The 288,358-nt window shown below is 44.4% G+C and overlaps 1 protein-coding gene across 3 annotated transcripts; it reads left to right on the forward strand.

Annotated features, from left to right (window-relative positions):
• The first annotated feature begins 40,710 nt into the window (after positions 1-40,710).
• satb2 (SATB homeobox 2) lies at positions 40,711-227,667 on the forward strand. Of its 3 annotated transcripts, XM_078551815.1 has the most exons (13): positions 40,711-40,757; positions 41,795-42,034; positions 45,507-45,683; positions 91,244-91,370; positions 91,749-91,872; positions 106,138-106,240; positions 108,445-108,498; positions 110,204-110,670; positions 123,965-124,177; positions 124,919-125,074; positions 174,532-174,729; positions 209,895-210,002; positions 224,722-227,667. In XM_078551815.1, the coding sequence occupies exons 2-13, from the start codon at positions 41,857-41,859 to the stop codon at positions 225,178-225,180; spliced, it is 2,364 nt and encodes a 787-aa protein (XP_078407941.1). In that variant the 5' UTR covers positions 40,711-40,757; positions 41,795-41,856; the 3' UTR covers positions 225,181-227,667. The 3 variants fall into 3 exon arrangements, with proteins under 3 accessions (XP_078407941.1, XP_078407939.1, XP_078407940.1); XM_078551813.1 differs by lacking the exon at positions 40,711-40,757 and having other exon boundaries at positions 41,684-42,034; XM_078551814.1 differs by lacking the exon at positions 40,711-40,757 and having other exon boundaries at positions 41,684-41,947.
• The last annotated feature ends 60,691 nt before the right edge of the window (positions 227,668-288,358 follow it).

The raw sequence follows: 288,358 nt of genomic DNA on the forward strand, positions 1-288,358 counted from the left end.
TAATGGATAACAACCGCACTAATAATAGCAGAATTGGAACCAGACAGCCTGCAAACAAGCGACAATTCAGAAAAACCGAGTGTTTCTACTGTCATCGCAATGGGCACATTATGCAATATAGTAAAGAAAGATTGAGGCAAAATTTCAAGCAAAAAGACAGAAGTCGTGAAATTTATATGATGGAGGAACCAAAAGAAACAGAGTCAGATATTTACTTGCTACACAACTTAAAAATGGGTAAAATGGAGCCAATCTACATGACAGTAGAAGTCAACAGAAAACCCATTAGAATGGAAGTGGATACAGGCGCATCCATGACAGTTATGGGGGAACACAAGGTTTAAGTATCTGAATGGAGGAGGCCACTCAATAAAGCTGGAAAACTCAGATGCCAAATTAAAAATATATACTGGTGAAAACATATGAGTAAAAGGTGTATGCAAGGTTCCAGTACAATATAGAAGCCAGTCGGCTAATCTTCCCCTAATGGTGATAGAAGGCAGAGGACCGAGTTTCCTCGGAAGAAACTGGTTAAGAGAGATCAATCTTGAGAGATTACTGAGATCTCAATCAGAAGCAGGAAATGTTAGTGTTTGGAAAAAGGAGCATGTAAAGGCTCAACAAAAGGAACTCGTAGAGCTGCTGCTTCAGGACAGAGTTCGAGTTGAAGTCAGTAACCTCCAAGAAGAAAAAGAAAACCTGCTGAAGGACTTTCACATATTGCGAGATTCCCTCAGATTCCCAATTTGTACCACTAAAAAGGTCTGAGGAAGAACAGAAAGAAATCAGCATAACTCTGGCCAAGATGAAGAATCAGTTAGCCAAGAAAGCGCAACAATACTTAATTCTCTAGGAAACAACTCACATATATTTTTAAAAATGGAAGAACTGAAGAACCAGCTATGTGGAAGCCATTAAAAATAGAGACCCCTGACTTTTCAAAGGAGCTGACAGATGAGGAAATGCTGGAAGACTCAACCATACCTGAGCCTAGCCTGGCCAATAGGGAAGATGAAGAGGAAGCCTAGATTAAAGTCAGCGCTGCCAAGAAGAAAACCCATCAAAAGAAGACACATAGGAAGAGAAAACGAAACTACTAACAAGGCCCTTAAATTTTTTTTTTACACAACAGGAAGCTGATCATTTTGTGCTAAATTTAGCCTTGCCCAACAACCTGATTCTCAGGACCTTCCTGACAGTTGATCTTCATATTCTTGAACCTGGAGGGGAGCGGCAGCAGGAGTGCATGTGTTTGGGCCTGAAAGAGGATGCAAACATTCCCGTTGGAGTATACACCACAGGTAGAAGGAACTCCTCTTGCTTTGGAAGTACCTGTAGGACCTGTGGAGCCTGAGAGAGTCGAAGAGGCAAACTTACAGGTTCCTATTGGGGAGCCTAGTGGACAGGTAACTCCTGAGTTGGAGGCCTCAGATAAACTATCCGAAGTTGTAGAACTACAACAGTCGACATATTTGAAAAAGCCTCCTGAGAGAACGAATTTGTAAATAGTTTATTTATGTAAATAGTTAATATATTGTCTAGAGTAGGGTCTGGTTGGAGAAGCGCACATCATGTTAGTGCTCTGTTGTCTGTGTAAATAAATGGCATGTGCTTCATTTCATATTGCGTCTGCAGTATATTGTAATCAAGTCACCCGCTGACAGATAAGCGTGCAACCGGTTTGCGAGCAAAGCGACCCCATAGTAGAACATAACATTTCCGCTCCTAATCTACTACCTCTGTGAGATACTCCTTGGTGAGAGGAAGTACAGCGGTGGATGACTGGGTGGGTGTCCTCAGAGCCTTAGATCCTTGAGGTGATGATCATGAGAAGAAAGTAGATGTCCCAAAGGTGGTCAGTGTCCATAGCATTTCTCGTGCAGTTTTAAGGGATGCCATGTCCCTGTCTGAACTTCCCTCAGGTGTAGGATTTGGAGTGAGCTTTGAAGAAACAGGCTTGTTATCTATTGCTGGAAAGACAGTGACATCTATGATTACTCATATCAGCCACTGGTGCAGGGCATAAACTCTGATGTGCTACTGCTCAATCTATGACAGATCTAATAGTCCCAGTCTGGTCTTGGAAGCCCTGCAGGCAGGAGCTGTTCATGTTAACCCCCAATGCATTTATGGAAGCAATTATAACTGCCACTCCCAATGTCACCCATGTCCTTAGTATCTCTTCCTATGACTCCCAACATGGCCAACATCTTTAGTGTTTCTATCTGGCACTTTGAGGTTGAGGAAAACTTCTGAACTGTCACCAGGTTTTTCTGTATATTGTGAAAGTTCCTGCTAAATGTTGCAGATGTCTGTAATAGATCCTTCCACTTTACCATTATCTCAGTCATATGCATGAAAACCCTCTCCCCTGCACATCAGCTTGATACTCCCTCAACACTGTTCTTTTGAAGATTGGGTTCTGAGATCTGGGGTCTCCATGTTTCCTTAGCTCAGGACTGTTGCTTCTCCATTATGTATAGAGGAATGGCACTCTCCATCTCTTCCACTTTCAGGCTCTTGCTAATTCTCAGTCCTTCACCTAGTGAAACCTTTTCTAACTCTTCAAATACATCCTCCTGATTGGCTGTCTCTGGACTGGTACAGGAGTGGGTGATAAATCATGTTGGAGGTGAAGAGGATGTAGTAGATGTTATATATGTGCACAAGGCAGTAGCTGTGGACCTGGACGTCCATGGGTGTAATCTCATTGGCTGCCCTCTTCCTCCAAGACTCTCCCTATGATGGCAAAAGCAGAAAAGGTTTTTCAGCTGTGCACACGCTGACATTATCCCAGAAAGAAATAATGGTCATGTGTAAGGACGCTTCAATACTTACAGAAGACACACAAAGCTAGCATGCCCTGTGATGAGCCTTGCCAAGACCTTACCAACCTTCTTTAGCCACCTTGCTTCCAACCTTACCATCTCTCATAGGCTCTCCTGTCTGTCCACCTAGTATCTACTGCCCCTTCAGAGATTAAGAGCGATCCAGGTAGTCTCATTCTTCAACCATTCCTCACAGCCCTTTAATTTCATTTTTCAAAGTATTCCAATTCCCCATAATGGAATATGGACTCAAAAGAAAGGTCTCAAGTATCAATAGGAGTCATTAATGTTTAAATTAAAGTAGTCAATCCCCTGCAGGATCAGATATTTAGCACTGGCAAGGTCTGGGGCCTTTTCTTCGAGTAGCTTCTATCCACTTGACACAATGAGCTGTTGAAAGATTCATCATTGGCTCTCTCAACACAAAACAGTAGAACAAAAAGCCCAGGGTAGAATCCCAGCAAAGTCAGATACTCATTTCATCCTCCAGTTCCTTTCCAGGCAATTCTCCCAGGATCCGAACAGAATTTTGAGTCCTCAGTTTTCTTTCAAATGAGCAGGGTTACCTCACTACAGGCGAGCAACTTATCTGATTGCAACAGGAAGGAAGAATAGTTAGAGAAGTGCTACACAGGTAACTCCTGGAGTGTGATTTAAATATATTACCATGCTGCTTTGGTAATCAATGGGAAAGTGAAACAAACCATTAAAAAGCAAGAAAATCCAGGAACTTTGTGGGAAAGCTGGATGTTGTGTCAGAGGAGAGGAGTTTGGGAGCTGAGGTTCACAAGACATTTAAAGAAGCACCTCAAGTGGATAAGGTGACTAAAAATAAACCTAATGGAATACTGGGATTTAAGGCATAAAGTAAAGGTTATAGAAATTAAGATATACTGGTGAATCTACATAAAAACATAGTAAAATTACATTTAAAGTACTGTGTGCAGTTTAGGGCTCCACACAATAGGAAGTTTATTGCAGCAATGCAGAGAATATAGCATAAATTCACTAGGGTACTGTTTGGGTGTGAGTAAATGCAAATATGAAAAAGACTTGAAAAATCGGGGCTTTTATCGTTAGATTAGAAAAGATTTAAAGGTGACTTGGCAGACGTGTTTAAGATCATTAAGGTTTGGGACTCAGCAGGTAAAACATACTGTTTCCAGTGATTAAGGTGATAAAAGATTAAATGTAAGAATTTGGGACAGAAAGTAGGAGAATGTTTTTACACAGAGGGGTTTGTGAGGCTGTGGATAGCACTAGGTTATTCATTGAAGGAGAGATGATGTTAACATTTCGAATAGGTCACATAGGTGTTTGAAGAGTAGGGAAATAAGTGAAGATGGAAATAGGAAAGGCACATTGGTTTAGGGTTGCTGCTCACGTGGAGACCAACACAAACTGGGCAGGGGGGGGGTGATGAATGGTCTGTTTCTGTGTCATAACTTAGATGTAATTCTAAAATGAACCTTACAATGTTTGATAAATGATTTACCAGGTTTATGTGTAACACTCCTTCTAACACATTTCTTTATGAGTTTTTATATTCCTAACTTAACCAATTCTCATGTTCTTATCCTGGGTCACTGATGTTGACAGCTATTTCAGGCAGCAAAGCCTTCTGCTCTAAAAACCTGCTGCTCGGACTTAAGTGTGTGTCTGTGTGTGTCTATCTGTCACTGTGCATGTGTCAGTGTTTGTGTCTGTGTCAGTGTGTGTGTGTGTGTGTGTGTCTGTCTGTCTGTCAGTATGTGTGTGTGTGACTGTATATGTGTCCGTCTGTGTGTGTGTGTGTCTGTCAGTGTGTTTGTACGTGTGTGTCTGTCAGTGTGTGTGTCAGTGTGTTTGTGTGTGTGTCAGTGTATGTGTGTGTGTGTGTGTGTGTGGCAGTGTGTCAGTGTGTGTCAGTGTGTATGTGTCTGTGTGGCAGTGTATGTGGCAGTGTGTGTGTATCAGTGTATGTCTGTGTGTGTCTGTGTGTGTGTGTTTATGTGTCAGTGTGTGTGCTTGGGTGTGTGAGTGTTTGTCTGTGTGTGTTAGTGTGTGTGTATCTGTGTGTGTGTGTGTGTGCGTGTGTGTGTTTGTGTGAGAGAGAGACATAGGAACAGGAGTAGGCCATTCAGCCTCTCTTATTCCTGGCTGCAATTGAAGATGAAGAGACTAAAGAACAGAAGGAAAGGTGGAGAATGAGCTATACCAAAGTGTGTTCTTGTCCTTACTGTACCCAATTACCAGAAAGCACCAATATTGTCAGTGTTTCAGAAACCTTACCTAAGAGAAGTCTATAAAGAAGCTTTGCTTTACCTTTGGAAGCAACCCATATGTTACTCTTTAAACACAGCCCTACTTACTGATCTCGGACAATCCTACCCAGGGAAGGAATCATAAGCCGTGATTTTTTATTGCCTCAAGTTTATTCAGGCTGGCAAGGGGATGCTAGTAATGAGAACACATACTTTGTAGCAAATATTCACAAAAAACAAATCATAATTCCAGGTGTGAAATTGATTTAACCACTCTAATCACAGCACAGCACAACCACCAAATCACAGCATCTTTACAGTGCAGAAGGAGGTCATTCAGCCCATTGAATCTGCACTGACTCTCTGAAAGACCATTCCACCTAGTCCTACTCCCTTGCCTTATCCTTTTAACCTTGCGCATTCTCTCTTTTCAGGTAGCAATCCAATTCCCTTTTGAATATCTTGATCGAATCTGCCTCCACCACCCTTTCAGGAGGTTCGTTCCAGACTCCAACCATCCTCTGGGTGAAAAAATGTTTCTTCACATCACATTTACTCCTCCTGCCAATTATTTTGAAACTGTGCCCTCTAGTTCTTGATGTTTTCTTGAGTGGGTACAGTTTCTCACTATTTTCCCTGTCATACCCCTCAGGATCTTGAATAACTCTATCAAGTCTCCTCGCGGCCTTCTTTTCTCCAAAGAAAACAGCCCCAGCCTCTCCAATCTATCCTCATAGCGACAGTTCTTCATCCCGGGAACCATTCTTGTGAATCTCCTCTGTAATCTCTCCAATGTCTTCACAACCTTCCTCAAGTGTAGCGCCCAGAACTGGACACAGTACTCCAGATGAGGCCTAACTAGTGTCTTATACAAGTTCAACATGACCTCCTTACTTTTGTACACTTTGCCCCTATTAATGAAGTCTAAGATACTATATGCTCTATTAACTGCTCTCTCAACGTGCCCTGCCATCTTCAATGACTTATGTACATATACACCAAGGTCCCTCTGTTCCTGCACCTCTTTTAGAGTTTCTCCCTTTATTTTATACTGCCTCTGCATATTCTTCCTGCCAAAATGAATCACTTCACACTTCTCTGCACTGAACTTCATCTGCCACTTGTCTGCCCAATCCACCAACGTGTCTATGTTTTTTTGAAGTTTAAGACTATCCCCATCACAGTTGATAATATTTCGAATCTTCGTATCATCTGCAAATTTTGAAACCATGGCCTGCACACTACAGTCTAGGTCATTAATGTATACCAGGAAGAGCAAGGGTCCCAACACTGACACCTGGGGAACTCCACTACAGACCTTCCTCCAATTTGAAAAACAACCAAACTATTCTCTTTCCTGTCACTCAGCCAATTTCTTATCCAAGTGCCTACTTTCCCTTTTTATTCCATGACCTAGAATTTTGCTCACAAGTCTGTTGTGTGGCACTGTATCAAATGCCTTTTGAAAATCCATATAAACCACATCAACAGTGCTTCCTTTCTCAACCTTCTCTGTTACTTCCTCAAAAACTCCAGCAGGTTAGTTAAACATGATTCTCCCTTAATGAATCCATGCTGGCTTTCCTTAATTATCCTGCACTTGTCGAAGTGATTATTGATTTTATCCTGTATGATAGTTTCCAGAGGTTTCCCTACCACTGAGGTCAAACTGACTGGCCTGTACTTGCCAGCTTTTTCCTTGCACCCCTTTTTGAACAAGAGTGTAACATTTGTAATTTTCCAGTCCTCTCGCACCTCCCCTGTGTCTAAGGAAGGCTGGAAAATTATCACTAGTGCCTCTAGAATTTCCACTCTCACTTCCCTCAGTACCCTTGGATACATCTCATCCGGTCCTGGTACCTGATCTATTTTAAGTAAAGATAACCTTTCCAACACCTCCTTCCTCTCAAGTGTACGCTCTTCTAGTGAATCAGTTACCTCCTCTCTCACCTCAGCCTGGGTAGCATCTTCTTCCTAAAGACAGATGCAAAGTACTCATTCAACACCTCCGCCTTTTCTCCAGCCTCCACATGCAAATCCGCTTTTTTGTCCCTAATCAGCCCTACTCTTTCTTTTACCACCCTTTTAATATTTACATGCTTATTGAAGACATTGGGATTCCATTTTATGTTTGCTGCCAGCTTCTTTTCATGCTCTCTCCTTGCTTTTCTTATTAGTTTCTTCACTTACCCTTTGGTCCTTCTATATTCAGCCTGATTCTCCATTGTATTTTCTACCCAACATCTGTCATACGTGCACTTCTTCCTTTTCATCTTTGCCTCTATCTCTCTCATCATCCAGGGCACTCTGGATTTATTTGTCCTACCTTTCCCCTTCAAGGGAATATACCTTGACTTTGCCTGCAATGCTTTCTCTTTGCAGGTGGCCCATTGTTCAGCCACCATCTTTTCTGCCAACATTTGATTCCAACTCGCTCGACTCAGATGCATTCTCATCCCGTCAAAGTAGGCTTTCCCTGAATTAATTATCCCTGCTCTGGATTGTTCCCTGTCCTTTTCCATGGTTAACCTAAACCTTATGATACAATGGTCACTATCCCCTAGAGGCTCTCCCACTGATATCTGATCCACTTGGGCCAACTCATTCCCCAGAATCAGGTCCAAAAGTGCTTGTCCTCTCATTGGATTGGAAACATATTGCTGCAGAAAATTATCTTGAACACATTCCAGGAACTCTCGCCCCTCTTGTCCCTTTGTACTATTCCTATCCCAGTCTATATTTGGATAACTGAAGCCCCCCATTATGATTACTCTCTACTTCTTGCACCACTTTGTAATTTCTTTGCAAATTTGTTTCTCCACATTCCTTCCACTAGTTGGTGGTCGATATACTACACTAGTCAATGTTATTGCACCTTTTTCATTCCTTACCTCTAGCCAGAGAGATTCTGTCCTTGGCCCCTCTGGAACATCCTCTCCCTCCAGTACTGTAATACCATCTTTAATCAATACTGCCATTACCACCCCCTGCTTTTCTTCCTTTCCTGCCTCTCCTAAACACCTTGTACCCAGGAATATTTAATGCCCAGTCCTGCCCTTATTTGAGTCAGGTCTCTGTTACAGCAATAATTTAATAATTTCGTTTGTCTACCTGTGCCTGTAGTTCACCAATCTTATTAACCATACTCTGTGCATTCACATACATGCACATTAACCCTGATTTAGGTTTTTTTTTCCTTTCCCCCTTATTCTGATCACATATAATGACTTACTATTGCCTACTCTAATTCTATCAAACTCTCCAAGTATTCCATCTACCTTGATGCTACTCTCTGATATATCCTTGTTATCAGTTGATGCTTCACTACTTCCCAATGCCAGTTTTTCTCCTCTCCTCTCTGAATTACCCCCTAGGTTCCCATCCCCCTGCCAATCCAGTTTAAACCCTTCCCAGCAGCACTAGCAAACCTCCCCATGAGGACATTAGTACCAGTCCTGTTAAGGTGTAACCCATCCTTCTTGTACAGGTCCTACCTGCCGCAGCACCAGTCCCAATGCCTCAGAAATTTAAAGCCCTCCCTCCTACTCCATGGGCAGAATTTTACATTCGACGCACAGGCGCGCACCTGACACGCCGGAAGGTAAAATGACGCACAATGACGTTGGGCGTGCCGTCGTGATAGTTTGCTAGGCAGGCGCGCTATGAGAACGGAAGCGCGCCCGCCATTAATTAACGGGCCAGTTAAGGCCCTTGAGGCACCAATTGTCTGTGATTTAACACAGCCCCTGCGATTTTCAGGGCATCGCACGGGCGCAACGTGCAGGCGGCTAGGCCACGTTTTTAAAAACCTCATCCACGGGCAGGATAAGAGGGATGAGTGGGTTTGCTAATGCGAGTTGTTTGTACTTTAGATTATAAGTTGCTGCTGCTTGCTTGTGTGAACAGGACAACTTCATTTCGCTTCAGAGCTGCTTTGACAGAAATAAGAGGCTTCAGTTCAGGACTCCGGAGGAGTCATACCACTTGGGTCCTTCCAGGTATCAAACAGCCTTCCCTTACCATGGGGATTGTGGTCTCCACTAGAGGCACCTCATCTGAGGAGAAAGAGAGGGCCAGAAGGGGGAGGAGGCCAGGTGTCCCTTTTCAGCCTCCAGGGGAGCCACCTGTGGGAGGACAGGTGCAGGCACAAAGGGTGCAGGGCCAACAGGAAGTCCAAGGCGGAAGGGGCCGCAGAAGATGCCACTATCCTGCTGCCAGGGTTTACAGGTGGCAATGCAGCTACCCCAATATGACTGAGGTGCAATGCTGAAGGAGGCTCCGCCTCTCAAGGAAGACCGTGACCTCCATCTGTCAAATGATTAGGCCTGAGATCAGCTTCAACAATGTGGGTGGACACCTCATGCCAGTGGCACTGAAGGTCACAGTGGCCCTCAACTTCTATGCCTCCGGCTCTTTCCAGGGGTCGGTGGGTGATCTTTGTGGAGTCTCCAATCAGTTATCCACAGTTGTGTCAAGCTGGTGAGAGATGCTCTGTTCAGACATGCATTGACTTTCATTCATTACCGTACGGATGAGGCCAGCCAGACACAGTGAGCCAGAGGCTTCGCGGCCACTGCTGGCTTCCCCCGCGTCCAGGGTGCTATAGACTGTACACATGTGGCCATCAAGGCGCCAGCAGGTGAGCTGGGTGTCTTCGTCAACAGGAAGGGCTTCCACTCCATGAACATGCAGATAATGTGTGACCACAGGATGCTGATTCTACAAGTCTGTGCAAGGTACCCAGGCAGCTCCCATGACGCTTACATCCTGAGACACTCCCAGGTGCCGAGGCTCTTCAGAGCTCCAGCCCGACTGGATGGATGGCTGCTGGGTGACAAGGGCTATCCCCTCAAAAGGTGACTCATGACACCTCTTCACCATCCAAGAACAGAAGCTGAGCAGCAATACATTAGGAGCCACGCCTCCACAAGGGCGATGGTGGGGAGAGCCATCGGTCTTCTCAAGATGCGCTTCCGATGCCTGGACCATTCAGGGGGCACACGGCAACACCCCCCAGATCGTGTGTCACTGATAGTGGTTGCATGTTGCACTCTCCACAATCTGGTGCTGGAAAGTGGGGATGCAGTGGAGGAAGAAGATGTCGACGCAGCTACTCTGGTAGTTGACGATGAGTCCAGTAGTGAGTCCAAGGGCGAGCTCAGTCAGGAGAACGCTGAGGGGACAGACGCTGACCTGGGCAACCTCCAGGGAGGCAGGGACACCAGGGCCGCTTTGATCCAACGCTCCTTCAGCTAGCCTACCAAATAATAACCACCACCACATGCCAGGGCTGCAGGCTCCTTACTCAATACCTGACAGGACCATTCGCTTGGTGAACAACATGCACTATGTGCCATTTAGTAAAGTTCAATGACAAACAAGTGACTCATAACATCATGGGTTACCCCGCACCTGGAGAACTAATGAAGCACCCAGTGGCTTGTTGTACAAAAACACATTTAATGATGTGGTGCTTGGCATACATAATACAAATTAAATGGAAAGGTGTTCTCTATCACATCCACTAATAATTAACGTAAAAGTGGGGGGAAAAGATATCACCAGTGATAAGCCCAGGTTGTGCCTAAGGTGCTTTACGTTTTTGCTTGTGGGTGCTACGTCTAGGTGCTCCCCCCTCACTGGCACTGGCACTAGAGACAGCTTTCTCACTCTGCTGTCCTGTTGGCCTTGATGACCTTGGTGGGCATCCTTTAGCCCGTGGAGCCTGTGCTGGCCCCAACTGGGAGGGAGCGGCCAGTGCCATGGCTGGCATCTCCCCAGTCGCTGCAGCCTCATCGGATGCCATGGTCACTGGCAGACGGGTGGAGGATCTGCTGCCGTCATCCGGAGCACCCTGAGAGGAGCCCGCAGAGACAACAAGCAGCTCGTGCGCCATCGTCAGGTCGCTTTGGAGCTCCCTGCTCACCATTCATGGATGGGCACCTAGCTGGGATACTGGGTGTCCAATCCATTTCCCACACTGACGGTCACCACCTGAGGTCATTGCCGGTGTGAGGGCTGCAGGTCCGAACGCATCCCCAGGAAGCCCTGATTCAGCTCCTGGAGCAGCCTCTCCATATAGGAGGCAGTGTGTTCAACCATGAGGGTCATTGCATTGTTTATGCTCTGCATGGACTCCTCTGTTGTGGCACGCATTCCCTCATGTATCTCCGCCAGCTCCTCCCGCACACCCTGCTGGACTTCCAGCATCTGCTGCCTGAGGGACAACTCCAGAGGCCCATCATCAGCCACCAACTGATCATGTTCCTGGTCCCTAGCAGTCCTTCGACTGCCGGCGCCCTGGGCACTCTCTGCCTCCACCTGCACCTCAAGTGAGTGTGAGGTGCCCTCACTGCTGGGCACCGAGACACTATCCGATGATCTAATGCCCACCGAGGTGCTGGCATCTGCTCTGGTGCCTGCCTGGCTGAGAGGGTGTGATGCAGATGTATTTCTTTAGTTGCTGTCCTCTGGGGTCAGTGGTGGGCCTTTAGGCTCCTCACCCCGATGGGCTTCTGGTGAGCCTGAAAGGAAGAACAAGGACATGTCTTTAGTTGAAGTCATTGCACTGTTACTGTGCCTGGCACCCGGATCAGGGTGTCCTGTCTCACCGTTATCAATGGGGATTCCGTGTTCGAGGCTCACATCAGTATAGAGACTACAGTGGAATGCTGCTATTACAGACATTCTGACCTCAGTGCACTGCACTCTTACCTCCCTGTGGCATCCCAACCTCACCTACTCATACCTACTCAAGATTAGAAGGTGGGCCTGCCCTTCGCCAGTCCGCAACCTTTCAGCACTATCATGGGATGCCTTCTCCTGAAAGGACAGAGGAGCATTGATTAGTCCACCTTGTACCTGCATTGCCATTGCAGCCTGGTCAACCCCAGCTGAGGAACACCTCACAGGGCTCAACTGATTCGTGACCCTGGAGCCGCAAGACACTCATTCCAAGCAGCCAGGGCTCACACCCTTGGCCAGATGCTGCCTCATTGACAGTTACCACTCATGCTCTAACACCTCTCAGGTCCATGGGCGGGGGGGGGGGAGGGGGGGGGAAGCGGAGCTCTTAACTGCTGTGCTAAGTGACCCATGCCAACACAGAACTCACCCGTCCCGATCGCAGGAGATCATTGAAGCGCTTACAGCACTGCACCCATGTGCGCCTCACCACATCATGGGAGCTCACCCCGGATGCCACCTCCTCTCAGGCATTTTTGGTGAGGTGGGGGGGGCCTCCTCCCTCCGTCCCTGGAAACAAGTATATCTCTGCGTGCTGCCACCTCCTCCTGGAGGGCAGCAAGACACTCGATGGAAAAATGTGGGGCCGACTGCCTCGCTGACCTGCCCTCCCGCATGCCGTGTCCAGGACCGATGTTTCCATATGAGGTTCCTCCGAGTCACTGGCAGCCTTCGCATCTGCGCATCTGCTTTTGAATCGGCCGCCGGATCACCATTGGACCAGGCGGACATTGAGTTCCCGCCCCTGCCTGCCCCCTTCTTGCTGATGCTGCTGCCGTGTAGTATGCTGGGCGGGCCTTAATTGGCCCGCCCACGTAAAATGGCGGTGCAGAGCCAATCCAGGGTGGCGGTCGGGTTCCCGACCTCCCCCGTCCGCTCCCACTGAGCCCGTCCAACGAATGTAAAATCCTGGCCCATTTCTCCAGCCATGTGTTGAATTGCTCAATCTTCCTATTCTTATGCTCACTAGCATGTGGCACTGGGAGTAATCCTGAGATTATTGCTCAAGGTCCTGCTTTTTAATTCCCTTCCTAACTCCCTAAAATCTGCTTTCAGGACCTCATCCCTTTTCCTACTGATCTCATTGGTCCCAGTGTGGACAACGACCTCTGGCTGTTTACCTTCCCCCAAAAGAATATCCTGCAGCCATTCTGGGATATCCTTGATCCTGGCACTGGGGAGGCAAGACACCATCTTGGAGTCACGTTTATGGCCACAGAAACGCCTGTCTGCTCCGCTAACTATGGAATCCCCTACTACTATAGCACTTCCAGTCTTCTTCCTCCCTTCCTATGCAGCTGAGCCACGGACTTGGTTCTTGCTACAGTCCTCTGAGGAAGCATCTTGCTCACCAGTATCCAATGTGGAAAAGCGATTAGAGAGCGAGATAGCTTCAGGGGATCCCTGCACTACCTGCCTGTTTCTCTTAGATACTCTGGCAGTCACCTTTTCCTTCTCTGCCTGTGTACTTAGCTGTGGTGTGACCATCTCTCTAAGCGTGCTATTCACGTAATCCTCAGCCTTGTGGGTGCACCACAGTGACTCCGGTCACCACTCAAGCTCCGCAACTCGGAGCTTAAGTTTCTGCAGTTGGTGACACTTGGTAGTCATTGAGGGCACTTTGTGCCTGCACAATTTCCCACACCCCACAAGATACACATCCATATGGCCGAGCAGCACTGACATAACTTAAACTTTATGTAAAGTGTTTACTACTGTATTTATTTACTAAGTTATTTTAATTTACTAATTTGTTTTAATTATTTTCTTAATTCATTTAGATTAATTCTTATCAATAGTGCAATTTACTGTGTTTATTAAATACTAGTACCACCCACAAACACAGATAAAAGTTATATGTTTCTTAATTACACAGCTATGTGCTTTACGTGTTTATTTTAATTATTTTATTTGAACTATTTTATTTGGATTATTTTATGTTATATATTTTTTTATTTGAAAGTTTTACTTCTTGTTATTTATAGATATCTTAACTCCTGTGTCCTAACCTGGCTTTTTACACACTGTCCCTTACACCAAGTACTTACCGGCCAGTCAACTTACTGGTTTCCTGTGATGTCACAGTTGTTTTTTTCCCACTCAGTTTCTTCAGAAGCTGAAGTGCTCTCTGCTCCCGGCCTGCCTCTGCTCCACTCTGAGGTAGGAAAGGCCACGTTCCGATCCCTGGGCTCTATTTATGCTGTCCCCGGCTCCTGATCTGCCTCTGCTCCGGTCCCATCTCTTGTGGCTTCCCCACCAGCTTCCCCTAGTGTTTAGGGATGGCAAGGTTGTTGGTTGCCCAGCAGGATCATGTACCTCTCAGGTCTGAATTAGCCTGCCTCACCTATTACTTACATCTGACAATGAACCAGTTGCAAGCTGTATCTGCAGACCTTTGACCTGGGCAGCTTGATCCTGTCCTGGCTCATGGCATTGCCTCCATAAGGGCAATACAATGAGAGACTATAGTCACAATGATTTTTGAGACTTCAGTGAAGCCATGATTTAATTCTCAATTCTATTACCAACATCAAATAGGCCTGTGGAGAACCTACTTCACCTCATCACCCAACGTCTACATGACAGAATTAAGGTTTGCCACACAGCATCCTGCTCCTGACCCTTGAGCCTCTTGAATGGTAATATCTTCTGTAGGCATACTGGGAACAGCTATTTGATCGATGAATGCCTTCAGTACTCTGATTCCTTCCATTATGGTCAGACACATGTCAGCAAAGCACTCTGTTGTATGTTCAGTTCAGTAGGTCTTACAAAGAGGCTCTGAGTCTTGTATGGTTGAACATTAAGTGCTTATTAATAACACATAACTATGTATATTATATATATATAATATATATATATTTATTGTATACAGGGTACAGTCAAGCTATGAGCTAACTCCATGCTTGTTTCTACACAGGTCTCTGTTCAGTCCACTACTGACTCTAGTCTCAGGTCATCTGTCTCTTTAGATCAGGCTGTGGGTGGTACTGTTTCCCAGTCCCGCATTAAGTGTTGCTACAATAGATACACCTCCCTCAAGTCTTTACCCTATGTATTTACATTACAATCATGCTACCCCTTCTCCCCGCTCCACACACCCACCCCCCCCTCCCCAGCTCCCTGACTTTACAGATTCAGAGGGTCAGAAGACTTGATGATTCTTCCAGGTCTCACTCTGGTCACATTTGGAGAAGTGGTAGACTCTGTTGTTTTGGGCAATCTTTGTTGATTCGGAGTTTGAGTTGTAGTTTGTGTTTCTGGCACTTGGTTGTCCTCTTCTGATATACTTTTTCCACCCCTTGGAGTTGAACTTCCATATTAAGGGATATGGGGAAAAGGCAGGCATATGGAATTAACCTGCAGGTAAACCATTATTTCATTGAATGGCTGAATAGGTTCAAGGGATCTCAGCACCGTCATCAGTGACCTTCATATCGCAAAGGCTATTTTTGAACAGCTGCATAATTCCGAGGTGCAGAGGGATCTAGGAGTGACATGAAAGTTAGTATGCAGATACAGCAAGTAAATAAGAAGGCTAATGGAATGCTATTCTTTATTATGAGAGGGATTGAACACAAAAGTAAGGATGTTATGCTTCAGTTATACAGGGCATTGGTGAGACCAGATCTCGAATACTGTGTGCAGTTTTGGCCTCCTTATTTAAGGAAGGATGTAAATGCATTGGAGGTGGTTCAAAGGAGGTTTACTAGATTGATACCTGGAATGAGTGGGTTGTCTTATGAGGAAAGGTTGGACAGACTGTGCTTGTTTCCACTGGAGTTTAGAAGTGAGGGATGATTTGATTGAAATACACAAGATCCTGAACAGCCTTGACAAGGTGGACATCAGAAGGATGTTTCCTCTGGTGGGTGAGTCAGAACTAGGGGGCACTGTTTTAAAATTAGGGGTCACCCTTTTAGGACAGAGTGGAGGAGAATTTTTTTTTTCTCTCAGAGGGCTGTGCGACTTTGGAATTCTCTGCCTCAGAAGGTGGTGGAAGCGGGGTCATTGAATATTTTTAAGGCAAGGGAATCAAAGGTTATCGGGGGTAGATGGGAATGTGGAAATCTAAACACAAGAGGATCAGTCATGATCTTACTGAATGACGTAGCAGGCTCGAGGGGCCAAATAGTTTATTCCTCTTCCTATTTCTTATGTTCTTATGTTTTGTACTTAGAGATAATGTATACGCTGAACTCTAAGGAATGAATCAATGTACATTTGTTTGTTGTTTAGGATGGTTCAATTTAAAATAAAATCCCTTAGTTTTAAAGGTGGAAAAGATGTGTTCAATTGTTCGGTGTTTGATTATATGTGTCTGTTGACTGCACTTGGTGCTATTGGTGCAGTTATAGAGAAAGAGAAATTGAAAGACATGAAAAAACATTTGAAATAAAGCTCCTGTTCACACATAGAATATGGTTTGTCATCTTTGCATATCTCTAAGGCACAAAGCACAAGACTGTGGACCATCAGCAGCAGCAAATTTGTTTTCAAGCACAACCTGTAACCTAATGGCCCACAATATCCCCCACTCTACCATTACCATCAAGCCAAGGGATCAACCCTAATTCAATGAAGCGTGCAGGAGGGTATGTCAAGAGCAGCACCAGGCATACCTAAAAATAAGGTGTCAACCCAGCGAAGCTGTAACACAGGACTACTTGCGTGCCAAACAGCATAAGTAGCATACAATAGACAGGGATAAGCGGTCCCACAACCACTGCGTCAGATCTAAGCTCTGCAATCCTGCTACATCCAATCGTGAATGGTCGTGGACAATTAAGCATCTCACTGGAGGAGGATGCTCCACAAATATCCCCATCCTCAATGATGGCAGAGCTCAGCACATAAAAGCAAAAGACAAGGCTGAAGCATTTGCAACGATGTGTTGCCATCTTCAGCCAGAAGTGCCAAGTGGATGATCCATCCTGGCCTCCTCCAGAGGTCCCCAGCATCACTGATGCCAGTCTTCAGCCAATTCAATTCACTCTACGTGATATTAAGAGATGGCTGAAGGCACTGGATACCACAGGCTATGGGCCCTGACAATATTCCAGCAATAGTACTAAAGACTTGTTCTCCAGAACTAGCTGTGCCCTTAGCCAAGTTGTCTCAGTACAACTACAACACTGGCATCTACCCGACAATGTGGAAAGTTGGCCAGGTATGTCCTGTATACAAAAAGCAAGACAAATCCAAGCCAGTCAATTACCAGACCAAAAACAGAAAATGTTGGGAAAACTCAGCAGGTCTAACAATATTTGTGGATAGAAAGACAGAGTTAACTTTTCGAGTCCACATGACTCTTCTTCAGAGCATTACCGAACCATCAGCCTAATCTCAATCATGAGCAAAGTGATTAAAGGTGTTGTCGACAGTGCTATCAAGCTGCACTTACAAAGTAATCCTGATGTTCAGTTTGTGTTCTGCCAGGGTCACTTGGCTCCTGACCTCATTGGCAAAAGAGCTGAACTCCTTTTGGGGGGTTGGGGCTGGGCAGGGAGTGGGGAATGATGACAATGACTGCCCTTGACATCAAGGCAGTATTTGACCGAGTGTGGCATCAAGGAGCCCTAGAAAAATTGAAATCAATGGGAATCAGGGGGGAAACTCTCCACTGATTGAAGTCATACCTAACACAAAGGAAGATAGTTGTGGTTGTTGGAGGTCAATTATCTCAGTCCCAGGACATCACTGCAGGAGTTCCTCAGGGTAGTGTCCTAGGCCCAACCATCTTCAGCTGCTTCATCAATGACCTTCCCTCCATCATAAGGACAGAAGTGGGCATTTTCACTGATGATTGCACAATGTTTGGCACCATTCACAACTCCTCAGGTACTGGAGCAGTTTGTGTCCATATACAGAAAGTCCTTGACAACATTCAGTCTTGGGCTGACAAGTGGCAAGTAACATTCGGGCCACCAAGTGCCAAGCAATGGCCATCTCCAACAAGAGAGAATCTAACCATCGGCCCTTGACATTTAATAGCATTACCATTGCTGAATCCCCCACCGTCACATCCTGGAGATTATCATTGACCAGAAGCTGAATTAGGTCATCCATATAAATGGCTACAAGAGCAGGTCAGAGGCTGGGAATTCTGAGGTATGCAAGTCACCTCCTGACTCCCCAAAGCCTGTCCACCATCTACAAGGCACATGTCAGGAGTGTGGTGGAAAAATCTCCACTTGCCTGGATGAGTGCAGCTCCAACAACACTCATGAAGCTCGACACCATCCAGGACAAAGCAGCCTGCTTGATTGGCACCCCATCCATCAACTTAAACATTCACTCCCTCCACCACTAATGCACAGTGGCAGCAGTGTGTACTATATACAAGCTGCACAGTAGCAGCTCACTAAGGCTGCTTCAAAGGCAGCCACCAAACCCGTAAACATTATCACCTAGAAGGACAAGGGCAGCGGACACATGGGAACACCAGCACCTGGAAGTTTCCCTCCAAGCCACTCACCATCCTGACTTGGAAACATATTGCCGTTCCTTCACTGTCACTGGGTCAAAGTCCTGGAACTCCCTTCCTAACAGCACTGTGGGTGTACTTACACCACATGGACTCAGCGGTTCAAGAAGGCAGCTCACCACCAACTTCTCAAGGGGTGGGCAGCAAATGCTAACCTTGCCATCAATGCCCACATCCCATGAAAGAATAAAAGAAAGCCTCTAAGCCTAATATTTTCACGATGCCAATCTCCAGCAATCAACACGCCTAGCTGGTTATTTATTTTTAGGGCACAGTACACTTCCTATTTATCCTTCTTTGTTTACAGTGTTTAAACTGTAGGAAATGTTTAATTAATCATATCAACATGACACATTGCCACATTAGAAATGCTACTCCTTTCCCCTGAAGGAACTGTATACAATTTGAACAATCTGGAATTACTTTAGATTTTTATATAAAGATAGGCTCATACTTAATTCAGAACCTGCTGCTCCTTAGAAGGTTGGGGAGCTTCAAGTAGTTGCATGTACCAGCTCAATAAGGCCTTACAAAATGAAGTCCCTACTAGAAGTGTCAGAAATAATTGTTTTGGCAATCTAGCTTTAAATTGCACGAGAGTGCAGTGAGGAGTAGGAAACAACAAACTGATGACAATGTAATATTTAATAAGATTGATTGTGGTAAGTTACAAATGACTGATTTACTAGGTTCAGGAAATAAATGTCTTACGTTTTGGTCAGAATGTCTTTGGATCCAGCTTTCAGCATTGTACAGCTAACTTGGTAGGTTTAATGATTTCCAAAAACTTCCTTCATGTTACTGGATAAACATTTAAGGAAAATAAATCAACACAAGTGTTATTAGTTGCATTGTGAAACCCATCATTCCCCAATCGCTGAATTCTATTTGTGGAATGCCAAGTTTTTTGCAGTATCTTAATTTTTGAGTCAATTTTGCACCACACTTGGGTGTGCAGTTACTGCTAAGAGTGAACTATATGTATGCATCTTTGTGTTTTCACATTGAATATTTTGGCGCATTCAGAAATCATGGCCTGAATTTTGTGCTTGTTGGGAACGCGCAATTGGCGGGTCCGGAAGCAGACGCGAAATGCACTTCTGCCCGCGGTTGGCCCCCGACCATGATCTTATGCTGGCTGGCCAATTAACGGCCAGCCAGCGTGAAACAGGCCCGGAGAAAGGCTCAGCACTGCCATTGGGGCGAGAAGAGGGCGGGCGCTGATGTCATCGTGGGCGCGGATGAGCACTTCGAGAGAGCTCCCTGAAGGCAGACTGCTGCCCCAGGGAGCTGCAGACCTGCAAATAAGAAAGTAAAGCCCAAAAATTCTGCACAAAATGTCCATGCAGCACAATCAAGCGCCTGAAAGCATACATGATACAAAAAAAAGTTCCCAGATATTTCTTTTTATTTTAAATCCTAGCGGAGATCTCATCCCGCCCTTAGATGAGGTTTCATCAAAAATGTAAAGTCCGCCTGGCTGATTGGCCCATCCGCCAACTATAAGACTGGACTGGCCATGAAAAATCGCTGACAATTGGGATGTTAATGGGCTTAATTGCTCACTTAATTGTCGACAGGCACTCTTCCGACTTTTGCGTGCGCCCACCGAGCGACATATCGTGCAAGTGCGTGATAACGTTGGGACGCTCACCCGACGTCATCTCACACGATTTCACACCATTCAGGTCGGGCACGCACCCACCCGTGGGATGTAAAATTCTGGCCCATGTCTTTTCTTCTGTGATACAAGGCAGAAAACATAAGGTGCCAGCCCAAAGGACACGCATACTGTAGAAGTAACATTTTTCCAGAACTGATCATTTCCTAAACTGGAATTTAATTGAAGTTAGGAATGGTGGAAGTGGTTGTCTGATTGTTCATATAAATGAATATTTATGAGCCCAATATGATTGCCTTTCAGTTTGGCAGTATTTCATAATTTGATTAACTTTGATTATGCTGAGTAAAGGTCAAATAGCTGTGTCATTGTAATGTTACCGCTCAGTTTCTCTTTTCCGTTAAACTAGAATGCACCCCTGATGTATGCAGATCTCTGATGCATGCAAATCATCTCCTCTGTTGTAATATACGCTTTGCCTCTTAACAGGAAATCTGATTATATCTGTCATTTTAGTCCTGCAAACTAAAGCACATAACACAGGGCCACTATATATAACTCATTGCGTAAGAAGTGTCCCCACAAGAGGATGTTCCTTTCTGATAGTTTGGTTGCTGATGCTGCAAAATTGTGCTTGTCCATTGTAATTACATTTTCATTGTATCCACTGGGAGGCCAAAGCTTTTCAGCAAGCTTATCTTTTTGTAATAAAGTGATTAAGAAAGTAATTGCATTGTCTGATTGCTCACAGCATCATTATATCTGTATGTACATCTCTCAGTGTAGACCTTACTGTCGAATATTTGAACCACCAATACTAGCAAATTTCTTGTAGTGTTCCCCGCAGTACGCAAGTTATTTGCTATGTATAAAATGGTGACAGTGTTGGAAGCAAATCTTTAGAAACTTAGTCCACAGAGCCACTTTGTGGGCATGAGCTGTAACTACATTGTGATGGCTGATGTAAAAATACAAATGTAAAATGTTGACATAGCAATTTACAGCAATAAATGTTGACAAAAGTTGTGACCAAAAATCATAACAAGTAATAAAGTTTGTGGGCTGACACAAGCTGTTTAGTAGTATGTAGATTGTGCAGGTAAGGATATAGACTTATGGATTATTAAATAGAATGAGCAAGTTAGCATTGGAGCGATATACAATAGTGACCTTGTGTACTTAGGTTAAAACACACTTTAGAAATACTCACAGATGTACCAGACAAGATTTTGGCACTACAGGGTGTTGTGAATGTGGGATTTTATAAGACGGTTATGTTTTAAACTGTCTTCTTTTAATTTAGGGTAAAAAAAGAATGTTCAGAATGGGCGTTGGTGTAATGATACTAACTCTGCCTGGAGACAGCCCCGTGTGACCTGTAACCAAAACCTATAGAAAATCAGGTGTCCATTTTCACACCATGACACAAACACAGGCAGACAGATGCAGAGAAATTCAGAGGGAGATAGAAACGGCTGCTGCTGTGAAAAACAGAGGAAAATACTTTTCTTTTGTGTTAGCCACCATGCAGGATGCTAGTGAGAACAGGTTCTCTGTTCGAAGATACAGGATTGGGAAGAATTAAGGAACAAGAAGAAACAGAAGTGGGCCTCGCTGCTGGAAGATGGTTCTGGAATACTTAGAAGACTGAGTGGAGCAGCTTTAAAAAGGCACTTGAAGACTTGCCCTGACTTGACTGGAGGAAGAGAACCTACTGAAAAGCAGGGAGGAACTTGCTACTTAATCTTCAAGGCTACATATCTGCTATTTCCATCGTGTTAGTTAATGGGGAAGTAACTTTTCTTTAGTTTGGTGTATTAGTTGCCAGTTAACTAGTGTTTGATCTCTTTGATTTTAGCTTGTTTGTTACAGTAGAAGTTTGAAAATGTGAAATCTTGTTCTGCGTCAGCTGCTGGAAATTTCATCTCCTTTTTAAGTTCTTGGTCTCTATGGAAATTATAACCTCTTACTGAGGCTAGGATAAGTAGTCAAGATGACTTGCTTGCAACCTTCTGAAGGAGTTATTGTTTGTGAGCATAACTGTTACCTATATTTTACATACACTGCATTTAAGGGGTTGTGCATTATGATCTCAATGACTTAATTTAATAAAGAGTATTAACCAGACACAATAATGTTTCCTAATCTTTGAACTCATATCAGATGTAAAAAAACATATGACAATATCATACAATACCTCCATGTAAGGTCAATGGGGATATATGGAAATATCCTACATAATTCCAACAGTTCACAACAATAAAGGAGTTGCTGATTCATCAATTCCCACTGCAAATAACCTAATTTCAGTGAAAATATGTAAACTGTTTCTCAGTGGGGTGCCTTAATGGTTTATTTTGCATCGCTCTGAATCAAAGAGTTACTGCAAAATTGCTGATGTAACTCCAAAGCCCCTTTCTGATTCTGGAACCCATGTTGTATTCAGCTGAGTTTAAAAAGTGTTGAGAGTCTTGTTTACCTGGGGATATTCTAAATGGAAGGTGAAGGGTCTTTTTTAATGCTTTGAGGGTTTGGGAGCTCCTGCCCACATTAAATTTTCAGATTTAATTTCTGGCAATAGAGCTATAAATATATGTATAATCATGCCTGCCCACACAGCTCTCATGGCAGCAGGAATGTTGAGTTGTAGGCATGCACAGCCAACAGTAGAACTCCAATGGTCCCAGTTGCAACCATCAATATAGTAATTAATACAGTAAATATGTACTAAAACTGCTGTCAACGTCTCACTCTATGAAAGAGAATAGAATTCCTGGTGGTTAACTTTACAAAAGTCTTCCAGAGAGTTTGGGACTTGTGACTTCATTGGGAAAACATAGCTTCAGTATAATTTGCTTCAGTGACCAACCAATATGAGTGCCATTTTGATTGGTTGGTGTGATATTATTCACCGTCCCTCACATTCTGACATACATTGGATGATTTTAGAGAATGCATGTGTTTGCACCCATTTTGCAGTCTTCTGGATTCTTTGGAATACTTTAAAATTGATCTATAAACCAGAATGTAAATAATTCTAAGAGATTTGGACTGTGTGATGGTTAAATTGGTTTGGTAATGTGTCTTGTTCTTTCCTTCCTATAAAAGCTCGCTTCCATAGTAATATGTAATTAAACACAAAATAAGCAACTCTAAAAAAAGCCGGAATGAATAGAGGGAGCTATGGCTGTTATTTTTGAGCCATAGCGTTACAACAATGAAACAGGTCATTAAGTCTATTAAGCCTGTACAGTGTTTTGCTTTACATAAGCAGTTAGAGTGTATTCAACAATAACTTAAACCAGATCATTAATACAATGTAAACCGAGAATGTATGTCCAGATGACATTCATAGAAATGAATGAAAAATAAAATTCCAACAGATCACCTGGAAAAACTTCTTTACTCAAAGAATGATAAGAATGTGTTATGTTTTGCCAAACATAATTATTGAGGCAAATTGAGGTATTATTTAAAATATGACTGGTTATCATGTTGGGGATTTAATATACCAGAGGAATGGGCTAAATGACCTTTTTCATTCTTTGACTTCCTTACATTCTTAATGAAGCTAAGTTTCTGTACTTCACAAGGTTGTGTTCTTCAATACATTATTATGTATCAACTTACTTTTTTCAAAATTCTGAAACCCAGAGTTTAAAAACAAATGAAAGTTTATGTGAGGCACTAAATGGATCTTAGCATTAACTGGAAAAAATAATTTTCCCCTTATCAAGAATTTGCTTCAATGAATTCACCCAGGTGACAAGTCAATGCTGTTGAAGTAACACCTTCAAAAAACCTTCCAAATAATGTATCAGGGCCTCTCTGTTATAGAAATGCATGGGGAGTAATCCCAAGGAACTAGCATATCAGCTGCCCTTGCAAGTGAAAGTGTATCCGAATAATCCTAAAGGACAGGTTGGAATTGATTACAGGATTTCTTTCGTGTGGTGCTCCTTAAAGAATGCGTGCTGGTGGTGAGTGAGGTAATTAATGACGCAGGTGGATTTGGCAATGGATGATGCTACTTGATAGACTCCAGGTTTGGAGGCTCTTCTTCTTTATCCACATCTAACTTGCAGCATCTTTGCTCCTGCTCACTGCCCAACCTGGAGCACATGCTGCTCAGAAACTCACTTCATAATGCATGGCAAAACAACTGGTTTCAGTATGAAACTGATAAAAAGCTGGACTGGATCTCACCAATAAACCTCACAGAGATATCTGGTATCATAGGGAATTGTAATTATGAATATAAATATTTGCACATTAATTCATAATGTCACTATGGATAGTGATTGGGTCTTCATTCCCATTGTATGCATGATGTTCGAGCACTTTTTTAATCTCAACATTACAAGTAATTACTTGAAGACTGTCACCATGTTTGCATCATCAACATCACTGATCCCTGGTATCCAAAACAAAGACTCATAGATTGATAAATAGGAATAGGGGAGTCATCTTACCCTCTGGACAAATCCTCTGGGCCTGATGGCCTACATGCTAGGTTTTAAAAAAAGGTATCTACAATGATAGTAAGCAGATTGGTTTTGATCTTCCAGAATTCCCTAATTTTTATTAATGGTGCCCATGGATTGAAAATAAGCGAACAGAACTCCACTGTTCGGGAAAGGAGGGAGAGAGTAAACAAGAATCTATGGACCAATTCCCAATTGACCTAACATTAGTAGTGGGAGAAATGCTAGAATTATTAAAAATTAAGGACATGGTAACAGAGCACATAGAAAATCATAATATGATTGTGCAGAGGCAGCATGCATTTATGAAAAGGAAATCTGTATTTTGAGGTTGTAACTAACATGGTAGCTAAGGGGAAAACTAGGGGATGTAGTATATTTGGATTTTCAAAAAGCATTTGATAAGGTGACACACAACAGCTTATTACACAAAATTAGGGTTAAAGATAATGTGGTAACATGTTGGCATGGGTTAAGGATTGGTTAGTGGACAGAAAACAGAGAATAGGGATAAACAGGCCATTTTGGGGAGAGGAGGTGGAGGCGACAGGCTATACCTAGTGGAGTACCACAAGGATCATTTCTTGGACAGCTGACAGTATGGAACTAGGGGTCACAGGCTCAGAATATGAGGTTGGCCATTTAGGGCAGAGTTGAAGAGAAAGTTCTTCACTCAATGGGTCGTGAATCTTTAGAATCATTATTAATTACTTAAATGAGGTGACCAAGTGGAATGTATCCAAGTTTGCTGATGATACAAAGCTAGGTGGGAAAGAAAGCTGTAAGAGGGCACAACAAGGCTGCAGAGGATATAGACAGGTTAATTCAGTGAGCAGGAATGTGATAGATTGAATATATTGTGGAGAAATGTGAAATTTTCCACTTAGGAAGGAAAATAGAAAAATAGAACATTTTTTAAATGGCAAGAGACAGAAATATTGGTGTTCAGAGGGACCTTGATGTCCTTGGACACAAATTATGGGGAGTAATATTCAAGTACAGCAAGCAATTAAGAAAGCAATTATGTTAGCTTTTATTCCAAAGGGAGTGGACTATAAAGAAGATATACTGTGATTATATAAGGGTTTTATGAGACCTTGCCTACAGTACTGTGTATCGTTTTGGTCTCCTTATCTAAGGAAGGATATACTTTGCTTAGCGCAAGTGCAATGAAGATTCATTAGATGGATTCTTGGGTTGAGTGATTTTTCCTGTGAGGAGAGATTGTATAGGCTAAGCCCATATTCTGTAGAATTTAGAGGAATGAGAGATAACCTCACTAATATAAACACATTCCCTAAGGAGCTTGACAGAGTAGGCCCTGGGGTGGGGGATGTTTGCCCCCGCTGGTGAAGCTGGAACGGTGGGGGCAGGGGTCACAGTCTCAAAATAAAAGTTTGGCCATTTAGGACTGAGATGAAGAGACATTTCTTCAATCCGAGGGTTGTGAACCTTTGGAATTCTCCGCCCCAGGGGGGTATACATGCTCAGCAGCTGAGTATATTCAAAGCAGAGGTTGATAACATTTTTGGAGACTGGGGGATATGAGGAGAGTGTGGAAAGGTGGAGTTGAGGCAGAAGATAAGCCATGAAAGTATAGTGTCGGGGTGAACTGGATTGATCTACTCCAGCTCCTATTTCTGCTGCTCTTCTCTGACGTTTAGCAGTATTTAAACATTGCCTAGGTGCTTTGAAGCGGAAGGCCAGGTGGAAAGCGTTCCCCTCTTAATAGGTACCCTCTTCGCTTTTAAACATATTGTGGATTCCGTGCACATTCTTTCTGGTAGGGTCATTCAGGTTCTAGTTACCCTCTTCTAATCTCTTCCTTTGGTACGTTTGTTAATGATTTTAAATTGTTTTTTTTTACCTTGCTTCACCTCATACTTGAAGGTTATTCGAAGTGCTATAATGGCGGTTTTAATAAGAAAATTGCAATCCATTTAAATGAGGTGAGTGTGCCAGATGTTTGTGCGTTTTGCGCTCTCACAGCGCAAAACTCCTCTTGTTTTATTCTGGTCGTTTTCCCGTCACAGGTAGCTGCTTGCATCATTACTTATAAAAACATCGTCCCATCACACAAATTACAAAGAAGCCGATTGGAACACCATGAACTATCCATTCGGAGTGAATTGATGCAAAAGTATCTTCATCAAGGTGCGTCCCAATCAATTCCACTGCTAACCCCGGCTTCATGGTGTGTTTGGAGGTGGGGGGGGGGGAGGGGGTGGGGGGAGTGTAGCGAGTAAGTGGGAGCGATATTTACTTCCAATGTCTTTTTTCACGCTTTGTTTATTGGCTCAATTTAACCAGAAGGAACGCACGAAGCAGGGCAATTCCTTGTGGCAAAAATGGAAGAGTTACAGCTGATTGGAGCGTTTTCAGGTGGCCTGAGCTGTCACTGCTGGGACTGGGTGACAAATCGCAGAGATCTCACATCAGCAGTTCGCAACCCAGATTTATGTAAAATGTCCAGATTTTTGTAATGTCTAGGATTTATTCATGAAAACGATGCAATTACTTTGCATGCACAGTGTGAAACATCTTGAGTCATTATAAAGTAAGCAGCAATCGTTCAACAACTATCTGTCAATGGCAAGGGTTCTTACTGCGTGAAAATGAGTCACCGAGATTTTATAGCTTTTCAATTGTCTGTGAAATAATGAAACCAAATATTTGGTACACGAATATAGGGTTATATTCCATGAAGAATTCTATTTGCAAATGCATTATTAACAAGTGCATGCAAACAAAACCCAGTACAATGTGTGAAATAAAACAGACCAATGTTAAGGGTCAGATGACAAGTGTTAGGAACCCTTTCCAGCTGCTCTGAAAACTCGCTTGCCCCAGGGGCTGGCAGTGGCCGCTGGCCGAAGCTGCAGCGGACAGCCGAGTGCCTGGCTGCAGACATAGACACTGGGAACACTCACCAGCTGTTGGAAGGAAGGCGACACCGTTTCAGCCACTCATTCGGTCCTATTTTTGTGTTTGGTGTCGAATGAGTTAATTGTATTTTACTTTTGGAGAGAAGTATAGAAGTGGCTTCTGAGGCCGTCCGCAATCACGAGTCCATACGTATAATTATATATCGACCGGTTTATCCATAGAATAAAGTGAATTTCACACCGAAAGCAGGCCATTTGCCCCATCGGACGTATAGGGCTTTCTAAATGACTTGTCCACTTAGTCCGGCTACCATGACTTTCCTGCACACCCTGCCTCTTTTACTAATAGGTACCCTCTTCACTTTTAAAAATATTGTGGATTCCGTGTACATTCTTTCCGGCAGGGTCACCCAGGTTATAGTGACCCTCTTCTCCTAACCTTTGGCACGTTTGTTAATGATTTTAAATTGTTTTTATTTTCCTTTCAGTTTGCTGCTCGTCACCTGAGAAATTGTTCCCTTCATTTATTTTACCAAACCCTTGCCTGTGGATAGAAAGAAAACGCATTTACAAGTTAAGCTTAATAAATTGTGTGGCTGTATTGAAAACAAAAGCAGTGACCTGGACATGTCAATGGGCCAGTGTCAGAGGTCTTTCTCAGTCTCACTGACACCTCCTCACATTTCTCTCTGTGACATTGCAAAAAGACCCCTGGTAACTGGACCAAAAATTAAGGTTTTATTTGGAGAGAATTTGATATCAAAGCTTGGTTCAGCCAATAAACAAAGCGTGAAAAAAGACATTGAAAGTAAATATCGCCCCCACTTAGTCGCTTCACCCCCCCCAAACACACCATGAAGCCGGGGTTAGCAGTGGAATTGATTGGGACGCACTTTGATGAAGATACTTTTGCTTCAATTCATTCCGATCATGGTATTCCTATCTGTTTTTTTGTAATTTGTGTGAAGGGACGGTTTTTATAAATAAAGATGAAACAGAAACGTATCGATGAGCGAAATAGAATCTGGCGGGCTTCAGCTTGGTCACGATAACATTCTCCTTCTCCTGGTTAAAAGGAAGCCGCGACTTTAATTAGAGATTAATGAACAAGAGAAAAAACCCTCGAATGAATGGACGGCGGAGGTGCCGTTTGCACCTGGATAGTGAATGCAAACTCGGTCCGGCAGTGATCAGGATTCGATCCGAACCAGACTGGGGAACTAATCACCCTGCTTTTACTGACAGGCCGTTTTTATTTCAGATCTCCAACATCCGCAGTATTTTGCTTTCATTTCACACAGCTTTTACTCCAAGGGGGAGGGCGACACACCCGGGGCGAAAACTTTTAACATCTATGAAGCTGTTTGCCCATCTTTGAATGTGCTAGAAAGCATGTCCTGTGCTCTGGATACATCCCTCTACCTGAGAAGTCAAAGTGATGCCGTCTGGAATTGAGTAAATATTTCAAAAAGGGGTAAATATTTGAAATATTTGCAGCGCTATTGGGAAAGGGCTGTGGGACCAACCGGCTGATTCTTTCAAATAGCGAGATCAGGCAAGACGGCCAGAATTTGCACCTTGTGTAATGTATTATCGGATTCTATAACCCCGAGCACTGGACCCGATCCCACTTCATTGGGATCAAACCACGCATTTCTTGGTTGAAGACAGAAACAATCTCAGAACAGAGAGAGAAAAGAAAAGTTGCACTATTTCAGGACTTCCGCCACAATTGCGAACTTTCCAATTAGCACTGAGCGAATGGCTTGGTTATAATTGAAAACGAACGCAATGAAATTCTGACCTCCTCCACTCCACCCTACCCATTAGATGTGAAGGCTGCTCGAAATTTCAACGGTGGAGATTTTTTTTCACAGCCATACATTTCAGCACTGTACCCAGCATGGATTACTGACCGGGCCTCACTGTGCTGGACTCGGAGATTTACTCATGCTCGCCTATCACCACAGGGAATGCAGGAAAAGAGTTAAGATTCTTTCAAAGAAACACACACCTAAACCGGGCTTTAGCCAGTGTTAAAAGCAGATACTCAATCTCAACCCCACAGCAGAGTTAACAGCTCAAGACCCGACTGCTCGCTGACCAGGAGCCAGCGGAGGTGACCGGCAAATTGGTGCAAAATTCATAATTGTAGGTGTTTCACTCCCCAGCCAACAAGGCACAAATCATAAACAAAAAAAAACCTAGGTTGAATTAGTTATCGATTGGCCTCTATGTAATAGAGAAAACTTAAACGGTTCAGATCCGAGCAGCCGAAAAACTGTCATATTTCATAGAAAATTAACAATAAAGAATGTCGCTTTTTTAAACGTTCGGAGCTTTATTTTGATGCCACGCATGATTTCAAATCAAGAATTGAGGATCAGCTCGATGAGAGTGTAAAATGCGCCCTCTGCTTCCAGCCTAGCCCGGACAGGGAATCTTCTCTCGATTCCCTGCCTTGCTGGGGAATCACTCGATCGATACTCTTAAGAACAGACAAAGTTTGCAATGTTTGGCCCCGCCAGATATACGTTTCCAAGCGGCATTCGCGAGTTTTAATGATTTAAGCTGCTCTGACTTCTGCTCGGTGTGCTGTCTGACTTCAATTTTTCCCGAAATGTTGATTTCAAAAGAAGCACCTGAGATTTCAGGCTGCCGGGGAAAGGCTTGAAACACCAGTTTCTGTTCGGACTGACCTGAGCCCTGGTTCGAACCTAGATTGATCTTATTGCCAGCTTGTTACCTCGTGAATTTTAAGAACCATTTTCAAATTGTGGTTACATATAATTGTATATCTGGCGGGAGGGAGGGAGGGGGCGGGTGAGTAAAAAAAAAGCCTGGCCAGAGCAGGGGGCTGGGAGCAAATGGAATAAAGTTTCGCTAAATAAGCCCCAATCCTTTACCAGGCGCTTGTCCAATAACAGAACTCCAATCCTACATTCATCTTGTCTCTAGGTCGGCGATTATTTTTTGTAATAAAAGTCACTGAGACTCGTTAAGGCTGCAGAACAATTCGTTTTGAAAATATAACGCCATTAGAATGTGCTTTTGAATCAATCTGCTGAAAGTAGTGGCCGTGGTTTACAGAGTTAGTTAGTAGAAGTCGACTAGAAGAGTCACGTCAATGGGGTGGTGACGGTTTACAATGGGATTTACTGCAGTGTGGGGGCATGGGGAATATACATCAGCGTGAAAAAGGAATGTTGCTTTCGTTGTATCGATCCGATTGCTAAATGATTGAAATAGTTGCATGTGTGAAACCTCCAGGCCGCCTTTTCCCGTCGAGTTTTCTCTCAAAAGGTTGGTCGATTTGCCTGATTTGCAATGGGATTATCCCATCAAAGCGAATTGTTCTGAACGGGTCTAAAATGCTTCTATTTAATAAACATACTAAAATATGAAACCATTCTCATGAAACGTTATGACCGATGATAACAAGATCGTAATTATGCCAGAAACTCCGTGATTCCCAGCCTTCTCAAATGTAAATCAGATTACACTTGCCATTTTAAAGGCGTTCGTACATTTAAAAGTTTGTACTGGAAACGGCCATGTTACAGCTGCTTGCTGTGGATTTTACACCGTCTTCCTCAAACACACTGGATGTCCAGTTTCCCATTGCTGTTCATTTCCGTCCGGCACGGGGGTTCAAGCAGAGCCTTTGGCTACAATCTAAACTGCAAAGATCCTCAATCAGTCGGGAGTTTGGCATTTGCTATTTTGTATGAACGGTTATTTAACGCGGCGAATGCGCGATGCCATTAGATTTACAGGATTTGGTCCAACAAGCGGCGCATTTACAGCTATTCAATCAAACATTGCTTTTTCTAATGTGCCACAAGCGTTTATATATACTAAACAAGTGAAGAGGGTCAGATGATATATTCCATAAGGCTGCCTGTGTGTAGTGTAAAGGCCATTCACATGGAGAATCGGGCAGGAAACGAACGAGTTTCTTTTTCACGGCGCTACAGGTGTGCGGCTGTCAGAGAGCTCGCAAGACAGAAACTTTCGTTTCTAAATAATTAAAAGCGCCGAACTGAAAGCTTTCACATTGATCATTACACAAATGTCTTTCCTTAGACTAAAATGTTGTTAAGGGCGCATCTATATTTTCTTCGGGGGCGGGGGGTGGGGGGAGAGAATGGTGGAGGAACGAAATGTTCAGGATTCTTGCCGAATACTAATTCTCCCCTCCGGACACAAATAAGCCCATTGAAGCTTTCCTGTAAGCATTTATAAAAATAAGTACCAAGTCGGTTATATTTTATGGCCTATAATTAAATTTAAATACGGTGTAATTGGCCGTCTATATAAATATCCCCAGCCATTTCTTAAATAGCCGTGTGATTTATGAAAGTTACTGAACGATAATCGCTCATTGACTAAGCCTGGTGCAGTAAAAGTGACCTCTTCGCCATTTCTGTGCCTGACACAGTTTGCAGGATCATTACTATTTTAAATATCTCGTTCACTTAACGCGTTCCTTTCCCGGGACACATATTACCGTTTCGTAACTGAAAACACCAAAAGAAAGCGACTGGAAGACCAATGCAGGCGTCAGTTATTCGGTCATCGGGATAAAATGTTTTTCTCTCTCTCTCACACACACAGACACACAGACAGGAACACACAAACAGACACATGGGCACACACAGACACACATACACACATAGGCACACAGACTCACAGGCATACACATAGAAACACAGACACGCACACAGAAACAGACACACACAAACACAGAGACATACACACACACATACACACACATACAGACACAAACATACACACACACAGACATACACAATCACAGACACACAGACATACACACACATACACATACAGACACAAACATACACAAACACAGACATACACACAGACATACACACACAGAGACAGACACACACATACACACACATGCACACACACACAGACATACACACTCAGACACACACACACACATACACACATACTCTAGTTCCACTGATGGTTATGAAGCAAACATGTACATTCACTTGTCAAAAACATGTATGGGAATAACGATAAGCCCCTGGCATATCGACATCTTCGTGGTTTCGACAACAAAAAAAACTTCCAAACAGAAAGAGGGAGAAACAATTTGGTGTACAGACTCTGTGAATACCAACAGCTAATGACAAACGGTCCATCTGTAAATCGCGCAATTGAACGAGTCGCGGCGACTCCGAACCGACACTCGATTGGGAAATGGAGTTGAATTTGGGGCAGTAATGTGTGTATATATGTTCAGTATATGCTTGTGTGTGTGTGTGTGTGTGATCTGCCTGTGTAGACAGATAGAGAGGCAGACAGATGATAGATAGATAGACAGAAACACAGAGACAGTTAACTGGTAGATAGACAGATTATAGAAAGCATAGCAATGTTTGTGCCCGTCAATAAATGAGAAAAGGGTGACTCGGGGAAGCTTCCTTTTCTATTCATGGTTAAATGTTTGTGTTTTGTTTTGACATTCGGCAGATGTGTTGCTTCCTCCAAGAGTGTGGGTTAAGGCCTCAATTACAGTTTGATGGGCTTTGTTGTGGTATGATAGTGATTAAAGGGACAGTGTCCATTCTGTGCGCACTGCACAGCTCTGAGTTCCAAACGCCACACAACTCAGTCACCCCCTCCAATACACACAGTCCAGTATTTAACATCTCAAACCATGGCACTTGGAAACTAGTCGGTGAAAATGACAAGGAAACATTCACGTTGTTAATCATTTATTGTAGTAACATAAGAAAATTGTTGCGAAATTATCTGGCAATCATTTAATGGTTTTAAAGGAACGTGTTATGGAGCATTTTAATTAGTTGTATGTGTAACATACGAATGCATTAGGTTAATAGACTTCGGGGTTGTCACTAATTATGTGACGACTGACGAGTTTTGCACTGAATGAAGCGTTTTGTCTTTGAAGGTCGGATTTTAACATTGACGTAGGCAAGTAGAACGCCCTCATCTTCTATGTTCTAATTTCATGTGACATTTATAATGATATTGTGTGGCTTTAGAAAACATGCATTGAAGTGTAATATTTTGCGCAAAATATGGTTTCAAACTACCCGAACACCTTAAAAATCTTTTACAAACCTAGCCAGGTTTACTGACTGTTCAACCACACTTGGGAAGGCCACGCAAGATATGGGCGCCTATGTGGACTGAAGTGCATTCGTTACGTTGAATGGAATGATTTAAAATACCAGGATGGTTTCCCTTTCTGATTTGTGATTTGAAGTGTTTCTGACGTTACTCTTAAGGTGGTGTATTTACTGTACGGTCCACTGGATGGCGCTCTGAGCACTGCTTCGTCAGTGGAACCGAGCTGAACCGCCCAACTTTAAGAACTGCAGCATCATGACAGTTCTCCAGCCATTTGCAGAGCTCTTTAGAAGGAGGGAGATTAAACTGGGGAGTGGTGGGGGAGGGGGCAGAGGGAGAGGGGAATGTGGAGGAGTAGACAGTTTTGTATCCGGATTTCATAGATTTCTATGAAATGTATTAATTTTTTGTACAAGTGTATATTGCAAGTAGTTCAGTAGTTAATTATAATAGGTTCAGTGTTAGAACAAGTGTTCAACGAGGGGACACTCAGGATACAGACTTGCTTATGAAATGCTTAAAAGATCAGCATTGTCGTGTACAGTGCAAAACGTTATGGGTTAAAATGATCTTTCAACATTATCAGTTTCAGCAAGTGTTCTCTGGTCAGACTAACGCCAATGAATTTACCTTCATTACACTGCAGAAACCGATAAAGAGGAAGGCTGATAACGTCTGCGTTAAAGTACGTTTGGTCATTTAACACATGTTTTGAAGCAACCGAATTAAAGTTCAGGTGTATGAGGAAGGAGTTCTTCATTATAATTCGTATTCTACTAAGTGCAAACGCACAGGAAAAACAAGATGAAAGTGGGAAATGAAGCGTGCGCTGTCCCGATCGCCCTGATAGTTTGACCGTGTCTCTGCACGTTTTGTGGCTCGTGCCGCGGGTTTTGTTATGGCAGGTCCAGCAGCCAGAGCCAAGGCCACCGACTGAGATGGAGGGGTGGGGGGGGGGGGGTGGGGGGTGGAATCAGCCTTTTCGCAAGGACAGAAATGAACCTTGTCACAGAATCCTTTAAGAAACTCAGTGATGAATCCCTAAATTGCAGTGAATCGAGTTCACTGACAGTGTACTGTGCTTAATATCAACTCAACGAAAGGCATCAGCAAACGGTGTTGGGGGCAAATTTTCTATCCTCAAAATAAGTGAAAACTTATTTCTGGAGGCATTTACAATCACTTCAAGGGGGAAAAAATGAACAGGTTGTTAGCTTCATGAGCTAGGAGCGAAGGCATTATGTTGAGAAGTGTGCGCCTCCATGCATTCTGAAATAGATATTAAATAAACTGGCCACAGTGTCAGTTTAGCACATTTTAATGCAAAAGTTAATAAATAATGTTTATAGGCCATTTCTGCAGCTTTAAGTTCTATGCATGACCGCCTATTTAATTAAGCGTATTATTCAATACAGTTTTAACAAAATTCAGTGGAACCTGTTAATGTGAGAGGGTTCAAGGGGGATTAAATGATCGTCGGCGTGCCTGGAAATGCTAAGCCTTATTTATAAGGTATTTATAAGGTATTTCTTTAAATCAATCCCTCAGTCCAAAATATTATGACTGATGAAAAATATCGTTTATTTTACATGTTTTTGTAACTGAACTAAACCCCGAATATTCGCAGTTAATTCGGATGCTACAGTAGCGACTTTTAAATTCGCAATTAATGTCGGAATGTAGGTGTCTGGATTAAAGCAGCAGTGAAGTTTCTAGAGGTTATTAGAGCGGTGAGTATTCATTCACACGTATACACATATGGATACACATATAGGCAGATTTAAACATACCACATGCATGCACATATTGATGCAGATATTTATACATATGGATACAAATGTACATGCATTTAAGCAGGCACACGCAGATATAGACGCCTCTGATATACCACCAAGGCAAGCAATACATTCCCGAACGGATAGTCTGCCTGTTTGCTTTTTAATTAGAAGCAAAATGATTCGATTTCCCCCCTTTATATATTCTGATGTGGACACAATTCCAGGCAGTCATGGGCTTCGCAGCAAGTAAAAGTATAAGGGCTTCGTGCTGAATTTCAGATCTTCCTTACGGGTAGAAGTTGAGACGAATTTTACAGGAAATCGCACAGGCCGGTTTTGTGCTAAATGACTCTCGCTATTCGGGACAGCGAGTTTCCAACAAGCAAACAAGTCTCCGAGTGGCCTCTGATTGCTGTCCCACCTTTCCCCCGTTTACCTGCTTGACACCAAAAGCCACAGTCCGTGGGGAGGGGGTGGGGGGGGGGAGTGAAATACTTAACAAAATCTAAACTTCATAAACACAAACTCACATCCAGATTCATTATTCAAACTTTTATTGTTACGATGTCAACGATAAATGAATACATTTTAAACACTTAAATACCCCTTGTATCATGGGTGCGTTGAAACGAAACAGAAAGGAGATTCTGTATTACAGCATTAAAACACATGTTTTCCCTTTCCCGAGGCCTATTGAGATGCAAGCCCACTAAAAGGCACTTGTATAATGGTTTGGAAATTGTGACCACTTGTATGAAGTCAGTGTCGCCGGGAGAGGTTTGCTCCATTTCAGGGGGACTTGTCACACTCTCTGTCCCTTTCTCCGCCGCCGTCCTGGGCACCTGGGCGCCCATCGCGTGCTTCTGAATTTGTGAAATCGGCCTCAAGCTTCCAATCTGTTCTTGGGAAAAGAAATCTTGCCGCTTCTTCGCGCTCAGTGCAGTTACAACTTCGCCTTTCTCAATGTGTTTCCTCTCTGGAGTTGCCCGAAAGGATTTTGCTTTTTATCTTGGGTTTGTCACTTGACCTCAGCCAGATCTTGCCGCCAGCCGTGTGCAAGTTTTAAAATTTGATTGAAAATGGACAAGACTAGGGATACCTCCTCCGCTTTCTTGGCCATTGAAATAATTATTTGTAGATCTTTAGTGACACTCTTAAGAATTCTGAAATAAATGTACGAAATGGCAGCATCTTCTAACCTACTGTAGTGGGATTATCATTGTATAGCCAGTGTCATACATTGAAAGTATAGTTTGAATGGTTTCAATATTTTTTTAAGAGACAAATCACGAGCATGTGGGAAAAAAGCCCACGAGGCAGTGGGTGCACTTCACTCTTGCAGATTCTGGCCTGTACAAGGTTCTGACAAACTGCCGCATGATGCGACCTTCCCAGCTCCTGAGAGAAAGCGCGCTGTTCTGATCCTTTGCTTAAAGTCTCAGCTTTCCCTCTCTCCCATGAAAGGTCCAATTTCAAAACTGGTATCTCTCAAGTTTGCCACAGAACGTGAGCTCATGCTGCCTTAGAGAGAAACACTGTCCACTCCGACGCGACGCTCTCGAGTGGGTTGTAAAAATCGCCAGCGACTGATAGAGTGAAGTGTGTGATTAATACTAAAAAGAATAATCCTAACGATCTCTCAAACATCTTCCCCTAACTTTAGTAAATTGTATCGTTGCTTGCGGCAGCCTGACACGAGGAATGAAAGTGTTTACACGGCCGTCCCTTCCGTTTCGCTCGCGGGGTTGGAACAGACTCGCTTCTGAGAGTATTGTTGCTTTTCGGGCTTGGGGCAGTTTGTTTGTGCGCCTCAGACAATGGACAGGCAGAGAGATCTGCTCATTCTCTGTTAGTTAGCAGAGTCCGGCTTTGGGAAGAGGCAGTTCATACCAGTCGGGCGGGGGGCGAGGCTGCCATGGACTCCAGGAAAAATGATCCAATTTTCCATTCCAATCAGTTACATCTGCGGGCTTGTCAGTTCCAGGCACTTTTTTTGTGTTCCCCCACCCAACCACCCCCCGCCCCCCTCCCCAACTCCTCTGGATCGTCAAACTTCCGCCACTTAAAAAAAAACTTCTGTAATTAATTGTCGCCCCTTGAAGTCAGCCGTCATATTTTATGCATTAAGCAGTTAATACATGATACCACACAGGAGAGAAACACTCAGTCTTGCAGCACCGCTGTATAGAAAGATTGTGTAGGGGAAACATGCGGCCAACTGTGAGCTTCCATTGGAAACTCCTCAATATCCAGTCAATGTGCCGGCAGATGCCACCCGATGGGCATTAAGCTACAGATCTATAATTAAAACCAATTATAACGCAATGAATATCGAGCGAGACCGTATTGAACGCAAACACGCTTATCGTCCTGGTGATAGATATTATCAGGCTATTGATGTGTGCTTTCTGGGCGATTTTACTCACTGATTCTTCAGCGACTGCGGCCGGGTCATTTCGCACAACTCTCCAGCACTCCTGTGACATTCCTTTTGGAAGATTTACCCCTCCACCACCACCCCCGCCCTCCCCCCCCCCCCCCCCCCCCCACTCTCCACTACCCCACCCCCGCCAGGTCGCTTCCAAGTTTGATTTCTCATCCTCGTCCCTGCCTTTGGTTCCAGTCGAATCGTCTACCCCGAAAGGTAAGTGTTTGCTGTTTTCTGCCTGCGTGTGCACCCCCCCCCCACCCCCCCACCCCCTCCCCCGGTCCAAATCCCGATTGGCCCCTACTTGATTTTATTTTCGTGGTGATGAGGGCGGGTGACATGCGAGCGGGGTGGCCAAGGCAGGCCAGAGAGAGCAGGCAGGAGTTTCGAGTTGTGCGATCCGGTTACGCTGTGCTGCTGCATGGCACAGTGGCGCCACCGTAAGGGCGGCTCTCCCTCCCTAAATTTAAGGAGGAATTGTATTCAAGAGCTGGGGAGGGAACCAGCATTCTTAATAGTCACCTTTTACATTGTTTTTTTTCTCTAAATGCAGCGGTGAAGGCTCAAATATCAAATTAACAGCGGACTTACAAAAAAAAAATACAGCTTGAATTAAGCTGCTGGGGGTGGGGGGTGGGGGGGGATGTTATTATAATCTCCTCAATAGACATTTTGCAACCTTACCTAAACGCAGCTACAATCTTACAGTTTGCAGATGTACCAAAGTTAATAGATAACACATTTTGTCGGGTTTCTTTCCGTATGCAGAGTCATGGAGGTGCAAAAGAATGTGGCTGGCTATTTGAAAAGCCCCCAGTGTTGTAACTGGCTGCACGTTGCAGTTCAGGGAGGCAGAGAATCTGTCTTGTGGTTTCGGAGACCGAGTTAAATAACGATATTGATTTCTCTTTGGCTTTTAAAATATTGGTAATTAGTCTGGGGCTAAAAATCCTGCACAAACCCCAAGGTTAATTTTAAAGTTGGATGACTCCTTTAACCCTTTAAGTCCTGACCAGCACTTTTTTCACTATTTAGACCAGGAGTTAAATAATGTGATAATTGGAAATCGCAGCCGTGTACTTGCTAACGATCATTTTAATCTTTTTTTTTATTGCATTCTGAAATGGAGCAAAGTTGGTTTAAATGGATACCATCCACCTTAAACGGCGCTCTTTGACTGCCAAGAGCACAAGTCAACATAGCGCCAGCAAGTTTCTGTCATTGATCAGCGCGAGTGAGCTAAGCCCTTGTCGATGGGTCTGCTCAAATCTAAATGGCACAATTTGTAAAGCAGGGACCCTGATAAATCAAGGATCAGGAAAGCAAAGATGTTAAGAAATGTGTGCGTGTGCTTTCTCTCCGAAGGATAGATTCTGCATTGGGCTGAAGGGCAGAGGAGCCTGTGTCAAATTTGAAGAGGGAGAGCGAAAGGGGACATGAGGAGTATCTGCGCTCCCACTCTCCCAGCTACCGAGCCGGTTTGCAAAGCCCAGGAAATCCCGGTGCACTCGTTATCCAGTCTAACCCCCGCGACTCTCTCTCTCTCATACAGGGCTTAGTGGACATTTCTAGATATTCGGGTTTAATAGAGAAAGCAAACGGAAAGGGGAGGAGGGTGGGTGGGGGGAAGAAAAGAACTGTTGACTTTATTAAATATTCAACACAGGCTCCTAGACAAATTTACGTTGGCGCTCATAAATTATTAAAAGCCAAAAGCATCTGTCTATCAAGAATGCAGTTTATTATTAACTAATTTTACATGACAGTGCACTTGTTTTATTCATACAGCGCCCCTCGGAAAAATAAAAAAAGCAGGACAGTACTATCCGTTTGACTGTTGATGAACGCCCGTGGGGACAAACTGTGTGCGATCAACGCATCACAGGAAATTCCATGTGTGTACAATATATCACATTTACACCGGACTTCAGTCCGCTGGGTCTGCAAGGAGCGAGCAGTTTTGCAGAAATGCACTCCTGAGAGTCTGGATGGCTGAATGTGTGTGTGTGTTTGTATCGGTGTGACTGGCTGTGTGTGTGTGTGTTTGTATCGGTGTGACTGGCTGTGTGTGTGTTTGTATCGGTGTGACTGTGTGTGTATCGGTGTGACTGACTGTGTGTGTGTGTATCGGTGTGACTGTGTGTGTGTATCGATATGACTGACTGTGTGTGTCTGTGTGTTTGTATCGGTGTGACTGTGTGTGTTTGTATCGGTGTAACTAACTGTGTGTGTGTGTTTGTATTGGTGTGACTGTGTGTTTGTATCGGTGTGACTGACTGTGTGTGTGTTTGTGTCTGTGTGACTGTGTTTGTGTCTGTGTGACTGTGTGTTTGTATCGGTGTGACTGTGTGTTTGTATCGGTGTTACTGACTGTGTCTGTGTTTGTGTCTGTGTGACTGTCTGTGTTTGTGTCTGTGTGACTGTGTGTGTTTGTATCGGTGTGACTGTGTGTGTGTGCGTGTACAATGTTTGCTGTGTTGCGTGTATCTATTCAGAGGGTTCAGCCAGGCATCTAATGATCTGATCATGTGGTATTATTATCTGTAATAAATGCGAACCGTCTTACAGTAATCAAGCTGATTAAAAATTCTTGCGCGTCAAAGACGGGAAGGAGGGAGGAAGGGGGGGTCTGTTGTTTTTCTTTTAATCAAACTGAGCGCCGCCGTCCGAGCGACCCACACCAACAGCAGTACTCTGCTGCCCCCTCCCTCTCCCCGTCCCTCCTTCACCTTAGGGGCTCCATCACTCGTCCCGTTGAATGTTACACACACACACAAAAAAGAGTCTCTCTCGGACTAGGAACGGAAGCGAGCAGTGATATGCAGAAAGGACAACCCCGAGCAGTGCTGATGAGTCAACGCAACTAATAATTTCTCTCTCATTCTGTCGCTGTCAGTCCCAACGTCTCGGCTGTGGAGAGATATGATCAAAGTGACACAGGCTATCCTTCCCCCTCTTTCTGCACTGGATCGGCAGCTCCCCTGAAAGTTTGTCTTAATATATGGAATCTTCGAAGTGATTGCTTTCAATGTGTTTCTTGTTTTTTTTTACAAAAGACAGTATTTTTACTATTATTCATTTGAGACAAGGAGTGACCGCTTGAAGGAAAAGCCTCTGGAGTTGAGTCTATGTGAGTTCCACTTTCTTTCGCCCACCACCCCCCACCCCCCTCCACCCCCTCCATCCCCCCACCTTTCCCCCCCACACTCCCCCCCCGGAGAGATCGGACAGGAGCCGTCACAGCGGGAGATACAGAGAGGGTCTGAGTGGGTGACTGCAGACCCAGCTTGTTAAACTTCCACACCTGGATTCCCTGCTTCTCCCACATGGCCAGAGCCATATATCAGCACATCCAGCTTACAGGCACATCCTAGATAGTAAGTCACAGGGACACAGTGGGGAGAAATTCTTTTCAAACTGCTCGAGGGAGAGAGAGAGAGAGAGAAACGGCCGCGTCTCCAGCAAAGGAGCTACCTAAAAAGAAAACAGTTGTTAAAAGTTGGATTTGAACCAAGGGAGATGGTGACAGAAACATTAGATATAGCTACGATGTCATCTTAAATCACTTTAATCCTTCCCAGCGTGCTATTACCACCTTTTGATGCAGTTAAACGCCGGTATTCCCTCAAGTGTAGCAGGAAAAGTGCTCTTGTCAGAGTTAAAATGTCAAACAGCTGTTTGAAGCGTTATAAAGTGACAAGTTCGTTTAAGTGAAAGCTTTAATATAATGCATTTTGATGCCAAAATGTTCGTTTCCCGCAGCCAATTAAAAGGATTGAACGTCTGAATTGACAATGTCTTAACTTAGTGTCTCATTTACAATAATCTGAAATCATGAACTGCAGATTTCTTTAAAATGTGAGATTGTAGGAGCGGCTGTAAGTCGGATAAATCGATTTATAATTTAGAAGGTATGTTTAGATCTGAGACTCTGCGTGGCAGTATCTTCAATACAGCCTCCACTTTTACTACAGCTGATGTTCAGAAGAATCCATTCGACTTTATTTGAAGGTTACACTTCATAAGGGACATCACGACTATCTGTGCGTGTGTGATCTGTCCCAATGCATCCGGAGATACTGGCTTTTCGAGGTCGGGCAAGTCCGTGCACTGTAATCATAACAAACTTGACACATATTCTGTTCTTCCGACTGTCTTTCCTCACAGGTCTATGCAATCGGCACGGTGACCTGCCTTCGGGAGCTCTCACCACCAACTCGTGGCGGAGAATGGACATGAGAAGTGCCAGCCCCCGTCCCTACCCCCGAGACAGCCCAGAGCGAAAGAACAGCAGCCCCGAGGCGCAGGGTCCACCTCCCGGTAAGAAGGCCAGGCTGGAGCCGAATGGTAGCCCGACAGACGGAGGCAGAGGGAGATCCAATGGCTCCCCAGTCAAGGCGCTGGGAGGTAGGATGCACCAGTCTGTGAACTGACAGCAGGGCCACATTCACACTGGGTGTCAGGGTTCATGTTGATCAAACTTGGTGTGTGCTCGGTGTAGGATTACAGGAAGAAGCTCGGCAGATTTCCAGCTCATTGATGCCCTGCCCAGCATGAGCAGCACCTATCAGCCCCCTAGTCAGCACTCAGCAGAAAAACGCGAGGCTTCCCCCGGAGGGCGAACCTAATGGGCTCCTTGCCACTTGAGTGCTCTCCACGGCTGCCGCCGACAGCTTAATGTCCTAGCGGTCTCCTTCCGTCTTTTCGGGGAATATTAAACCATATTTTTTTACCAGCAGCGATTGGTTTAAAACGCCCTCATGTTGGGAGAGAGACTAGCAGGGCACCGGCTGAAAGGGAACTTTAGCACTTTCTGAGTGGCAGTGGGAGGGAGGGGGACGGTAATCTGGAGGTATTTGCAAGGTAGAGGTAGCATGTGTCCCAAGCTTGCACAAACCTCCCCATGTGTGAAGCTGTCTCACTGAAAGAAACACAGCTTGACCGACTGTGGCCCAAGCCGGCCAGTAAATTAGGGAGATTGACTGAATGTGAATATTAGTTACACTATCTAAGAATTGTGATGTGACTGTCTCTGTTATCACAACTTGTCTGCTAGTTCGTCTTCAGTCAGTCCCCTTTGTCGCGTACAAGCAGTTATTCAAAACATCTTGCAGCTGTAAAGGAGCTCTAGAAGCTACATTGGAACTGGACTGTAGAAAACAGCAGAGACCCTCTCCGTCCCCAGCTACGCTGCATGTCCAATGCTTTCTACTGGGGTTTCAGTATAGGTACTACCGGTGTATGTCTGTGTGAACATTGTTGATTTATTGGGTGTAACCGGTTTTTTGAAGGAGTTGGGAGGCCAGCAAAGCTCGGAAGAGTCGAAAAGCAGGATTATTAAAACCACTGCTTTGAACCATTCCTAGTGAAACTGACTTTTGTAAAACCAGAGCGAGAACAATGCTCAATAAAAGGTGAATATTAGTTTTGTCAGCCCTGTTCACTGACACATTGAATAATAATCTTACGGAAACCTCCGAATGTTGTCGGACAATGTAGGACAAAGGCGCGAGGTAGTATTATAATCTCCCCAAGAGCCCGTCTGCCCTGAAAAGCTGCCTAATATATTGTGCCTGTGAGTGTTATGTTGTCCTTTGTGAACGTGACCAAGGAAATGACTAATCTCCCATTTGCATTGGTTGTTATTAGGGTGTTTATTTGTTAATAGCTCTTTTCTATTTCAAATGTCCTTGATAATCCAGGATATTTAGATATCTGCTCTCACTGTGCGGTGTTTTTAGTTTAACTATAGTCCCTGTCAGAAGTCTGCACAAGTGAGATGTTGATTTGATCCCACAGTAGCGATTGGTTCAGGTCTAAAAGATTACAATCTTGTTACTCCGCTTAACATTACTCCAGTTAAAAAAAATAGGAAATAACCCCCATGCACATTTTTTAAGAGCCAAGGGGATTTCAGGAAAGAAAGTTAAATTCCAAGTGCCAATTTGGCAATCGCACTTGGTGAAGTCAACGTGTCTAAATTAAGAAGGATTACAGGTTAAAGAAGCTGTTATATAATGATGACTGCACCATTAAGCTTTTTAAACTGAGAAACCGGGAGTGAAAATATTGACACTATTGCATGCTGCCGAGTTGTGGTTATGCCTGATTGATTGTCCTTGCACTTGTTGAGAAGATGCACAAGCAGTTTTTTTTTTGCATTGTAGAGTGTTATGGATATATATATATATGTAAAAGAACTGGTAAAATCGGCAATAAACATTCAAGAGGAACAAAGTACATGTAAAACCGAGATTCAGTAATCAAACCCTATTTGTCACAAGTGTATGGTGCCACATACATAGGTCAATTTACATTATAACATGGCATAAAGTGTAAAATATGTTAAAGTATCAAGGCTGCCAGATTAGCAAATTATAAAGATTCTGCAATCAAATTTCAGGTTTAAAACTGTGAGGCTACAGGAAAGTGTGATTTAAATATGGATTTATATTTATAAGCTTTTTAACAATAAATATTATAGTGGGACCTACCTACAGAAGGCACTTATCATCTTCCAACTGGCAATAGTTGTCTGTTCCTTCCTTAGTGCCTCGAGAATGTATAAAAACCAAAGAATGAGAAAAGGTCTTTTAGTCTATTGAAGTTTATCCCCTTCTAGCACATTCACTCTCTAATCAAGGCATCTGTTTGTATTTTGAATCTCAATCAAGACTGTAATTTATAGAATGGGGCTGTTGAATGCTGAGAGTATTTGATGGAAAAGCAGTGCCATGTACAGTTGTTGGATTGAGTTCACTCTACAAACTTACCAGTGACTTTTCAGCATTAGATATTCTTGTTTCTGTTGATCACATTTGCTTTGCAATATATTCATTGAAGAAAGTGTAGACTGGCATGAATAGCAGCAGTATGGACTGGCCTGACTAGGGTTACCTATTGCCTTCTAGTCTGATTAGCCTTTATGTTTTCTGTAGCTGGCATCTTAATTGAATTGGTATTTAAAGACCACTATCACCATCAGGGCCCCCTTAAAAATCAGACTTATAAAGAATTGCAATCAACTTTAAAATTCATCCTTTTTGTCCCTTTGGTAATTTTTTGAACATTGTTTTTTGGATAGTGAATAACCTTTGAAGAATTTGTGCATACAAGTTAATGAGCCTGACACTGTGAGAGAGCTGAATTAACATTCGTAGGGATGCAGTTAGTAAGCCAGGTGACAGGAGCTTTAATATTTTGATTCAACTTCCTGTGTCTACCATTAAACTCAATAATGCTGAAAGTCAAAATCTACCTCCATGCCGCTGCCAAACTCCATTGCTTGAAATCAAGGCACAGGCTTCAAGTTAAACTGAGGGAGAATATTTTGCAGTGGTTTGATTTTTATTTAAATAAGGAAAAAAATCCTGATCACTTTCTGCTAGAAAAATGAAAACTCCTGTCGCTTAAACTTCTGGGAAGTGTAACAATTTTTTTTTTGCAGCTGAATCTCACAGCGAATGTTTTCTGTTTGTTCAGAGGACTTTGCCTTTCCAGGTCTGTTCTAACGTGCTTGTTGTGGACGTTATCAATGTTTCAGAGGAAATGAAGCAGTATTTTTTTTTTGGTCATACGAAAACTAAAACATCATTAAAGCAATGTCCCCAGTGACTTTTAGCGCTTTGCACAGGCTAGGGAAAGGACAGTGGCAGTAGTGCATAGAGCTGCGGCATTCAATAAAGACAGTCTCTGAGTTCTGAAACCTGGTCTGTTTACCAAAACCAACAGTGCACAGCTAGCATTAATAAACAAGTCAACGAGCAAAATCTACGTGCTGTCAAACAGCATTAACCAGTGACTGGGCTGTGATCAGGTCTGAGCGTTTTCGAAACAAAAGCCTGTGTGTTATTTGGATTTTCTTTTCCCCCACATTCAGGATCAACCCTGCCAGTGTTTTGTGTGGTGGAGCAGTCGGACAATCCTGTAGAATGCGAAGGGAAAGAAGAGCACGCTGAATTTGTGCTGATCCGTAAAGACGTGCTGTTCAATCAGCTCATCGAGACAGCCCTTTTATCCCTTGGATATTCCCACAGTTCTGCAGCGCAGGCTCAAGGTAGGACCCATTTTTCTTTACTTGGTTACTGTATTTGTGTTCTGATTTGAAGGGGGAGAAAAAAGTTATCATTAAATCTAGCATCAGAAACTTGCTGTAGAGTGAAGGAAAAAAAAACGCAGGGTTGCACAATTGGTTTTCATCGCAATGTGAAAATGTCTTAGCAATGAGAGGTTGGTCACTATTTCTGTGAAGTGTAACCTCACAATGGTAATATCCCACAGAATTCATATCAATAGGCCCTCAAGTGGTTTGGGGATGACACAGTATTGTAATCATTACAATACTATTATGTCTTATGGCATCAGAAATCATCTGTTAGTAATTTTATGTGGAAGAGTTCCTAATTTTATACTTCTTGGTTGGGAAATAAATGTGCAGAATCACGAACAGCAAGATATCATGACATTTGACTGAGGCATTGTAATTTCCCAAATGTTGTGACATTAAGCAATTTGTTTTGATGGTGGCACATGCAATGGACAGGAGAGTGCTGTTGATATGTCTGTGATACACCCTAATAACAACCCATGCAAATGAGAGATTAGTCATTTCCTTGGTCACGTTCACAAAGAACTATATTACACTTACAGGCAAAATACATTAGGCAGCTTTTGATAATTCGTGTTTTTGAAATAGTTGGAGAGTACTTTCTGAGAGGAGAAAAAAGCCCCAAGTGTGATGGCACTGCTGAACAGGTCAGACTGTTTGTAGAATTTGTTCTTATCCACCAACTCCACATACTCTAGAATTGTAGTGTCAGTGTTGTGGTCTGCAGTTATAAATGAGGCCCGAATCCAGGTTTAGAGCCTGACCCTAACACAGGAGAAAAGCTTTGCTCTGGAGTCATTTTGGGCCTTGAAAACCAATGTACATAGCACAAGTTTAGCAGCAGAAAGAAGCCAAAAATAGACTTTGTATCAATAGCCTAAACACATCTTAAGATGTATTGTATTATTCCATGCATTTTGTTTTTTTTAATCATCTGACTGAAAATCAAATTTTCCAATTCATTGTTATCAGGCCTTAACTACCATTAGTGTAAGAGTTTAATAGTTAGAATTCATTTAAATACATTAAGATGGGATCACGGGTGTCAGTCTACAAAGAGAAAGACATGCTTTGTTCCTTCACTTTGGTTTGTTTAAACTGGGCTGGACTGTGTGTGGGGTCACTCTATGTACAATTTATGCATTTTGATACTGATAGAGAACAACTAACTATGTCATGCATGGAAATTTGCATTAATAGATTAGATAACAAAAACACTCAAGACAATACCAAGAATTTTGTAATTGGGCCCTGCAGAATATTAAAGGGACTTCAGTGTATCTTGTCCCTAATAATGATGTACAGTAATCATTATAACCATAATAGGATTCTAGGTGGGTCCAGTAACTCCAACTGCGATATTTCCAGTAAGCTAGATGGATCTTTTACCTTATCATACTGCCTTTTGCTCGATAAAGCACTGACCTGTCATCCTAAGGGTCCAGGTTTGAATTCCAGTCTTGGCTCCCACTCTAATTTTGTTCATCACAATGAGAGAGTTTTTGGGCTTCCATCTGGATTTCCAGGTGGAGTTTTCAGCTGACGTCAGGGCCTACAGCTCGATAGGAGGAAACCTCAAGCGCGGTGACCCTCAGACTGCAGAAACACGTCTTCAGAAAATGCTGACACTGGCCATGTAGAAACCCATACCCTTATGATCAACAACAACAAACTGCATTCACGTAGCGCTTTAATGAAGCAAAATGTCCTAAGGCTCTTCAAGGGGATGTAATCGTTGAAAAAAATTAACACAGAACCAGGAAAGGAAACATTAAGACAAGGGATCGAAAGCTGGTTAAAGAAGTAGTTTGGGTGAGCCAAGAAACTGGCCAAGCTGTATAAAAGAAAAGGGGAGATAAATGGGGAAAAATTCTAACTATGGACCGTGTCCCAGATGTTTGTGAAAGAGATCCACTATCAAGGTTGGGCTCCAAGAAAAATCAATCCATTTCCAATCCCACTCCATTCCATCCCACAAATTAGAAGCAAATCTGTGGAATATCATGGAGAGGAAGCAGGTGGTTGTGGTCTTGGGGAATGAAGGGGTTTGCCTGGCAGGGGACGTTGTGCACAGGCTTAGCCTGGGGACTGGTCCTGCTCGGGATCTCTGACTTGCTTGGGTTGCACAGCCCTTACTCAGTCCTGACTTTGCCAATTGGGGTATGGTCCACATGGACCAGTTGCGTGGAGCCAGAGTATGTTAGGTTGAGAACTCGGCCTACCTGGACTGACTTATGCTTTCAGAAAGAGCTGGTTATGGCAAACGGATCCACTCAGGGCTCCTGACTAGCTCAGGGCCCCATCCAATTACACAAGTTTCACAGCATAAATGCCAACCCTGCAAACAGGATTAAAAACACAGAATGTGTGTAATCTCGAGTTGGAATATTTGATATATGGGAATAAGGTTGAGCTTCTGATTAGATTACAGCCTCAAACCTACTCCTTGATACCTGCCAGGTGACATATTAGCCTTGGGAGAGTGATGTCATCCTGATCCAGCTTTATTAAGTTATCTCTTGGATTTTATATTATGAGGTAGTTTTCCAACTTTTTTGGTGTAGACTGGGGTCACCTTTTCCTGTATCTGGGTGTGTACATCACATTTTCCCAGAATGTTGACTAATGGTTAGAGAATTGTGAATTGCGCATGCTCAAATTCACAGTATGTATTTTTATTGGATGGGCCTCTCAGGTCAGAGGCTAGCCCCTCACACACCCTCCTCTTTGCTTTATTAAGTGTGAGCTGCACTGCCTATGTGAAAGGACAGGCAGAGCCCAGTGCTACAGTCCTCCAGCTGGAGCTCTATAATAACTGATAGACATTCCACATGATTGACACAGATCAGCAATTGGAAAAACCAACATCATTGCCTTCTACATCTGCCACAGACTCTGTTGCCACTAACTCTAGCTTCCCTTCCTAGCTACTGTCTAAGTTTGAATCGGATGTTTGCAATCTCAGCAGTCTACTCAACCTGGAGCAGATCTTGCAATCACCTATCCTCTCGGTCACAAAGCATACATCTAACTTAGTTCATCTGTTGGAAACGCTCATTCATGCTTTTGTTACCTCCAAACTTGATCATTTTAATGTTGGGGCATTGTCCAAAATTCTGCTGCTTGCATCCTATCCAACATCAAGTCCCACTCACTCATCACTCCTATACTTTTTGACATATATTGGTGCTTGGTTCCCCGACATCTCAAACTTAAGTGTTTTATTCTCCTGTTTAAAATCTCTTTTTGCTCGTCCCCCCTAACGTCCTCCAATACCCCTCCAGAACACAGCATTTCTCTGCGTCTTCCCTCTTGTGCATCCCCCCTTCATTCATCCCAGCATTAGTGGTTGTGCTTTCAGTTACCTAGGCCTCATGTACTGGAATTTTCTCTCTAAAACTCTTTGCCTTCCACTCCCTTTCTATGAACCTCCTTAAAACCACCTCTTTGATTTACTTTTTTGGCACTCCTTCATATCTTTTTTTTGGCTTGGCATTCTTTTTTTAATTGTACTTCTGTGAAGCACTTTTCTACATTAAAGACACTATATAAAGACAACTTGTTTTTGAGAGTTGTGGTTATATTGTGGTGTATTACAATCCTTGTCTCATTTTCTAGGGGTATTCAAAATCAGACGTACCTCCCAATTAACTCCCCGCAACTTCAGCCAGAGGGGGTCAGGCTCAAAGACATGTAACTAGGTCCACTGAATCTAAACAGCCTCCACCCAAAGGAACAGAATCAGTCGAGATTATTACCTTCTTCATCATAGCTAAAAACTAATTAAAATAAGGCGAAGTTGTAATTCTCCTGGATATTATAAAGGTCCGGGTGAAACTCCTCAGTAAATATTCCTCAACAATAAACAATAGAAATTAGGTTCATTGAGTGTTTAATACAGAAGACTAAGTGAGACAATTTAAATTTTAAAACACACAAAAGTTTATTATAAAAATCAAGCATACAATTTGGTTTTCAGTGGTTATATGAGAAGCATAAATTGTGAAATAAGATAAATCCTGAGAAAGATTTATCTTATTTCTAATGGAGAATCCAAAATTTAAACTTTACTTGTTACAGAAATAGTACTTGCAAAAGGAAAGGCAGTTCAAATATTAAAATAAGGTTGCCTTAATCCCCAAGTGTGTGTGAGACTCATTGGGTTCGAAACAAATCTAAACTTATTCAAATTATGTTGAGCTATTTATAATGAATTTTTGGGGTTATGTAATTAATGGTTACATAGAAGACATTCATTTAATCAATAACAGACTACCGTTAATTAGTATGCCTTATTTGGTGAAAGGACCACCTATTATGAGGTTGTCCATTCAATTTCTACGAAATGTTGTTATTGAATTAATTCCTGAAACTGGACTTCAAGTAACAGTCATGTTGGTCAATTTTGCTTAGTCAAGGTATAGTGTCCAGCAAGATAACAAGACATGGGGCCTATTATTCTTCTATCTGATTGTGGTTTTAATTATCAGAGCTTGCATTGTATGCTTAAATGCTGGTGTAATAGCAAAAACCATAGAATACTGTTTTGTCGGTGTGTGAATTTCTTATCGGTGAGTTCACACTATTGAAGGGAGTTAACCATATTTTGTTCGCAAGCTAATTTTGCTCCTGTTAAAATGTGTTTCACTATGAGTTTACCCAAAGTAACTTTTAACCAGATATTCCTGTAACAATTCCATGTTATTTGACCCTTATTCCTTCACATTTTAGTGGTTGTACCTCTATGTAGTGCTTCACCTTGAATATATATGTTTAATAAGTTGCTAAGATGAAATTTTTAAAAAATATATTTTTTTACGAAGGAATTTTGGGGCTATTTGAAGCTTGGGCCAGAATTTTCTGGCCCTGTTGGCGGCAGGCATTGGGCATCATGGTGGGTTGGGGGAGGGGGGAGGGTGCAGAGACAATATGGTGAGATGGCTAAAAGATAGGTTTCATATGTCGTGAACCCAGCTTGCGATTGTCCGCACCACCCTTAAATTGGCATTTCCCACTGCCGCACGCCGGGAACCCAATTTCAATATTTTAGCCTCTCATTATAAGTCCTGCTTGCCAGAATCATCCCCCACATGCTGGATCATCTGGGCACATCAGCGTGTTTGCGTGCCGATATGTTTCACAACTGTACATAAGGGACGTGCACCTGGTGAGCTGCACTCCACTTGGGACTTTGAGGTTTGTTTGCCTACCTTGCTTCGGGTGGCACTCACATTCATCAGCGCCAGGCTTCACAGGCAGCACCACATCACTTTTAGGGGAACTCAAAGGCAGGTCTCTACCTATCAGACCCGATGTGAGGCAGGGGTGGCTTTTCAATAGCTGCAGGGCTAGGGCTTCCTTGGGGAAGGGGGAGAAGTGGCCTCAGGCAAGGGAAGAGGTTGCAGGGCGAAGGCTGTTCTGGGGAAGGGGGATATCCCAGGGTGTGTGTGGGGGCACATGTAAATCTGTGCAAGTGGCCTCAAGATGGTGAGGGCTGAGGAGGCAGTCTCCAGAGGAGATGAGGCCAGTTGGAGATGTGGGGCTATATGTGACAGAGTGAGTGGTGATGTCCCTTGAGCTGGCAGTGAGTGAGATGCCAGTGGATGTGTGATGGGCTTGTGAGTGGGTGAGTTTAGGGTGATGAGATGGTTGCCTTATCCTGATGCACAGATGAGACCATTCATCCTCTTTCTGCACTGGATGGCCAGCATTGGCATTGACCACCACTGCCACCGTCTCCCAAACCGGAGCGGTGAGACTGATGAGCCTCCCGCAGCCAGAGGAGGGGTAGAGGACATCGTGGAAGGCCTCCACCATGTCCAGATATCCCAGGGATGTGTCACTGAATCGGGGGGCTGCACTCTTCTTGGTTTTTGGGGCCATGTCTTCACTGGAGCAGCCCTGGGCTGCAAGCATTGCAAAGTGTGAGCGCGGCTCCAGTTTAAATATGGCACCGTATGAGGAAGCGGCGAGATAGTGGCGTGGTGGGCAAATTGGAAGCTGCTTGCCAGTGAGACAGCATGTTTCCTGTGGCTGCATAATTAATAGAGGTGGGAATGGGACGATACGATGTGAAAACTGCTATTGCAGCCGGCGGGTAAAACCACTTTTTTCCCGCCCGCTACCACACTTTGTGCAACTCTGGGATGATTGCAGCTGTTTTTTTTTAAAGCCTGGTTGAGCTATTGTGTTGCGATCCGGAAAATATCCTCCAGGTTAATTGGCCATCCTTGAACATTCCTGCTGTTGCACTTGTAGAAGAGTCAGGGTTTGGAAATAAAACAAGCGTTGGTGTTGGAGAGATGAGCAGTTTTGCTTACTTTCAATAATTAAATTCAGTAACTACATTCAGATTTGGAGGGAATATCTTACCCGTCTGCCTCAGTTACTGCTGCTTCCTAGGTTCCCAACCAGAAGACCACAGTCTGTGGAGGATTTTCGTAAAGTCTCAATTTCCCCTGGTGGAGTGAGAGGGCCTTGTTGATGTCTCCTCTCCCTCCACTTGGCCACAAACATTTAGCAGCTCAATATCTCGGTCTTGGTAGAGGCCTTTAGTCAAGCCTTCACTCTGAGCTTTGACGTGCCTCTGCTGCTCGCATCCTCTTTTGATGCTATAATCATATCCCCATTGGAGTATCATTGAGTTTTCTGGCATGTATCGGAAAGCTTCCTTTTCATGGCATGCACTCCAACCTAGGAAATTTGGTTGGGTAGGGGTGGATAAGGAGGGATGAACTGAAGTTCCATTCCGTTGGATCTCTGATCCAAAGAGGAAAATTGCAGAAAACTACGAATAATTTACAACACAGTAACAGTTCATTCACCCCAACAGATCAATGCCTGTCTTTATGCTCCACACAAGCCTTCTCCCACCCTACTTTATCTAATCTATTAGCACTTCCTTTTATTCCTTTCCCCCTCATGTACTTACCTAGCTTCCCCTTAAAGACATCTATGCTATTCATCTCAACTGTGATAGCAAGTTCCACATTATAACCATTCAAATTTCTCCCTTACACTCTATACTTAAGTGTGTGATTCTACTGAAGATTTACAATTAACAATATACCCGAGTCCCTCAGGGCAGTGTCCTTGGCCCAGCCATCAATGACCTTCCTTCCATCATAAGGTCAGAAGTGGGGATGTTCGCTGATGATTACACAATGTTCAGCACCATTCACAACTCCTCAGATACTGAAGCAGTACATATTCAAATGCAGCAAGACCTGGACAATTTACAGGCTTGGGCTGACAAGTGGCAAGTAATGTTCACGCCACACAAGTACCAGGCAATAACCATCTCCAACAAGAGAAAATACAACCATCGCCCCTTGAAATTCAATGGCATTACCATCATTGAATCCCCCATTATCAACATTCTGGGGGTTACCATTGACCAGAAACTGAACTGGACTAGCCATATAAATACTGAGGCTACAAGAGCTGGTCAGAGGCTGGGAATCCTGCAGCAAGTAACTCACCTCCTGACTCCCAAAGCCTGTCCACCATCTGCAAGGCACAAGTCGAGTGTGGTGGAATACTCTCCACTTGCCTGGATGAGTGCAGCTCCAACAACACTCAAGAAGCTCGACACCATCCAGGCCAAAGCAACCCATTTGATTGGCACCACATCCACCACCTTCCACATTTACTCCTTCCACCACCGACGCACAGTGGCAGCAGTGTGTAGCATCTACATGGAAACACCGGCACCTAGAAGTTCCCCTCCAAGCCACAACCATCCTGACTTGGAAATATATCGCTGTTCCTTCACTGTCACTGGGTTAAAATCCTGGAACTCCCTCCCTAACAGCACTGTTGGTGTACCTACACCACATGTACTGCAGCAGTTCAAGAAGGCAGCTCACCTCCACCTTCTCAAGGGCAATTAAGGATGGGCAATAAATGCTGGCCCAGCCAGCGAAGCCCACATCCCATGAAGGAATAAAAAGACCCAATAATTTTACACAGACTAATACCATTACTGCTCTATCAAGGCCTTCATCTTTCACTGTGCAAACTGTAGTTGTGTATTGTTTGTACTGTGGACTGGCTATTCTATAGAAACGCTCAGTACACTGATGATGCCAACAGGGTCACAGTCAATAATGCATCTGTCTTTACAGTCATCCTCAAACAATTACAACAAAGAAAAAAACTTCACAAGGAGCCAGTAACCTCTGGAGGCTCTTCAGCACTGTTGCACTTCAATGGATTGCTCCATGCAGGAATGGAACCTGAATTTTGTTTGGCTGGGTTAATTTTCCATATTGAGCCACACTGTGGAGCAGTCTGTATGTAGAGGTAACAGCCAGCTTTGGGTTTATGATTTCCCACATGGATCAGCTTCCTGATTTTAACCATGCTGCTGTAGAGAAAGAGGAATAAATACAATACAATCTCACCCGCCAAACATGATTTACCTTTGAATCAGCTGGTTACAGGTTGTCAGCATTGGAAACTCCAGATGGATAAAAAGGAAAAATGATCAATAATGAAGTGGGCTCTAAGAGGATCCTATTTTGGCTGACCAATAGGAATGACACTGGTTTACCCCAATGTCATCAGTAGGAAAACAAATTATTTAAGCACCCTCGCCTGAGGAGGCAGAGCTAACAGAATTATTATTACTATTAAGCCCAATTTAAACAAAAGGGAAAATTATAAACCAGAGTTATATCATCTGGGGCCACCACACTCTCTATTCATTGTGGTACCAGTGGACACCCCATGCTCCTTCTCCAGGATCACCCGCACAAACAAGACCACGGAGGGGATTCAGACAGTCAGAACCAACCTCCCAGTTGACCTGGATCTAGAAACTGCCATCTTTTCCAGGCACAGAAGCTACAAGAAGCTCCTCCAACCTGCTCACTCCACTTTGTACTGATCAGAAACGTAGAACTAGGGGATAAGCTTGCAACATAGCTCCCTGATTTAAAAAATCTGGATCTCATTTAAACGTTTTATTGGTACACAGGGAGCTGGTCCCTGGTCTGGTTGCATGTTTCTATGTGACAATATTTAATCCAATACTTTTCAAATTATTTGAGGAATAACACACAAAAGAGCTTCACGTTTTTTTTGCAATGCTTTGGTGGAAGGATGGAAATAGGGTTTAAGAGCATAGCCAGCCCAAGTGACTTATCAATGTGTACTCAGACTAGCAATATTAATGACCTATTCACTTACTTCTCCCACCAATGTTTGTTTGAGCTCCTCCTGAAATTGAAGCTTCTGATTAGACTTACGTGTATCTGGAACTGCAGCCAGTGTGGTTAGAAAATAAATAAATACCACTCTGGGACTCTGGCCTCATAATATCTGGGACTGCTATACACACATCAGTGAGGAATCTGTAAAGTAATTATGGCCAGTGATGATCTAGAAATGGTGAAGTCAAATCCATCTTTCTAACAATGCATACTTATTCCATGCATGAGTTGCAGAAATACTTTAACCAAAGCATGTTTCAGTTTTCCCCATGGTTTGCCAAACAGCTGGTTTTACTGGTGCAAATACGCTGAACACTTGCACGTACTCTTTGAAATTAAAAAAAAGTATATATTTATATATATATATATATATATATATATGTGTATATTTTCACAGCCTGCACTTTATGCTGGCTGCAAGGGTCAAAGTTTTTGAGTCAAACCAAGTAGCCAATGTATTCAATGTGTTGGTTTGGATATTGTGTGGAAAATTGTCTGGGTCCTTCACAGCGAGAGAGCTTTGGCAGTTTTGCTTGTTAACTTCATTTTATGGCAACTGGGACATCTTGGGCTGGCTTTCACCAATCTGAGCCCATAGGGTATAAATATGGGATATGAGCTGGATAAGTACATGAGAGAGCAAGTAATAGAAGGATATGTTGATAGGGTGAGGTGAATTAAGTAGAATGGGAGGAGGTCTATATGAGCATAAACACTGGGACAGACTGGTTGGTCTTAATGGTCTGTTTCTGTGTTGTACATTTTGTATAATTCTATGTAGTTCAGTAACAGACCACTAACCACCTGATAGAACATTTTATTTTTTTTCCTTATGGTAACTCTGAACTGGTAAAAGAAAAAAAAACATTTGTCCATTTTTGTCACAAATTCTTTGTGAAACTAAGCAGTTCACTTAACATTTTTGAATTCATAATAAGTTCACAGGCAGTTCTAGATAAGGAAGCTCTTATTTTTAGAAATGAGTGCCACTTCAAAGCAGCATCCGTGGTACTTCAGGCCAGAATTTTCCCGTTGGCGTGCAGGGGTGGGCCCCGCACGCTGACAAGTAACATGATGAGCGGTGACATTGGGCGAGCGTCCCGACATCACCACGTGCCATCGCGATGTTTAGGTGGGCGGGTGCATGCGTGATGTTCTCCAATGCACGCCCACCATTAATTAATCAGCTAGTTAAGGCCCTTGAGGCAGCAATTGTCTGCAATTCCGGTGCCTGTGCAATCTTCAGGACATCGCACGGGCGCAACGGGCAGGAGGGTAGGAGACATTTGTATAAAACTCATCCATGGGCGGGATAAGAGGGGTGAGTAGGGTCACGAGTGGTATCTGTTAGATATTTAATTGTGAAAGTTACTGCTGCTTGCCTGAGTGAGCAGGAATAATTCAAAACTCACACTAGCTGCTCGAACAGGTGTAACAGCCTTCAGGTTAGGACTCTATAATAAAGATCTTTTTTGGGGCCTGCAGGTTTCAGGAAGCCTTCCCTTAGCCTGGGAATGGGAGTTGTGCTTCCACTGGAGGCACCTCCTGAGGAAGAAGGCCAGGAGTCCACATTCAGCCTCCAGGGGAGCCACCTTTGGGAGGACAGGTGCAGGAACAAGGGGCGTAGGGCCAACAGGAAGTCCAAGGTGGAAGGGGCCGCAGAAGATGCCACTATCCTGCTGCCAGGGTTTACAGGCGGCGAAGCAGCTACCTCCATATGTCTGAGGTACAGTGCCGAAGGAGGCTCCGTCTCTCAAGGCAGACAGTGACCTCCATTTGTCAGAGGATCGGCCCTCAGATCAGCTCCAACTGTGTGGGTGGACACCCCATGCCAGTGGCGCTGAAGGTCACAGCTGCCCTCAACTTCTATGCCTCTGGCTCTTTCCAGAGGTCGGTGGGTGATCTTTGCGGAGTCTCCCAGTCAGCTGTCCACACCTGTGTCAAGCAGGCCACAGACGCTCTGTTCAGGCATGCATTGACTTTCATCCACTACCGCTGGGATGAGGCTAGCCAGATAGAGTGAGCCAGAGGCTTTGCGGACATTGCTGGCTTCCCCCGCGTCCAGGGTGCAATAGACTGCACACATGTGGCCATCAAGGCGCCTTTTGGTGAGCCGGGTGCCTTCGTCAACGTGCAGATAGTGTGTGACCACAGGATGCAGATTCTACAAGTCTGTACAAGGTACCCAGGCAGCTCTCATGACACATACATCCTCAGACACTCCCAGGTGCCAAGGCTCTTCAGTGCTCTTCTGAAAGCAAAGAAAAAAGGTGTTGCACATCACACCAAGTCTTAATGAATTAATAGTGAGACAACATAAAAGCACCAGTGAGAAACCCATGGTGTGCCTAATGTGCCTTAATGTGCTATGTCTGGGTGCTATCACCTCGCAGGCACTGGCATCTGAGACAGCCTGCCCACTGTGCTGTCCTGTTGGCCTCGATGACCTTGGCGGACATCCTCTGACTTGTGGAGCCTTTGCTGGCCCCGCCTGGGAGGGAGTGGCCAGTTCCATAGCTGGCATCTCCCCAGTCGTCACAGCCTCATCCGATGCCATGGTCACTGGCAGAGGGGCGGAGGAGCTGCTGCCCTCATCTGGAGCACCCTGAGAGGAGCCCGCAGAGATGACAGGCAGCTGCTGCGCTGACATGAGATCGTTTCGGACCTCCCTGCTCACCGTAGATGGATCGGCACCGAGCTGGGATACTTGGTGCCCAGACCATCTCCCGCACTGGCCAGCTGTGGTCAATGCCGCTGTGAGGGCTTGCAGGTCTGAGTGCAACCCCAGGAGGCCCTGATTGGTCCCCTGGAGGAGCCTCTCCATGAGAGTCGCCAATGTCTCCATGGAGCAAGCATGGCGCTGGGCCATGAGGCTCATTGCATCGGTGATGCTCCGCATGGATTCCTCCAGCACGGGCACCATGCCACGCATTGCCTCATGTATCTCCGCCAGATCCTCTTGCATACCCTGCTGCACTTCCAGCGTTTGCTTCCTCATGGACGACTCCAGAGGCACCTCATCAGCCACCGACCGAGCATGTGCCTGGTCCCCTGCAGTCCTCCAACTGCCGGCGCCATGGGCACTCTGTCTCGACCCGCGCCTCAAGCGAGTGTGAAGTGCCCTCACCACTGTGCCCTGGGACACTAGCCGATGATCTAATTCCCACTGAGGTGCTAGCATCTGCGCCGGTGCCTGCCTGGCAGAGATGGTGTGACGCTAGTGAGTTGAAATGTTCTGGGCCCTCAGGTGTGAGAGGTGGCCCCTCTGCCTCCTCCTCCTGGCCCTGCTCCGGTGATGCTGAAAGGAAGAAGAAGAACATTTGATTAGTTAACGTGGAGACAATGTCAATGTGCATCCCTGCCCTCTGGATCATTATGCGCTCATCCTTTCATAATCAGTGGTCAACCCATGTTACAAACTTCAATTACTGAGCATTCAGCAATGCCATGGCTGCTGGGACACACATGGTGACCTCAGTGCTCGCCAAACATGTCTCTCCGTGGCACCCCAGCCTTACTGCCAGCGGTGCACCTGGGCACATGGCGCTGCTCCAGATCCATGGCCAACTGGGCCTGGCCTCCGCCAGTCCACATCTGCTCTGCGGAATTGTGTGCAGTCTTCTCCTGAAAAGGAGGGAAGAGCATTGATTAGTCCAGCCCTGTACCTGGATTCCCATCGCATCCCTGCCACCCCAACCTCGATGGGCCGAAGGCCCTTTTTCAGTGCTGTAGATTTCTATGACTCTATGACAGAGTGGGGCATTGCAGGGCTCCAGTGCTTTTTCACCCTGCAGCTGCCACACACTCACACAAAGAAGCCAGGGCTGACCGCCCCTTGCCCAAATGCTGCCTCCATCACATTTGGCACCACACGGTCTAACCTTGCAAAGCAAGGAGGCACAAGCATGTGGAACTCAAAGGCCAGCAGATGGATTGGTGCCCTGCCACCTGGAAACTCCCCTCCCAGCAAGTCAGCACCCTGACTTTGACATGCTTCGCAGTTCCAGCTCTCTGCCTAGATACAGATCCTCAAGATTCCCCCCGATTCTATACTCTGGGTGTCAGTGTCACACATGCTGCGGGTGCAGAACCCATCTCAGCACTACCCTCTCAGGGTGAACTAGGCATGGGCAATATCTGCTGGCCCACGTAGTGAGGGCAACATGTCGTGAAGGATCCAATGCTGTAACTGCACTCAGAGTTGTTGGGGGGGTTGGGGTTTGGGGGTGGGGCGGGGGGGGAGGAAGGCTGATGGCTGCATTAAGCGACCTCGGCCAACATGGTACTCACCCTTCTTGAATGTAGGAGGTTGTTGAATCTTTTGCAGCACTGGACGCATGTGCGCTGCACCACATCATGGGAACTCACACACTCTCGGCCACCTCCTCCCAGGCACGTTTGGTCAGGTGGGGAGGCCTCCGCCTCTAGTCCCTCAGACCTCCCGCCGTGCTGTCACCTCCTCCAGGAGGGCAGCTAGGCATTCATCTGAAAACCGAGGGGCACACTGCCCTGCTGGCCTACCCTCCGGCCTGCCCTGCCCCGCTGGCCTACCCTCCGGCCTGGCCTGCCCCGATGGCCTACCCTCCAGGCCTGGCCTGCCCCGATGGCCTACCCTCTGGCCTGGCCTGCTCACCAGAAGCCCTCTGGCAAGCCCTTCTACCTGCCATTGTGAGCAGCCTTGCAAAGGCTGCCAGCGCTTCATTTAAACAGGCCGCCGGGTCGCCACTAGACCCAGCAGTCAGTGCACTCCCACCACCACCCGCCCACCCCCGCTATCCTTGGGAGCCGAGAAATACGCTGGGCGGGCTTTAATTGGCCCGCCCGCATAAAATGGCGGCGCAGACCCGATCACTGGTGGCGATCAGGTCTGCACCTTCTCCCACTCGGCCCACCCAACATGGGGAAAATTCTCCCCTTAGAGTTACTAGCAGGAGTAATGGCAGGAAAGGTGTACTCAGGAATTCTTCACATAGTGGAAGTGGGTGCCTGGCTTCCATGTGAACCTATTCCTGTTCTTTGAGATAATGCAGGAAAAGAAATGGGTACTGTGCCAAGGCAGTGGTATAGGCAGCTTTTTGTTGGCAAATGCCATGTTAAAATGAGGAGTGTTACTTATGGGGAAAGAAGCATCTTCCCATTTTGGGCACCTGATTATGCTCACGTTGCCAGTGCCCATTACGGAACTGCTTGATTTTCCGGTCCATTGATATCAATGGAAATGTGCCTAATGCACTGTCTAACATGGGCATCTGACTCACAATCCTGGTCTTTTATGCTGCAGCGGTAAATTGAAAATTATGGTCTCCGCACCCCTGACATCCCTTGTGCTGGCATTAAGTATGGTCGGGTGCAGTACTGGTTTCAAGACAGAGCAAATCCTCGGTTCAACCACAAATTCAAGGATGCTCAGGATACAGGATGGAACTATTTGGACATGAATCTGGTTAGGAAAAGGTGTTGTCCTTGCCCCCCCAGCCTCTCCCTCCCAGGAATCAGGACTCAGACCACGAGAGGAATGTAACCACAGCATTACAGTAATTAAACACAGTTGGCCTACTTTAAATTAGTTGTTACCAAAAATAAGGGGCAATGTAAAACCTGGTGACTGCCTTCCTACCTTTTCAAATGAAAATATTTATAGGTGTCGCCTCTCTGTTGAGCAATCCAGTCAGTCCCATTCCCCAGCTCTATCTCTGGAGCCCTGCACGTTTATTTCCCTCGAGTGCCCACCTGATTAACTGAACTTGCTGGGCAGGATCCCACAGGATCAGGAGGATCACAGGCTTTACACTCCATCCCCTGTCACTCTCCATTGACTGACCTGTGCAAGATGTAAAACCAGCCATAGCACCAGATCCTGAAGTTAGGCTAAAATTGTCCCCTTGATTTTTGTGAATGGAATAATGTCCCTGTCAGCTATTCCAATAAGAAATCTGACTTCGGAACAAAATCCTGGGACAGATTTGAAAAGTGTTTTGCTTTCTAGTCGTTATGGAAACAAACTTCCCTTCCTTTGTTTACTATCGGAGCCTCCTTAACCTTATGTACATGCTGTGGCAAAATTATTTTTCATTTTACACCAGTGCTATGTCACAGTAAGGGGACTGCCACTGCTGGAGATGATATGACAAACACATGACTCATCACTATGCAAACACTAAAAACAGGCTTAATTTAGAAGCTGGAATATTTAATATTTTAGTAATTGCATGGTAGATAAACAGACAGCTTCTCTCAGGTCTCAGTTCAGTACAGTGAATTGTAACTCTACCTAACATTAATCTGAGAATGAAGGCATTTAAATGGTGCTGGTGCCCTTAATGTCTGGATGTGACCAACACATACTGCTGGTGGAACACTGTGTTCTATAATGAGGAATAAGGCGGACAGTATTTAGTGCAATAAATGTCTCCGAGAAGCCACAGTCTTAAGTAGAAGTGGTGTCTTTGCTGTTTATAGAACAAAGTACAGCACAGCAAAAATAGAGGTCAACATTTCAGGGACTGGCTACAACTGACAGACAGAACACTTGGGAGGAGTACAAGGAGTACAATAATACATCATATGACCCTGTCCACAGATTATTATATAATTAGAATCATACAGCACAGAAGGAGGCCATTTGACCCATCATGCCTATGCCAGCTCTTTGAAAGCCATCCAGTTGTTCCGACACCCCTGCTCTTTCCCCATAGCCCTGCAAAAACTGTCCTTTTCAAGGGTACATCTGATTCTCTTTTCTAATCTGCTTCCACCACACTTTCAGGTAGTGCAATGCAGTTCCACTGCATAAAAAATAATGGAGATGCTACATTAATATAAGGGATCCTTTGCTGATATTCCAATGGGGACATTGTCTCAATAATCTTATTGCTTGAGCATGGTTTTATTTAGCCTTCAGGGTGTTTTTGATACAAAAAGAGTTGTTATCATTATCCTGTACTGTTAATTCCCACAATCAAAACAAAAACATTGCTGTGATTTCACAGTTTGCCCTGTAAGATTTGTTTCAAGACATTATGCTGTGTCCCAGGTTTGATCCTAGGCCTGTGCTGAGTTCACTAATCTTAGCCAGAGTGAGTGTCAGCAGGGGCACTAACTGTAGAGGGGGGTGGTGCACAACCACTGCGGGGAGCTCTTTTACCTGCTAAATCCATAGGATGAGTGCATTGAGACTCCATGTGAGCAAAAGCCCAACAGTTTTGGAGACCTCAGCTGGCTTACCAATTGGGGCTGCAGCCTTTGTTGTTTTCCATCTGTTTGATTGCTTGTTGCAGCTCTCCCATCGATGGTGGTTCACCCACAGATTCTACCACAGGGTAATGGGGGATAGTCTGGAGAGTATCAACTCCCGCTGTGGTTTCATGGATAAGGAGTTGTTGAAAATTTAATTCCAGCATTGGCAGATGGCATCGTCAGCCTTAAGAAGAGAAACACAATCCTGTGAGTGAAGGAGATTTTGTCTATTAGGCCCTAGCATTTTTGAAGCTACACTGGTGGGGTCCTTTAGCTTCTGGATGGGTCTTTGGGTGTCAGCCTCAAGCACTTGGAATGCTGCTTTCTTGACTTACAACCTTGGGCTGCTCTGCCAGGCAATGAAGGCTGCTCAATTTGTTCCAAGAGGTCACATATTTCAGCATTGTTTTCAATTGAACCGATCCTGGTGATGATGATGATGCTGAAATCCAGTTGTCTGGTACAGGATTCTAGTACAGCTGATTTCATTTGATCCCACTGTTCTGGAATTGAGTTGGAAGATTTTCCAGATTGGCTGTGAGCTGTGTCTGGAATTCCTCTCTTCAGTCAGGCTGCTTTAGGGCTGAGACATTGATCTTCTTCCTCTTGGAATTTTGTGATGTCTGGGTGCTCAGTGGATGTTCATCACCGATTGGACAAGTCTGTCCAGCAGGCATCAGTCCTCCGCATGGAGCAAATGATACAGACATCAGATCCTTGACCTGAAGAATGATATAATCCAGGACATTGATCTAGGATGCCCCCATGTGGCTTTGTATTTGTCCTGCTGGTGGAAGAGGGGTTTGTTATAATGAGGTCTTTCTGAGCTCTGTCAGCAGGAGAACACCATTTGCACTGGCTTTTCCCACTCCATTTTTCCCAATGATTCCGCTCTAGACATCGGAGTCACGGCCAACCCTGGCATTAAAGCCCTATCTTTTCTTCCTCTGACATGGTAGTGAGGATTTCATCAAGGTCAGAATAGAACTTTTCCTTAACACCTTCATTAGAGTCAAGGGTCTGGACATAAACACTGGTGACGATGGCGTATTGGTTATGGCTGAGCTGTAGGTGAAGTGTCATGAGCCTTTCATTTATACTGTTGGGGATTTCTGGCAGTGCATCCAAGATCCTATTCCTGATGGACAAACCAACTCCGTGGATACAAGGATCGCTGTCAGCCTTTCCTGCTTGTTCCTTCAGCTACCCCTCTCCAGGAAAGTGGGTCTCACAGACGGTGGTGGTGTCAGTTTGGAGTCTTGACAGCTCATGTGTTACGATTGCATTTCTTTTTTCTGGATGGCCACGCTTAAGGTTGTCCTTGAGTGTTCTAACATTCCACGTTGCAAAATGTAAATTTGTTTCTTTGACCGTAAGGTTGGCGATCCTGCAGAATGAGATTCCCCAGCCAGGAGACAGTGGGACAGCTTAAACTTAGGGCATCTTTTCTAGCCCCAGCCCCATTTGGGAGGAGCAGAGGGTATCCTGAAGAGGACTGTTCAGTTACAGATGCTGCTGTCCCAACACAGGTGTCCAATGACCTGTGGAAAGCTGGAATCAGATGTAACGGTATTACAGTTGAATAAATGCAACTACAGAGGCATGGGGGAGGAGCTGGCCAGAATTGACTGGGTGATGAGCCTAGCAGGAAAGACAGTGGAACAGCAATGGCAGGAGTTTCTGGGAGTAATTTGGGAGACACAGCAAAAATTCATCCCCAGGAAGAAGAAGCATGCTAAAGGGAGGACGAGGCAACCATGGCTGACAAGGGAAGTCAGGGACAGCATAAAAGCTAAAGAGAAAGCATACAATGCGGCGAAGAGCAGTGGGAAACCAGGGGATTGGGAAGCCGACAAAGACCAACAGAGGACAACTGAAAAAGAAATAAGGAGGGAGAAGATTAAATATGAGGGTAATATAAAAGAAGATTGCAAGAGTTTTTTTTTAGATATATAAAGGGTAAGAGAGAGGCAAATGTGGACATTGGGCCGCTGGAAAATGACGCTGGAGAAGTAGTAGTGGGGAACAAAGAAATGGCGGAGGAACTGAATAGGTACTTTGCGTCAGTCTTCATAGTGGAAGACACGAGTAACATCCCCAAACTTCAAAAGAATCGGGGGGCAGAGGTGAGTATGGTGGCCATTACCAAGGAGAAGGTGCTAGGAAAACTGAAAGGTCTGAAGGTGGATAAATCACCTGGGCCAGATGGATTACACCCCAGAGTTCTGAAGGAGATAGCTGAAGAGATAGTGGAGGCGTTAGTGGTGAGCTTTCAGGAATCACTGGAGTCTGGGAGGGTCCCAGGGGACTGGAAAATCGCTAATGTAACCCCCCTGTTTAAGAAGGGAGTGAGGCAAAAGACGGGAAATTACAGGCCGATTAGCCTGACCTCGGTCGTTGTTAAGATTTTAGAGTCCATTATTAAGGATGAGGTTTCAGAATACTTGGAAGTGCATGATAAAATAGGGCAAAGTCAGCATGGTTTCATCAAGGGGAGGTCATGCCTAACAAATCTGTTAGAATTCTTTGAGGAGGTAACGAGTAGGTTAGACAAAGGAGAGCCAATGGATGTTATCTACTTGGACTTCCAGAAGGCCTTTGACAAGGTGCCGCACAGGAGGCTGCTCATTAAGGTAAGAGCCCATGGTGTTAGAGGCAAGGTACTAGCATGGATAGAAGATTGGCTGTCTGGCAGGAGGCAGAGAGTGGGGATAAGGGGGTCCTTCTCAGGATGGCGGCGGGTGACTAGTGGAGTTCTGCAGGGGTCAGTGTTGGGACCACAACTTTTCACTTTATACATTAATGATCTAGATGAAGGAACTGAGGGCATCCTAGCTAAGTTTGCAGATGATACAAAGACAGGTGGAGGGACAGGTAGTATTGAGGAGGCGGGGAGGCTGCAGAAGGATTTGGACAGGTTAGGAGAATGGGTAAAGAAGTGGCATATAGAATACAACGTGGGCAAGTATGAGGTCATGCACTTTGGTAGGAAGAATAGAGGCATAGACTATTTTCTAAATGGGGATAGAATTCAGAAATCTGGAGTGCAAAGGGACTTGGGAGTCCTAGTCCAGGATTCTCTTAAGGTTAACTTGCAGGTTGAGTCAGTAGTTAGGAAGGCAAATGCAATGTTGGTATTTATTTCGAGAGGACTAGAATATAAAAGCAGGGATGTGCTGCTGAGGCTTTATAAGGCTCTGGTCAGACCACATTTAGAATACTGTGAGTAATTTTGGGCCCCGTATCTCAGGAAAGATGTGTTGGCCCTGGAGAGGGTCCAGAGGGGGTTCACGAGAACGACCCAGCAATGAAAGGCTTAACATATGAGGAACGTTTGAGGACTCTGGGTCTATACTCGATGGAGTTTAGAAGGATGAGGGGGGATCTGATTTAAACTTACAGAATACTGAAAGGCCTGGATAGAGTGGACGTGGGGAAGATGTTTCCATTAATAGGAGAGACTAGGACCCGAGCACACAGCCTCAGAGTAAAGGGAAGACCTTTTAGAACAGAGATGAGGAGAAACTTCTTTAGTTAGAGAGTGGTGAATCTATGGAATTCATTGCCACAGAAGGCTGTGGAGGCCAGGTCATTGAGTGTATTTAAGACTGAGATAGATAGGTTCTTGATTGGTAAGGGGATCAAAGGTTACGGGGAGAAGGCGGGAGAATGGGGTTGAGAAACTTATCAGCCATGATTAAATGGCGGAGCAGACTCAATGGGCCGAATGGCCTAATTTCTGCTCCTATGTCTTGTGGTCTTATGGCCCTTCATGACCTATCACCTGCGTACAGATTCTTGAGTAGGGACTGCCAGGTTCACAGCCCTGTCTCTGTCACCAATTCTCCATCGCCACTGGACTTGAAAAATGGACCCTTACAGACACCTATGCATGACTGTTTTATGTGGGGACCTTGGGGTGCCGTCAGTGACCTTGACGGACTGGTGGTCAGATTTCAGTGGTGACGTGTCGATCTACGATAACCGGGACTACCTTGCTGCTGCAGCCTTCTTCCGCCTGTGCAGCTGGTGAAACACATGGTCTTCCTTTCGCCTGTTCTGACCTTGAGAACTTTCGGACTTCCCTTTGTCTGGCACCTCCCCCAATCTGGCCGCAAAGAGCTCCCGATGGCATTACTCAAGGGATTGTCGGAGCACACATGCCTCTCCAGCATGTCAAGGTGGCGATCCATGGAGGGCCCACTATCTATGTTCAATATGTAGGATGATAGAGTAGGTTAAGTACTGGATAGCAGCGTCTCTGGTGGGACATCTCTCGTGAGGATCAGGGCCTTCAGAATAGGGAGCAAGAAAATGGATGTACTGAAGTGATTTTGACTGGAATTAACCTACATGGTATTTTGCTGGGGTACAACTGTTTTGGCTTACGGAGGGCCAGCCATGAACAAACACCGAGCTGTACAATAATCACAGTGCTTTCTGGCTAAATGTGATCATCAACTATTATCCTATTTAATCAGCAATGCCGCTTGGCTCCATTAGTTATCGTCCTTGCATTTTTTGAAAAGAACGAACATGCATTGCCATATCATCTTTCACAATTTTAGGACACCTCAAAGTACTTTACAACCAATTAAGCACTTGGAGTTTTGTAACGTAGGAAATTCAGCAACCAATCTGCACACAGGATGCTACAAACAGAGATTACGATCAGACATTCTGTTTTGGTGTTGGTTGAGAGATAAATATTGGCCAGGACACAAGGGACAACCTCTGGCCTTTCTTTGAAATGGTGTCACGGGATAATTTACATTCACTTGAGAGGACAGATGGCACCTCAGTTTAACATCTCATCCAGAAGAAAGTGCCTCCTTTAGTGGAATGCTCCCTCAATGCTACACTGAAGTATGAGCCTGGGTTATGTGCTCATCTCCCTGGATTGGGTCTTGAACCCATGACCGACTGATTCAGTGGCGTGAGTTTTATCATTGTTTACCCTCTTCACATCCAAAAAATGGTTGTCACAAGGTTTATATTCCTGTTAGGTTCAACACCCGATTCAGTGCAGTTAATGGTAACTAGCAGATGACCTGTTAGCTGTGATCCTGATCAAGTGCACCTGCTGAGGAACATCATGCTGATCAGCAACAAACACAACAGAATGTCTTTAAAATGGAAAAAACAGTCCAAGACAGTTGACAGGGATAGGACTGGTCAAAAACAGACAACAAACCAAAGAAGGAGACTCTTGGAGCAGGATGTGGCAAAGTCTAGGAATTTGGGAAGGTAATCTGGAACGTTGGACCTAGACAGCTGAAGGTACAACAATGAGGCAAATCAACAGAGGTCAGTTGAAGGAATGGAGAGTTCTGATGAAGTTATTGAATCATAGAATAGTAACACAGAAGGAGATTATTCAACACATTGTGTCGGCTCTTTGCAAGAGCAGTTTAGCTAGTCCCACTTCCTGACTCTTCCCACAGCCTGCAATTTTGTCCTCTTCGGGGGCTTACCCAATTCTCTTTTGAAAGCCACACTTGTATCTGCCACACTCTCAGGCAGTGCATTACAGATCCTGACCACTCGCTCTGTAAAAACATTTTTCGTCATGTCACCATTGCTTCCTTTGCCATTCACTGTAAATCAGTGTCTTCTGATTCTCGATCCTTCCACCAATGGGAGCAGTTTCTCTCTATCTACTCTGTCCAGCCCCTCATGATTTTGAATACCTCTATCAAATCTCCTCTCAATCTTCTCTTCTCCAAGGTAAACAGTCCCAGGTTCTTCAGTCTATTCGTGTAACTGAAGTCCCTCATCCCTGGAGTCATTTTTGTAAATCTTTTCTGCATTCTCTAAAAGCCTTCATATGCTTCCAAAAGTGTGGCACCCAGAATTGGGCATAACGGGTAGAATCACCTTGCAGTGGCGAGGTTGCCAGTGGTGGGACTGGAAGCGTGCAGCACTTCCACCCGTAGGTGGGATGGCTGGCCAGGTGCAACCAAGCGGCAGCCAGCCAATTAGATATTCACGCATGAGGAGCACGGCGAATCATGTGGCAGGGGCAGACAGGAAGTCGACTCCCCCGCTGCTACCTCATGGGGTCAAAAGTTCAGGTGCCCTATTTAAAGGCCAACCAGGCTTGCATTCATTCCTTTCAAGTCAGGAGCATTATTCTCACTGTCTGAGAGGAGGTTTTGGGAACTGCAACTTCTGCCACCCTCTCTCCACCTGCCACCTGCATCCATGGAGCTGCAGACACCCCCTCTCCACCTGTTGATCCTGGTGCTACTACCATCCCATACAAAAGCAGCAAATGCCTCAGTGAAGAGAAAGAGTGGCCTCACGGTTCAGCAGTGCCACTCTGTAGGTTCTCCTGCAGGCTGTCAGGGATTGGTGGGAGGTCATGTTTTCAGAGCTGGCAGCCGAAGACCCTCCCTCCTGTCCTGAGCACGAACCAATGGGGAGCCATGCACTTAGCATCAGCCACACACTGGTCTCTACACATCCCATCGTGGTCAACTCCATCCTCGAGGTTCTCCGCAGAGAAGTCTTCTTGTTGATACAGCCATGTCCATGGACACTTGTACAGTGACCCTGGAACTGGAAACCATCACCCTGCACCCTCCCTCAATCACCTTTGACCTTCTCTCCATCACTCTAAACCCTCACTCCATCACTCTTGGCCTGCCTTCAGTGGCTTTTGACCCACTCCCCATCACCCTTGACCAGCTATCATTTTCCCTCGATCTTCCCCCCTCCCCTGACTTAACGGAACTGCCTGCGTTACCCTCAACCTGCCATTCATCATCTTCAATCCTTCCTCCACCATTCTTGACTTTCCCACTGTTACTCTCAAGACTTCAACATTGACCTTCCCTGTATAGTCCAGCTCTCTCCCTCTGTCCCCATAAGACTTCATAGGGCTTCTGCTTCTCTCCCTCCCTCGGTCAGCCATACCATTCCTCTTTGACTGCTGCCACCCCATCTCAATCATCAATGCCTCCTCTCTAGTAGTTGAGCTCCCTTTACAAGAAAAAGCAGCTCCTACTCATACCAAATCCACCAGGAAGATAATCTCACCTGCTGCACGCCATGTTTATGCAGTCATGAATCTGAAGGCACGTGTTTCTCATTCGCTGATTACTTAATTAGAAAGCTGTACTTAATTCTGGCACGGTCACCTTTTAATGAGCATGCATGACGTACAAATGTACTAAAAATACGTCAGGAAGCTCGCTCTGCCGTCAATCCACCGCCAACTTGATTTTGGAGTTGCATCCCACCATCGGGAAGCTAACTTTTGGCCTCCCACACAATTAAGTGCCCCCGACCACCTCGTTCCCAGCTCCAGGGGGCTTCACAAGATTCCAGCCAACACCCCAGTAGAGGCCGAGTCTGTGTTTTATAAAGGTTCATCATAACTTCCTTGCTTTCATGCTCTATCCCTGGAGTTATAAAGCCCAGGCTCCCATAAGCCTTTTTAATCACTTTGTCACCTTCAACAACTTGTGCACATATACCCCAGGCTTCTCTGTTCCTGCACCCTCTTTAAAATTGTATGCTTTAGTTTATATTACCTCCTTGTTTTTCCTACCAAAATGTACCACTTCACATTTCTCCGTATTGAATTTTATGTGTCACTTGTCCATCTATTCCACCAGCCTGTCTATGTTCTCTTGAAGTCGATGACTATCCTCCTCAAAATTCACAACTCTCTCAAGTTTTGTGTCATCAGTAAATTTTAAAATTGTGTCTTGTACACCTGAGTCTAGGTTATTAACACATAAATAAAAGCAGTGGTCCTAGTACCATCTACTGTGGGACCCCATTGAATACCTTCCTCTGGTTTGAAAAACAACCATTCACCACTACTCTCTGCTTCGTGCCACTGACCCAACTTTGTATCCATGCTGCCAGCATCCCTTTAATTACCTGGGATAGAGAGAGAGGCTTGGGGCCTCCATCTGGGAGGTATTTTCTAGGTCAGTTTTAGGACTTGGCTATGAAGAGTTTTATGACCATTAAACTACATTACAAGACCCAAATACCTGTATGTCAAGCACACGCCCACATGAATACAGTAAACAAATCATTGATGAGGTACACTTACGAACAAGATGTCTGAAGGGATTCTAGAAGCATCACTCAGGCAGCCAGTACAGCCATGTGGGCAATAAACCAAATCCCTGAACCTGGATTTATAATTTGACTCCAAGCCAGAGCATGTGCATGTGATGCCGCCTTCTGACTTTCTTAAATCCACTGGGTCCTAATGTCCATTCATTTCTGACCTTCCCAACTCTTCTGGGCCGTAAAGGGATTTTAAACACAAGAGTGAGATTTTAAAATTTTAGGTGTGGATGGACTGAGAACCATTAAAGATCAGCGAGGAAGGAGTGATTGATAGGTAAGATGTGGTGCAGGATTGGGCACACGTGAGAGTTTTGGATGAGTTGAACTTTACAGAAGGTGAAGGATGAACATTGGAGCAGAAGCGTCCTGAGGTGAAAAAGGCATGGATGAGGGTTTCAGCAGTAGACAGCAGAGGTGGATGATGTTATAGAGATAAAAGTAATTGATCTTTGTAATGGAGAGGACATGGGTCAGTAAATGATAGGACAGCAGTGCCTGATTCTCTGTCCATTAAAATAGAGGAGATACAATCAGACAGTGTGGACCGGCAATTTGCCCACAAGCATTGTTCCTCACTGTAAACTCCCCACTGCGCATTCAGTTCTATAGTATTAAAACACAAGACACTTCTTCATATTTACTGCTTTCTATTAAAAGGTATGGAGTCATCTGGACAACGACTGTTGAAACTGTAGCCTGGATGCCACAAGCAGGCCCGGAGTCCAATGAATTTGACCTTCAACACGTAGGCAACTTGCGGCCTGCTTTTTAAACTTTGCCCCGCAACCTTGCGGGAATGGTGCTTGTGGGGTGTGGGTGAGAGGGGCCAAACTGGTGCTGGGTGTGTGTGTTTGTACCATGTTCCTGAGCTCCCTCCCACCACATAAGTGCAATGGCAGTAGCATAAACATGTCTGCTTATAGGCCCTTTCCCTAGTTGTGGGGATGGGCCATTCGAATGGTTTGGGGATGGGCTTTGAGCATCTGCAAGAGCTCTTGAGCTCCATCTGATCCACCCTGGAAAGGTAGAACAGTCTGTAGCTGCTCCATTATGGATTCCTTTAACTTTCTTCTGGGCTGAAGAAACATTTGGCTAATTGGATCTTCATCTGCAACAGGTGTTAGAATTCCTGTGAAGAAACAGTTAAAGGGCGGGTAGGGACACTCGGGACGAAGGAAGGAGTCTAACTTTATTGATGCTCAACATGTCTTTTACATAGGTGTTTAGAAATGATAGCAGCAATGAGAATGTAAGTGTACTAGAGGACGATCAGAAATAATCAATAGAGATAACTGTAGAAAACAAATTGATTTTCAAAAAATGAACAGAACTCAAGGTGGAAAAGCCAATTGGCCTGGATGATATGTGCCTGTGCTTGAAAGAAGTCAGAGAGGAGATAATTGACTATCAATTTTCCAAATCTCCTTAGACATGCAAATTATTCCAGTGTTCTGGTTAACATTCTTCCCACAACCTGCATGTTATCTAAAGCCAAACTGATCATATAATTCATGGCATTGTTAGTGCAGTGTTGGTGTGGAGGTCGATGGACAGCATATGCATTTTCAGAAGATGCACACAAGACAAGGAAAATTCAAGTGTGTGGTACAGGAAAAAATGTAACAGTGTGGATAGGAAATTAGTTGATAGACACAAAACAAGGAGTGAGGGTAAATTAGCGTTCTTAGACTGGGGAAGAGATGGAGATGGTATACATCAGGGATCATTGCTGGATTCATTTTATTTCTTGGTATTTATAGACAATTGGTAGCTGGGTGCAAAGGACAAAATCTCAAAATTGGCTGGCAACACAGTAGTAGGAAGTTTGGAAAACAATGAGCTAGACTCGAAAAGCTTAAAGGAAAACATAGCCCAATTAGTGAAATGGGCAGAATGGTGGAATATATCATTTAATGTGGATAATGTGAGGTAATACATTTTGAGAGTAAAAAGCAAAGGAATGTGAATTTACACTTAATCATAAGACATCCAAAGTGAATGGGTGAATTAAGAGATCTAAGTGTTTACATGTATAATTTCCTGGAAATGCAAGTTCAGGTAGACTAAGCCATTTAAAAAGGTCAATAGAATTCTGGGTTTTACAAACAGACTACAAGAGTAAAGAAGTAAAGATAAAATTAAATAAAACACTAATTAGGCCACTGTTAGAATTTTATGTACAGCTTTGAGCAACCCATTTTGGAACGGACGTTAAATCTAAAGAGTGCGTTTCATATTGATTCACCGGGGTGTGGCCAGGGATAGGAAACTATAGTTATAAAGAGAGACTTGAGCTAGCAGGACTATTTCAATTGGAGCAGAGGTGATTTAATAGAGATTTCAAAAAAAATTCAAGGTATTTGATAAAGTGAATAGTGAAGGTTATTTACTCTGGTTCGGGTGTCGATGAAAAGTGAGGAGAGGGTTTAGGAGAAATTTTTCTAAGCAAAGGGTTGTTACAACATGGAAGACATTGCCACGGGAGTGGCTGAGGCAAAGATCATTGTTTATTTAAGGGGAGGTTGGGTGCCTATTTGAAACAGAATAAGATGCATGGTTAAAGGGAGAGATTGGGTGCTAAATTAGTTTTGGATTGCTTTAGTAAAGAGCTAACACAGACCCAATGGCCAAAATGGCTTCCTTTAAGTGTAAATGTGTACATTTTAAAATAAGATAATTAATCCTTTCTGAGTTTAATAACTTGTAACTTGTAAAATGATAGACTTTTTTCACTCCCACTCCCACCCCCACCACACTCCCACTCCTACCCCACCCCCACCCCACTCCCACTCCTATCCCACCCCCACCCCACTCCCACTCCTACCCCCACCCCACTCCCATTCCCATTCCCATTCCCACTCCTACCCCCACCCCCACCCCACTCCCACTCCTACCCCCACCCCACTCCCATTCCCATTCCCACTCCTACCCCAACTCCCTCTCCCACTCCTACCCCCACCCCCACCCCACTCCCTCTCCCACTCCTTCCCCACCCCACCCCCACCCCACCCCACTCCCACTCCTACCCCACCCCCACCCCACCCCCGCTCCTATGCCTACCCCACCCCCACCCCACCCCCCACCCCACTCCCACTCCTACCCCACCTCACTCCCACTCCTACCCCACCCCCACCCCACTCCCACTCCTACCCCACCCCACCCCCATCCCCATCCCAGTTAGCAAATGGTTGGACCTAACAAGTAGGGCAGAATTCTGATGGAACTGGCTTCAACACAATTTTCAAAACATTGATCCCAAGCTCGGCAGGATTTCTGCCATGGTCTAGACTGGAATGTTGGGCTCTCTTTTTTCTTTATTTAAAATGATTGGAAGTCATGTTGGCTTCTTGTTGGTATTTACAACTGAAATCTGAATTAAGGGTACACCATAAAAAGAGAAATGTTTCCCTCTGCCTCTCCCTTTGCGAGCAAGGGCAGAATCTTCTGTTTGGTGAGCAGGGGGCGGGGCCTGCTCGCCGACGCGTAAAATGATATGGGATGACGTTGGGCGTGCGTCACCCCGGGTCATTTAGGTTTTCAGTTCGTCGAATGCGTAGCCAAATTGGCTGCACACCCGTCGAACTGTCAAAGGCCTATTAAGACCATTAAAAAAGTAATTAACATGATTGCTGGACCTGCCCGTCCAACCTTAAGGTTGGCGAGTAGGCCTGGAGCCCAGGCGGGCTTCTGAAAAAACATGAAACCTCATCCACGGGCAGGATGAGCTTTCGTGAGGGTATTAAAATTTTTATAAACTGTTTAAATAAAAGAAATTGACATGTCCCAGCTCATGTGACAGTGGCACATGAGTGGACATATCAGTAATTTTTTTCCCCTTCTTTATTGAAACTTTCAAACTTGAGCCGACCTCCCTGAGGCAGCACTCCCGGCTCAGGGAATGTCCCCCCCCACCCCCCCCACCCACCCGCACAGGGAGTGCATAGCACTTCCTGGTAGATGTCACGCTGGGCAGGCCTTAATTGACCTGCCCAAGTAAAATGGCGGCGCACCCCCAACTGGGGACGCTGATCGGGAACCCGCCCACCTGCACCCGCTCCTGCACACCCACCCACTACCCCCCCCGCAACCCCTCCGATGGGGAGAAGATCCTACCTCAAGTGTTTGGCAATCTTTTCATCTGCTGAAGGGAGAGCTCCTATAGATATGCATCATTCCACCAGAATGGCATCATGTGCAGCTGACAAGCTTCTTGGAATTCAACATGGTCCACGTCACTGTGGACTGTGTTTTCAAACAAACATAAGCTTTGTTAACTATTGTTTCCTAACGATAAGAACCTTTTCATACTTCATGTTGCAGGTTTATCCCATGACCTGTATTTTTAAGGCAAGGGTGGATAGATTCTTGACTAACAAGGGAGTCAAAGGTTATTGGGGGTAGGTGGAATATGGAGTTGAAGCCACAATCAGATCAGCCATGATCTTACTGAATGTTGGTGCAGGCTCAAGGGGCCGAGTGGCCTACTCCTGCTCCTAATTCGTATGTGTCGCATGTGTGATTATTACATAATCTGAGGGCAGGTAGCGAATGGAGGGAATTGCAAGCAGCAAACTCCCCACAGGGGACTTCTGATTCTCATGTTGGGAACACAGAAATCTCACGTATGTGAGTGGATGTTAGTCAATTCATAAATCTCACGGTTGGAGAAAACCATACAGTTGATGGTAAATGGGATGTTGATTTATTTTGCAGTTTATAAAAAAACTCATATGAAGCTGTGTCTTTAAACCATGAACTGAATGGGGTGGATGGCTTTGGTAGCTACACCATGTTGCTCATGTATATCCAATGCCACTGTGCAGCGTGGGTCTGGTGGGTGCCATCAAACAAATGTCAAATGTCCAGCACTGGTGTGGCTCCAAGTGACACAATTATACTCAGAGGGCAGGATTAACGACCAGCCAGCGTAAAGAGTGCGCTGAAATGACCAGCGTCGCTGGGGTGGGTAGGAGAGGAGGGTGGGCGCTGACGTAAGTGCGGGCGTGGGGGAGCGCGGAATGAAAGCCCCTGAAGGGAGAGAGCTGCCTCAGGGAGCTGAAGAATTTAAAAGCAATGAATAAAGATTTTTAAAATGCAGAAAAAAATGTCCGGCATCAGAATCAGTCATCTGAGCAAATAAATAATGAAAATTCTGTCCATACATTTTAATTTTTTTAAAATTTAATAATGGAAACTTCATCCCGCCCGTGGATGAGGTTTCCTGAAAAATGCAAAGTCCACCTGGCCTCTTCACCCGCCCGCCAACTGTAACGTTGGACAGGCAAGGAAAATCTCTGTTAATTGCGCCGTTAATGGGCTTAATTGCCCCCTTAATTGTTGGTGGGCGCACTTCCGAGTTTAGCACGCACCTGCCGGCCGAAATATCGTGCGAGTGCACAATGATGTCAGGATGCTCGCCTGACGTCATCACGCGGTATTTCATGCTCGAGCGGGTTGGGCATGCGCCCTCCCGCTCAGTCACAAATCCTGCCCAGAGAGTCACCTTACCCAGAGATTGCTTAGAATGTGGATGTCACTTCACAAGGAGCAGTTGATGTGACTAGCATAGATGCATTTGAGGGGAAGCTAGACAGGGGCGAAAGGAATAGAAAGTTATGCTGATAGGATTAAATGAAGTAAGGTGGAGTGGAGCTGGTGTGGGGCATAAAAACAGGCATTGACCTGATGGGTCGAATGGCCTGTTTCTGTGATGTAGGTCCTATGTAGCTTTATGTACTTCCAATTGCATCCCAACATTAATTTGCTGGTTATTCAAATCGCCAGATGTTTAAAAATGTATCACATGTTATAAACATTTTAACCAGCATTTAGGAAGTGCTTTCTTTTTAACCCTTGTAGATTGTATTCAGGCAGCTGAGTGCTTTATACAACTTTACAGCAAGAAAAGCTTCCCTGAACAGTATCTGGTTACCTCATCCCACAAGGAAGAACAGAAGGAAATTAGTAGCTGTCTGTAGTTTAAAGGACATTTAATATACAGAAGTAATTTTGAACAGAGTGCAAACCAGGCAGACAGTAACATTGAACATGTGGCTTTGTTTTGATATAAAACTTGCCTTTTTGCATGTGTGGAGTCACTATGAGGAGGCATTTGAGAAACATACAGATGCCATTAAGAAGGAACTTCAGTGCTTTGCTGATGGTTTAGCAAGTAAATTGACCACCTCATGTAACACTGAATATACAGATTGCTGGAGTCCCAGGTTCAATTCATGTTTCCTAACTTGAGTGAACCAAGTCCTGCTCACCCATTACCTCTGTGCTCACTGTTTGGGTCACAGTCTACCAACACTTGCATTTTAAAATGTTATCCTCATGTTCAAATCTCTCCAGCATGCTCAATCCCTATCTCTGTTTCTTCCTTCATTCCAACAACCATTTGGGAACTCAGTGTTCCTCCAATTCTGTCCTCCGATTTCCTTCTCCTCACCATTAGCGGCTGTGCTTTCAGTTGTTTAGGAGAACCTGAATTCCCTCCTCAGACCTCCCCACCTCGCTCTCATTCTTTAATATGTTCCTAAAAACCTACCTTTTTGACCAAGCATTTGGTCACCTGCCCTAATGTTAGCAAATCTAGCTTAATATAAATCTTTGTTTGAAATTGCTCCTATGAAGTGCCTTGGGATGTCCATTACATTAAGTATGATAAATGAGTACAAGTAGCTGGTCACTTCTGAATTAGCTTACCTCAGCTGAGTGGGCTACAATTGGCCCCTGAGATAAAGAGAAGAACAAACCAGCTAAGGTTCCTTCATCTGATCAGGATTCAGTGACCCTTGCAGAGAAGTGTGAAAGTGTGGGCAGGGTGAGGGTAGAGCTGACCCTGGTTGTGGTAGTGTACTCATTGTTTTAGTAGACGTATGGACTGGGGGTTGTGCAAAATAACGAAAGCTGCCAACAACTGCATCCTTGCAAATACTGGGTATTTTCAGGCGAGGATGAGAGAGAATTGGTTGGTGGAGAAGGTGGAAAGGGAGCAGAATTTGAAAATCAAAATTTGAAGAAAACGCACAACCTTTTTGATGTTCTTCTCTCAGAGTGAATTGCATTCCTTCGTGTGACTGTGAGCGGAGGTTAGCCTAGATTTTTCTCTACTGTCTCTCTCCAAATTGGGTGGGATAGCAGTGGAAATTGTGAGGAAATAGGCTGAGGCCCATTGTATCTCCCGGCCACAGCCTTGGTTTTCCTTCCTTATTCATAGGGAAAGAGCCAAGTGTGTAGTAAACACCTTGAACCTCTAATGGACACCTTTCACTTTCAGTCAGTTGTGTGCATCCTTAGGCCTCAGCCCAGGTCAAGGTCTAAAAACTGAACACCTTCCCTTGGTGGTGGTGACAGAATTCCAGTTGTTGGCAATTATGCACATATATTACATAGAGGGCAGAATTTTGAGTTCGGCAGGCGGGCACAGTTAGCGGGCCTGGAAGTGGCCGGGGAACAGGCCGCTGTCCATGATTAACCCCCCCCCACCACTGTGATTTCATGCTGGCAGGCAAATTAAGGCCCGTGTGAAGTGCGGTTCCTCACTGGTTGGTAAGGACCAAGCGGGAGCGGAGGCCTGTCGGCAGCTGGGTCCAATGGCAACCTGGCGGCTGGTTTAAAAACAGCCCGGGCAGCCCCTGGAAGGCTGCCAGCGAAGAAGACATCGTCGGTGTTGCCAACAGGAAACTATGGCTTCCAGTGCGGCTGCAGACGCCAGGTGGGAGGGCAGGTCAGGTGGGCACTCGCACCCCCCACCTTCCTCCCACCCCCCCTCCCCCGGTTTTCTGATGAGTGCCTCGTGGTCCTCCTGGAGGAGCTGGCTCCCTTGTCCCCAGGGATGGAAGGAGGAGGCCATCACACCTGACAAAAATAACTTGGGAGGAGATGGCAGTGCTGGTCATCAGCCATGATGGTGTGTGGCGCACCTGGGTCAACCAGCTGTGGAGAGGCTGGGGTGCCAGCTGAAGGTGAGAGCGCAGTGCACAGAGGTGAGAGTTTCGGATTGTGCAAACATTCTTGTGTAGTCTCTTCATTGGGAGCCTCAAACCTGGAGTCCCCATTGATCATTAAAACACATTGGCAGCTCCTGGAACAGAATTAGGAGTTCTTGGGGTTGCACTCAGACATGCAAGCCCTCACACAGGCACTGATCTCAGGTAGTCACTGTTAGTGTGGGAGATAGATGAGGCACCCAGTATCCCAGCTCGCTGCCTGTCCATCAATGGCAAGCAGGGAGGTCTAGACCGGCCTCATGTTGGCCCACAAGCTGCCTGTTGCATCTGCGGGCTCCACTCAGGGCACCCTGGATGATGGCAGCCGCCCCTCCACCCCTCTACCAGTGGCCGTGGCATCTGATGAAGCTGCGGCAACTGGGGAGATGCCAGCCATGGCGCTGGTTGCTCCCTCCCAGGCGGGGCCAGTACAGGCTCCGCTGGGCAGAGGACGGCCGCTATGGTCATCAAGGCTAACAGGACAGCAGAGCCAGCAGGCTGTCTCCAATGCTGCTGACAGTGAGGTGGGAGCACCTAGATGTAACCCTTGCAAATGTAGGTTTAAGGCACCATGAGCACAAGAGGAACTGATCATGGATGATCTTCTGTTGTGTAATATTTTGTTTGTGTTTACTGATCTGAGCCTGAAGACCAGAGAAGGTTCTATTAATTTGTTTGGACTGTCAAAATGATATAATTTTTCCTTTGTCGTAATGGTCTGAGAATGATTCACATTTTTTATTTAATGTGGTGCAGGGTACGCCAGTATGTAATGTTGGACGTGGGTGGCGCAAAGCTTCATTGCACAGGCATTGAGTGGACTTTGGGGTCAAAGGAAAGGGCCATTTCAGACACCTGGGATGGAGGTGGCAGCTGTGGCATGAGGTGGTAGCGCTTATTTGGCAGCTTAGCTGAAGGATCATTGGATCAAGGCGACCCTGGTGTCTCTGCATACCTAGAGGTTACCAAGGTCTGCCTCCATGCCCTCAGCGTTCTCTTCATCGCGCTCCTCTTCGGACTCACTGCTGGATTCATCCTCTGTGGCCTGTGCAGCTGCGTCAAGATCCTCTTCCTCCAGTGGGTCCCCCCTTGCCAGTGCCAGATTGTGGAGAGTGCAGCATGTAACCACTATCGGTGACACCCACTCTGGGGGGTATTGTAGTGCTCCCCCTGAACAGTCCAGGCATCGGAAGCATTTCTTCAGAAGACCTATGGTCCTCTCTAACACCGCCCTTGTGGAGGCATTGTACCGCTGCTCCACCTGTGTTCTAGGGTGGCAGAGAGGCGTCATGAGCCACCTTTTCAAGGGGTATTCCTTGTCACCCAGCAGCCATCCATCCAGCCGGGCTGGTGCACTGAAGAGCCCCGGCACCTGGGAGTGTCTGAGGATGTAGACGTCGTGGGAGCTGCCTGGGTACCTTGCACAGACTTGTAGAATCAGCGTCCTGTGATCACACACTATCTGCACGTTCATGGAGTGGAAGCCCTTCCTGTTAACCAAGGTATCGGGCTCACCTGCTGGCGCCTTGATGGCCACATGTGTGCAGTCTATTGCACCCTGGACGCGGGGGAAGCCAGCAATCACTGCAAATCCTCTGGCATTGACAAGGGAGGAAGAGGAGCTTGACGCAGCTGCACAGGCCACAGAGGATGAATCCAGTAATAAAGTATCCAGCCACTCACGTCCAGCATTACACTCTGGCATGCCCTTCACCAGAAAGAAAAAGGGTGAAGCATACTCAGGCCATCAGAACCAAAGCAAATTTAATGTTATTGTCACATTGAAAGCATAATGGCATTACCATTAGTTGTGTTGATGTCCACACCAGCAGTCAGATAAACCAAACATAAATGAACAGAAAATCACCCATGAACTGCCCGTCTTGTGCTCATGGTGCCTTTAACATATGTTTCTAAGTGCTACACCTTGGTGCCCGCCCCTTGCTGGCAGCAGCATTGGAGACAGCCTGGTAACTCTGCTGTCTTGTTGGCCTTGATGACCTTGGCGGTCGTCCTCTGGCTAGTGGAGCCTGTGCTGGCCCTGCCTGGGAGGGAGCGGCCAGTGGCACGGCTGGCATCTCCCCAGTCATCGCAGCCTCATCAGATGCAACAGTCACTGGCAGAGGGGCAGAGGAGCTGCTGCCATCATCCAGAAGGCCCTGAGAGGAGCCCGCAGAGATGACAAACAGCTTGTGCGCCAGTGTGAGGTCACCCTGGACCCTTGATGGACGGGCACCTAGCTGGGATATTGGATGCCTCATCCATCTCCCGCACTGACACTGACCACCTGAGGTCATTGCCTATGTGAGGGCTTGCAGGCCAGAGCACAACCCCAGGAACCCCCCATTCTGGCCCTGGAGCAGACTCTCCATGAGAGTTGCCACTCTCTCAATGGAAGATGCAGTGCACTCAACCATAAGGGTCAACGAAGTGTCCATGCTCTGCATGGACTCATCCACAACAGAGACCATGGCATGCAGACCCTCATGTATCTCCGCCAGATCCTCCCGCACACCCTGCTGGACATCCAGCACCTGCCATCTAATGGACGACTCCAGAAGTTCATCAACAGCCTTCGAATGAGCATCATCCTGGTCCCCAGCAGTATCCTGACTGCCGGCGCCCTGGGCACTCTCTGCCTCCGCCTGCAACTCAAGCGAGTGTGAAGTGCCCTCACTAATGTGCCCGAATATTCTAGCCGCTGATCTAACACCCACCGAGGTGCTGGTGTCTGCGCTGGTGCCTGCTTCAGAGAGCGGGTGTGACGCAGGTGCTTGGGGAGCATGACGGTCCTCCAGGGTCGGGGTGGCCCTTCTGGGCCCGTAGAGCGAGTGTGTGCTGGCGAATCTAAAAGGGAGAAGAAAGACACGTCATTAGTTCAAGTCACCACACTATCACTGTGCATTCAAGGTGCCCTGGTGAGATAATGGAGATCAGCATCATGGTGCCATCGTCTTTCAATGATCAATAGGGACCCCAGGTTTGAGGCTCCCATCAATGAAGAGACTACACTAGAATGGTTGCACAATCCGAAACTCTCACCTCTGTGCACTGGGCTCTTACCTTCGTCTGGCACATCAGCCTCTCCATGCCCGGTTGCATGTGGACCGTGCCGGCTCTCTAGCTCAAGGGTGTCCTGCTCGAACCTGGTCAGCAGTAGCAGGTTGGGTGGGCCTCCACCTGTGATCACTTCAATTGGTTATAGCTTGCCTTCTCCTGAAAGGACAGAGGACCATTGATTAGTCCACTCTCTGCCTGCAGCGCCATTGCAGCCTGGCCAACCCCAGCTGAGGAACACCTCTCAGGGCACCTCCAAGTCTTGGCCTTTGAGGCGCAAGGCACTCAGTCCAAGCATCCGGGGCTCACCCCCTTGGCCAGCTCCAGTGTCATTGACAGTTGGCTCTCAGACTCAAGCACCCGAGATCCACGGGGGGAGGGCCACACCTTACAGTTCCGTACATTGACCAATGCCAACACATTACTCACCCTTCCTGTGCGCAGCAGGTCATTGAACCTTTTCCGGCACTGCACCCATGTGCACCACACCACACCATGGCCAGGATTGCCACCTCCTCCCATGCCCTTTTGGTGAGGTGCGGTGGCCTTCTCGTCCCATCCCTGGGGACAAGGGTGTACCTCCTGGCAGCCACCTCCTCCAGGAGCTCCACGAGGCACTCACCTGGAAAGCGGGGGGCCGAGTGCCCACCTGACCTGCCTTCCCGCCTGGCGTCTCCAGCTGCACTCGACTCCATCACACTGCCAACACAGAGCAGACGTTCTACCATGGTAGCCTTCCAGGGGCTGCCTGGGCCGTTTTTAAACCGGCCTCTGGATTGCTATTGGACCCGGTGACCAACAGGCCCCCACCCCTGCTCGGCCCTTACCAACCAGTGAGAAGCCGCGTTTCATGCTGGGTGGGCCTTAATTGGCTCGTCAGCGTGAAATCATGGTCGGGGGCCAATCGCAGGTGGTGGCCTGTTCCTCGACCACTCCCGGGCCTGTCGACCGCAGCCACCCGCCAAACTGAATATGTTGCCCATACACACACAGACATACAGACACACATTCTTTCTCCGCTCTAGAAGTAATAGTGTGTTTGTAATATTGCCGCAAAATTGTTCCATCAGTGAATCAATCTCTTCCCTCATGTTTTGCTTTGTGCAGTTGCAATTGCACAATAAAATGTCACCTCCATGTAAAGAAATAATTCTGGGCAATTCTCCACACTTGCCTTCCTGGAGAATTCTCCTCCAAAAGGTATAACTAAATACTCTCTCCCAAAACAATGATCAAGGGTGACATTTCTCTTCTGTTGTGAGGGCAAAAGTGTGGTTGCTTCAGCCTGATTCATGCAGAAGATTAATTTAAGCTTGCAGAGCCTCCAGAAATTAAAAATTAATATCCAGGGCATTGCTATGGGTAGCCTGGAACTAAAAAAGGTCATAGGGTCTTAAAAAATACATTTTAGTGTATTTTTCATTTTCTTTTGTTTATTCATTATAGAAATATTGGAGATTAGAAAACAAAGCCCACTTGACCGATAGTCAAGAATCACCCAACCGACTAACAAAGAGTTTGTTTTCCAATTGGCATGGGAGGGAGGTTCCTGTCAGGCTGGATGCGTCGAGAGATCAATAATGGGAGTGCGGGCTATTGACGATGGTTGGTCACACGGTAAAGTCTCCAGGAATATGTCCAACCACAGCTGGCAACCCTAAAAGTTCTCCCTCAGTTTGATTTTATTTTGCTCAGCTGGCCGAATAAGAACATAAGAGTTCAAGGAAATTGCATGCTCATGTTGATATTTACTGATGTTGGGATAAATGGTACACAATCAGAGAGGAATTCCATTGAAAAGCAAGGCTATTTCATGCAGGCATTAGCAGATCTGGGCATTCACCTGGAAACAATCATACCAGTGAGAAAGCACGCTGTCTCCTTAAGGCAGCTCTCTGCCAGTTTTACTGAGTTGGTACCAGACTTCAGTACATCTTTGTTCCTATTGTTGAAATGTTTTGTTCAAATTCTGTGGCAGTAGCTGTGAACTCACTTAGGACACTTGTTATTTAAATGGATTGAGTAGAGTAAGGATAGGTGATATTTGTTGAAGCACCAATTCAGATAGGTCTGAATTAATTTGTTTAGTTCTGTGGAAAAGAAAACTGGCCGAATAAAAACAAATTTGAATTCATACACTCTCTAAGCAAACAAATGGGTGATGTCTTTGGATATACAGTCACTCAGCCTTTACTGTTTGAATAATTTTGTTCAATACTTGGCTATCTGTCGAGGATGGAGAATTAGATTTACTGTGACTATGCATCTGTCTGACACATGGTTCACTGCTTGGAGAGGGAAGCAGATGATCATGAGATAGGTGGCAGTCAGATGGGGTGGGTGGGGGTGGGGGTTATGGTGGTGTATTGACTATGCTACCAGACTAATAATCTCAACAATATCAGTTCAAATTCCACAATAGCAGTTTGAGAATTTGAATTCATTTTTAAAAAGCTGCCTCTGTGGTGGATGTGAGTCTACCTGGATATCCAAAATTCTGCTGCCTGCGTTCTAATGTGCAAGTCTCATTCACCCTGTGTTTACATTCTTACATTGGTTCCCGGACAAGCGACGATTTCATTAAAAAATTTTCAACCTTGCTTTTAAATCTCGCCATGGCCTTGCCCTTCCCTACCCCTGTAACCTCCTCCAGCCCTACAACCTGCGATGTCTGTGCTCTTCTGACTCAGAGCATCATCCCCAATTTTAATCACTCCACCATTGGCAGCTGTACCTTCAGCTGTCTAGGCTCTAAGCTCTGGAATTTCCTCCCTAAACCTTTCCATCTCTCTACCTCTCTTTCATCCTTTAAGACATTCCTTAAAAAACCAACCTCTTTGGCCAATCACCTGTCCTTACCCCTTATGTAGCTTGGTGTCAAATTGTTGGAGAAACTCGGATTGTTCTCACTAGAGCGACGGAGATTGAGGGACAACTTGATAGAAGTCATAAAATTATGAGTGGCATAGACAGAGTAGATAGTCAGAAGCTTTTTCCCAGGGTGGAAGAGTCAATTACTAGGGGACATAGATTTAAGGTGAGAGGAGAAAACTATAGAGGAGATGTGCGGGGCAAGTTTTTTACGCAGAGGGTAGTGAGTGTCTGGAATTCGCTGTCAGAGGAGGTGGTGGAAGCAGGTACGATAGTGGTGTTTAAGAGGCAGCTTGACAAATACATGAATGGATGGAAATAGAGGGATACTGACCCCGGAAGTGCAAAATGTTTTAGTTGACGGGCAATATGATCGGCGCAGTTTTAGAGGGCCGAAGGGCCTGTTCCTGTGCTGTACTTTTCTTTGTTCTTTGTGTTTTATAAATTTCCTGTGTATCACCTTGGGACATATTATTATGTTAGAGGTGCTATATAAATATAAACTGTTGTTATATAATGGAAATGATGTGTGTCCTTGTGATGGATGTGTGTCTCTGATATAATGGCTATATAATGGGAAGTGGCCTGTGACTTTCCGGTGGGTGGGTCACCTTCATACATAGCACCTGTGAGAATTTTATGCTAAGATTCAATGTTTTAACCCACGTGTCAGTTTGCCAGAATTTCAGGAACAAAAAAATGGCTCTCGTCACTGTGATTGGAGATTGTCAATTGGCGAACAAGTCAGCTGGAGGGTAAGACTGAACTCTTAGAACCAGTCTGACTGCTTTGGTGTTGGGAGTGGAGCTGTTGGAAACAATTAATCATTTTACTTTCCATTTATACTTGAGGCAGAAAGTTTTTTTTTTAATGAGTTATTAATTTCTGTGAGTTGCAGTTACAGGTGTATTTGGTCAGTATTTGCTCCAAGATACTTGCTTACAACAAATACACTCTTGGAATGCGGCATTTGAAAATGTTCTACTTTCCTCAAAGAACCTTTGCTTGATGCCATAATTTTGTCTTATGTGAAGATTTATTTTCTTCAAGACTAGTTGCATCCACTTTTGGACATGAGGTGGATATTCTCTGGTGTGTGTGCGTTCGTGCGTGTGTGTGTGTGTGTGTGCAAGTGTGTGAGTGTGTAAGTGTGTGTGTGTGTGTGTATGTCTATTCTGGAAGCTTCCCTGTCACTGTGCTTGTGGAGCTGCCAGTGTTTGAAACCATAATAAGCAGCAGGGTTGGACTGGTGATGAGTTTTACTCACTTCACAAAAACAATGAAATTGAGATTCCCATGGTTAAGATTAAACTAGTTGTGCTGAATAATGTATATCATTGGCCTGTTTATGGGTGAGCTGTTGTGTCTTGTTACATTCCATAACTTTGAAAGTAGTTTTGATTTCTTTACACGTATTGGATGCAGGCCTCTCTGTTGCCTTGCAATGACTGGAGAGAAAGCTGCATCGTCAGGGTTAGAGTGACAGCATCAGCAATCTGCATTTATATAGTTCCTTTGATGCAATAAAATGTCTCAAGGCACTTCACAGAGGCATTATAAAACTAAATATGATACCAACTCACATAAGGAGATATTAGTGCAGGTTAACAAAAGCTTGGTCAGAGAGGTGGGAGTGTCTTAAGGAGGAAATAGAGATAGAGAGGTTTAGGAAATGAATTCCAGAGCTTAGGGCCTAAGCAGCTGAAGGCATGGCCACCAAAGATGGGGTAATTAAAATCGGGCATGCTCGGGAGGTCAGAATTAGAGGAGTTCAGATATTTCGGAGGGTCGCAGGTCCAGAGGAGTTTTCAGAGATAGGGGCGGGCGAAGACACGGAAGGATTTGAAAATAAGGATGGGAATTTTAAAATCAAGATGATCTTTAACCAGGAGCCAATGTAGGTCAACGAACACAGGGGCATGGGTGAATGGCATTTGGAGTGAATTGGGACACAGGTAGCAGAGTTTTGGGTGACCTCAAGTTTACAGAGGGTAGAATGTGGGAAGTTGGCCAGAAGTGCGTTGGAATAGTCAAGTCTGAAGGGAATGAAGAGATGAATGAGGGTTTCAGAGCAGATGAGCTGAGGCAGGGAAGGAGTTGGGCAATGTTACAGAAGTGGAAATAGATAGTGTTAGTGATGGCGCCGATATGTGGTTGAAAGCTCATTTTAGGGTCAAATGTGACACTGAGGTTGTGAATAGTCTGGTTCAGCCTCAGACAGTTGTCAGGGAGAGGGATGGAATTGGTGGCAAGGGAGTCGAGTTTGTGCGGGGGTGGGGAAGGAGTGCAAAGGCAATGCCTTCAGCCTTCCTAATATTTAATTGGAAGAGATTTCTGTTCATCCAGTATTTGATGTCAGATGAGCAGGCTGATAATTTCGAGACAGTGGAGGGGTTGAGAGAGGTGGTGGTGAGGAAGAGCTGGGTGTCATTAGTGTATATGTGGAAACTAGAGTTGTGTTTTCAGATGATGTCTCCAAGGAAGGCATGCAGATGAGAAATAGGAGGGGTCCAAGGATAAATTCTTGGGGGACACCAGAGGTAACAGTGCAGAAATAGCAATAGAAGCCATTGCAAGTGATTCTCTAGCCACGATTAGATAGATAAGAACGGAACCAGGTGAGAGCAGTCCTGTACAGCTGGACAATGGTGGAGAGGTGTTGGAAGAGGGTGGTGTGGCCAACTGTGTCAAAAGCTGCAGATAGGTTAAGAAGGATGAGGCGGGAAAGCCTGCCTTTATCCAGTCACATTTTTGAATTTGATAAGGGCAGCTTCGGCACTCTGACAGGGGCAGAAACCTGATTGGAGGGGTTGAAACACGGAGTTCCGGGGAATATGGACATGAATTTTGGAGGTGACAACAAATTCAAGGACTTTGGAGGGGAAAGGGAATTGGAGACAGGTGGTAGTTTGCAAGGATGAAGGGGTCAAGGGTTGATCTTTTGAGTAGCAGGCTGATGACAGCAGATTTGAAGGAGAGAGGGACAGAGGCAGAGGAGGTAGAACCATTAGCAATGCAAGGTAACATGGGAGCCAGGAGTGAAGTTGAGTGGTTGATAGTTTAGTGGGAATAGGGTCAAGAGAGCAGTGGGTGGGTCTCATAGACAAGATGAGCTTGGAGAGGGCAAGAGGGGAGATAGGCGAGAAACTCAAGAAGGATACAAGAGCTGAGGGGAGCTTCAGCATATATAAAAAAACTTTTTGACAGGATCTGAAGAGCAATGTAAACTCCAGACTGCTGCATTGATAACAGTAGACAAACACTTAATTAATTTGTATTGAATCCATCCGTTTCCAGCTTAACTGAGGCCATGAGTCATAATTAACACCTTGCTCAAAGGTGTGGACAGAGGAGTGCCATACAAAGCTGTTTGGTTTCATTCATTACTGTCACCACCAGTCATAACTAGTCTCACATGTATTCATGTTTTGAAAACAAAAAATGTCTGAAATGCACAGCAGATTGATCAACATCTAAAAGAGGAAAGGGCAGGTTAATGTATCGGTGCTTCCCCTCATTGCATGGTGTCTCCACTATTTTGTTTGGATAGTACTGACTTGCCTTTATCCTTCCTGAAGCTGCTCAAAAATAAAAATTATTTATTAATCACAGCCACAACCTGCTTGTGATAAGACTCTAGACAGGGGTAGAAGTGATAAAGAGCCAATTTGAATTATGAATGAATGCTCACTGTCATTGGTTGAGATTATTGTGGTGATATTTTGGACAAGATTTCAGTTCACAAACCAACATGATGGGAGCTGAAATTCCTCGGAGGCTCTGATGGTCTCTGCACCCATACCGCACCCACCCCACCCCCCCACCCCCGCCCCCCCAAACCCAGGGTAATGGTGCAAACTCTATTGTATTGGATCTGTGCTGTTTCTGGGGGCTTCCTCTTTGCCTTATCTTCCCATTAGAAACAATCATCATCGGGGTGCAGAACCAGTGATAGGGACTTCCTGTGCAGGAGGCTGTCACTCTTGTGGCTCAAGGGGGACCCGGAGCATGAGTGGAGGTTGGTATCCCCAGAGGACTGAGCAGAACCAGCCTTCAAATGGGTGAATGTGGATCCTGTAGTGAGGTCTGCTCCAGAGTGCCTTGAACCCTTGAGGAAGAGCATTATTTTCTTCTAAATCTCTAGTGATTTCCTCCCTTTTACAGGACACAGGATGCCCACCTGCCCCTAGCTTATTAGCTGCTGTCCCATTGGTCCTACAAACTCTGGTTGGCATATAAGCTCTCTGATGTCTGGTTCTCTCAGGCTAAGAGGAACAATCCTCACACCATCCTCATTTATCACGGCAGCTGTCTATATTGGACAAATGGCACTTATCATTTAACATTCCCACTCAAGTCAATTTATAAAGGAGCAGTTTGCAATGCATAAAGGATGTCGGCTATTTTGGGCGTACTTTGCCATGTCGCTTTCCTTTTTTACCTTGCCACTACAATCCATCCAGTTTGGTTGGATCACAGGTTGTCTCTATGGGTTTCCATGCAATTTCTATTAGAGCACAACATTAATGGTACTTTTAGTGCTACAGTTCCTACAATTGTACAACTGAAGCCCAGAGCCAGGATCAAGATCTGCAGATATAGACCTGTGCCCCAACTCCCGAGGGTGGCCACAGGGTAAGCAATTGATTGAAATTGTGGCACTTGATTAAGAAAAGGAAAGAACATGGAATTACAGTTTGGACTTGGCTGACTATTTTCCCAGCTATTACAGTCAGAGGACAGATGTTGCTTGCTGGTCGTATGGCTGCCTCCTGCCTTCCCACTACCTGTTATACCATCCACTGTCCATAGTGGGCAAATTGCTAATAGATGAACAGAATGGTGGAGACTGTACATGGACTAACTGTAGATTAGTAACCTTTAGATACATACACACCTAGTGTGCAGGGTGCATGGCCTGGCGGTGGTATCGGCCTGCTGTATACATGGTTATCCAGAGTGGAGGCGTATATGGGCTGAGCTGTCAATATGAGCGCTTTAGCAACTCTTCTGTTGCGGACTCTGCAAATATTGATGCGCTTCTTTTTTTATTCTTTCATGGGATGTGGGTGTCACTGACGAGGCCAGCATTTGGTGACCATCCCTAATTGCCCTTGAACTGAGTGGTTTGCTAGGCCATTTCAGAGGATGGTTAAGAGTTAACCGCATTACTGTGGGTTTGGAGTCATTTGTAGGCCAGACCAGGTAAGGATGGCAGATTCCCTTCCCTAAAGGACATTAGTGAACCAGATTGGGTTTTACAACAATCGATGATAGTTGTCATGGGAAACATCACTGAGATTAGCTTCATACTCCAGATTTATTAATTGAATTCAAATTTCACCAGCTGCCATGGTGGGATTTGAACTCATGTCCCCAGAGCATTAGCCTGGGCTTCTGGATTTCTAGCCCACTGATGTTACTGCTACACCAACACCTCTCCTAGATAACCCTGCAATTATTGACACAATCCATATCCCTACAAATATATTGACAAAATTTGAACCCCTACAAGTATTGACACAATCCTAGGTACCCTGAAGTATCAACACGCTTCCATTGCCCTTGTAACTATGAATAGGCTTCCAGAGATTTTTGACCTAATCTACAAAAAATGGTGCCAATTATCTGAGGAAGGCAGTGCTATTGTAGCAAAATGTGTTCACATTTGCAATAACAATAATTGGCTAATAATTCAAGAAAAAAAGAAACATGAAAATAAAAGTGTAGAACTCAGAAGTCTCAAGGTTCTGCACTCAATGTAAGTGGCAGATGGCTAGGTAGATGGAAACCTTATGAGGCCAAGGATTCCTGGGACCCCCTTCTGGCCCCGAGGTTGTCAGGGACCCTAGCTTGCAATCCTATGCTCTAGTGAAACATTTGCTGCTTACTGCTTTTGTACCACTTTCCAGGTTAGATGTGAACTGATGACATTTTAGACTTACTGCCTGTTTGTCCACGGCAAAAATCTGCCAGATTCCAGTCCCTCCCTTTAGTGCAATTTCTGGTAAAACCCCTTAACAATAATCTCTGTTCCACTCCTCAGAGACCCTTCCTGTTCTTACCCACCACATTATACATGAACTGAGGGTGGAGATGCCAGTCCAAATAGAGAGCAGGAGAGGAGTGCCAGTTTAAACTGAGGGGGAGAGCGGCTAACGGGGAGCTGGTGGGAGGGGAGGAAGAGTTAGCATCTGAGAGTTCCAATACATACTTATATTCACAGAAACTTTAACATCCCCAAAGGGAAAGAGGGGAAATCCTTGTTAGTTGCTGAGGCACCTTTCCAGGATACAAATCATGGAATGTGGGTGTATGGGAGTAACTTCCAACTTTGGCAGGAACATAAAGCCATCAATGATGGTTCAGCTGCCAATTATACATCCTGCCCATCGATTACAACAGAAAGGAAAATTAGGCAGGCTATATAACAGGCGACAGATTTTGTAGTGCCAGTTTTATACTCTCATTGAAGTTGGAATTCATTCTCTGTATCTCATTTCCAGGGAGGTTTTTGGGTTATCAGTTTAGTTTTTGAAGTGATTGGACAGCTTTTGCTAGTTTTCCACTTAGGCAAACTTTGCCATCATGACAACTGTATTCTTGAAAAATGCTTCCTAAGTCAAAACTGGTTCCCTATTTTTTACCCTCCTGTAATTTCTTGGTTTACCCACATATACTCATCACAACACTCTACGGATCGCAGTAGAGGATATGGACCTGACAGAACCAAGCATGAATGACCCTAACTTTACAAAAAGGGTCTAAAGTATTTTCAGTAATCTTCAGAGTGTTCAATTAAAGGGAAATATAACAAATGTAATAAACTGAAAGTGTTTTTATTGAGCTGCTTGGTGAGAATATTCACCTATCTGGTATGACTGAGATAGAATTGATAAAACAAAGAATGTGCATTAACTGTGAAGGATTTCTATTGGGAACAGATAAGGAAGATGGTTAAAGTCTTTTCTTTTATCGTTCCTTTGTGCTGTCTCACATCTTTTGATAACCTTGTAAAGAACTTTGTTATAAATCAATGCAGGGATGATCAAGGTTGGGAAGTGGAGTCCTCTGCCCCTGAACTATCTCACTGAAGCACCAGATGCAACAGTAGCTGACATGTTACAAGATGTCCATCATGTTGTGACACTGAAAATCCAATTACAAAGGTTGGTGCTTTCTGAACATGTCATTTGTCACAGTCAATGATACAATGTGAAATTATTTTACAAAGATGTAGGGATTCGGGAACCTGGGGATTCAATGATTTTCCTGGTTTATGTGTCCCCTTCAGGAAAAAAAAAGAAGCAGCAGTTTAAAATGAGCCCGGGGTGGGGAGAAACTCACCAACATAAAATGAGAAGGTTTAAAAGACAAAGTATGACGCAGCTTGGCAGCTTGTGCCTGCCCGGTAGTGCCTCGGGCTAGTTTTGTAAGCTGTAACAGACTGTGGAAGAAATATTTGCTCTACATCTCTGGGCCAATAGCTTGGTGTGGGTGTAGATTTGTTGTCTCTTCAAAAATCCTTTCTGTTTTGCTTTTCATAGCTGTGCAAAGTTTGAGGACCTTCCGGCAGAGCAGTGGAATCATGCCACCGTCAGGAATGCATTGAAGGAGCTGCTCAAAGAGATGAACCAGAGTACGCTGGCCAAAGAATGCCCTCTATCCCAGGTTAAAATTCCCCTTTAAACCATGAATATACTTATCAGAAATACAATAATTAATGCTAATAATTCATATACAAATGCAAAATACAGTGCCGATTGGAAATCTGAAATCAAAAGCAGAAAGAAGATGCTGGAAACACTCAGGTCAGTCAGCGGCTGGGAAGTGAAAGAAACAGAGTTAACATTTCAGGTCAGTGATCTTTCATCAGAACTGGAAGATGATAGGGATGAGCAGCTTTTAAGTGAAAGACACAGGGAAAAGGCAACAGGAAAAGAACAGCCCTGAAGAAGAGTCATACGGACCCGAAACATTAACTCTGTTTCTCTCCCCACAGATGCTGCCAAGCCTGCTGAGTATTTCCAACATTTTCTGTTTTTATTGCCGATTTCCAGCATCTGCAGTATTTTGCTTTCATCAGGGGTATGCCTATGATGGGGTGGAGGGCAGGAGTGTTTAAATGACAAATGGGATGATGGTGCAAGGCAAAAGGAGGTGATAATGGAGCAAGTATAGAAACAAAAGGTAAGTCTAAAGGATGTAATATATTTGTAACAGTAGCTGCTCCAACATTATTTATCTAGAGCATGCTTTTCATTCTGCCTGTTTCAGGTCCTGCAATGATCAGTTGCAGTGTTTTAATCAGAAAATTTCAGGTACAAGGTAAATGCGCACAAGAGATGGAATTTAATGTGGGTGATGGTGGTCTTGCCTACCGGCAGGAGAGCCAGTGTGAGCCCCACATCATCTCTTTTCAGAGAAGCCTGCTGCATTAAGTGCCAAGCAGGACCAAGCTGTGGGCTTTCTCCAGGATCAAGGACCCCGAGGATGGAAGTCACACCTGCCGAGAGCTGCTGGCCAATCAGAGGCCGGCAGCTCTTCATTGTTCGGTAGTGCCACTGGGGAACAGTGGCTGCTGCCAGTACTACACCCATCCAAGACCCAGGATCACTGAGGGGACCAAGCACAGGTGAATGATGGTGGGAGGGGGACCCCGGGGGATGGGAATGGTGTTGACAGCAAAGGCAGCAGGTGCCAGGTCCCTTGTTCAGGCACTGAGTGCCTTTGAATGAGGGAACACCCCCCCCACTTATGGGCCTTAATTGGCAGTAGGGCAAGACGGCTATCCATGAGCCATCACCCCCTGGACTTAATCAGGATAGAGGTAGGAAGGCAGAGGGGTACCCACAAGCCATCCTCCCGCTTGATTAATGCCCCCCCCATCACCATTCATCTATGGGTTGTGGACATCACTGGCAAGGGCAGCATTTATTGGTCATCCCTGATTGCCCTTGACAAGGGGTTGGCAAATTGAGCTCACGAACTGCTGTGGTCTGTGTGGTGTAGGTGCACCCGCAGTGCTGGTGGGTAGGGAGTTCCAGGATTTTTAACCAGGATATTTACAATCCAAGAGGGTTATGAGGTGTGGAAACCGTAGATGGTGATGTTCCCATGTGTTTGCTGCACTTGTCCTTCTAGGTGGTAGACACTGCAGATTTGGGAGGTGCTGTTGAAAAAGCCTTGTTGAGTTGCTGCAGTGCACCTTGTAGATGATGTATGCTGCAGTCACGGTGCTTCTGTATTGGAAGGAGTGAATGTTCAAAATGGTGAATTGGGTGCCAATCGAGTGCACTTCTTTATCCTGGGTGGTATCCAGGCAAATGGAGGGTATTCCATCACACTCCTGCCTTGTGCTTTGTCTTTGGTGGAAAGGCTTTGGGAAACCAGGACGTTAGTCACTCACTAGAGCCTCTGACCTGCTCAACAGGTCAGAGGCTCCAGTGAGTGACTAACGTCCTGGTATTAGCAGTATTAGCATGGCTGGTCCAGTTCAGTTTTTTTTCCAATGGTGAGTCCCCGGCCCCCTAGGATGTTGATTGTGAGGCTTTCAGCGATGATAATGCCATTGAATGTCAAGGGGAGGTGGTTAGATTCCCTATTGTTGGAGATGGTCATTACCTGCTACTTGTGTGGCACAAATGATATTTGCCTTTTATCAGCCCGAACCTGAATGTTGCCTATGTTTTGCCGCACAGGCTGCTTCATTACCTAAACAGTTGCAAACGAACACATTCCAATTATCAGTGACGTTATGACGGAGGGAAGGTTATTGATGAAGCAGCTGAAGATAGAAACATAGAAAATAGGAGCAGGAGTAAGTCATTCATCCCTTTGAGCCTGCTCCGCCATTCAATATGATCGTGGCTGATCCTCTATCTCAACACTGTACTCCCGCTCTCTCCCCATACCCCTTGATGCCTTTAGAGTCTAGAAATCTATCTATTTCCTTCTTAAATATATTCAGTGACTTGCCCTCCACAGTCTTCTGTGGTAGAGAATTCCATAGGTTCACCACCCTCTGAGTGAAGAAGTTTCTCCTCATCTCAGTCCTAAATGGCCTACCCTGTATTCTGAGAGTGTGACCCCTTGTTCTAGACACACCCCCCTCCTCCCCCCCCCCCAGCCAGAGGAAACACCATCCCTGTGTCCAGTCTGTCCAGCTCTCTCAGAATGTTATACGTTTCAATGAGATCCCCTTTCATTCTTCTAAACTCCAGCGAATATAAACCTACGTGGCCCAATCTCTCCTTATATGACAATCCTGCCATTCCAGGAATCAGTCTGGTGAACCTTTGCTGCATTCTGTCTATGACAAGTATATTCTTTCTTAGGTAAGGAGAGAACGGCACACAGTACTCCAGGTGTGGTCTCACCAGAACCCTGTATAGCTACAGTAAGACATCAGCGCTCCTGTACTCAAGTCCTTTCACAATGAACGCCAACATACCATTGCCTTCTTAACTCTTGCTACATCTGCATGCTTGCTTTCAGTGATTGGTGTACAAGGACACCCAAGTCCCTTTGTATATCAATATTTTCCAATCTATCACCATTTAAATAATACTCTACCATTCTGTTTTTCCTACCAAAGTGGATAACTTCACATTTATTCATGTTAAAGTGCATCTGCCATGTATTTGCCCACTCACTCAACCTGTCTAAATTACCTTGAAGCCTCTTAACATCCTTCTCATTGCTCACATTCCCACCAAGTTTCGTCTTGCCAGCAAACTTGGAAACATTACATTTAGGTTCCCTCATCCAAATCATTGACATATATTGTGAACAGCTGGGGCCCAAGCACTGATACCTGCAGTACCCCATTAGTCACCGCCTGCCACTCTGAAAAAGACCTAGTTATTCCTACTCTCTGTTTCCTGTCTGCTAACCAATTCTCGATCCATTCCAATATTTTACCCCCAATCCCATATGCTTTAATTTTGAAAATAAACCACTTATGTGGGACTTTATCAAAAGTTTTCTGAAAATCCAAATACACCACATCCACAGCTTTTCCCTTATCTATTCTGCCCTCCAAAAACTCAAGAAGGTTTGTCAAACATGAACATGATTCCCCTTTCATAAATCCATGTTGACTTTGTCTAATCCCGTTATTATTTTCTAATTGTCCTGTTATCTCATCCTTTAAAATGGATTCTAGCATTTTCCCTACTACTGATGTTAGGCTAACTGGTCTGTAATTCCCTGTTTTCTCCCTCCCTCCTTTTTTAAATAGTGGGGTTACACTTGGTTAGGCCTAAGACACTACCCTGAGGAACTCCTGCAACAATGTCCTGTTGCTGAGATGTTTGGTTTCCAACAATCTTCCATCTTCCTTTGTGCTAGTATGACTCCAACCAGTGGAGGGTTTTCCTCCGATTCCCAGTGACTTCAATTTTACTAAAGTCACCTGGTGTCTCATTTGCTCAAATTCTGCCTTGGTGTCAAGGGCAGTCACTCTCAACTATGGAATTCAGTCTTTTCTCTATGTTTGGACCAAGGCTGTGTAGCCGGTCCTTCAGTAAGAATGCATTCAACTTCAAAGAAGCCAACATTTAAAATCCCAAAAGAAAGCAATGCAAACAGTCTGTTGGTGATGGACAATTTTCAGAAATTGGCCAAACTTTGCCTCCCACTATTCCATGGAACCCTGAAAACCTGACATAGACACATTGAGTGATTTTTCAATATATCAATCAAGAATCAGCTAACGAGGCCATCAGACCTCAAAATGTGTACGTGTCCATGCAGTTAAATGATTTGTCTTGAACATTGAGCCCTTGTGGCCAAACCATAGAACTGTAAATAATGTCTACAGGCTAATAAGTTTTATGGAGCCACTGTCTCCAAATATGTCCTCACATTCTTTGGAAATGCTACTCCCAAAAACTTTTTCATTAGTGTGAAACCTGATGATACGATATCCAGAGTCTTCCCCATGGAAACACCTTCATGTGTTCATGGACTATTCATAAACCAGGATTGTTACAATATGTAAGAAGGCCCAGATTTGTGGAGGGGCTTGAAGTAATCATTGTCATGGGCATGATTTTTTTGTCCTTTAAAGAAACTAATGTTTAGCAGTAAGAGGAGGAGCAGGCAGCAGTAAAGGCAGTTGCAGACAGCAATATGGAGTTTCTCAGAAAATAAGTTTAATAAGGGGATTGGGTAAACTAAACTAAAACAGGACAACAAAGCTAAAGGAACAGCAGTAACAGAACTTTTCAGAAGCAGCAATTTTCTTCAAGGACAGCATGAGTGTGGCTCAGATGTTATGGGAATTATGTTTGTGAACATGGTACTGGTTTAACTTAAAATAGTGTACTGATGTGTGTAAGTTTATCTATATTACAATAAACTAATAAAAAGAGCTTTGAGCCTTGACCATTTTCTCTGCCTGGATAGGTTCAGGCCAAACCTTAGAGTTAGGAGTATAAGAGGGGAGGTGCGGGTTCATCGATCTGCTGCTAAAATGAGGTCTGAAGCCATGTGGTCTGGCAGAACCCAAACTGAGCATTGGTGAACACGCTGTTGCTGAGTAAGTGTCACTTTATAGCACTGCCATTGACACCTTCCATTACTTTGCTGATGATCGAGATGAGCCTGATAGGGTATTAATTGCCTGGATTGGATTTGTCCTGCATTTAGTGGACAGGGCCTACTAGGCAATTTTCCACTTTATTGGGTAGATGCCAGTATTTGTAGCAGTCCTGGAAGAGCTTGGGCTAGAGGCGTGGTTAGCTCTGGAACACAAGTCTTTAGTACTACAGCCAGAATGTTGTTGGGACCCATAGCATTTGCTGAATCCAGTGTGCCCAGCCATTTCTTGATTTCACGTAGAGTTAATCAAATTGGCCGAAGTCTGGCATCTGTGATGCTGGGGCCCTCAGGAGGAGGCTGTGATGGATCATTCACCCTGCACTTCTGGTTGAAGATGATTGTAAAAGCTTCAGCCGTGTCTTTTGCACTGACATGCTGGACTCTGTCATCATTGAGAATTGGGATGTTCAATGGTCCTTATCCCATTAATTGCTTACTTGGCCCTTATCCCATTAATTGTTTAATTGTTCATCACTATTCACAAGTGGATGTGGCAGGACTCCAGAGCTTTGACCTGCTTTGTTAGTCGTGGGGCCACTTAGCTCTGTGCGTTGCATGCTGTTTAGTCCTGTGTTCTAACTTCACCAGGTTGACACCTCATTTTTAGTATACCTGGTGCTGCTCCTGATGCTCTTTGATGCTCCTCATTGAGCCAAGGTTGGTCCTCAGACTTGGTAGTAATGGTAGAGTGAAGGATGTGCCAGACCATGGGGTTATGAAATGTGGTTGAATACAATCCTGCTGCTACACAATGCTCAGCTTTGAGCTGCTAGATCTGTTCTGAGTCTATCCCATTTAGCATGGTGGTCGTGCCGCACAGCATGATGAAGTGTGAAGACAGGACTTCATTTCCACAAGGATTGTGCGGTGGCCACTCCTACCAGTACAGTAATGGGCACTTGCAACTGTAGCAGCTAGGTTGATGAAAGGAAGTTCAATAGTTCTTTTCACCATCTGCTGGAGGCCCAGTCTGGAAGACTGTACTTCAGGACTCAGCCAGCTCAGTCAGTAGTGGTGCCATTGAACCACTCTTATTGATGGACATTGAAATCCTCCACCCAGAGTACACTCTATGCCCTTGCTGCCTTTAGTGCTTCTTCCAAGTGGTGTTCATAATAGAGGAGCATTGATTCATCAGCCGAGGTGGGGGTTGGGGAGGGGGTGACACTAGGTGGTAATCAGCAGGAGGTTTCCTTGCCCATGTTTGACCTGATGCCATGAGATGTCATTGGGTTCGGAGTCAATGTTGAGGACATCCAGGACTATTTCCTCCTGGCTATAGATCACTGAGCCACCATTTCTGGTGGGTCTGTCCTGCTGGTGAGACAGGATGTACCCAAGGATGGTAATGGAGGAGTCCATTGGACTGTTACAAAGATATGATTCTGTAAGTGTGACTATGTCAGATTGTTGCTTGTCTGTGCAGACCTGGCCTGAGGTAGGTGGTGGTGAGATATTCATCCGTGGGACATATCTACCAATTTTGATATAAGCTTATCCTGACACAAAACCATATTTTAAAGTGACATTGTTACAAAGTATTTGGCAATTTATTTTTATTGTGAACATTGCATTGAAACACTTCATCCTTGTGATACATCATCCTTTGGAATTTTTCACTCCCCGAGCAAAAGAAATGTTATTTTTTCATGAAGGTAGTGATCTTTAGATTACAGGTGGTGCTTTTTGCTCGTGTGAAAAACCCAAAAGCAGCAGCAAATTGGCCAAATAGCATATTAGAACAAGACTGGGCAACAGAAAATATTAAAGCAAAAGCAAAATTCTGCATGTTCTGGAAATCTGAAATGAAACAGAAAATGCTGGAAGCACTTGGCAGGTCAGATAGGATCTGTGGAGACAGAAACAGAATTAATGTCTCAGGGCGATAGTCTGAAAATGTTAATTTGGGTTCACCTTATGCCACATGGTAATATGGAAGGCAACCTGCATTGGGTCACAGTCACTGTTGGCTGGGAATTAACAGTCAAGTAGTTTTGCACCATTCTAGACCTTAACTTCATTGTCTAAAATCAATGATTAAGTGTTGGAGACCTTAGCCTTGGCAAATAGAGATAAACCATGAGTACTCATCCATATACTCATCCAAAAGTGGCAATAGCAAAGTTTTACATTTTTAAAATTCATTAATGGGATGTGGGAGTCGCTGGTTAGGCCAGCATTTATTGCCCATCCCTAATTGCCCTTAAGAAGGTGGCGGTGAGCTGCCTTCTTGAACTGCTGCAGTCCACATGGTACAGGTACACCCACAGTGCTGTTAGGGAGGGAGTTCCAGGATTTTGACCCAGTGACAGTGAAAGAAAAGTGATATACTTCCAAGTCAGGATGGTGAATGGCTTGGAGGGGAACTTCCAGGTGGTGGCGTTCCGATCTATCTGTTGCCCTTGTCTTTCTAGATAGTAACGGTTGTGGGTTTGGAAAGTAGTGTTGAAGGAGCCTTGGTGAGTTCCTGGCAGTCGGATTGTAGATGGTACACACTGCTGCTACTGTGCATCAGTGGTGGAGGGAGTGAATGTTTGTGGATGGGGTGCCAATAAAGCGGGCTGCTTTGTCCTGGATGGTGTCAACCTTCTTGAGTGTTGTTGGAGCCACACTCATCCAGGCAAGTGGGGAGTATTCCATCACACTCCTGACTTGTGCCTTGTAGATGGTGGGCAGACTTTGGGGAGTCAGTAGGTGAACTACTGGCTGTAGGATTCCTAGCCTTTGACCTGCTCTTGTAGCCACAGTATTTATATGGCGATTCCAGTTCAGTTTCTGATCAATGGTAACCCCCAGGATGTTGATAGTGAGGGATTCAGCGATGATAATGCCATTGAATATGAAGGGGTGATGGTTAGATTCTCTCCTGTTGGAGATGGCCATTGTCTAGCACTTGTGTGGCACGAATATCATTTACCACTTGTCAGCCCAAGCCTGGATTTTGTCCAGATCTTGCTGCATTTGAATATGGACTGTTTCAATATCTGAGGAGTTGCGAATGGTGCTGAACATGGTGCAATAATCAGCAAACATCCTCAATTCTGACCTTATGATGGAAGGAAGGTCATTGAGGAAGCAGCTGAAGATGGTTGGGCTGAGGACACTACCCTGAGGAACTCCTGCAATGATGTCCTGGAACTGAGATGACTGACCTCCAACAACCACAACCATCTTCCTTTGTGCAAGATATGACTCCAATCAGTGGAGAGTTTTCCCCTTGATTCCCATTGACTCCAGTTTTGCTGGGGCTCCTTTGTGCCACACTCGGTCAAAAGCTGTCTTGATATCATGGGCAGCCACTCTCACCTCTACTCTGGAGTTCAGCTGTTTTGTTCATGTTTGAACCAAGGCTGTAATGAGGTCAGGAACTGAGTGGCCCTGGCGGAACCCAAACTGGGCTTCATTGAGCAGGTTATTGCTAAGCAAATGCTGCTTGATAGCACTGTTAATGACTCCTTCCATTAGTTTACTGATGATGGAGAGTAGACTGATGGGGCGGTAATTGGCCGGGTTGGATTTGTCCTGCTTTTTGAGTACAGGACATACCTGGGCAATTTTCATATAGCTGTGTAGAGTCCAGTGTTGCAGCTGTACTGGAACAGCTTGGCTAGGGGCACCGCAAGTTCTGAAGCACAAGTCATACCATTGCCGGAATATTGTCAGGGCCCATAGCTTTTGCAGTGTCCAGTGCCTTTAGCCATTTCTTGCTATTATGTAGATGGAATCAAATTGGCTGAAGATTGGCATCTGTGATGCTGGGGACCTCTGGAGGAGGCAGAGATGGATCATCCACTTGGTACTTCTGGCTGAAGATTGTTGCAAATGCTTCAGCCTTATCTTTTGCACTGATGTGCTGGGCACCTCCATCATTGAGGATGGGGATATTTGTGGAGCCTCCTCCTCCAGCGAGTTGTTTAATTGTCCACCTCCATTCACGACTGGATGTGTCAGGACTGCAGAGCTTAGATCTGGTCCATGGGTTGTGGAATCGCTTTGCTCTGACTATCATTTGCTGCTTATGCTGTTTGGCATGCAAGTAGTCCTGTGTTGTCGTTTCACCAGGTTGACACCTCATTTTTAGGTATGCCTGGTGCTGCTCCTGGCATGCCTTCCTGCACTCTTCATTGAACCAGGGTTGATCCCCTGGCTTGATGGTTATGGTAGAGTGGGGGATATACCAGGCCATGAGGTTACAGATTGTGTTTGAGTACAATTCTGCTGCTGCTGATGGCCCACAGCACCTCATGGATGCATAGTCTTGAGTTGCCAGATCTGTTTGAAATCTATCCCATTTAACAAGGTGATAGTGCCACACAACACTATGGAGGATATCCTCAATGTGAAGGTGGGACTTCGTCTCCACAAGGACTGTGCGGTGGTCACTCCTACCGATACTCTCATGGACAGATGCATCTATGGCAGGCAGGTTGGTGAGGATAAGATCAAGTATGTTTTTCCCTCATTGATTCCCTCACCACCTGCTGTAGACCTAGTCTATTAGCTACGCCCTTTAGGACTTGGCCCACTCAGTCAGTGGTGGTGCTACTGAGCCACTCTTGGTGACGGACATTGAAGTCTCCCATCCAGAGTACATTCTGTGCCCTTGCCACCCTCAGTGTTCCCTCCAAGTGGTGTCCAACATGGAGGAATACTGATTCATCAGCTGAGGGAGGGCAGTAGGTGGTAATCAGCAGGAGGTTTCCTTACCCATGTTTGCCCTGATGCCATGAGCCTTCATGTGCTCCAGAGTCAATGTTGAGGACTCCCAGGGCAACTCCCTCCCGACTGTATACCACTGTGCTGCCATCTCTGCTCGGTCTGTCCTGCCGGTGGGACAGGACATACCCAGGGATTGTCATGGTGGTGTCAGGGACATTATCTGTAGGTATGATTCCGTGAGTATCATTATGTCTGGCTGTTGCTTGACTAGTCTGCGAGACAGCTTTTCCAATTTTGGCACAAGCCCCCAGATGTTAGTAAGGAGGGCCTTGCAGGGTCAACAGGACAGCATTTGCCATTGTCGTTTAGAGTGCTTACGTTGCTGCTGGGTGGTCCATCTGGTTTTGTTCCTTTTAGGCTTTTCAGTGGTTTTGATACAACTGAGTGGCTTGCTCGGCCATTTCAGAGGCGATTTAAGAGTCAACTGCATTGCTGCAATGCATCTGGAGGCAGATGTAGGCCAGACCAGATAAGGACGGCAGATTTCATTCCCTAAAGGGTATTCGTGAACCAGATGGGTTTTCACAACAATTGACAATGGTTTCATGGTCACCATTTTCGCTCCGTTGGGGGGATTATGCAGGGGGCGGGCGCGGGCGGGCGTGCAGCCGATCTGCGCCCCCGATCGGCTGGGCGCCGCCATTTTATGTGGGCGGGCCAATTAAGGCCCGCCCAGCGTGGCGCACCCGGAAGCACTGAGCGCTCCCTGTGCGGGCGGGGGGAGTAGGCTGAGTCGGGGAGTGCGCTCTTTCGTGCACATGTGCAAAAGAGTGCAGAAATCTCCCTGAGGCACCTCCGGTTTCTAGATTATTAGCCCAGTGACAATACCACCACACCACCACCTCCCCAGCTGAATTATTGCTGAGTGTACTGAAGCATGCTGGCATGAACACAATAGCATATAGTCGCTTGGTAGTACAGAACTTGAGTATTGCTGAAAAAGAGAGATACTGTTGAAGCTATTCATCTTACACTCATCAGGACAGATGCAACAGCATGGGCACAATAATTCCTTGGTGCATTCTCCATGGCAACACCTTGACCAATCAGAATCGACTTGTCAACCAATCAGCACCTACTAACTCTATCCTATTCTATGTCCCAGCTCTCCATTTGCCATGGTCACTTAGAAGATGAGAGCCCGCAAGTTTTTAAAAACAATGCGTAGACATCAACGGCTGCCAATTTGGGCCACAACATGGCTCACTTCCTTGGTGTCCTGCCTCCATTACACCTCCACAGCCCCCACTAATTCAGTGGCTGACCCCCCTCTAGGGTCATGAAGACCCTGACCCTCGTGAAAATTGCATTTTATGGCAGGCTGGCATTGGAGGTGGGTTCGCAACCCAGAATCGAACCTACCTCCTGATTCCCACCTCCAATGGGAAAATCTGTCCCTCGGAGTCCTGCAGTTTTGCAGTCCTGGAAAAGAATGTGTTCGAGTACAAGTTGGAGCAATCAGTCTTGATTTCAACATAGCGGGGGTGCATGGAACTTGCAGGTTGGTGTACTTGGAGCTTAGAAAGAACAAGAGGGGAATGTTCAGAGAATCAATGACCATAGTAATGTCAATAAAACAATGAGAGAGGGAAAAATGATTGCAAATGGGAAAGAGAGGCTGGAACTGGTCACAGAGAGAACGCTGCTTCTTCACAGCAACAATTGTTTCTCCCTCCCACCAGAGTGTGCGGGATCTTTTATTCCAGGCATACCAAATCATTTATTGTTACTGTTACTGCAGTCTGTCTGTCTACACTTCCCTTCTCCTAGTAGTGTGAACAAGTATTTTGGATAATCTTCTGTTAGAGACTTTTTAGAACAGCCTTTGCTGACTTTTGAGGTGGAATGGTAAACCTGATCTACCCACTTCCCCCCCTTTTGAGGAAAGGAGGGTGCAATTAGGCCAGATTTCAGCTTCTATTTTTACGTGTAGTATCTGCTAATTCAAGCATAGCATTACCTATGGCTGTAATTTGTGTGTCTACAATTTTACAAGCGAACATGCAATAAAGTATGAAAAATATGAAGAATTAATCACACAGAAAACTTTCTCTCTGAAATTACAGACAACTATTGCTAATCAGATGGGTGGTCTGAAATATGTTTTATTTTTACCCATTTATAAGGATTTGAGCCTCTGCTTCACTATGCTTGTAGTGGTTAGATAGGGCAGAATGCATTTGCATTTATGTATGTCTCCTTCTTTGCTTGCTAATTTTCTCTGATTCCCTCTTCTCTTGAAGGAACAACTGTCAATTGGTTAAAATTCCAAGTGGCCAGTAATGATGCTTGAGCCAAGCAGTGACTTTGGTCAGACTGCTTGGTCAGTGGGGATATTAGAGCCAACCTTGATCTTGATCTCACCTGATCTCTGGCTATCTGTCCTTCAATAGCAGCCAGCAGTAGAGAACCTTTGCCCGATTTTCCCCTCTCTAACCTGGGTTGCATAGGCTAATTGTAATGTCCCTACTGCCACCCAAGCTGAGATAGGCTAACACAGCACAGCCTGGGCAGCAAATGAAGCACATACCTGGCTAGCTGCGAGCTGAACAGTAGAGGGTGTTAGCATTTATTGTAAAACTGTAGATCTGCCCACCTACACAATATCTATACATGGTCACCTATAAAACACAAATAGACACAGAGCTACAGACACATGTATGGATAGATGCAGACATAAAGACAGACATGCACATACACACACATACACATACATATCATACACATACACATACACATACATATAACACATACAAAACACAGACACTGAAATACACATGGCACCAACAAATATGAAAAACAAACATAAACGTACAAAGATACAGAAACTCATACACATGCAAACATAATGCATGTTCTGGAAGACAGAAACATACATGAAGTAAGTACATGCGCACACTCAAATAAATGCACAGATACATATATGTGCAGTGCCAGATATTTTAGTAAACTGTAATTTCATGTTTTAGTAAACTGTAATGTCATGTGTTATTTTATCCTATTTGCTGTTGATTTTGTAAAATGATCCTTAAATTTGCATTTCTTACACACATGCACACACAAACAGGCAAAGATTTTTTGAATTAGAACACTGCCAAATTGTGCTTATATATATAGATTGGAGAGGTTGGGATTGTTCCCCTTGGAGGGAAGAAGGCTAAGAGGAGATTTGATAGAGATGTTCAAAATCATGAGGGGGCTGGATAGAGTAGATAGGGTGAAGCTGTTCTCCCTTGTAAAAGGATCAAGAATGAGAGGGCACAGATTTAAAGTGATTTGCAAAAGAAGCAAATGTGACGTGAGAAAAAACTTTTTCACACAACGAGTGGTTCGGGTCTGGAATGCACTGTCTAGAAGTGTGGTAGAGGCAGGTTCAGTCGTGGCATTCAAGAGGGCATTAGATGATTATTTGAATAGAAACAATGTGCAGGGGTACAGGAAAAGGCAGGGCAATGGCACTAGGCCATAATGCTCATTTGGAGAGCTGGTGCAGACACTTTGGGCCGAATGGCCTCCTTCCGTGCTGTTAAAATTCTGTGATTCTGTAACGTGTTGCACTTCTCCAATAGTACCTGTCTGTAGTGCCAAGCTATTGGCAGTTTGGCTGGAGGATTTATAATGAGGATGAGCTCTGATACAAAATCTGTTCAGGAGATTTTGATACTACACTCAGACCATTAGGGGACTGACATCCCAAACCAAACACCTTGTAGAAAATACATCCCTTCTTGTCTGAATTACTCTAACTCAGCCTATGAATGCCACAGTTCAAACAACTGCCTGTCGCTAACAGCCTTTACACTAGTAACGAACAGAGTCTCCTGTCCTTTCCCTCTACATTTCAATAGGGGCTGGCGTTGAAAGCCGCCTGTTTCCGAGTCACGATGTCATGGTTGATTGCATGCACATAGGAGTGCTTGATGGTTGGCTGAGGGATGGGCTCCTAATTCACTTCTTTTCCTCAGGCTACACAGGTTAAAACACTTATTGAATTTTAATTTTGTGTGTACTGGAGGAAGAAGAGAAGGAAAGCCCACACAGCGTGTGTTTATGGATGATTGACATCACAAGGAAAGATTTCCTCTGTGTCCTATGTGTAATACAGTAGTAAGCTCATTAGGAAAGAGCAGGTTTATGATTTTGTTGCGCTAAGACGGAGATCATCCCCCATGATAGTATAAACAACAATCCTTGCCTTTTCAGCGAGTTCTCCAATGTTTTAGCAGAACTTGTCAAGGAAAAACTCTATGTTGTGTTTTAACATGTTCCTTAAGTATCATTTGTTAAGAATAGCTTTTGTAATTAAAATAAATAAGGGAATCCTGGTACCAAGACTGTAATTAATCATGAGTAGGCAGGAGCTTGTAACCAAGACATAAGGGAATTATGAAATAAGGTTTATTTTGGTTCAGTCCTTTTACCAAATAAATCTTAACAATTAGGATATTGATCCCTTTCTGCTGCCTATTGAGATTTTGGCTTGTCACTACAAATCCTGAGTGCTCAGGTGGCATTTGAATCCCTTTGTGCACCGCGCTCATCTACATTTATTGATTTCCTTTTGGGGTTGATCTAATTTGCGATTTGCCCTCTTTTTACTTTCTGCACCAGAGCATGATTTCCTCTATCGTGAACAGCACGTACTACGCCAACGTGTCATCAGCCAAGTGCCAGGAATTCGGAAGGTGGTACAAAAAATACAAAAAGATTAAAGGTAATTCCATTTGATCGAGCTGCAGTTTTCTTGTGTGTTCAGTAAGAACAGCATTGCACTTAGAAATATGCTGCCTGCTCATTCTGTGGTACAAGCGTTGGCCTCACACACAATCATTGGCCACATTTTACTGATTTATTTTCACATCCATGTGAGCCACATCGACAGCTCCTTTTCAGTCCATGTGATCTATTGGAGATTCTAGTTCAGTTCAATATTTAAATGATAAAAGATGAATGCAGGTAAGTTCTGACAAAGTAAAGACAAGGAGAATGTTTGATAGACCAGATATTTTCTCTTATCTATCAATCTTGTGGCCTCTCCAAAATTTAGCAAGACTTGTGGCTGGATGCTACTGGTATTACTGTTCAGTTGCATTGCAAAGACTTTCTTAATTAAGACATTCAGTTCTTCTTATTAATCTTTTCCCTGTTTACACACAACACCCTAATATGACATCAAGGTGTTCTTATTCAAATTTGAATCATCCCCATTGACAATCAAAGATGCAGAAGAACCAATCAGATTTTTCTTTTGACAATGGAGTCTGTTCTGTGGTGTAACACAACTTTTTATGTTTTTGATGACATTGTCACCTGCAGGAAATGGAGACTAATACTATTGAACATTCCTGATATACATTCCTTTTGTAGTACACAAAATGATATGTACGCTTCATATATCCCATGGCAGTCCTAATCTGCATCCTGGGGCCCTGCCTGTTACAGCTGCTGTGGTTAGTTAAAAGGGTTGCCAATCAGAATTTTTCTAAAATTGTGCTGCCAACAATCAAAATGGTCAGGCACAGGAGTTTCCTTTGAGTGATTTAGTTCACCCCATTTTTGTTGGTGCCAATGACAGACTTTGGTCAGTCACAGCACTTCGCAAGAATAGTCCATTTGCACTTTTCAAGCAACTAAGTTGCAACTTAACCAACATAACTGGCAAAAGATTTAATAATTCAAATCCAGATTGTGCAATGAATTGGAGGCGTTTCCAATATTCACAAGGCTTGCTCTTCCCAGGCACTAGTGTTTGATATATTTCCACATCATGTTTGATTTAAATTTGAGTTATCTTATTACTATATTAAAAGGTGCATTATTGATCAGGGTCAACAGAAACCCACAGCGGTGATTCATTGTCAGAAAATGCCAGCTGTGTGAACCTTTGCTACTTCCAAAATCATTTTCTTCTCAAAAGCCCAGCGAAAATTAGACATTTCCTGGTGAGATACCAAATCCCAATATTTTTCCAGAGCTGCTGCAGGGTTTGCAACTAAATCTCCAAGGATTTTGACTCCAATTTCCATGGGATTCTAATGATCCTGACTTCTGGCACTGCATCTTTCTAACAGCCAAATGCATACATGGCCTCTCCAAATGACATCCTTCTGATTCATGTTAATATTGGATTGAATGCCTGCTGACCACAATTCAATTTAGAACCAATCACTGCCCCTCTTCACATCAGAGCCACAAAGCTATTGCATGTGCTTGATCCCTGTTCAGTGAATGTGTTGAATTACCAGGAATCAATACAACAACAAATGTTAGGAGAGAAAAAATTCAAAGCAAAAATATCCCATGATGATGTAATATAAGTATAATATAAATTTTCTAATTTTTTTTTTACTGGGGGTTTTGATGAGCCGATCCAAATATACCAAACTTTAACTTGAAAAACTATTGTCATTTATTGCAGAAGTGTATTAAAAATAAGTCATGTAAATAATTAATATCAAGTTTACTGCTCCTGTGAATTCCTAACAGTACTTTGAAACATTTCTTGCCAGTTTTTTTTATTAATTTTTTATTTGGTTTATATTAGTTCCTTCATAGGTATAAACATTATTTATTCTTTCCCTTTTCATTAAATATTAAAAGTGTTTTGTTTATTTTTGCCTCAAATAATAAGTATTAATAATAACTAATATCATGAAACATTTATGTCATGCAAGCTGGGGGTGTTTTCACGTCCAAACTGAATGGGTTGACCATGTCCCTCTCTTTAGGAATTTATTATTAAAACATTGTCAATGTTTGGCAAATGAATAATATTTTTGTAATCCTGCCTTTTCAATGTTAAGTGAATTATAAGACATGAACTGTGACTTCTATACCTACTACAGAGGCAGAATGTTCTTTGATTTATTTATTGTTAGAAACTGTAGTATTTATCGTCTCTCTCTTTTACTCTCCCAGAATCAGCACAAGACTGGGTTCCCTCAGTGTTTCAATCAAACAGACTATTCAAAGGTATACTGCTCAATTCCCCTGCCACCCACCTCCACTGCCACTACCACCTCATCAGCACCAACTTGTACTCTGCAGAAAATTCTGCTCTTCAAATTGTTTTTCTATGGCTTTTAAAAAGATGTGACATCTAACAGGTGTGGTCAATTATTGAACACCACATTTATCTTACAGCGGCTGCAGCTGACTGCATGCTCTGCATCACTTGTTACGAATGGCAAAAGGACCAGTAAGCCATGACTTGGGAAGAGCTGCGGTTATAGCATTGACTGCTGATCTGGACTGCAGTTCAAAACCCAGTTTTCTTTTCCAACCTCCACTACGTGATTGTGCTCCGATTTCTTAACAGTGCTTCACAAACAAAATGTTCCCCTAATCCTTTTTGGAAACACATTTTATTTTAAAACGGGGGAGAAACTCAGAAAAGGAAAACAAAAAGACCTGAAGTCTGTGGCTTGTGGCTTTGATCCTTTGGGTGCTAATGCTTCTTGTTTATTTTACCAATTTCAACATACAAGCAGGACATATATCGCCCTTAGCCTGTACAGAAACATCTGCAGAGAGTGCCCTTTAGTACTGGCATCGGTACCGTGTCCCCACAGATTTCTAAAAAAGAGTCAGACGGGAAAATGAATGCACACAGCATTGAAAGTATCCTAGTCTCGGTCTGGTTGCCAGTGGATATTCATGTAAGGTTCAAAGCACCAGAACGTTAGCTTGCTGAGAAAAGCAATAAGGATAAGAGAGTAGGAAACGGAGGAGCCACATATGTAATTCAGAAGCTGAGATTCAGCTGTATTGACAGGGTAATGTAAGGAGCATTGCTTTGCCTCTGGCCCATGCTGTCACTGGGCATAGGGTGGAACATGACTCTGTTGCCCATCCTTCATTTTGATAAACAAAATAAACACCTTGAAGTGTTTGGAACTATTCCTGACAACCACCCTATTGTAAACCACCTGTTTAATCCCTCTTGATTGGCTCGTGCTGCTTTTATGCCAGTGCTACTTGAAAACTGGTGAAGATTTGAGTGAGAGCTGTGCCAGCTAACCTACCCAATAATATTCCTTTCTCTGTGCAGTTATTAAATAACTATGTCAGTGTCATCTAGATATGCAGCCAGTCAGTAGCTCACATGTCCCATTAACCATGCCAGCTTTAGGAAATACACTAGGGACAATTACTGCAGATCAGTGCCCATGATGTTCCATCAGTGTCCCCCCCCACATGCAAGAAACATGCATTTAAAAGTGAAGATGTACACTTTCCTTCATCTCTGCCTTCAATATGCAATCAGTGTGAAGAGAAATGTTCCTAACTTGCTCCTGATAGAGGAGCTACAAGCTTTACAAAGATGAAAACAAATAACTTTGATTGTATTGAGGTTCCAGACCATCAGGTGACCTGTTATATTTGGACCATTTAAATCGAAAAGGAGTCACGCTGCCAGTGTCTAAAAATGAACACGCTGTGCACTGTTTTCGTTTCTGAAGTGTATCCATGTTTGCAACAATAAACTTGTTTTGGGCTCTTTCTTTTACACATCAGATTATTTTCTATGACCTTGCAGGTAAAGTCATTTAGAGAAATAGTGCCTTTTTGAATTTTTCTGTAATAGTTTAGGTTTGTACTGAGTTCATTTTTTTGTATTATATTGATATCAATTACTAAGAGCACTTCCCCTGTATCTTTTTTTTTCCAATTTTAGTTGAAAGGGAAAATTTGGCAGAGTACTGTGTGCTAGGACAGCGGCCATCCCACCTGACGAGCATCAATCAACTGACAAACTTATCAAAGAGCAGCGAGCAGTCTCCTCACAGCCAGCTCCACCACAGCCCTCCCATCAGAAGCCAAGTGCCAGCACTGCAACCAATCATGAGTCCCAGTCTGCTGTCGCCACAGCTGAGCCCTCAGCTGGTGAGGCAGCAGCTCGCCATGGCGCACTTGATCAACCAGCAGATTGCCGTTAGCCGGCTGTTGGCGCACCAGCACCCACAATCCATTAACCAACAGTTCCTCAATCACCCGCCTATCCCCAGGCCTGTGAAGCCTACAGAGCCTTCCAGTTCGTCGGTGGAGGTTGCTCCAGAAATCTACCAGCAAGTCCGGGACGAGCTAAAGAGAGCCAGCGTGTCACAAGCCGTGTTCGCACGAGTTGCCTTCAACCGTACACAGGTGCTTATTTCTTCTTTGCCTTCATCGGAGAAACACAAGTGATGAAAAGGGCCATTAGCATGGGAACAACTATAGCGTCTGCCGAGTAAAATAGCCTTAACGGGCCAGGATGAAGTCACTCAGTAAAAGTTACAGAAATATTTTGCCTGGCAAAATAATATCCTACCAAACGTTGAACTTGATTGTTTACAAGCTTCCCCCACTCTCCGACCCCCACCCCAATAAATAATGCAACATGAGCAGAAAACACCTTTTTTCACAGGTGCAAAGGCCATACAGTATGTTTAAAGTTCAAGGCATTGGAAAATATGGGAGGGGTGGAATCGGAGGAGGCATTTTTATCTCCATTTTCACTTCCATTAATATTGCAGTCATAAAGAGAAAGAAGGAATCTCACAGGAGGGTCAAACCACTCTAAATAAGCCTCCCTCTCTGGAGAAAACCATGTTCTTTTCAATAAACTGCAAAGTATTTTTAAAAGCATATTAACATTTAACAAAGCATAGTCAACAGGGAGAGACCCAATTGTTCTTCATTGTATGCAGTTTGCCTCAAGTATCCTAGTGCCATCACAAGACCTTAGAAGTACAAATTTGTGATTCTGTTAGTGGGATAGGGAGTTATGTAAGCACAGAGAGCTGGCCCATGTGTTCGCTGTCAGTAGGATTTGGGTAAAAGTAGAGCCCAGTGCCTACAAAGACCAGCTCCTGAGGCTAAATGCAAATGTGAGGGTGTGACACAAAGGTGTCTCCTACTTGAAATAGGATCCAGTTCAAGTTTAAAGCTGAATAGGCTTTAAAAGAATCTTTCGACCGACTCCCACCTGTCACCTCCCTAAGGCCATATCATTAAAAACAGGTTGCAGCTATTTTAAGGGACATGTTCCTAATTATGAACCCTAGTAATGATGGTTAACAGCAGAATTCAGTGCATCCCAAAGCTCCAAACATATATGTTCCTAGCCCTTTAATCATGCTAAAATTTAAGATCTATTAGTCCATTGAATCTAGCCTTAGTTTAGTACGTATCTTTTGGGAATTGCTCCGATTGCCTTGCGTTTCGTTTTTGTTGGTATTCAAAGTTGATACCTTTCAGTAATTCTGTTTACTTATGGGCCTAACATCCAAATCAGCTCTACAATGGAGATTGTGCAGTGATTGTCGGTGAATTGATGAAATAGCAGGTAGCCTGTTTTAGGAAAGGGCTATGGTTCTTGCTGAGATGATCTGCCCAACTTTTTTGCAATACCAAAACCAGATGTCTAAGGCTCATGCACAACTCTGTTGCATGATTAGAAGGATAGTTAATGTTTTTCAAGAAGTCTCCTATGATAGGACAGTCTGTAGATGTTAAACATAGGAGATTCTACCTCACCAAACCCATGTTCTAGGTTGCATTAGCAGGTAAGATTTGCAGTTAATTAAACAATGCAACCTTTGCATTATAACCTTACCAGTTGTCTATTTATACCTACCATCTCATTCACTTTCCAAATGCATCTTCTTCCTAACCTGGTTTATTGATTCCAGTAAATGTGGATTCTGAGTGACCCTTACATTCCTTTAAGTTCTTTTACTACCTGAACCACAAGCTAATTGGCACAGGGTCAATAAGATTAAAGAGGTAAATGCGTGGCTCAAAGATTGGTGTGGGAGAAATGGTTTCGAATTCATGGGACATTGGCACCAGTACTGGGGAAAGAGGGAGCTATTCCATTCGGACGGGCTCCACTTGAATCAGGCTAGGACCAGTGTCCTGGTGAATCGCATAACTAGGGTTGTAGATAGGGCTTTTAAACTAAATAGTGGGGGGGAAGGTTCAGTTGCATGAAATATAAAAAAATCAAAGTTTAAGGAGAGGGTAAGAGTGCAGGCTGGAGATGAGGCTGATTGATACCAAAAAGTGAAAGGAAGGGACAGAGTGTGTGAATGCCATATTGCACCAAAGAATCATATAAGAGTAGGGAAAATTGACAATAGGGCAAACTTAAAGGCTTTGTATCTGAATGTGCGTAGCATTCGGAATAAAACTAATGAGTTAACAGTGCAAATAAAGATAAATAGGTATGATTTGGTGGCGATTACTGAGACGTGGTTACAGGGAGAACAACTATGGGAGTTGAACATCCAAGGGTACTCAGTGTTTCGGAAGGATAGGCAGGAAGGAAAAGGAGGTGGTGTAGCTTTGTTAGTAAAGGAAGAGATCAGTGCTATAGTGAGGAATGATATAGGCACTGGAGAGCAAGACGTAGAGTCAGTCTGGGTAGAAATAAGAAATAGCAAGGGAAAGAAGTTCCTGGTGAGAGTAATCTATAGGTCCCCAAACAGTAGTTCAGCAGTAGGGCACAGTATAATACAGGAAATACTGGGAGCATGTAAGAAAGGCACGGCAATAATCATGGGTGATTTTAATGTGCATATAGACTGGACTAATCAAATTGGCAAGGGTAGCCTCGAGGGAGAGTTCATAGAGTGTATTAGAGATTGTTTCTTGGAGCAATATGTTGTGGAACCAACCAGGGAGCAGGCTGGATTTGGTTTTGTGTAATGAGATGGGATTAATTAATGATCTCAAAGTAAAGGATCCTCTAGGGAAGAGTGATCATATCATGCTAGAATTTCAAGTTCAGTTTGAGAGTGAGAAACACGACTCCCACACTAGTGTTCTGGAGTTACTACTACATAGGCATGAGGGCAGATTTGGCCAAAGTGGACTGGGCAAGGAAGACTACAAGGTAGGACAGTTGTTGGACAGTGGCAGATATTTAAGGAAATATTCAATTCCTCCCAAGTAAAATATATTCCAAAGAGGAAGGAAGATGGTAAGAGGGGGAAAAAGCATCCATGGCTAAGCAAGGAAGTTAAAGATAACATAAAGGCAAAAACTAAGGCATACCAAATTGCAAAGGTCAGTGGCAAGCTGGAAGATTGGGAAACTTTTAAAGATCAACAAAGGGTTACTAAAAAAATAATAAAAAGAGCAAAGGTAAATTATGAAAAAACTAGCGCAAAATGTAAAACCTGATAGCAAAAGCTTCCACAAGTATGTAAAAGGAAAGAGAGTAGCTAAAGTGAATGTTGGTCCCTTGGAGAATGAGACTGGGGAGTTAATAGTGGGGAACGCAGAAATGGCAGAGACGCTTAATCAATATTTTGCCTCAGTTTTCATGGTGGAGGACACTAATATCACCCCAATAGTAACAGGTAGAGCAGAGGGTATAGAGAAGGAGGAACTTAGAACAAACACTATCACGAGAGAAAAAGTACTGAGCAAACTATTGGGATTAAAGGGTGACATGTCCCCAGGATCTGATGGCCTACATCCCAGGGTCTTAAAGGAAGTGGCAGCAGAGATAGTGGATGCATTGGTAATAATATTCCAAAGTTCCATGGATTCTGGAAAGGTTCCAGTGGATTGGAAAATGCTAATATAACACCCTTATTCAAAAAGCGGGGGAGGCAGAAAGTAGGAAGCTATAGACCAGTTAGTTTAACGTCTGTCATTGGGAAATTGTTGGAATCCATTATTAAAGAAGTAGTAATGGGGCATTTGGAAAGTCAAAATGCAATCGATCAGAGTCAGCATGGTTTTATGAAGAGTAAATCGTAATTGACTAATTTGCTGGAGTTCTTTGAAAATGTGACAAGCAAAGTGGATAATGGGGATCTTGTAGATGTAGTATATCTAGACTTCCAGGAGGCCTTTGATAAGGTGCCACACAAAAGTTAAATACAAAAGATAAGATCACACGGAGTTAGGGATAATGTATTAGCTTGGATAGAAGATTGGCTAACCAACAGAAAGCAGAGAGTTGAGATAAATGGGTCTTTTTCTGGATGGCAAGCTGTAACTCGTGGGGTGCCACAGGGTTCAGTCCTTGGGCCCCAACTATTTACAATCTATATTAGTGACTTGGATTCAGGGATAGAAAGTGCTATAGCTAAATTTGTAGATGACACCAAAATAGGTGGGAAAGTAAGTTGCAATGAAGAAATAAGAAATTTACGAATGGATATGGACAGGTTAGGTGAATGGGCCAAAATTTGGCAGATGGAGTTTAACGTGGATAAGTGTGAGGTTATCCATTTTGGCCAGAAGAATAAAAGGCGGCATTATTTAAATGGAGAGAAATTTCAGAATGCTTCAGTGCAGAGGGATCTGGGTGTCCTTGTGCATGAATCGCTGAAAGCTAGTATGCAGGCACAGCAGGTAATAAGGAAGGCAAATGGAATTTTGGCATTTATTGCTAAAGGAATGGAATATAAAAATTGGGAAGTGTTGTTGCAACTGTACAAGGCATTGGTGAGACTGCACCTGGAGTACTGTGCATAGTTTTGGTCCCCTTACTTGAGGAAGGATGTAGTTGCATTGGAGGCGGTTCAGAGGAGGTTGACTCGATTGATTCCAGAGATGCGGGGCTTGTCTTATGAGGAGCAATTGAGCAGTTTAGGCCAATACTCGCTAGAGTTTAGAAGGATGAGAGGAGATCTAATTGAGGTATATAAGATGCTAAAGGGGATAGACAAAATAGACGTGGAGCAGATGATTCCCCTTATGGGGCATTCTAGAACGAGGGGCCATAGTTTTAGGCTAAGGGGTGGTAGGTTTAAATCAGAGACGAGGAGGAATTACTTTTCTCAAAGGGTCGTGAATCTGTGGAATTCACTACCTCAGAGTGAGTAGATGCCGGGATGCTGAATAAATTTAAGGAGGAGATAAGACAGATTTTTAATTTGTAACGGGTTGAAAGGTTATGGGGAGAGGGCGGGAAATTGGAGTTGAGGCCGAATTGAGATCAGCCATGATCGTATTGAATGGTAGGGCAGGTTCGAGGGGCTGAATTGCCTACTCCTGCTCCTAGTTCTTTTACTTTCAATAGGGATTTTCTCCAATAGCACACTATAAAATAGCAACATCCAAAGAGATATGAGTGAACTTTAACATCCTTTTGATTGGCGTGAAAACTTTTTTGCATTTACTTTTAAAAATTTTTATTTAAGTAGCAAGTATTCATTACACCAGGATCCTGTCATGAGGAGTGAGTGAACTGGTTTTGTGAGAGAAATTATTTAAATTACGTGGTCAGAATGATCAGCAACTGTACCTGTGAAAACTAATTCACTTCATGCTGATTAGCTTCTGCAAGCCAGGTCCCTGATTAGATCATCGACATCTAACATGTAGGCAAAAAAATCCAGGCTAATAGACATAAATGCAGGAAGATAAAGTTAACCACAAAGGAATTCGTCAGGCGGAGGTGACATATAGAGGAATATCTACATCAACATCCTTAATCGATTTTTTTTTAATTTAAAGAATTACGCAGCTTTTTCAGGTGAATTCTCATTACAGGATTTCACCAGGATGTTTCAGCTAAGCAACATTTTTAAAAGTTAATGCTACATTTGTTGAGGCAATAACCCTGACTCATTGCGAAGGGTTGGCATCAACAACTTACTAAATTTCTAGCAGAAACTCCCTACTTAAGGGATATGAATAATTCCTTATTGAGGGTACAGATCCAATTCTTTACTGAAAGGATATTATCAGGAGTTACCGTGGGCCAGAATTATCTGCCATGTACAGCACTGGGTCTTGGTCCCTCCAATGAGGTTTCAAAATATTCCACATTCTTTGGCCCTTGATTATTGCAAGATTAGGGTAAGACTTTTGTATCTCTGATTCAGCCTTGTTTAGTCAGCTATACTGGCAGATGTACACTGACTAATGATTCCCTGTTTAAAGTGAAGGTAAGTTTGACTTTTCAACCTTCCATCAATCAGGCTTGTTCTTGTCTCAGTCTTTCATTTAGTTATTGCTGAACCCTACCCTACCTCAGGTGTTTTTGCTGCAGGCAACCTCTCCTGTCTTTTTGCCACTGGAGTTAGATGCTGTGTTTGTTCTGGCCTGCCTGGTAACTCTCCTGCTCATATTGTTTTGCTGCCCCCGCTAGTCTTGTTGCTGTTCCTGTCTATCGTGTCCCTCGTCTTGTTACCATTGAACCAGCCCTCTTGCTTCTGGTTTCAGACCTGACTCCAAAATACAATAATGAACAAACTTCCGGGATATCCTTGTTTAGAGTAGGACTTAAGACTAGGATTGCGCTAAGCTATTGTTTTGGGCCTAGGGCTGGAATTGGCTTAGGTTTAGAATTGGCAATAGAGTTAGACTTAATGATAGGTTTAAGGTAGAAGTAAGGGTTAAAGTTAGGTTTAAGGTTTGGACAGAATGTGAGGTTGGGGTTGGTACTTGGATGAATCTGTTTATGGGGTGAATTTATTTTGTTGAAGAGATGTGTTTATTTCATGGAGGAAGCTCTATAGCAGATGAATGGGGTGAAGGGGCAGTGTTATGGACATATCATTAGGACCAATATATTTTACAAATTAATGGGAGGATTTTTAGATCTGTACCAGTGTTTTTTCTTAGCGAATGACACTAGCTTCTCACTGAGAAGATAGAAAAGAAAGACTTGCATTTATATAGCACCTTTTACAAGCTCAGGATGTCCCAAATGGCTTTAAAGCCACTGATGTTCTTTTGAAGTCACTGATGTAATGAATGAAATGTGGCAGCCAATTTGCACACAGCAAACTCTCACAGCAGCAATGTGATAATGAATGGCCACAACATTGGGATTAACTTCCTGTTCTTCTTCAAAATAGTACCATGGGACCTTTTACATCCACCTGAGAGGGCAGGCGGAGCCTCGGTTTAATGCCTTATCTGAAAGATTGCACCTCTAACAATGCAGCACCATCCCTGTACTGACAGTACCAACTCTTTAATGAGGGTCAGTATCAACAACCCACTGAGGGCACCAACTCCTTACTGAGGAGTAAGCACCAAGCCTTTAGTGAAGGGATCATGCCAACATTTTATTGAGGGAGAAGTTTCAACTTTCCACTGAGGAATTAGCATGAACTTCCCTTTGAGGCATCAGCATTAATTCTTTATTGAACAAATACCTTTAATGTTTTACTGAGGGAATAGCAGAAAATCTGAGACAGGACAAGTCTAATGATGGGAGATCATCATGTCTCCACTAAGTGGGCGGAATCTTCCCTCCTGAAGCCTAAGAGGGCAAAGAAGTGGCAGATGGAATTCAACGTGAGGAAGTGTGAGGTCATGCACTTTGGTAGGAAGAATAGAGGCGTAGACTATTTTCTAAATGGAGAGAGAATTCAGGAATCTGGAATGCAAAGGGACTTGGGAGTCCTAATCCAGGATTCTCTTAAGGTTAACTTGCAGGTTGAGTCGGTAGTTAGGAAGGCAAATACAATGTTGGCATTTATTTCAAGAGGACTAGAATATAAAAGCAGGGATGTGCTGCTGAGGCTTTATAAGGCTCTGGTCAGACCACATTTAGAATATTGTGAGCAATTTTGGGCCCTGTATCTCAGGAAGGATGTGCTGGCCCTGGAGAGGGTCCAGAGGGGGTTCACGAGAATGATCCCAGGAATGAAAGGCTTAACATATGAGGAACGTTTGAGGACTCTGGGTCTATACTCGATGGAGTTTAGAAGGATGAGGGAGGATCTGATTGAAACTTACAGAATACTGAAAGGCCTGGATAGAGTGGACGTTGGAAAGATGTTTCCATTAGTAACAGAGACTAGGACCTGAGGGCACAGCCTCAGAGTAAAGGGAAGTCCTTTTAGAACAGAGATGAGGAGAAACTTCTTTAGCCAGAGAGTGGTGAATCTATGGAATTCATTGCCACAGAAGGCTGGGGAGGTCAGGTCATTGAGTGTATTTAAGACTGAGATAGATAGGTTCTTGATTGGTAAGGGGATCAAAGGTTACGGGGAGAAGGCGGGAGAATGGGGTTGAGAAACTTATCAGCCATGATTGAATGGCGGAGCAGACTTGATGGGCCGAATGGCCTAATTTTTGCTCCTCTGTCTTATGGTCTTATGGACTAAGATGGTGGCAGGTGCTGAAGTTGGAGTGATTTCTGCTGGAGGGCAGGATGGCTGACCATGCACAATCTTGAACTGTCCAGCTCATTACCTATGCACCTGTGCACAGCATGGCGAAACTCGTGGCAAGGACGGACAGGAAGTTGCTGTCCCCACCATTACCTTATGTACTCAAAGTTCTGGGTGAAGTTCAAAGGGCACCTGGACAGTCATTTACTCACTGCAAGCCAGCCACACATCATGCAAGCCATTACCTGTAGCACACCATGTTCTGACCTCTGAAAATATGTTCATCAAGGTCATTGTATCTCCTGCTGCTGTTGTCCTCATGTGAGATGTGGATGGATGCCACTAGTGGGGAGGGTGGTGGTTAAACCTGCTATGTGAGTGCAAGGAATACTGTAGATGCAGTTTCAGGGCTTAGTGAGTGCAGCTCTACATTGTGTTCTTAACAGTGGAAGACCAGAGGCTGCCCTATATGTCTGGAGGAAGCTGTGGTGGGCACGTTCAATCGTTAATGACCTGCCTTGGTGCAATGGGCAAATTAGCCTTGGCTGCAAGAGGGATTTGAGCGTAGGATTTAAGAGGCATGTGTGCCGTTAACTGAAGCCTTTGTCGGACCTCACATGCAGATTTGTTTGGCCTGTTCTCTCCTTATCAAGGGTGGTAGTAGACCTCGCATAAAGGTTTGCAAACCAAGTGCATCAGACCTCACTGAAAGACTGGGGTTTTAGTGCATGAGGTGACAGAGAGCAGAATGGGTCTGTCTGTTGGGCTATGCTGAGGACTGTGAGACTATCTATCTGAAGCATCAGCAGCTCTAACAGGCCTCTTCAGGGTCCATGCAGGAAAGATGTTTACCTTGGCTTTGGTGTCCACAATGACGGATCATAGTCTCACACTAATGCTAAGGCCATCTAGGACTGAGACTTGTAGGAGTCTTTGTGACTGGAGGGTCTGGAGTGGTTGGTTGCATCTCAGCAACCCATAATTCAGGTGAGACACTCTCAGTGAGCAGCTCCAGAGTAACCGCTAAACTTCTCGGCAGGATAAAGATGGCAAGGGGTGTGGGGTTTACTATGAGCGAGTGGCGATCAGGGGGGCAGGAACACAATCTGCCTTGATCAATCTGCATGGAGGAGTGATTTCGAGGGGCCATATGGTTATTATCATGCTGTTCCTCCCCGTGGACCCATCTATTTGGTTCCACCTGAAAGAGCTCTCGGCAAGGTCTGTCCCCCCCATTGGGAGTAGGTGTGAGGGTGACTTGAGTGCATCCCTGCCAAGGTTAGATTTTAAATTGCTTCCAAGTTGCCTTTGTGAGGGCATGGGTACAAATCACCATTCTACTTACAGATGTGGAAGAACTGAGTGCTGTGCAGATTCTAATGTGTGCATTTAGTGCCAGGGCTCTGCATATTAGCATAGTTTGGTGTATGCAAAGGATCAAGCCACCAGCCAGGCAGACGTTAAGTAGTGCAATTTAATTCAGCTATCATTAATCAAGGTACATTAGAGAAAAATAATGACTGCTTACAGTGTTACTGGAAAAATGGTGTGTGTTAATTTTCAAACTTGCTCCACCACCTTCTACCCACCCCCTCTCACCCACCAACTTCCCCATTGCCCTTGACCTACCCAATGTCACCATTGCTCTCCCTTCTGTCACCCTTGAACTTCTCCCATTATTCTGGGCCCTATTACCATCCACCTCCACATGCCTTCCCTCCCTTCAGAGCTGTTACTGTCCCCATGCCACCCCCTGACCCAGGCCCCTCCCATTATCCAAGCCACCTGTGTAGTCCACTTCCATGGCACCCCCCTCCCCCCACCAACCCCAATGAAACCTTCAGCTACCTCACTGTCACCCTGGATCTGCCATCCTACCACACCCCACTCTCCCCTCTGACTGTGACTGTGATTGTTCCTTCCACTGTCCAGCACCCTCAGTTCAACCCCCAGGACCCTACCATCAACAACTCCAACTCTGCCCTCTGTCTCTCCCATTATCCTTGCCTGTAAATTCTCCTCCCCCACCCAGCTACAGGATCCCCAGACCCAACACGAAAGGCCCTTCCCTGCATCCCTAGACTCTGTTCCCTCACTGCCTTCCTCCCCTTCCCTGGATGCCCTTTTCCCCTGCAGCCCCTTCCCACCCATTTCCTGCATTGTCTCCTCTCCCCACCCTTCCCCAATCATGCTGTCCCCCCTCACCTTCCCCAAACACAGCCTTCTTTCCCCGGACAGTCTCTTCCTTCCCTGGACACTGTTCTCCCCTTTCCAGCCTTCGCTTGCCTCCCATGCCCAGCCTCTGCTTCACCCTTCCGCCCTACCCCTCCCTTCCACCTGTGCCTGCCTCCCATGTTCAGCCTTTGTGCAGCTTGTCTTACCGGCACCCGGTATGTGTCAAGTTGTAAGCAGCCCCAAGAAGGAGAAAGTAGCATCTACACACCTCAAAGCCATGGAAGAAGTGGAGCTTGTCAAGTGCACATCACTTATATACAGTAGTAAAAGTGAACGTTTTAATTTCTTGCTGGTGGGGAACTTAATTCCGGTGATGTGGCCTCTTGATGAGCATGCATGAGATGCTAATACTTGCAAAAGGGTTTCCCGACATTGCTCGACAGGAAACTCAACCTGCCTGTAAAGTCCCAAGAACAGAATTCCTACAGTTCATCCTGCTATCGGGAAATTGATTTTTGGCCTCACGCCCTTAAATTAAGTTCTCCCGCCCATCAAGCTACCCACTGCTGGCAGGACCGAAATATTCTTCCCAGGGAAAGCAGCAATTCAGCATAGAGGGATATCACCAACCCTCTATTAAGTAAATAACACAACCTTTCTAAAGAGGGATAGTACTTAGTGTGTAGTGCCGTTTACTTACTGAGGTCATTCCGTCAACACTAAGGATGGAGGTGGTGGGGGGGAAGAGATGCAAGGGCTACATTGGAAGAAAAGATCTCAAGTATACAGGTAGATATATTTAAATATAATTATTAGTTCTAAATATAAATTATTCTCCTGTGATTTATACTCAAGTAGACAAATATACACAAGAAAATATAACAGTAGTGTAGCTGATATATAATTGAATTTTCAGTCATCCCACACTCATTTGCCAGATTTGGGATTTAAGACTTATGCCAGTGGTATATTGTTCTTCTCTGTTTTTAGGCAAAGGTTTATGAAAAATACATTCCAGTTTCTCAAAAAATTGCAGCTAAGGAAATGAGAGAAACTATGTATCAGCATCCACAAGTAAGAAGTCTCAAATCTACATTATGGAGTTTACTGGACATGGACAAGATATATCTCCAAACTACTTTCAATTAATATATTTTTAAAATTAATATATGTCCCTTTTAGCCATTATATTATCCACCCTCCCACCCACGTTATCTTTTTGATCCAGCTGGATGTCCCAGTCTTTTCCTTCTGGATACCAATTCCAAGTCAAATTTTTCCACCTCCCTCTGTAATGGGCCGGTGGCAGAGCTTGTTTCCTTTGTGAATCTTCTAACACTCACATTCCTGGAGGGGGGGAGGGTTTTGAACATTGGCGAGGAGCACAAGCAGGCAGTCTGGAGGCTGCCAGTACCAGATTCTTAGTGAAGTGTAAGACAAAGATTCCCAACAGCAAACAGCTGCCGGAGAATGAGAGAGAACATCTCGTACGAGACAGATGTTCATCCATAACCGCTATATTGCGTGAAACAATTGTAGCAATACCAGGTCACCAGCCACAGAAGACAGAGTCTGTAGCAATTAACTTTGTCTATGACGACAACTGACTAAATCCTTAAATATGCGGTGGCTTTATATAAAAATATATAATATTCCAGGAGTGGCAGTTGGTTGACAAAGGAGCTGTTGAAATTTGCCATATATTTTGTAGGCCAGACTTTCACACGTGCACTGGTGTAGTCTGCAAGGCAGCATTGAGCAATGCACCTGGCTTTCTTAAACTAAATTGCACCTCATTAAATTACAATTAAATGGAATCATGAATAAGAAAGCCATTTGATTTGTTTTGCATATTGAAATCCTAATATTTTCCAGGTGAATAAAGGGCCAGGTATTTATCTATGCAACTGTAATATATTTAAAATGATCTAAAATAATTTAACCTTCCACTGTATGCAAAGCCAGGCTGAGTTACTTCTTACTACAGTTACAGACAAAAAGGTAACTCATTTCCAGATGAGTTATTTACAGGGGATTTTTTGTTTTGTTGTGAAATTTAACCCTCTGTGTACCAACTTACCTTTGCATAGGAGGTAGGGCCCTTGCAGGTAATGGGAATGATTTTCTTTTCCCCCAGGACAATTTTCTCCCAGTCACCCTCACTTCTGAAAGCCACCGAGCTTGTTGTGGTACCGTTCCATGAGCTTTAATGGAGAATTTTTTGCCTACCTCCTGCCCTCATGCTGCTTTACTGATCAAAACCGCATAGTATCCAAAATGATACAAACAGTCAGAACAGGTTGAATGTTGAATTTAAATAACGTGCAGCATTAGAGGAAGAGATGGGAAATTAAAGCGGTATGACCATGTTAAAAAGTTAATTTCCTAGACCAAGTCCTTTGACTTTGGGATCACTTCATGACACCTTTTGCCTCGAGGTGTAGATTTACACCACTAAAATATATTACATTACCATCTCACTTACAAGTAACCTTAGCAGAACTTTCCAAACTCAGCATTTAATAATAAATATCTAAACATGAGGTGTATGAAATGCAAAGCAACTTATCGCATTTAAAAGTTTTCTGAAGCAAAGTGAGGACCATCAAAAATAAGACTCCTTTCCTTGGGCTGCCCTTTATTAACAGTGGTACTCAAGTAAATGCCAATGGCTATGGTGCAAAACAACACCCAGGTTAAGTAGCGTCAGGAGAAGACATGGTGTATGAAGAAGTAGTGGCTGGGTGATGTTCAGCTTGAACTTAAAATGCTTGTAGATGACTAGATTGAGTGATGGCTCTTGCAAATGTCAAATGAAAAGAGCCACCAGCACACTTGGAAGTGAAAATTGTTTTATCTTATGGGGTTTCACATTCAACATGTGCCCATTAAACTGCTTTAAATGTGAAAGTTTTGAAGCTGATTTATGAGTTTATTTTGCTACTGTCAACACCAACCTTAAGCTGAAACAGACTGAAAGCAAATTCAGAATTTGAGCACTTTATCAGTGGGCTCTTAGCCTGCTTCCAAAAAGAATTAATGCCTTGACATTAGCTGCTTCAACTGTACTGCAGAATACCAAAAGCATTACTGCATGCAGGAATTACTGGAGTATTAGGTGGGGGTTGTTGGGGACAGGGTATTTACACTTGAATTTTTTTAATGACATTGGGTGCCTTCTACACCAGGGCTTGCTATCAGAGATCCTCCGCAAAGAGGAAGATCCTAGAACAGCATCCCAGTCACTACTTGTAAATCTAAGAGCCATGCAGAACTTCCTGAACCTTCCAGAGGCAGAACGTGACCGAATCTACCAGGAGGAGAGAGAACGAAGCATGAACCCAAACATCTCCATGGTTTCGCCTTCAGCAGGCAGCCCAGGGTCTTCTCGAGCCTCTCAGGTAACTCAAAAAGCAAGCTTTTTTTATTGATGCGGGAACTAAAAGCAGGCTTGCCCACTTTTTAAAATGAACATGGGAGAATACATAAATGTAAATCGGCACAAGGAAATTAAACCATCAAATCAGCTGCATTTCTTTCAGTGTTCCATGAAATTTAATTCTTTTCATTTACAGTGATTTCCTATATGAAATTATCAGTATCCATGGCTAGCATAATAATGATAATGGTAGTATACTGTACATATCGGCTTGACATATGTAATGCGTTAATAAAGGATGAGCGAGACTTTAGGGAGCACATTAAATTGAGTAATAATTTATTATTTAGGGGCCTCTACCCATTTACTCATTTTTTTCTAGGAGTATTGGTTCTTCCACTCTAAGGCATGACTTTGTATCTTCATGTATATACGTGCTGCTTTATCAGGTTTTTTCTGTCTCATACCAATGAAATGTTTATTATTACTGGCCATGATTTGCACAGCCTACCTTAGTGATTTGGTAAACAGCATGAAAAGTGCTTTACTGTGTTAGCATGTCCTATAGGAATGCTCTGTTCCTGAACAGCAATTATTTCTAATCACAATTAACCTGATTAGAATAATGGACAGGAAGTGTCCTCCATAGCTAATGCAGTTTGGCATCAGCTGACTGAAATCCACTGATGATTTGTGCACAGATGGCTGGCTGAAAGCAGTTTTTATTTTAATTTTTCGATGCTCTCTCTCTCTCTCTCGGTAGACCAAGACCTCTGCGTCGACATCAGATCTTCTGGTTAAGGTGGAGAGCACGAACCTAAACATCACATCAGCTATTTATGATGAAATCCAGCAAGAGATGAAACGGGCCAAAGTATCTCAGGCGTTGTTTGCAAAGGTGGCAGCGAATAAAAGTCAGGTGAGAGGGCAACGGGCCACATTGCTCTTAACATCTCTTGTCATGATACGAGATGATTCCATTTCCTCTCTGCCAACTAGTTCTTCTCTCTTTATAAAAACAAAAAACTACTGCAGATGCTGGAAATCCAAAACAAAAATTGAATTACCTGGAAAAACTCAGCAGGTCTGGCAGAATCGGTGGAGAAGAAAAGAAGGGTCGTGTGGACCCGAAACGTCGACTCTTTTCTTCTCCACCGATGCTGCCAGACCTGCTGAGTTTTTCCAGGTAATTCGATTCTTCTCTCTTTATGTTGGGCTATTTTCGCTTCATGTTAGCCTGAAAATAACATCAGTTTAACTCAGTTATGGTCATGGAATCTACCACCTGCATCGCACAAAGCAAATCAAAATTTGTTCACCAGACTTCAAGTTCACTTCTTTCCTACAGACACAGTTGTAAAACCTCGCATCCAGAGTGCTTGCTGCATGTTTCTCATGGAACTCAGAGGCTGGCCCTTAGACCTTGCATGGCTCCTGAAATCTGATGGTCTGGCCTCCAAGGCAGATGTGGCACAGTCTTATTTGTCCTTATTTTTGTTGTCCACCGGCTTGTCCGGACTGAATTTTGTGCGCTTGTTGGTTAGGGAGGCGTTGCGCTTTTAATATTATTGCTTCGGGATGAGCTCGAATCATAAAACAAAGAACTGTTCATATCAGCAACTTCATACAAGTGGGAACATTCATTTAAACTTTTGGTGTGGCTCCTTGAAGCTCCATGGTAGACACTGATGTTATCCATAAAGACAAAACTTTGATCAGCCCTGGTGTCAGGCCACATATCTCATCTTCTTCCAAATACTACTAAACAGGTGAACGCTAGTATTGCTCCAGGTCTATGTTGATTGACTATGCAGTCCAGAAGCACTGTGCAGTCAAATGCCACCAGTGAGGTTAATCTATCTTAATATCTTAGATGCCCCCTGTTTTATTTTGGCTTCTTTTTCCTCCTTGTGAAGTATACTGATTGGAGAAATTCTAGGATCAGTAAATATCACATGGGATCATTTCATGATCAACTTTGAATAATGATGCAGGAATCATCTTCAGTGTAGATGTCATTATGCATCAACAGCACAGATTGTACTGGGAGATAAGGTCTATTCTGACAGTTTATATTTACACAAGGTGAATCCAAAACTGAACTAATCCACCCATAGTATTAGCATTATGTATTATTTAAAAGAAATGACAGACATATTTCAAAATTATTTCAAGCCTGTAATCTATTATTTGGATTCAGATAATAATTATAAAATGCTTGAGCTGCACATTTTGTGGCTTATGACATCAACCAAACCCCTTGAGTATATTACCATCTTGTAATCACTCTGAGATATCCATTATTCTCTATTTATACCACATATGTGGTCTGTAAAGTGATGGTTTATTCAAGCAGAGTCATTTCACCATTGCAACCATTGGCTCTGCCCGGCTCAAGTTCTTCATGGTCACAGACCCCTTCTATCGACTGTTGGACTTCTGCAGAGACCTTCATACACCTTACCCATCTCTCATGCTCTCACAGCTCATTACACAGCCTCTGAGGAGGGGTCAATTTAACCAAACCTACCCAGTGCCAAACTGTCAAGCAGATCGGCCGTCCGACCTGTACCCTGTCCCAATTTAAATACACCTGCCTGATTTAAATACACCTGCCTGATTTAAATACACCTGCCTGATTTACATACACATGCCTAATTTAAATACACCTGCCTGACTTACATACGCCTGCCCAATTTAAAAACACCTGCCTGGTTTACATACACGTGCCCAATTTAAATACACCAGCCTATTTAAATACACCTGCTTGATTTACATGCACCAGCCCAACTTAAATAAACCTGCCTGATTTGCATACACCCGCCCAATTGAAACACACCCACCTGATTTACATACACCTTCCCAATTTAAATATACCTGCCCAATTTAAGTACACCTGCCTGATTTACATACACCAGCTCAATTTAAATAAACTTGCCTGATTTACATACACCCACCCAATTGAAACACACATGCCTGATTTACATACACCCATCTGATTTAAATACACCCACCTGATTTACTTACACCTGCCCTAAGGAGGGCTCAATTTAACCTAACCTACCCAGCACCAAACTGACGAGCTGATCGGCTGTCTGACCTGTACCCCGTCTCAATTTAAATATGACTGCTGGTTTGACATACACCTGCCCAATTTAAGTACACCCACCTGATTTACATCCACCTGCCCAATTTAAATACACCCGCCTGATTTACATCCACCTGCCCAATTTAAATACACCCGCCTGATTTATATCCACCTCTCCAATTTAAATACACCTGCCTGATTTACATACACCATCCCAATTTAAATACACCCGCCTGATTTACATCCACCTGCCCAATTTAAATACACCCGCCTGATTTACATCCACCTGCCCAATTTAAATACACCCGCCTGATTTATATCCACCTCTCCAATTTAAATACACCTGCCTGATTTACATACACCATCCCAATTTAAATACACCCGCCTGATTTACATCCACCTGCCCAATTTAAATACACCCACCTGATTTACATCCACCTTTCCAATTTGAATACACCTGCCTGATTTACATACACCCTCCCAATTTGAATACACCTGCCTGATTTACATACACCTGCCCAATTTAAATACACCCACCTGATTTACATCCACCTCTCCAATTTGAATACACCTGCCTGATTTACATCCACCTCTCCAATTTAAATACACCTGCCTGATTTACATACACCTGCCTAATTGAAATACAACTTCCTGATTTACATACACCCTCCCAATTTAAACATACCAGGCTGATTTGCATGCACCTGCCAAATTTAAATACACCCATCTGATTTAGATGGAGCAGCCTGATTTACATACATCTGCCCGATGGCACCTACCCATACACCTCACCTGATTAACAAACACCCACCTGATTTAAATACACCCACCTGATTTTCATAAACAAAACCTGGGGCAGAGTTTTCTGGTCGGCGTGCGGGGCGGACCCAACACGCAGACGCGTAAAATGACGCACGATGATGTCGGGCGTGCATCCCGACGCCATCGCATGCCATTGCGATATTTCATTTGGTGGCCCATGCTGGAGTCGGCTGCCTGCCCGCCAAAATGCAAACAGCCTATTAAGGCCTTTAAGAAATTAATTCAAGCACTTGTGAACGTTGCCCGTCCAACCTTAAAGTTGGTGGGCAGGCGAAAAGCTCAAGTGGCCTTCGCGTTTTTCAGGAAACCTCATCAACGAGCGGGATGAGGTTTCCTGAAGCTTTTATTAAATAAATTTTCATAAATTTAAAAACATGTCCCAACTCATGTGACACAGTCACATGAGGGGACATGTTTAAATACATTTTTAAATCATTTATTTAATTGTTTTAATATCCATTCAATCTCCCTGAGGCAGCTCTGTGCCTTATGGAGATTGCTGCGCTCTTTCATGTGCATGCGTGAAAGAGCGCTGGCCCTGACTCTCCTTCCCCCCGCCCGCACATGTAGTGCTGAGTACTACAGGTTGCATATTACGCTGGGTAGGCTTTAACTGGCCTGCCCACGTAAAATGGCGGCGCGGAGCCGATCATGGGCGGCACTCGGCTCTCGCCCATCCCCGCCCGCTCCCTCCCAGCCTGCCGGCCATAGGAAAAATCCTGCCCCTGATTTAAATACACCTGCCTGATTTTCATAAACCCAATTTATTTACATAAGTCTGCCCAATTTAAATATACCAAGCCAATTTACATGCAACCCGCCTGATTTACATACACCGGCTTGATTTACATACACCCCAACCAATTTACAAATACGCCTCGCAATTTACATCAATCCATATATGAACATCCTGTCCAATTTAGACAAATCTGATTTAAATAAAACCTCTCCGATTTGCATACACCCATCGAGATTTACATATGCTCTGTCTAAATTTATACACTCGCGATTTTCATCCTATCTTATATGACCTATCAACGTCAGCTTGTAAATTGGGAGGGTGTGTAAATCGAGTGTGTTGTAATTTGGGAAGATGTGTAAATCAAATATGTGTAAATTGGGAGGGTGTGTAAATTGAGCGTGTGTAAATTGTAAATTAAGCATAGTGTAATTGAGAAGGTGTGTAAATCGAATGTGGTGTAAATTGGGAGTGTGTGTAAATCGAGTGTGGGGTAAACTCACTCGCTGGGGTAAATCAAGTGTGGGGTAAATTGGGAGGGTGTGTAAATCAAACGTGTGTAATTTGGGAGGGTTTGTAAATTGAGTGTGGTGTAAATTGGCAGGGTGTGTAAATTGATTGTGGTGTAAATTCCAAAGGTGTGTAAATTGAGTGTGGTGTAAATTGGGAGGGTGTGTAAATCAAGCGTGTGTAATTTGGGAGGGTTTGTAAATCGAGTGTCGTGTAAATTGGCAGGGTGTGTAAATTGATTGTGGTGTAAATTCCAAAGGTGTGTAAATTGAGTGTGGTGTAAATTGGGAGGGTGTGTAAATCGAGCACGTGCAAATTGGTAGGGAGTGTAAATCGAGTGTGTGTAAATTGGCAGGCTGTGTAAATTGAGTGTGGTGTAAATTGGGAAGGTGTGTAAATTGAGCGTGTGTAAATTGGGAAGGTGTGTAAATCGAGCGTGTGTAAATTGGGAGGGCGTGTAATTTGCCTGAATGTGTTGCAGGTGATGGTGTTCCCATGTGTCAGTTGCCTTTCTCCTTCTAGGTGGTAGAGGCCGCTGGTCTGGAAGGTGGTGTTCAAGGAGCATTGGTGAGTTGTTGCAGTGCATCTTGTATATAGTACACACTGCTGCCACTGTGCATTAGTAATGGAGGTAATGAAAGTTTAAGGTGCGAATCAAATGGGCTGCTTTATCCTAGATCGTGTCGAACTTCTTGAGTGTTGTTGGAGCTGCACTCATCCAGGCAAGTGGGGAGTATTCCATCACACTCCTGACTTGTGCCTTGTAGATGGTGGACAGGCTTTGGGGAGTCAGGAGGTGAGTAACTCGCCACAGGATTCCTAGTTTCTGACCTGCCCTTGTAGTCACAGTATTTATATGGCTAGTCCAGTTCAGTTTCTGGTCAATGGAAACCCCCAGGATGTTGATAGTGGGGGATTCAGTGATGGTAATGTCATTGAATGTCAAGGGGTGATGGTTGGGTTCTCTCATTGGAGATAGTCATTGCCTGACACTTGTGTGGCACAAATGTTACTTGCCACTTAACAGCCCAAGCCTGGATGTGGTCCTGGTCTTGCTGCATATGGACACAGACTACATCAGTATCTGAGGAGTGTGAATGGTGCTGAACATTGTGCAATCATCAGCGAACATCCCCACTTCTGACCTAATGTTGAAGGGAAGGTCATTGATGAAGCAGCTGAAGATGGTTGGGTCTTGGACACTACCCTGAGGAACTCCTGCAGTGATGTCCTGGGACTGAAATGATTGACCTCGAACAACCACAACCATCTTCCTTTGTGCTAGGTATGACTCCATCCAGCGGAGAGTTTTCCCCCTGATTTCCATTGAGTCCAGTTTTGCTAGGGCTTTCTGATGCTACACTCAGTCAAATGCTGCTTTGATATCAAAGGCAGTCACTCTCACCTCACCTCTTACATTCAGCTCTTTTGACCATGTTTGAACCAAGGCTGTAATAAGGTCAGGAGTTGGTGACCTTGGCAGAGCCCAAACTGAGCGTCAGTGAGCAGGTTATTGCTGAGTAAGTGCTACTTGATAGCACTGTCAATAACACTTTCCAGAAAGTAGGCTGATGATCGAAAATAGGCTGATGGGGCAATAATTGGCCTGGTTGGATTTGTCATGCTTTTCGTGGTCAGAACATACCTGGGAAATTTTCCACATTGTCGGGTAGATGCAAATGTTGTGGCTGTACTTTTGTGAAACACAATTCTTCACTATTACTTCCAGGATGTTGTCAGGGCCCAAAGCCAATCAAGTGTGGGCTAAATTGGGAGGGTGTGTAAACTGAGCGTGGTGTAAATTGGGCAGGTGTGTAAATTGAGCATCATCTAAATGGGAAGGGTATGTAAATTGAACGTGGTGCAAATTGGGAGTGTATGTTGTTTGATCATAGTGTAAATCAAATGGATGTACAAATTGAGCATGGTGTAAATTGGGCAGGTGTGTCTTTCAAGAGGTTGTAAATTGGGAAACTGTTGTTGAAGCATGGTGTAAATTGGATGGGTGTGCAAATCAAGTGTGGTGTAAATAGGGAGGGTGTGTAAGTTGAGCATGGTGCAAATTGTGAAATGTGTTTCTCAAGCAGAATGTAAATTGAGTGGGCATGTAGATTGAGAATGGTGTAAATTGCAAGAGCGAATAATTCAAGAGGGTTGTAAATTGGGTATTTGAGCATGTGTAAATTGGGTATGTGTTCAGTCGAGCATGGAGTAAATTACAATCCTCTGTAAAGTAGTATGCTGTAAATTGTTAGGATGTGTAAAGTGGGCATTGTGTAAATTGGGGGCATATGTTATTTGAAAGTGGTGTGAATTGTGAGGGTGTGTAATTTGTGAATAACCAGGAAATGGTGTTATTCAAATGTGGTGTAAAATGGGAGCATGCGTAAATCAAGCTGGCTGTATATTAGGAGAGGGTGCTATTCAAACCTGGTGTAAATTGTGAGGGTGTTTTATTCACTCATCATGTTAATTGGGAGGTTGTGTAAATAAAGCGTGCTGTAACTCGGGTTGGTGTGTAATTCGTGGTTTAAATTAGGAGGGTGTTTAAATCACCTGCGTACATTGGGAAGGAAAATCACACATGGTGAATACTGGGAGAGTGTGTTATTTGGTGTTGATTGGAAGAGTCTGTTATTCAAGCATAGTGCAAATTAGGACGGTGCTTTATTCGAGCATAACATTAATTAGGAGGGTGTGTATATCAAGTCTATTATAAATGGGCAGAGTGTGTTATTCAAGGGTAGGGTAAAAATTGAGAGGGTGTCTATATCCAACATGGCGTTAATTGGGGGATGTGCTATTTGAATGTGTTGTAAATTGGGCAGGAATGTTAAGTAAGCCTGGTGTAAGTTGGGAGGGAATGTAAATCAATCATGGCGTTAACCGGAGTGTGTGTTAATCGCGAGTGGCCAAATTGGGAAGGTGTTTTGAGTGAGGGTTAATTGAGTGTGTGAGTTTTTTCGAACATGTTGTAAATTGTTTGGTGTGTTATGTGGGTACAATGTAAATTGGGTGGCTGTGTTATTCGACCATGTTGTAAATAGGGAGGCTATGTTATTTGACTGTGGGGTAAATTGGGAGGGTGTGTAAATCGAGTGTAGGGGTTGGTTATATGAGTGTGGAGTAAATTAGAACGGTGGACAGAATTTTGTTAAGATGACAGGGGTCACTCCAGTTGGAGAATGAGAGGGAACCCCGCATCACCTTTCCACTGGAATCCCTACTCTATTTAAGTCCAAACAGGCATTTACCTGTGTGTCAGGTATCCGAATTAAGGCCCCAATGGATCAAAAGTGCTGTTGAAGATGCTGGTAATGCACTGAGGCTTTCACCAAGGATTGTCATTGGATCCCTGGTGACAGTTGAGGGGGGTACGTTGGGGGTTGCGGAGAGAGTGTCATCACTGAGGGGAGAGGAATGGGTGTCAGATACAAGGGCAAGGTTTTGGCTTTCAGCAGCCATCCAACTCCTTGTCCCAATGCTGTGTCCCTTGATTGGGCGCTGAATGCCTGTGAATGAGGGACACTCCTTTGAAGCCGCAGGCAGACCCGATGGGGATGGTTAGGCAGCTTTCGAGAGGAGCGAGAGACACCAGCCAATCCCCGTTAAATCCTGAGCCACCAATAAATCCCGGTGGATTCTGGGATAATTGCTGTCAAGTGGCTTGTTAATAAATCAAATTGACATTCTGCCACCAGTGGGCAGGATTCCCATGGTGGGCCCTGCCCAACCACACTAAATGCAGGACAGGTTTCCCACCATCAAGAATGGCCAGCATGATTCTCCTGGCCCCATCGCCATAATGACCACTGCCGTTAGTGTTAGAAACTGTGAAGATTTGTTATTTGAATGTGTTCTATATTGGGAGGGTGTAATCGAGGGTGGTGAAATTGGGTGGGGTGCATTATTTGTTCATGGTGTAAATCGAAAGGGAATGTAAATCATGTCTGGTGTAAAGTGGAGTATTATGTTATTTGAGCATAATTTAAATAGTGCGGGTGTGTAACTTGGAAGGGTTTGTAAACAGAGGGATGTATAAATTGGGAGCGTGTGTAAATCGAGCTTGCTGTTTATTAGGGGAGTGTGTTATTCAAGACTGGTGTAAATTGTGAGGGTGTGTTATTCACTCATTGTGTTAATTGGGAGGGTGTGTAAATAGAGTGTGCTGTAACTCGGGTTAGTGTGTAATTCAAACGTGGTTTAAATTGGGAGGGCGCTTAAATCACCTGTGGTGCAAATTGGGAAGGGAAATCACATGTGGTGAATATCGAGAGGCTGTGTTATCCAAGTGTGGTGCAAATTAGGAGGCGGCTTTACTTGAACACATTTGGGAGGGTGTGTAAATCAAGCATATTATATTATAAATTGGAAGTGTTAATCAAGGGAGGATTAAGATTGAGAGGGTGTCTAAATCCACTGTGGGGTTAATTGGGGGATATGCTATTTCAATGTTTTGTAAATTGGGCGGGGTGTTAAGTGAACCTTGTGTAAGTTGGGAGGATGTGTAAATCGATCATACTGTTAATTGGAGTGTGTGTTAATTGAATGACTGTTAACTAAAAGGGCTGCTTTCTTCAATATGTTGTAAACTGTCAGGTGTGTTATGTGTCCACAATGTAAATTGGGAGCCTGTGTAAATTGAGTGTAGTATAAATTGGGAGCGTGTGTAAATTGAATGTGGTGTAACTTGGGAGCGTGTGTATATTGAGTGTGGTGTAAATTGGGAGGGGGGAAATTGAGTGTGGTGTAAATTGGGAGGGTGTGTAAATTGAGTGTGGTGTAAATTGGGGGTGTGTGTAAATTGAGTGTGGTGTAAGTTGGGAGGGTGTGTAAATCAAGCGTGTGTAAATTGGGAGGGTATGTAAATTGAGCGTGTTGTAATTTGGGAGGGTATGTAAATCGAACATGTGTAAATTGGGAAGTTGTGTAAATTGAGTGTGTGTAAGTCATGAGGGTATATAAATCGAGTGTGCATAAATCAAGCTTGTGTGAATTGGGAAGGGGTGTAAATTGGGAGGGTGTGTAAATCGAGCGTGTGTAAATTGGGAGGGTGTGTAAATCGAGCATGTGTAAGTTGGGAGGGTGTGTAAATCGAGTGTGTAAGTCAGGAGGGTGTGTAAATCGAGCATATCTAATTTGGGAGGGTGTGTAAATTGAATTTGGTGTAAATTGGGAGGGTGTATAAATTGAGTGTGGTGTAAATTGGGAGGATGGGAAAAATTTTCCCCCATTGGGGGGGAAGTGCAGGAGCTGGCGCAGGTAGGCGCGCCTCTGATCGGTGATCCCGATTTGGGGCGTGCCGCCATTTTATGTGGGCCGGCCAATTAAGGCACTATGTGCTCACTTTGCGGGCAAGGGGAGTCCCTCAGCTGAGAGTGCGCTCTTTCGCGCATGCACGCGGAAGAGTGCACTGATCTCTCTGAGGCTCAGTGCTGCCTCAGGGAGATCAGCTGCAAATTAAAAAATATTAAACAAATGATAGCAAGATTTCCCTGACATGCCCCCTCACATGACACTGTCACATGAGTTGGGATATGGCCATCACTTTAACTCTAACCTTTATTAAATATTTAAAAACCCTCATGAAACCTCATCCCGCCCATAGATGAGGTTTCATGCTTTTTCTGAAGCCCGCCAGGGTTGGACAGGCAGGTCCATTAATGAGGTTAATTACTTTTTAAATGGCCTCAATAGGCCGTTGACAGGTCAGCGGGCGCGCAGCTGATTTGGCTGCGCCCCTGCCGACCTGAAAATCAAAATGGGGCGGGGTGACGTCGGGAGTTCTGCTGCAATGCATAGTCAGCAATAATAGAAACGACGACACATCCACTGCTAACAATTCACTCCAGGAGAGCAGAAGGACCCTGCAACAGAAGCTGCATAGGCTGCAAGATGTATAGTGGGCCACACAAGCCTGAGAGCTTCAAGTCTATGCTGAACATGAGGAATTTCTATCAAGCCTTGAAGATTGTGTATGGACCACCCTCACTCACCTGTTCTCAGCACTGATGGACTGGACAGTTATCAAACAGCCTTTAGCTGAGCACTCTAGGGGTGTGCTTAACCACTCATCCACCATAAATGGGGCAGCTATGGACAAGCTTCCAGACTGGCCCAACCATGAAGACCTGGGCAGCCAACATTTTGTTGTGGAGGTTTACAAAGGCACCAGATCCCTGCCCCCAAGGAAAGCTCCAGGCTCAGATGGAGAAATCTAGGGGACGCCAGCTAGTCATCAAACTCACGGAATTATATCACAGAATGAAGCATCAACAAACCATTCCTCAGGAGTTCAAGGATTCCATGATTGTTCACTTGTACAAAGGAAAAGGACAAAAATCTGTGTGTGACAACCATAGGGGAATCTCACTGCTTCTGATGGTTAAAAGATTCTAACAAGAGTTCCACTCAACAGACTTGTAAGCCACATAGCAGAATGGAGACTGCCAGAAAGTCTAAGTGGGTTCAAGAAAGAAAGAGGCACCTGCAACATGATCTTCACACTTGGGCATGTACAAGAGAAATGCCGCAAACAACAGATGTGATTCTCCTCTGTCTTTGTTGACCTTACGAAAGCCTTTGACACAGTAAACCAATGGAAAGTCTTAGCTAAACTTGGATGTCCTGAAAGAGCTGTAAATCTGATGCAGCATTTTCACAATTGAATGATGATCAGAGTCGCTGACTGTGGTGAATACATTGGCCCATTTGATATAACAAGTGGTGTGAAGCAGGGTGTGTCATAGTCCTTGTGCTCTTCAGTATATAGTTTGCTTTTTGGGGCATTTGATGGAAATGTTGATGGACTAATGACCCAGTTTCTTCAAAGTGAGACGACTGAAATCCTCAACTAAGATATGAGAGATGATATGTGAATTACTGTTTTCTGATGATTGTATCCTCATGTTACACTGTGAGAATGACCTTCAAAGGATCATGGACTGTTTTTTCAAAAGCGGCTGATGAATGTGGGCTAACCATCACTTATGTATGACAGAGATACACCAACCCACCACCAAATTCTGACTGTACCCCAGCTACTATAACTATCAATGACACAACTCTGAAGGATGTAGATAACTTCACCCATCTAGGAAGCACAATCTCCAGAAATATCTGCATTGACAGTGAGGTGGCAAGTAGAATTGGCAGAGCAAGCTCAGCATTTTCCCCTTTATGGAAGTGACTGTGGAGGAAACAAGGTATCAAAATTACAACAAAACTGACTGTCTACAAAGCTGTGGGACATGGGCTCCCTACTCCAGAAATATTAAGCAGTTGGACTGGGTGCACATGAGCTGCATTCAAAACATTATGGGCATAAAATGAGAGGACAAAGTGCCCAATACTTCAAAGCACAGAAATGTCTGGAATTGAAGCACTCATCATCAGAGTTCAGCTCAGGTGGAGTGGACACGTAGCATGGGTGACTGATGATAAAAACCCTAAAGTGATCGTGTATTCACAACTTCAGCTTGGTTACTGCCTGTGAGATAGGCTGAGGTTAAGGTTCAAGGACTCTTTGAAGGCGAACCTCAGGACTGGGAGCAAACCAACGACAACAATAAATTGGGAGGATGTGTAAATCGAGCATGGTGTAAATTGGATGGGTGTGTAAATCGATTGTGTTATAAACTGGGGCCAGAGTTTTCCGGCCCCATTGGCGTCAGGCATCATGGTGGGCAGTGGTGGGCATGACAAGAAGGTCAAAAATTGGTACATGCCATCGTGAAACCAGTTTGCGATCGCCCCACGCCACCCATCAATGGGGACTGTGTTTCCAGCCGCCTCACATCAGGAACCTAATTTCAATACTTAAGCATCTCATTACAAGCCCCGCTCGCTGGAATCATTCCCCCCACGCTGGATCATCCGGGCATGTCGGCCCACGCTAACGTGTTTCACAACTGAACACAAGCAACGCGCACCTGGTGAGCTGCACTTCACTCAGGACTTTGAGGTTTGTTTGCCTACCTTGCTTCTGGCGGCACTCGGTGTCATAAGCACCAGGCTTCACAGGCAGCACCACATCACTTTTAGTGGGGCTCACAGGCAGGTCTCTACCTACCAGACCGGCTGTGAGGCAGGGGTGGCTTTTCAACAGCTGCAGGGCTAGGGCGTGCTTAGGGAAGGGGGAGGAGTGGCCTCAGGCTAAGGAAGAGGCTGCAGGATGAGGGGTATACTGGTGAAGGGGGGATATCCCAGGGTGTGTATGGGGCACATGTTGATCTGTGCAAGTGGCCTCAAGATGGTGAGGGCTGAGGAGGCAGTCTCCAGAGAAGATGAGGCCAGATGGAGATGTGAGGGTGTGTGTGAGAGAGTGAGCGGTGATGTCCTTTGAGCTGGCAGTGAGTGACTTGCAGGTGAATGTGTGATGAGCTTGTGAGTATGTGAATTTAGAGTGATGAGATGACTGCCTTACCCTGGCGCCAAGGATGAGATCATCCATCCATTTTCTGTATTGGATGGCCAACCTCTTGTATGCAGCGTTAATACTGATCACCTCTGCCACTGCCTCCCAAGCCGGAGTGGTGAGGCTGAATGGCCCCCTGCACTAGGGCGGGAGTAGAGGACATCGCGGTGGGCCTCCACAGTATCCAGAAGGGGTCCCAGGGGTGCGTCACTGAATCAGGAGGCTGCACACTTCTTGACTTTTGGGGCCATGTCTTCACCAGAGCAGTCCTGGGAGAAGTGTGCACACGGCTGCAGTTTAAATATGGTGCCCGGATTGAGGAAGGGGAGAGGTAACCTCATGGTGGGAAAATTGGAGGCTGCCTGCCAGTGAGATGGCATGTTTCCTGTGTCTGCATAATTAATGAGGTGGGATTGGGATGGTACAGTGCGAAAGGCTGCCATTGTGGCTAGTGAGTGAAATGGCTTTTTTCTCACCCGCTACTGCACTTTGTGTGAATCTGGGATGATTCTGTCCTCGGAGGGTGCATTGGTTGAGCGTGCGTAAATTGAGAGGGTGTGTAAATCGAGCGTGGTGTAAATTGGGAGGGCGTGTAAATCGAGCGTGGTGTAAATTAGGAGGGTGTGTAAATCGAGCATGGTGTAAATTGGGAGGGTGTGTAAATCGAGCATGGTGTAAATTAGGAGGGTGTGTAAATCGAGACTGGTGTAAATTGGGAGGGTGTGTAAATCGAACGTGGTGTAAATTGGGAGGGTGTGTAAATCGAGCGTGGTGTAAATTGGGAGGGTGTGTAAATCGAGCGTGGTGTAAATTGGGAGGGTGTGTAAATCGAGCATGGTGTAAATTGGGAGGGTGTGTAAATTGAGCGTGGTGTAAATTAGGAGGGTGTGTAAATCGAGCGTGGTGTAAATTGGGAGGGTGTGTAAATCGAGCGTGGTGTAAATTGGGAGGGTGTGTAAATTGAGCGTGGTGTAAATTGGAAGGGTGTGTAAATGAAAAGAATTCTAAACTGGGTTGGTGTGTAAATTATGTGTGGTGTAAATTGGAATGGTGTCTTTGTGAGTGTGTAAATTTGGAGAGTGCGTAAAGTGCATTGGGTGTAAATTGCGTGTGAGTGAAATCGTGATGGGTGGACAATGTCTAAAGTGAACTGAGAGTAAAGCAGACTGCGTGTAAATTGGACCGCGAGGACAGGGGACAGAGGGTAAAGCGGATGGTGTGTAGACAGGATAATGCCAACGGATCCATATTAGGAAACCGGTCCAGTTTTGTCAGTATGTTGCTGTGTGATTTTGATTAATATTAACCCTCTGTCCCTCCTCTCCTGGAGTGTTAAGAGAATTCATTGGACCTTGAATTTACATGGGGGAAGACAGTTGACGCCCAGCCCAGCTCCAACAAATATTTGCAACAGCAAACCAACAAATCCCGGTAGGATCTACAGAATCCAGATCAAATAGATGAACTAGAAAGTTTTCAGCAAGGATATGAAAAACTTCACAATTATGGGAAATTGGACTGCTAAGTAATACAGAGCGTAGCTCATTACTATGCTACTAATTCTCTGAAGCATGCTGCATTTGTTTTATTAGCTTTCCATAAACTGTTAAAAGGGTTTTTATATTTTAATGGAAAGTTATTGGATTCACAGTTTGCACCTTTATGTGCAGACTGAACTATAGAGAGAGAATCATAAGGGAGAATAGCTCAATTAACCCCCACTTAGTCAACATAAAGGTACACTGCACAGATGAAAGGTACCAAATGGATGCACAAGTGGGAAAAGACCCAGATCTTTCAAAATAAAAACTGTTCAATTAGGACCAAATTAAATTACTGCCCAAAGCATGGCATTTCACCAGCCAGAAGACAGTCTTTTTAGTAGCATTGCCTGATCTAGTATAACAGATCAAAAATATGCACTCCATATATAGCCTTAATTATAGTGGGTAATTGAGGGACATTTGTTTATCAAGTGATACGTCAATAAGGAACCTTTTACCGTCTCACTGACCATACTACTTCAATCTGTCTCATTTGGACAGACCTACACAGACAGGCATACGCAGTCCTCAGCTTAAAGAGCCAAACTGTAATTATTCATTTAAGCAACCACACAAGCAGTCATTTATAAAGATTTGTATCTGAATTATTACCTTGTATCCGGTGTCTTTTTCAACCATTTCAGCTATTGGGTGACATCAATCAAATAAAGTTTACCTCAGAACAAGCTAGCTTTTGTTCTGGGGAATCGGCAGAAAAGTCTCCATCATCTATTTGGGCAATTCATTTTTATCGAGATTGCATTCTGAGATTTGGAAGATGATGGATGCGAGCACAGAAAGCGATTGAAAAATGTGGCAATGATTAAAATGGTCACAGATTTGCAATGGTAATGGGTTAAAATGAATAATAATACTTGTATTAAAGCAGAATTTTACTTTTGATTCCTCATTTTCTCCGCTTCTTTCCGAAAGATGTGGAAGCATGCGGGAATGTGGTTCTGCAGTGCGCTGGCGATCCTCTGGTATCTAAGTCTAATGGGCCATTCTTTATTTGTGAGCATAGGACGTGAAGGTTGGATTTTAACCCAGTGCTCCCCACCACCCGCCAGCTCAAATGGGGTGGGTGACCTGTTCAAAAGGTAGGTGCAGGCGTTCACGCCATGTTACTGTGGAAGATTTTCTGCACCTGCCATTGTAACTCACCATAAAACAGGCAGGGGATTCCTACTTTACAGTCTAAAGCCATTGCCTGATGAGGTAACTGGTGCTCCAACACAAATTTTAGACAGGTAATTGGGGGAAAAAGCCTGGCTGCCAAATCATGGTAGGAGTCAGCAGAGTGACCAGAAGAGGCCCCGCTATGTAATTTTTATTTGACTTCATCAGGTTCCTTCTGGAAGCTCCTGGTGATCTTCGAGGAGGCCTTGTCTCTTCCGAGCATCAGAAACTCCTTTCAAATCACCCGCCTAAAAACTTTATTTCAAGCGCTGTTCCTTGGTATCCTGGGCAGCCTCAGGCTATGATTCCTGCTGTTATGCATCGCCTCTGACTTCACTTCTGCTGGTTTTGGTCTGGAAACAGCGCTGCCAGTTTTAAAAAATATTCTTTCATGGGATGTGGACGTCGCTGGCTAGGCCAGCATTTGTTGCTCATCCCTACTTGCCCTTGAAAAGGTAGCTGTGAGCTGTCTTCTAGTGCCGCTGCAGTCTATGTGATGTAGGTAAACCCACAGTGCTGTTAGGGAGGGAGTTCCAGGATTTTGACCCAATGATAGTGAAGGAACAATGATATGTTTCCAAGTCAGGGTGATGGTGTGGCTTGGAGGGGAACTTCCAGGTGTTCCCATGCATCTGCTGCCCTTGTCCTTCCAGGTGTAGAGGTTGCAGTTTGGAAGGTGCTGTCGATGGAACCTTGGTGAGTTGCTGCAGTGCATCTTGTACAGGAGGCTCGGGAGTTAAAACCATTCAGTGCTCTATAGGGGTTCTGTCCTGCCCCATATTTCGCTCACCCTGATCATTCTCAAAGTTAAAATTGACCCCTGAGTGTCAGCAGACTGGTTGATCATGAAGATTGAGATGATTATTTCAGCTGTCTGCTATATCAACAACAACTTGTATTTCTATAGCTTCTTAACGTAGTAAAACATCCCAAGGTGCTTTACAGGAGTATTATCAAACAACATCTGATCATGCACAGCATACCAAAGATCCCATTGGCCTCGCTCTGAACTCAGATCTTTATCTAGTTTGTCTCCTATCTCTCCTCATTCCCTGTTTGAGCTCGCCTTGTCCATGAAACCTAGCTCCCGCTTCTTTGACCCTATTCCCGTTAAAATGTTGGCCACCCAATTTCACTCCTCACCTTCATGTTTGCTGATATTGTTAATGGTTCCCCCTCCTCAGGTACTGCCCCAATCCCTTTTCAATCTTCCCTCATCAACCCCCTTCTCAAAAAGCCCACCATCAGTTCCTCAGTTCTTCAAACTGACCACCCCATCATCAATCCTTTCCAAATTCCTCTCCAATCTGCACCCAACCAAATCCACAAGTGAAATCCTATATGTCTGTAATTGTGGTAAACTGTCTCTCTTTAACCTTCTCGAACTGCCTGCAGCCCTTGACACAGTTGACTACATCCTGCTCCTTCAACACCTCTCGTTTGTTGTCCAGGGGAGTGTCTTCACCTGGTTCCACTCTTACCTATCCAATCAAAGCCAGAGAATCTCCTGAAATGGCTTCTCTTCTCACCCCTGCACCATTACTTTGGCTCTTAGCTTACATTAGCTTTTGATGAAGTCCCACATTAGAGGTTAGTATGTAGAATCAAAGCACATGGGATTAGGGGTAGTATATTGGTATGGATTGAGAATTGGTTAGCAGACAGGAAACAGGGAGTAGGAATCAAAGGGTCTTTTTTGGAGTGGCAAGCGGTGACTAGTGGGGTACCGCAGGGGTCAGTGCTTGGGCCCCGGCTATTCACAATATATATCAATGATTTGAATGAGGGAACTAAATGTAATATTTCCAAGTTTGCTGATGACACGAAACTTGGTGGGAATGTGAATGGTGAGGAGGAAGTAAAGAGTCTTCAAGATGACTTACAGGGTGAGTGAGTGGGCAAATACATGGCAAGTGCAAATTAACGTGGATAAGCGTGAAGTTATCCACTTCGGTAGAAAAAACAGAATGGCAGAGTATTGTTTAAATGGTGATAGATTGGGAAATATTGATGTACAAAGAGAATTGGGTGTCCTTGTACACCAGTCAGTGAAAGCAAGCATGCAGGTGCAGCAAGCAGTTAAGAAGTCAATGGTATGTTGGCCATCATTGCAAGAGGACTTGAGGACTGGAATTTAATTTTAACTATGAGGTTGTAAATTGTTGTTACTTTTTACACCCTATCATAAAAATGCTTTATTTGGCTGTTTATTTCCTTTGTTCTTTTAAAGTAATTTAGTATTAATTACTAAAGCAAGAACGTTTTACTGCAACTGTACAGGCCTTGGTGAGACTACACTTGGAGTATTGTGTGCAGTTTTTGTCTCCTTACCTAAGAAAGGATATACTTGTCATAGAGGGAGTGCAGCAAAGGTTCACCAGACTGATTCCTGGGATGGTAGGATTGTCATATGAGGAGAGATTGGGTCGACTAGACCTGTATTTACTGGAGTTTAGAAGAATGAGAGGGGTTCTCTTTGAAAAATGTAGAATTCTGACAGGGCTGGCCAGACTGGATGCAGGGATGATGTTTCCTCTGGCTGGGATTGTGGGGGGAGGGGGTGAGGGGTGTGCTTCTAGAGCAAGAGGTCACACTCTCAGAATACTGGGTAGACCATTTAGCACTGAGATGAGGAGGAACCTCTTCACTCAGAGGGTGGTGAACCTATGGAATTCTCTACCACAGAAGGCTGTGGAGGCCAAGTCACTGAATATATTTAAGAAGGAAATAGATAGATTTTTATACGCTAAAGGCTTCAAAGGATAAGGGGAGAGAGGGAATATGGCGTTGAGATAGAGGATCAGTCATGATGGAGGAGCAGGCTCGAAAGGCCGAATGACCTACTCCAGCTCCTATTTTCTGTTTCTATTACCTCTGGAGACCCCAAGGATCTGTCTTTGGCACTTCTTAATTCTCATCTACACGCTGCCCCTTGACAACATCATTCGAAAACACACTAGGTTCACACGTGCGCTGACTGCACCCCGCTCACCAACAGCTCTTGACCTCACCACTGCCTCTGTGTTGTCATGGTGCTTGTCCAGTCCTGGGTGAACTCCAATTTCCTCCAATTAAACATAGGAAGGCAGAATCCAGTGATCCTGCCATAAACTCCTGTCCTTAGCCACTTATAGCATATCTCCCTCTGGCCCTGTGTGAGGCTGAACAGATTTTTTCACAACCTGTTTGAACTTGAGCTGAGCTGAAAATCTCATATCCCTCCATCGCAAAGTCTGCCTACTTTTGCCTTCATTATTCTGTCTCTGCCTCAGCAATTGGCTACTGAAACCCTCATCCATACTTCTGTCACCTCCAGATCTGACTATTCCTGGCTGGCTTCCCATCTTCCACTTTCCATAAACTCAAAGTCATTCAAAAGTCTACTTCTCACGTTCAAGTGCTATTCACCATTCACCCCTGTGCTCACTGACCTACATTGATTCCTGGTTACCATCTCAATATCAAAATTCAATTCTTTGTATTCAAATCCCTCCCTGGCCTTGCCCCTTTGTATTTCTTTAACCTCTTCAAGCCTGCCGAGATCTGTACATTCGTCCAACTCTGCCCCTTGTGCATCCCACACCCATTTCATCCACCATCGATAACCTTACTTTCAGCCACCTAGTCCCTAAGCTCTGGAATTCCCTTCTTAAACTTTTCTGCCTCTTCCACCCACCTCTCCTCCTTTGAGACCCTCCTTAATAACTACTGCTTTGACCAAACTTTTAGTCACTCCTCCTTATATCTCCTTTGTTGACTCATGGTCTCATTACACTCCAGTGAGGCGCCTTTGGACATTTTCCTATAGTTTGATGTCTGATGTTAGCCCTGACTTAGTGGTAACACTCTCACTGCTGAGTGGAAAACTTGTGATTTCATGTCTCACTGGATCATACTGACTGGATCAGTACTGAGAGAATGCTGCACTCTCACTGAGGCAATGTTAGACTGTTGTCCTGTCTGCTGTCTCTGGTGGAATGTGAAGTATGCCATGACACTATTGGAGGGGGGTTTTCCCTGGTGTCTTGCCCAATTTTTAAGCCTCAACCAATATCACAACAAAAACATTGGGTGGAATCATCCCAGGCTTGCACTAAGTGCAGTAGTGAGCGGGAAAAAAGTTGTTTTACTTTGCGCCGTATCATCCCAATTGTCCCATTCCCACCTTATTAATTATGCAGCCACAGCAAACATGCCATCTTGCTGTTGGGCAGCCATCGATTTGCCTGCCACGCTGTTACCTCGACACTTCCTCACGCAGGGTGTCATATTTAAACTGCAGCCACGCGCATACTTCTTGATGCTTGCAACCCAGGACTGACCCAGTGAAGACATGGCCCCAAAAGCCAAAAGGAGTACAGCCCCCAATTCAGAGATGCATCCCTGGGACACCTGGACGCCATGAAGGCCCACTGCGATGTCCTCTATCCCTGCTCTGGCTGCAAGAGGCCTATTAGTCTCACCACTCCAGCTTGGGAGGTGGTGGCAGTGGTGGTCAGTGCCAATGCTGCACAAAAGAGGTTGGTCATTCAGTGCAGAAAAAGGATGAATGATCTCATTCGTGGCGCCAATGTAAGGCAACCACCTCATCACTCTAAACTCGCACACTCACAAGGCCATCACATATTCACTGGCATCTCACTGCCAGCTCAAGGGACATCACCACTAACTCTCTTACACACACCCTCACATCTCCATCTGGACTCATTTCCTCTGGAGACTGCCTCCTCAGCCCTCACCATCTTGAGGTCACTTGCATAGATCAACATGTGCCCCCCCCCACCCCCCAATGCCCCCACATACATACCCTGGGATACCCCACTTCCCAAGTACAGCCTTTGTCCTGCAGCCTTTTCCTTTGTCTGAGGCCACTCCTCCCCTTCTGCAAGCAAGCCCTAGCCCTGCAGCCATTGAAAAGCAACCCCCATCTTACAGCTGGTGTGGTAGGCAGAGAACTGCCTGTGAGCCCCCCAAAAGTCATGTGGTGCTGCCTTTGAAGCCTGGCGCTAGTGACCGCAAGTGCTGCCCAAAGCAAGGTAGGCAAACAAGCCTCAATGTCCCGAGTGAAGTTCAGCTCACCAGGTGCACATTGCTTACGTTCAGTTGTGAAACATGCCAATGTGCCTGGATAATCCATCTACCATGGGATGATTCTGCCGAGCGGGGCTTAAAATGAGATGCTAATGTATTGAAATTAGGTTCCTGATGAGCGGTGGTGGGAAACGCGGTCCCCCATGGATGGGTGGAGCGGATGATTGCAAACTGGTTTTATGACAGCGTGAAACTGATGTTTAGCCACCTCACCATGTTGTCCCGCCATGAAGCCCGACACCAATGGGACCGGAAAATTCCGGCCATTATCTCATTGCTGCTTGAGGGGCCATGCTGTGCGCAAAATGGTTGCTGTGTTTAGCTACACTTAAAGTTACTTGACTACCTACAATTCCTTTTTTGAAATGTTGAGATTGTGAACGGCACTACATAAATTTATGTCTTTTTTAAAGGCGATTATATAAATGCAAATTCTTGTAATTGCTATTAGAGGGGATAACAATCAAGCACGGTGAAATTCTAATATTGAAAACATTTGAACTGTACAGATGGGTATATGTTACAGGTATCTTCTATATATGTATGCTGTGTATGTCTGCGGGTTTTATTCTGTGGATGTGAGGAGTCATTCACACCACTAAGAGAAGTGTTTCATACCAATGAAAAGGGCAAACATTCAATCACAGGTGTGAAATGCCATTATTCTGTTCCACATGAGCCACCTAGCAACACCATACATGGCATCGGGTACTTATTCAGAACACCCCCTAGACTAAACAGAGTGACTCATCCAGAGCGATTAAATATGCCGCTCTTTGATGCACTGTGAAGATCTGCATAGTGTGCTTCTGCCCTCAGCCCTGAGGGTTTAAGGCTCAGTCCCATCCATAGAAGAACTACCACCTTGTACCGTGGTGTGGTGAGATCTCGGCTGCACAGCCTGCCTCTTGTTCCGAGAGTGTCGACTTACTCAGGAATACCTCTGCTCGCAAAGCATTTTTAATTATTTCTGAAAATGAAAAAATAAAGCAGATCAGTAAATTAATACAGGTGATTAGAACACCAGCTGGATACACAGAGCGCAATATGTCAGAGTCTGTGCTCTGTCACAAATTTCACCAGGTCTGCTGGGAAGGGCATGTTGTTGAAATGTAGATCCTTTAATCTGATCAGTCATGCAAATACTTTAGGGGAAAACAGGATTAATAATCCTCTAATTACTGTGAATCCACTTCACCTTGAATATTAGACTCCCCAAAAAGATGCCATTAGGCTTCCCTGTGGGGAATTCCTTGGATATCATGATGTCAGTGAATCTGGATCCTGGCTGGTGCCTCTTTTGCCAGAAATTAATTTTGTTTACACACGCCTGCACACATGGTCACACTCGCACATAATCTGCCTCCTAATAGCTCCAAGGTCAGGACCTGTCATGTTGGGGACAAATTGAACACTTTCTTACTTAAAAGTCAGTTGAGAGAGGACACACAGTACATAACGAGACCTGCAACGGATTCTATTAAAGGGCAGTAACCAAAATGGATTGCAACCAGTTTATTGCAGGTTTAGCAGCGATTGTTAAATTAAGGTGCCACCTTTTCACAGTGTCAGCCCGGGGCTGCTGCAAAATCCTCCCCTTCTCCACCCCTAATGTCCCCCGCAACTGATAAATCTCACAATGTATCTGATCCTTCAGTCAGAGCCTGGCGCACTCCCCACCTTGTGGGCTGCATTTGGTGTCACTGAATTTGGACAGAAACTTCTAAAGTTAACAAGCAAAGTTTGAATTAAAGCTGATCTGTTCTTTAAACCATCTATTTAGGCTGTATTGACCACTGGAGAATGTAAATGGAAATTTGAAGTAGGAATGACAAACGTACTAGTTTACTTATGCCAAGCCATATACTGGTTCCACAGCAGGGGCGGGGTGGGGGAGGGGTGTAGAAGTAAGAAAGAACAACGTACTGTGGCAATTTCTTGATTTCAGATTGTTAACGGTCATTGTTTCTTTGCCTGTTTCTTCCCTCAAAGAGATAGGTTCAGGTTTGTGTGAATCTGGCCTGTACATGTAAAAACAAGGCAGTGTTGTATTACAGATTAGTTTATAAATCCCCAGTGGCTTCACAGTTCAGCGCCTACAGCTGCTGCAGATGGAACAAGGTTTTGTCTCTTCGACGTGCTGCAGCCGGCAGTTGAAGGAGAAAATGGAATGATCAGGTTATTAACATGTAGGCTGTGAGGATGAGGCTGCACAATGAGAACAGCTGGTGTTGCTATCTTGGCTGCTGCAGCGGAGATAATCAAATCTCTGTATTTCTGCTGTAGGGAGAAACAAGAACAAGTCAAACAAAAAGGGACCTGCTGATGCTGGGATTAGTACTGATATTTCATAAGTTCTGTCCTTCTGTATTACAGCAATGTTGAATAAATGGCCCTTTACAGAAATGGTCATTCTGTCCCCCCCATATAACATTGTGCAATGTTGAATGGGACACCGTGGGCAGAATTTTTGGAGGCTGATGGACATGGGAACTGAAAGTGGGCAGACGCAGGGTAATTTTGCATTGCCTCCTGGCGTGCTGGTTTGCCTGCACCATTCAGCCTCTGAGTCATTTTTGGAAAGGCCGGATCAGGGGTGCCACAGCTACCCACCCACAAGTAGCGGGTAGTTTGTTAAGGTCATTGAAAGGCCAACTAAGGCCATTTTCCAGTCGACCTGTGGACATCCACTTGGTGTCGAGAGCACGGCAGCCACCTGGAGGCATGCCCCGGTGGCAGAATAGGGGACCAGCACTCCAGGATGACCACCCCCCGCCATCCTCCATACCCCAAGCTTAACTGGCCATAGCTGCAGCCAAAGGCCTCTCTGTGGTGGGGTTCCCTACCACAGTGATGGTCCAGCAGCTGTGATCACCCTTTATTTCAAATATTTTTAAAGTGGGAGCACAGAATGGAGATGACAAGGACTGAGTGCGATGAGGAATGAGTGTTGACTTGGGAATTTGATGCAGGTGGGATACCTCTGATAAGTTTTTCACAAGCTATAATTTGGATGAACAAACTCTGAGTAGAACCTTAAAACTGCAAGCTAGTTAAGAAGCCTAGTTTAACAGAAACTACCTAGCAGTGATAGTTCTCTGTTAATCATTTGAAAGTGGTTGCCTGAATAGGTGTTAATTACTGTAGTAGGAAGCTAACTTATGAGTTGCAACTTGGGTGCGAGTCACCAGCCCTCTATAAAAGCAGACAGGTTTTGTGGCCGCACAGAGTGGAGATGATCAGGAGTGAATGCAACAGGGAACAAGTGCTAACTTGGGAATTTGGTGCAGGGGGGAGTTTGATGCAGAGGGGGGAAGGAGGTGCTGCTTTTTATATCTTTTTCAGCATCCTGTAGCTGGTGAGTGTTCAAAGGGGCAAATTAGGTGAGCAGGTAGGTAATTGGTTGATAAAAACAAAAAACTACTGCGGATGCTGGAAATCCAAAACAAAAACAGAATTACCTGGAAAAACTCAGCAGGTCTGGCAGCATCGGCGGAGAAGAAAAGAGTTAACGTTTCGAGTCCTCATGACCCTTCAGCAGAACTGAGTAAAGTTAGGAGAGGGGTGAAATATAAGCTGGTTTAAGGTTGGGTGGGGTGGGGGTGGGGGGGGTGGCGGGGGGAGTGCGGAGAGAGAAGTTGAGGGTGGGGTGGTTGTAGGGACAAGCAAGCAGTGATAGAAGCAGATAATCAAAAGGTGTCACAGACAAAGGAGCAAAGAGGTGTTGAAGGTGGTGATATTGTCTAAGAGAATGTGCTAATTAAGAATGGATGGCAGGACACTCAAGGTACAGCTCTAGTGGGGGTATGACCCGCAAGCATGACCCAGACCTCCCTGTCGCTTGCCATTTCAACACTCCACCCTGCTCTCATGTCCACATATCTGTCCTTGGCCTGCTGCATTGCTCCAGTGAAGCTCAACGCAGACTGGAGGAACAGCACCTCATCTTCCGACTAGGTACTTTACAGCCTTCCAGACTGAATATTGAGTTCAACAATTTTAGATCATGAACTCTCTTCTCCATCCTCACCTCTTTTCTGTTCTCCCATTTTTTTTCCCAATAATTTATATAGATTTTTCTTTTCCCACCTATTTCCATTATTTTTAAATGTATTTCCATCCATTGTTTTATCTCCACCTTTTAGCCTATTTCGATTCCTTCACCCCACCCCCACTAGGGCTATCTGTACCTTGCTTGTCCTGCTTTCTACCCTTAATTAGCACATTCCTTAGATAATATCACCACCTTCAACACTTCTTTGTCCTTTTGTCTATGACATCTTTTGGCTATCTCCACCTATCACTGGCCCTCTATCCAGCTCTACTTGTTCCACCCCGCCTTAAACCAGCTTATATTTCACCTCTCTTCTATTTTTACTTAGTTCTGTTGAAGAGTCATACGGACGCAAAACGTTAACTGTGTTCCTCTCCGCAGGTGCTGCCAGACCTGCTGAGTTTTTCCAGGTATTTTTATTTTTATTTTTGTTTTGGATTTCAAGCATCCGCAGTTTTTTGCTCTTATCTGCAGATAACAATTGACTGACATTTCCAAACTTGAAACATAATTAGTAAAATAAAACACAATAAAGATGGCAGGGCAGATGTTGCTGCTGTAGCATGTTGGAGCTGGTGAACACCAGTGTGATCCATGGCAACCACATCTGCAGCTCAAAGAACTTCAGCTCAAAGTTGATGAGCTGGAGTCTGAGCTTCGGACACTGCGATGCATCAGGGAGGGAGGCATTTACCTGGATGCTTTGTTCTAGGAGACAATCACACTCCTTAGGACAGGTACTTCTGATTTGATCTGTGGTCAGGAACAGGAGGGTGTGACTGCGAATGAGGCAGGTATGGGGACTCAGAAGGTAGCAATGGCAGACCCTCAGGCCCTACAATTGTCCAAGAGCTTTGGTGTTCTTGCAGCTTGTGTGGACGACAGCATGGACTGCAGGGTGGATAAACAAACTGACCACGGCCTCATGGTGCAGGGAACCATTGAAGTTAGCAGGGGGTGTGGGCAGTATAAAAGAATGTGGTTGTAGTAGGGGAAAATATAGTTAATGGGATAGATACTGTTCCATGCAGCCGAGAGAGAGTCCCAATGGTTGTGTTGCTTGCCTGGTGCCAGGGTTAAGGACATCTCCTCAGGGCTAGAGAGGGACATGGAGTAGGGGAAGGATACAATTGTCATGGTCCAGGTGGGTACCAAGGACATAGGTAGAACTAAGAAAGAGGTTCTGTTGAGGGAATAAGAGCCAAAAGGAGCTAAATTAAAAAGCAGAATCTCTGGATTACTACCTGATCCATGAGCAAATTGGCATAGGGTAAATAAGACCTGAGAGTTGAATGCATGGCTCAAAGATTGGTATGGGAGAAATGGGTTTTGATTCATGGGGCACTAGCACCAGTACTAGGGAAAGAAGGAGCTGTACCATTGGGGCGTCCTTTACCTGAACATTGCTGGGACCAGTGTCCTCGTGAGTCATATAACTAAGGCTGTAGGGAGGGCTTTAAACTAAATAGTAGGGGGGAGGGCTCACGTGAGGGAATTTTGGAACGTTAAAGAGAATGGACAAGGCAATAGTGCATGTAGTGATAGTGGTATTGATAACCAGAGTGTGACAGGAAGGAACAGAGCATGCAAAGGTAGGAGTGCACCAGCAAATATGGTCAGAGAAAAATGGCTTTAAACTAATAGTTGCGGTGGGGGGGTGGGTGCGGAGAGTTCAGGTGAAGGGAGATTTAGAAATCCAAAGAAAAAGGCTGAGGCAATAGAAAAGTATATCGATGTGAATAAAGACAAGGTGAGTGCGACAAAGAAGGGAATGGTAATATTGCATCACACAGGAAGGTCCATGCAGGGATTCATAGTAAAAAAAAATTGAAGTCACTTTATCTGAATGTATGGAGCATCTGCAATAAGATAGATGAACTAGTGGTAAAAATAGAGATAAACGGTTTAGATCTAATTGTCATTAGAGAGCCATGGTTATAAGGTGACAAAGGTTGGGAAATAAATATTCCAGGATACACAACATTTGGAAAAAACAGACAGAATGGAAAAGGGGGAGGGGTAGCCCAGATAATAAAGGATGAGATAGGGACATTAGTGAAAGACGATCTTGGCTTAAAAAGTCAGGAAGTAGGATCAGCATGGGTGAAGATTAAACAAGGGTCAGAAATGCTGGTGGGAGTAGTTTATAGGCCACTTAAAAGTAGTCATACCATTGGACAGAGCAATAAACAAGAAATTATGGGAGTTTGTGACAAAATAAATATATGAGAGCAAACTTGACAGGAATACTGTATAAAAACATATTTTAAGAGCTTCTTCAAATATATGAAATGGAAGAGGGTAGCTAAAGTAAACTTTGGTTCTTTAGAAGCAGAAACAGGAGAAATTATCATGGGAATGAGGAAATAGCAGATGCATTGAACAAATATTTTGTGTCCGTCTTCACGGTCGATGACACAAGTTACATACCAAAAATAGAGGGTAACCTAGAGGCTGTAACAGTGAGGAAATTATGGTACTTAACATCAACACTGGAGAAACTCAAGGGACTAAAATCCGACAAATCCACAGGACCTGATTGCCTACATCCTAGTGTTCTAAAAGAGACAGCTGTAGAGATAATGGGTACACTGACCATGCTTTTCCAAACTTCCCTTGATCCTGGAATGGTCCCAGCAGATTAAAAGTTAGCAAATGTAACACTGCTATTCAAGAAAGGAGGGAGAAGGAAAACTGAAAACTACAGGCCAGTTAGCCTGATGTCAGTCATTGGCAAATGCCAGAATCCATTATTAAGGATGTCTTAGCAATGCACTTAGAAAAGCATAGCATGATTAGGACAAGTCAACATGATTTTATGAAAGGGAAACACTGTTTGACAAATCTATTGGATTCTTTTGAGGTTGCAACTAGTAGAATCGATAAAGGGTAGGTTAGTATACTTGAAATTCCAAAAGGCATTCAATAAGGTGGCCCACAAAAGATTAATACACAAGTTAAGGGCTCATTGAGTTGGGCTGATGTATTAGCATGGATAGAGGATTGGTTAGTGGACAGGAAGCAGCGAGTAGGGGTAAATGGAACATTTTCAAGTTGGCAGGTTGTGACTAGTGGAATGCCACAAGGATCAGTGCTGGGGCCTCAGCTATTTACAATCTATATTGAAGAGACAGTGAGTAATGTATGTAAGTTTGCTGATACTACAAAGCCGTGGGAATGCAAGATGTGTGAGGGCAGAAAGAGATATAAAACAAAAAATACTGGAAAAACTCAGCAGGTCAGACAGCATCTATGGAGAGAAACAGAGTTAACATTTTAGGTCGATGACCTTACCTTATCTGCTTTACCTGCAACAGCCGACTGCAGCTCCTTCTGTGCTGGAGGACCTCCAACTTGGTCCTCCAACTTCAGCACTGGTAACATCACATTTGGGACCTTAGTGGACAGCTTATCTCCGTAACCAAGAGATTTAAGGACTGAGAAATAAACAGAGTGAGGACTGAGAAGAGTGCATTAGAATGGATGAATTCAATGTCAAATCAGGTACAGACAGAAAGAAAGAGGGGAAGGTGGGATTGAGAGAGACAGAAAGGTAAGGTAGGGGAAAACCTTTCAAAGGTAAAATTTGACATTTTTAAAATCCCCTCAAGCAATTCACAACCTGAAGAATGAGACTCTATGCTTATAATGGTTCACTTTTTGCGCAAGAGGTTGATTTGCAGTTATTAACAACTATCACATCATTAAAAGGGTCCTTATGCTGTTAATTACCAGCCATACCATTCTGCAGTGAGTTAAATGGAGGATTAATTTACAAATACATCAACTTCATGAAAATTATGGGGGTGGTTGGTGGTGTTAAGCTATTTTTACAAAGCTAACTTTGGAGTTCGAAGGGTACCGCTTCCTTGCTACAAAAAGTGGGCTACTTCTTTCTGACCCAGTGTGTTATTCTGCTGCCAAAGTGCAGCTGTGTACAACTTACTTGTCCTTTTTAAGGACCCTAAGTGTTATTACTATTCCTTCCCGAACAAATTAGGGGCTAGTTGCTAATAGACTGCTCTGCTGTTGGAGGTCAGAGTTAATTTTTTTTGGTAACTTTTTTAAAGTATGTTGCTTTAAGTCAATTAGAAGTGATTTTCTGTAAGTGGAAAGTTTCTCTATGCACTAGAAATGATTGTCTTTCTTTCTCTTTATCATGCTCAATTTTTAAAGTCTAACACAGAAATTTGCAGGTGGGAAGTCAACGATGCAACATGTGTCCTAGACGTACACATCTGCAGCAAGTGTCACCAGAAGCTTGAGCTCTGGGTTTTGGAACTTGAATGGCAACTGAAGTTATCGTTGTGCATCTGTGAGGCACGGAACTACACGGATAGCACATTGAGGGAGTTGGTCCAGGTTAGGAGCATGCTGGAAGAGAGGCAATGGGTGACCACCAGGCAGTTTAAGAGATCCAGGCAGGTAGTGTAGGAGTGCCCCCAGTCTACTTTGCTTGCTTAGCAGTTTTTCATTTTGGATACTGGCGAGGGTAATAGTTCCTCAGGGGAGTGCAGCCAGAGGAGCTCTGTGGCCCCATGGGTGGCTCAGCTGCATCGGAGGGGAGGAGGAAGAAGAGCGGGAGATCAATAGTGATAAGGGATTCCTTAGTCAGGGGATCAGACAGGTGTTTCTGCAGCAATAAACATGACTCCAGGATGGTGTGTTGCCTTCCTAGTTCCAGGGTCAAGGTGTCACAGAATGGCTGTAGGACACCCTTCTGGGGGTGAGTGAACAGCCAGAGGTCGTGGTCCACATTGGTATCAATGACATAGGTAGGAAGAGAGATGAGGTCCCGAAAGCAGATTTTAGGAAATCAAAAAGCAGGACCTCAAGAACGATGATCTTGGGATTGCTCCCAGTGCCATGGGCTAGTGAGCATAGGAATAGGAGGATTGATCGATTAAGCACATAGCTGGAGAATTGGTGTAGGATGGAGGGCATCAGATTTCTGAGGCATTGAGACCAGTTCTGGGGCAGATGGGACCTGTACAATCTGGACGGTTTACACCTTAACAGGACCGGGGCTAATATCCTCGCGAGGAGATTTGCTAGTGCTGTTGGGGAGGGTTTAAACTAACTTGTCAGGGGGGTTGAAAACCTAAAGGGTACCTCAAATTGTAAGGAAATAAAGCTGGTAACTAGAAGTTGAAAAGGAGCAAGCGAAATTAGAAAGCAGGTGAAACAAAGGCGAGCATCAACGAAACCTAGAATGCGGAATAATGTCAAAAAGACTAAGTTAAGGGCAAAAACAAAAAACTACTGCAGATGCTGGAAATCCAAAACAAAAACAGAATTACCTGGAAAAACTCAGCAGGTCTGGCAGCATCGGTGGAGACGAAGGGTCGTGAGGACTCGAAACGTCGACTCTTTCCTTCTCCACCGATGCTGCCAGACCTGCTGAGTTTTTCCAGGTAATTCTGTTTTTGTTTCTAAGTTAAGGGCACTCTACCTGAATGCACACAGCATTCACAATAAGACATATGCTTTAAAGGCACAAATCGAGGTAAATGGATATGATCTAATTGCCATTACGGAACAAGACTGGGAACTGAATATTCAAGGATATTTGAAATTTAGGAAGGACAGGCAAAAAGGAAAAGGAGGTGGTGTCACGTTGATAATAAGGGATGGGATCAGTACATTAGAAAGGAGGAACTCAGATGTGGAATCTGTTTGGGTGGAGCTAAGAAACAGCAAGGGGCAGCAAACATTGGTAGGAATTGTTTATAGGCCACCACACAGTATTGTTGGGTGGGGCAGCATGATATTAATCAGGAGATTAGAGAAGCAAGTAGCATGGGTAGTTCAATCTGCATATAGACTGGGTAAACCTAATGAACGCTAAGGCTGTGGAAACTGAGTTTCATGAGTGTGTTAGGGATGGTTTTCTAGAGCAGTATGTTGAGGAACCAACTAGAGTACAGGCTATTTTAGATCTAGTATTATGTAATGAGAAAGGGCTAATTAATAATCTTGTTGGAAAAGAACTTTTAGGAATGAATGGCCATAATATGATAGAATTTTATATTATGTTTGAAATTGAGGTAGTTCAATCTGAAGCCATGGTATTAAATTTGAACAAAGGAAATTATGAAGGTATGAGGGGCAAATTTGCTGCGGTGGATTGGGAAAATACATTTAAAGGTATGACTGTACATAGGCAATGGATAGTCTTCAAAGAATTATGACATAGTTTACAGCAATTACACATTCTTTTAAGGCACAAAAACTCAAAGAAAAGTCAGTCAACCTTGGCTGACAAAGGAGGTTGAGGGTTGTATAAGGTTAAAAGAAAAGGCCCCTAAAGTTGCCAGAAGTAGTGGTAAACCTGAGGATTGGGAGATTTTTTGAATACAACAATGGAGGACCAAGGAACTGGTAAAGAAAGGGAGAATAGAATATGAATGTAAACTAGCAAAAAACATAAAAATGGACTGTAAAAGCTTCTATAGGTACGTAAAAAGGAAACGTTTGGCTAAGACAAATGTGGGTCCATTACAGGCAGCGTCAGGAGAATTTATGATGGGGAATAGAGAAATGGCAGAGAAGCTACCTGATTACTTGTCTGTCTTCACTGAGGAACAAACAAGACATCTCCCAGAATTAGAGATCCAAGGGGTTAGGGAGAATGAGAAATTGAAGGAAATTTGTATTAGTAAGAAGGTTGTGTTGAAGAAATTAATGGGACTGAAGGTTGATAAAGTCCCCAGGACCTGATGACCTACATCCCAGAGTATTGAAAGAGGTATGCATTGGTGATCATCTTCCAAAACGCTATAAATTCTGGAATGGTTCCTGCAGATTGGAAGGTAGCGAATGTCACTCCACTATTTAAGAAGGGAGGGAGAAAGAATACGGGGAACTACAGACCTTTTAGCCTTACGGCAGTAGTAGGGAAAATGCTAGAATCTATTCTAAAGGATGTGATAAATGGACACTTGGATAATAATGATCTGATTGGGCATAGTCAGCATGGCTTTGCAAATGGGAAATCAAGTTCGATGAACCTGGAGTTTTTTGAGGATGTTCCCAACAGAATTGATACAGTATGCTTGGATTTTCAGAAGGCTTTTGATAAAGTCCCCCACAGGAGGTTGATTAACAAAATTAAAGCACATGGGATAGGAGGCAATATACTGGCATGGATTAAGGATTGGTTAACAGGCAGAAAACAGAGAGCAGGAATAAATGGGTCATTCTCACATTGGCAGGCTGTGACTAGTGGGGTATCGCAAGGATCGGTACTTGGGCCCAGCTGTTCGCAATATATATCAATGATTTGGATGTGGGGACCAAATGTAATATTTCCCAATTGGCAGATTACACAAAGCTAGGTGGGAATGTGTTGTGAAGAAAATGCAAGAGGATTTGGACAGACCTTAAGTGGGCAAGAACACAGCAGATGGAATATAATGTGGAAAAATGTGAGGTTATCCACTTTGGTAGGAGGAACAGCTGTTCAGAGTATTCCTTAAATGGTAAGAGAATAGAAAGTGTAGATGTACAAATGGACCTGGGTGTCCTCGTCAATAAGGCATTGAAAGCTAACATGTAGGTGCAGCAGGCAATTAGAAAGGCTAATGGAATGTTAGGCTTTATCGCAAGATGATCTGAGTAGAGGAGTAGTGAAGTCCTGCTTCAATCGTATAGAACCTTGGTTAGACCGCACCTTCATGCAGTTTTGGTCCTCTTACCTTAGTAAGGATATTATCGCCATAGAGGGAGTGCAATGAAGGTTCACCAGACTTGTTCTGGGACTGTCTTACAAAGAGAGACTGAGGAAACTGGGCCTGTATTCTCCAGAGTTTCGAAGAATGAGAGGTTATCTCATTGAAACTTACAAAATACTTAAAAGGGATAAACAGGGTAGATGTAGGTAAGATGTTTCCCCTGGTTGGGGAGTCTTGAGGCAGGGGACACAATTTCAAAATAAGGAGGAAGCCATTAATATCAGAGATGAGGAGATTTTTTTTTACTCAGAGGGTTGTAAATCTTGGAATTCTCCACCCCAGAGGGTTGTGGAAGCTCAGTCATTAAGTATGTTTAAAGCAGAGATTGACAGATTCCTAAATGCCAATGATGTAAAGGGATATGGGGATAATGTGGGGAAAAAGCATTGAAGTGGATGATTAGCCATGATCATATTGAATGGCGGAGCATGCTCGATGGGCTGAATGGCCTACTCCTGCTCCTATGTTCCTATGTGAAATTTGAAATGTGATGGACACAAATTGGAATATTTTCCTTGGTATTGTACACTGGGGATTCTAAACCAAATGTCCTCTGCAGGTGAAGCAAGTTTAGAGGTCAGGGATAATTAGATCACTGCATGCAGACATCATTCAGTTTCCATTGTAAAGTCATACATTTTGTCCTTATTGAAAATATAAATTCCTAAAATATAAATAATGTGAACCGCTTATTTAAAGTGATCACACTGGTGGAATGTCATTACAGTGACACCAGTTTATATAAGTAGTTTGCTTTATGAATGTAGACATGGAAATTAATAATTGAGAAAGTTAACAGGAAGTGTCCACCACTAGTCACTAACATATACATCAAAATGCTTGTCTTTTTTTTATAATTTATAAAATAAGTTCAATACAAGAGGGAAAAGAACAGTTACAAGCTCTTTAACTGCAATAAGAATACTGGGGTAGGGCTTCTAGGCTATGCTGCTTTTTCCAGCACAATTAGGCCAAAATTGGCCAAACCAGTGTAAAATGTTGAGGAATCTCAATGCAACTTATGCCCAGTGGAAATCAGGTATCTGCGATCTCTGGGGCCGGTTCCAAAACCAAGAAGTTGAGCCCGCCCACAAAACTGGACATGTCCCAAGATTGCATTATTCGCCATGGTGAGTTTCTGCTAATTGTGTCTGTTTGCAGGCCTTCATGGAGGCTCTTAAAATTAAGTTTTTTTTAGATGCAAGATCACTAATAGATACCATTTAAAAATTTGAAACATTTTACTAAGAAACTGACTGCTGTATACCAAATAAAACTAGTTAATGTCTCTGTCTAGTTTTTTTTTAAAGTCATTTTCAATTATTTAAACTGAAGTTACTCACAAATGGTGACTATGCTTTTATTAAAGTAGCTTATTCAGCAGTATTTTCGGCAGTATTAACAAAACTGCATCAGGTTACCACTCTTAAATACATCAGGGAATATTTTTAAAAACAAACAATTGCAATCCAATATGTGACCCAATTGCAATGGTTCGTAGGAACCTTTAAATTTGTGAATATGCGAATGATTTGGGTGGAAATTTGAACTATAATTTCTTATCACAAAACTAGTGCAATTTTGAGCGTAATTTGCCCTCAGATTGCCCATTGTGCCCAAGGCGGAAATTCACGGACATTGTGTATTACTTTAGAGGTTATTATATCACCAGTTATTATATCATCTGATACCAATCAGCTAAGAGGGATGAGTTCAATTATAGCAAATGTAATGTGTGGAAGAGATTCTGCATCCAGGTCAAAATTTTATCTTAACATTTTGTAACCCTGGGGAAAAATTTTACCCCCATCAGAAACAGGGGCGTACAGGCGCGCCTCCAATCAGCGCCCCCCATTGGGGGCATGCTGCCATTTTACGTGGGTGGGCCAATTAAGGCCTGCCCAGTGTGACGTCCACCAGGAAGCGCTATGCACTCCCTGTGCAGGTGGGGGTGGGGTTGGGATTCCCTAAGCCAAGAGTGTGCTCTTTCACACATGCGCATGAAAGAGCGCGCTCATCTCCCTGAGGCTAAGTGCTGCCTCAGGGAGATCGGCGCCAAATTTAAAAATGTGAAATATAGACAAATAAAAGTTCGCTGACATGTCCCCTCATGTGGCACTGTCACATGAGTTGGGACATGTCCATCGCTTTTAATTCAACTTTTATTAAATTTTTAAAACCTACATGAAACCTTATCCCATCCGTGGATGAGGTTTCATGCTCTTTCTGAAGCCCACCAGGGCTCCCAGCCTGCCCGCCAACCTTAAGGTTGGACAGGCAGGTCCATCGACTAGTTGAATTAGTTTTTAAATGGCCTCAATAGGCTGTTAACAGGTCGGAGGGCGCACAGCTGATTTGGCTGCGCCCCCGCTGACCTGAAAACTTAAATGATGCGGGGTGACGTTGGAAGTTCCGCCCAACATCATCCTGCGTCATTTTACACATCAGTGAGCGGGCCCTGCCCCCTGCTCGCCAAACTCAATATCCTGCCCCTGGTCTTTTTAAATCTCTAGGCAGGAACTGTGCAGTACACTCATGCACATAGAATCCATCTGTTGGAAGAATTCACTTGGGGAGTATGGGGAGCTCCACAAATAAGCAATTTTATGAAAGTTTTACTGACAATGTAGTTTAGTTTAAAAAAAGGTTCATTTATTTTATCGAGCTCGGTTAATTTGTCGAATAAGCTTCCCAACATTCTCGTCTTACATCAGCCCGCTTCCTATTTAGTCCTCCTTTGTGATTTCCCCATCATACTCTTACCTAATTTGTCCTTGCATTCCTCACTTCAGCTCTTGCTGCTTAGGTGCCTTGCATATAAAACTTATACCACCCTTTGGGTGTACTGATGTTCCCCAAAGAGAGAAGTCCCTCTGCCTCTTTTAGCTTACCAGGCTGAGTCCCAAGCAGCAGAGATCAGTTATTTTAACATAGCTAGCCTGGGGGTTTAGCCATTAATTGTCTCAGATAGTCTTCATTAAAAAGAAGAGGTAAAGGAAAAGACAGATTTGTATTTATATGGCACATTTCACAACCTCAGGACCTCCCAAGGTACTTCACAGCCAATGAAGTACTTTTGATGTGTATTCACTGTCGTGATGCAGGACATGCAGCAGCCAATTTGTGCACAGCAAGCTCCCAAAACAGCAACGTCATAAAAATCCGATAATTTACTTTTGTGATGCTGATTGAGGGACTAAAATTGGCCAGGACACAGGGGATGACTTCCCTGCTCTTCTTCAAAATGATGCCATGGGACCTTTTACGTTCACCTGAGAGGGCAGATAAGGCCTCGGTTTAACATCTCATTCAAAAGATGGCACTTCTGACAGGGCAACATTCCCTCAGTATTGCGCTGGAATGTTAGCCTAAATTTTTAAGCTCAAGTCTTCAGAGCAGCACAAACATTTGGACCCACCTTTTGACACAGAGGCAACTGAGCCACAGTAGAATTTGCCTAAGAGGCTTCCTACCTAGTCTTTCCTCTGTCTCTCACTGCGGGAATAGTTTGGACTCTGGTCAGCACTCCCACAGTTAGATCAGGAGCTGAAATTGTTGTCTGTTTTACCTCTCTAGTTCTTTGTATCTTCAAGAATTTGAATCACCACGCCTGCCAACTAGAAAACCAGCAAAAGCTGACCAATTGCTTAGATTACCCCAAGAGCCTAAGAACATTGACAACTGAAAATGTTACTTCCAATTGTCGGTTCAAGCATGGAATTTATCTATTTCTGCCTACTGTAGGCTAGCATGACAGGTTGTGAATGGAGCTAAACACTTTGGAATCATCATTGATTGGTCCCATACCTGATTTTATGATGGGGAAACTGGCCATTGATGAAAAAGCTGAAGATGACAGGGCTGAGGGCATTGCCCCATGTATTTCCTGCTGTGATGTCCTGGGACTGCAATGATTAACTCCAACAACCACAACCCATCTTCCGTTGTCTTAGGTGTGATTCCGGACAATGGAAAGTTTTTCCTTTGATAGCCACTGACATTGGTTTTGCTGAGATGCTTTACTTGGTTGAAAGTTAACTTGATATCAAAGGCAGCACTCTCATCCCTCACCTTCACAATTTCCCTGATTGAGATAGAGAAAACTAGCCTCTGTTTCTGGAGTCCTGATCATGGAGTCATTGACCACTGCAGGAAACTCAATTGTGTGTGAACATTGGGTATGGGCACAGTTGGGTTCAGCTGTGAGGCCCCACCCCAACACTCACAGTTTAGCTTCTCAAATTAAGAATTGCCATTGGTGAGGTACCATAGAGGGTCCATTCGACTATGCAAAGTATCAGTGTTCCTGAAACTCTGTGAGGTGCCAAAACTCTGACAGGAATCCTTGAGAATTATCCCCTGGAAAATGGTGGAGACCCAACTGTAGTAAATTATATTTACAAAACATGTTTAAATTCTATTGAAGATCCTGTTGGTTCATTTTGACTGTTCGAATGCACTAGGAGACTCCTGAAAACTGTTCCTGAAAAGTTCAGATCCTAAATCTGATTGTGGCTGATCGTATGCTATTCCAACCCTTTCCCTGTATAACTTACTAATTTTTTCTGCACAGTAGGACAGTGCGGCTAATACTGTCCAGCGTTTCAAAATCTTTCAGTAGATTATAAAATTATATTTACAATGCATCACATTTGAAATGATAGTGAATATTGCCTCCTTGTCTTCCCTTCTTTCTATAACCTACAGGCTGTCAAAACCTAAGTTGGCTGCCACTGAATCACTGCTACTCGGTTTGTTCAGATAGATGATGTTATGAATTATGGCCTGGAATTGGCTGCAATATAAGGATAGAAATTATTATCATGTCTGCATGACATTCATTTGTCTGCTTTTATTAACAAGGGTGTTAAACATTCCTAAACTAATATGTCAAACTGTAATTTCTCGGCTACAATGTTAAAACTGTGTGCACAATTCATAAATAGTAAAAGAAGGAGATATGTTATCTGAAGAAAAATTGGCATAACAAGGGTTAAGTTTTAACAGACTCAAGAAGTTATGCTAATTATATGAAACACCTAAACGTTTCTGAATATTTCAAATCAAATATAGTTTTCCGGGTAAATGCCTCTCTATTGATCATCACCAGTGATGCACTATGGGACTGATATAACCACCAAAGTTCATTATGTAGAAGGTTCGTATATATTTAGATGAATCTGCTTTATGGGACAAAGACAATCTCTTCTTGGTGTGTTCCCAATGTCTCGGATATTGTGTGGGAGGACACTTTTCCCATAACAAGGATAGAGTAAAAAATTGTAGTAAACATTCACAGACCACAGCATTTTCTTTTTGCTTTTGAAGATTTTTTATTTCAGACTTTTCAACTTAAGCTATGTTTTCAATGCTAATATATCAAGGCTTCAAAATTAACTCTATGCTTTTAAATATTGGTATGTTTTCAAATGGGATGATTTTAATGGTAGTTATTAAAATTACTTTTCCTCTTGGAGCTGGGGACATAAATACCATTTGAATAATTTTTTTCTGTTTACCATAATTGAATTGCAGGAATTGATTCTTTGAACTAACAATATATTCACATTGTCTCCAATGTAATTTTTTTTTCACACATCGGACGCTCTTGCTGCTGGTTTGGAAGGACCCAGTAGTCTGGGGCTTTGGGCTTATACAAAATAAAACCATCACAAAACATATTATGTGCTACCAGAACAGTGCATCGTGAACATTTGAATTTCTGTTTAAATTCATAACTGCACATTTGGAAGAGAAAAGGGTAAATACACATACACACATTGCAATAGCGGCAAATTCCTGTCAATGTTGTGATTTAAATAAATTGTTACCGAGTCCAAATTTTTAATTCCTTACACATTAGTTACATATAAACTGTAAAATCATTTTTGATCATCTTAAGATATTAGATGAGGAACAATTCTGAAAATGGTTAGCCTGGTACAAAAAAGTTGGTTAATTCTGGAATTTCATTGCTAACCTTCTAATGAGAATCCCAGCTAATTCCATCTGCGAATACAATTGATGTTGAAGCATCAAATAGAACGTTCTTCGTGCTCTTTCTCTTCTCTGCATCCTTAGTGTGTTGAAATCGAGAATCATTCCAACATCTCTTTCCCAGAACCTGAAAACTACGGACCTCTTTACTTTTGTCTTGCTATTACAATCTACAGTCTTTTAAAACCCAAGGTTACTGTCACTTTACTGTAATTTCTTGATTTACCTAATTTTTCTTATTCTTTACAACTTTCGTTATGTCCTGCACTATTGCCCTGGTTCTTCATTAAGATTTCTCAATGTAAATAGAAAAGGGATATGCACCCATCCTAAGGAGATGGACTGATGGTTTGTTCTTAGGGAGAATGTGATAAAATGTGTTATTTTTGTATAGTTAACCATTGTCCTAATAATAATGAATCCACAGCTATCTGACACAATCTTGCTTCCAGAGAATTACAAGAAAAGACTAAGCTCCTCACAATTACCATCTGTAAAGCTAACTCGGGATTCTCTTCAATAACCAACAGAAATACACTGACATTCAATAGATGACAGTGAATCCAGGAGAGTAACCTTTTAATGCTGAATCTAATTGAGAGTTTTAGACAACTTTGAGGGAATAAAGTTAATTAAGGGAAAGCATGACCCTCTTCCCTTTGTTGGTACGTACATACAAAATGTGCTCATTGATTAGCTGCCACTTAAACGTTAAACGGTGCTTGGTTGTATTCTTTCACCTCTAATTGATCGTATTGCAATAGTGTCAGTTGTTACCAAATGTGAGTTTGCTCATTTTTGGGCTGGGGCTCAGAAAATGGAGGGTCTCAAAAAAGGGAGCTCATCTCATTCTTGTCTGTACACTTTGCTGCATTATAGTTCATCCTGCATTATCACAAACATCTGACAAAGACTTATTGACACTATCACTGAAGCAATCCCTCTGGGGATTGCAGGAGGCAAAATAATTTTGCACAGGGGCAAACTCCCTGCTCCGTGGGGAACTTTTGGGCCAACGGACAACTTTGTGCTTCTAGGGCTTGGCGGACAAGAGTCTGAACCTAGTGCAATGCTGCAAGATTTGCAATATGCTGGTAGCCCACGAGTTAGTTTTGCAACGGAAAATGCAGGAGTGCCTCATTTTGAACTTGAAATTCAGCAGAGTTGAAAAGTGATTCCCAAGATTTTTTTAGACAGGTTTGGAAGGTTGCTGAACCCTGTTGTTTTCAGGTCTAACTGAAGACAACAGTTTTGAGAGTGATCATTTATGAACATTTTGGGCGGAATCATCCCAGGCTTGCACTAAGTGTGGTAGCGGGTGGGTAAAACAATGTTAGCGGGCGGGTAAAACAATGCTTGTGGGCTGCAATGGTGGCTTTTCACACTGTATCATCCCAAACCCGATGCATTAATTGTGCATTCCTGGGAAACATGCCGTTTTGATGGAGGGTGGGCTCTCATTCACCCGCCATGCCATCACCTCACCGCTTCATCATGCCGTGCACCATATATAAAGTGTAGCCACACGCACACCTCTCAGTGCTTCCAGTCCAGGGCTGCTGCACAGAAGAAATGGCCCCAAAAGACAAGAAAACTACAGCCCCCAGGTTCAATGACACATCCCTCAAGTGCCTTTTGGACACCGTGGAAGCCCGCCATGATGTCCTCTACTCCCACTCTGGCCGGGGGATGGGCAGCACATAACTAATCCAGCTTGGGAGGCGGTGGCAGCGGTGGTCAGTGCCAATGCCCTGAAAAAGAGGATGGCCACCCAGTGTCGAAAGAGGATGAATGATCTCCTCTGTTCCGCCAGGGTAAGTTGTTCTTCTCATCACTCTCAACTCACACACTCACAAACCCACCACACATCCACAGGCATATCACCCTCACTACCAGTTCAAGGGACAGCACCATTCACTCTCTCATTAACACCTTCATTGTCCTCATCCTGTCCATGGGACCACTCACCACCCACACACGCCAGGCTTACTTAGCATCTGGCCCGACAGGTGTCCTGCTTACACTCTCTCCATCTCTATTCATGCAGGACAAGCTGGCACACAACAAGAAGGAGAGGTCACAGACCGGTGGAGGAATACCTGAAATCAAGGTCCTCACGGACTTTGAAAACAGAGCCATCCAGCTGGCCGGTGAAGATCTGGGCAGTTTCTGTGCTGACATTGAGGTCGGTGCTGCTTTACCAAGTGAGGATCCAGCAGTGCAACATCCATCAGATAACTATGCTGTGAGTGATGTGTCCTCTTTCACAGGCCACGGCCATGCACTAATTATCTCTCCTTGCTTTCGCAGGCACATCTGGGAAACTGCCAGGAGATTCTATGACCCAGGGCCTCCAATCAAGTCCCGAGGGAAACTGAGAAGAGGAATCTGCTAAATCCCTCCCTGAAGACCCGTCACAGCGCTCACCCACACCCTCCACCAGCGCAGAGACACACCCTTCAGTGGGACCCAGCTCTAGAGTGGCCTTGGGGTCACAATCTGGTGAGAACATCACACTGTTTGATCCACAGCAGGTGGCTGCAGGAACTTCCCAGGTGTCCGGCACTCGGAGGACTGCTGGAGGCCAGAAATTCGCTGCGTCTGAGTCAGATGATGAGCCTCTGGACTGAGCCATGTCGCAGTTGCTGGAGCTGCAAAGGCAAGCTCGGGAACATCAGGAAGGGTTGTCCACTGCACTCATCAGATTGCAATGCACAATGGAGGAGTCTATCCGCCTTCAGGCTGAGGTGATAGCGCCGGCATGCCAACGCACCGAGGTCAACACTGGTAGGATGGCGGCTGCAATGGAGACCTTGTCCAGTACATTGCTCCTGCACTGCTGCGCGGGCTGAACTGCATCACAGATGCCATAGTTGGCCTCCAACAGTGTGTATGTGAGAGGCGTGTTGGGGAGCCCAATCTCACTGCAGCTACCCCTGCTCCTCAAGGAGTCAGATAGAGGCCCTTGAGCACCTATAGGGAGGAGGATTTGCAGGTGAACCCCCCTCCCCCCCAGGGGGCCATCCATCCAGGTGACTCTGGGAGTGTTTGGCCCTCTGTGACCTCAGCAGCTCCAGCTCCACATGCCGAGGAAGGGGCCACTGCCACACAGCAGGACCCCAAAAGCAGGCCGGGGGCCTCCAGGTCTCAGCCCTTCAGAGGATGCCCGCCAAGGTCATCACAGGCCAGGCGTAGTGGTCAGCAGGCTGCCTACTCCTAGGCCCTGGATGTCTAGGCAGCACCAAGACGCAACGGCAGGGTTAGGAAGGTTAAGAAGATGTAACTCTCTTGGAGTTAAACAATTAAACTAAATTAACAAAATAAGTATGAAGATGTAACTCTTTCGAGTTATCAACAGATCGCATATAACCCTTTCGAGTACATTTACAGTTCTTGGTTTCCGGGAGTGGGACATGAACCCACAACCTCCTGATTCAAAGGCGAGGGTGCTATGGACTGAGCCACAGCTGACACCTCGAGTATGAAGATGTAGTTGCACAGCCTGGGCACGGATGTTAATCACTTGTACATAATGTTCACTATTGTCAATAAACTCCCAAGAATGTCTCCCTGCCTATGGCTCCTTGTTCTGATGAGCAGTGTTTGTGTCACTCAGATGTGAGATCTTGGTTCCTGCACAAGATAAAGGCAGGTGTCTCAGTCCAAGGCCTCTTCCCTGTGCTTTGTGCAGCCTTCAGACCAAAATGATGGTCCAGCCTCACACCCCCGAAGACGCTATTGATGCCTGCATCTCGATGGTGCTTGTCATTGCTGCCAGACTGTCGTGGGCAGGTGTCACAGTGTTCCGTCATTCTCTCTGTGTGCTCTCAGCACCTTTAAGGTTGGGCTGGCCCCCATCTCTTCAGCATTTGTGACCAGTGATGTTGTGCTGCTGAAGGGGTCAGGTGCTGAAGGCGGACAAAGGATGAGATGCTTTTAATATTTCACGGCTGCGTCTCTATGGTATGACCCTGATCACAGAGCGCAAGCGAGCTGCCCTCAGGCAGACAGGAGTCATACATTCTCAGAGGCCATGTGAAGATCTATGGGGTCTCCTCACTGCAAGTCGTCATCATCCTCCACAAATCTAGCAGCTATGAGGGCCTCCTGAGCATGCCTGCCTTGTCTAGCCAGTGCAAGGGCCTCCTCGCCTTCATCACTGTTGACGTCCTCCTTAACGGAGCAGACCTACAGCTCCTGCAACTCCTCTTCAGCCAGTTCCTCTCCCCATTGCAGTGCCAGGTTGTAAAGGGTGCAGCAGGCGATGATGATGCATGACACCCTCTGTGGATTATACTGCAGGGCTCCTCCAGACACTGGAACCTCATTTTCAGCATCCCAATGGTTTGCTCCACCACGTTGCGAGTTGCAGCATCAGTCTCATTATCCCTTCACTCTGCTGCAGTCTGAGGCCGCCACACGGGTGTCATCAGCCACGTCCTCTGTGGGTAGCCCTTGTCCCCGAGGAGCCAACTCTGCAGCCTCTGTGGATCCTGGAAGACGTCAGGAACCTGTGACCGACTGAGAATGTAGGAGTTGTGCACACTCCCTGAAACTGTGCACAGACCTATAGGATATGTTTGTGGTGGTCGCACATCAGCTGCACATTCAGCGAATGGAAGCCCTTGAGGTTGACATAGTTGACCCCTTGTTGTGACAGAGATCTGAGCGCCACGTGAGTGCAGTCGGTCGCACCCTGCACCATGGGAAACCTGAGATCTGGGTGAATCCAATCGCTCTAGCATCCTGACTCTCTTGGTCTCGGGCGAAAAGCACAAAGTTCTGTGCCCTCGTGATTATGGCATCCGTGACCTCATGAATGCATTTTTGGGGTGGAGACTTGTGATATCCCACAGAGGTCACCTGTGGAGCCTTGAAAGGAGCTGCTGTCATAAAAAATTGAGCATCGCAGTCACTTTCACAGCCACTGGCAGTGGATGCCCTCCATGTCCCCGTGGCACCAAATCCTGCAGTAGCTGGCAGGTGTGACCGACCAGTTCCCTAGACATGCGCAGTCTTCAGTGACATTGGCTCTTGGTCATCTGCAGGAATGAAAGGCGGCATCTATAGACCCTGGGTCTAGCTAGGCACCGACCAGTGATGGCTCACTGTGGCTCTTCAGCAGTGTCTGCGAGAGACACAGCCGCCCTGAGGGTGCTGCTCCACCCTCTGCACAGCCAGGCCCCTCTGTTGCTCTCTTCTCCATCGTCTCCACTCTCTGTACCCAACGGGGCATACAGCTAGTTCACCAGGCTCCATGATCCTGACGTACTCTTCCTGCAGGATGAAAGAGAGAGACGCATGGGTTCGCATGGGTGAACTAAGAACCTCTCTTGGTTAAGTCTCAAGGCCCCTTAGTGCATCCCAGACAGTGCTGGCCACTATTTGAATGGCCAGAGATTAGTGCGCTGCATGGCTACCCGAACCCCCAACCACGTCCGCCCCACTCCACCTGACCAATTGGCTGCACTGCACTGCATGCTGTGCTCTCAGCTCAGGCGCAGGCATTCTCCTAATCCATACTGCAAGGCTGCACTGTTAGCTTGAACCATGGGTGAGACTGGTCCAAACCAGGATGATGACATTGCGAGAGGCTGTGAGCATCTTCGCCAGTGACTGCTCCACGGCCAGCTTTAGCAAGGAGATTGTACAATGTGCCCAGTCATCCAACTGTTCTGCAGTCCACTGAAACACTCATTAGTTTGCAGTCTGTACCCAAGGGTGAAAAACTCAGGAGCACTTGGTGGCAGTTTCATGCCTCTGCATTGCTTGATTAGGCAGATAAGCTAAAGACCCGACTCCACGCATGTCAATGTGGCTGTGTCTGAATTGTCTCAGCTGCAGAGAAATTGTCACTTTATACAAGGTTTCCCTAGTGCGCTGCTGCCTCCCTCCCCACCCCACCACCCGCATGTGCTTGTGCACCACCTTCAACCACAGGGCAGCCCTTGCCCCCACGTTCCAAAGTGCCTCAACGTTAAGGTCCAACAGGCGACCCAGGCGAGTACTGTGCAACGTTACTGTGCACTCACCTCCGAGTTCCTCTTAAAGTGCAGCCCGCCAAGTGCGCACCTTATATATGCTGTTGTGAAGCACATCGGCGTGCGATCATGCCGATATGGCCGGCCGATCCAGCGTGGGGCGATGATTCCGGTGGTCTGGCCTTATAATGATATGCAGATGTATGACAATGAGACTCCTGAGGTCCGATGGCAGGAAACGTGACCCGCCATTGATGGGCTGAGAGGATGATCGCAAACTAGTTTCGCAACATCGTGAAACTGATCCTTGGCCTTCTTGCCATATTGTCCGCTCAAGCTGCTGAGCACACCCGACGCCAGCGGGCATGGATGATTCCTCCCTTTGACTCATAGGGAAGGTTCAGAAAGTTTAAAATAATTGTATTAATTTTGTGCTGTGAGGATCTTGCTTATTGTGTCATTGTCAAACTCTATTGGCCAGTTCAGTAGCATTCTGACAGATACCTTGATAATCTCTCTCTACTGATTTCAGCAAGTTGTACCTTCTGCAACTTGTCAACAGTGAAGAATCTTACGGATACCAAAGACTTTTGGAAACATAGCTATGAATGTGGCCTCTTATGTCACCATCTAAATTCAATATTTACACCTATTTGCCCCATCCTCCTGCAGTTACTCTGATGTGGTTCTACATATGCCGGTATTCCCCTGGTGCCTCACCAAGATGGCTATTCTTAATCAGCTTGGACAATTAAGCGCTTTGCAGCAATGATCCCTGGATAGCAATCAGGAGTAGGCCTGATTTTTCCCCTCCCATTTATATTGCTCCATTTCCTAACTGAGATAACCTGACACAACAAAGACGAGAAATGAAATCCAGTGGCAGAATTTTACCAATCCCCATCATGGGTTAGCAGGCGGGAGGAGGGAATATAAAATTCCTGTGTGGGCCTTTCTGTCACCCTCACACCCCCCCCAACATATCAGCAATTTTAAGTGGGGGCATGCGAGGCCTAGGGAGACCTGCCTGACCTTGCCCCACTTGAGGTCCTTAACCAATTAATGATCACTTAAGGGTCGCTCCTTGTCCCAACTTCAATTTTGAGGCCAGTTGGAGGTGTTCTGGGGTGGAGGGGAGGCCCGGCAGGTTATCCTGCTGAGGCCTGGGGTGGAAGGCCTTCATTATTGGCCTCCTTTCGAGATCCCCATCCCTCACTCCCCACAGTCTAAGGCCCAGGTGCCCCCTCCCTGTCTGGCATTCAAATCATGACCCTGACCCCCCTTAGCCCCACGCCTCCCCTCCTCTTCCCTCCCATCCTCGCTGTGAGACCCCAGACTTCCCTGTGCCCTGGAGCTCCGGCACTTTGACTACGGGGACTGCTTGTAACCGCAGCAATGGCCATTGCTCCCTGTGATGCTGCTGGGATTAGGGAGGGAAGTAAAAATGGAAATTGTAGAGGCTTGGGCTAAATTTTCCAGTCTTGTTTCAATATGGGGGTGGTTCCAGAGGGCTGAAGGATTGCAAATGTTACATCCGGACAGGGATAAACCTGGCAATGACAAGCCAGTCAGTTTAATGTCAGTGATGGGAAATTGTTCGTGACAATAATCTGGGGAGACAAGAATGGATCTGGGCAGAGTAGCTGATGGAGAAACTGTTCCCATTGGTGAAAGAATCAAGAATCAGAAGACACCAATTTAATGGAGAAAGAACCAAAGGCAACCTGAGGAAAATCTTTTTTATGCAGTGAGTGGTTAGGATCTGGAATACACTGTCTGAGAATGTGGTGGAGGCAGATTCAATTGTGGGACTTAGACAATTATCTGAATAGAAACTATTTGCAGAGCAATAGGGAAACCGCGAGGAAATAGGACTAGTTGAGTTGCTCTTGTAGAGAGTTGGCATGAACACGATAGGCTGAATGCCTGTAACCATTCTATAATCCTAATTAATTGGTAATAAATGAAAATCGGAGGTCTTGTGGTGCAGTGTCTGTCTCTGAGCCGGAGACTCTGGGTTCAAGTCCCACTCCAGGACTTGATGGCCATGGAAGGTGCATTCATAATGCAGCCAAATAGATTGTGTGGCAACTTGTAAATCCTTCCACCATATGCCAATGGCACATGGTAAGAATGGGAGAGATTCCTGGTCAGCCATGTGATGGAAAGAAATTGGGGCCTCTACGATCACTACCCATAGTGCCATGCTACAACATGTATGTAAATGTGCACATTGTCACAGCAACTTGGACTGTTTGGGGGGCCAGTTGACTGGAAGGCTGTTGTGGATCAGATTAGTGCCAACGGCACAGGGTTCAATCCCCATTCTGACAGAAGTGGATTCGGGACCTTCCTCCTTGCCCTACCCACGGTGCAGATCGCTGTGCTTTGGGTCGGAACTGCCTACGGGCATAGAACTGAAGAAGAGGAAATGAAAGTCAGCATGGATTTGTTAATGGCAAATTTTCTTTGACTAACTTGATCTTTGATGAAGTAACATAAAGGGTTGATGAGGGTAGCACAGTTGATCAGTTGATGTTATTTTAAAGGACTTACAAAAGGCATTTGATAAAGACTTAGCAAAATTAATGCCCATGGGTTTAAAGGGGCAGTAGCAGCATGGATACAAAATTGGCTAGGGGCCAGAAAGCAGTGGTGAATAGTTGTTTTTCAGGAAAGGAGGGAAGAACACAGTGCTGTTTCCCAGAGGTCAATAGTAGAATTATTATTCTTTTTGATGTGTATTAATGATCTGGCACTTGGATCCACGTCATAATTCAAAGTTTGTAGATGATACAAACTCAAATGTATAATTCAATGAGATGGACAGAAACAGACTTCAGGAAGTTATAGGCAAACTGCTGAGTGCCACGTGGCAGATACAATTGAACCCTGAGAGTTGGGGTGTGATACATTAAGAATGAGGAGAGGCAACAAATCTTAAATGATACAATTTTGAAGGAGGCTGTAGGAATGGAGAGAGCTGGAGTGCATGTAGACAAATCTTTGAAGGTGGCAGGACAAGTTGAGAAGGCTTTAAAAGAAAACATGGAATCCTTGGCTTTATTAATAAAGTACAAAAGAAAGGAAGTTATGCAAAACCTTTATAAAATGCTGGTTATGCCTTATCTGGGCACCACAAACTTAGGAAGGATGTTAAGGTCTTAGAAGGGATGTGGGAGAGGTTTACTAGAATGTTACCAGTGATGAACAACTTTGGTTATGTGCAGTGACTGGAGAAGCTGGTGGTATCCTCCTTGTAACAGAGAAGATTAAGAAGAGATTTGGTAGAGGTGTTCAAAATCATGGAAGATTTTGATAGAGTAATTAAAGATAAGCTGTTCTCAGTGGCAAAAGGGCTGTGAACCAGAGGTCACAGATTTAAGGTGATTGGCAAAATCACCAGAGGAACAAGAGGAAACATTTTCTGTACAGCCGAGCTGTTTGTGATTTGGAATGCATTTCTGAAAGGTGGTAGAAACAAATTCAATATAAAATTTAAAAGAGGATTCAATAAATACTTGGTGGGAACAAAAATCAGAACTATGGGAAGAGCTGGGTGATACAGTGAACCTATTTCTGCTTGTGGGGAATGCAGGACAAGGGTACACAATCCTAAAATCAAATCTAGGCTATTCAGGAGTGAAATGAGAAAACGCTTTTCCACAGGTCATGTGACTCTTTCCCCAAAAGACTAAGAATGCTGAGTCAATTGAAGCTTCCAAGGCTAAATTGATAGATTTTTGTTCAGTAAGAATATCAAGGGCTGTTGTTCAAAGATAAGTGAATGGAATTGAGGTAAGATCCAGCTATGATCTAATTGGATAGAAGAACAGGTTCAAGGGCTGAATGTGTCCCCTCATTTCTATGCAACACAAATGTGGATTACTCCAAAAAAACTTGACGGGCAAAATTTTACACCGGTGGGATTTTATAGTCCCACCGAATGGACTTGTGAACAGCTCGCTGCATTTTACAGCCCTGCCCCCGCTGTGACAGGGCTGTAACATTCCGCCCCACATTGTGACTGTGATTGTGCTTGGAACAAATTATCCAGTTTTTTCTGAAAATCGACCCCAAAATTAAATAATTTCTCCTGGTCCTGGGCTAGTACCATAGCAAATAGCATTAAGGCCCTGTGCTGTATATTTAACAATAATTTGGGAGTTCTTAAGTAAAATTTAGTCATGAGTTGTAAGTGAGTAAGCAAACATATTTTTCAAAGCCACTTAATCATAATCTCAGTCTAAAAATAGACAAATTAACCAGGGAGGAGCTTTATAACCATAGCCAGAATAGTATTAAAATAAAAGGTTAACCTTTGTAAGCCTGATTTCATGTTGGGAATGATTAGATGTGCAGTAGTTAAGTTAATTCACAATATATCACAATAACTCTTTCTTGTAACATTAAGGATACACACACAGTTTATCACACCATACAAGCCAATGCAGGATTAATGAGAGCTCAGCCACAAGATCAACTGGTATTATGAAATACAAGGCTGTAAAGACAAAACATTTGAAAATTTGATTTCTGTTTGATTGGTGTTTGGTGTGGATTGCATGTGCAAACTATATGATTCAACTGAGGGGAGAAGCTTTATCATCTTGCAAACCTATCATGTGAACCAGAAACTACATAGGCCCAACTCTTGAGTACTGTAATAATTGTATCTTTTTGAAACTGCTCATAAGTATAGTTATTATGAAAATTACAACAGACTCAATGGCCACCGCCATGTTGGACTCCCTCCAAATGGCCTTCTGCACTTTCCATCTTGCTAGCTTCATGTTGCAAGAGGCAGTCCTGTTACAAAGTAGATTTCTATTTTTCCTTGCTTACTATCTCTAAATTGCATCCAGTTGTCAAAAAAAAAATGAATGCTTTCATTGTTTTAAGACTCACTTGGGAGTACTTGTCTATCAGTATTAAACTGTTGAAAAACAAAGCAGATCTTACTGTTCAAAAAAGTTGATTCATTAATTCATCTTCAACCAGATGGACTCAGATGTATTTCCTACCTGGAATGTTGCTATAACTCTATAATTGCAATTTTACCGTTTATCTGTCCGGGAGCAGAAAATTGTGAGACACGGAGCAATATTTTGCTTAATTTGCTCACCAGTAAGATTAAAATGGCTTTTCACTTTTGTGAAAGTGAAGAATATTTTAATTTACCAGCTTAGCACTGATATCTTTTCTCTATCTTCCTGCCACAGGGATGGCTGTGTGAGTTGCTCCGTTGGAAAGAAAATCCGACTCCAGAGAACAGGACCTTGTGGGAAAATCTGTGCACTATCCTGCGTTTTCTGAGCCTTCCTCAGTCTGAAAGGGATATTGTCTATGAGGAAGAATCTCGGCACCATCACAATGAACGTTTGCAACATGTTGTCCAACTATCTCCAGAACCTATCCAGGTAGGATAACCTTTTCTATTGCTTTAATTGTTATAATAATTCTTAGTAAAAGTTCCCCAAGGTTCTTAAATTAATGTAAGTTGTAAGCTGACATAGTTAATGAATAACCACTACTCCTAGTGATACAACCGATGGGTTATGTACAGTGGTGATAACTGGGAATGCAAACTATTCTGGCATCAGCTATGCAGGCTGCTGTTAGTATGCTGTGAAATGATTGTAATGTTTACATCAAAAATCTCCCTTTAGAGGAACTGGATTTTGCTGTAGATTAGGAACTGGCCTTTGCCTCTGGGACTTGGTCTACTGATGGGATGAAAGATTTTGTCTGCTGGCTGCACGAGTCTTTTGTGAAATTAGTTGAGATAGCCTCAATCCAGCACCTGCTGGGTAAATGCCAGCTGTGCAACAATGTGGTTACTCTATATCCAGCTGTACTTTGCCTGATTTTTAAAAAATTCATTCATGAGATGTGGGCGTCGCTGGCTAGTCCAGCATTTATTGCCCATCCCTAATTGCCCTTGAGAAGGTGGCGGTGAGCTGTCTTCTTGAACTGCTGTAGTCCATGATGCTGTCATTGGGCGCATGAAATGGGAAGGGATTCGTTCTTCAGCACTAATATTCCCCCAGGTTAATAGGCACCAGAAAAAGCAAGCAGAAATGTCTCCCACTTAAAAAATTCATGGAGTAGAAATAGGCATTATAGCATCAGCTGCCATGCACCCTGTCTGATATTCAGTTCTATTGAAGTTACTGGAACTGGATATGGAGCAGAGAGTTGTTACAATTCCCCTTAGTTTGTGTTACTGACCAAGAAACATTTCTACCCCTATGTCCCTGGAAAGGTTTATTTTCACAGAAGCATCGATTACCCCATTTCTTCCAATCAGAGGACAGGCTCTCAATGTTACCAAGTCTATGTGTGGCCATCATTTGTCTGAAAAAGTACTGTAGTTCTCTTTGAAGAAAAATACCACAAGTAAAAATAATTTTTATGTGCTATAATTTAGAAAACTGAGTCAGATGGTGGAAGAACTTTTGTGGTAGTGTTCAAATGTCAATCCTCTTCCCCGAACCCTGTGCCATGTATTAAGCTATTATGGTTATCACTCCAAGCAGGTTTTCCTGATTGTGATCCTGAAATTAGGGATAAGTGTGATGATGAGCCAGAGACAAAGATACAATTTTACTACCTTTATAAGCAAATCTCTCAGTATCTGCTCTTCTAATGTGATTATGGGCAGAATTCTCCAGTCGGCGAGCGGGGGTGGGGCCCACTCGCCGATGTGTAAAATGATGCGGGGTGATGTCGGGCAGGCATCATTTAGATTTTTATTTCGGCAGGCGGGCAGCCGACTTGGCTGCATGCCCGTCGAACTGTCAAAGGCCTGTTAGGCCATTTAAATAGTAATTAATTCAATTAGCTGAGCTGCCGTCCAACCGTGAGGTTAGCGGGCAGGTGAAGAGCCCAGGCGGCCTTCGCATTTTCATGAAACCTCATCCACGGGCAGGATGAGGTTTCATGAAGTGTTTCAAAAGTCAATAAAAATTTTAAAAATAATTCGTTCACATGTCCCAGCTCATGTGACGTGGTCACATGAGGGGACATGTTTTAAAAGTTTTTATTTCCCTCTATTTAAATTTACACGTCAGAGGTGCCTCAGGGAGATCTCTGCGCTCTTTCATGTGCATGCATGAAAGAGCACAGGGAACGACTCAGGGAATCCCCCCCCCCCCCGCCCGCACAAGGAGCGCACAGCATTTCTGGGTGAGCGTCACGCTTGGCGGGCCTTAATTGGCCCACCCACATAAAACGGCGGCATGTCCCCGATTGGGGGCGCCGATCGGGTTCGCACCTGCCCCCACCCGCCCCTGCACAACCCACCCCGATAGGGGGAAAATTCAGCCCAATGTAACAATAATGGGTCATGGCTGTAGTCCTAGCATAACAAAATGCTGGTCTAGGAGAATCAAGTCAGATATTGCTACAGTTATAAAAAGCCTGGAGAGTTGACCAGTGGAAATCTATTGGAGAAGACTTGTGTTAAAGCATATTTTGGTGTGTATTGTAAGAGACCTAGATCACCTATTCAATGAGAAGTGCAGGAGAGCATGCCAGAAGCAGCACCAGGCTTACCTAAAAATGAAGTGCAATATGGTGAAGCTACAACACAGGACTAAACGCATTCTAAACAGCAGAAGCAGCAAGCTACAGACAGAGCTGAGTGATCCCACAAGCAACTGACCAGATCTAAGCTCTGTAGTCCTGTCACATCTAGCCTTGAATGGTGGTGGATAATTAAGCTATCAACAGGAGGAGGAGACTCCACAAACATCTCTACCTTCTGTGATTGGGGAGCCCAGCATCAATGCAAAATACAAGGCTGAAGTATTTGCAAGAATCTTCAGCCTGAAATGCTGAGTGTATGATCCAGCTTGGCCTCCTCCTGAGGTCCCCAGCATCACAGATGTCAGTCTTCAGCCAATTCACTTTGCATGATATTAAGAAACAGCTGAAGCCACTGGATACAGCAAAGGCTATGGACCCTGACAATAGCCTAGAAGTAGCACTGAAGACTTATGATCCAGAACTAGCCACACCCCTAACCAAGCTGTTCCATTACAATACAACACTGGCAACCACCTGACAATGTGGAAAATTGCCCAGGTATGTCCTGTCCACAAAGAGCAGAATAAATCCAATCTGGCCAATTACCACTCCATCAGTCTACTGTCAATCTCAGCAAAAGTGATGGAAGGTGTCGTCAACAGTTGGCACTTATTCAGTGATAACCTAATCACCAATGCTTAGTTTGGTTTCCACTAGGGTCACTCAACTCCTGAACCTGTCACAGCTTTAGTCGAAACATGGGCAAAGAGCTGAACTCCAGAGGTGAGGTGAGAGTGACTTCCCATTGCATCAAGGCAGCATTTGACCAAGTGTGGCATAACAGAACCTTAGCAAAACTGGAGCCAATGGGAATCAAGGGGAAAACTCTCCACTGGTTGGAGTCACACTTAGCACAAAGGAAGATGGTTGTGGTTGTTGGAGGTCAATCTTCTCAGTCCCAGGACATCACTGCAGGAGTTCCTCAGGGTGGTGTCAAAGGCCCAACCATCTTCAGCTGCTTTATTAATGACTGTCCTTCCATCATAAGATCAGAAGTGGGGGTATTCACACATTGATGATTGCACAATATTTAGTACAATTCACTGCTCCTCAGATACTGAAGTACTCCTCGTCTATATGCAACAAAAGCTGGACAACCGTCATGTTTAGATTGATAAATATGACATTCATACCTTACCAGTGCCAGGCAATGACCATCTCCAACAAGAGACAATCTAACCATTTCCCCTTGATAATGAAAGACATTGCCATTGTTGAATCCCCACCATCAAAATCCTGCGGATTACCATTGATTAAGAACTTAACTGGACCAGCCATATAAATACAATGGCAACAAGAGCAGGTCAGAGGCTGGGAATGCTGTGGCTAGTAGCTGATCTCCTGACTCCCCAAATTCTGCCCACCATCTACAAGGCACAAGTCAGGAGTGTGATGGAATACTCTCCATTTGCTGGATGAGTGCAGCTTCAATAACACTTGACACCATCTAGGAAAAAGCAGCCCGCTTGATCAGCACCTCATCCAGCATCTTAAACATTAAACTAAGTCTGTCCTCTTAAGTGGACACAAAAGATCCTATGATGCTATTCTAAAAAGAGCAGGTGAATTCTCCTGATATCCTGGCCAAAGTTTACCTCTTGACAAATACCTAAAAATAATCCAACTGATCAGGTAACTCAGACTGACCAAGAATTGAACCTGAGAACTTCTGGTCTGTGCAGTTTAGCCATCAGTAGACTGTAAATGAAGCTGTTGCTGCAAAGTCACAAGCAGTGTGTGGAAACGCCATGACAAAGTGTGACGGTTCATATTGGAACAGATACATCAGTGCTGCAAAACAATTTGATGCTGAGTGACTGTGCACAATTTTTGATCAGAGCTGACTGCATTGGACAAACCTTAAGTGCGAGGGTTTCTTTTTTGACTCTATGCCTGATAAAAGATAAATATGATTAAGATCAGAAAGCTACATTGTTCACATGGGCCACAGGCAATACCGTACTAGAATTCATATTCTGTCCTGCTAGTGTTGATGAGGCTACTCTGAGAAATTGATTTTTGTGCCCGGTTATCATTGTAGCAACTGAGTTAACGATGGTCAAAATGTTTTGTAGCTTCTAATCCTAACAGGCATCTTAACTTTTAGCTTTTTTTTTCACAGCTACGTCATCATTATTTTCCAGTCAGAGAGCTTTCTTCTAGCAGCTGGTTATAGAGCATTTTAGCAAAGGTCTGGGAACAGGTTACTGCCCATTCTCTCACGTTTCATGGTGCAGAGTGGCTGGAAGAAGAATCACAGAATCACAGAATCACACAGTGCAGAAGAGGCCCTTTGGCCCATTGAGTCTGCACCAACACGTGAGAAATACCTGACCTACCTACCTAATCCCATTTACCAGCACTTGGCCTATAGTGTTGAATGTTATGACGTGCTAAGTGCTCATCCAGGTACTTTTTAAAGGATGTGAGGCAACCCGCCTCCACCACCCTCCCAGGCAGTGCTTTCCAGACTGTCACCACCCTCTGGGTAAAAAGGTTTCTCCTCATATCCACCCTAAACCTCCTGTCCCTCACCTTGAACTTACGTCCCCTCGTGATTGACCTTTCAACTAAGGGGAACAGCTGTTCCCTATCCACCCTGTCCATGCCCCTCATAATCTTGTACATGTCGATCAGGTGTACCCCTCAGTCTTCTCTGCTCCAACGAAAACAACCCAAGTCTATCCAACCTCTCTTCATAACTTAAATGTTTCAGCCCAGGCAACATCCTGGTGAATCTCCTCTGCTCCCCCTCCAGTGCAATCACATCCTTCCTATAATGTGGCGACCAGAACTGCACACAATACTCCAGCTGTGGCCTCACCAAGGTTCTATACAACTCCAACATGACCTCCCTACTTTTGTAATCCATGCCTCGATTGATAAAGGCAAGTGTCCCATATGCCTTTTTCACCACCCCACTAACATGCCCCTCCGCCTTCAGAGATCTATGGACACACACGCCAAGGTCCCTTTGTTCCTTAGAACTTACTAGTGTCATGCTGTTCATTGAATACTTCCTTATCAAATTATTCCTTCCAAAGTGTATCACCTCACACTTTTCAGGGTTAAATTCCATCTGCCACTTCTCTGCTCATTTGACCATCCCATCTATATCTTCCTGTGGCCCAGGACACTCAACCTCACTGTTAACCACCTGGCCAATTTTTGTGTCATCCGCAAACTTACTAATCCTCCCCCCCACATAGTAATCTATGTCGTTTATATAATTGACAAATAATAGGGGACCCAGCACAGATCCCTGTGGTACGCCACTGGACATTGGCTTCCAGTCACTAAAGCATCCTTTTGTCATCATCCCCTGCCTCCTACAACTAAGCCAATTTTGAATCCATCTCATCAAATTACCCTGTATCCCATGTGCATTTGCCTTCTTTATAAGTCTCCCATTTGGGACCTTGTCAAAGGCTTTGCTGAAATCAATATAAACTACATCAACTGCAGTACCCTCATCTACTCACCTGGTCACCTCCTCAAAAAATTCAATCAAATTTGTTAGGCATGACCTCCCTCTGACAAAGCTATGCTGACTATCCCTGATCAAACCTTGCCTCTCCAAGAGGAGATAGATTCTCTCCTTCAGAATTTTCTCCAATAGTTTCCCTACCACTGACATGAGACTCACTAGCCTGTAGTTCCCTGGTTTATCTCTACAACCCGTCTTAAATAGCGGAACCACATTAGCTATTCTCCAGTCCTCTGGCACCTCCCCCGTGGCCAGAGAGGAATGAAAAATTTGGGTCAGAGCCCCTGCGATCTCCTCCCTTGCCTCCCTCAGCAGTCTGGGACACAAATCATCCCAGACCTAGAGATTTGTCCACTTTTAAGCCTGCCAACACCTCCAATACCTTGTCACTCCCTATATCAATTTGCTCAAGAACCTCACAGTCTCTCTCCCCGAGTTCGATACCTTCATCCTCATTCTCTTGGTGAAGACAGCTGTGAAGTATTCGTTCAACACTCTACCAATGTCGTCTGGCTGCACCCATAGATTGCCCCCTTGGTCCCTAACGGGTCCTACTCTTTCCCTGGTTATCCTCTTCCCATTGATATACTTATATAATATCTTGGGATTTTCCCTACTTTTACCAGCCAGAGCTTTCTCATATCCCCTCTTTGCTCTCCTAATTCCTTTCTTAAGCTCCACCCTGCACTTTCTGTACTCCACTAATGCCTCCGCTGATTTGCTTCCCTTGTACCTGCTAAAAGCCTCTCTTTTCCTTCTCATTGTAACCTGAATATCTCTAGTCATCCATGGTTCTCTGGGCTTGTTATTCCTTCCTATCACCCTAGAGGGAACATGTTGAGCCTTTACCCTCCCCATTTCCTTTTTGAATGCCCCCCACTGCTCCTCTGTAGTTTTCCCCACAAGTAGCTGTTCCCAGTCTACCTTGGCCATATCCTACCTTATTTTACTAAAATCTGCTCTCCCCGAATCCAAAACATTTTTTTTTGTCTATTTCTTTGTCCATAGCAAGCTTAAATTGTACCATGTTGTGGTTGCTATCACTAAAATGCTCCCCCTCCACCACCTCAGCCACCTGTCCGGCTTCATTCCCCAGAATTAGGTCCAGCACTGATCCGTCCCTTGTTGGACCCTCTACATATTGACCTAAAAAGTTCTCCTGCACACATTTCAAGAAATCCACTCCATCCAAGCCCTCAACACTATGTCTATCCTAATTAATGTTGGGAAAGTTGAAATCACCTAATATAATTACCCTATTGTTATTGTTTTTACACACCTCCACAAATTGTGCACATATTTGCTCCTCAGTTTGCCGCTGACTATCTGGGGGTCTATAATAAACACCTAACAATATGGCTGCCCCTTTTTTATTCCTAAGCTTTACCCACAAAGCTTAATTCGATGCCCCCTCCAAGATATCATCTCTCCTTACTGCAGTAACTAACTCCTTAACTAATAATGCAATGCCTCCTCCTCTTTTACCCCCTTCCCTGTCTCGCCTGAAGATTCTATATCCTGGAAAGTTGAGCTGTCAATCCTGCTCTTCCCTCAACCACGTCTCAGTGATGACTACTATATCACAATTCCACGCATTAATCCTCACCCTTAACTCATCCATTTAACCTGTAATACTCCTGGCATTAAAGTTGAGGCCATCCAGCCTTGCCTTAGTCCCTTTAAACTTAAAGGAAATCATTTGTAAAAAAGACAGGGAGAGGTTCATTTAAAACAAAATTTTTAAAAAAGATGAGTCGTCTGTTGTTATTCTATTGCAGCCACTCCAAACTTTGACCTTTGGAATTAAATATAAAGTACTTGTGGGAGAATTGTTGTTAATTCCTACTTGGCTGCTAAGGAATTTCGTTCATATTTACTTCTTGGTTATAAGATATTTAAATAATCTTAAAACCAGTGTTTCGAAGTTGTGGTTCTTGAGAACTTACTTCAGATATGACACTTCAAAGAGCAAAATAATTCTGCAGAATAGGCCCAATAATCATAGTATATGCAGCATTTTCTATACTTTGTTGAAATGCTTAAGTCCTTTAATTTATAGCAAGACATTATGTTGTTCGTAAACCACATTTAAAGAACATATGTTAAAACCCATTGGGATCAGACAAAAACATGCAAATTGTTGAAGTCATGAATGCATCAGAGAACACAGTTAGATTTAAAAGTGTCTTTACAAGGCAGAATAGTATTAGGGTTGCAGCCTGCCCAATAGTGACAATATGTCCTGTTAAAATTTCTGTGGCAGATACTCTGTGGCTATTGCTGACAGAGCTTACAACTGGATGCAAAGCACCACATTTTCAAAAATTCATTCTGCTAGTGGGTGACCTTCTCAGTGCAGAGCACCACCTTGAACCTATTTTGGTAGCAACTACAACTTTATGATTATTATTGGCATCGTTTTATTTTAAGACTAGTGGAACTTGCAATTAAATCAGTTATCGGCAAACAGCCAGAAACATTTTATTTGGAGAAATCAGCATTCATGGGTCCTGAATACAATAGAATGAAAACAAGAAAAGCAAGCAGAAGCTGTATTTGTGAGGCAGGGATCTGTCGATGTTCAGAAGCTGCTATAATGAGCAACAGGTCTATTGCTGTAGAGAGCTGCCTGTAGCAATGCAAAGATCTACTGCTGAACAGAAGTTCCTGGAGTGACATACAGGTCTATCGCTGAACAAATAATCCTGTAGCAAGGTACAGGCTTATTGCTGAATAAAAGTGTCTGCAGTGAGGTACAGGTTTATTGCTAACTAAAAGTTCCTGTAGTGAGGTACAGGTCTAATACTGAATAAATGTTCCTGTAGTGAGGTACAGGTCTATTGCTGACTACAAGTTCCTATAGTGAGGTACAGGTCTAATACTGAATAAATGTTCCTGTAGTGAAGTACAAGTCTATTGCTGAATAAATGTTCCTGTGGTGAGGTACAGGTCTATTGCTGACTAAAACTTCCTGTCATGAGGTACAGGTCTATTGCTGACTGAAACTTCCTGTAGTGAGGTACTCTTTTGCGAAACAAATAATCCTGTCGCAGGGTGCAGGTCTATTGCTGAATAAATGTCCCTGTAGTGAGGAGCAGGTCCATTGCTGAATAAAACTTCTGGAAGTGAGGTACAGGTATTTTGCTAAACAAATAATCCTGTCATTGGGTGCAGGTCTATTGCTGAATAAAAGTTCCAATATTGAGGTACAGCTCATAGAATAGCAGGAAGGAACCGAGAGATAAACCTAAGAATACTTCAGTAGTCAAGACTAGATATTACAAAGGTAACAAAAAGACAAAACTAAAGGCTCTGTATTTGAATGTGCTTAGCATTCATAACAAAGTAGATGAATTAATAGCACACACTGAAGCAAAAAAGTATGATCTGATAGCCATTACAGAGATGTGTCTGCAGGATGAGAAGGATTGGGTCCTGAATTATGAAAGGTATATGATATTCAAGAAGAAAAAGAAACTAGGTATGGTGGAGGGGCAGCACTTTTAACCAAGGATGGCATTGGTGCAATTGTTAGAGATGACCTTGGTTCAGGAGATCAGGATGTAGAATTGGTTTGGGCGGAGATGAGGAGTAGCAGGGGAAATAAGTCTAACTAGTGGGAGTGGTTTACAGGCCCCCTAACAGTAGTCCCAATGTAGGGCAAAGTATACAAGAAGAAATATTGAGAGCTTGTGATAAAGGGACAGGAATAAATCATGGGTGGTTTTACTCTACATATAAACTGGAAAAATCAGATTGGCTGTAGTAGCCCAGATGATTGGGAGTTCATAGAATGCTTTCGAGATAGTTTTTCAGAGCAGCACATTCTGGAACCAACCAGAGAGCAGGTTACATTAGACTTGGTGTTGTGTAATGAGAGAGGGTGACTTAATGATTTCAGAGTGAAGGCACCCCTAAGTAGCAGCGATCAGAATATAATTAAATTTTACATCCAGTTTGAAAGGCAGAAGAGTGGGTCGAAGATTAATATTTTAAACTTAAATAAGGGCAACTATGTGGGCATGAAAGCTGAGCTAGCTGAAGTGAACTGGGTTACTAGGCTAGGGGATAGATCAATATAGAAGCAGTGGCAGACATTTAAGGGGATATTTCAGAATAGTCAGAATAAGTATATCCCGACTATAAGGAAAAATTCTAAAGGGAGGACCCACCATTCAATGCCTAACTAAAGAAGTTAAGGAAAGCATCAAACTTAAGGAGAAAGCATGTAACTGCGCAAAGAGGAGTGGCAGGTCAGATGATTGGTCAGAGTATAAAGAACAGAAGAGAATGACTAAAAGGTTAATCAGGAGAAAGAAATTAGAGTATGAGAGGAAGCTAGCTAGAAATGTAAAAACAGATAGCAAGAGTTTCTACAGGTATTTAAAAAGGAAAAGAGTAAGTAAAGTGAGTGCTGGTCCTCTAGAGTGACAGTGGAGAGTTAATAATGGATAATAAGGAAATGGCAGATGAAATGAACAAATATTTCGCTTCTGCATTCACTATAGAGAATACAAAAAACATTCCAGTAATAGCTGTAAATCAGCAGGTGGAAGGGAGAGGGGAACTCACTAGGGAAACGGTACTGAGCAAACTGATGGATCTGCGGGCTGGCTAGTCTCTGGGTCCTGGGGCAGGATCTTCGGGTCGGCATGTGGGGACGGGCCCCGCTCGCCAATGCGTAAAATGACATGTGGTGACACCAGGCATGCGTCCCAATGTCACCGCGCGTCATTCAGATCTTCAGTTCGGTGGGTGCGCACCAGAGTCAGCTGCGCGCCTGCCGAACTGTCAAAAGTTAAGGCCATTTAAATTCCAATTGAAATAATTAACATCGCTGCCCGTCCAACCTTAAGTTTGGCGAGCAGGCGAAGAGCCCAGGCGGCCTTCACATTTTTCATCAAACCTCATCCACAGGCAGGATGAGGTTTCATGAAGGTTTTAAAACATTAATAACATTCTTAATACAATTCATAGACATAGACAAGGGGACATGTCTTTAAATTTTTTTGTTTTCTTTATTAAAATTTTAAAAATCAAAGTAATCTCCCTGAGGCAGCTCTTTCATGCCCATGTGTGAGCACAGGCCCTGACTCAGCCTAATCCCCCCCACCCGCACAGGGAGCACTTAGTGCTTCTGGGTGCGTGTCACACTGGGCGGGCCTTAATTGGCCTGCCCACATAAAATAGTGGCGTGCAGCCGATCGTGGGTGGCAATCAGCTGTGTGCCTGCCTGCGCCCGCCTAACCCCTTCGACGGGGAGAAAATTCTCCCCCCCCCACAATGGACTTCATCCTAGGGTCTTAAAAGAGGTTGGTGAAAATTTTCCAAAATTCAGTAGGTTCTGGAAAGGTTCCATCAGACTGGAAAGTAGCAAATATAACCCCTCCATTCAAGAAGGGATGGAGGAAGAAAACGGGAAATTATAGGCCAATTAGAATAAATCATTATGGAGGTTATAGCTGGACACTTAAACTCAAGGTAATCGGGAAGAGTCAGCATGATTTTGTGAAAGGGAAATCATGTTTAACCTATTATTGGAGTTCTTTGAAGGAGTAACATGCACGGTGGATAAAGGGGAGCCAGTAGACATGCTGCACTTGGATTTCCAGAAGGCATTTGATAAGATGCCACATCAAAAGTTATTGCAGGAAATAAAAGCTCATGGTGTGGGGGTTACATATTAGCATGAACTGTGTGGCAAGAAACATCGATAGGTCTTTACCTGATTGACAGGGTGTGACGAGTGGAGTCCCTCAGGGGTCTGTTCTGGGCCTCAACTTTTTACAATTTACATCAATAACTTAGATGAGGGGAGTGAAGGCATGGTAGCTAAATTTATGGATGACACAAAGCTAGGTAGGAAAGTATATTGTAAAGAGGACGTAAGGAGGTTGCAGAAGGATACAGATAGGTTGAGTAAGTGGGCAAAAATCTGGCAGATGGAGTATAATGTAGGAAAATGTGAAGTTGTTCACTTTGGCAGGAATAATTAAAGAGCAGGGTGTTACTTAAGTGGAGAATGAATGCAGAATTCTGAGGTGCAAAGGGATCAAGGTGTTCTAGTACATGAGTCACAATAAGTTAACATGAAGGCACAGCAAGAAATTAAGAAGGCTAATGGAATGTTATCCTTTATTACAAGAGGAATTGAACATAAAAGTAACAATGTTATGTTTCAGTTATACGGGGCATTGGTGAGACCACATCTCGAATATTGTGTGCAGTTTTGGTCTCCTTATTTAAGGAAGGATATAAACACATTGGAAGTGGTTCAGAAGAGATTTACAAGATTGAAACCTGGAATGAGTGGGTTGTCTTATGAGGAAAGGTTGGACAGACTGAGCTTGTTTCCACTAGAGTTTAGAAGAGTGAGTGGTGATTTGATTGAGTATATAAGACCCTGAACGGTTTTGACAAGGTGGACGTGGAAGGGATGTTTCCTCTTTTGGCTGAGTCCAGAACTAGGGGCACTGTTTTAAAATTAAAGGACGCCCTTATAGGACAGAGGTGGGGAGAAATCTTTTCTGAGGGCTGTGCGACTTTGGAACTCTCTGCTTCAGAAGGCAGTGGAGGAGGGGTCACTGAATATTTTTAAGGCAGAGGTAGATAGATTCTTGTTAGGCAAGGGATTCAAAGGTTATCGGGGGTAGATAGGAATGTGGAAATCGAAATGCAAGAGTATCAGCCATGGTCCTATTGAATGGTGGAGCAGGCTCGAGAGACCGAATGGTCTACTTCTGTTCCTATTTCACATGTTCACATGTCTATTGCTGAATAAAAGTCCCTGTAGCAAGGTACAGGGCTATTGCTGAATAAATGTTTCACAGTGAGGTACAGGTCTATTACTGTAAAGAACCATTGACAGTGAACTACGGGTATAATGCTGTACAGGAACACCTATTGTGAATTCTCACTATGGCCGAAATCTCCTGAACTCCAGATCATTGGAGACCAGATGTACCACGGAAGATGCGAAAGTTCTGATGCACAGACATACTTGGGATTACCAGGAAGCTTAAACTTCTGATGGACAATTCCCTGCTGTCTGGGGTCCTCCATTAATTTTTTCCAACTCTGAGTTAGAAGCGGAGACTTGGGATAGATCCACGCAACTAACCTTGATAATTACCCAGGAAATGTTAGACAGATTAAAATCTGGTCTAACAACTGGGTAATTTCACAACTGACCCCTCCCCAGTCACACCCCAACTAACCCCCTGACCACCGAGCTACACCCCAACACCCTCCAATCCGACTACCCCTGCCCCCTGACCAGACTCGACCAGCCCCCATGCACCCAACTACCTTCCTGACATAACCCGACTTTCTCCTAACCACCCAACTACCCCCTGACCTGACTACCTAGTCACAGACCTACCCACCTTCCCATTCACCCACCTTCCCCCTCATGCACCTACCCACTTCACCCACTTACCCACCTACACACCTCACCCCTCTTCACTACCTATGTACTCGCCCACCTACACACCTACCTACTCACACGCCTACCCAGCTCATCTACTTCACCTACTCACCCACATATCCACCTCACCCGCTCACCCATTCACCCAATCATCCACTCACCCATTCACTCATCCACTCATTAACCCACACTGTATCATTAAAAGACTGGACTTTCAAATACTTACCAGAATACAACAGCTAGTGCCGTAAAAAGGGTGTGCGCCCTCTATTCCACCGCCCTCCCCCACAACCCCCACCCCTGACTCTACCCCAAAAGATGCCAGAAGAAATGGGCAGTAGCTTGGGGTTGGGGAAATCTTCATGGGCAGCTGACCAGATGTTTCAGGCCAATAGGTATTTCTGTACATCTATAGACCACAGGTCTACAGCCGTGTAGAGCGTCATATAATGATACACAAGTGTACAAATGTACAAAATCTCCGACAACGATACAGGTCTATTGCCACACAGAAACACTTGTCTTGAGGTACAGGTTCAATAGCTGCATAGAAACACCTATCATAAGCTACAGGCCTACAACTGTACAGAAACACCTATAGCAATGTATAGGTCTAAAGTCATATAGAGTTTCTTATAGCGTGGCACAGGTATAAATGTGCAAATGCTTCTACAGAGAGGTACAGGCCAAAGCTGTACAGAAACAGCTAGATTATAGTACAGATCTTTAGCCCTGCAGTGTTTCCTAATGTGTGGTGGGTCAACAAGTGCAAACCATTGATGTTTTGTGTAAGAAGAAATCCCCCATCTATGTATATGATGTTACCAGAATCTAGTGAGCATAGGCAATCTCCCTGCTCTGTGGAGCTGGCTTCTAACATGTGGGGATTAAACCTGGCTCCCATTTTTTTCCATTGTCAATATTTAATATTAGGGAATACTTCAGAAGGAAGCTTTCATTGCACACCTAACAGCACTGGTGCTTCCTGTATGAGTGCTCATAGATAGTTTTTGCAATGTTTGCCTATCCTGCCCACTAAACAGATTATTTATGTAACTTTTACCTCCCCTGTTTAAACTATCTGCTCTGATTAATGGGATCCATCAACGTTGTTAATATTTCCAAGGTTAACAGGCTTCTCCCCATTTCTTATTTGAATGTATAATGTGCTACAGTATAGCATTATGTATGATGGTGTAACTGATTTATCTTGGCAGAGATTCCCTTGGTTGTACTACAAATGTGGGGCCATTAATAGTCCAAATCTTTAAAACCAGAATTTCTAGTTGCTAAATAAACTTGGCTTGTTTAAAGTTCCTCTATGTGCTATGATTTAATGAAATCCTATTTGACAGCATTTTAATTAAAGTGCCCTTTGCTGTTCAATTAACTTTAAACTTTTGGAGCCATTTTACAATCTGTTCAGCAACTGTTCTAATGGAGCTGAAGGGTTTTTTTTCCTGACAAATTTATCTGCTTTTCACTTTGTAAACTGTTTATTAGATTAAACCAAGATATTGCTTTTGTGGAGTCTATGAGGAAATGCCACATTCTTGGAATTGCTCCCCATTACAATGTTTCTTTAACACTTTGTTTCCCAAATGTCCAGAGCAGCGAGCAGCATAGGCTAAGTCTCTCCCACATCTCAGGAGTGTGAGGCTATATTAAGTCACACTGTTAAGTACAGGAATCAGAGGTGATGCAAAACGGGAGGTAACATTGAGCATTTCTTAATTACTAGATCAGAACTACTGGTTGATTGATAAACACACACAAATGCAACTGGTGTGGTTTCTAAAGCAAAGTGTAAAGATAAACCATTTGAAACGGTTGTGAGAACCTGCTGAAAATTTTCCAATTCCTGGCTTTCACAAAAGACCACAAATAAGAAATAAATGAGGAAAAAGTAGGATCAGCCTGAAGAATTGACACAATCCTAACCTGGTGAAAGGTCAAAAATATATCTTTTATGAAAAGCTCCTGCAGTGGATTCTTTGGGGTTAACATTGCAGAAAGCCTTCTTTGTCATCCATTTTTTCTGAGTGCTATCTGAATACAATTAGCTGAGCAGATATCAAGCTAAACTGCTTTGCCCATGTTAATATTTGCATTTTGTTATGTTTAATCAAACTGATCTCGGCCAAATAAATTTACATTTTCAAGTTAGATGACTAAACATCTATTGGCACTTCACAATGTTCAACCATTTGGAACAGGATGAACCCAATGCTGTTGTTATGCCAAAGAAGCCAATATCCTTTATATAACACACCCTTGTTAGTAATTGCTAGTTTCTGTCTGTATATTTCGGTACCAGAATTTTTCTCAAATAAGTTTGATCAATGTGTCTGCACTTCAGATACTTGATACCCCCCACCACCCCCAGATATGGTTTGCAGTTTGCTTGGAGTTGGGGTGGGGGGGAGGTGGTTTATTCTGTTTCCTATAAAAAGCAACAAATAAATAGTTTAGCTGGAACAGTTATACTTAGATATGAATATCTGAGCATATTTTGGTTGTGTCTGTGCACTGAAGATTTAAGACTACTCATTGATTGTTTCCTCTTTTGTTTTTTTTTGGACCCTTGATGTCGCTCTACATACAACAGAAGAATTTCCATGCCTTTTTGTACATGGGGTTTACTCAGTCCCACTTGCTTGTCTAAGTCCTGTCATTATGCAGACTGGTGGTTTTGACTAAAATTCAGAAAACATGCTGTGGACTGCTTTATTGGGGAGAATCCTACTTTTTTTGCTAACCAGACCAGTCTACAATGGCACAGTTCCACCAGCATCTAAACAGAGCCTTTGTAAGAGTTAATTCCAAACATTTAATTGCCATTAACCAAAAAAATGCTTGGATAATATCAAGCTAATTGAATGCAATCTTAACATGACTGGGAACTGTAATGAATCATACAGCAGAGTTTGTTAAGGTTTACTGAAACAAATTGACATCCATCCTAGAAGGATGAAATGATGCCACTAATCAAATAGTTGCACTCAAATTCTTTGGGTTTCTTATTATCAACCCAGTTTCTTAAATTAATCATGACTCTTGTTTGCATCTTGTTAGTATGTGAATGTGCTGTTTTACCTTAGAATTGGTGGAGGAACTGAGAGCTGGGGCAAAAGGAAGATGGCAGCTCAGGCTTTAATTCAGCACTGGGAGTGTACACTCACACTGTTGGGTAAAATGAGTGTTAAGGACATACATTTTAAACAGTCTTTAATAGAATTACCAGCCACTGCTGTTAACATTAAACCCTCTTTTATTAATGGTACATTTCAATAGCTTATTCAGAAATTACAACTTCTGCCAAGCATTTTGACACACACATTGCCACATTATGTGAACATAACTAATATGGGGAGTTGGTGGCATAGTGGTTTTGCCAGTGGACTGGAATTCCAAAGGCCCAGGGTAACGCTCTGGAGACCCGGTTTTGAATCCCACCATGGCAGATGGTGAAATCTAGAATTGAAAGGTAGATGATGACCATGGGCAGGATTTTCCCTATGGAGGAGGGGGGTGGGCATGGAGCTGATTGGCTATGCGTGCCATTTTACGTGGGCAGGTCAATTAAGGCCCGCCCAGCTTAATGCGTGACCGGTAGCATTCAGCTACCTGTGCGGGCGGGGGGAAGGAGGGAGAGTCGGGGCCAGTGCTCTTTCGTGCATGTGTGCGGAAGAGCGCAGCAATCTCCCTGAGGCATGTATATTAAAATAATTAAAGAAATTATTTTAAAATTTGTCATCGTGTCATTTTACGCATTGGCGTTATGGGCTTGCCCCCGCATGCTGACTGGAAAATGCTGCCCCATGAAACCATTGTTGATTGTTGTAAAAATCCTACTAATGTCCTTTAGGGAAGGAAATCTGCTGTCCTTACTTGGCCTGGCCTACATGTGACTCCAGACCCACAGCAATGTGGTTGACTCTTAACTGCACTCTGAACAAGGGCAATTAGGGTCGGGCAATAAATGCTGGGCTAGCCAGCAATACCCACATCCCATGAATGAATAACTAAAAAAAAATAATATTCCACCTTCTTCATCATCAAGGGAAGAGGGAGCAGGGCTTATTAAATGCAATAATGGACAGAGAGTGCAGATAATGGGCAGGTACTGTAAGTAGCAGGATGAAACTAACAGTGTCTTGATGATTCACCATATTTATTAATAACATAGATGATGGGATAGGAAGCCACATATTTAGGTTTGCTAATGCCACATAAACAAGGAGACACTATAAGCAGTGTGGATGGAAGAATAAAATTAGAAAGAAATATTGATAGATTAAGTGAATGGACAAAACTGGGCCAAATGGATTTCAGTGTAAGTAAATGCGAAATCCTTCACATTTTGATGGTAGCGGTAGAAGGGATGGCGAGGGTGGTTGCTGAGGATTCGGAGACAGACACAGACCCTGGGGGTGGGAAGGAGGTGGGTGGGGAGGTGAATATGGATGGGGGTGAGATTTTTGGGAGGGAAGGGAACATACACGTTCACCTGGACATCCCCGAAGGAAAAGGGTTGTGGCTGGAAGGTCACAGAGAGGAGATCGAAGGTGATGCCAGGGGGATCAACAGTGACGGGGGAAAGGAAATGGGTGACTGGGGGAGGGGAAAAGATGGGGGGGCGGGTGCACATGAAAAACCGAATTGCGGCCACGCTGTCTAAATCGAAAGTGCAGCATTGAAAATGCTCAGGACAGTGATATTAGTGTGAATGTGAAGGATCCGCATGTGTGGGAGAGTGCTTGCATGAAGCTCCGAAAGACCCAGCCACACACACACTCCCTCCAGAATCACTCGTGGGCCAGCTGCTCCCTCTGTGGTGGCAGAGGATAAGGTTGAGGGGCTCACAGGCAAAGGGGACACGGAGGGAGCAGACAGCCTCTGAGGTTACTGAGTGGACCCAGGGATGCCCAGCTGCCACTCCTACTCCCTTCGGATGCCCGGGGGCCCCGGCCTGACTCCTTGAGGGGAAGGAGCACCTGGAGGGACGTCGAGGTTTCCCATTTCTCTCTTGCATTGCCAGTGCAGGAACTCACCCAAGGCTACCGCAGGTCTGCACGCATCTCCGCATTCTGCTGGACCAGGGTCTCTATGGCGTCCATCATCCTCCCCATGGAGACCTCCATACACGCACATGTGGGCACCATTTCATCAGAGAGCAGGTGGATGCAATCTTCTGACTCCCGTGCCACTCTGTTGAGTGTTTCCAACAGCTCTGCGTGATGTTCCCACGTCTTCTGCTGACTGTCCAGGATGAGTTGGAAGGCCGAATCCAGAGGCTCTTCATCCGACTCGGACCTCACAGGTGCCTCGACCCCAGTAGTCCTCCAAGTGCCAGGGAGCTCGGCTGAACCTGTCTCCTCCTGCTGCGGACATGTGTCCGTGCGGTGACCACCAGATTGTGAACCTGAGCCTGCTTTAGATCTAGGTTCCACCGAGGTGTGTGTCTCTGTGCTGGTGGAGGGTGTGGGTAAGCGCTGTGATGGGTCTTCCAGGCTGCATATTTCCAGCTCTTCAATGGAGAAAGAGTCCCCTTTGCTGCAGATGAGGATGTGGATGGAGCTGAGGGACTGGCCGGCTGAGAGTGTTGCTCCCTCTGAACCAAAGTAGAGATAATTGGTGCCTGGCAACAGAGTCAAAAGCAGGAGAGAGCGCACTCACATTTGCATTGAGGGATGATGTGGTGAAGGTTCTCACGAGGGTGTCCGCCGCCGACCTCACCGTCACCGCAGGCAAGGTCCATGTCCTCGCCAGTAAGTGTGATGGCACATTCCTCCAAGTGAGTGAGGGGCCTAATGTGGGCCACTCCATCCGCTATCTGGGATCTCTTCCTGCTGTTGTGAGCCAGCTTCTCCTGCATGAAAACAGATGGAGAGAATGTGAGCAGGACGCATGACGCTGTGTGGAATGTTTGTGTGGTGAGCGGAACCATGGATAGGATGAGCATACGGGCTCGGGAGGGTATGAGCCTGATGGAGATGTGAGGGTGTGTGTGAGAGTTAGTGGTGTTGTCCCTTGAGGTGTGAGATCCCTGTGGGTGTGTGATGGGTTTATGAGTGTGTGAGTTGAGAGTGGTGAGAAGAGTGAGTTATTCTGGCGGAACAGATGAGACCATTCAACCTGTAGCGGCACTGGGTCCTCTTTTACAGGGCATTGGTGCTGGCCACCACCTCCCATGCTGGATTGGTGATGCAGCTGCCCGCCCTGTGGCCAGAGCAGGGGTAGAGGACATCACGGTGAACCTCCATAGCGTTCAAAAGACGCTCGAGGGATGCATCACTGAAGCGGGGAGCTGCAGTCTTTTTGCCTTTTGTGGCCATCCTGTCTTCTGTGCAGCAGTCATGGGCTGGAAGCACTTAGAGGTGTGCACGTGGCAACATTTTCAATATGGCGACTGGCGTGATAAAGCAGCAAGGTGATGGCGTGGTGGAATGAGAGCCTGCCCATAATCAAAATGGCGTGTTTTCCGAATGCATCATTAGCGTGGTGAGTTTGGGACGAGATGGCGTGACAAGCCGCCATCACAACCGACGGTTAAAATGTTGTTTTTCCTGCCCGCCACCGCACTTAGTGCAAACCTGGGATGATTTCACCCGTAGTCTTGCAGATTTTGATTTCGATTTTAATCAGTGTCTATGTTGAGTAGCCTTATCATGCCCACAATCAATTTTTCCCCTACAGTTGGGACCCTGCCAACTAGGCAGCACGTGGCACAGAGAGTGGGAATTTTTAATGTAGATACTTGAAGGGGAGGATTTATGTAAAAGAAAGATAAACCTGGAATTTGTTAACTGTCTTTCATGAATCCAGGGTGCCCCAAAAACGTTACATCAAGTACTTTATTTGACTTGCAGTCACTGCTTGTCGGCATATAGCTACTTGTGTGGAGCACGACTGGAACACACAACCACGTGGCTTAGTACTAGCACTTTGCTTTGATTAAACATGCACTTACGAACTGGAAGAGTAGGCAATGCAATACACATTAATGCTGGGTTCATAAAGAAATAGGAGAGAATTCAAGTTGCCTCTGCAGAGACATATTGATGTGTAAACTCAGATACTACCAGCTAATGTTTATTAGCATCTTTGGTGCTTTTCGTGGTGTTTACCATATGTTTTCACACCATTGTTGGGCTGTTTTCTCATGTGGTTAAATTTGCCACAAAATGACCATGTAGCAGTACCCGCAGCCAATTTTACTTTTAGGTCTCAGTTGTCCATACCTACCTAAATCATCACAAATGTGACAGAAGGTAGACAAGATATGCCACCAGACAATGCAGTTAGAAACCTTACAACTGGGATGTGCCCAACGTTGCAGCTATGTGATTCAGACAGAGCATGACTCATCCTGCGTGTATTTGTGAGATCGAGAGAAGGTGAATTGGCAAATGAAACTGAAGGGACGATGATAAAGCCTATAGGTAATATCTTTTTATATAGGGAAACCTAGGCCAAGAATTAGGACAGAAGTACAGGACAACACCACATCTAAGAAGATGTACCTACCAAGGCGTTAAAATAAGTGATGGGTTAGGTGACACCATGGTTGGATTTTGAACGGCTTTGGTTGTTTGAAGAATATATATTTCCTAGGGGATTGTGACAAACCCTGGTTTATAAAGAAACTATGGGAAACAAATGATGCAATAATCAAGAAGTTTTTCAGTCCTCTGCGCTCGCACTCCTCTCGCCCCCACCCTGGCAGTGCTGAGGTTCTCAGCCCGCATTTCACGCTGGCTGGCTGTTAATTGGCTGTTAATTGGCCAGCCAGCGTGAACTAGCGGCTGGGGGCCAATCATGGGCAGCAGACCGTTTCCCTGCCGCTCCCGGGCCCACCTGCTGCACCCGCCTGACGACCCGAAAATCCTGCCCATAGAGTACAAAAGCAAGGAAGTTTTGTTAAACTTTTCTAAAACACTAACCCTATGCTATGCTTTCAGTATACCCTTTGAGCTTCCCTTCTCTGGCCCTGAATGATCAATGCTCATCAATGTTTCTGCTATGACCAGGATGGGAGGAGTGCACAAATTATCAAGCTCCACTACTTCACAGGCTGTACCATTAATTTAAATGTTTAATTTTCTCTCCAAAATGGCCAATTATGTACCTATGCCTCTAGTATCGAGAAGAAAAGAGAGTCTGACCAGGCTTCTTTCAAACACTCAGACTGATTAATTTATTTTTAAAACAAAACTTCTTTTAACAAGTTGCCAGTACTGGTTAACACACAATTGTGATCAGGAAGTATAGCTATCCATCTCTTCCTAAATAATTCCCCAGCACCCACAGACACACACACACAGACAAACAAAGGACAAACTGATAGAGTCTCTCTGCAGAGATGAGCTTTGGAGGATGGGCTTAATAAAACAAAGGGTAAAGTCTGCAGGATCTCGACGCTGTCGACCTGGAGTTCTCTCGTGTGAAGACAGGCCCCTGGTCCTGGTGGATGCGGGGAAGTTCTTACACTGGTCTCAGCTTTGCAGGTCCAAATGCAGACTAGTTACACTCAGGTGAGGGATCTCTGGCTGCAGGTTGATAGCCACTCACAATTTCAAGAAACATAGAGAGGGGGAGCCAGTCCAGATAGCCTTCCTTTTTCAAAGTGTTCTCCAACAAGACTGCCTTCAAAACAAGCAGGTTCACAACTTAAGTTTTTTTTATTCTCTCCCATATGTTTGCCTTTTTGTTTCCCAGCTTTTCATTAATTAAAGGGCTTTGCAGTTCAACACAAACAAATAACTTCTTCTCAACTACCATATAAGTCAGATGATTTCTTGGAAGAGGCCTGCTTGTTGACAGTTCCAAGGTGACATTATGACATTAAAAAAAATCCCAGGTTAGCATCCACATGTCCAGATCATGCCAACTCCTATTTTGTAAAAGAAAACTTCAGTCTTGAGAGACGTGATTCTAACATTTCACCCCCTTATTCCCCCACCTCAATTAATTTGAAGCTTGATGTGACACTGAGCTCTTCTTCTATCGCCTTTGCATCCATTTCATTGATCAGGAGTTTTCCCTCAAAAAGATGGATTCTTTCTCCTGCCTTCAGAATTCTCATTCCAACAGCACCCCTCCCAGAGTTAAGCACATGTCCTTTGGGATGGAGAGGAGATTGGAGTGGGAGGGGAAGGATCCAGTTGTCGTGGTCCACATAGGTACCAGTGGCATAGGTAGAACTAAGAAAAAAGATTTTACTAAGGGGCGTATGAGCAGCTAGTAGCAGAAGCACAAAGGTTTGGATTATTACCTGAGCCACAAGCAAAGGCAGAGGGTAAGTAAAATCAGAGAGTTGAATACGTGGCTCAAAGATTGGTGTGAGAGAAATGGGATTCAATTTATGGGGCACTGGCACAAGTAATTTTCAGACTGTATTCACCCGAACTGCGTTGGGACCAGGAACTTTGCAAACTGTATAACAAGGGCTTAGTGGGGGCTTTAAGCTAAGGTGAGCTGGGTCTACAGGTCCACAGGTCACTGAAAGTGGCAACGCAGGTGGATAAGGTAGTCAGGAAGGCATATGGCATGCTTGCCTTCATTGGCAGGGGTATTGAGTATAAAAGCTGGGAAATTATGCTGCAGCTATATAGAACCTTGGTTAGGCCACACTTGGAATATTGCGTGCAATTCTGGTCGCCACATTACCAGAAGGATATGGAGGCATTGGAGAGGGTGCAGAGGAGGTTTACCAGGATGTTGCCTGGTCTGGAGGTTATTAGCCATGAGGAGAGGTTGGAGAAACTCGGATGTTCTCACTAGAGCGATGGAGATTGAGGGGCGACTTGATAGAAGTTTACAAAATTATGAGTGGCATGGACAGAGTAGATAGTCACCCAGGGTGGAAGAGTCAATTACTAGGGGACATAGATTGAAGGTGAGAGGAGAAAACTGTAGAGGAGATGTGCGGGGCAAGTTTTTTATGCAGAGGGTAGTGAGTGTCTGGAATTCGCTGCCAGAGGAGGTGGTGGAAGCAGGTATGATAGTGGTGTTTAAGAGGCAGCTTGACAAATACATGAATAGGATGGGAATAGAGGGATACAGACCCCGGAAGTGCAAAATGTTTTAGTTGACGGGCAATATGATCGGCGCAGGTTTGGAGGGCCGAAGGGCCTGTTCCTGTGCTGTACTTTTCTTTCTTCTTTGAGGTGGAGGTTCCAAGTGACCAGGGCTGGGAACTGATTATTCAAGGGTATTTGACATTTTGGAAGGATAGGTAGAAAGGACAAAGAGGTAGCGTAGATCTGTTAATGATGGATGGGATCAATACAGTCATAAGAAATGATCTTTACTCAGAAGTAGAATCAGTTTGTATCGAGGTAAGAATCAGCAAGGGAAAAAAGTCACTTGTGGGAATAGTTTATAGGGCCCCTGTTGCAGATAGAAATCCCTGTCCTTACTGTCCACAGTCAGGGTGTTTTTGAAAGGAAAGTTCTGTGTGTTTCTTACCCTCTGAGTGTGTGGTTAACTTGAACAACCAGCAGCAAGCTTTCATAGATTTAAATAAAGAGGATTATTTATTCACACATTCACACTGGTTTCTGCAGCTCTCTTTTGTTAAGTGGAAGAGCAAGGTTTATAAAATGCACATTTATCTTACTTCATGGTTGCACTGACTGTAAAATTCTTAACCCCCTAACTGCTGCTTCTACAACCTAAGGGTCTAATAGTTCAGGTTCTGGTCCATTGATAATTCTTATTTCTAGGATGACAGTGGATGGTAACAGTTTTTACAAAACATACAAACAGTATCTCAATAATAATAATAGAAATTCAAGGGGCAAAAGGGAAGGAGGAACTTAAAACAATCACAATCACTTGTGTAAAACTACTAGGTAAACCAATGGGACTAAAGGCCCTGATAGCCTGTGTCCTAGGGTCTTAAAACAAGTGGCTGCAAACATAGCGAATGCATTGATTGTAATCTTCCAAAATTCCCTCAATTCTGGAAAAGTCCCAACCGATTGTGAAACTGCAAATACAGCACCTCTTATTCAAGGAGGGAGACAGAAAGCAAGAAACTATAGGCCAGTTAGCCAAACATTTGCCATTGGGAAAATGCTGGAATCATTATTAAGGAAGTAGTAGCAGGCCATTTAGAAAATCATAATTATAATCAGGCAGAGTCAACATGATTTTGTGAAAGGGAAATTAGGTTTGATAAATTTATTAGAGTTCATTGAGGATATAACAAGCAGTGTGGATAAAGGGGAAAGAGTAGTTGTAGTGAATTTTGGGGCTGAATATTACATGCTTGCTCCCACCCTCCCCACTCCCAGAAGAAAAGTTGACCAACTTTAAACAAGGCCACCCTGTAGACATAATGTGCTCCGGGCAGGCTTAACAAGGTGAGGGTTGGACTCCACCCTCAAGAGCTGCCGGCCAATCTGAACTGAGTTTTGGGCACTGCCTTGACTGCAAGAAGATCTGGAAGAAGAAGATACAGCCACCGGACTTGGGTGAGTCCTAGATTTTGGCTGGGGAAGGATTAGGGAGCCTAGGGAGGAGTGCGAGGTGGGGTGGGGCATTGAATTTTGAAGGCCAGACAAGAAGGTACAAAGGGGTAAAGATCATGGAGGGGGTGCTCCCGGTGCGCAGAGGGCACCCCCAAAGGAGGTGACCCCCTTCCTTCCCATTCTTTCACCAAAGCTGGTGAGAAAATGGTCTGCCCACTCTAATCTGTCTTCCGCTGGCCATCGTATTATGGCGGCAGAGGCAGATTGACAGCCTTAAGTAGACAATAATTGGCCATCAAGGGGCCTCAATAAACCTAAGGGTGGGCGGCCTAGTGGGCACCTTACCCACCCTCAAATTATGGGGCCAGGTGGGAGTGGGTAAAGGACAGGCTTTGCTTTTTGGGTTTCCTCCATGGCGAGTCCCACATGAGGCCCTTAAATGGGCATTAATTGCCCACTTAAGCACCTCAATTGGTGGCCAGGTGGAAAGGCCATCCATGAGCCTTCCTGCCCCAGATTTAAATGCGATAGAGGCGGGATGGTGGCCAGATCCCCACCTGCCACCATCCCATCTGATTAAATGCCCCTTCCATCACCAAAATCACCTCAGGGGAGGGAATTAAATATCTCCCAAAGAGTCTGCAAAAGGATATAGATGGGTTAAGTGAGTGGGCAGAAATTTGGCAGATGGAGTATAATGTGGGAAAATGTGAGGTGGTTCAGTTTGGTGGGAAGAATAAGAAAGCAGAATATTATTTAAATGGAGAGAGACTGCAGAATGCAGAGGCAGATTATACAGAGGATGTCCTTGCACATGAATCACAAAAAGTTAGCAGGCAGGTACAGCAAGTCATTAGGAAGGGAAATATTTATATATTTATATATTTTATTGAAAGGGAAAATGGAGTCTAAAAGCAGGGAAGCATTGTTACATTATACAGGGAATTTGTGAGACCACACCTGGAGCACTGCACACAGTTTCTTCTTCTTCAGTTCTCTTCCCAAAGGCAGGTCCAACCCATGACATCACGACCTCCACCATGGGCAGGGCAAAGAGGCAGGTCCCAAATTCACCTCAGCTGGAACGATGATCAAACCCCATGCTGTTGGCACAAATTTGATCCACATTGGACACTCAGCCAAATGACCCCCCTCAAGGAGTCCGAGTTGCTGTGGCAACAAACGCTCTTACATGCATGTTGTAATCCTGGAGCTATGGATAGTGATAGTAGAGGCTCCGACTCTTTCCATCACATGGCTGACCAGGAATCTCTCCCACTCTTTCCACCTGCCATTGGCCTATATTGGAAGGATTTACATTGATACTCAACCTGTTAAGCCACATTATGAACACCCCTTCATTGGCCATCAAATCCTGGAGTGGGACTTGAACCTGGAGCTTTTGGCTCAGAGCCAGGATGCTACCACTGCACCTCCCTGAGGCCTCTGTATTTAAGGATTACTTGTATTGAAGGCAGCTCGTAGACTGTTCATTAGGTTGATTCCTGGGATGAAGAAGTTATCTTATGAGGAAAAGTTGAAGAGGTTCAACCTATACTCATTGGAGTTTAGAAGAATGAAAGGTCATTTTATTGAAACCTATAAGATTCTGAGGGGGAGCACAGAATAGGTATGAGAGGATTTTTCTCATTGGTGGAAATCTTGAACTGGGGGGTCACAGTTTCTAAATAAAGGGTCTTCCATTTAAGACAGAGATGAGGAGGAATTTCTTCTTTCAGAGAGTCATTAACATTTGGAATTCACTACCCCAGAGAGCAGTGAATGCTGGGCCATTGAATATATTTAAGGTTTAAGTGAGACAGATTTTCAATCTATAAATGAATCAAAGGTTGTGGGGAACAGGCAGGAAAGTGGAATTAAGGTTACAGTTAGATCAGCCATGATCTTATTGAATGGTGGAGCAGGCCCGAGGTGCTAACTGGCGTACACCTGCTCCTATTTCTTGTGTTCTTATGATCCTATGTTATTGCGGAGATTAAATACCAACTCTGACACATTGTCCTGCCTCCCTGTGGGCCAGGACCACAGCATTAAACATCAAGCTATCGTTTCCCAGATCATCACTGGCTTCATCTCCTCGGGTGGTCTCTTTACACAGCCTTCAGCCTCATTATTTCCCAGCCCTGCACATCCTGCTTCTATCACCTCCCCTATTTCTCAGCCCAACACATCCTGCTTCTATCACCCCCCCTATTTCTCAGCCCAACACATCCTGCTTCTATCACCCTTCCAAGATCCACAAATAGGACTGCTCACATTTCAGCCTATTCTTGCCCCACAGAACTCAGATCTTCTACCTCAACTCTTTTTTTTTCCTTATCAAGTCTCCTCCGACCTACATCCATGACTTTCTGATGCCGTTCAGCTCTTTAACAGGTTCTTGTTCCCTAATCTTAACTGCCCCCTTTCCACCAGGGATGTCCAATCTCTCTACACTGCTATCATCCACCAGCCTGGCCTGTGAGACCTCCACTTCTTCCTTGAACAGGAACAACCACTATCCACCATGCTCCTCTGCCTGGCTGAACTTGTTCTCACATTGAACAGCTTCTCTTTTGACTCTACTCACTTCCTCCAAACTAAAGGTATTGCTATGGATATCCTTATTGGCCCTGTGAGAAACATGGAACATTCTTTGTTCTAGCCCTACAGATGTCTCCTTTTTCACCTTTTTTCCATCATTGATGACTGGATTGGTGCTGTTCCCTGCTCTCACCCTAAAAATGGAAATTTCATCAATTTTGCTTCCAATTTCCACTCTTCCCTCACCTTCACTTGGTTCATCCCCAACTTCTCCCTTGCTTCTTCGACTTCTCCATTGCCATTTTTGGGAATAAGCTAGCAACTATAAGCCCACTGACTCCCAGAGCTACCTTTTCTTCACTTGCTCCAACTCTGCATTGTATTAGGCCTCTATTCCATTCCCTTAGTTCTTCATCCCTGGTGCATCTGTTCTGTCAATACCACCTTCCAGTACTTCCTATATGTTTTCCTCTTAACCCGACTGAGAAATTCACCTCCTCCTCCCCCCCCCAACCCACCGCCTCCAGAATGACAACATGGCCTCATTGCCTTCAACCTCCACTCTGTCAGCCTCACATTCAATGGATCATCCCCCAGCATTTCCACCACATTCAGTTCAATGCCACCACCAAAGACATCTTCCCCTCCATGCCTTTTTCAGCATTCTGTAGGGAGCATTCTACCAGCACCATGTTCCACTCTTCACTCATGCTTAATATTCATTTCCCTTCTTACAGCACCTTCATGTGCAGGCACAGGAGGAAAGAAGTCTCCTCTTTCACCTCCTCTCCTCCCACTGTCTAGGGCCCAAACCCTTTTTCCGGGTGGAACAGTGATTTACTCATATGTCTTTCACCTCCGTTCCATCCACAAATGTGACCGTGAGCTTCACGTGCCTTTTTAATTTTATGCCCCATCCCTACACTGACCTCTTTGTCCTCAACCTCCTACTGTATTCCAATGAACTTCAATGTAAGCTCAAGGAACAGAACCTCATCTTTCAGTTAGGCATTTTGCAGCCTTCCAAACTCAACGTTAAGCTCAACAACTTCAGATTTTTATCAGTCAGCTGGTACTTTTACTGATTCTGCTATTGCTAATGACAGCTCATCTAGACCCATCTTGTGTCTCTTTTTTCCTTCCACCTCCACCTCGTGTTGCCTCGTATCAATCGTCCCTTTTGATGTTTAGTCACTTCTGCATTCCACCCAGTCACAGACCTTCCCCTATGTTCTTTCCTCCCCTCCCCCTTTCCCTATCTCTGTACTTGCTTAAAACTTATTCCATCTCCAATTTTTGGCAGTTTTGATGAAAGGTCATCGACCTGAAATGTTGACTGCTTCTCTCTCCACAGATTCCACCTGGCCTGTACTTCCAGTATTTTTTGTTTTGATTTCAAATTTCCAGCATTTGCCTGTTCATAAAACCTTGGTTAGGCCTAAGCTGGAGTATTGTGTGCAATTATGAACAACATCCTTTAGGAAGGATGACAAGGTTTTGGAGATGAAATTTACTGGAATGGTACCAGGGATGCGGAGAGGCTGGAAAAGCTGGGCTTAGAGAAGGTTAAGAGGAAATGTAATAGAGCTGTTCATAATCTTGAAGGTTTTGATGGAGTAAATAAGGAGAAACTGTTTCCAGTAGCAGAAGTTTCAGTAAATAAAGGAAACAGATTTAATGTGATTGGCAAAAGAACCAGAGGAGACATGAGAAAACCTTTTTTTTTACACTGCAAGTTGTGATCTGGAATGTACTATCTGAAAGGGTGGTAGAAGCAACTTCAATAATAAATTTCAAAAGCGAATTGGGTAAATAGTTGAAGGGAAAAGATTTACAAGGCTATGGAGAACAGAATAAGAGAGTGAGGCTAGGTGGATAGCTCAGAGCCAACACAGATACAATGGCTGAATGACTTCCTTCTGTGCTGTATCATTCTATAATTCTATGATACGATTGGAGCCATGACAATTAATCTGCATTCAGAAAAGTGCCACAAACAGCAATGCAATAAATGACTACTTAATCTGTTTTAACAATATTGGTTGAGGGATGAAGATTGGTCAGTACTCCTTCCAGCTCTTCTTCAGATAGTGCAACCATATCTCTTACCAGCTGAGAGGGCAGGCCTGAACTCAATTTGACATGTCATCTGAAAGACCGGTCTCTCTACTGCACTGATGCATCAGCCTTGATTGTGTTCTCATGCCTATGGAATGAGGCTTGAACCTACAACCTCCTGATTCAGCAGCGAGAGCGCTACTGTCTCTAAGCCAAAGCTGACACCTTGACTTCTGCAATATTAGATTAACATTTGTACATATTAACAAATGCAGGCTTTGTTAATGATATGTCGAAGTATGATATGCAAATTTGTTGCAGAAATTCCATCTCTTGCTCGCTCATGGGACACTAGAATATACATTAACTGGAATTTTTAAAATTCAAGATGGTTAATGATTTCACAAAACAGAATATTACATTAAAATCAATTGTTTGAAAATATTTAAGCCTAGAAATTATTGCTTGCAGTGCAACCTACCCGTATTAACACTAAAGTATTGAAAATGTAGGATTATTTGTAGAACCACAAGACAATCTGTTTGATTGATGGTTTTATTATGCGATGCTTTGTGTTGAAAACTTATTCCTGTCACAGGTAACAGTCACGAATGACCCTGCGCATTAAACTGGTGCAGCTGGGGATGTGCATCACTACTGTACACCATAATACACCAGGACTACTGACACTGCACACTCCATATAAACTATCCATAAAATGAGCCTGCAGAGCCAAATAACTAATGGCAAACTTTTCAAGTTTTGAAAAATAAATATGCCTTTCATTAAAGCTACCAGACTGATTCCTGGGATGGCAGGATTGTCATATGAGGAGAGATTGGGCCGTCTAGGCCTGTATTCACTGGAGTTTAGAAGAATGAGAGGAGATCTCATATAAAATTCTGATAGGGATGGATAGGCTGGATATTTCCTCTGGCTGGGGTCACAATCTCAGGATACGGTGTAGACCATTTAGGACTGAGATGAGCAGAAACTTCTTCACTCAAAAGGTGGCGAGCCTATGGAATTCTCTACCACAGGAAGCTATGTCACTGAATATATTTAAGAAGGAAATAAATAGATTTCTGGACTCTAAAGGTGTCAAGGGGTATGGGGAGAGCGCGGGAGTATGGCATTGAGAGGATCAGCCATGATCATATTGAATGGTGGAGCAGGGTCATAGGGCCAAATTACCTACTCCTCCTATTTTCTGTGGCCGGAATTTTAAAATGCGGCGAGCCATTCTAAACTCAGTTGAATTTGATGGAACCATACAATCCCGCTGCTGTAAAATTCCGCCCTATCTTTCTATGTTCACAAGTGTAAAACCTCGGATTTTATTATCAGACTCATGTTTGTCCCTGTGCTGTTAATGACATGTTTCACTGATGTTAATTACAAGCTGTGGCTCAGCCAATGAGCCTTCACATCACCCATCCTATCTATGGCAGTCCCTTGGAGAGAGGAGGACACTTGCCACAGAGTCCTAGAGTAGAGAGAGAGAAAGGCTATAAGAGACAGGGGTGAAGTCAGTGCAAGGTAAAGGAGGTGGAAAAGGATAAGTAAAAGTCTAAGAGAGAGAGAGAATAAAATAAAAAAAATCCAAAACCCACATTCCACATCAGCAGTCAGTCATTAGTTATTCAGCTGGTCAGACCATGGTTAATTGAGGGGTTGCACACCTTCATGAGTTTTCTTCTCTCGTGTCTTTGGCCTTTGTCATCCACCCTGCTTCAAAACCACTACACCTTGTTGAAGCAGAGTTTGCCACTGTGGGTTACCCAGTGCACCGTCTTCTCAGCTTTGGAGGTCAAAGCCAATATTCTTCAAGTAGGCTTTCAGGGTATCTTTGAAACATTTCCGCCAGCTGCCCTGTGGTCTTTGACCAGCTGCGAGCGCGGAGTAGACCGCGCACTTCAGAAGATGACTGCTTGGCATTCTGATGCAGTGGCTTGTCCAATGCAGTCGCTGCATGAGAATGGTCGCCGCTATGCTCAGGCCACCAGTTTCTTGGAGGATGCTCCTGTTCATATGGCAATCCATCCAGGAGATGTATAGAATCTTCTGTGGGCGCTGATGGTGCATCTGGTGCTCTCTCAGGTGTTAGGGATGTGTCATCCAGGTTTCACAGCCATGGAGGACTGTCAGGAGGACGACTACCTTGTAGACTGCACCCTTTGTATCCGTCTGCAGATGATGGTTAGTGAAGACTCATCTGAGTAGCCTCCCAAAGGATGAACTTGCACACTGGATCCTTTGCAGGAATTCCAAGTCTATGGCCGCTGACTGGGGCGCGTGGCTGTCTACTGAGATAGCAGATGTGGTTGACTGCCTCCACGTGGTGACCCACAACTGTGATTGCTGGGGGCATTTGGTGTGAGCCCTGGTTTTGGCTATAGGAGAACCTTTGCCTTATCGGCATTCATATGCAGCTCTAGGGCTCGATACATTTCTTCAAACAGGTCAAGGGTGGCTTGTAGGTCATCTTCTGTCTACACTAGGATAACATAGTCATCCACATACTGGAGGGTCTGCTATGGTCATGAGTGAGGCTTTGGTCTTCGCTTGCAGCCTTTGGAGCTTGAAAAGCTTCCTGTTGAACTTACACTCAATTTGATTCTATGTGAGAGGGTGTTGTTGGCCATTCTGGGGATGGCCGCTAGGAAGATGGAGAAAAGGGTGGATGCAAGCACACATCCTTGCTTGACGTCAGTTCTGATGGGAAAGACAACAGACTCCAGTCTGTTACAGAGTACGATGGCAGTCATTTCATCAAGGAGAAGCTGCACAACCTCAATGTATTTCCATAGTCAGCTAATGTGGCACAGGACCTTCCAGAGAGCTTCCTGGTTGACTGAGTTGAAGACCTTTGTCAAATCAATGAAGAACATATAGAGAGCTTGGATTTTCCTGCGCATTTATCTTGGATGGACCGAATGGTAAAGATTGGATCAGTTATGCTTTGTGGTGCTCTGAAACCACACAGATTCTGGCAGAACAGCTTCTACAAGTGGAAGTAGGCAGTCCAGTAGCACTCCGGCAAGGATCTTGCCTGAGTTGGAGAGTAGATCTATGCCTTGGTAGTTGTCACATTCAACCCTGCTTCCCTTCTAGAAGATTGGTATCCCCTAGGACTCCTGGGAGCCTCGCTATGCCAGATTTGCTGAAAAAGTAAGTATAGATTCTGTGCAACTGGATCCCTGCCAAACTTATACAGCTCAGCTGGGATATCATCCAAGCCAGCAGCCTTGCTGTTTCTGGCTTGTGCAATGGCTTTGTGAATTTTGTCCTGGGACAGAGGGACTTGTCCACTGGGAGCTGGGGTACAAAGTCAAGAAAGGTGTCCAAGGCCATTCTCACAGTTGAAAAGAACCTTGAAGTGCTCCCCACCTGGTCCTGATGGAGTTGCTGTCTGTGAGCAGGGTGGATCAGTCAGCTGCTAGGATTGGTGTGGGGCCGAATGGGCACAGACCATAAATGTCTTTCATGGCCTAGTACAATCTTCTTAAGTCATGTTTCTCAGCATCCAGCTGGGTCTTCCTGGCTTTCACTTGCCACCAGTTATTCTTGATCTCTCAGATCACGCTGAGCTTCAGCCTTGGAGTATCGGTAGGAGGCTTTTAAGGACCTGTTTCTGGGGTCACTTTGCCACAGGCAGAAGGCAACTCTCTTTTGATTTAGCACATTTTCAATTGCGGTGTCATTGTCATTGAACCAGTCTCGGTGGTGACGACTGGTGGAGTTTAATGTTCCAGCACAGGCTGAAAGGATGCCAGTCTCGAGGCCGTCCCAGAAGGTCCCATCAGATGCTCCGGCTTCGGGAAGAGTAGCGAGCTTGGACTGGAGGGCTTACTGGAAGGCCTCACAGATAATTTTTCCTGGCAGGAGCTCATTTTGAATTTCCCATAGGCAGCTTCAGTGGCCTACACTGACGTTGGGTGGACCTGATCGACCTGACAAGACATCTTACATCCTACATGTGATGGAAGTCCACGGTTTGTTTATAATGTAATAAGACTTAACACACTGAAGCCAAACTTGTAAATGAATGGTCAAAAGATGAATGATTGATTGCCTGAATTAGCATGAATTTGCATCAACTTAAACATTTACTTGGCAAAACTAGTCAGTGATCAAGTTAATTTTATTAAACCTTCAAGAAGCCTGAACTTGCTTCATAATGGAGGTTTATTTTTCATAACTATTTCAATGGACAGTGTACAGTTTCACAATGGGATAGTCAATTTCCTTCACTTCTCAGTTATGGAAAAATTATAAAGACCCAAATTACTAACTCACTAAATGTCAAATCATTTTTCTAAGCCAGGCATAGCCTAGGCATTACCTGCTTAAGAGCAACTCGCCTGGTTGTACGATAGTGGCAGAACGAGAGAGGGAGACAGAGAGAGAGAGAGACAGAGAAAGAAAATTATGCCCTTCCCCCTAAGATTATGTCATGGGCAGGGCAGAGGGGAGGAGTGATTGTGCACTGAACCATCAATGTCAAGGTCCTGATTGAAAAGCCTTCTCTTTGATTTTAGAGTATGAGTCTTCCAAATGTCTGTCTCAGTCAAGCTACTTATTGTGCAAGTGGACTGAAGGGCTCACCTGACCTCTGAAATATTGCATGGGAGACAACTTCACATAGTGGCATGAAACATATTTCCATTCTCTCCTTGGGCTTCTCTGATCCATGTGCCATCATTAGTCAAGAGGGCAAGTGGCTGAACAATTGTTCTCAGACCCTATCAGTGCTGCTCTGAAAATGGTTGCTAAGAGCTGTGGTCTGAGGTGATTCACTCCAACTTTCCCTGTCCTTAAACCTCACTCCCCACTCCCGTTATTGACATTGCTGAGGTTGGACATAAATGTGAACATTATGAGTATGCCATCCACAGCATCAGTCATTACTGAAAGGCCTAGAAAAAAAGATATGCAACTTTAAATGTCTGCTTCGATTAAATAAATTAGCATTTACAAATGGTTACACACCAGATTCCATTGAGCAGTGGAATGGAATAGCTTGTGGAAGCCTAGGGCTGCATCTGAATGCCGATAAGGCAAAGGTTCTCCTATAGCCGAAACCAGGGCTCACACCAAATGCCCCCAGCAATCACAGTAGTAGATTTGTGGTGGCTGTCAGTGCTGTAACTCACTTGCTCCATTTAGGTGACAATTACCATTTTCAGTCATTAAGCAGAGTCAACCCAGACAAGTTTAAACAGGCAACAGTCTGACTGCTGACCTGAACATGCAAATGATGATTGAGAATCATTGGCTGCCAGAAAATTGTCATTGAGGAATATCTTTGGGTACCCTAACCTGCTGATTGGAAAAGGGGTTTGATGGGAGATACCTTTAGCAGGAGGTGTGATGGGAGGGGTATCCTTATCAGGAAGTGTGATGGGAGGGGTATCCTTATCAGGAATTGTGATGGGAGGGGTATCTTTAGCAGGAGATGTGACAGGAGAGGTATTGTTAGCAGGAGCTGAGGTGAGAGGGGTGTCTTTAGCAAGAGGTGAGTTAGGAGGGGTAGCATTAGCAGATGAGGCAGGACAGGTATCTTTAACAGCAGAAAATGTGGATGACAGAGTGGGAAGTCTCACCAGACATTGCCACTCATCATCAAATGAACCTACAGGGAATCACCTTATTGCTCACTGACAGTGACTTTAGGTGGCTCCAGGCTATGTTTTATCTTTTTTATTAGATGCATTGTATGTTTGAAAATCACAAACATTGTCAGCCTATCATTCTCTGTATGCAGTGAAAGAGCACAGTTAGCACATTGAGGCTATGGAAGATGAAAGCCTTGCTGGTGTACCAGCTCAAGGTCTTACTTTGAATGAGTGCACTTTTAGATGGGAGACCCACTTCTGCCCGGCTGACTTGGCTGAGTTTTGTTTTGTTCACAGCCAGGTCACCTGGTGGGTTGCCTCATGAAGAGCCAGGTATGTCACCCCAAGGGGAAAACTTGACTTTGTCTGTCTCGCCCTGCAGCAAGCCCACATCCGATCGGCTGAGCATGGAGTGGCACTGGGATCAGCAGTCATAAGAGAGTCCATGACCCGTTCACCCACACTCCCGGCTGAAGGAGGATGCTTGAAGGTGAGCTATCTTGTATTTGGTAGAAGAAAATGGCAATTAAAATGAAAACTGGAACGTAGTAAATGAAATAGTAAAAACAAAACATTATAAAATGATTTCAAAATAATAAATGCATCAGCTGGGACAGGAATAAATGGATTGTGCAGAAAGCAGATATAGATACAGACAATCCTATTCAAGGTAATCTGGTAGTAGAGATACAGCTGTGGTACCTGCTGTCTCTGTCCCATATGGATGCAAGCAACCATGTCGTATGCAATGGCTCTGTTCCTCGAAAACTGCAGGATCTCGCACTGCAAAGCACAGCTGTAAATTAACAAAATATTTCAATGCTACAAGGCCACATAGTGCAATGGTGAGATCTAGAATGTCATGCAAATGAAGGCACTGATCATTTTCTTTGCTAGCTCAGGCACAACGATTAAATTCACACCACTCGTGCAGTAAATTTTTTGTTAATCAGTGGCTGCTCATTTGCATAATTTATTCAAGTGCGGGGACTAGGACTACTTTTCTAGCATCCCCCTCAGCCCCCGGAAATACCAAAGTCACTGTGCTGAAAATAATGAACAGAAACGTGTTTTAAGATCAGGAAGTTCAGGCAGAGAATGAAGTGAAGAACTTATCCCTCAGTCTGATAAAAGGCCTTAAAACTGGCAGGTTAAGAGATAATATTTATTAATATTTGGATTGTCAAAATGTCACAGTTAGGCACAAAAGTAATTCCTTAGAAAGTTATTAAATTATTCTTGCTGTATCTGCAAATCTAACTTGAATTATCCACTATCTTGAAAATCCTGGTAGCAAAAAGTTTTCGAAAGATGCTGCTCATAAGACATGGGTAACATCAATAAATTGTTCACATTTTCAGTCACACAGGCTACAATAAAACAAAATGAATGAAAATAACATTTTCTCCAAATTTCCTTCATAATTTATTCCTATATATTAATTCTCATACATATAGAAAATTGGCGATAATCAGTTCAGTATGAAGATTAACAGCACAAAATCTCCATCTGTGCTGTATCATTCTATGATCACTACACCTCTGACAAAGTCAGACCCAGCTAATTTGTTTAATAGTTATTCAGGAACTGTTGCTGGCGGAATGCCTCTGTATCCAGCATCTTTTCATTATGTATCCTCCATGTATTCACTTTGTCTTTTATTGCAATCACGCCCGTGCCAAGACATAACTCTAATTAACATTGAACTAGCGGTTGTGTATATCTGGGTGGGGATGAGCTACCACATTCCCTTAGCACAAAATGAAGATTAAAAGTTCGTGTTGGAAAGCTGCCTTTATGTACATGGATAGGCAAAAGGACACACACACACACACACAGACATACACACACACACACATACGCCTGAATTTTATCACCAGGGAAGAGGTCCTGCTACCAGGACCGAAGGCAGCAGCCAATCCCCTGCCAGCGGTGGCGGGACCCTGGGGCAGCATTTTACTGGCTGTGGCCAACTAAGAGGCCATTTCTGGAACTGCTGTTCAATTGAGGAGGGAGGCCCATCTACCAGAGCTGCCAGCCAATGAGAAGGCTGGCAGCTTGGCAGCCTTAGCTACACCATCATTAGAGGTAGCCACTGCTGAGGCTGCAGGACGAAGGAGAGGCCATCTATATGCTGAGGTACCCTCAAAGACAAAATAAGCTTTCCTTCAATGAGCCAGGGCCAAGTAGGCAGGCCCGGCAATTTTGGGAGGGGGTGACACCTTCCAGTGGCAGTGCGGTAGCTGTGGGGGTGGCCATTGCTGCCGAGGGGTGGGGGTGGTTCTGTCCGTATGCTAAGGAGCGGCCATAAACGAGAGTCCGTTCCTCCCGGGAATCCGTTGGGAGGCTGCCAGGATTTAGCATGCACACACTCACGTTTGAATTAATGATTGTCCATTGGATCGTGTACACCAGTCATTAATTTGCAGAGTAAAAGATCAGATAGTATTTCAAAGCTTTATAAATTGTCTGCATCTCAAACCACAGAACTAAACAGCTTCCAAATGCAGCTTAAAATCAGGATGTCAATCAATCTGACCCGTAGTAAGCAGTCTCTATCAGATGTTCACAGTAAAAATTCAGTAATTTGAGGGATCAGAACAAAGCACATCGATATTAATTATCAAATATTCTCACTCATTTTCATTTACTAGATAATAGATAGGAAACAGACAGACATTGGGCCATAATTTTCTGCCAAAAAAAACAGCGAGTTTACATTTAATGTGTAAACCACCTAGCAACTTGCGGTGAGGCAGAGAAACTTTGTGAATTGGGAATCAACATAAGTTGCTGGGCATCTTCCTCCTTTCTATTGTTAGTCTCTCAAAAATGGCAGCTCACCATCAACCTCCTGTGAAGTTCAAGAAATTGATGCATTTTCACTTTAATCACCAATGAAACTCATCACAGGAAGTTAGTGTTATTATTTAATAGCCAAATTACTTTTTTTAAATTATGAGATTTATGAAAAGAAACAATTTACACCATGGAGTCTCATTTCTACAGCTATTAATTTGTTGGAGATTTAAAAAATTTAAAATATTTTAATTTTTTTTCTTTTACTTTCTCTTCCTTCCCTCTCTCTCGTTATCCAATTTCTCTTTCTGTACCTGAATTGACTCAAATTCAGCCCATAAACCTCATTGGTTAAGAAGATAGGCTGTTGGTCCCATCATTCACCAAGAACCCAGGTGCCATTCTCAGCTTGTACCCCTGGCACTGCAAATATTTTTCAAGCTGATGAGTGAGGGAAAAGGTTGATCTAACAGGGCATGCAAATACATGCCCTGCTTTAACAAATTCTCTGCCAATGCCTAAACTAAGAAACATATTAAACATTACCTACATCTACATGAAATGCAGCTGATGTAAAAGACTCAGGTCCAGTAATGACAATCGCAACATAGTTAACCAGGATTATGACGGCATTGGCTTAATTCAGAAACTATCCCATGTTGAAATATATTCCATTTACACGAGATTCATTAAAACAAATTAAACACAATTGGGTCTTTTAGATTCTAATTGAGCCACAAATGAATGTCAAGTGGTTTAAGTCATGTGACTGGTAAAAGTCAAATTGTACCAATCATAAACCACCACTACCGACCAGACCACACATGTGGCAAGGAACACATGAGGTTGTGTTATAGGGGAGTCATATTGAAAGTGTTTTGAGATTCTTCCCCCTTCCAAGTTTAAAGTAAGATATCACCTGAATCTAATTTAGAACTCAAAGTTCAGCATTTTGAAATCACCATCTCAGACTGAAGTGTCCCACCTGCAAATCAAAATGGAAGCCAACCCCTGATCTTTCCTTATTTCGTATATAAAATTCCATGAATTTCCATGAAAAGTAATCCAGATCACTATCATAACACCAGTACATATTACAACTTTCCTGAACGTAATCATTCAATATCTTACTTCCTTCCCTGCAGGCACGTACTGCTACATTTCACACATGGCTCCCAGCTGCTTTTAATTGTGGTGTTTAGAACATTATCCCCTTTATCTTCTTTGTTTTCTCTCTTATCTTTTTTAATCAGTGAACTCCTGAAACATTATTTATAGAGTTGCATTTCATTTTTACCAAATGGATTTAGCATCTGATGTCTGCTGCTGGGTCTTCAACCCATCATTTGCCTTGATGTCTCCCATACTTTATAAATAATTTCTTAATTATTACCACACCCATGACTTAAGTACTAATAAAATGCACAGAGAATATCACCCTGAATGTAGCAGTTGTGCTTAAGAAACAAAAACATATGCACACAGTCTGCATCAGGAACGAATTCTTTGTCTTCAATTATAAAACACCTTTTCTCTATAATTTGGATAAATCTAATCTTGCGATGATTCCTAAAGTTTTAAATACGAGCTATTCTATTAATTTGCCAACACCCACTTTATTTTGTTGATTACTTGAAGATGTAGCAGACGTCCCTTTGTCTCTTTTAAGTTGTTTGCTTCATTACTGTCACCACTGGGATTGAGAAAAGCCATGTTTCATTGGAAAACTTCCAGCAAATTTGGCTGCAATCGTAAGTGTAGATTACGAAGCCCTTATGTATTTTAAAGTGCAGCACCTTAAAGAAAACTCCTTTAGCTTTTATTTGAATTCAACTATAATCCCGAAACAAAGGCCAAACAAATGCCTTGACTTGGGCGGATGGCTCATGCAAGACATCGTAATCTCTCTCCTTTCCCCTTTTTACCTGAGGTTCCCGTGTATGTTCTGTCAGTTGCTGAATGGTAAGCGAGAGAAAACAAGAGAGAACAGCTATCCCCCATAGGAAGCAATGGTGAAAACTCTCAACTATTGCTTCCTGAGTTTTTGAGTGCTGCCTCAACAACAAACACTGGAATAGCTCTGCCTCCATCATCACCTCCTACTCTCTTTCAATAGTTGCAAATTCCATAACTACATGGGTGTGAATTAAAAAAAAAAGAAATAAAGAAATGGGGAAAGACAGACAGGCAGAACGGGATAAGACTGAGAAAAATGCATCAACAGCACATGGGTGTCCTCTGTGGTGCACATGATAGATGTAGCTTGCTAGTTTTGGCCACATTGAATAGAACATATAATAGAGAATCGTACACCACAGACCTGTTCAATATTCACAGCTCAGCTGATAGCACCCAAAGAACTGAACATAAAACTAAACATCCAAAACACAATTTAACATTATAAAATGCTATTAAATCTCAACCATTTGTTCTTAAGTGATTGAGGCCTATCTTGCGTTTTACAGTGCATGTGTATTGAGCATGGAAGTCTGTGAGCATTAGTCCTGGCGTTGAAGTCAAGAGTGGCAGAAAGTGGGAATTGACAATTACTCTTTGAAAATCCAAAAGATACTATACATTTTGTCATCAATCTTGACAAAAAGTACAACTTGTTTAAAACAAATCTTACCACCTGGCTCTTGCTGTGTTACAGTTCTCTGAACGGTGCCATCTCTTGCTCAGATATGGTTCTGTTGAAGGGCTTGACTTTGTCTGGGTATGGTATACAAAAGTCTGATTTGGTCATGGTTTTCAGAGAGCCTTGCCTGTTGTTGTATATGATTCTGGGATATGGCACTGGCTTGGTCTTTGGTATGATTCTCCTGAGGGTAACTTCTGTTTTGTATAGTTGGCACAGACAGTTGTTGTACTTCGGTGCCATTTGGTGAGTGCTACACAGTTGAAAGCCCTATACCAAGGCCTTATCTTTTCTCTTAGGTAGATGTAAAAGATTTCTTCAGACAAATGGAGAATTAGATAAAATTTTCAGCACAGCAACAGACCATACCGCCCAACTGTTCTCTTCCAATGTAAATGCTCCACACATCTCAGCCTATCAACACATTCTTTTATTCTTTTCTTCCTCATGGGCTTACCTAGTGTCTCCTTAAATACATCTGTGCTATTCACCTCAACCATTCATATGGTAGCGAATTCCACATTTTCACAACTCTGAGCAAATGATTATCTTATATTTAGGGGCCTCTGGTTTTGCACTCCCCCAAAAGTGGAAACATCTTCTCTATGTCTACTCTATTGAATCCCTTCAAAATTTTGAGAACTTCCATCAGATCACTTCTCAGTCTTCTGTTTCCTGGAGAAGAGCAGAATATTTGTCCCATTATGCTGGCCAACATTTATCCTTCAACCAAAACACTAAAAAGCAGATGAACAGGTTATTTGGCCAGTTATCTTGCTGTGATCTTGCTTAGTGCAAATTGGCTGCACTTCCAAATTTCAACAGTGACATAGGAATAAAGAAGCCGGAGCAGGCCATTCAGCCCATCAAGCCTGCTCTGCCATTCAATGCGACCATGGCTGATCATCCACTTGACTACACATAAAAGTAACATATTAGCTGTGAAGTGCATTAAGAAGTCCTGAGGTCATAAAAGGAGCTATATAAAAGCAAGTCTTTTTTGTTGTTGTGTATGCTTCTCCTGTAGGCTACATTCTCCTGAATGTAGGGTTCCCGTGAAGGCATCGACTGATTTGTGTAATGTTCTCATAGAAACCACACCGGTTTTTGACCCTTCTGTCAATGGGAATAGTTTCTCCCTAACTATTCTGTCCATACTCATTATGGTTTTGAACGCCTCTATCAAACCTCCTGTCAACTTTCTCTTCCCGAAGGAGAATGAGCACAACTTCTCTAGTCTATCCACATAACTGATATCTCATATCTCTGGAACTATTCTCTCAAATCTTTTCTGCACCCCCTCTAAAGCCTTCACCTCCTTCCTAAAGTGGTGCCCAGAATTGGACGCAATGCTCCAGTTGAAACCAAACCAGAGATTTATAAAGGTTCATCGTAGCTTCTTTGCTTTTGCATTACATGCCTCTATTTATAAAAGTAAGGGTCCCATATGCCCTATTAACCACTTTCTTATGCTGCCCAGTCACCATCAATGATTTCAGGTCCTTCTGCTTTGGACCCTTTTTAGAATTGTATTCTGTATTGCTGACACATTGGGGAGAAATTTCTCCCCTTTGGGCGGGCCGGTCAGGAACTGGCGTGGGTGGGCGCTGAGCTGATTTCCATCTGCGATTGGCTGTGTGCCGCCATTTTACATGGGTGGGCCAATTAAGGCCTGTCCAGTGTGACACACGCCCGGTAGCGCTCAGCGCTACCCATGTGGGCAGGGGGAGGAGGGGGAGTCGGGGACTGCGCTCTTTCGTGCATGCACGCAAAAGAGCACAGCAATCTGCCTCAGGGAGATGAAGTTCAGTGTTAAAGATGGAAAAAATTAAAAAATAAAATTAGTCAGACATGTCCCCTCATGTGACAGCTCACATGAGCTGGAACATTTCAATGAATTTTCATAAATGTTTTTATTTAATTAATAAACCCTTCATGAAATCTCATCCCGTCCATGGATGAAGCATCATTAAAAATGCGAAGGCCGCCTGGGCTCTTCGCCTGCCCACCAACCTTAAGGTTGGACAGGCAGCCCTGATATTTGCTTTAATTACTTCATTAACGGCCTTAACAGCCCTCTGACAGTTTGGCGGTCATGCAGCGGAGTCGGCTGCGTGCCCGCCGAACGGAAGATCAGCATGACGCGCGATGACGTTGGGACACACACTTGACATTACCGCGGGTCATGTTACGCATTGGCGTGCGGGGTCTGCCCCCGCACACCGAACGGAAAATTCTGCCCGTTGTCTTACATTGCAACAGTGACTATACTTCAAAAATACTTAATTGTCTTTGAAGCGCTTTGGGACGTCCCAAGATCATGAAGAACACTATATAAATGGAAGTTCTTTCTTTATGATCTGCAGCTCAAAGATGTTCTGTCTAGTTGCGCAGTATAATTTGCACTTGTTTGGATCAATTATATTAGGCAACACATGATTGTATTCTTGAGATATTAAATGGAAGCTCTGTCTGCCCTATCAGGTGGATGGGAAAGATCCCAGCACATTATTTTGATGAAGGACATGAAGGGACTGTCTGTTGTTGTGTAATTTTCTCCTGAAGTCCTGACTGGTGGGTCTTGTTCTCCTGTGGGTACTTTGCTAAAGTGCTCAGTCTTTAGACTGTTTAGATTGAGAACGTCGCTGTCACGCTCAATGTTGTTCACAACTAACATTTATATATTCAATTGGGAGTATGTATATGATTACAACTGAGAACTTTAGCTGATTTTCCACTCCATTGTGCAGTGGTGAGGAGAACAATTAAATATGTCCTTCCACAGCTCAGCTAAGTTATTCTAGGGATCAAATATGGAAGTTTCTCTGTACAGCTCAATATTACACCAGGTGGTGTCTACATATGGGGGGGAAATGTTAACCAATAAGAGAGTGTGGATTTATGAATGGTTAAATAGGCTGAAATTGACAGCAGGCCGGAAACTGGCTGGAACCCATTGCATTCTGTTTTTAACTGCGTTGGGCTGTATGCATGAAACCCCTTCAGGAAAGGCAAGTTACCAATTTAAATATGTTAAGAGGCATTTAACAGCTATTTTACCTAGGGTTTTAACTCTGAGTACATGAGCTTCCTGGACTTCCTGGAACTTGCCAGTGAAAACAAGGCGAGAGGACAGTGGCAATTGAGGGGTGGGATGGTGGGGGTTGAAGAAATGGCAGGCAAAAAGCCCTGCACGGGCTTGGACCACATGCCTTCCTTGCCTCAGTGAAAGGATTTTTTTCACAGGACTTGTTCTGAGAATGTGGCTTCATTACTTAGGAGGTCATCGGTATTACTTTGGAGTTTAGTGCATTTGGCCTACAACTTCCATTTGACCAAATCAATTCAGTATGGCTACTGCTCATGTAGCTTTACCTTGGACCTCAGATGAGGAATAAGATGAACAGTAGCAGCAGCCGTCTTCTCAACCACCTGCCATTGCCCAGGAAAGAGGGGATGAAAAGAGAGGTGCAACTCGCAGGCAGCGATAGCCTCAACATAAAGTGTACAAGCAGAGGCTCAGCTTCCTGGACATGTCCAAACACCAGTGCCTCAGAAGGCCCAGGGTGTTACTCAGGTGGTCATGGACATTTGCAACAAGCTGGAAGGTGAACCCCTGACAAGTGGACCAGGTAGGCAAACATTGTCATTGGCCCTCAGAGTCCATCTCTACCCCCACAGTCCCTCTCCCTCACACCTCCCATCCCTCTCCGCACCCCTGTCCTCTCCTCCACCCCCTTCCCTCTCCTTCCCCCCCATACCTCTCCATTCCCCCCGTCCCCGCCCCTTTCCGTCCCTGCCCCTTTCTGTCCCCCCGGGTCCCCGCCCCTCTCCCCCCCCCCCCCCCCCCCCGATCCCCCCTGTCCCCCAGTCCCCCCTGTCCCCGTCCCTCTCCATCTCCGTCCCTTTCCGTCCCCGCCCCTTTCTGTCCCCGCGGGTCCCCGCCCCTCTCCGTCCCTCCTGTCCCCGACCCTCTCCACCCGTGGAAGGGCTGGGGAGTGGCCCTGGAAGTGTCAGGTTGGGGTGGCCATGGAAAGCTTTTGTGTGTGGGCTTCGGGAAAGGCAGCAAGTCCTGTTGGGAAGTGGGCCAAAGCCCTTTATTCAACTCCTGAGATGGAATTGTTTCCTCTACCTCCGGGTATTTCACTGACACCACAAACAGACCACACCTCATACCGAGGTCAGTGAGAAAGGAGGGAATGGGAAATCTGGCAATGAGACCGTCCTTGATTGACAAGCTGCTCGGCCATTCATTGCTGTGAATTTGGCAGTCCAGTCTCCGAAGCAGCCAATCAGTGTGACAATGGATGGGATCAGACAGAAGGAGAACAAAACCTGTGCTGGATTACAAACATCATGGGGAGAATTTTGATGTCCCCCACACGCCAATGCGTAAAATGACACGCGGTGACATCGGGTGTGCGTCTCGACATCACCGCGTGTCATTCAGATCTTCAGGTCGAAGGGTGTGCACTAGAGTCGGCTGCGCGCCCGCCGAACTGTCAAAGGCCTGTTAAGGCCATTAATAAACTAATTAAGCTAATTCTCAATGCTGCCCGTCCAACCTTAAGGTTGGCGGGCAGGCGAAGAGCCCAAGCGGCCGGCCTTCGTGTTTTTCATGGAACCTCATCCATGGGCGGGATGAGGTTTCATGAAGGTTTTATTAACTAAATAAATTTTTTTTTGACAATTCATAAACATGTCCCAGCTCTTGTGACATGAGGTGACATGTCTGAATAATTTTAATCTTCCTTTTTTTCAAACTTTAAAACTAAATTTAATCTCCCTGAGGCAGCTCCCTGCCTCCGGGAGATTTCTCGACTCAGCCTCACCACCACCTCCCCCCCCCCCCCGACCCCCGACCCCACCGGCCGCACAGGGAGTGCTCAGCGCTACCGGACATGCGTCACGCTGGACGGGTCTTAATTGGCCCACCCACGTAAAATGGTGGCACGCAGCTGATGGGTGGTGATTGGCTCCACGCCCGACTAGCCCGCCCGACAGGCAGAAGATTCTGCCCCATGGTTTGCACCCAAGCATTAATTGACTGTATTGTGCTGGGATTAAAAAAGATGCCTTCTTTTTAAACTGAGGAAAGTTGGTAAGTCAATTATGTCCAAGTCAAGTCAAGACACAAGCCAAAACACAAAAATGACTTGAGACAGCCTTGAGTCTAAGTCGCTGACTCACGTCAGCAACTTTAACTGTTGGTGCCTGGCGTCGAGAATGGTAGTGGTGTGCTGCACTCTGCATAACATAGCACAATGAGGGCTGGAGCCGCAGGAAGAATCAGGTGCTGAAGAGGAGGAGGAGCAACAGGAGGAACAGGAAGAGGAAGAGGAATGCAATCTGGTAATTACACCAAGACCAGTGCATATTGCTGCCCATGTGCCTGAGATGGTCTGATTCTGGCAAGGTTTAGTTAAAGTAAAGCAGTGAACCCATCTGTCAGCCATATTCTAAACCCACTTGGCTCCCCATCCCCCTACAGAAAGCAGTTCTACAATCTATAACGCTTCCCTGTCACAGACACCCATTGCTGATCTTTAACTCTTGTCTTAGCATTCATTACAAATGAGAAGGCCACTTGCCAGACAGCAGGCAAAAATGGGTACAACAGGAAAATGGTGCAAAAAATAATTTTATGTTTATTTTTGTTTTTGTTCATGGGATGTGGGCGTCGTCAGCAAGGCCAGCATTTATTGCCCCTCCCTAATTGCCCTTGAGAAGGTGGTGGTTAGCTGCCTTCTTGAACCACTACAGCCTATGTGGTGTAGGTACACCCACAGTGCTGTTAGGGAGGGAGCTCCAGGGGTTTGACCCAACAACAGTGAAGGAACGGCGATATATTTCCAAGTCAAGATGGTGAGTGGCTTGAAGGGGAATTTGCAGTTGGTCATGTTCCCACATATCTGCTGCCCTTGTCCTTCTGGGTGGTAGAGGTCGTGGGTTTGGAAGGTGCTGCCTAAGGAGCCTTGGTGAGTTGCTGCAGTGCCTCTTGTAGATGGTACACACTGCTGCCACTGTGCGTCGGTGGTGGAGGGAATTAATGTTTAAGGTGGTGGATGGGGTGCCGAACAAATGAGCTGCTTTGTCCTGGATGGTGTCAAGCTTCTTGAGTGTTGTGGGAGCTGCACTCATCCAGGCGAGTGGGAAGTATTCCATCACACCCCTGACTTGCACTTTGTAGATCGTGGACAGGCTTTGAGGAGTCAGATGGTGAGTTACTCACCACAGAATTCCCAACCTCTGACCTACTCTTAACCACAGTATTTATATGGCTGGTCCAGTTCAGTTTCTGGTCAATGCTATCCCCCAGGATGTTGATAGTAGGGGATTCAGTGATGGTAATGCCATTGAACATCAAGAAGAGATGGCTAGATTCTTTATTGTTGGAGATGGTCATTGCCTGACACCTGTTACTTGCTACTTATCAGCCCAAGCCTTAATATTGTCCAAGTCTTGCCACATGTGGACACAAACTGCTTCAATATCTGAGGAGTTGAAAATGGTACCGAGCAGATGTTGTTCAAAAAAGGATGTGAGGATAAACTCAGAAGTTACAGGCCAGTCAGTTTAACCATGGTGGCGGGAAGGCGTTTAGAAATTATAATCTGGGGCAAAGTTAGCAGTCACTTGGACAACTGTGGATTAATTAAGGAAAACCTGTGCGGATTTGTTAAAGGCAAATCATGTTCAATTTGATTCAGTTTTCTGATGAGGCAACAAATAGGGTTGATGAGGGTAATGTGGTTGATGCTGTCTATATGAACTTCCAAAAGGCATTTGATGAAGTGTCTTAGAACAGGATTGTCAGCAAAGGAGGTGTGGAATAAAAGGGACTGGGGCAGCATGAATACAAAGCTGGCTAAATGACAGGAAACAGAGGACGTGGTGAACAGTTGTATGTCAGACTGTAGGGAGGGACAAGTGTGGTTCCCCAAGGTTAGTACTGGGACTACTGCTTTTCTTGACCTATAGAAAGGATATAGACTTGGGTGTACAGGTACTGTCTCAAAATTTGCAGATGACATAAAACTTGAGGAAGTATTGTGAACTCTAAGGGGGATAATGATAAACTTCAGGAAGGATGGGCGGACACATGGGGTACAGTTTTCTGGCCCCGCCCACCGCCGGGATCATCCACTCCCACCAAAAGTCAATGGACTTTTGGCTGGGTCGTCGGATCTCCCACAGCGGGTCCTGCCACGACCGGGCTGCAAAATCCTGGGCATGGCAGGAGAAATTTAATGCAGAAAAATGTGAAGTGTTGGCAGGAAGAACGGGGAGGGATGATATAAAATAAAGGGTACAATTTGAAAGGGGTGCAGGAGCAGAGGAACCTGGGGGTATGTGTGCACAAATCATTGAAAGTGGCAGGGCAGATTGGGTAAAGCATATGGAATCCTGGGCTTTATAAACAGAGGCATAAGTTACAAAAACAAAGATTTTATTTTCTCTCGTAGTATTCATCACAATGGCCGTTATCTAGTTGTAGCTGGGATGGACTTTTGCACAAACATTGAGTGGAATGGGTGTAAAGTCTTGCACCTTGTCTGTCACCTCCTTCTGTTCCACACCCCTTTGAGATCTCTGCGCTTTTCCAATTCTGGCCTCTCATGCATCCCCGATTTTAATCACTCCACAATTGGAGGCTATGTCTTTGGTCCTCTTAAACCCTCAGCTCTGGCCTTCCCTCCCTAAACCTCATTGCATCTCTTCCTCCCTCTCCTCTCTTATGACGCTCCTTAAAACCTACTCCTTTGACCAAGCTTTCATCACTGAGACTTGTATTGAAGATCTCGATTAAAGTGCCTCACACCTGATGATGGGTCACACATGAGTACAACTTACCAGCTATTAGCCACCATATGATGAGTCAGCCTTTCTGCCAATGTTACTGTTGAATGCTGAATAAACAATATTGTAGCTACTTCAGCACACAAAGGAAGGCAAAGCTGGAGGACAACTTGTCACCTTCCCACATCTCTAGTTTCATAAAGGGCACCATTTGCCCAGCCAGAAGAACCTGACCTCTCACTTAGCTTGTGTACAACATCCTTTATTCTTTCATGGGATGTGGACATCACTGGAAAGGCCAGCATTTGATGCCCATCCCTAATTGCCCTTGACTGAACATTTCAGAGGGAAGTTAAGAGTCAACCACATTGCTGCAATGTGTCGCAAGTAGGCACGACCTGGTAAGGAGGGCAGATTCCCTTCGCTTAAAGGGCACCAATGAACCAGGTGGGTCTTTGCCACGATCGATGATAGCTTTATGATCACCATTACTGAGACTAGCTTTCAATTCCAGATTTATTAATCAAATTTAAATTCCACCAGCTGCTGTGGTGAGATTTGAACCTGTGCCCCCAGAACATTAACCAGGGCGTGTGGACTATGAGGCCAGTGACATTGCCTCGTTTAATACATGATGGTATTAAAGCTGAGGCAAAAGCATTTCTAAAAGCTGATCAAAACCCACAGGTTTCCCACCAGCAAAGACATGACTAAAGCAGTTAATTTACCAAAACTGACCTTGTCGAGGAATATTCAAATCCATTTGACAGTAATTCTGATAGAAGCATCTTTGTACTTAGTCCTGTTTTGCTAGTTACTCACTATACTCTGGTATGGCCTTTAAATGGAAGACTAATTTAAAAAAAAACTGCTTTTGGTTCCCTAAAGGAGGGCCCTGGAATTGATTTCCGCCCTGTGCTAGATGGTCACCTGTATTAATATCTTAAGTGACTCAGTGTCAAATTTTGTTCGATAACACAACTCTGAAGTGCTTTGGGATATCTTACTACCTTAAAGGGGCTTTATAAATGCAAGTTGATATTGATTGCTATCAGCGACTCCTGCTGGAAGTGAGCATTTGTGCATGTTTTTGAAAAGAGGGTTGGGCTGAGCTTTGTTCGCTTATTGTCCACCAACACTTACTGGCAACGTTCACGCAAGGTCACTGCCACAGGCAGCAGATTCCCAAGGGGCTTAAACAGCGATGAGTCAATACCTTCAGGGAAAAAAGAAGGCAGTACGAAACCTTTTTCTGTCTTAGCCAATGAGATGATTGTGTTCTATTTATATATTCCTGCTTCGGATCAACATAACTCATTTCCACCTTTGGCCATGGCAATGCCAAATGTATCAGATCCAATTCTTCAAACTGAGATTGTAAAGTTGAAACTCAAGATTGTAATGCTGGCATCACCGTCATATTTCAGTATGACAGTGGGTGAGAAACTACAGGCCAAAGAAAGAAAAAGGAATACCATGCAAATGTGTCACAAATGTGCTTATAAATCAAACTTAATTCTGAATTTTTTGGAAGAACAATCAATTCTATGGGCCACACCATATGGAGCTGCTCTTAAGTAACATGTAGACAGAGATGGGGCAGAGGATTAGATTAGGGTGCAATACAGAGATAATTACAGCTTCTGAAAGGAAATTAAACTTAGCTAAGACCCAAGGATAAGTTTCACTGCCATGACATCAGTCTGAGCAAACTTGATTAAATATCTGAAGCACCAAAGATGAACCAGTCTATCAATTTTGATATGTCTTTTGCAACTGACCTTGTCCATATTATATTATTACTATCCTGAAGTATTGCATGCCCTACAGTGTAAACAAAACTTTAGAAGAATGTTTTACAATTAAAATAAAGCAAATCCAACTAAAAGGAAGAAAACAAGGTGCCTATCAAAAAAGAATTAACAGCATGAATTGGGTCAGAAAGTAATTTTGTGTTTCTTCCATAATTTAGGCTGTGCAAAGACAACAATCCCAGCCTGCGAAGGACAGTTCACCCCCAAGAGAGGACAAAGCCACTCAGCAACAAGCTGCTGAGGATAACTGTGCCAAAAAGCCCAGATCACGTACTAAGATCTCCGTGGAGGCGCTGGGCATCCTTCAGAGTTTTATCCATGACGTGGGCCTCTATCCTGACCAGGAGGCCATTCAGACCCTTTCTGCCCAGCTGGATTTGCCCAAGCACACGATTATCAAATTTTTTCAGAACCAGCGTTATCATGTTAAGCATCATGGCAAATTAAAAGAGCACTTAGGAACCATAGTTGATGTTGCGGAATATAAGGATGAAGAGCTGCTTACAGAGCCCGAGGAGAATGACAGTGAGGAGGGTTCTGAGATGTACACCATGGAGGCTGGAGAGGAAAACCTCAGCAAAACCAAAGCCAAACTTCCAGAGATAGACCAGAAATAATGTGAAACACACCAGCTAATGCATACCTACATAAAAGAATATTGTCAATTCTATGTACAGCTTTGTGTAATGCATTAAGTACGTATGGAGTACAGCAGTATTGAATTTGCAGGTTTAATCTAATGTTGCCTTGACATAGAATACCAGAATGGACTTCGTTCAGACTTTTGTGAGTCTTACAAACTGGGAAAGATTAAACTCACTTCAGAGTTTGCTTCACAACTCAATCCTGCACTAAAAGTTAAATAAAGAAACATTGTGGGCAAGTTTAAAAGGACATTTTCTCAGAACTTACTCGGGACAAAGGTGTTTTTATAAAGTTCTGTGACTGTACACTGAAATGTAAAATGAAGGTTCATTAGGTTGCGTCCTCAAACCACTTTATGATGAGTTGTTTTGGCTTTTGATAAGCTGCCTGCTCTGGGGCGTGGTGACTTTCTGCTTTTAAAATTCCTATTTATTTTCTAAGTTTGTCCTGATTTTTTGAATATGGCTGCCTGCCAGGTGGCTGTAAAAATATTTTGGGGTTTGTATTTTTCACAAAAAAGACACTGCCAAAAAAACAAACAAAATCAGAACATCAGCAAACAAAAAATACTTCTGAGAACGCACACAATTTTACAAACTTGCATTTTTGCTGCTGTGTGGTTCAGTCAGTCGTATCTTTTATTTTGTATTAAGTATTAATATTTTGATTTATGCCAACAAAAGAGGCAGGTATGGAGTTCAGTCATGCCGGGTGATGTTGTAAGCGTATAATCTTATACTGGAATCACAATCACAAAGTGGTTTTCTACAACAGGGACTGAACTAACCACACTAGTTGAGCAGGAAAAGTAATAATAAAAAGGGGCGTGAATAACATAACAATATTCAGGGTTGCACAATAATAAAACCTGAGGTCTACTAGCCTCAAGATGTTTTATCCTGTATTTGGGCTAATACATAATATCTCTATAAGCTTGGCATGCAGCCTTGTATGAATCAATTTTGAAGTTGGAAAATTAGTAGGCCACTAAGAATTTACAGTCTCTTCCACAGTCATCAACACCAACAACATTTTCTCTGTAGCTTTAAAATTATGCTGTTGGATATTAGTAGATTAAGCTGGCATTTGAATGCTTATCTCTTTAAATCTGGAATCCCTAGCTTTCTGCTGCTTTATTGGAAGTATTAAAATATAAATCCTAAAATAAATTAAGGTGAGAAAAAAGGAGTTGAGGTGCGGATGAGCCATGACCTAATTGAATCCCGGAGCAGGCCTGAGGGACTGAATGGTCTACTGCTGTTCCTAATGTTATTAAATGGGTTTACACTTCTGCTAAGAGTAAAAAGAAGAATTTAAGATTAACACCTTAAGTGCATGTATGCTAATAACCCACAGCATAATTTCAGGGCCTTGTGTGTAATGATAAAGATATTAAGTCTTTTAATAAGTCTTTTTATTAAATTGCCACTGTTTTCTAATGGCAGTCTAGTAAAAGAATATCTCTTTGTGCACAGAGGAAAACATACTCATTTGTCTTCCTTTAATACCTTTCTTCCCCCTGTCAACATGAACAAGGTGCTGCCAGTGTCAGTTGTGCTCTTTAATGCTGGTTATTACTGTTACTGTCTGCCAAACAGCAACTCTGAAGAAAAATAAAGCAGGACTCCCAGATTTATTGTCTTATACCCTTAGCAGCATTTCAGACGTGGTTTGGCACCTATTAAGGAAACTAATAGAAATAGTAACATTCAAATAGGAAGACTTTTAAAATTAGCCATTTTAACATGGAGTGAAACCCTAGCTAATTTATCTCAGGATTGCCAACAGGAGACTTGATCCTAAGCAGAAATGAACTTTATTCAGGGATGAACAGATGTTAATGGAGATAGACTAGCACATTAGAAGAAGCTGCTCTTACACAGATCTTTATCTTTAACAGACATGATCATAAAAAACCGCCACTGTAGCAAAAAGAATCAATAATTAGCTATTCTGCTGTTTTTTGTGTAGTTTATTGTGACAAGAAACTTCTCAAAACCAATTACTTCTGCTGAGTTTGTACAAACTGTTCAATTAATAAGGACACAAGAAGTTTTTTTTGTAACATTTTAACCAAAATATGTACTGGAAATTGTCAACGCTAAGTCTTGCCTATTCAGTTTTATTACACTGCAAGGACTGCAGTGATGTTAAGTGAATCTATGGGCATTTTAGCCTGTGGTCTTGCCAGATTTGAAAAGTACAATGCATATATGTCTATTTATTCATTACCTGTCATATATTATCTATTTGGAAAAATAAACTTGCTTTCATAGTGCCTCTTGAGAAAGCACAAATTTCTGCCTTTGGTGAAATGAAGAATAATTGTGCTTTTGTATTATTGACAATGTGAATATAAAATTAACATATTGTAAATGTTCTTTTTCATGTGAATCAACCTTCTATCTGCATTATCACAAAGTGATAATTATTTTTAAGTTATGTGCATTGTTAAGCCATTAGACCCTTTTGTTGTTGAAATAAAAGACATTCAATAAATACATCTAAATTTGTCAAGTAATGTTTGACATTTAAGTCTCTCTCTCTCTCTCTTTTTCTCTCTCTCTCTCTGTGCTACATTTTCTTGGTAAACAATTAAGCAACGTTTGAGAAAATATTCTCTCCATTATATTTGTGCTGCTTTTTTTCCCTTCTAGTTCCTTAGTAAATATTTTCTGCTTATAATTAAAAAACCACAAATTACTGCATGTTAGGAAACTTTTGGAGCCCATATGTCCATGGTCGGTGGACATAATAAAAGGCATTATTGTATCACTAGTTTCTACATCCAAGCAGCATCATATAAATATCATGGCTCTTGATGATGGTTCTTGTGTGGCACTATGTCTGGCTGAATGCCACGCACACATAAAAAAGAAACAGTTCAGGGAGGAGTGAGCCAGACAGCATAAGAAGACTTTACACACCATTCCAATCTTTACCCAGCCTCTTAAAAAGTCTAAAAGATGGAATTATTTGTTCCAATTAGAGAAAGAGGGTAAGGTGCTTTTTGAAAAAAGACTGATAGAGGAAAGCTTTTAGATAACAAGAATAATGACCATGATAGATATCAATTTCTACTGTGCGTGACACAGTATAAACTGCAGATTGCTGTGCATTCCCATGGGGATGCTGTTTAAGGTTTAACACTATATATTAATATGGCGCTAGAATAGAAGAATAAGGCTCCTACATGCACTATGCACACATCCTTCCAGTCTGGGCCTCATGTATCTGAGTATCTGGTTTCTATTATAAGTTACAAAATGAATTAGCTCTTTCTAAACTGAAGCTTGTGGTAACAAGAAGCTTTTATTAGATTTACAGTAATTGGAGTTTTCCACAAACTATAATCTATGACATTTAAAGTAACATCTGAAGTACTGAGAAAAGTTTTCTGTGCTTTTTAGAACATGTCTGTAATAGTCTTGTGTATGAATTGCAATTGTAGAAAAGTGAGTTGGGAATGGCGCAGACATGAATCATGTTGCTGAGACAAATGTTTGGGAGTTAAAATGGTGTGCCATAGAATCATTTATGTCATTTCTTGTGTTAACAGCAACAAAAACAAAGATAACTTTGATGTACCACATGACAAAGGGTTTAGTGATTGGCTATAGACACTAGCGGAGGTGAGCAAAGGACCAAAGAGGTAGGTTTGAATGAAATATTTAAAGTTGGCAAGAGATATAGCAAAGCAGAGAAACAAGTGAAGTCCAGTATAGAGCGTCACAATGCTAAAGGTTCTGTCACCAGAGGTGGGGTGGAGGGATTAGTCCAGACTTGGAAGGATAGGGGAGACTGTAGAGGGAGTTGCCTTGCAAAGCCATGGAAAGATTTGGAAGCGGCACTGAAAATTCTGGATTAAATGAGCTACCGGAGGAGAGTCCAGTAGATGTCAACATAGGACCATGAGACCATAAGACATAGGAGCAGAAATTAGACCATTCGGCCCATCGAGTCTGCTCCACCATTCAATCCTGGCTGATAAGTTTTTCAACCCCATTGTCCTGCCTTCTCCCCATAACTTTTGATCCCCTTACCAATCAAGAACCTATCTATCTTGGTCTTAAATACACTCAATGACCTGGCCTCCACAGCCTTCTGTGGCAATGAATTCCATAGATTCAGCACTCTCTGGCTAAAGAAGTTTCTCCTCATCTCTGTCCTAAAAGGTCTTCCCTTTACTCTGAGGCTGTGCCCTCGGGTCCTAGTCTCTCCCACTAATGGAAATATCTTCCCCACATCCACTCTATCCAGGCCTTTCAGTATTCTGTAAGTTTCAATCAGATCCCCCCCTCATCCTTCTAAACTCCATCGAGTATAGACCCACAGTCCTCAAACGTTCCTCATATGTTAAGCCTTTCATTCCTGGGATCGTTCTCGTGAACCTCCTCTGGACCCTCTCCAGGGCCAGCACATCCTTCCTGAGATACGGGGCCCAAAATTGCTCACAATATTCTAAATGTGGTCTGACTGGTCTAGAACTGGTTTAAGACTGCCTAGTGAGCCCAACTTAGGACAGGATGGGACATCACAGAATCTTTACAGTGCAGAAAGAGGCTATTCAGTTCATTGAGTTTGCACTGGCTCGCTAAACAAGCTTTCTACCTAATCCCACTTCCCTGTCTTAGCCCCGCAACCTTGCACATACTCTCTTTTCAGGTAGCAATATAATTCCCTTTTGAATGCCTCGATCGAACCTGCCTCCGTGGCGGAGGTTCATGAACAGGAAGTTCATTCCAGACTCCAACCAGTTGGGTAAACATTTTTTTTTAAATATAGGTTTTAGAATGCTGCATGCATTGGTGTTTGGGTAGGGTGGATTGATAGACCCATCTGAAGGGTATTGGAGAAATTGAGCTTGGGTGTGACAAAGGGAAGGGCAAAATGGGGATTACTGCAGTTTGAAAGTTACAAAAATGAGTAATAATTCTACCAATTGCCCACTGGACCACAACATAAAACATTTTTAAATTCAAAAATGAAGTAAAATAAAATCATTTTTCTTCTGTGAAGCACTTTGGGACATTTTACTATGTTAAAGGCACTATATAAATTGAGGTTATGGTTGTTGTAGCAATTTCTATGGTTGATTGAAATTGGCACAGTGAAAGACACAAGTTAGACGTGTATTCGTTTAGCCAGCAGTTGCCTTTCCCACTCCCCTCCCACTTCTGTTTCAAACAGGAGCCCTCTCGACAATATGAACTTTAAAATGCTCAACAGGTTTAACAACAAAGTATCAAGCAATAAATGTTCAGCTGAAGACTTGGGGCAGAATTTTGCCCTTGATGGGCGGGTGGGCCCGACCGACGCAGCGGTGGGCGGGCAGCCGATCGCTGCTGCCGAAACGGGCCCTACCGCCATTTTACGTGGGCGGGCCAATTAAGGCCCACCCAGCGGGCTGCCCAATGGGAAGCGCTATGCGCTTCCTGTGCAGGCGGGTGGGATTCCCCAATGGCAAGAGTGTGCACATCTCCCTGAGGCAAAGTGCTGCCTCAGGGAGATCACTGAAAGGCTGTCAAATATTAAAAATCGAACAATAAAAAATTCATTACCATGTCCCCCTCATGTGAAAATGTCACACGAGATGGGACATGTTAATGAAATACACAAAACCTTTATTAAATGTTTAAAATCCGATATCAAACCTCATCCCACCACTGGATGAGGTTTGTAAAAAATCACTTACCCGCCTGCCCGTTGGGCCCGTGCGCCGAGCCGAAGTTCGCACGGGCTCCTCAAAATCCTGGTCGATTGGAGAGTTAATGGCCTTAACAAGGCTTTTAATTAATGGCGGGCGCGCGTCACACTGCATAGCGCGCCCGCTGACCGAAACATTACGATGCCGTGCGCTGACGTCGGCGTGCAGCATTTTAAGCGCTGGGGTGTAGGGTCCACCACGCGCACGTCAGCCAGCAGATTCAGCCCTTGCTTTTTTTGGGACCGTCGCTCAATGGTGCTGTAAAGCCAAAGCTTACATTTGTATACCTTGAAGGAGATGTGTAACTTTGCGTTGTCAGCCCAACTCAACAGCCTGCCTAGAGCACCTTGCAGTTTTAGCACAATCTTTTCTGACCTACACTTTTCTGATTCAATACTATACACTAGCATTCTGTTTGCTTCATTGATTTAACATCCATAGGCCTCTGGCAATGCAGCATTCCCTCAGTACCAATGCAGCCACTCAGCCAGTCTATTCAAACATCAGCCTAGATTATGTACACATTCCTGCAGTTTTGCTTTAACTAACAACCTTGGGACTCAAAACCAAGCATGCTACAGTAAATGAGCCAAGCTGACACCAAGGCAGTTAGCTATGAAGAAGAAGGTGCAGAACAACAATAAGATAAAGAGGTGATATAATTGAAATGTTTAAGATGTTTAAAGGATTTGATAGGGTAGAAGGAGAAAAACTATTTCCATTGGTGGACAAGACAAGAGCAAGGGTGTAGGGCCTTAGAATTAGAGCAACACCATCCAAAGGAGACATCAATAAGCACTTCTTCACCAAAGCATGGTGGAAGGCTAGTTTTCTAGCCTGTTGAGGCTAGGCCTATTGGCAATTTTAAATATGAGACTGCTGGATTTTTGTTCAGCAATATTAAGGCTTACAAAACCAAGGCAGTAAATGGAGCTGAGGTACAAATCAACTAATGTCTATTTGAATAGCAGAACAAGGTCAAGGAGTCAAGTGGCCTACCCCTGTTCCTGTGTTCCTAACTCCAAACATAAGGTATTAATGGCTACATTTCTGAGATGTGCCTTGTATTTGACAAAAGCTGCAGTCTGAATGAAGTGTGGGAGTTCGGACTATAAATGAATGAAATGACAATATTAATGGCAGAATTGTCCCAGATTTGTACTAAGTGCGGTTGCGGGCATGAAATAAGACATTTTAACCACCGGCCGCAAAGGCGGGTTTTTGTGCTATATCATCCCCTCCTCGGTGTGTCCCCCCTCACTAATGATGCATTCACGGGAAACACGCCGGATCGCTGGCAGGTGGGCTCGGATTTGCCCGCCACGCTGTGACCACAGCATTTCCTCACTCTGGGCGCCATATTTAAAGCACACCAGAGCGCAGCCTACTTCATGTTCACAGACCAAGACTGTTCCAGGCGATAGATGATCCCGAAAGGTGACAGCAGCCCCTAAAGTTAGTGATGCCTCTCTGGGGTGCTTGTTAGACACAGTGGAATGTGCTCTACCCCGGCTCTGGCCACAGAAGGTCCATCAGAGTCACCAATCCGGCCTGGGAGGCAGTGGCAGCAGCAACGGAGCACAGAGGAGGTCAGCCATCCAGTGCAGGAAGAGGATGAATGGTCTCATCCGTTCCACCAGGGCAAGTCAACCTCCTCATCACTCTCAACTCACACACTCTCAAGCCCATCACACATCCACGGGGGTCTCACACCTCAAGGGACAACACCACTAACTCTCACACACACCCTCACATCTCCAGCAGGCTCACACCTTCTGGAGCTCACGTCCTCACCCCGTCCAAGGATCCACTCAACGCAAACATTCCATGCAGTACCATGCATCCTGCTCACACTCTCTCCACCCGTTTCCATGCAGGAGAAGCTGGCTCACAACAGCAGGGAGAGGCTCCAGACCAGGGGTGGAGTGGCTCACATTAGGCTCCTCACTCACTTTGAGGAGTGGCCATCACACTGACTGGTGAGGATGTGGACACTGCCTGTGGCGACAGTGAGGTCGGCGACAAACACTTGCCTGAGGATCCTGCAACAGATCATCCCTCTCTCAGCGAAACTGTTTTTGACTCTGCTGCCATGCACTAATTATCTCTACTTTGGTTCACAGGGAGCTCTGCCAAGTGACCAACACCCTCAGCCAGCTAGTCCCTCAGCTCCATCCATGTCCTCACCTCCAGCCAAGAGGACACCTCCTCCATTGAAGGGCTGGAAATAAGCAGCCCGGAGGACCCATCACAGCGCTTACCCACACCCTCCACCAGCGCAGAGACACACACCTCGGTGAGACCTAGATCTAGAGCAGGCTCAGGTTTACAATCTGGTGGTCACCACACGGACACGTGTCGGCAGCCGGAGGAGGCAGGTTCAATTGAGTTCCCTGGCACTCGGAGGACTGCTGGAGAAGGGGCATTGGTGGGGTCTGAGTCAGATAACGAGCCTCTGGATTGGGCCTTTCAACCCGTCCTGGAGAAACAGCAGAAGGCGGGGGAACATCACACAGAGCTGTTGGAAGCCCTCAACAGAGTGGCACACGAGTCAGAGGAGTGCGTCCGCCTCGCTCTGATGAAGTGGTGCGCACATGTGCTCATATGAAGGCCTCCATGAGGAGGATGGCAGATGCCATGGAGACACTGGTCTAGCAGAGCACGGAGATACATGCAGACCTGCTCTCCACTGTGGTAACCATGCAGTGGCTATGCGAGAGGGTAAAGGGGCACCTCGACTCAAGGAGTCAGGCTGGGGCCCTCGGGCACCCAAAGGGAGGAGGAGCAACAGCTGAACACCGCTGGGTCATCCACTCAGGAATCTCAGATGCTGTCCGCCCCCTCCAAGTCCCCTTTGCATGTGACTCCCTCACCCTCATCCTCTGTCACTGTTGAGGAAACACATGGCTCACAAGAGGACAGCCAAAGCAAGTGGGGGCTCCCAAGGCCTTGGCTGTCCAGAGGACGCATGCCAAAGTCATCAGGGGCAACAGGGCCAACCATTGCACAGGCTGCTCCACCCCTGCTGCGGATGTCAGGGCAGCACCTAAAAAAATTAAGAAATTTTGATCACAAGTTGCACGGGTGAACACATTTTGTCACATCATAATCTGAAAATATATTGACTTCCACTGAATAATGTGTAATAGTGTCATTCAGCTTCATTGACAAGCTTTGTGAGTCCTCCCCCTGCGTCCACCCCCACCACCCTCCAAAACTAGTAGATCAGCTGCACCAGCCAGATTACGAGTGATTCTGAGGGGAGAGAAATGTGTGTGGCAGGGTCTTTCGGAGCCTCGTGCAAGCACTCTCCCACACACGCGGAGCCTTCATCCATCACACTCACCTCAATGCCCTGAGAATTTTCAATGCTGCCTGCTGGGGTTCACTTTCAGTTGTCCATCTGAGCTGACCACATCTCCACCCACCCACTGACCACCCACTGACCACACTCCCATCAGCACCTGTGCCCGTCCAACATGAGGTTCTGCTCGCTTTCCATTTGAAAGACATGCTTGTAGTCAATTTCTTGTAAGCTCCCCAACCCTTTCCCCTCCCCCAGTCACCCATCACAGTCAACCCCCTAGCATCACCTTCCACCTCCCCACTATTGCCCTACAACCGAAGCCCTTGTCATTCTAGGATGTCCAGGTGAATGCACACGTTCCCTACCTTCCTGAAAACTCCAACCCCGTCCGCAATGACCTCCCTGAACTCCTCCTTCCAACCCCCAGGGTCTGTGTCTACCTCCGTGTCCCCACCAACAACACTCGTCGCCCCTTGTACTTATACTGACCCAACCTCAGCCCCTCCCACCCTACGGGCTCCCTCTGCCCCCTCTCACATTCACCATTCCCTCCTACCACGCCACCCTGAGTTCACTCCCCAGGAGGCAGTCAGTGACTCCAAAGGCCCCTCCCTTGCATGTTCACCTGGACATTCCACCCTTGCTTGCTCCTTCCTCCACCCTTACTCCTTCCTCCATCCTTATTCCTTCCTCCATCCTTTCTCCCTCCTCCTCCTGGACACCTTCCCCCTCCAAACTCCCTCCTTCCCTCGGACACCTGCCATCATTCTGAACACCCTTCCTTACACCTTCCTCCCCCCTTATACCTATACTTGCAGAATTCTCCCCCGTTACACCTTCCTTTCCCCTTCCTCCCTCTTCCCCCTGTATTCCCTCCTCCCACCTCTCAAACTCACAATCCCCACCCTGGGACCCTCGTACCCTCCTCCCAATCTCACCCACACGCTAACACCTTCTCCCCCTCCCTATTCCAACCTCAATCCACCCCCGCCAGGTACACCTTCCTTTCCCACACACGCCTAGACCTTTGCCTAAAACCCTTCGCCGATCATCTGTACTAGTCCATGACCAAGTTTGTGAAGTTCCAAAGCAGGCCCGAGGCTTCGACGGAGACCATGGAAGGTGGTGTGAGCTCATGGTGAAGTCCTTGAAGTTCCGAAGCCTCACCGAAGTTGAATCTGCTGCGTGGAGACCTCCCACCTCCCGAGAGCTGCTTTGTGCAAGAGCCATGTGCATGGGGATCCATCCAGCATGTGATGCATGTTTTCCTCCAAGATCCAGTAGCTTTAGGGCTCCAGCATTTTCTTCCCCTCGGACGTCTGTGATCTGAGCAAGGCCCTAACAGAAAGTCCCGGCTTTCACCCGTCACTCTTGTCCAGATGTGGTCTGGGCCAGTGTGTTTTCCTGCTGGTGTAATGGTAAATTGGGTGGGGGGGCGGTGTGGGGGATGATTCTTCTCGGGCCTTACTTTGCATCCCATTAGAGGGAGGCAAATTGGGTTCACGCTGGCCTCTCATGGGATTCACAATGCGCCATGGAAGACACCATCGGGCGATCCCGCTGTGATTTCACACTGGCATGAAACCGATTTCTGCTCCTCACTCCAAATTCCCCTGCCCCTGCCGGCTATGGTGCCCATCACCAATGGGACTGGATGATTCCAGCCTAAGGAGCTAAATATTAAACAATGGAAACCAAAATGGAAGCATGAAACATTCACTATTATTCGCGTCATGGCTGGCAGGCACACCAGTGCACAAAAAACATTAGCTAGACCTTGTGGGAGAAAAGAAACATTTTACACACCACCCTGCTCAAAACAGAAGTGTGATGTAGAACCTGAGACTTAGGGGAGACTTTAATTCCCCCTTTGGAGCAGGGAAGGGAGAGGGGGAGCCATGTGATTGGGCGGAAAGGTGCAGGGCGGCTATCCTGCTATCTTCCCACCTCTTTCAAATTTAGTTCAGGACAGGTGTCTCGAGGATGGCCTTCCCACCTGGTGGACAATTGAGGTCCTTAAATAGCCATACAGGGGCCGTTTAAGGGCCTCATCCTGGCACCACCGCTGGTATTAAGCCAGCAGCGGGCTGGGATCAGATCACACAGGCCTACCACTAGGAAAACCTTGGTGGAACTGGTAAGAGGATTCCTTCCTTGTCCAAAACTCTGCCCTGGATTTTCATCCAAGGCAGGTAGCAGGAGTTGGGAAAATGCCCACAAAGGTGGGATATTCATTGACAGGGTGGGGTCGTATGAGCTGGAGTCAGACCAGCCAACCAGGGAAGAAACCAGAGACAGCCACAGGGGCTGCTGAGTATGGGGGTGGGCTGTTTGAAAGGTGCACCTCAGTGCTGTGGGACTTCATCCCAGTTAAAATAAAAGGTCCTTCAGCCCTCACTGCTCACAACTCCTCACCCTCCATCAACCCCATGCTCCATCCATGATACTTCATGCTCTTCACCCACCTCCTATGGCCCCCATGCACCCTATACTAAGCTATGGCACTCCACTCAACCCACCATGGCTCTTAATGCCCCCATGCCAAGTATGCCCCACCCACCCCCATGGAAGATTGAAGGAAGATTGGTGAGTTGCTACGTGGTTATGGTGAAACCTAGAAATTTGGATGATGTTCACTTCTGTGCAGATAGGCATGCCGCAAACAAAGCAAGCTAACAAGAGTGACCAGGTCATAGATCAGAGTATCTTAATGTCAGATGAAATCACTGGAAAGAAAATTAGCATTGTCCAAGTTAGATCTGAAATGAGGTTACCAATGGACTAAAAAGAACCCGAAAAACCAGCATATTCTCCATTCAAATTAGTCTGAAATGATAGAAAATACTTTGGATCTCAGCAGAAGTAAAGAATTCCAGAGTACTATCAATTTGCAACAGAAGACGTCTTGGGTAAGTCAGACAGTACCTTGTTACATGTACCTAACTAACTGAAATACAATTCAATAGCCAACAAAGGATTAAATACTGAAAATTAGAAGAGCTAATGATTAGTTTTGGAAAGTGTGAATGGAGTAAGAGGCGCACGGTCAGTGAGGGGAGATTTTGGCCTGAGCGGGACAGAGACCGAGTGAGCATAGTTGGGAATTTGGTGCATAGGGGGAAAGAGGTGCTTTAAGTAAGGTTTACTGCAAGAAGTAAAGTGTGTTAGTGGAGAGTTCAGTGAAGGGTGTGGAGGAGGTGCTTTTTTTCTTCTATTCTTTTCAGCCTCCAGCATTTGATTTCCACTTTGCTGTAGAAGGAGCAGGTAAGCCAGTAACTGGCATTATTAGTTTTCTCAGTACTGTAAATACTGTATTGTTTTATCAGTATTGTAAAGTTTACTGGCAGTATCAAAACCTATTGGGAGGTGTAGGCTTTATTAATTAGAATTATTTAGCAGTTATTAATTAATTAACACATATTGGAGCTGGCATTACAGGTGATACGCTGCGATTGCAGGTTGCGGGACCTTCTGGATACCAGTGTGATCCAGGGAAAACACATCTGTAGTAAGCGTTTGCAGCTGCGGGAACTTTGGTTCTGAGTTATTAAGCTGGAGGCCGAGCTGCAGACACTGCGGCATGTCAGGGAGGGGGAAAGTTACCTGGACACTTTATTCCACGAGGCGGACACGCCCCTTGGGATAGGGTCTTCTGATTTGGTCAGTGGTCAGAGACAGGAGGGTATGGCTGCAAGTGAGGCAGGTAAGGGGACCCAGAGGGTAGGAGTGCAGGAGCCTCAGCCCTTGCAATTATCCAACAGTTTTGAAATTTTTTCAGCTTGTTTGGATGAGAGTGGAGGCTGCAGGGTGGATGAGCTAACTAGCCATGGCACCGTGATACAGGAAGCCATTCAAGCTGGGGGGAGTTACAAGGAATGTAGTGCTAGTAGGGAACAGTATAGTGAGGGGGATTGACACTGTTCCCTGTAGCAAAGAGCGTGAGTCCAGATGGCTGTGTTGCCTGCCCGGTGCCAGGGTTTGAATCATCTGCTCGGGACTGGGGAGGAACTTGAAGTGGGAGGGAGACGACCCAGTTGCCCATGTTGGTACCAACGGCATAGGCAGGACAAAGAAGGAGCTTCTGCATAGTCAGTATGAGGAGCTTGACACCAAATTAAGAAGCCGAACCTCAAAGGCCATAATCTCTGGATTATTACCTGAGCCACATGTAAATTGGTTTAAATTAAAGTCAGATTAGGAAGATGAATGCGTGGCTCAAAGCCTGGTGTGGGAGAAGTGGTTCTAGTTCATGGGGCACTGGCACCAATACTGGGGAAAGTGGGATCTGTACCGTTGGGGCGCTCTACACATGAACCGTGCTGGGATCAGTGTTCTTGTGAGCCGCATTATTAGGGAAATAGAGAGGGTTTTAAACTAAGTAGTGGGGGCAAGGGTACAAATTTGGGAAGATGTGGTAAATGAAAGAATAGAGACAAGGCAAAAGAGAAAGGTATTAATACAGGAAATGTAAAACAGAGCACAACAGGGAGGGATAGAGACTACAGATCTAACAGTAAATCAACAGATGAGACTAGAGGTTATAAAAAGAATAAAAGGATTAAACTAAAGGCTCTGTATCTGAATGAACAAAGCATTCAAAACAAAACAGATGAACTGAGAGTGCACATTGAAATAAATAATGACGATTTGATAGCCATTACAGAAACAAGGCTGCAGGAGAATATGGATTGGGACCTGAATATTAAAGGACATAGGACATTAGAAAAGATAGGAAGCGAGGAAAAGGTGGAGGGGTGGCTCTGTCAGTTAATGAAGGTATTAGCACAATAGAGAGGGATGACCTAAGTTCAGGAAACCAGGATATGGAAACGGTTTGGGTAGAAATGAGAAATGGTAAAGGCAAGAAGTAATTTGTGGGATTGTGTGCAGGCCCCTAATAGTAACCACATGGTAGAATGGAGCATAAAGGAAGAAATGAAGGGAGCTTGTCAGAAAGGCACGGTGATAATCATGTGAGATTTTAATCTACATGTAGACTGGAAAAGTCAGATGGGAAAAGGTAGCCTAGATGAGGAGTTCGTAGAATGTTTCGGGATAGTTTCTTAGAGCAGCACGTTCTGGAGCCAACTGGAAGGCAGGCTATACTAGACAAAAACAGAAAATACTGGAAAAACTCAGCAGGTCTGACAGCATCTGTGGAGAGAAAGAGAGTTGATGTTTCGAGTCCGTATGACCCTTCTTCAGAACTACAGAGGAGTAGAAATGTGATGAAATTTATACTGTTTAAGCGGGGTGGAGTAGGTGAAGCTGGATAGAAGACCAATGATAGGCAGGGGCAAAGAAGAGATTGACAAAGATGATATGAACAGAAGGACAAAGGGAATGTTAATGAGAGTGGTAAGGGCTAAAAAAGGTGCCGATAGTGGCATAAGGTAAGAAAGCAGAATGTGATAGTATCAGGCAAGGGTAAGCACTCTGAAAAGAACAACATGATCAAGTAACAGATGGCCCTTGTGCGTGGGGTGGGGGGATGGGCGGTGCTGGGGTCAAAAAAAGATCAAAAATAGGATAAGAGGGGGTTAAAAAAAGGGGGATAAAACAATGAATAAATGAATGAAAATAAAAATGAATAAAAATAAGAATACTATAGTAAACATGCTAGACCTGGTATTGATGGGATTAATTAATGATCTCATAGTGAAGGCGCCCCTAGGTAGCAGCGACCATAATATGATTGAATTTTACATTCAGTTTGAGGGAGAGAGGAGTGGGTCTGAGACTATGTTTTTAAACTTAAATAAGGGCAATTATGAGGGCATGAAAGCAGAGCTGGCTAAAGCGAATTGGCTAATTAGGTTAAGAGATAGGTCAATAGAGTTGCAGTGACAAAAATTTACTGGGATATTTCAGAATATACAGAATAGATACATTCCAAGGAGTAAGAAAATGTCAAAGGGAGGGACACACCATCCGTAGTTAAATAGTAAGGTTAAGGGTAGAATCAAACTTAAAGAAAAAATATATAATTGTGCAAAGATTGGTGGAAGGCCAGAAGATTGGACAGAATACAGGGAACAGCAAAGGATGACTAAAAGATTAATCAGGAGGGAAAAATTAGAGTACAAGAGAAAGCTAGCCAGAAATATAAGAACAGATAGTAAGAGTTTCTATAGATGTTTAAATAAGAAACGAGTTAACAAAATGATCGTTGGTCCTACAGAAAGTGAGTCTGGAGAATTGATAATGGAAAACACATAAATGGCAGATGAATTGAGCCTATATTTTGCATCAGTTTTCACTATAGAAAATACAAGTAACATCCCAGAAGCAGCTACAAGTCAGGGAATGTAAGGGGGGGAGGAACACGAGAAAATTACAATCACCAGAGAAGTGGTACTGAGTAAATTGTTGGAGCTGCGGGCTGACAAGGGCCCAGGTCCTGGTGGACTTCACACTAGGGTATTAAAAGAAGTGGCTAGTGAGATAGCTGATGTGTTGGTTTTAATTTTCTGAAACTCTCTAGATTTGGGGCAGGTCCCATTAGATTGGAGGATAGCAAATGCAACTCCATTATTCAAAAAAAGGAGAGAGACAAAAAGCAGCTAGCTTAACATCTGTCATAGGGAAAATGTTAGAAGCTATTATTAAATAAGCTATAGCAGGCACTTGGATAAGTTCAAGGTAATCAGGCAGAGTCAATATGGTTTTGTGAAAGGGAAGTCATGTTTAACCAACTTATTGGAATTCTTTGAGGAAGTAACAGGTGCTGTGGATAAAGGGGAACTGGTGGGTGCACAGTGCTTAGATTTCCAGAAGGCATTTGAGAAAGTGCCACATCAAAGGTTATTGCAGAAAATAAAAGCTCATGGTGTAGGGGGTAACATATTGGCATGGATAGAAGATTGGCTGGCTAACAGGAAGCAGAGAGTAGGCATAAATGGATCTTTTTCAGGTAGGCAAGATGTAACAAGTGGCATGCCACAGGGATCAGTGCTGGCACCTCAACTGTTTACAATTTATATAAATGACTTGGATGAAGGAATGGATGTGATGGTTGCTAAATTTGCTGATAATACAAAGATAGGTCGGAAAGTAAGTTGTGAAGAGCTATGGAGGCTACTAAAAGATACAGATAGGTTAAGTGAGTGGGAAAATATCTGGCAAATGGAGTATAATATGGGAAAATGTGAAATTGTCCATTTTGGCAATTAGAATGAAAGAGAAGCACATTATCTAAATGGTAAGAGATTGCAGTGCTCTGAGGTGCAAAGGGATCTGGGTGTCTTATTGCATGAATTGCAAAAGGCTAGTATGCAGGTACAGCAAGTAGAGATAATAGAATGTTATCATTTATTGCGAGAGGAATTGAATACTAAAGTAGGGAGGTTATGCTTCCGTTATACAGAGCATTAGTGAGACCCCATCTGGAGTACTGTGCACAGTATTGAGCATCTTATTTAAGGAAGGATGTAAGTGTGTTGGAAGCAGTTCAGAGAAGGTTTACCAGAGTAATATCTGGAATGGGTGGTTGTCTTATGAGGAAAGGTTGGATAGACTAGGCTTGTATCCGCTGGAGTTTAGAAGAGTAAGAGGTGACTTGATTGAAACATATAAGATCCTGAGGAGTCTTGGCAGGGTGAATGTGGAGAGGATGTTTCCTCTTGTGGGAGAATCTAGAACTAGGAGTCACTGTTTAAAAATAAGGGGTCACCCATTTAAAATGGAGATGAGGAGAAATTTTTTCTCTCAGAGGGTTGTGAGTCTTTGGAACTCTCTTCCTGAAAAGGTGGTGGAAGCAGAGTCTTTGAATATTTTTAAGGCAGAGGTGGATAGATTCTTGGTAAGAAAGGGGGGGATAGGTTATCGGGCGTAGGCAGATGCAGATTTGAGGTTACTAACAGATCAGCCATGATCTTATTAAATGGTGCAGCAGGCTCGAGGGGCCTTGTTTGTATGTTCGTATGTAAGAAGGAGTGTTTTATGTTTGATTTAGTATTTGGAGAATCTGGTGTATTATATGTACATATGAATTTTCAATGCAATGAGGCACTGCAGTGAGAGATAACACACGGTTCACTCTTCTTCCCTAAACTTGATACAATTACAGAATTAGTGTGAAAATTAATATTGAAAGAGGCAAAGCTCTGGTAGGATGTCAAACACGCCCAAATTTTGCAGCAGTTCAAAGATTCATTTCTCAGTGATGTACATAGTTATGTTGTACCTTGATACAGAACAAACCATGCAGCTCTGGTTTGATGCAGACCGATTTGCAATGGAACAATGCAACTCAGTCTTATAAGGATGCGTGAGAAGAACTATCAGTATGCCAGTCATTCACTTTCTCCAATAGAGCATAGTAGCTAGATTGAGTGAGAGGCAAGCACAATAGTCCAAGGAGTACTCCAGGTCCAGAAGTGTGCACAAAATCATCTGTTCAAGGTCATTACAGACCTTGGAGCCTTCTCTAGAAAGCTAGCATCAAATCCTTCTCTGCGCATCCACAGGTGGTCATTCAAGTTGTGATCCTGCAACATGATCGTAGAGCCTCAGACAGGAAAATTACATGTCTCAGTACTCAAAACTAGACTCCATGAGAAACTTCACTTCAAATTGGATAAAGAGTTTATCAGCCTTGTTGCACAGCACACAATATTACATTTGATGAGGTCAGGCAGGAAATAGAGCAAACTACCAGACTACAGTTTCCTCATGCACTTGAATGGTATGAGGTAAAAGAGTCACACAAAGAACTGTGGAGTAAGAGAAGAAATAACAATGGCCGGGATTTTATGGCCCCACCTGCGGCAGGACCTGTCACGGCGGGAATGGAAAATTTGGAGAGTCAGCCAAAAGTCCATTGGCTTTCAGCATCACCGGAAAACCCCAGCTGTGGGCAAGACTGGAAAATCCCAGCCAATGACTGATAGAGCTGTTTTCGGAGATAGGATTATCTAGCGATGTAATATGCTAAAAAGATTACATGTGCATATATTTCCTGTCAACATTTTCCATTATAAATTCCATGTTTTCATTTATAATATTCCACATTTAAAGAGCATGAGCTGCTGTTGCTTCCACCCATGCCTATGCTTCCCACCCTGGTCTTCACTTACCTGCAGGTTGCTGTGGCATTGGCAGCGGCCTTAAATCTTGGTTGATTCTTCACCAGCTGGATGTTCACACTATGTTTTCTCCACTGAATTGAGGCCTGAGGATCAATATCTGGGGCACTTCAGGCCTTACCATTCAGGCACACCAAATGTACCCTGAACCCCCGTATGCCCTAAAATTAACATGCCCAATTGTCCAGATTTAATATTTAAATTGATTGGTTGAAGGATTAGAGAGGACATGAGGAAAAGCTTCTTCACTCAGAGGGTGGTGGGTGTTTGGAGTTCACTGCCTGGTTTGGTGATGGAGGCAGAAACCCTCAACCCATTTAAAAAGCACCTGGATCTGCAACTGAAGTGCTGTAACCTGTGAGGCTATGGACTGGGTGCTGGAATTAAAATGGGCAGCCAGTTTTTTAAAAAAAAAATTCTGTTTGGTCGGCGCAGACACGATAGGCTGATAGCCTCTTTCTGTGCTGTAACTTTTCTATGATTCTATGGTCCACTCCAATAGCCTCATTTAATTGGAAAATGCATATCTCTTCAAACATTAAAAACCAGGCTAAATGACTTAAGCTAGAAGAAGGGCAGTTAAGAAATAAATTGAAAAAAATATATTGTCATGACAAGATCAGAAATAAAGAAAGAAAATAAGACACTGGTAAGGAAAAATAAACCGAGTTAAGAAAATTGTCTTCACCATGCACATCATGAAGGAATACCATGGCATACTGGACAGGGCCAGCTGTGGCAGAAGAAAGCTCAGAGACCAACAAAGATTTTCTTTTTACAAGTTAAGCCCAATATGTACTTCCAAAGTTGAGTTTGAGATAGATGAGAATGAGTAGCCAATGAGTGTAGACCCAGCAATATTCAGAGACCCCATTATAATCTGCTGAGAAATGGAAGACCACTTGAAGGTTAAATTATATTTAAAAATTAAGGCATCAGACTTATCAAATATGTATGTTGTATAAATCCCTAATCAATACATTTTGCAGAACATTTATTGTCAAACATCTTACTTGCATTAGAAATTCTATGGTTTAAAGTCTACCTCAAGAATTGAGCACATAATCTGGACTGACTTCACTGAAGCACTGTACAAGTGCTGCATTGTGGGAGACGCTGTCTTTGGATGAGCTGCTAAACCAAGGTCATGCCAGCTGTGGAGTGCATTACTGATCTTATGGCACTAAAACAGAAACAGTCAACTTTTTTGTCATTCATCTCATTGGTATTTAGGGGTTTTTCTGTGACAAAAGAACTGTTGTGCAACAGCAACAATTTACTTCAAAGTGTTTCTTTAAGCATCAGCTTGGATCAGTGGTAGTGCTGTCAACTCTGAGTTGGAAAGTTGTGGTGTCAAGCCTTTCAGGGCTTAATAGTCAAGGCTGACACATCAATACCGTACTGACAGAGTGTTACATTGTTGGAGGTGCTGTCTTATGGCTCATGGTTCTGTCTGCCTGCTTATGTGGATAGAAAATATTCCACAATATTTTCTTGAAGAAGAGCAGAGGAGTTCTCCTGTTTCCTTGGTCAATTTTCTTGCTAGCCAACAATAAAAACAAAATAAACCAATGGTCATTCACCCTATTAATTGGTTGTGAAATGTTTTGATATATCTTAAGGCCGTGAAAGGTGTTCATAAATGTAACTATTTATTTTCTTCATTGTACCTGAAGCACTTTGGAACATTTTGAGAAGTGATAACATGGTATATAAATGCAATTGTCCTTGCCTTCAATTTCAGTTGCCATTACTAACAGGCATGGGATATTACAGTAATAAAAGCAGGAAATGCTGGAAAAAAACTCAGCAGGTCTGGCAGCATCTGTGGAGAGAGAAACAGAGTTAACGTTTTGAGTCCAATATAACTCTTCTTCGGAACTGGAGAGAGGTAGAAATGTGATGGGTTTTACGTTGTAAAAAAAGGGGAGGGGGGGAAGGTGGAAAAAAAATAGAAGGTAACGAATAGATTGGAGGGCAGGAGAAATTAAATGACAAAGGTGTCATGGAACATAAGACAAAGGGAGTGGCAATGATAGTATTGAAGACTAAATCTTTGGTCCAGAGTAAGTGTGAATGGCAGAGTGAAGATCAGCACTGTCCGAAAGCAAAAATATGGGAACAGGGTACAGATTGGCACTTGGGGAAAAAATAAAAATGGAGTTCATGGTCTGAAGTTGTTGAACAAAACGTTGAACCCAGAAGGCTGTAAAGTACCTAATCGAAAGATGAAGAACTATTCCCCCAGCTTCTGTTGGGCTGCACTGGAACATTGTAGCAGACTGAGGACAGAAATGTGAGCATGAGAGCAAGATGGTAAATTGAAATGGAAAGCAACAGGAAGGTCAGGGCCATGCTTGCAGACTGTGTGAAGGTGTTCCACAAAGCAGTCACTCAGTCTGCATTTGGTCTCTCCAATGTAGAGGAGACCACATTGTGATCAGCGAATACAGGAGACTAAATTGAAAGAACTGCAAGTAAAGCGCTGCTTCACCTGGAAGGGGTGTTTGGGGCCTCGGACAGTGAAGGGAGAGGATGCAAGGGGCAGGTGTTGCACCTCCTATGAACGCATGAGAAGGTAGGTGGGAAGGGTGAGGTGGTAGGTGGGTAGGGTGGTAGGTGAGAGGTTGGTAGGTGGGTAGGATGGGAGCGGGTAAGATGGCAGGTGGGTAGGATGGTAGGTGGGTGAGTTGGTAGGTAGATAGGGTGGAAGGTGGGAAGGTTATAGGTGGGTAGGGTGGCAGATGGGTAGGGTGCAGGTGGCTACGTAGGTAGGTGTGTAGGTGGCAGGTAAGTAGGGTGGCAGGTGGGTAGAATGCTAGGTGGGTAGCTTGGTAGATAGCTAGGGTAGCAAATGGGTGAGCTGTGTTATGATATTACTTTAAGGGAGTATGCAAATGGCCAAATAACCAGGATGTAAAGCAGCATGTGACTAATAGCTTGTAGTGTATATAGGAATTGCAGCTGTGTGGTCTCTGTGACTAATGGCTTTTGAATCCCTAAAATACATCTGTCTTCTGCTGTAATGTGTCTTCAAATAAACCTACATGTAGTTCACCTGTCCTCTGTGTGAGATTGGTGAGCTTGTGTAAAGAAGACACAGAAACACAACATGGTGGCAGGCATGTGAGTTTGAAGACCACAGAAGAAGCCACAGACAAGATCTGGTATAATACAGAGATTGTATGTACATGAAATCCATGAGTGGCAGAGTTCTCCTAAAGACAGTGCTTTACAGGACACTGAGTACCTGATTTGTAGAATAGCTGGATGGTGGTAAATGGAGCAACAAACTGGTTCGGAGTCATGATGTGCAGTTGGTTTTGAATCAGGCAGTAGAAGCTTCAGGGTCATTGAGATGTCCTCTGGTGCCATACCCGTGCAAAAGACAAAAGCACGCAAAACGGGAAAAAACCTGAACCGCAGCCAAAAAAAGGGAAGAGGTTTTAAAAAAGATGACAACAGCTGCATTGGTGACTATCTCCACGGAGTAGAGGGGCTACAAATCCCACATACATCGGGAGTATCCGTAAAAGACAGGGAACATCAGGAAGATGACCACCAAATTCCCCAGGATGAATTGGAAGATCACTGATGTCCTATCTGAATGTAGGCTTTTCAAACCAAGGATGAATCTATGCTTTCTAGATTTATATCACAGAACCGGATAAACAGACGAGGATTTTTCTGTCTAACATCTCCTGGGTAACTATTCAGGTAAGTACCCACGCCTGTCCGAAGTCTCTGACTCTAACTCATAGGAACATAGGAGCAGGAATAGGCCATTCAGCCCATCAAGCCTGCTCAGAGTCGGAGACTTTTTTGGATGTTCCTGAGGAGCAGGGGAATTGCCCATCAGAAGGTCAAACATCCTGGGCAATTCCCACAGAGGTCAGCATGTTGGGACATCTTCAGGTCCCAACATGCATCTTGGGCCGTACATTTGGTCTCCGACAGTTAAAGACTGGAAGATCTGGGCCAATACCTCCTTCTTTGGCCTGACACTGATTTTTGCCTGATTATACTTCTGTGAAACACTTTGTGATGTTTTCTACATCAAAGGAACCATATAAAGGCAAGCTGTTTTTTTGGTATTGTGACCAGGGAGTTTGTGAACATCCCCCAAACACCCTGAAGCGAAGGCATTCATCAATACTGAATGAAGGCAATCTTTATTAATAGACTAGAATGCAACAATACTGATCAAACTGATACCTGGAGCTTTTTATTGTTTTTAGTTTATTAATCTACATTTGTAAAGAATGCTGCAGGCAGTGTGGATTTTGTGTTCCCTTTCCAGGAGTAATTTGTGACACTGAATTAACTTCTCACACACTTCAGCGCCACAGAAATACAAGTTAAAAAATTAATGCATGTACAATTGCCACAGACAATTACAAAAGAATTAAATATGACAAGTAATCTGGTAAAATGCAGCTTTAAAATATTTTTCCTCAGACATACTCTCTGGGATGTTTGGCTGTTGTCTGAGGCGAATATTGATCTCTTCCAAGATCTGTGGTAGCTTTTTTTTCCCCAGATAAGGAGGAAGTTTCCTGGTATACATGTGCTAACTGGCTTTATTTGAATATGCTTGCAGAATAGGTTATGCAATTGTAAAATTGTGAGGGTTTAGAATTAAAATGATGGCTGGGTTTTCCGGTTCCTGCCGCGATAGATGTGGCGAGCCAGCCAGAACCCCATTGACTTCAGCCAAACTGGAAAATCCCGCCGGCTGGCGAATTCCAGCCCTAGTGACGATTATTTTTATTTAATTTAAACAAATATACATTTAGATTTTTGCATTCGACATTACAGCAGGTTCCAAAATTACATAAAATGCTTAAATCAGGTGTCCATCGCCAACATCTCCAGACGAAAAATGTCCTCAAATTATCCTTCATCCAACCCACCCAGGAATTAAACACATAGTACTCACGTTCAGCAATTCCTGAATCCACATTATTGTCGCAAACTCCTCTTTCGTGTACTACAATAAAGGTAATCAAAATCATATTACTTTACTTGCCACCAGGCTCCTGCCCCACTACAGTTTCAGTCTAACTCCTTGTCTTAACATGTCATGAGGCCTATGTTCAAGCTGTTATTGAAATGTCAATTGTTTTACAGCTATTGTTTATTTACTAGGTTGCCATTGCATAATGGATTTCGAGAGCTGCCATTTTCCTGATATTCTCTTTAATATCTCACTCAGCAATTTATTCCAGTGGAGATGGAGGTGGAGGCCATTCAACTGTCCCTCCATAATCTCACCCCCTGGATCAGAGCTTCAAACACCTGGTCATTAAAGCAGGAATTCTGAACCTCCTACATTCCATTCCAGCTGTGGAATTGCTCAGAAAACAGCTGTGTTGCAGTGACATCAGCTATAAATGGCTGCTTTGTAACTGAAACAGCTGTTGGATAGGATTTTGCAGCTAATATTTCAGATGGTTGCCTGATATGTGCAAACCTTACAGTGCACCATATTTTGCATTAGAGAAGAACAAAAGGGTCAATCCTAAATTCCAGTGCTAAAGGTGAAATTATGTAATTACATAAGGGGCCAGCAGAGGGGAACAGTTTTGGAGGTAACACAGTTATTCATTTGACCAATTGTTCTTGGTTCAGTGTAGGGGTAGAACTATTAAGGCTGTGGCTGATGAATAAGGAAGTAGACATTCTAATTTTGTGAATTAAGTGATTTGTGTTGAATATTATTTCAGCCTAGTAACATGAGGCTGAATTTTCATCGGAGTTGAATTTTTCATATTGTAGCCATTCATATCTGGCAGTGGTGCCACAGACTAGGCTGTGAAAAGGAGTGTGTTTTACATCAGGTTTAGCACACTTGCAACATGCTTAGCGTATTTCTAAATAGGTAATGGGAATATGGAAACAATCCTTTCATTTGCTGACCTTTGCCAATTTGACAAAACTATTAGAAAAATTAGAACCAATTCACAAGAATGTCACAAGGTTTTTATTAACAATGCATGGTGGGAAACAAAATTCAAATAGGGTAATGAGTAGCAAACAATGTTATAGCAAAATGGCCATATTGGCAGTTTGAAGGCCACGCAAAGAGATGTTTTCAAGGAATTTTACAAGTTGAAGCCTCGATCTCGTCAATGAGTGTGAGCCACAGTGACCAAAGATTGAGGAAAATTGTCTGGTTGCTCTCACTGGTGGTACCAGGGCAGAAGAATGGGTATGCCAAGCAGCTAAACATTGAGGAAGGATCCATCAAGGCAATCCCCTGTACATCCTGCACCATTCACAAACTGCCGGTCTTTAATGTGAAACGAAGGAGCTCTGCCAAAAAACAAACGGAAGTTTCTTTTATTACACAGGTTTCAGTTTAGTGTGTGCATATTAGTACACAATTTCCGGCTGTTCTCACTGACAGCGAACTGTTTATTCAGTATATCATTTAAAAACACAGGCAACAGGGAAGAGGCATTCTGTGCTGACAGGGGTCAGCAGTTAACTTGTTTTATTTTTGAGAATAATTATCTAAATATGTTATTTATCTTTACCTTCTTGCTTGATTGCAAAACCGAGATTATTTCTGAGCCTTTTTTAATATTGTCTTTTTGACAACCTCAGGGTGTCCCACAGTTTTTTTACAGCCAGTCAAATATTTTTTGAAGTGTAATCACTGTGTAATTTAAAGAACCTTGGCAGCCAGAGTTTTAATTGCTGCAGTCATAATTTTGAAAATGGTCATTTCAGTGGAGATTCCTCAGTTTCAGTGTTGGGAGGATGAAGGAGGATATGAAAAAGGGTCAGAATGAAGCAGGTCAGATTGTGTCACAGGCAAACTGCCCATCCTCACCCCTGCTCACAAAGCCATATCTACAGGCAGTGGCACACCTCTCCTGGAAGGTCAAAACAAAACTGCCTTATTAAACTGCGCTTCACTAGTAAAGCAGTAACGTTAACACAGGATAAAAATGCGGGAGGAGAGTGACGAAGACACGGGATAAATGAGCGTGAGGAGAGTGGCGGAGATACAGGATAAAAGAGCACGAGGAGAGCAGTGGAGACACAGGATAAAAGATCACAAGGGGAAATTGAGGAGCAAATATGTGCACAATTTGTGGAGGTGTGTAAAAACAATAATAATAGGGTAATTATATTAGATAATTTCAACTTTCCCAACATTAATTGGGATAGACATAGTGTTAAGGGATTGGATGGAGTGGATTTCTTGAAATGTGTGCAGGAGAACTTTTTAGGTCAATATGTAGAGGGTCCAACAAGGGATTGGGCAGTGCTGGACCTAATTCTGGGGAATGAAGCCGGACAGGTGGCTGAGGTGGTGGTGGGTGAGCATTTTAGTAATACGGACCACAATATGGTACAGTTTAAGTTTGTCACGGACAAAGAAATAGACAAGTTGCAAAAAGTGTTTTGGATTGGGAGAGAGTGGATTTTAGTAAAATAAGGCAGGATCTGGCCAAGGTAGACTGGGAACAGCTACTTGTGGGGAAATCTACAGAGGAGCAGTGGGGGGCATTCAAAAAGGAAATGGGGAGGGTACAGGCTCAACATGTTCCCTCTAGGGTGATAGGAAGGAGTAACAAGCCCAGAGAACCATGGATGACCAGAGATATTCAGGTTACAATGAGAAGGAAAGGAGGCTTTTAGCATGTACAAGGGGAGCAAATCAGCGGAGGCATTAGTGGAGTACAGAAAGTGCAGGGTGAAGCTTAAGAAAGGAATTAGGAGAGCAAAGAGGGGATATGAAAAAGCTCTGTCTGGTAAAAGTAGGGAAAATCCCAAGATATTCTACAAGCATATCAATGGGAAGAGGATAACCAGGGAAAGAGCAGGGACCAAAGGGGCAATCTATGGGTGGAGCCAGAGGACATCGCTAGGGTGCTGAATTAATACTTCACATTCATCTTCACCCAAGAGAATGAGGATGAAGGTATCGAACTCGGGGAGAGAGACTGCAAGATTCTTAAGCAAATTGATATAGGGAGTGACAAAGTATTGGAGGTGTTGGCAGGCTTAAAAGTGGACAAATCTCCAGGTCTGGATGATTTGTGTCCCAGACTGCTGAGGGAGGCAAGGGAGGAGATCGCAGGGGCTCTGACCCAAATTTTTCATTCCTCTCTGGCCACGGGGGAGGTGCCAGAGGACTGGAGAACAGCTAATGTGGTTCTGCTATTTAAGAAGGGTTGTAGAGATAAGCCAGGGAACTACAGGCCAGTGAGTTTCACGTCAGTGGTAGGGAAACTATTGGAGAAAATTCTGAAGGAGAGAATCTAACTCCACTTGGAGAGGCAAGGTTTAATCAGAGATAGTCAGCATGGTTTTGTCAGAGGGAGGTCATGCCTAACAAATTTGATTGAATTTTTTGAGGAGGTGACCAGGTGTGTGGATGGGGGTAGTGCAGTTGATGTAGTTTATATTGATTTCAGCAAAGCCTTTGACAAGGTCCCACATGGGAGACTTATAAAGAAGGCAAATGCACATGGGATACAGGGTAATTTGATAAGGTGGATTAAAAATTGGCTTAGTTGTAGGAGACAGAGGGTGATGACAGAAGGATGCTTTGGTGACTGGAAGCCAATGTCCAGTGGCGTACCACAGGGATCTGTGCTGGGTCCCCTAATATTTGTCATTTATATAAACGACATAGATGATTATGTGGGGGGTAGGATTAGTAAGTTTGCGGATGACACAAAGATTGGCCGGGTGGTTAATAGTGAGGTTCAGTGTCTTGGGCTACAGGAAGATATTGACGGGATGGTCAAATGGGCAGATAAGTGGCAGATGGAATTTAACCCTGAAAAGTATGGAAGGAATAATCTGACAAGGAAGTATTCAATGAACGGCATGACACTAGGAAGTTCTGAGGAACAAAGGCACCTTGGCGTGTGTGTCCATAGATCTCTGAAGGCAGAGGGGCATGTAGTGGGGTGGTGAAAAAGGCATATGGGACACTTGCCTTTATCAATCGAGGCATAGATTACAAAAGTAGGGAGGTCATGCTGGAGTTGTATAGAACCTTGGTGAGGCCACAGCTGGAGTACTGTGTGCAGTTCTGGTCACCACATTATAGGAAGGATGTGATTGCACTGGCGGGAGTGCAGAGGAGATTCACCAGGATGTTGCCTGGGATGAAACATTTAAGTTATGAAGAAAGGTTGGATAGACTTGCGTTGTTTTCGTTGGAGCAGAGAAGACTGAGGGGCGACCTGATCGAGGTGTACAAGATTATGAGGAGCATGGACAGGGTGGATAGGGAACAGTTGTTCCCCTTAGTTGAATGGTCAGTCACGAGGGGACATAAGTTCAAGGTGAGGAGCAGGAGGTTTAGGGGGGATGTGAGGAAAAGCTTTTTTACCCAGAGGGTGGTGACGGACTGGAATGCACTGCCTGGGAGGGTGGTGGAGGTGGGTTGCCTCACATCCTTTAAAAAGTACCTAGATGAGCACTTGGCACATCATGACATTCAAGGCAAAAACAGAATTACCTGGAAAAACTCAGCAGGTCTGGCAGCATTGGTGGAGAAGAAAACAGTTGACGTTTCGAGTCCCCATGACCCTTCGGCAGAACTGAAGTATAGTTAGGAGAGAGGTGAAATATAAGCTGGTCTGAGGTGGGGGGCGGGGGGAGAGAGAAGTTGAGGGTGGGGTGGTTGTAGGGATAAGCAAGCAGTGATAGGAGCAGATAATCAAAAGATGTCACAGACAAAAGGATCAAAGAGGTGTTGAAGGTGGTGATATTATCTAAGAAAAGTGCTAATTAAGAATGGATGGCAGGATACTCAAGGTACAGCTCAGCTGTGGCTCAGTTCATAGCACCCTCGCCTTTGAATCAGAAGGTTGTGGGTTCATGTCCCACTCCCGGAAACCAAGAACTGTGAATGTACTCGAAAGAGTTACAATCTGTGACTGTTGATAACTCGAAAGAGTTACAGCTCTAGTGGGGGTGGGGTGGAAAGACTAACAAAGTATTAGTTGTAGATTTAAAAATAATGGAAATAGGTGGGAAAAGAAGAATCTATATAAATTATTGAAAAAAAAGGGAGGGGGAAGAAATGGGGTGGGGGGTGGGGGAGGGGGGAGGGGGAGTTTAAGATCTAAAGTTGTTGAATTCAATATTCAGCCCGGAAGGCTGTAAAGTGCCTAGTCGGAAGATGAGGTGCTGTTCCTCCAGTTTGCGTTGGGCTTCACTGGAACAATGCAGCAAGCCAAGGACAAACATGTGGGCAAGAGAACAGGGTGGAGTGTTAAAATGGCAAGCAACAGGGAGGTTTGGGTCTTTCTTGCGGACAGACCGCAGGTGTTCTGCAAAGCGGTCGCCCAGTTTGCGTTTGGTCTCTCCAATGTAGAGGAGACCGCATTGGGAGCAACGAATGCAGTAGACTAAGTTAGGGGAAATGCAAGTGAAATGCTGCTTCACTTGAAAGGAGTGTTTGGGCCCTCGGACGGTGAGGAGAGAGGAAGTGAAGGGGCAGGTGTTGCATCTTCTGCGTGGGCATGGGGAGGTGCCATAGGTGGGGGTTGAGGAGTAGGGGGTGATGGAGGAGTGGACCAGGGTGTCCCGGAGGGAACGATCCCTACGGAATGCCGCCAGGGGGGGTGAAGGGAAGATGTGTTTGGTGGTGGCATCATGCTGGAGTTGGCGGAAATGGTGGAGGATGATCCTTTGAATGCGGAGGCTGGTGCGGTGATAAGTGAGGACAAGGGGGACCCTATCATGTTTCTGGGAGGGAGGAGAAGGCGTGAGGGAGGATGCGCGGGATATGGGCGGATCTCTTAATGCGGTAGAGAAACAGGATAAAAGAGGGTGAGGAGAGCAGAGACACAGGATAAAAGAGTGCGAGGAGAGCAATGGAGAAACAGGATAAAAGAGCACAAGGAGAGCAGTGGAGACACAGGATAAAAGAGTGCGAGGAGAGCAATGGAGAAACAGGATAAAAGAGCACAAGGAGAGCAGTGGAGACACAGGATAAAAGAGTGCGAGGAGAGCGGAGACAGGATAAAAGAGTGCGAGGAGAGCAGTGGAGAAACAGGGTCAAAGAGCTCGAGCGGAGCAGAGACACAGGATAAAAGAGTGCGAGGAGAGCAGTGGAGACACAGGATAAAAGAGTGCGAGGAGAGCAGTGGAGACACAGGATAAAAGAGTGCGAGGAGAGCGGAGACACAGGAGAAAAGAGTGCGAGGAGAGCAGTGGAGACACAGGATAAAAGAGTGCGAGGAGAGCGGAGACACAGGATAAAAGAGCACGAGGAGAGTGGTGGAGACACAGAATAAAGGAGCACAAAGACATACCTTGTAATTATGAAGCGTATAACCTTAGTTGTTGGTGGTATTAGTATTCAATAAACACAGTAAATTGCAGCATACATAGGAAGAAAATAATTAAAGTAAATTAAATAACATATCTTAGAATGGTGGGACAGGTGTTATGTTGCAGCTGTGAGATTTGGGAGCTTTTGGACGCCATGGCGATCCATAACAAACACGTGGGCAGGAAGTGTAAGCAGCTAGAGGAATTCCGGATCAGGATTATTGATCTGGAAGCCGAAATGCAGACACTGCACAACATAAGGGAGGGGGGAGAAATACCTGGGGATACTTTGTTCAAAAGATAGTCACACCTCTTAGGATAGGGTCATCTGTTTTGGTCAGCAGTGAGGGACAGGAGGATGTGACTGTCAGTGAGACAGCTAATGGGACTGAGCAGACTAGGGGAGGAGCCTCAGGGCGGAATTTCTGGCGGTGGACATGATAGGTGGTGTGCACGGAAAATATGGTGCGACCTGCTTCACGACGGCACGAAGGCAAGTCGCAACCGTCCGCTCAGCCTGCCCACGGTGGGCCGGGTTCCCCACCATCGGTCAGCATGGAGCTAATTATAACACATCAGCATATCATTAGAAGGCCATCCCGTCAGCCTCTTGGAACCCCGCCGTATCTTCTGTCCACGTTGGTGGGAAAGCAGGCCTTCACTTTGGGGGAACTGAGGTGAGTGAGCAGCAGCGTTCTCCACGGCTCACCTGTTGTTTACAGGCCTCAGGGACATCGGGGGGCAGGGGAAAATTATGCCTGGCCTCGCAGGCGACTGCTGTGGGTTGGGGGTGTCTGGTGGCAAGTGCTGGCCAGCCTCTGAGGTGACTGCTAAAGGTGGGAGAGGGTCAAGTGCTGCCCTGGCGCTGCATCCCGTGCACAGGCAATCGATGTGGGGGACAGGGTAAGTGAGGGGAGTGGCCACGCATTAGGGACACCTGTATAAACTGACCATGCCTCTGCAACTGAGACAGATCAGGCGCAGCCAAAGTGATATGATTGGGGTCGGGTTCCTAGCCTGCCCTCCCATGCAAGCACCAAAGCGCCACCAAGCGCTCCAGAACTTATGTCCCACCCCCCACCACCCGGCACAGACTTCGAGTCCGCCACCACTTTATTAGACTGTGGAGCAGTTGGACTGCACACGTTGTACAATCTCCTCACCAACGTTGGCTATGTAGCAGTCACTGCTGGAGGTGCTCACAGCCCCTTGCAATCTCAACATCCTGCTTTGGACCAGTGTCCCCCATGTAGCAGGTTGACAGGGCAGCCATGCAGCGCACTCATTGCTGGCCATCCGAGGGGTGACCAGCACTCTCTGGGAAGAGTTAAGGGGCGGTCACACAGGCCAGGAATGGTGCCATGATAACCACGTCTCTCTCTCTCTCTTTCATGCTGCAGGAGGACCACGTCAGGATCATGGATCCTGGTGACCTAGCTGTATGCCTGATGGCCTACAGAGACCGTAGAAGACAGAGGAGAGAGCGACTGAGGCTCCTGGCCATGGAAAGGCAGGAGCAGCACCCTCATGAAGAAGGGGCAGCAGGGGCTCCCGCACACTCTGCCCAGGAGTGACAGTGAGCCGTGGCTGTTTGGCACCCAGCAACACCCAGGGTCTATAGACACCACCTGTCATTCCTGCAGATAACTGAGAACCAGTGTCGCCGACAACTGTGTGTGTTACGGACCTGGTGGCTCACATCTGCCCCTTACTGCAGGACTTGGTGCCAAGGGCACATGGAGGGCATCCACTGCCAGTGGCTCTGAAAGTGACCGTGGTGCACAATTTCAATGCCAGTGGCTCCTTTCAGGGCTCCACAGGTGACCTCTGTGGGATAACACAAGCCTCCACCTACAAATGCATCCATGAGGTCACAGATGCCATCTTCTCCATGGAACACAGCTTTGTACATTTCGCCCAGGACCGGGACAGCCAGGATACAAGGGCCACTGGCTTTGCCCTGATCTCGGGGTTTCCACAGGTGCAGGATGCGATTGACTGCACTCATGTGGCGCTCAGGTCTCCATCACTACACACAGTGGACTACATCAACCGCAAGGGCTTCCACTCATTGGACACGCAGCTGGTGTGCGACCACCAGAAACGCATCCTGCAGGTGTGTGCACGGTTTCCAGGGAGCGTGCATGATGCCTACATCCTGAGTCGCTCACAGATCCCTGCAGTCTTCCAGGGTCCACAGAGGCTGCAGGGATGGCTCCTTGGGGACAAGGGCTACCCACAGAGGCCGTGACTGATGACACCTATGCGTCGGCCTCAGGCTGCAGCAGAGCGACGCTATAATGAGGCTCATGCAGCAGCTCACAGCTTGGTGGAGCAAACCATTGGGATGCTGAAGACCAGTATCCTGGGCCGGTCTGGTGCAGCCCCGCAATACAGTCCGCAGAAGGTGTCATGCATTGTCGTCATCTGCTGCACCACTTACAACCTGGTGCTCCAACAGGGAGAGCAGCTGGCTGAGGAGGAGGTGGAGGAGCTGCATGTCTCCTCTGATGAGGAGGACGCTGATGGGGATGAGGGTGAGGGGGTGCTTGGTGGTGACAATGACGTGGATGAGGCTCTCGCACTGGCTAGATGAGGCAGACGCACTCGGGAGGCTCTCATAGCTGCCAGATTTGTGGAGGATGATGACGACATGCAGAGATGTGTCCCTGTAGATCCTCACATCGTAATTGTGAACGTTTGATTCCAGTCTGGCTTATCTCAGTGGCAATGTCCTCTGTGAGAATGCTCCTGTCATGGAAACACAGCGGAGGCCCTAATAGTCGCTCGATTGCAAGAGGATGATGACAACATGCAGTGAGGACACTCCATAGATCTTCACATAGCCTCTGAGAATGTCTGACTCCTGTCTGGCTGAGGGAAGCTCGCTTGCGCTCTGTGATCAGGGCCATCTCAGAGACGTAGCCATGAAACTTTAGATGCATCTGATACTGTGTCCGCCTTCAGCACCTCAGCCCTTCAGGAGTTGGTGCACAGCATCACTGGTCGCAGATGCTGGTGTGATGGGGGCCAGGCCCACATTAAAGGTGCTGAGAGCACACAGAGAGTATGAGAGAACTCTGTGGTGCCTGCCCACTACATTCTGGCAGCAATAACCAGCACCACCGAGGTGCAGGCAATGTTTCCAGAGAGTGTGATGTTGGACCATCACTGTAGTCTGAAGGCAGCACAGAGCACAGGGAGGAGGCCCTGGACTGAGACTCCTGCCTTTTATCTTGTGCAGAAAGGTTTCATATCTGAGTGACAATAACATTGCTCATCAGAACAAGGAGCCATAGGCAGGGAGACATTCTTGGGAGTTTATTGACAAAAGTGAACAGTATGTTCAAGTGATCAACACTCGTGCCCAGGCTGTGCAAACTAATTCTCCTTAACTTCCCTAACCCTGCCGCTACGTCTTGGTGCTCCCCGGACATCCACAGCGGAGGTGGAGGCAGCCTGCTGTCTGTTTCACCCTGTCTGTGATGAATTTGGTGGGCGTCCTCTGGAGGGTCGAGACTTGGAGGGCTCTGGCCTGCTGTCAGGGTCCTGCTGTGTGGCTGTGGCACCCTCCTCAGCCTGTGAAGCTGGATCTGCGGAGGTCACAGGAAGAGGGGATTCAGATGGGCCGGACACTCCCGGAGTCACCTGGGTGGATGGCCCTGGAGTGTGCACCTGTTGATCCTCCTCCCTATGGGTGCCCAAGGGAGCTAGGCTGACTCCATGAGCGGAAGGGGTAGCTGGAGTGAGATCGAGCTGCCCAGCACCCCTCTCGTATACACACTGTTGGAGGCCAACTATGGCATCAGCGATGGAGTTGAGCCCGCGCAGCAGTGCAGGAGTGATGTCCTGGACCAAGGTCTCCATAGTGGCAGCCATCCTGCCAGTGTTGACCTCAATGCATTGCAATGCCAGCGCTATCACCTCAACCTGAAGACAGCTGGACTCCTCCATCGTGCCTTGCAATCTGAGGAGTGCAGCGGACATCCCTTCCTGTTGGTCCCTAGCTTGCCTTTGTAGCTCCAGCAACTGTGACATGACTTGAGTCCAGAGGCTCATCATCTGACTCGGACTCAGCAATGTTCTGGCCTCCAGAAATCCTCTGAGTGCCGGGGGCCTAGGAAGTCCCTGCCTGCGCCTGCTGTGGATCAGACAGTGCGATGTGCTCACCAGATTGTGATCCTGAGGCTACTCTAGAGCTGGGTCCCACCGAGGCGTGTGTCTCTGCGCTGGTGGAGGGTGTGGGTGAGCGCTGTGACGGGACTTCAGGGAGGTGCCTTCAGATTCCTCTCCAGAGATTTCTTCAGAGCCTGATTGGAGGCCCTGGGTTATGGACTCCTTTGGCTGCTTCCCAAATGTGGCTGTGAAAGCAAGGAGAGATAATTAGTGACACAAAAACAAAAAATGCTGGAAAAACTCAGCAGGTTTGACAGCATATGTGGAGAGAAAGACAGAGTTAACGTTTTGAGTCTGTATGACTCTTCTTCAGAACTAAGAGGAGTAAAAATGTGATGAAATTTAATACTGTTTAAGGGGGTTGGAGCAGGTGAAGCTGGATAGAAGCCCAGCGATGGGTGGAGGCAAAGATGGGGAGAGTGTATCAGGATGCCTGCAGGGCCAAATGATAAGTATGCCTGGCCTGTGTGGGTGGTGAGTGGTCCCATGGACAGGATAAGGACAATGACGGTGAATGTGAAAGAGTGAATGGTGATGTCCCTTGCACTGGCAGTGCGTGAGGGCCCTGTGGATGTGTGCTGGGTTTGTGAGTGTGTGAGTTGGGTGTTTTGAAAAGAGCGACTTACCCTGGCAGAACGGGGGAGATCATTCATCCTTTTGCGGCACTGGATGCCTGTCTTCCTCTGCAGGGCGTTCGTGCTGACCACCGCTGCCACCGCCTCCCAAGCCAGGTTGGTGACTTTGCTGTCCATCCTGCGGCCAGAGCGGGGATAGAGCACATCCCGGTGGTCCTCCATGGCATCCAGCAGTCGCTCAAAGGACCCGTCGTTGAAGCAGGGGCTGCAGTCTTTTTTCCTTTGCTGGCCATGTCTCCCAAGCAGAGGTGGTGAGCTGGTGGCGATGAGCGCTTTGCTGGTGGGTGTCCTTTAAAGATGGCGGCTGGCATGGTGCAACAGCGGGGCGATGGTTAGCGGGTGAATGAGAGCCCGTCCGCCATGGAACGGCATGTTTCGCGGGAGTGAATATAAAATGAGCCGGGCTCGGGAAGATGCGGCGTGAAAACCCGCCACTTTCATCGGTGGATAGGACTCCATTTTACCCACCCGCTGCTGCACTTAGTGCAATTCTGGGAACATTCAGCCCTCAGACTTTGCAATTATCATACAGGTGTGAGGTGCTCACAATCTGTGTGGATGAAAGCGAAGTCTGCAAGGTGGATGAGCTGGCTGGCCATGGCACTGTGGTACAGGAAGCCATTCAAGTGTGGGGAGCAAAAAGGAATGTAGCGGTCGTAGTGGACAGTATAGTGAGGGAGATTGACACTGTTCCCTGCAGCAAAGAGCGAAAGTCCAGCCAGCTATGTTGCCTGCCTGGTGCCATGGTTTGGGACACCTGCTCAGGGCTGGAGAGGAACTTGCAGTGGGAAGGGGAGGATCCAGTTGTCGTGGTCCATTTAGGTACCAATGACATAGGTCGAAGTAGGAAATAGGTTCTGCAAAGTCAGTATGAGGAACTAGCTACCAAATTAAAAAGCACAACCTTAAAGGTAATAATCTCTGGATTATTACCTGAGCCATGTGCAAATTGGCATAGAGCAAATAAGATTAGAGAGACGAATATGTGGCTCAAGACAGGTGTGGGAGGAGTGGGTTCCCAATCGTGGGGCACAGCATCAGTACTGGGGAAAGTTGGGACTGTACCATTGGGGCGGTTTACACCTGAACCGTGCTGAGACGAGTGTTGTTGCAAATCACATAACTAAGGAAGTAGAGAGGGCTTTAAACTAAACAAGAGGGGTGAGGGATCAAGTTTGGGTAGAGGTAGCAATTCAAGGTGTAGAGTCAAGACAGGAGAGCAAAATAGTAATATGAGAAATGAGGGTCAGAGGATGGCAGGAAGGGGCAGAGAGAAAAACTTTAGAATACACCAACAGTCAAGACTAGATGTTACAAAGGTAACAAAAAGACAAAACTGAAGGTTCTCTATCTGAATGCATGTAGCATTCATAACAAAGTAAATTAATTGATGGTCCACATTGAAGTAAATAAATATAATCTGATAGCAATTACGGAGGCGTGGCTGCAGGATGAGAAGGATTGGGTCCTTAATATCGAAGGGTACATGACATTCGAGAAGAATAGGAAGCTAGGTAACGGTGGAGGGGTAGCACTGTTAATCAAAGAGGGCATTGGTGTAATAGTTAGAGATGATCTTGGTTCAGGAGATCAGGATGTAGAATTGGTTTGGGTGGAGATGAGGAATAGTAGGGGGTAAAAGTCATTAGTGGGAGTGGTCTACAGGCCACCTAACGGTAGCCACAGTGTAGGACAAAGTATTCAAGAGAAAATATTGTGTGCTTGTGATAAAGGGCTGGCAATAATCTACACATAAAGTGGAAAAATCAGGTAGACAGTAGTGGCCTGGATGAAGAGTTCTTAGAATGCTTTCAAGATAGTTTCTTAGAGCAGCGTGTTCTGGAGAGCAGGTTACATTAGACTTGGTATTGTGTAACGTGCCAGGATTAATTAATGACCTCAGAGTAAAGACACTCCTAGGTAGCAGCGACCACAATATGATTGAATTTTACACGCAGTTTGAAAAGGAGAAGAGTGGGTCTAAGACTAGTATCTTAAACTTAAGGACAACTATGTGGGGATGAAAGCTGAGCTAGCTGAGGTGAACTGGGAAACTAGGCTAGAAGATGGATCAATAGAGAAGCAATGGCAGACATTTCAGGGGATATTTCAGAATATTCAGAATAAGTACATTTCTACTATAAAGAAAAATTCTAAGGGGAGGACCCACCATCTGTGGTTAACTAAAGAAGTTAAGGAAAGCATCAAACTTAAGGAAAAAGCATATGACTGCGCAAAGATGAGTGGCAGGTCTGATGATTGGACAAAATATAAAGAATGGCAGAGGATGACTAAACGGCTAATCAGGAGAAAGAAATTAGTATGAAAGGAAGCTGGGCTAGAGATGTAAAGATGGATAGCAAGAGTTTCTACAGGTATTTAAAAAGGGAAAGAGTAAGTAAAGTGAGTGTTGGTCCTCTATAGAGTGACCGTGGGGAGTTAATAGTAGATAATAAGGGAATGGCAGAAGAAGTGAACAAATATTTTTCTTCTGTGTTCACTATAGAGGATACAAAAGACATTCCCAGTAATAGCTGCAAATCAGGAGGTGAATGGGAGAAAGGAACTTGGTGAAATTGAAATCACTAGGGAAATGGAACTGAGCAAATTAATGGAGCTGCAGGCTGGCAAGTCTCCGGGTTCCGATGGACTACATCCTAGGGTCTTAAAAGAGGTGGCTAATGAGGTAGTTGATGCGCTGGTGTTAATTTTCCAAAATTCCCTAGATTCTGGAAAGGTTCCATCAGACTGGAAAGTAGCAAATATAACCCCTTCAAGGAGGGAGGGAGGCAGAAAACAGGAAACTATAGGCCGGTTAGCTTGATGTCTGTGATGGGGAAGTTATTAGAATCGATCATTAAGGAGGTTATAGCTGGGCACTTAGAAGAGCTCAAGGCAATAAGGAAAAGTCAGCATGGCTTTGTGAAAGGAAACTCATGTTTAACCAATTTATTGGAGTTTTTTGAAGGAATAACATGCGCAGTGGATAAAGGGGAACCTGTAGACTTGTACTTGGATTTCCAGAAGGAATTTGATAAGGTGCCAAATCAAAGATTATTACAGAAAATAGAAGTGCATGGCGTAGTGGGTAACATATTAGCATGGATAGAAGATTGGCTGGCAGAAAGCAGAGAGTATGCATCAATGAGTCTTTTTCTGATTGGCAGGATGTGACGAGTGGAGTCCCACAAGAGTCTGTATTGGGGCCTCAACCTTTTACAATTTACATCAATGACTTAGATGAGGGTAGTGAAGATATGGTAGCTACATTTGCAGATGACGCAAAAATAGGTAGGAAACTATGTTGTGAAGAGGACAAGAGGTTGCAGATGGATATAGATAGGTTGAGTGAGTGGGCAAACATCTGGAAAATGGAGCTTAACATGGGAAAATGTGAAGTTGTTCACTTTGGCAGGAAGAATAAAAAAGTAGAGTATTACTTAAATGGAGAACTGCTGCATAATTCTGATGTGCAGAGGGATCTAGATGTTCTAGTACATGAGTCACAAAAGGTTAGTATGCAGGTACAGCAAGTAAATAAGAAGGCTAATAGAATGCTATCCTTTTATTACAAGAGGGGTTCAATATAAAAGTAAGGATGTTATGCTTCAGTTATACAGGGCATTGGTGAGACCGCATCTTGAATACTGTGTGCAGCTTTGGTCTCCTTATTTAAGGAAGGATGTGAATGCATTGGAGGCAGTTCAAAGGAGGTTTACTAGATTGATACCGGGAATGAGTGGGTTGTCTTATGAGGAAAGGTTGGACAGGCTGGGCTTGTTTCCACTGGAGTTTAGAAGAGTGAAGGGTGATTTGATTGAAGTATATAAGATCCTGAACGGCCTTGACAAGGTGGATGTCGAAAGGATGTTTCCTCTTGTGGGTGAGTCCAGAACTAGGGGGCACTGTTTTAAAATTAGGCGTCACCCTTTTAGGACAGAGATGAGGAGAAATGATTTCCCTCGGGGGTTTGTGTGACTTCGGAATTCTCTGTCTCAGAAGGCAGTGGAGGCGGGGTCATTGAATATTTTTAAAGCAGAGGTAGATAGATTCTTGTTAGGCAAGGGAATCAAAGGTTATCGGGGATAGATGGGAATGTGGAAATCGAAACACAAGAAAATCAGCCCTGATCTTATTGAATGGCGGAGGAGGCTTGAGGGGCCAAATGGACTACTCCTGCTCCTATTTCTCATGTTCTTACGTTCTTAAGCTTCACAGCATGGCTGGAAGTGGCTGCGAGATCAATACATCCCTGAACTCTAATGCAAGTAGCTCATTCTTGGCTTTTAAAGGGAACAAAAGGATTATTCTGTTCTATGGACCTGATGCTTTACACAGGGAGCAAAATACTTAGCTGACGCACTATGTGTGATACGTCTATAATTAACACTAAGGACTAAGGACAGTCAGCCGGAGTGTATTATGGGTGGCCAATTCACAACTATCAGTAAACTGCCCTTGAACAGAGTGAAAATTTGCTTCCAAATGTCAGATTCCCAGAAGATCTAAAGCAGTGATAAATTACACCCACGTGGCTATATAGGCTTCCCTTGTTCAATGCCACTGCCCCTCTCAGCAGGAAAGAATTCTGCTCTGTCATTGTATCACTTGTTTGCAACCAGCAGCACTGGCAGTTGTTGTAATGTGCTCATTCTAAGGCAATCCAGAGTGTCTTCAGCCCTGTGAGGGAAGTCTTGGGATAGTTCCTTAGTGATCAAAGCTATGACTAATGGCACCTGTGGAGGATCTCAGGATGCAAGCTGAGCATTGATACAGGGGGGTTGCTGAGGTCACCATTGAATACTGAATTGTTCTGGCAACATCATGAAGTACGATCTGGTTCAGGTCTCAGTGATAATAGTCATTTGCTGCTGCCTCGTGCACACTTAATCTAGTGATTATTCTAGGTCCTACCTGAGTGCTCGCAATGTACAGTATAAGGTTTCCAAAAGCAACCACTTGAGACTGAATTAAAATAACTCCTGGGATGGACCTGTTGCAGACTGCATTTCCTGTGGTGCTGCTTGAACAGCTGAGTCCTGCCTTCTTTCTGCCAATGTCAGTCTAGGTTAAGTCTTGGAGCGGGGTTTAAACCCACAACTTTCTGGCTGAGGTGAAAATGCTACCACTGAGGTAAGCTCAGACTATGAAGATCAAGAGGGAGTGGTGGTGTAGTGATTGTGTCACTGGGCTGGTAATCCAGAGACCCAGGGTAATGCTCTGGGGACCTGGGATTGAATCCCACCACAGCAGATGGTGAAATCTGAATTCAATAAATATCTGGAATTAAATGAAAACCATTGATGTTTGTTGTAAAAACCCACCTGGTTCACTAATGTCCTTTAGGGAAGGAAATCTGCTGTCCTTACCTGGTCTGGCCTACATATGACTCCAGACCCACAATAATGTCGTTGACACTTAAATGCCCTCTGCCATTTAGTTGTATCTCAATTGCTTGAAAGTTTATAAGGAATGTGGACTGCAGTGGTTCAAGAAAACAGCTCACCACAACCTTCTCAAGTGCAATTAGGGATGGGCAATATATGCTGGCCCAGCCAGCAACGCCCACATACCATGAATGAATGTTAACAAAAATCCCCAAACTATGGCTGGAATTTTTGCACAAATGGAGAGATCTACATCTTAGCAAAAAATTACAGCAGAAGCCCAGATCCAGAAGCCCTAACCCCAAAACTGGCCTCTGCCATTTATGCGGGAAGGGGGTGGGTGAAGGAGAATGGGGGCAGGTTCTAATGTGCAGATTCATGGTTCACAGAGACAACTTTACATATTAAAGTGCAGCTGCCTTGGTCAGATCTGACTTTGGCTAGTGGGGTGTCCAAAACATGACTTGTGCGCTTTTGACCTAGTATGACAAGGTCTAAAGCTGCCAGAGTTCTTTGAAGACGTAAGACGTTTTAGATATGGGCACAGGACAACTTTAGGGGAGGTAAGGCGCTCTTTGAGAGAGGCAAGGTGCACTTCAGGATTGTTAAAAATAGACATGAATATGCTTAAAAAGTGCATAAACACATTGAAACTGTCAAGAGAACTGTCAAGCCCTCAAGGCACTTAGATATCCTGCCCTTTAAATGTTAGAAAAAAACTATCTGCAGTTTTAAAAAACATCAGTGCTTGCTAGTTCACTCTGTCTGTTGACATAATCCTGAGGGTTGTCATTACAGGATTAGTGCTGCGTGACTGATTTCACAACTGATCATTATCACAGTTGGGGTGCCTGTCAGTTCACAATTTAATTGACAGCTCTAAGTAGTTATAAACTCTTTGAAACCGGACTATGAATACACATGCTTGTTTCCATAAGGGATTAAAGGAAGTTAAATGATGATAATGGGTTTCTACCAATGGAACTGATTTTTTTTTGAACCAGTGAATTCTTCAATAGACACTGTAGAACTTTATTTAATCTCAGCATGGGTCCTGAAGTCTGCCCATCGTGGTGAGCTGGCGTGGTAGGTGTAAGGGCAAAGGGTGGTGGGTGGAGGGGCATGGGTTGGTATAAGTTGGCATTAAGTTGACATTGGGGCTATAAAGGGCTATGGGATTAGGTTGAGGGCATGGATTGGCATGGAGGGAATGACAGGCCATTGGGTGGGGCATAGGTTGGCATGGAGGTTATTAGGGGCCATGGGGTGGGTAAAGGGGCATAAGTTGGCATTGGAGGTATGAGGGATTATGTGGGGTAGGTGGGGAGAATGAGGTTCAATGGATGAGTCAAGGGGAGTGGGTGGAGTGTGAGGGGTGAGGGCCGGAGGACTGTTTTTCCTTTATTCATTTTTTGATACCTCCTATAAAGTGCCGGAGTACCAATGCAGTCCTTCCGTCCAGCATGCCTCTGCACCAGGCAGCCCCTGAACTCCTTCCAGAGTTGTCCACCACGAGTCCCATTTTCAGCCTCACACCGCCACCACTGCCCCCCACCCCAAACCCCAGACTGAAAATTGGAACTTCTGGGGCACTTTCTTCCCGGGTCAGGTCTGTGGGACTGGGAATTGTCCCAACTCTGTGCTTCCGACCCCCAGGATGAAAATTCAGGCCTATGAATATGCATCCTCAAATACATCAAACTAAAGCTGAAAACTCAGTAAAATACATAATTAAACTGATCCAATTTTACATTCAAATTCATGGATAAAAAGGCCCTTAAATGCACCAAAAATACAACCATCAATTCATCCATTCAAAATACACTCGCACAATAGTTCCTCAAACTCTGAACAAGTGCGTTTTGTCAGTTTTAGTATGTATTTTAATACACTTGAGGCTTTGCTTTGAGTGTTTGAAGCTGTGTTTTGATGAGTTTGAGGATGTATTTTGAAGATGTGACCCAATGTGGTTGGGAGTGTAGATATGAAATTCCGGATGAGTTTGAAGGTGTAATTTGATGAATATTTTTTATGTCTTTGTGGATGTATCTTGATTTAATGATGAATTTTTGCATTTCAATGAGAATCTTAAATGATTTGAAGTATTTTTTGAAATACTTTTTGAAATATTTGAGGATGTATTTTAATGATTTTGGACTGTATTGTGATTTGGTTCAGGATTGAACAAGCATTTTGGATGAGTTTGAAATTGTACTTCATAAATTTAAGGCATATTTTTGATATCTTTGAAGGCCTGTTGTGTTGAGTGAGAGATAGTATTCTGATGGGTTTGAGCATGTATTTAAATGAATGTGATGATGTAATTTGCTATGAGTGCATTTTGATAACAGAGTTCTTTTGATCTGTTTGAGAATGTATCCACATGAGTTTATGAGTCTATTTTGAGATGATTCCAAATGTATCTTGATTAGTTTAATGATCTGTTTGACATTTTGAGTGTGTAGATTTGTGTCAATGGTGCTTGAATTTGCTGATAATGAAAGTACAATTTAACAAGTTTGAGGGTTTGTATTTATTATTTCAGTATATTTTTGATGAGATTGGCAGTTAGTTTTAGGGTGTATTTATTTGAGATTGAGAGTGTATTTTGAGAAGTTTATAAGTCTGGACCGTAACAGTCATTTTGTGATTTCTTGCCAGCTCAAATAATGGGCCAAATAGCGAGCATCAGGCTAGAAGATGGACAATCAGATATGTTTCAAGTGAAGAGAGTACAACAAAGCTGTGTACAGTCACCAAAATTATTCAATCTATATACAGAACAAATATTCAGGGAATTAGATGTACTTCCAGGAGTAAAAATTGGAGGCAAGAAACCTGGGGTACACTGATGAAATAGTGCTAGAATCATAAGAGACCCTACAAAATGTTGTAGATTCAAGTAAAATTTAGATGTTTTGTATATGGATTGAGTATGCTACCAAAAAGACAAAAACAATGGCAAAAACTGTGGGTAGTACATTAGAAGAAACTAGAGTGAAAATTGAAGCGGATGGTGTTGCACTGGAACAAATAGATACCATTTTGGCGCCACAGGGACGTGGAGGGCATCCACTGCCCGTGGCCATGAAAGTGACAGCGGCGCTCAATCTCTACACCAGTGGCTCCTTTCAGGGCTCCACAGGTAACCTCTGTGGGATGTCATAAGCCTCCACCCACAAATGCATCCATGAAGTCACGGATGCCATCTTTGCGAAGGCACACAACTTCGTGCATTTCACCTGGGACCAGGTAATACAAGGTGCAAGAGCATTGGGACTTGTCCAGATCTCAGGTTTCCCACAGGTGCAGGGTGCCATCAACTGCACTCATGCGGCGCTTAGATCTCCATGGCAACAAGTGGTCAACTATGTCAACCACAAGGGCTTCCACTCGCTGAATGTTCAGCTGGTGAGCGACCACCACAAACGTATTCTACAGGTCTGTGCATGTTTCCTAGGGAGTGTCCATAATTCCTACATCCTTAGCAGGTCTCAGATCCCTGATGTTTCCAGGGTCCACAGAGGCTGCAGATTTGGCCTCTTGGGGCCAAGGGCTACCCACGGAGGACGTGGCTGATGACACCCATGCGGTAGCCTCAGGCTGCAACAGAGTGAAGGTATAACGAGGCTCATGCTGCAACTCGCAACTTGGTGGGGCAAACCATCGGGATACTGAAAATGAAGTTCCGATGCCTGGACTGGTCTGGTGAAGCCCTGCAGTATAGTTTGCAGAGGGTGTCACGCATCAACGTTGTCTGCTGCACCCTTTACAACCTGGCGCTGCAACGGGGAGGGGAGCTGGCTGAGGAGGAGATAGAGGAGCTGAAGGTCTGCTCCGATGAGGAGGACATCGACAGGGTGAGGAGGTCCTCGAAGGTGAGGATGCCGGTGATGAGACCATTGCACTGGCCAGACGAGGCAGGCATGGTTGGAAAGCCTTCATAGCTGCTAGATATGTGGAAGATGATGATGACATGCAGTGAGGAGACACCATAGATCTTCACATTGTCGCTGTGAATGCCTGACTCCTGTCTGGCTGAGGGCAGCTCGTTTGCGCTCAGTGATCAGGGTCACATCATAGAGACGCAGCCAAGAAACTTTAAGTGCACCTGATCCTTTGTCAGCCTTCAGCACCTGACCCCTTCAGGAACACACCATTACCGGACACAGATGCTGAGGAGATGGGGGCCTGTCCCCCTCAAAGATGCTGAGAGCACACAGAGAGAATGACAGAACTCTGTGACTCCTGCCCACGACATTCTGGCAGCAATGACAAGCGCCATCGAGGTGCAGGTATCAGTAATGTGTCCAGGGAGTGTGAGGCTGGACCATCACTTTGGTCTGAAGGCTGCATAAAGCAGAGGGATGAGACCCTGGACTGGGCCAACTGCCTTTATCTTGTGCAGGAACCAAGGTTAGACATCTGAGTGACACGAACATTGCTCATCATAACAAGGAGCCATAGGCAAGGGGACATTCTTGCGTGTTTAATTACAATAGTGAACATTATGTACAAGTGACTAACACCCATGCCCAGGCTGTGCAACTACATCTTCTTAACTTTCCTAACCCTGCCTCTATGTCTTGGTGCTCCCTAGACATCCACAATGGAGGTGGAGGCAGCCTGCTGACTGCGACACCTGTCTGTGATGACCTAGACGTGCTTCCTCTGGAGGACCGAGACCTGGAGGGCCCCGGCCTGCTTTGGGGTCCTACTGTGTGGCAGTGGCTCCCTCCTCGGCATGTGGAGCTGGAGCTGCTGGGGTCACAGAAAGAGGGGATTCAGATGGGCCGGACACTCCTGGTGTCACCTGGGTGGATGCCCCAGGATGTGCACCTGCTGACCCTATGGGTGTCTGGGGGCACCTGGCTGACTCCTTGAGAAGTGGAAGCTGGAGTGAGATCGAGCTGCCCTGCACCCCTCTCACGTACACACTGTTGGAGGCCAACAATGGCATCAGCGATGTAGTTCAGCCCACGCAGCAGTGCAGGAGCGATGTCCTGGGCCAAGGCCTCCATGGCGGCCGCCATCCTACCAGTGTTGATCTCGGTGTGTTGGCATGCTGGTGCTATCACCTCAGCCTGAAGGCAGACAGACTCCTCCATTGTGCCTTGCAATCTGAGGAGTGCAGCGGACATCCCTTCCTGATGTTCCCAAGCTTGTCTTTGCAGCTCCAGCAACTGAAATATAACCGAGTCCAGAGACTCGTCTTCTGACTTGGACTCAGCAGGCTTGTGCCTTCCAGCAGTCCTCCAAGTGCCAGAAATCTGGCAAGTCCCTGCCGCTGCCTGCTGTGGACCAGAAAATGTGACGTGTTCACCAGATTGTGATCCCGAGGCTATCCTAGAACTAAGTCCCACCGAGGTGTGCGTCTCTGCACTGGTGGAGGGTGAGCGCTGTGACGGGTCTTCAATTGGGGTTTCAGCAGATTCCTCTTCCGAGGTCTCTTTGGAGCTTGAGTCAAGGCCCTGGGTCGTGGACTCCCTCGGCTGTTTGGCAGATGTACTTGCGGAAGCAAGGTGAGATAATTAGTGCATGGCAGTGGCCTGTGAAACAGGACACATCACTCACAGCATGGTTGTCTGATGGATGGTGCAATGCTGGATCCTCACTTGATAGAGAACTGCCAACCTTACCATCAGCACAGGAACGGTTCAGATCTTCACCGGCCAGCTGGATGACTCTATTTTCAAAGTCCGTGAGGGCCTTGATTTTGGGCATTCCTCCACCAGCCTGTGACCTCTCCATCTTGTTGTGTGCCAGCCTGTCCTGCATGAATAGATATGGAGAGTGTAAGCAGGATGCCTGCCAGGCCAAATGATAAGTATGCCTGGCATGTGTGAGTAGAGATTGTTGCCATGGATGGATGAGGACGATGAAGGTGTGTGTGACAGAGTGAATGGTGATGCTCCTTGATCTGGTAGCGAGGGTGACCCCTGTGGATGTGCAATGGGTTTGTGAGTGTGTGGGTTGAGAGTAATGAGAAGAGTAACTTATCCTGGCAGAATGGAGGAGATCATCCATCCTCTTGGGTGGCTGTCCTCTTTTGCAGGGCATTGGCACTGACCACCGCTGCCACTGCTTCCCAAGCCAGATTGGTGATGTTGCTGCCCCTCCTGCGGCCAGAGTGCGATAGAGGACATCACGGCGGGCCTCCAGGGTGTCCAAAAGACATTCCAGGGATGTATCACTGAATCGGGGGCTGTAGGTTTCATGCCTTTCAGGGCCATGTCTTCTTTGCAGCAGTCCTGGGCTGGAAGCACTGAGAGGTGTGCATGTGGCTGCACTTTACATATGGCACCTGATGTGAGGAAGTGGCAAGGTGATAGCAAGGCGAGCAAATGAGAGACCCTCCTCCATGGAAACGGCATGTTTCCCAGGAACGCGTGATTAATGAGGCAGGTTTGGGATGATAGAGTGTGAAAAGCCGCCATTGCAACAGCAGGTAAAACGTTCTTTTCCCCATCTGCTACTGCACTTAGTGCAAACCTGGAACGATTCTGCCCATAAATTCTACATTCTATCCACTTTCCTGTATGACTCAGAAACATGAACAATAAAGAAAGACCTGTGGAAGGAAATAGAAACCTTTGGAATGTAAATCTTAAGACATACGCTTAAAATTCCACACACAGGCCAAAAGACAAATAAAGAGATGCTTGAAACTGCAAGAGTAAAATGAACTCTAAAACGTGATATCCAGATAAAAAATGTCAATATTTCAGCCATTTGATCAGAGCCACAAAGCTCCAGACATCTCTTCTAGTGGGTAAAGTGGAGGGCAGCAGAAAGAGGGGTAACCTAGGCATAGTTGGATGACAGATATCAGAAACTGATTGCAGATGAGCCACAGTTGATGTGTGAGGATAGCACAAGACAGGCAAGTGTGAATACCATGAGAGCAGATCTCCTGGTAGAAGTAGTTACAAGAAGCAGCAGCAGCAGCATGGGTCTATTTCCTTAGTTGAGGGCATAATCTAATCACTGGCGAATTTTTGCTGATTCTGAGACTATTGTGTATAGCATGCTATATTGTGCTGTATTTGACAATGTATTAATTTGAAGGCAAAGATTGCTAGCTTTGAGTATGTATTTTGATGAATTTGAGACTACACTCTAATGAATTTTTGTGTAGATCGGATAAATTTAAGATTGTTTCATCTGTCTGAGTAGAAACATAGAAACATAGAAAATAGGAGCAGGAGTAGGTCATTCGACCCTTCGGACCGGCTCCACCATTCAATATGATCATGGCTGATCGTCGACCTCAACGCCATACTCCTGCACTCTCCCCATGCCCCTTGATGCCTTTAGAGTCCAGAAATCTACTTCCTTCTTAAATATATTCAGTGCCTTGGTTTCCAAAACCTTCTGTGGTAGAGAATTCCACAGGTTCACCACACTCTGAATGAAGAAGTTTCTCCTCATCTCAGTCCTAAATGATCTACCCCATATCCTGGGGCTGTGACCCCTTGTTCTAGACACCCCCAGCCAGAGGAAATATCATCCCTGCATCCAATCTGTCCAGCCCTGTCAGAATTTTATATGTTTCAATGAGATCTCCTCTCATTCTTCCAAACTTCAATGAATACAGACCTACTCAGCCCAATCCCCCCTCAGATGACAATCCTGCCATCCCAGGAATCAGCCTGGTGAACCTTTGCTGCATTCCCTCTATGGCAAGTATATCTTTTCTTAGGTAAGGAGACCAAAACTGCACACAGTACACTAGGTGTGGTCTCACCAAGGCCCTTGATGAGTGTATGAGTATATGCTTTTGATGAGTTTGATGATGTAATTTTAAATTTGTGAATGCATTTTGGCAATCTTAAGTGTGATTAAGATGAGGATGAATTGTCAGGGCTTTCACATTGTACCTTGGCTTCATGTTGTGCTGTTCTGAACTGGTGCCCATGGACCTTAGATGCCAGTGTTGTTTGGCTGTATCAGAAGCCTGTTGGGATTGAGGCTGTCCTCATGTTAAGGCTTTAATTCTTGGGTCACCCTTCAGCAAGTTATATCACCTTTACAGGAGTGTTGGCAGCCTAATCCTGTATCTGAACACCAACATGATTAGCCTGTTGACGATGCTGACTTGAAAGGTCACATGAGATGTACTGTATTCATGCTGGTTCTTGGATTTATGGGGACAAAGGTTAGCACAGTAGTTTTGATGATATGAGTTGAAATGTTAAAAAGACAAGTCTAAAGGCACTGGATCTGAAAGCATGGAATATTCGCAATAAGGTAGACAAATTAACAGCGCAAGTAAATGTAAATGGGTCCGATAGGATTGCGATTACGAGATATGGCTGCAGGGTGTCCAAGGTTGGGAACTGAATATCCAAGGGGACTCGATATTTAGGATGGGACAGGCAAAAAGGAAAAGGAGGTGGCGTGGCATTGTTAGTTAAGGATGAAATCAGTGCGATAGTGAGAGAGGATATTGGCACAGAAAATGAGTGTAGAATTAGGCTGGGTGGAGCTAAGAAGCAACAAGGGGTGGAAAACATTAGTGGGAGTTGTCTATAGGCCTCCAAACAGTAGTGATAAGGTGGGAATGGCACTAAACAGCAAATTAGAGATGCATGTAACAAGGGTGCTACAAAATCATGGATGACTTTAATCTACATATAGACTGGGCAAACCAAATTAGCAAAAATACTGTAACCGATCAATTCCTGGAGTGTTTATGAGATGGTTTTTTAGACCAGTATGTCAAGGAATTGAATAGGGAACAGGCTATCCTCGATTTGGTATTGTGCAATGAGAAGGGGTTAATTAATAATCTTGTTTTGCGGGGTCCTTTAGGGAACAGTGACCATAACATGATAGAATTCTTCATTAGGATGGAAAGTGAAGTAGATCAATCTGAAACTAGGCTCCTAAATCTTAATAAAGGAAACTACGAAGGTATGAGGTGTGAGTTGACTAAGATAGATTGGGGAACTTCATTAAAGGGCATGGTGGCGGATAGACAATGGATAATATTCAAGGAACGAATGTATGCGTTGCAACAGTTATACATTCCTTTATGGTGCAAAAACACAACAGGAAATGTGGCCCAACCATGGCTAACAAAAGAAATTAAGGATTAAATATTAGATCCAAAGAGGAGTCATGTAAAGTTCCTAGAAAAAGTAGCAAGCCTGAAGATTGGGAGCAGTTTAGAATTCAGCAAAGGAGGACCAAGAGATTGATTAAGAGGGGAAAAATAGAGTATGAGAATAAACTTGTAAGGAACATAAAAGAGGACTGTAAAAGCTTCTATAAGTATGTAAAAAGAAAAAGATTAGTGAAGAAAAATGCCCTTACAGTCCGAAATGGGAGAATTTATAATAGAGAACAAGGAAATGGCAGAGCAATTAAACAACTACTTTAGTTCTGTCTTCATGGAGGGAGACACAAATAACTTCCCAGAAATACTAGGGAACCAAGGGTCTAGTGAGAAGAAGGAATTGAAAGAAATTAGTATTACTAAAACAGTAGTGCTGGAGAAATTAGCGGGACTGAAAGCCGATAAATCCCCAGGGCCTGATAATCTACATCCCAGGGTACTAAAGGAGGTGGTCATGGAAATAGTGGGTGCGTTGGTTGTCATCTTCCAAAATTCTGTAGATTCTGGAACAGTCCAGGCAGATTGGATGGTGGCAAATGTAACCCCACTATTTAAAAAAGGAGGGAGGGAGAAAACAGTGGATTACAGACCAGTTGGCCTAACATCAGTAGTAGGGAAAATGCTAGAATCTATTTTAAAGGATGTAATAACAGAAAGGGAAATTATGTTTGACAAACCCACTGGAGTTTTTTGAGGAAGTAATTGGCAGAATAGATAAGGGAGAACCAGTGGAAGTGGTGTATTTGGATTTTCAGAAAGCTCTTTATAAAGTCCTACGTAAGAGGTTAGTGTGTAAAATTAAAACACATGGGATTGGGGTAATAGTTTGGCATGGATTGAGAATTGGTTAGCAAACAGGAAACAGAGAGGCGGAATAAATGAAAATTTTCAGAGTGGCAGATGGTGACTAGGTGGGGCACCGCATAGATCAGTGCTTGGGCCCCAGCTATTCATAATATATATCAATGATTTGGATGAGGGAACCAGGTGTAATATTTCCAAGTTTGCTGATGACATGAAACTTGGTGGGAATGTGAGCAGTGAGGAGGGTGCTAAGAGGCTTCAAGATGATTTAAACAGGTTGAGTGAGTGGGCAAAAACATGGTAGATGCAGTACAACATGGATAAGCGTGAAGTCCTCCACTTCGGTAGGAAAAACAGAATGGCAGAGTATTATTTAAATGGTGATAGATTCGGAAATGTTGATGTACAAAAGTACCTGGGTGTCCTTGTGCACCAATTACTGAAAGCAAGCGTGCAGGTGCAACAAGCAGTTAAAAAGGCAAGTGGCATGTTAGTCTTCATTGCGAGAGGACTTGAGTGCAGGAGCAAGGATGTCTTACTGCAACTGTACAGGCCTTGGTGAGACCACACCTGGAGTGTTGTGTGCAGTTTTGATATCCTTGCCAAGAAACATTATGCTTGCCATAGAGGGAGTGCAGGAAAGGTTCACTAGACTGATTCCTGGGCTGGCAGGATTGTCGTATCAGGAGCGATTTGGCCGACTAGGCTTGAATTCCCTGGGGTTTAGAAGAATGAGAGGAGATCTCATTGAAACATTGAAAATTCTGACACATATGGACAGACTGGGGATGATGTTTCCTCTGGCTGAGGGATCTGGGACAAGAGGTCACAGTCTCAGGATACAGGGTAGACCATTTAGGACTGAGATGAGGAGAAACTTCTTCACCCAGAGGGTGGTGAACCTATGGAATTCTCTACCACAGAAGGCTGTGGAGGCCATGTCACTGAATATATTTAAGGAGGAAATAGATAGATTTCTGGACTCTAAAGACGTCAAGGAGTATGGGGAGAGAGTGGGAGTATGATGTTGAGATAGAGCATCAGCCATGATCATATTGAATGGTGGAGCAGGCTCGAAGGGCTGAATGACCTACTCTTGCTCTTATTTTCTATGTTTCTATGTTTCTAAGATATTGCAGACCCTGAAATATGTCACCTGAAGCCCTCAGAAGCCCTGTTCTATTGTTTACACCAAATAGTAAGCAATGAAGTGAAGGCCAAAGCATCCCATTTGATGTACTAATGAGTCTGGACATCTCTTCGTTGGGGCAATGGATTCAGACACTCATGACACGACTACCCATTCCAGGTAGTGGTGCATTGTGTTAAATCCTTTTTTGGGATTTTGGTGCTGGGAATGGAATAGGATTTCATTTTGATCCCTATTGTCTGCTTCTGGCCCTCTGAGATGGTCCTCACTACTTTCATGTGAGTGTGATGCTCATCAAATATCATTTGTTTTCAAACAGAATCCCTGGCCCCATGGGGTTGATGAATGAAAGTGTACCATACATATAAAAAGATTGGGAGTAGTTAGGAGCAGGTAAATGACCTTGGTTGCTCTGGTGAGGTTCAAAGAAGTGCCATTCATTCTTGGCATGTCTGAGGCCCCCAACTCCAAACCTGCTTCCTCATGCATTTGATGTAAGCATCACTGGCAAGACTAATTTGTTTCTGATCTCTCTAATGGCCTTGAGAAGGTGATGATGAGCCACCTTCTTAAACCTCTGCAGTCCATCTGGTGTAGGTGCTGTTAGTTACAGGTTTTTAACCTAGGAATAGGGAAGGAAAGGTGATATAGAATGGTGTGTGACCTGGAGGGGAACTTGCAGGTAGTGGTGTTCTCATGCATTTGTTGTCCTTTTCCTTCTAGGTGGTAAAGATCAGGGGTTTGGAAGGTGCTGTGAAAGAAGCCTCAATGATTACAGTGCATCTTATAGGTGGTACACACTGCTGCCATTGTACACCAGTGATGCAGGAAGTGCATGTTTAAGGTGGTGGATGGGTGCTGATCAAGTGAGCTGTTTTGTTCTTGTGCGTATTTTGATGAATTTGACTGTATATTAATGTCTTAAAGGGTATTTGAAGATGTATTGTGAGTTTTAGGGTGTATTTTTAATGAGTTGGAATTTTTGAGGCGTTTGGGAGTACAATTTAATTAGTTTCTTGCAGTGTTTTGATGTGTTTGAGGGTGCTGTTTTGATGTGTTTACGAGTATTTTAATGACATTGAGGATTGTTTTCTAATGAACCTGACAGTGTATTTTCAGGGGTTTGAGCTTGAATGTGTACGTTTGATGAGTTGTGTATTTTGAATGGCTTAACAAATGTATTTTTAATCAATTAGTGTTTTTGATTAATTGAAGAGTATATGTTTGAGAGTCATAAAACTACATCCACAAATTCATAATGTACATTTTCAGAATTTTCAGGGCATATTTTGAGTAAGTTTGAGAGTGTGGTTTGAAATGCTTGACAGTAAACTTTGATATGGTGAAGGTGTATTTTAAATGAGTTTGAGTGTCTTATCTAGTTTTGTTTGAGTGTTTCTGATATGGCTGAGGGTCCAATTTGATAAGTTTGATCATATAGACAAGATTAAAAGTGCATTTCAGCATACATTTGGAAGGCCTGGAAGTGTTGTTGATCAGTTTAAGGGTATGCTTTCACACGTTTAAAGTGGTGATTTTGAGAGATTGTATTTCGATGAATGATGTTGCTGAGTTTGACAATGTATCTTAATCAGTTTGACGATGCATTTTAAATGGCTTTTAGCAAGTAATTTTGATGAAGATGATGTAGTTTGCTGCATCTGAGAATAAAGACTTGTTATTTTGATGGTTCGAGATTTGATTCTTACTCATTTGCATATATTTTAATTAATTTATTTTAACGAGTTTAAGGCAGTTTTGATGCCAAGTTCAGAAGGTATTTGGGCATTCATTTCTGATAAATTGGGAGATGTATTTTGATCATTTCTTTGTGAGTTTGAGAATGAGTTTTTTTTGTCTTTGCCGTGGTTTAATGCACTTGAGTTGCATGCATCATGGTTTTGAGAATTTATTATTGAGAACTTTGTGATTGTAATTTGATGGATTTAAAGAGTATATTTTCATAGTTTAGGTGTGCTACAGTGGGTTTGAGAGTATTTCAGTGATATACATTTTAGAGTATGTATTTTGATGAGATTGAGGGTGCATTTTTGATGTGTTAGACTATATATTTTGAATGTAATAGAGAGCTTATACTTTGCGAATTTAAATATGTATATTGGTCAGTGTCAATCTATATTCAATAAGTTAGGATGTACTTTACAAACTTTGTCTATAGGTCAGTTTGAAGGTGAATTGATAGGTCATGTTTTTTTGACAAATTTCAGGACGTATTCAGAAGGTATTCTTAAAGAGTTGAGGTTATTTTGATGATTCTGAAGGTGTTTTCTTGATTGGCATTTGTTCATATTCCCATGCGTTCGCTGTGTATTTTTGACACACTTGTACCGGGATGAGCTTGACATTGTATTCTGGGCAGTATGAGTGTGTATGTTGATGAGTTTGAAGTTGCATTTTTGGAGGAGCTTGTTTTTTGATGAGTTTATTGATGTTTCATTTCAGATGAACGTGAGGGTTTCTTTCAGATGAAGGTGAGGGTGTAATTCTGGTCAGGATGGAGGTACACTTTTGAAGATTTTGTGAGTTTGCTTATAAATAGTTTGTGTCTTTTCTTGTTTTTTTTTATATAGCTTGAATTGTTTAGTTTGAAGGCATGTTTGAGAAGTTATTCTGGGCACTTTGAGCATTTACATAAGAACATAAGAATAAGGAGCAGGAGTAGGCAATTCAGCCCCTCGAGCCTGCCCCGCCATTCAATAGGATCAAGGCTGATCTCATTTCGGCCTCAACTCCAATTTCCCGTCCTCTCTCCATAACTTTTCAACCCGTTACTAATTAAAAATATGTCCATCTCCTCCTTAAATTTATTCAGCGTCCTGGCATCCACTACACTCTGAGGTAGTGAATTCATGACCCTTTGAGAAAAGTAATTCCTCCTCATCTCTGATTTAAATCTACCACCCCTTAGCCTAAAACTATGATCTCTTGTTCTAGAATCCCCCACAAGGGGAAACATCCTCTCCACGTCTACTTTGTCTATCCCGTTTAGCATCTTATATACTTCAATTAGATTTCCTCTCATCCTTCTAAACTCCAGCAAGTATAGGCCTAGACTGCTCAATCTCTCCTCATAAGACAAGCCCCACATCTCTGGAATCAATCGAGTCAACCTCCTCTGAACTGCCTCCAATGCAACTACATCCTTCCTCAAGTAAAGGGACCAAAACTGTGCACAGTACTCCAGGTGCGGTCTCACCAGTGCCTTGTACAGTTGCAACAACACTTCCCTATTTTTATACTCCATTCCTTTAGCAATAAATGCCAAAATTCCATTTGCCTTCCTTATTACCAGCTGTACCTGCATACTAGCTTTCAGCGATTCATGCACGAGGACACACAGATCTCTCTGCACTGAAGCACTCTGAAGTTTCTCTCCATTTAAGTAATAAGTCGCCTTTTTATTCTTCCGACCAAAATGGATAACCTCACATTTATCCACGTTAAACTACATCTGCCATATTTTGGCCCATTCATCTAACCTGTCCATATCCATTTGTAAATTTCTTATTTCTTCATTGCAACTTACTTTCCCACCTATTTTGGTGTCATCCACAAATTTAGCTATAGTACCTTCTATCCCTGAATCCAAGTAACTAATATAGATTGTAAATAGTTGGGGCCCAAGGACTGAATCCTGAGGCACCCCACTAGTTACAGCTTGCCATCCAGAAAAAGACCCATTTATCCCGACTCTCTGCTTTCTGTTGGTTAGCCAATCCTCTATCCAAGCTAATATATTACCCCTAACTCCATGTGATCTTATCTTCTGTATTAATCTTTTGTGTGGCGCCTTATCAAAGGCCTTCTGGAAGTCCAGATATACTACATCTACAGGATCCCCATTATCCACTTTGCTTGTCACATCTTCAAAGAACTCTAGCAAATTAGTCAAACAGGATTTACTCTTCATAAAACCATGCTGACTCTGATGGATTGCATTTTGACTTTACAAATGCACCATTACTATTTCCTTAATAATGGATTCCAACAATTTCCCAATGGCAGACGTTAAACTAACTGGTCTATAGTTTCCTACTTTCTGCCTTCCCCCTCCCCCACCTTTTTGAATAAGGGCATTATATTAGCATTTTCCAATCCATTTGAACCTTTCCAGAATCCATGGAATTTTGGAATACTACAGCCAGTGTAACCACTATCTCTGCTGCCACTTCCTTTAAGACCCTGGGATGTAGGCCATCAGGTCCTGGGGACTTGTCACCCTTCAATCCCAATAGTTTGCTCAGTACTTTTTCTCTAGTGATGGTGATTGTTCTCATACCCTCTGCACTACCTGTAACTATTGGGGTGATATTAGTGTCCTCCACCGTAAAAACTGAGGCAAAATATTGATTTAGCGTCTCTGCCATTTCTGCGTTCCCCACTATTAACTCCCCAGTCTCATCCTCCAAGGAACCAACATTTACTTTAGCTACTCACTTTCCTTTTATATACTTGTAGAAGCTTTTGGTATTAGTTTTTACATTTTGCATTAGTTTTCTTTCATAATTTACTTTTGCTCTTTTTATTATTTTTTTAGTAACCCTTTGTTGATCTTTAAAAGTTTCCCAATCTTCCAGCCTGCCACTGACCTTTGCAATTTGGTATGCCTTAGTTTTTGCCTTTATGTTACCTTTAACTTCCTTGCTTAGCCATGGATGCTTTTTCCTCCTCTTACCATCTTTCTTCCTCTTTGGAATATATTTTACTTGGGAGGAATGAATATCTCCTTAAATATCTGCCACTGTCCATCAACTGTCCTACTTTGTAGTCTTCCTAGTCCACTAGGGCCAAATCTGCCCTCATGCCTATGTAGTTACCTTTGTTTAATTCCAGAACACTAGTGTGGGACTCAGGTTTCTCACTCTCAAACTAAACTTGAAATTCTAGCATGATATGATCACTTTTCGCTCAAGGATCATTCACCAATCCCATCTCATTACACAAAACCAAATCCAGAATAGCCTGCTCCCTGGTTGGTCCCACAACATATTGCTCCAAAAAACAATCTCTAATACATTCTATGAACTCTCCCTTGAGGCTACTCTTGACAATTTGATTAGTCCAGTCTATATGCATATTAAAATCACCCATGATTATTGCCATGCCTTTCTTACATGCTCCCAGTATTTCCTGGTTTATACTGTGCCCTACTGCTGAACTACTATTTGGGGACCTATAGATTACTCCCACCAGGGACTTCTTTTCCTTGCTATTTCTTATTTCTACCCAGACTGACTCTACGTCTTGCTCTCCAGTGCCTATATCATTCCTCACTATAGCACTGATCGCTTCCTTTACTAACAAAGCTACACCACCTCCTTTTCCTTCCTGCTTATCCTTCCGAAACACTGAGTACTCTTGGATGTTCAACTCCCAAACCTGTTCTCCCTGTAACCACGTCTCAGTAATCGCCACCAAATCATACCTATTTATCTCTATTTGTGCTGTAATTTCATTAGTTTTATTCTGAATGCTACGCGCATTCAGATACAAAGCTTTTAAGTTTGCCCTATTGTTAATTTTCCCTACTCTTATATGAATCTTTGGTGCAATATGACGTTCACACATACTGTCCCTTCCTTTCACTTTTTGGTAATAATCAGCCTCGTCACTAACCTGAACTCTTACCCTCTCCTTAAACTTTGAATTTTTATATTTCCATGCAACTGAACCCTCCCCCCACTATTTAGTTCAAAACCCTATCTATGACCCTAGTTGTGCGATTTACCAGGACACTGGTCCCAGCATGATTCAAATGGAGCCCGTCTGAACGGAATAGCTCCCTCTTTCCCCAGTACTGGTGTCAATGTCCCATGAAATCGAACCCATTTCTCCCACACCAATCTTTGAGCCACGCATTTACCTCTTTAATCTTATTGACCCTGTGTCAATTAGCTTGTGGCTCAGGTAGTAATCCAGAGATTATTATCTTTTTGGTTTTGCTTTTTAATTTAGCCCCTAGCTGCTCGTATTCCCTCAGCAGAACCTCTTTCCTTATTCTACCTATATCGTTGGTACCTATGTGGTCCACGACAACTAGATCTTTCCCCTCCCACTCCAAGTTCCTCTGCAGCCCAGATGAGACATCCTTAACCCTGGCACCAGGTAGGCAATACAGCCTTCGGGACTTTCGACCCTGGCTACAGAGAACAGTATCTATTCTCCTAACTATACTATCTCCGATTACAAATATATTTCTCTTTTCTCCTCCCACATGAATGACTCCCTGTACCATGGTGCTATGGTCAGCTTGCTCATCCTCCCTGCAGTCCCTGCTCTCGTCCACACAGAGAGCAAGAATCTTGAACCTGTTGGATAAGGGCAAGGGCTGAGGTTCCTGAAGTGCTACTTCCTGGACCTCTCTACCTGTTTCGCTCGTAGTCACACCCTCCTATCCCTGACCACTGGCCAAATTGAAGGTAGTTAATCAAAGGGGTGTGACTGTCTCCTGAAACACAGCGTCCAGGTAACTCTCCCCCTCCCTGATATGTCACAGTGTCCGAAGCTCAGACTCCAGCTCATCAACTCTGAGCCGGAGTTTCTCGAGCAACCAACATTTGTTACAGATGTGGTCACTAGGAACCACAATGGGGTCCACCAGCTCCCACATCATGCAGCTACAACACATCGCCTGGCCCTGCATCTCTATTTTATTTAATTAGTTTTTCAATTTGTTTTTAAATTTCCTACTGGTCTTTAGTTTATCAATCTGTAAACTATTTCTCCTATTTCCCTTTAATCTGAAAGCAAGTTAGAATAGAGATTCAAAATACACTTTTTAAAATCAATTGGAACTCGCTCTCTCTGCTGAGTTGAAGCTGAAGTGTTAGGCCTCCGATCCTGGGCCCCAGTAGTCACCTTTAATCTGAAATCAACTTAGAATAGGTAGCTCAAACTAGCAGTTACTTACTAACCAATGAACTTACGGTTTTCCTGTGATGTCACTCTTTATTTTTTTTCACTCGGCAACAGTGACTGCAGAGGTCACTCTTCCCATACTGCTTCATGGCAACGGTGACTGCAGAGGACACTCTTCCCAGACTGCTTCCCAGCGATGGTGACTGCAGAGGACTCTCTTCCCAGACTCTGACTTTCAAAGTGTTTTTGATGAGTTTGGGTGAACTTTAATGAATCTTGGGGTACTTTTTAAGGTGTTTTGGCCTGTATTATATGATCAGTCTTGGTGTACTTTGAAGGCTTTGAGGTATTCATTGTTGATGAGATTAAGAGCATATCTTGATGGTCTTATGTTGTATTCCAATGAGTGAGAGTGCATTTTGATAAGCCTAATGGAAATTTTAATGTTGCTGAATAAATATTTTTCATAAGTTTGTTGTAATGGGAAAGAGTTTTGGTTTCTTGACAAGTTGGGCTCCACATGATGGGAAGGATATTGAGGCTTGGAGAGAGTATAATACAGGTTCACTGTGATGCTGTCTAGTATGTAGCAAAATAAATATGAAGAAAGACTTGAAAAATTATATTCTTTTGTTAAATCACTGCAGATCATGGGGAGATATATTAAGTGTTTAAAATTATGAAAGAATGGGACAGGGTCGATAGAAAGAGACTGCTCCTGGTAGCTGATGGGTCAAGAATTGGGGGCAACGGATATAAGATTGAATGCAAGAAATTTAGAACAAAGGTAAGGATAAACTTCTTCATAATAAGAACTGTTAGGCTGAGGCAGAAACTATGCCAATATTTGAGACTTGGTTGGATGAAACAAAAGCTTCAAAAGATTTGTGGGTAAATGTGATGAACACTTTTTAATCAATTGGAGCGTCAATATTGACATAGAATGGCTGGGCCAAATGGCCTGAATCCATGTTGTAACATCAACAAACACAACAACTTTTATTTCCGTATCAACTTTAACAAAATGAAACATCTCAAAGTGCTCCACAGGAGCATTTTAAAACAACGTATGATACCGGGCCACTTAGAGATGTCAGGTCAGATGATCAAAAGCTTGGTTAAAGAGGAGGGTTTGAAAAGTGTTTTAAAGGAGGAAAGGAAAGTAGAGGAAGACAGAGAGCTGTAGGGAGGAAATTTCAGAGCTTGGGGCCTCGGCAAATGAAGGCACAGCCACCAATGGTGAAATAGTTATAATTGGGAATGCACAGGAGGCCAGAATTAGAGGAGCACAGCTATCTTGGAGGGCTGTGAGGTTGGAGGAGATTCCGAGATAGGGACTACCATGTATGTCTCTAAGTTTCAGGCTTTTTTGATGGGCTTCTTGCTGTATTTGAAGTTATATTTGATAACCTTAAGTGTATTTTTTATAACTTTGTGGGAATATGTTTAATAGCTTCAGGGTGTAGTTTTGATGTCTTTTGCTGGGTTGAGGTATATTTTTGACAATTCTGTGGTTGCATTTGTTTATGAATTTGAAGAATATGAGGATTTATTTAACTATGTTTGATTGTCTGAATTTTAAAGACCTTAGAGTATATTTTTGTTGATTTTGATCAAATATTTTGTTTGGATTAAGTTTGATGGGTTTGGGGCTTATTTTGGCTTGTTTGAGGGTCTTTTGATGCATTTCAGGGCGTGGTGAACATTTATGTTATTTTAGTGAGCTGTTTTCCCTTTTAATGGTTTATTGTCCATCCTGTAAGATGCAAATTTTGAAGAGTGACCTGACATGGATCTTTTCCAGGAACTTTATTGAAACTTTGACCAGCCTGAGAGTTTAGGGCCTATACATTTGGCTAAGAGCACCTGTGTTCCTGGTCTACTAAATATGACAGGCAAGAACTGCAGGCTCTGTTTTACCAAGTGCAACCACTCTGCCTCACCATCACCTGGTGGGGTTGAAGGTCCGGACGCCATATTTAAATGCCACTCAAACACACACATCTCAATTTCTACAGTGCACCCATCTCCAGGACATGCACAGAGATGTCTTCAAGCCAGTGGAAAGTGAACTACCCACCACTTTCTTTGGATGTGAGCATAACTGCCCTTGAGAAGGTGGTGGTGAGCTGCCTTCTTGATCCACTACAGTCCATGTGGTGTAGGTACACCCACAGTGCTGTTAGAGAGGGAGTTCCAGGATTTTGACTCAGTGACAGTGAAGGAACAGTAATATAGCTCCAGGTCAGGATGGTGTATGGCCTGGAGGGGAACTTGATGGTGGTCGTGCTTCCATGCATCTGCTGGCTTTGTCCTTCTAGGTGGCAGAGGTCACGGGTTTGGAAGGTACTGTCGATGGATGCTTGGCGAGTTGCTGCAGTGCATCTTGTATATGCTGCGTGCTGCTGCTACTGTGTGTCGGTGCTGGAGGGAGTGAATGTTTAAGGTTTTGGGATGGGAGAAAGTGTGCCCTTTACTCATGCCTGAGACAGGCCTTAGGCCCTTTGCAAGCCAGGGGTCTAACACCAGTTTGAGGCCCCACTTCAGGATTGGTTTGCTGTTATGCATCCAGCACTAGCGCTGGTTGCACTCGGTAAAACAGAACCTCAAGAGTCCCTGCAGCACATAAGTAAGTTTTTATGCATTTAACTTCCTAAATGACTGACCCCTTATCCTGAGACACAGGGCAGATTTTTCCATTCTTGAAACTAAGTGCAATAACAGATGCGTTTCACGGCATGTATCCCGCTGCTTGGAATGGCGGGAAATCGTGCCTGAGTCCACGCTTGGGAGCTCATTAATTATGCACAGGCGAGTATCTCTCTGAGTCACCTGGCAAGTCAGAAGCAGATTTGTCCACCCCACCATTACTTGGTGGGGTCAAAGGTCCGGACACCATATTTAATTGCCACCCAAACACACATCTCACTCTCTCTAGCCCACCTGTCTCCAGGACATGCACAGAGATGTCTTCAAGCCAAACAAAGAAGGCTGCAAGCCTCAAGAAGAAGGCAGTGCCCTGCTTTAGTCACGAGGCCCTCAAGGCCTTGATCAGAGGAGGGTGGGCACATAGGGATGTCCGATATCCCAGGATGGTTCCAGAAAGCATACCAGCCTTACCTCTCCGGCCTGGGAGGCCATCACAAGGGACGTCAGTGCAGCTGGCCACCCCACCCGAAACACAATCCAGTGAAGAGGATGAATGATCTCATCCACTCTGCCAGGGTAAGTCATCCTTCAACTCCCTCCAATATCAAACTCTCATCATGGCATCAGGTACGCAAAAGGCTACTCTCTTCAGGGATCTCACACAACCATTAGGGGGACACACATATTACCACTCATTGTCTCATGGAGACTTTCACATCACCACCATCCCGTCTACCATGTTGCTCACACTCCATCCTCTGGCCCTTCTGGGGAGGGCTCACCACACACAGGGAACATGCATCTCACCCAACCTCCGCTCCACCCCTTCTCATAACATACCTTTCTTCTTCATCCAGGGAAGGCTTGCCCACAACAGGTGGGAAATAGCGCAGACCGGAAGAGGCACAACCGACATAATTGCCCTCAGTGCATTCGAGGAGGCTGCAGCTGAGTTCGTTCAGGAGGACAGGGATCGATCCTGTGGGGAAGGGGAAATCAGATTGTCTCAGCAACCTAAGTCGCACCTCCATCAAATCATCACATCCTGACAATCACTGAGTGCAGCCTTATAATCCGTATGCTCATCAATTGAAACTCTCTTCTCTTATAGTAACTAGCAGATCACGGCCCATAAGTCCGAGGCCCCAGACTTTGTCAGACGAAGAAGCTGAGGAAGAAACATCACTGCGCTCACCTGCACCCTCCACCAGCACAGAGACACGCACCTCAGTGGGGCATAGTTATAGATTAAGCTCAGGCTCACTTTCTGGGGAACACCTCACTGACACGTCCCCACAGCAGTCAGAGGCAGGGTCAGCCCAGGTGTCCGTCACTCAGAGGGCTGCTGGGGACCAGCCACCCACTGAGCCCAAGTCAGATGATGAGCCTCTGCGAGCGGCAGCCCTTTCAATGCTGGAGATGCAACAACAGGTGGCAGAACATCAGGCAGAGGTTCAGCAGTCACTCAGCAGACTAGAGGGAAGGATGGAGGATTCTGTCTGCGTTCTGTCTGTTGTCATGACGCCGACATGCGAGTGCCTCGAGGTCACCATGGGAAAGTTAGCGACCACCATGGAGACCTTGGTCCAGCTGGTTTTGCCAATTTGCACTCAGCCCTGGACTCCATGGCCACACAACCTGGTGGGCACCATCAGGATGTAGACGACATGGGGAAGAGGCACCTTTACCTCCCTCCAGGTGCAGCATCTCCTGCAGGAGTCAGGGCGGGGCCCTCAGGCACCCACAGGGAGGATGAGTGTCAGCCAGACAACCGGGGGCCTCCTCTCAGGACACTCCAAGGGTGTGCAGCTGCTCACAGTCCCCCCACCTGTGACCCCATCCACTCCAGCTTCCCAGGTCTTTGAGGGTGCTTCTGCCCCTGAGCAGGTGACCCCTATCAGGCTGGGGCCCCCCAGGCCTTGGGCTACCAGAGGACGTCCGCCAAGGTCATCACAGACATCAGGACGTAGCAGTCAGCAGGCTGCCTCCACCTCTACTGCAGATGTCAGGGCTGTACCCAGGCATAGTGGTAGGCTTAGGAAAATTAATAAATATTGAATTCAGTTTTGAGTCATGGGTGTGCTGACACTGTGAAAATATTGCACTTTAGTAAATAAATTTGATGATTATTTGAATAGCTTGGTTAACTGAAGGTGTTGTGATTATGTACATCTGAATCCACTTATTTTGAGGTTTGGTCATCCTCCCACTCAGTCTCCCTCTGTGTGATTCACATTCATGTGATGTGAACCTCACTGAAGATAGTTTCCGCACCCTTGTGTGATGTCAGGGCGATGAGTTAAAATCTTTATTGGAAGTGTGTGATTTATGCACTTGTAACCCTTCTTTCTCAAGCTACACGCTGTGTTAGGGCAGCTCCTTGAGTGATTAGTGGCAGTTGTGTCTCCTCAGTGGTAGTGCCAAAGGACAAGACATGGACAGGAGGAGGAAATCTATAACCATGTCCTCATCTCACTGGCCACCATAGTTTCTCACTTATGTGGTGACGACTGCTTCAAGTAAGTTTTCGCAGTATTCTTGCTGTTGAGTGGACTGTCACTTCCGAGAACAAGCACATACAGAGGGCACCACTGACCATCTTAGAGATCATGCCCTAGTGAATCATGAGGGTGGAAGGTGCAAGTGCGAATGCTGAACTAGCTCTTGATGTGACTGGTTGGACATCCCTTTCAATGCAGTGGAATGGCATTGAGGGCCAGGAGAAATGTGGCCATCTCCCCTCATCTTCACTTTACTTCTCCTGGAATCTGGCAGCGATTAAAGTGTCAAGGGCACATCTCCCATGTCCTGCTCCCTCTATGGTGTTGTCACGTTCAAACTAACACTCATCACCCTCTTGAGGTTCCTGCGCTTCCTAATCATCATCCTCCAAGGAGCTTTTATCTTCCTTCATTTCACCCTCTGGCAAGGGATCA

This window comes from Cetorhinus maximus, chromosome 11 (assembly GCF_964194155.1).
Source record: "Cetorhinus maximus chromosome 11, sCetMax3.hap1.1, whole genome shotgun sequence".
NCBI classification, from domain to species: domain Eukaryota; kingdom Metazoa; phylum Chordata; class Chondrichthyes; order Lamniformes; family Cetorhinidae; genus Cetorhinus; species Cetorhinus maximus.

What these genes read in the sequence shown, in the direction of transcription:
- satb2 (XM_078551813.1), top strand. Translation starts at nt 41,692, where the DNA reads ATGCATCCGGAGATACTGGCTTTTCGAGGTCGGGCAAGTCCGTGCACT. An exon ending in TTCTGCAGCGCAGGCTCAAG is followed by an intron (nt 45,684 to 91,243) that starts GTAGGACCCATT and finishes AAATCAATGCAG; the next exon opens with GGATGATCAAGGTTGGGAAG. An exon ending in TATCTCCAGAACCTATCCAG is followed by an intron (nt 174,730 to 209,894) that starts GTAGGATAACCT and finishes CTCGCCCTGCAG; the next exon opens with CAAGCCCACATCCGATCGGC.